This window comes from Mchenga conophoros, linkage group LG23 (assembly GCF_057382185.1).
Source record: "Mchenga conophoros isolate Kocher_MC1m ecotype Shallow Benthic linkage group LG23, M_conophoros_male_GT1.1, whole genome shotgun sequence".
In the NCBI taxonomy this organism is placed as follows: domain Eukaryota; kingdom Metazoa; phylum Chordata; class Actinopteri; order Cichliformes; family Cichlidae; genus Mchenga; species Mchenga conophoros.
In genome coordinates this window covers 8,115,041-8,390,630 of record NC_140547.1, presented here as the reverse complement: position 1 = coordinate 8,390,630, position 275,590 = coordinate 8,115,041, and the positions used below count along the sequence as shown (strand labels likewise).

Below are 275,590 nucleotides of genomic sequence, written 5' to 3'. Positions count from 1 at the left end.
CTTACTACCCTGCCTCTCACAGTTAGGATCAAAATCTGTGAACTAATGCTGTTTTTTTTTCTTCTTCCAAGCCATTTAAGTCTGCAGGGAAATGCACAACAAGCGTTTCTCGATGCTCCTTAAAAGCTAAACTTGTTAATCCCGAGTCTCTCAGTGTCTTAATAGCGTCTCGTTCAGGAATCAGTAAGTTAATAGTGCCTTCACAAATCTGATTTGGACTGTAAACAAAACCTTTATTGAAAGCAGACATGCTGACTCGTGGAAAAAAAAAGCACAAGACTGATAAACAGTTTAGTATTTTACTATGTAATTAAAAAAATAAATCTTTAATAAGCAGAGATGTTACTGACAGCTAAATAAGATTTAATAGACATAGTAAAATAGAAAAGAATTTAAAGGTAAAAAGCTTCTGTTCTCTTCTTTCAGTTTCTGTTTCCTCTGCTCTCTACTTTAACCTCTCTATCTGGCCATCATTTGTGTTTCCGGGGAAAGCTTAGCAGCTAAACCAACAGGGCCTCCTGTGAGGGCGAGGGACAAAGAGAGGGAGAGACACAGAGGAACTTACCTCATACTTCATGACAAACACACAATCACTCCTCCTGCATCTACACACATTTATCTTTTAGCATCTCAGTGTGCCTTACACGCAGGTGTGACCTGAAGTTGATTCAAATGATTCACTGTTCGTTTGCTCTTTTATTTTAGAGGCAAAGGTAAGTTTTGAGGTCGTGTGATTAAGATAACGTAGTAGAGGTCGACCAGTATGTTGACTGGCTGGTGTTGTTTTATCACATTAAACACACAGTGACACAAAAGCTTTTTTCTTACATAGAGTAGTAGTAGTAGTAGCAAAAAGATTCTTGTAATAATTAGAAAATTATGTCATCATATATCAAAGAAGCTCTGACTCCTTGAAGCAGAGTAGCATCATATTTGAGCATATTGTATGCAAAGTCCAGCTGTAACTTGGTAACAAGTAGTTGGAACAAAAACAATGACTTTTCTTTTCATTACCATAATTTTTCCATATCATGTCTGGCATACTTTAATTAGAGTACGATGATATATTGAGCCAAACACAGAATCATTTTAATGCAAAACTGAAACCTCCACTTTCTGAAACCTCAAAAAGCTGATAAGCCAAAGCCCAGTAATAACAGAAGGTAAGAAAAAAAAAAATCCAAACTAACAGAAAAAGTTAGGCACTGGGGACAAAGGCAAGAAACATGGGATTGCACATGAGGGGAAACAGATGATGAGAGAGGTAAATAAAAACTAAATATAGATGGCAGGCTGATTAGTTTACGAGACACAGCAAAGAGAAAGAAAGGAATAAAGACAGAAAGCCAAAAACACAACAATTCACAAAAGAAAACAAAGTACAACATGATGACATGATGTAGGGAAATAACTATAAAGACACACTCTTTGCAAAGCGTAGTCTGGATTTGATTTGCGGAGGAAATGTTTAGCTTAGCTTTGCCAGGCTAACTGTGATGACATCGTATCCTGTTTCCTGTCTTCATGTTAAGCTTACTGACTGCACGCTATGACTTAATATCATCCATGCCGATAAAAATATATTAGTCTTACAATATATTTAGAAAGAAAATACATCATGCACTATTACACTAACATTTCTTCACAACAGATAAAACTGGAAACACTCCCTTGCAGGATGCTTTTAGATGTAAATTGATGATCTGGCAGAAAAGACTCCGAAAACTTGAGCAGGCTATTGGCCCTGACCCCCTGAATGTGACACTGACCCCCCTATCAGCTCTTAACCCGGTTTCATAGCCTTCAGAATTACTACTTAGAGGCTCTGAAGGCCAACAGAGGACATGACTTGGACTATTTGGACTGTACTCCCCCCCTTACTTCCTTCACCACAGGAGCTACTGAGAAACTCAGGATGAGGCCAACTACAAACAGCAGGAGGAAACAACTTGTTGACAAAAAGCAGGAGACATGAGTAAGAGAATACAGACAGATAGGACGGAGGGATTGAGAGAGTGACTGATTTGAGGATAGACCTGGACTGTTAGGACAGATGGTGTTAGCTGGAGCACTGTAGGGTCCCAGTAACTCGGTCTTATCCCACAGATACATGTCCTAATCCTGACTAACTCTGCTACAAGCAACAGGCTTACCCGTCTCACCTCACAGGGGCTCCCTCCCTTGTCCTTTGTCTCCTTCACTCTTCATGCACACACGCAAACACACAGAAACAACACAGTACTCAAAAAAGATACGTGACCGGTTAAATGATGCCTGTAGGATAATCACATTGTGCCAAAGACACAAATGTTATATTATGCTTTATATTTCGTCCTGGTTTTACAACATCTACATGCACTAATTTTGACTTTTTTGACTGAAATTTTATTTGTAGTGGCTTCAAAAAGTAGTTTCTATATTAAAAGGATTGATGGCAAGTATTTTGGCTTTAACTTGAAAGCGACATTACAATTAATATACTACTAGGATGTATTCCAGTTCTCCTAATTTATAGCACAGGTATTGAGTTATTTATAATAGTAATCATCATAGACTGTATATAAAGGATGGCTCAGTGTTACGGCCCTAGCAGGGCCTCCTCCTGAAGGTGCCTGTGTGGGCGTGTCCTTCAATCTCTCCTGCCTTAGCTGCCACCTTTTTCTTTTGTGCAGCTGACTCTCGTCAGTAATTAAAGGGATTTAAGCCCAGGGACAGGTGAGCTCTGGCCCAGAGTGCCATGTGCAGCTAGTGAGCTGCCCTCTCTCTTTTTGACTTATGTTTTACTTTATTGACCAATAATTGACTAATTTGTTTGTTTCCTTAAATGGTGATAGCGGCTTGTCCGTCTCTTTTAGTTGAATATTAACAGAAACTTTAATAAAACTCTTTAATTTAACCCTTTTGCCTCCTTGACTCCTTTTTCTGACCTGGACACTTTTTGTTACTCCCCCCTCACCTTGTACACCACTCAGGGGAACGTAACGCTCAGATTAATAGTCTATATGTAATTATTTTGACCATGTTTTTGCTTTGAAATCATATGTGACATCAAGAGGGAGAATTTTTTAGGAATCATGGGCTCTGCATTCTCTGGTAAATCACAAGGTTTGACCATGGTTTACAAAATTAACATCACATGGGACTCAGTAGGATGCATAACTAGCAATTAAGCCAATAAATTCATCACGAATGCATTTAGTGAGGACATAGATCGCAGGAGAAGTAGGATAATTTTACCTTAGACTTGAATAGAATTGGATATTCTTTTGCAACCTGTGTAGCCGCCCACTGTTGCCTATTCCAAATAATACAGTTTTTGAAATATAGTCTTTTATAAAAGGTCTGTGATTATTATATGCCTTTTGTGAAAATGACATATATGCAGCATTTATCCCTTTTGAACATACTGCATCCACAGATCAGCCACAATATTAAAACCACTGACAAGTGAAGTGAATGCCATTGGTCATTTTGTTATGATGCAACGTTCTGCTGATGTGGCTTCTGGTGCACCCGGATGTGTAAGCCTCTAGAAAGCCTAACCCTGCTGCTAAATTCCTGGTGCAAAGCACAGGACAGCTCCAGACATCCTGTTTGCATCTCCCAACTGATCAGAGCACGATCATCACAATATTCTGCAGATTTGTTTCATTGTTTTGGCTGAATTGGTGTATAACTAGGCTGCTTACAGTTTACCTTATGATGAGCAAGCAGAAAACCCATGCAGAATGTTGTGATGCATTCATAATGACCGTGTACATCACATTGGCTCATTATCTTTGGAAGCAGCCATTTGCATAAATATTCTATATACATTCTTCCTCTGGGGTCTTTGCTTATCATTTAACTTCCTTCTCCTGGGTCCTCTAAGCCGAGTGTTTTTCTAACAGGCTTCTAATCCATCACTTCAGCTGCTAAGCTTTAAATTGCCCATTTAAATTTGACTTTGAACTTGTGCACCTATAAGCTTACACATTTCATATCCTGTAAGCTATTTACAGTCTTTTATTGATTTCCACTCCAGACCGTCTTACTCATCTGAATGGAATTATGAGGCTAGTCACGGGATTAGATCTGATTCTCCCTCTGAAACTAGTGTCAGATTAACAGATACCTGTGCCTACATAAACCATCTGTAATGTACACATAAGCTGTCAGAAGCACTGCTATTACCTCACCTACCCTAGACTCAACCATCTATTCCCACCTCAGATCAATGGATACACTTATCGTCTCTATTTGTACACTTCTACTGATATTTTGATATTTAAGAGTTTAATCCTTTGGAGACATTTGCCACAAAACAAGCTACAATCTTAAAAGGAAAATAACACATATTATGATGTTCTTACTATTATTCATACACATAATGCTTGAATACTGATCACTTTAACTGGCATCATAATTATGCACTTACAGAATATAAAATCCATTAATAAATGAACTCTTCATTTGATCCATAAAAGCCATAATTTTCTTTTTTCTTTTTTTTTTTTTAAATAATCAATTAATGACAGACTCTAAATCTGACAGTTTAACATGTCTATGAGCACAACATTACGTCAACACTAAACACGCAAACAAAAAGTATTAGACGGCTTTAATCTTTAAAATAAAAACAACAAAGATGAAGAGAGATAGAAATTGGGGGTGGCAACAGACAGAGAGACAGAGGCGGTGGTTTTGGAGGATGAGCATGAGGAAGAGAGGGATGAAGGGATTAAGGTGGTCGATACTTTGGCTCCTCTCCCAGACTGAGAGATGACACTAAATCTGTTAATTCATTCCCCCTCTATGCCCCTCCCTCCATCCTCACTCGTGTGGCTGTTCTGATTCTTATCCTCTTGCAGGATTAGGATATTTTTACTGTCATTCTTAATGTCACAAACACGTCAGGCACTTTAATGCTAATACTATTCCCTGAGTTAATAGTGCACCTCACTTATCAATAATTCAGATGCAGTAAAATTTTCAGTAAGATCGTCAAACTTTTTGAAAGTATCTACATTAGTGCAAGAATAAAAATAAAACATTTATTTTAGCTGTTAGGACATTTACAACTGTGTTTGCTTTAAACAGATTCTGCAGACGGATGTTGTGGTATTTATGAGTTAATCTGGTTATTTTGGTGGGTTTGCATTGCCTCGTTTTTCTTTAGAAATAGCTTTGCCTCTTTGTGTTTATGTTCATACTGCACTGTATTGTACAGCATACCTCCTTTATGCTTTGATCATTTAAAAACTGTAATAAAGGTTTGTTCTTTTTATAACAGTATGTGTTACAAGCAGTTTTATTAATTCTAATATTTGATTGAATGTGTGGATTTAATTTTACTCATGACAAAATGTGATTTTTGTTAACAATTTCCAATTCATTTCAAATTAGTTGAAGCTGTTCCTCTTAAACACCGCAGTTTATCCTAGAATCCACCTGCAAGTGCCACCATGCTCCAACAGCCCAAAAATGACATGTTCAACATTTTAACCTATACTTTTCATTTTTTATACAAACTTTTCATGGACATATTGTACCTAACAGTATCTGTGTATGTGCATAGATGCACATCTATGAATGTACCTCAACACCTCATCTATGCTTTTAGATAGACACACTCGCATAACCAGTATCAAGTAAATATACATACACCCCCATTTTCATTGGTTACTAATATTTTGGTTTGGGTAGTTTAAAAATGATTTGTATATTTCCTCTAGTAATAATTGCATTTGTCCATAATTAGGATTCAAAGAAAAGTTAGCTTCACCATGTTGTAGATTTCCTTCACAGGTATGTTCAACTGAATTAGAAAATCACATGGCAGCAACTCAGTGCATTTAGGAGTGGTTCAGGTGTCCTGCTGAAGTTCAAACTGGGCATCAGTGTGGAAGAAAGGTGGTTTAAGTGACTTTGTATGTGCTATGGTTATTAGTGCTAGATGGGTTGGGCTGAGTATTTCAGAAACTGCTGATTTACTGAGATGTCACACACTTACTGTCTCTGAGGTTTACAAAATATCCAGTGTGCTGCGGTTCTTTGGGCCAGACTGCTTTGAGCTGATAGGAAGGTAACAGTAATTCAAATAAGCACTTGTTACAAGCAATGTATGCAGAAAAGCATACCATAGAAGCTTAAACATTAGCGAGAAAAGCGTTACATGGTCTAAAAAGCCTCCATCTCTGGTGTGATATTTGGATGGTAGATCAGTGGTGTAATAGTGTGAGGGATATTTTACTAGCACACTTTGGACTCCTTACCAACAGATGAGCATCCTTTAAATGGCACAGCTTACCAGGGTATTTTTGCGGATCTAGTCTATATCTCTATGGCCACCGTGTACACATCTTCTGATCATTCAAATCATTTCAAAGTCGTTTTTTGAACATAATGATTCCACTGTACTAAGATGACCTCCGCTGTTACCAGAGCTCAATAGATCTCCTTTAGGATGTGGTGAAATGGAAAATTTGCATCATGGGTGTGCAGCAGACAAATTAGCAGTAATATTATGAAGCTATCCTTGCACAAATCTCAGAGGAACATTTCCAGCCCTTGTTGAATTTATAGTAGAAATAATTAATTGAGCTCTGAAAGCAAAAGGGCTCCAAGCCAATACTTGCAGACCTAGTTCAAGTATCCAGTGACTGTTTAAAACAACTGTCAGTTAGTGCAAATGATGTCTGTCTTAAAATGTATGTCTTCAAGGTTTCAGCATCAACTTTTCTTCTTACGTGTTTTTATTTATTTTTTTTGCAATACCGTCTCAGCATGCTTGTTAGGTATGGGCGGTCCATGAGGCACGTGTGACTGACAGCTACAAATGTGAATTTGACTTTTGAACCATGGCTTAAAATGATCCCAGTTCTCAAACAGAATAGACTGCCTGTCCTGAAGACATTTAAAAATAGATGTAACCACACATCAGTGAGCAACTGGTTATGCAGGCAGTTATAGACTGTTTAATGAACAGGTCAAAGCTCACCCTTTTAAATTTCTACCAATTTGGCAACAGTGCGCTTTAATTCCAGAGTTTTGATTGCATTCATGTTCCAATCAGGATGCATTTTAATCACATGCTGACTTTTACTGCATTGCCACATTTTGCAAAAATATTAACATTCCCATCTCTTAGTATGCTTACAACTCTTTTAAACTCTTGCTCACTGTTCTTTGCACATTTTTATGACTTCAAGTGAGATAACCCACTCTTAGAAAGAAGCTGCCAAGTTCTTCCTGGTTGCTGTATTTATATGACAGAATTACATAATTAGCAGTGAGCAGTAGTTCTGTAGGTTGTCTTCATTAGTTGCTACAAACCATGGACTGATGTGAGCCACACCATCTGACAAACAGGCTGCTGGGCCGAAAGATGACTCCAAAGGCAGTAGCCTCTGTCACCCATTAGGGAGGCAGTTCCCATGACAACCCTTCTGAACAGCTCACTTATGACCTTTGCAGACGTGGTTGTAATTACATTAAATTACACTGCATCTTTTCCTTGTCTGCTTTCATGAGTCATTATCCATGCAACTACAGCACACACAGGACAAAGGATTTTGGCATTAGTTGTAAAAGGCAATGTGCTCAATCTAGAAGAAAGTCATTTTTAAGTTGTATTCTGCACTTACAATAAGTCACAGACGCTATAGTCAGGCTGGATCCCTCCTCATTTCAGAAGGAAGAGCAGAGGATTTTAATTTTATACCGGAGGGGTGTTGGGAGCTTTGTATGAACACATTCATACGCATTTCTTTGGATTGTCTGCATCCTTTTATTTTCACTTATCTTTCTCTTCTGCCCACACATGTTCTCTCTCTGGCTCCTCTCTTCCCTCGGCCTTTATGTGATCGTCATGTTGCTTGGTAACAAGCAGAAGAATGATGAGGAGAAGAGTAGGATGTGTTCACATCATCCGTAAGAAACATGGTGAGCTACAGTCACCATAACCGCAGCCATGAAACTTACCCTAAAGTGTAAGACTGGAAAACTTATGACAATTACGTTTTGGTTTGCTATGTTGCAAGCCCAACATTGTGTCTTATTTTCATCTGTATTTGAGTTTAATATCTACCCATTCTAGTTTGCTTTGGTTGAAATAAACTTCTCTCCAAGCAAAATCTACTTCTTCAAGCCAAGACACTGTTCTTTTTTTCTTGGTTTCTTTGCTTTCTAACATGTCTGTGTTCAGTGGAACATGTGGAAAATAATGCTAAAATTTTAATTTAGGTGTTTATTTTACACTTTGTTTATCAGATATCTTTATCAGTTGGTGTAAACAACATGACACCATGGATGCATCATGCCTCAGCACCAACTGAGCATCATTTAAACACTACAGCATACCTGCTTACCATGTCCATACCTTTATGACCAAAATCTTTAGATGACTCATTCTGATTTGTTACAAAGCTGAATCTAATTTTAAAACATCATATTCCTAAAACAAAAAAGTTTCTCTCTGTTGAATCTGGTTTTATCCAGTGTTTAAGTAATTATCCAAATGACTGCCTAATTATATAGATAATGATGCTCATTTATTGCACACTGAAACTGTTCAGAAAGCTTGCAGTACTAATAATAGCTCTCTTAATCCAATTAATCAACTGGGAAATTGTCACTGTGATTCCAATACAACATACAAAGTCATGCAGTAAATGTCTTTTACAGGACATTTTCTTAAAATAAGATACTGTAACATTCAAAGCCAGAAATCTCTGCCCTATCATAAATGAAAATAAATAATGTGTATTTTCTCATCATTTGCATGTGTTAACGTTAAAGAAAATGTGTGATATGTTGAATATTATATTACGTTTTTTAGTTAATTAATTTCTTCTTTATTTTTTTTACCTTCCTTTAGGAACTCAAAGCTGCACTTACTGAAGCAGGTCTCTCCACAGTTAATCTATAACATAAATTTTAAAGTATTTCATGATAAAACAGATTCCACATCAGTTTCTGAGGTGAAGTGGGTCTAAAAGTTCAAACCAGCACCTGCGTTATATTTCACTCCACCGTCATGAAGTCATTGCTACAGCTGCTGCCAACACACTCCATCCATGCTCACCATAAATCAGAGTTTGAGATGTTAAATCTGAAGAGAGCTGGTTGTTTCTCAGGCAGAGTAGCTGAGCCCAGAGTAGATTTGGGGAAAACGAAATATTTACCTAGAAAGTGTTTGTGATTAATTAACAAGGAGCTCATCAACGCAAACTTGTAAAACCAGTATTTCCCGGCCACCTGAGGGAGTTTTGGGATCTATTGCAGAAATGCATTCATAAACTCTGCAAAATATACACGTGTTGCATTTAATGAACTCAGCAATTAGTTTAAGTCAACTGAAAAAAAACCCAAACACTTTCGCATTCCCCCAAAGGCTGTTTGCTCATTAAAAATCACTGACTCGGTGGGAAAAAATAAACCTGTTTATCTCCATTTCAGCAAACTGCAGAAATATTTCCTCACTGCGTGGTAGTATTGTAACTCGCATCTGAGTCATTACAGCATCTTTAGAAAAAAAAAAGGTCACAGCACGGTTGCTAATGACAACCTCCAAGACTGCTTCTCTTCTTGGATTGTGTGTGTGTCTTCGTGTGTGCCCAGTGGTTGCCTCATTTGTGAGGATCAGTCGCCCCCTGCTGTTTTACATTCTTTGACGTGCGAATATGTGAGGTTGTCATGCCAACCAGAGGGGGGCATTTCTGAAGTCAGGAAGTAAATTTAGCATCCACCTGTGATCATGAAAATCAGACGGTTAGAGTTTGATACTGCAGAACCATAGCTTTTGCCTTTGGTATTAGTTCTACCGATCTACACATGAGCTAACGGAGATAACATGCCAATAAATAAATAAACAAACAAACAAATAAATAAAATTCTTTGTAGTTTTACAATAGTCTTTAATGTTGAGACCATTGACTGTACATAATAGATGATTGTGGCTGCCTATGAGTTTCTCAACTCATATTTTGAAGTTTGGGATGTTGCATTTTGGATGGTTTTATTGAGTCAAAAATAAAAGATACCCAGACAAGAAGTCATTTAGAAGAGTTACAAGTTGAGAAATCCTTAGTAGCAAGATATGTTACAGGCTATATCTGCACAAAACATTTATTTAATTTAATTTAAATGGTCACTAGGACATAAAAAAAACTGAATGCACAGAAGTCAAATTGCTCAAAAACTGCCAAACTTTGCCCCCAAAATAAAGTTTCTGATGGATTTTTCCCCTCAAAGTTATTCACCATGTTAGCTGTTTGAGAGTTTTTTTCCTATATTTAAATTCAGGTTATTTGATGTCTCATCTTTATGTGATATCACACACATACACACCTTGTCTTTAGTACTTTGTAACATTTAAATTAAATACTACAATTTCACTCACTAAAACTGGTATGCAGATTGGTTGGTAATTGAAGTCATCACAGAGAAGCTCACATCATTTGTTGGATCATTCTACTGGCTGCATGACACTAATAATGCATAAGGCTCTATCTCCATGAAAACGACTCTATTCATTTCTCTTTGCAGTTGATAGCTGGTCACTATGACAGAGATGCTCCAGCTGTAAGTTTCCTACAGCATCCTCTGTCAGTCAGTGGTATTCTGTTTTCACCTCAGCTGCTTATCTCAAAGTTGAAATGAGTTTAAGTCTGTCATGGCCAGTTTGCCTGTCATCACTGTAAGTCACTGAATTGCCATTCACGGTCTCTGCTAATTGGTTTCCGTGTGCATGGTTTAAGCCTTGACACAATTTCATCAGAGGAGCTGCCCTCCTACCATGGCTTCATTTCTTTTCATATTTTTCTTTGACATTTTGGTCACATGGGGGCAGCAAAAACAAATCCAAAATGATATTATTGTCTTAAAGTTGACTTTTGGAAAAAGCTGCCTAATTACACATCCAGCAGCCACAAACATATATATATATATATATATGATGAAATCCTGAGTTATCTGTGTAGGTTCATGTTATGGTAGACTAAAACACTTGAATTGAAGGCAAATGAACTTCTCTTTTTAGGTTCTTTAAGATGTTTCACCTCTAATCTTCCAAAAGCTCTTTTGAACCATGCGTCTGTGATGTGGGTGTTTGGTCTCTCCCATGTATAGGTTATAGGCTCTCCCATGAACAAACAAACAACTCAAGCACTCCACCAACACAAGGTGCAACACAGGAGATCCAGCTCACCAGGACAACACTTAAAGGAGTTTTAAAAAAAATATATATCCACAGTTTGGACAAAGAAGACAGCTGCTTTATGAGAGGAGAAGGGTTCATTTATATCCATCGTTAGAGGTGGACTACGATACCAAGCATCAGCCATAAATCTTGAGATCCCTTTCCAGGTGTTTCAAATCCCAGTTACACCTTGATCATGTGACCTTAGTGACACATATAATGGCAGGATTAGTCAGCAACTTTCATGACCACCTCCAAGCTGTTAACCTTATTAGGAGTTAAATAGAAAGAAGTTTGGTTGCCTTTTAATCTAATATTCAAGACATTAATCTCAAACTGTTTTCTTGTTACCTGAAAGGATATTCACACAACTTAAATTGTTTTAGACAAGCTTTCTGGGCCAGGTCACGATCGGCACTGTCCTGTTGTGTCTTTTTTTGTCTAGTTATGCTTTAACTGCCTTGGTAGTTTGGTTGGTGAAAAATGAAGCTGTTGTCAATCAGATAGCATTGCACAGTGGATCAAATCTGATGGTACTTTTCTGTTTTCGTAATTCCATCAAATTTGACAAGATCCGCAACACCACTGGCTGCAATCCCAAACCATGACAGAGCCTCCACTGTGTTTTACAAATGGGTGTAGGCGCTCACTGTTATAGCTCTTTCTTGATCTCCTCGGTACAAATTGAGACAGACTTTCCAAATTTAGATCGATCACTCCATAAAACATCATGCCACTGACTTTCAGTGCACTTCTTGTGTAGCTTAGCACACCACAGCCTTTCCCTATTTCCCTTTCGCAAGACTGACTTCTTCCCCTGCACACCATCCTGAGATATATCAAGTTTTCAGGTAATAGCTCAGTGGTAATCTCCCTGTGGGTGCAAAAATATTAATTCATGGCTGTTATTTTCACGAAATAAACACGTATGTTTTTGTGACAGGCTTCTAGTAACAAAGTGCCCAAAGATTTAAATGAAACTAAGTTCTTAGTTTTTTGTTATGTGTCGACACAAAACTGGTCCATCACTTGTGTTCAGGCCATTTCTTATGCTTGCATAATTCATGGTTCAGTACTAAGTGGCTTAACAAACAAACAAACAAACAAACAAAAAACCCAAATCTTCTTATGGTCATTTATAAGGATTGGGCTGAAAATGAGTGACAAAAAAAATCAAGTCTAAAATGAACGCTAAAAATCAAAATGAAAAAGGTGTGCAAACTGACAGTGAACTGTAAAAAAAAACTGTAATTGAGTTATATTATTGAAGTGCACTATTATTTATCATTATCAATCCAAATTAAAAAGTCAGTTTAAGTCTAATTAAGAGTGTTGTATAAAATGTCATAAAAAAGCTATATGAACAAAAAATGTTAGAATTTTGTCAAATTTTTGTCTGACAAAAACCAACCATGTGTTAATATTTTTTTTAATCTTGTATGTATGAGTTGTTTTATAAAATCCTAACTTGTTTTTACAAGATAATAACTCATCACATACACAGTATTATATCTGCCAATTTAATAGACTCAAAAGACGCCGAGTTAACACTCAGAAAAGTGAGCAAACCAGTAAGTATTTACATGTTAGGAACTAGGACCAGTGAATTTTTACTATAAAAAGACATTATTTAAATCTATCTGTTATGAAGTATTACTTAACTTTACATAAAAAACATCTGATCAACAATTTTGTTGTTGTTTTGTGTGTAGGAATATGTTTGTTTTTTTTGTTCCCAGGTCCATCAGGAGGTCAAACCAGCCCATAGGAACTATACATATAACACAAACACAGCCTTTCACATACAAATTGGGATTTAATCCACTGTTTATATAAACTACAAACTATGAATATGATTGAATGGATTTGCACAGGCAATAAACACATCCTACTTTTTGTTTTTCATTAGGCTTTTATTCATACAGTGACGGTGCTCAAACATAATATTTCTTTTTTTTCTATAAAATATATTAACTTTCAGTTTCTGAAAGCAAAACTAGATATAAATCATCAAGTTTCATTTGATAAGAAGCAACTCATTTTCAAGTGTCAACCAAGGCAATCAACTGTATCAGCGGTCAAAAATGCATTGCAGATTTAAGAAACCACATTCTAATAAAGACATTTGTATTCTTCTGCCTAGCGAAGCCACGACGCTCAAGCACTCAGCCGGCTGTCCACCGACACACACACGACAATGATCTCATGGGTTTTTCTAAAGTAGCAAATACTTTTAAAATACTGTAGCCACAAAAAGAGCTTCACGTGAGAGAAAAGCAAAGACAAGAAACTCAGGGTGAAGAGGGAGGAAAGTGACGAGAGGAAAGCGTTTGAACCGAAGCGAGTGAACAGTGTTTTATGATGTCCTGCTCTGATGTTAGGCCTTTTCCCTCCTCTTCGCTCTTTGACCTCGCTGGATGACAACTCTGGCTTGACAGCGGCAGGTGAAGTTCTCAGGTATCACAACAGCTCGCTTTCCCCAGGTGCTGAGTTGAAGCTGTCTGTACGGTGGAACAGGATCATTAAATAGATAATCAGTACCGTTCAGCTGAGAGCTACAGATACATTACCTAATTTTCCACTGTATTATAATTGTGTTTAATGCTTTATAGACAGTAATTATACTTCCACATTATGGTAACACACACATAGTAACTGATTACAGCTGGTCGCCCACCCACACACACAAACACACATAAATAAAAACAGAGAAACATGTACCAGACAAGTCCAGGGACTTATTTCTGTTTTGGGGTAGTCTAGGTTTTTTCACGGGGGGTTTGCGATTTGGGGGCTTCTCAACGTTATTAGGGCTTTCCCTGTCAGTGCCTGAGTTCAGCGAGGACAGAAGACACAAATTAACAGTTAGATAGAGACGCTTCACGCAAACAGAGATCAACAAAACGTGTTTCATTCACAAAAGTGTGCGTATAACATTCTAAGGTGAATAGCTGCAGCTCATAATGCGATTATACCTGCATCACAGGACATTGCTTTTCTGTTCCTCTGTGGCTTCACTGGTGCTTGAGGCCTGAGTCCTTCGTCGCCTGAACAACATGTGATTGACACACAACAGGAGGTATCTTTAAATTTTGTTTTGGACGGACAAGGGACAGAATAACTCTGCCGTGATGTTATTGTTCCTGCCATTTTCATGTTTTTTAAATGAGACATTTAATATTGTTACATTTGTTTTAAAAGAACACTCGATCACGTGAACTAATACACAGAAAAGGGTATGCATATGAATGCAGAAAAGCAAACAGGCTCTGTGGTCACTTCTCATGTCAACACGAAACAAAAAATAACTGAATCTTTTTCTGCTGTTAAAGCAGGACCAGTAAAACAGTCAATTTGGCTAAGCAGGCAAGTATTAACTAAGTGGACCTAAGGTGGGGGACTGCTTTTGGCGTAATCAAATACGCCAAGGGAGTTTATCGCAGAGGCTTTCGTCTTATTATTCTAAAGGCTAGACTCTGCTTCTGCTGCTACACTGGAGACTGAAATTACCAGCATCATTTCAGCCAGAGTTTTATAGTCGGGGGAACAATTCTCCAGGGGAAAGGATCAGAAATCACCCAAAGTCCCTGAATGTGGGACTTTCTGATCCTGCAAACACACTTCACCAAGAGGAAATCGTGCAATGTGTCTGCACATAGGAGTAGCTGCAAATGTGACCCTGTAGTGGCCACACAGTTACTTTGATGCCTTGATAGAGGATTCTACAAAGGATAATTTATATAAAGAAAACAGACAAGATTACAGCATTTAATGTTAGGTTAGAGCCACCATCAGTGTTCTAATCAATTCAAATCTATCAAATTTTACATTCCTGTTAAAAAGTTCAATCAGTAACATTTTTGTCAATTAAAATATTCAGTTAAAGGAGATCTGCACACAACCTAGTTATATCTCTTTTTCTTCTTCATTTCCTTTGTGGTCCTTGACAAACCTTTGCAGTCCTATGGCTCTGCTTATAAGGTGACAAATTCTAGGAAAAGCTCGGGCCACTGGACCCAGAAGTCGAATACTTTGTTGGCATGATTTGAGCCCACTTGTCCCCTTAGAGCGAAAAATCGTCGACAATCAATGCAAAGTTGTTCTGATTAATGAATTTTATCCTGCAATGAAACATTTCTGCCCTGATGGGAGTTTTCTCTTCCATGATGACAATGTATTCATCTACAGAGCACAAGGGCTCTCTGATGGTTTGTTGATTATGATATCAATCATGGACCACCATCAAGCAACAACCCTCACCAAATGAAGTAAAATCTTTGAAAGATTTTGTTTCATGCCTTCTGCAGAGTTCTGAAGACTTCACGATCAATGCCAAGAATTCTACCCTGAAACACATCACTCACTGACTGGATTGTGGCTTAAAGCAGGTCCTTGCGGTGGCAAGTCTAAATGCTGTTAATTCGCTAAATCAGCAGGCTAGTGGTTGTTGCTTCAGAAAAGTAGAAATAAATTGTTTGAGTACATTAAAAAAGCATGTCTGCTAATTGTTTTCAGCCCAGGTACCTTGGCTTGCAGCTCTGTCTGGCAACCCATGTATTGGCTTATCAACAGGAGGTGGGACGGGAGGAGGAGGTAAGTTCCTTTCATTGGCTGATTCTTTTGGAAAAGTCACAAACGAGGAGGTCTTTGGCTAGGCATGAGTACAGCACATGTGAACGAACACAGAGACAACATCATCAATGAACACATTTGGTTTAAATATACACTAAAAACAACTGAGCAAACAGAACAAACCGACTTGTGTGTGGCTTTAAATTTCATACCTTTTCAGGAATCGGGGGAGGGTGACCTTCAGAATCTCGTCTCTTTTCCTTCTCTTTCTTCTCCATATTTCCAGGGTCCTTCTCTATATCTTCCTCCTCCTCTGTAGCTATAGATAAAAGAGAAGTGAGTGGCATGTAGACTTGCGGCAAAGACTGCGGCAAAAACTCTTTGCAAGCTAAAACAAGCTTTTTGACCTGCAGCAAATGAACACGGTTGACCTGTGTATTACCTGGCAGAGCGTCTGAGCTCTCAAGTCGATGCCTCTGCCTCAGCTTGGACAGATTGGGTTTGCTGCTTTGTGGCGGGGGGTCAGGTTTTGATGTCGCTCGACTGACAGAAAAGCCACCTCCTCCTCCACCTCCGCTCATCTTCCAGCCTTCTGAGAAAACTCCACCTGCATCAGGACACGCATGTCTGTCTCCCTGCGTGTCCTGCGGATGCCACTCTATGGCTGAAGCCTCTATGCTTTTCAGAGGATCTGTTTCATGTTTTGGAGACGGCGTCCTGTCCGATGGGTATGGAGGGAGTGGCCTTTGAGCTAGTTGAAGTGCTTGGACCTGTCTGTCTGTCTTTCTTCCCTGATGTCTGCTCTCATTCCACTGATTGTCCACTTGCATGTCTGCTGGCTTGTTCTCCGACCATGACCTTTCTATCTGTCTGCCGCCCATCCACTGTCTTTCAATTTTTCTGTCAATCTGCCTCTGAGTGTGTCTGTCTACAGTCCACTGTCTGTCCATGTGCCTGTCTGGATGCCTGCTCTCAGTCCAGTACCTGTCTGTTTGTCTGTCGGTCGTTCTCGCATCTCTGTCTTGCAGCCTGTCGTCAAACCACTGTCTGTCTACATCGCCATGCCTTGCTGCTATCATCCACTGCTTGTCTGCTTGCAGCACCTCTGCCGTCCTCTGTTTGTCGTCCGCCCAGTACTTGTCTGTATCCTCCGGCTGTTCAAACACAGCATCCACTTCAGATTTCTGTCAAAACAAAACAAGAAGAGGTTACGGACGCGTTACAAACTTTCAGTTAATAACAATAGTGGATTACACTGGCCCTACCTCTCTTGGAGAATAAAATGGGTGTTTGCTTCCACCCACACATGTGTGAGGGATGCCTGGCACTGGTGGTGGACTCAGAACGATAGTACTTTTCCCTTGGAGGTCATTCATTTTCCCATCAGCCGCCTCGCTGGGAGATCCAGCTCTGGCAGTAGACCTTGGAGGCTGGAGGAGAGTGTATACATTCTCCATTGCTGTCCTAAAAGTTGGAAGACGAAAAAATGTCCACAATTTCTCCTAATTTATCCCACATATTCAAAATACACAAAAATGTAACAAATTTTTAGAACAGGGCGTTTAGAAAGTATCAATTTTCTGGCGAAAATCAGATATAATACCATTGTAATCTGTATTTGACATGCAGCGTGTTCATTTCTAATCACTCGGCTGACTGTTGGATCCAGAATCGGAGACACCGGCTGCCATCTACATCTGTGTACACACTCTGGTATCAGCCTGCCTGCGCTTTGGCAGCTATCAGCCATTTCTTATATCAACAAAGAAATAAGGAAGATTAAGAGTGATATTTGTTGAACTATTCATAGGGTTCAGTGCTGTGGAGTGTCCTCACAAGAATCAAGATACTAAGCAAAAGATGTGAAGATGTAGCGTTGAATATGGAAAGATAAACTCCTAGTTGACGTTTTGTATTTCCATCTGTGAGTTCAAGGCCAAATCTTTCTTGAGAAGAATCCTCATGCATGTGTGTGCGTGCAAATACACTAACCCCGTGGGTGCTGTAGCAACAGTGTGACTCCCATCTCCATAAACCTCAGCTTCTGACTCGGGCCCCGGATGGGACAGAGTTTGGTTGCGGCTTTTACGGAAACCAAAGATGGCCAGCATGTTTCTCCTCTTCTTCCTCCTCAGAGAGTGCGCTTTGTGCAGCGACGAGAGCTGACTGCAAGAGGTGAGAGAGATCGATGAAACACACATGGTTCATTCCAGCACATTCATGTTTGGTGTCTACAGATGAGTCACCTCCATCAGCATATCACTGAATTCATCACAGCCATCCTGGCTGTCTCATCGGCTGCTGCGTTTTGTGTGTTGCTAAGCTACATCTCGTGGTATACAGTGATTTATCCAAAGTTCACTTTTTATATTACAAAAGTAATCATTTTAAAAGCACCGACTTCGCCTCACGAGCTTCCGCGTGGAAAGGAGCGACATGATTCTGATAAGCTCTGGATGCTGTTTATGAATTCAGCTTCACCAAAATGAAACCTGCATCTCCACATATTAAAATGATGGTTTTGCATTTGAGGCAATGCGTGGCCACTTTTGTGTTAACAAAATGGATAAAAATTAATTGAGAGTTGACTGTTAATGTTTAGCAGCCTCAGGAATTTGTTGTCGCCTCAGAGAAGCGAGTAATGTTTCAGATTTATAAAGCTGGACAAGGGGACACACTAACAGAGCTGCAGTACACTTCAGGTGAAAGTATTGACATCTAGAGCATTTGAGCAGAGTGGGGACTAGGGAGAGAGACCTGTGCCTGCTCCCCAGATACAATCGGGAAGATAAAAGGAGTGTCTTCATTGCTTCATTGCTATCAAAGATCCAATTAACAGCTGAACCAGGAAACATAAGGGAACAATAACGTGGAGTGGAAAGACTAAAGTTTTGATCTATGCACTGCATTTGTATGAGTTTGTGTATCTATTTTGATCATTTGTGTGGAAATATAAAGTTTAGTGACCTGTGACAGCCTCAGGCAGCAACTTTACGCTGAACACTGATAGCTGGCATGCTGTGGTGCGGTGGATTTTATGTCCCCGAGAGCCGTCTTGGAAAAAAGTCACTATAAGTTATTAACTTTACTCTATGATTTTTGATGCAAGCGTGACTGCGCACCATTTAAATAGGAGAGGACGAGGATCAAATACATGTGAAATTGTAGAACACCTACTGCAAAAATGCATTCTTGTTCTTAGTAACTGTGAAAAAGAGGTGAAAACATGTGGACTAAAAGGACTGGAATAAAGTTATGCAGAGATATTTTCAGTATTTGTTGCAGTATCTGATATGAGATGCAATGTAGAAGCTGAACTGCATGCTCTGTGTCTTTCTCTTTATTTTTGTAACACTGCAGCAACTGATTACACATTGAACAAAACCACCAAACCAGATCTGACGTTAGGTCACAAAGTACCTCCTGGAGATCTCTGTGAGGTACCTTAACGACTACTTTGATCATCAACATGCAACCACCAACTGACCGATCATCTTACTACCAAATCACAAACTCTAAACAGTCCAGCTCCACTAATCATCACAAAGTTAATGATTTAATTAAGAAGAGATGAGGGTTGCCGGAATTTGCTCGATCTGCCTCTGAATGTTCGAGCAGACAGCGGGACATAAGGAGCGAGCCAAACCTCGCCGTGAGATTGCATCAAAGACAGACAACACACTGGCCACAGAAACAGTCTTGTTGGTTTATGAAAATCATGAAGCATAAGCCAATTAAAATAACAGCTCAGTAAAGGTGTGAACACACACGCTGTCAGAACTCAGCAGGGTTCACAACAAAGGAGGAAGAATCATTGATCTTATGTCTTGAAATGCAGGGTTTTCTTCTGAAGCCAGGTCAGTTAAACTGCAGACATTTTGACTGAAGGATTAGTGAACTAAGATTGCAGAAATGTATCTTGGTTAACAAACTAACATAATGAAATGTTTAAAAATATCACATTTACTAATTAGGAATAATAATCAAAAACATAGCCTGCAAAAAAAAAAAAAAGAAAAAAGAAAAAGAGATAAAGTAACAGAGATGCAGAAACCCCTCCTGAGTAAGTAGAAAACCTTTCAACCCTTTGAAGGTATCTGTTTTAAAAATTCTTTTTATTCTGATGTTTAAATATATAATCAAGTCGGAGAAACACACTCAACACAGTGCATCAAAAAATGTAACCACATACAAAGGCAGCTTTTCAAAAGGCATAATTAAGAATAAAATACCATTTCCAAAAGGCTTTCACAGTATGACTACTGTTGTTTATAAGGAAAATAACCAGCTAACATTACCGAACAAATACTAAACCTATTTATCTTGAGATATTACAAGTGGTGCCCGAGATTGTTTTCAACGAATTAAAGGGAACCCACTATGCTCATTTCCTCTATATATTTATTCTTGGACATTACTAAAATAGTTTTGCATGATTTTGAAACTATGTCTTTCATCTTATAACAGGCCTTGGTGCACCCCTCAGCTCATCCTCTGAAACAAGCTTTTTGAGCTTTCTTCATCCTTCCCTTAAGGAAACTTTCTTCTGATTGGTTGTCCCTTATAAAAAAGCCCATCTAAACAGTGGGTGGTAGGAGATGTATGCCTGGGATTACCATATTTAGGATATCCCTTCTCTCTGCCATACAGAGCCAAGAGTAGAAAAACGCTGTTAGAGTAGTTTGAAGCCTGAGCCTTTTGCTTATAGGGATTAGTTGTACTTATACATACACTGACCTCATTATTTTAAGCTTTGGCCATGATTACCAGGAGCACCATATACACAGACAGAAAAGAAGGAAACACAAAATAGGATCACTTTCAAGTCATTATCTATGTGTTTAACTAAAATGAATTGAAATGAAATGAATTGACAGCTCAGCATCTTAGCAAGATAAGCAGTTTGATTTTAGCTACAAATATCTATTTTATTCTACAAAAGACACATTTTTCAGAGTGCCTGGCTTTCAGTGCAATACAATAATTTGTCTATTCATTTTGTGTCTTTTGTTATCTTCTTTTCTTGGCTTGCCACTGAGACAGTTTCCCTCTTTGTTACATAATCGGATGGAAATCATTATATCGATTGATGAAAAATTCTCTTGGAGTTACTTATTTTGTAATTCCCCTAATGCAATCCATGGATGTGTATTGCACACATACATTTTAAATTGCTTCAACCCATGTACCCATTTTCCTTTTACCAAGTTATCATAACTATTTACACAAACTGAACAGAGCATTAGCTGAGCTCAGGTAAATTCAGCCTGGAGTATCGGCTGATGGTTCAGCTGATCCTCATCTTTGTAAATATCCAGTTTGCAAATCACAAAAAGACACTGTCTTTAAAGAGTTTTTTCTTGCACATTCTTACTGCACACCTGCAAGCCACCTTGCAACCCACCACAGTTCCTTCTTTGCATTCTGTGTCTGCCTTAATGCATATGATGCCCTTTGTCATTCATGCCTACTCTGTTCTCTGCTAAGGTCTTGCTGCTGCTCACCAGTATGCAAGTGAAAGCTAGCTATTTTTTCCCTGCCTTATGCTTTCCAAATATGTGGACAGAAGGGTGGGGATTTGTCCCAAAACAAAACCTGCTAAATATATCTTACTGCAGACTGACAAACAATCTTCTTCCGACTGTACCCACCAAGCACTGAATGACCACTAACATTGTTTTCTGGGCTAAATCTTGTCAGGTAGTCATGGCCTTAAAAACAAATCCCTGTATGTCTAAATTTGGTTGAAAAAGTAAGTTAAAATTCATCTTTTCAAGACATTGCAAAGATGTCTAGAAATAAAAATGGGCTCTTTTTGCTGTTAGCGCATTCAAAGGCAGTCTGACAACACAGAGTGATGACTGCAAATAAATCCCACAAAACCAAAACCAAAAATTTATTCACAACCTCATGTATTCAAATTATAAAGAAGCCCAAAAGCAGTAAACATGTCTTCTTGTATTCACGGTAAACCAACCAACTCTTGGACAGCTTATTAAACACCTGCATAACTATGCAACAATAATCTAAGGGTGACAATAAGTTCACTGTGATGGATTACCCTGCTCCAGCAGTCGTGAAGTCTGCTGATTTTCACAGTGCAGCAAAATAACGGAAAATTATGACTGGTGGGAAAAGTAGGAGTTCTTTGGGAAACAACAGTAATTTTAAGTAAATGTGAGATGCAGGTTTGAAATGCAATATTCAGGGAATGTTTTGTAAGGTCAGGAGAGAATTACAGCTGACAGGTTGCTAACAGAGTGTAAGTATTGTCAAAGTGCAAATATAAAACAAACTCTTACCTATCAGGGAGCACTCTTTTCGTGTAGAAATCAGGGAGTCCATCATCCAGAGGGCTTATCCCACCATTTTCACTGCAGTGCTGTGCACACACAGACACAAACACACACTTAAAATCTTTTTAGAGAGGTCAGTTTAGTGGGTTTCATTTGTGAATGTTATGTATTTGCAATAAAACAAATGGATTACAATGCCTTTACTGAGATGACATAATCCAGTTGCAGGCACCCAATTTGAATAGATTACTTCTGCAAAGATAGCAGTCATCGCCAGCAGGCACATATTTTGGGAAATGGGAGAATTATGCATAGATATATAGATAAATGGTTGGAGATTTGCGTAAAGGTGATGTATACTGAATTATTGGGTGCAGCTGCAGATTATTTAACATTTTAATATGTGTCAAACAGTGCCAAGATCAGGCAAGCTTTACTCTCTCAGACGGGATGTGCCCTCCCTTGTGTCTCCGCGGAGGCCTTGGACGAACTCGCGTTACGTGATGAAGGGGCAGACCCTGCGTAGGCAGCTCTGACAGACCCTCCCAGGATGCCGAACGGGATAGCGGTGACGAGTATGATGGCACGGAAGGGGGTGGAGAGGAGCTGGAGTCATCACACAGGCCTGATGGCAGCGAGGAGCAACAAAGGGATAGAGAGGATGTGAGGACAAGAAACTGAGAAGGAACTGTCAAAGAGTGGGGAGATTACAGGGAGTCATCATTTCTGCTTCAAAGTCATCAAATTCAAAACAATCAGTAACTGCTCTGACATATAGTGACTCAGACTTGGCTCAGGCTAGATTATAACAGCCATTAACAGACTTCTGAGAAGAAGAGATGGAAAAGAGGGGAAAACCGACTACAGAAAACGCTAATGGAGCTTCGGGAGAGACAAGGAAGGGGTCAGAGCTGACTGAAGAGAGAGGATAATAGGCTATACAGCAGTACTCACTCAGCCTGGTGGAGACAGGTCGTATTCGTCTTGTTCTAGAGCTGTGCTTCTTAATGGCTATTGTGTCCTGGGAGAAAAAAAGAAAAAGTAAAAGTTGCTGAGATGCTGAGGGAAGGAATTAGAACGAGACACGCATGCAAACAGGCAAACAGGTCAACGGAAATATTGTACAAGACGACCTTTAGGGCAATCACCGCTTTTGCCAATGAAGACTTGTCAAGTCAAGGTGCAAATTTTAGACATATTGATCATGATGCTGTTTAAAATCCAGCAAAAGCTTATGGATTTCACATGTAGAAAGAGCAAAAATGTTCCCAGTGAAGCCTTTCTCTAGTTGAGTGGCCTTATATGTATAATGTAGGCCCAATGAAAAAAGACTGACTTTATTGTGTGTAGAGAAAATGTGGCAACCACAAATCAGCAGAAGTGCTGTTGTGCATACGTCACATAACTGCGGAGTTGGTGTATGGAGCCATGAGGCATGTTAGAGTAAGCTGACAAAAACCAGAGGTCTCCCTGCTACAGTTAGGAGAGACAGATTTGAAAAGGTAAGAAAAACAGACTGAGGAAACCCAAAGTTTTAAGTTAAAGATCCAATTGAAAATAAATGACTGCAGAGAGATTTTCAGAAGAAACAAAATAGTTGGCTAAGTGTTTCTGGCCTTGATAGAGGTGCTGCTCTAGGGATGACACTGCCAGTCTCATCAATTTGGTCCAGACTGAAATAGAAAGTAGCACAATAAGGGGGTGAAAATTTCAGCCAACTCAAACATTTGGTTTATATATCTGCAATATAACTGTACCATCATTTAGACACCAGCTTCACAAGACTGCTAATATTATCAATAGCCCATCAAGGTAAATGAATCTTAGGTTATGAGTGCAAAATTAGACGTAAATATAATTAATTACATTTTAAATATAACAGAAAGACCCAGGACGGATCCTTGAGGATCTCCACAGGTAATGTTAGCAATTACTGTTACTGTCACCAAAATCAGGCACAAGAGCAGACAATGCAAAGACCGTTTACTTCCCTCAAGAATATTGACCCGGACTGTGATTGCGTAAAATATTTGAAATGAAGCTTGATCAAATGCATTTCATTAAAAAGCTGAGACACCAAAGTACTGAAGCCTACAATGTCCATGATGTATTAGTTGAGACAGCAAGGTATTGGTTTCATTTTTGCAATACAACAATCTTCACTAGCTGTATTACTCAATGAAATAGCAATGTTTCAAATTCCTTGCAGGTAATGATTGAGCAGACTGTGATGTATAAAGTCCCGTACTTAAAGTAGATTCTTGAGATAATGTCAGGGGGACGGTTTTACTCCTGCAGTTTTACCAGCTGTGTTGTAGATACTGAGCTATTGATTTAGTGCGTCAGCAGAAATTTCCTTTTTCTTCCTTTTTTCAGGTTTATTCGGCCTCCTGGCATTTCAGCCATATTGGTAACATTCAGATAATATTTGGTTTTAGGTTTAGTTTTCTCATTTGGAGAGATGATAAGAAGAATTCTGCAACTAATAGACAGACAAAAGCTCTAATTTACTGTTAATGAGCAAATGTAGATACAGCACACAGCGGAGAACTCATTTTAAAACTGGGAAAGGGAAGGAGGTGTAGCTGCTCCATAAGAAGATAAGAATATTTTAATAACTTCAGAATTTTGTGCATCAACATCATGGAGAGCCACAAACTTAAATATTCATCTATAAAAAGCCTGCTTTTTCTTCATTGTCCATTGTCTATTGTATCTAACAATAACTTGATTTCTGTTTAATGCCAGTCAGGCTTTCAGGGTAGCAATTATTGGCCTTTTGAAACATGGACATTCAATATCGTGCTTCAATCACTACAATCAGTAGAAGCTTCTAAAGGCCAAAACACAATTGTACTGACTATACATCATCAATTCAAGTATTGTTAAAGCGTCTCCAGTGAAGGAGTGGGAGCCTTTCAATATTTCTGACCTTTAACTGTAGTGTTCCTGTCAGGAAAGTCAGCTTAATGTTTCAAATGTCAAAACCCGGAGGAAAAAGTCCTCATTCCTGCAAGTTTTGTCACTACTGAAACACTATTTTTGCCTTAGCTGTAGTGCTCAAATTTAATAACGGGATAAACAAGCAGGGGATCGTAAACCTAATTTAATCAGCACACTTGCTGATGCATATATGATTGCAATGACAAACATGAAATATTGCGATTATGCAACAAAATACAAAACTGAGAAACAATTCTCCTTTCCATGTCAGACACAAATTGAAAACGGTTTGAAATATTAGACTAATATATGTGAAATCACACTACTTCAGGGTCTTCATGAGAGTCATGATACTTTATCATAACTCCAGGAATTCAGTTTCTACAGCTAGCTGCTCAGAGGCAAAATAAATGCTGAAGGCAAGGTGGGGGGGGCTACTTCCTGGGCTTTTTCAATTTGCTAAAGATTGCTAAGAGGTAATGTTAGATGGGATAAAATTAATTTAAATCTCTGAAATGATTTTGTTTGATAGCAAGAAAAGATCACACGGAGAGGGCTGCAGGTAATAAAGCCCCCTCAGCCCATTTGTGTTGATAAAATTGGGCATACTAAAAAAAAGTAAAACATTTCCTGTAAACATTTACATTTAGTTATCATTTCATATTTACTAACGGCATCCTTATCTCATTTCATTTCGATGGCATGTTGGTGCAGTGTTTACTGTTACTGCTTTACAATTAGAGGGTTTCAGTCTCAACCACCTGGTTCAAACGGGTCTTTCTATGTGTTCTGGAGCTTGGATGCTTCCTCAAGGTACTGTGACTTCCTCCCTTAGTTCAAAGACATTGGTGTTAGGTTAAATGGCAATTTGAAAATTTGAAACTGGCCCTGAGTGTGGTTGTTTATCCGTCTGTCTGTGTTGGCCCTGTGATGGACTGGTGACTAGACTGGCCCACCGGCTCCAGCCCAGCCTGAATTGGATAAATACTTACAAAAACGGAAGGATTTAAAGTAAACAAAAAAATTGAAAAATTAAACTCTGCGCCTCTCGCAACCGCTCATTTAACATCGGAGCACATGAACCCCGGGTAACGCTCTGCTATGACTTCAGGAATATGCAATTTCAAAAGTGTAGCTGAAGTTCAACAAAAAATTCTGGGAGGCTGAATTTTCTGGAAAATTTGATAGCGATTGTGGTAGCGACCACAATTGAAGGCATGTAGAAAACCACAAATTCCCAATTTGTGAGGTGTACTCCCTTCACCCTCCAACTGGTGGCGGCAGTTGGCTCCCACTCCCTGAGCCTGGTTCTGCTGGAGGTTTTGTTCCTGTTAAAAGGGAGTTTTTCCTTCCCACTATTGCCAAGTGCTTTCTTACAGGGGGTTGTTTGACTGTTGGGGTTTTGCTTCTTGGCTGTTTTTGCGTTTTAGCATTATATCAATAAAACTGAATTCACTTTAAATATTTAATTGAATATTTCTCGTATATGGGTCCCAAGACACACGTAAGTTCACTCACTATGCTGGTGCTGAGCTCTTCATCTGTGATGTCCAGAGAGTCCCTGTGCCTGTTAAACCTCCAGCCTGTCCCATCTTCACACGTCCCCTCCCAGCATTTAAGATGAGAGACCTGCCGAGTCTGAGAAAGACAGCACTCCTAAAACTTTTGCTCCAAACAAAACCTGTGTATCCTTTACAGTTTCACAGTAAATGCTTTGTGTTTACCAGGTTCTTATGGGTGGCATAGAGCTCCTGAAGGATCTGGTCCACAATGGAGTTGGTGAGATAGGAAACCACTGACAGCTTTACTTCTCTGCAGAAGATTGGGTTAGAGGAAAGGGAGAGACTGACGGGAAGAAGCTTGGTAAAAGTGAGAGCAAATCAATATTCTTCTTATCAAATTCAGACTTATTGTTGCTGCTTCAGCGTCTCACTTACTCCAAGGCTCTGTGAATGTCCTGTGCTGCTCTTTCCATAAGGGCAGTGCGAATGGCAGAGCGAGGGATGGACACACGCTCAGAGACAGATGAGAGGGGTGGGCTTAATCTCTCTGCTGCAGAAGAAGATAGAGGGCAGAGCTCGCGGCACAGAGACACCATGGAGTCGACAATCACCTGCAATGGATGCGAGCGATCGGTGACTCTGTCATCTGTTACATATCAGTGTCAAAAAAAGAGGCTGCTAGATGTACCTGCAGCTCCTTGTCAGCAGCTTTGGCAAGTTCGCCAGCCAAGGAGTCGAGTCTCTGCCGCACCGGCCCATCCACAGACAGCACATGAGCGAGCTCACACAGTGAAGGGTAGAGCTTGGAGCACCACAGAGAAAGGATTCATTCATATTCAGTGTGACAACAATGCAAATACTACGCTTGCACATTTCACATCACTCACAGCGCGAGAGTTCCTCGCCTCTTTTAGCACTTGTTTTGCAGCTTGAATCTCCTCCATCTCTCCGACGCCCCGTAATAAACACACCTGCTGCTGGACACGCACACAGAGGCGCTCCATCACCTTGGAAACAGACAGGCGGGGGAGTGTTACAAGTGCAAACACTCACAAACAGACGCAGATGCGAGCGCACGCTGACGAGCCCTACCTGTTCGGCGGTGCTGGTGACCAGGCCCTGATGGAGCCGCAAAGCCTGTCTCTGAGAGAAGCGCTGAGTCTGGTTGTTCCTCACCAGAGCACGCTGGATCTGTGCGGCAAAACGATTATCACGATTATACTCTCACCATGAAAACATGAAGAGCACAAACAGAACATAAGAGGCGGCAATGCAAGAAGGAGATTTCAGCAGAAGGAAGAAAGTGCAAAGAGCCAAGTAGAGGGTGCTGTCATTTTACAACAAGCAACAAAAGCATCTTAAGACTAAGATGACTGTAGAATCCTTGTTAAAGCTTTAGAGGTGGCTCCCTAAAGCTCTTAGAAATTAACACAGCCTTTATCCAAAGCCCTTGTCCCTCTCCTTTCCTCAAGAGAGAAATAATTACAGTAATAACTAGAATTTGCTTGTTAAGTCTAATTTATGAATCTCCTAAAATGCCACTTTCCCGATGCTGTTTGAGTTTACATTCATGTATTCATAAACAAGTAAACAGAAAAATAAATGAACAAAATTATTGCACATTTATTCACCACTGTCTGTTTGTCGGCACCGCAAACAGAATATGTTAAGAGGCTCTTCATGGTAGGCGCTTGCACTCAGTCTTAAGTGCTGCAGAAATTTAAGAACATATGAAGAAAACATTCTTTCACAGTTAGGCTTAGGATGAACTTGCTTTCCCGATAAGCCTGTAGTACAGCTTCATCTCAGACATATGAAGCTTTTAGATAAACCTCGTCATCTCTTGATGAATTTCACTGTTTTGTGCGAAACTACGCAGATTCCTCCAGAGGTCCAAATTTTTGCACAACACGTTTCTTTGAGCACACCAAGTTTTCATTCAAATACCTCATATTTGTTTTCATTTGCTTCGGATAATGTCTTTGTCTACAGTCATAAACATCTGCTCATTTATGACCTCAAAGCATTTGATGAATTTATAAAAAGGGCAGAAATTAATTTTGAAGAGTCAACACCAAAGTGTTTTGTTGTGAACTAGAAGAATTTAATTAAATCCCTCTAGCGTCTCCTGTAGGTTGAAAGCTTTTAGGGATTAGGGTTGTTAGGTAGGGCTCTTTATCTCTGTTTTTGAGTTACCCCAACGGTCCCCAGGCCACTGATGAAGAAGCTATTAAGCTTTTTTTAATCTTCCCAGTTTTAAGTAGTACTGTAATAACTTTATTGGTGGCTTTACTCCAACCGTCCCAACCTTGGTCAACGCCTGCTCTGTCCTCTCAGGGGCGCTGCGGTACGCCTGGCTGATGTCACTTAGGGGTAGAGGCATGTACTGTAAGGTGAAATTACTGAGAGGAGAAAGCAGAAAACGAGGGAAGGGACAAGTTATTAAGGGAGACAGTAAGAGACTAAAAAGAGAAAATAAAGTGGGTTACAGAGTCCAGGGTTAGTTAGGGTTAATATCCCCACTGGACAGAGCTCATCCTAAAATATTTTTCCTGTGCCATTCAGTGACTGAGTAATACTTTGATCCTTGCAACCATGTCATCTTTTGCCTAAAGGCAAGTCTGGACCACTTAAGATAGCAAAGTGGAAAACAACAATTTGCACAGCTGAGCAACATGGTTAAATGTTCTCAAACATTCTTTAATAACATTTCTTAAAAATAGTTCTAGCAGTAGATGTGTAAGACATGCTCTTATTTATTGATTAGAGTCCAGTGGGCATACATACAGAATAGATGTTGATAATATATATTTTTTTAACACTCTTACTGTTCAAGTGCTCGGGCCACATCGAGAAATCCTGCTGCGGAGGTGTTGTTGCGATCCCATGTCACACTCCTGCAGGGCAAGGTCAGAGTTGCATAGAATACAAACTTCCACACAGAGCACAAGTCACTGCAAAGAGTGCAGAAACCCAGGAAAAAAACTTTACACTTAGTCTTTCGTTCACCTGAGTGTTGTGTTGATTTGAAGGGCTTTGCTCAGCATCTTGGCTCCAATGTCTTCCATGCTATTCCCGCTCAGATCCACTTTTCTCAAGCAGGTGTTGCTACCCAGGGCGTTGACTAGCACGGTGCCCCGAGAACGCAGGCGTGAGTCGCAGAGGGACAAAGACTGAAGGGCCTATAGAGGGAGGGGTTACAAGCATGTGAGTTAATAAACGAAGCGGAGAAGACTGTTCAGGAAAAAGAAAAGAAGCACGAGAAGCCAGGAGGTGACATTTAGCAAATAGTGCTTTGACTTGACTTTACATGCTGTTTGCATGAATTATTCACAATATGTGTAGTGATATAGACACTGCGCCCACAATGTTAACAGAGGAACAGTAATAATTGATGAAACAGTGACACATCTCCAGTGAAACATAATGCAAAAATTATGTGCCCAGGAATCTGAGCAGTATTTTAACTGTAAGCAGAACCCTACTTTTAATTAAAAGCAGTATAAAGAAAGTTGACATATGGGGAAAAAAATGTACAAAAATATATTCTCATTTTGAATTTGACACAAACAAATATATGTAATCATTCAGTCTTCTGAAAAAAACATTATTTATTATTTTAATAATTTAAGTAACTGAAAGTCAATTAAGTTTATCTTTGCAGAATATGATGAATTTTAATGTCTCTGCAGCTGATTTATGCTTTTTCTATTTCTACTGTTTGCAATCAAAGCACATTGCCCTTTAAATTTTGTATATCTATTCTAGTTACTCACACATTCTTCTTCTTGCATGAGTTGAACTAGCTTCTGCAACACTTCATCCAGAACCCTGCAGATGACAAACACGGAAACAAAGCAGGATGAGCTGGGTCGAGTCATCTCCTGCTGCCTGAGGAATGGCAGCCACTTATGAAAACAGAACTACAAGAACAAATGTGTATATTCAAGCTGGCATATGCAGTGCAAGCATGTTTGTGCTCAGATACACACACAGTCATGCGCATAGGGTATATCCATAAATAACTGCAGTAAAGCATGACAGAGAGCACTGACAGCACCTGTTTTTGATGTTGAAGTTCTTGCCCAGATGAAGGTGTTTGAGGGAAGGGTGTCTAGAGAGGGCTGGCAGGACTGTGAGTAAGTCTGCGTCGAGACCTGTCAAAACACACACACACACAGCTTGACATTAGCAGCCCACTCCAACCTCAGCTGCCCAAGGATAAAAAGTCAAGGTCATGGTTGGATGTTCTGCAGCGTGCCACTGTACCGTTGTCGGAGATATCGAGAGTAGCGATGGAGGAGACTCTAGGGAAGAGTTCCTGGATTACAGCAGCTCCTGCAGACCTTAGCTGGAGAGAGATAGAGACAGATGGGAAAACTAACATGTGCACAGCCATGAATCAGAGTCATTTTAACTTCAGTCTTTGGGGAATTGTTCCATTTTCCACAGTGGGGCAAATTTATGGATTTATGTCCCTGCAAGCTTTGCTTTGTTTGTGATCTGCAGCAGTTCAGCTCAAAGAGAGGGGAAACCCTTTACGCTTCAGTACACAATCCTCTGTACTGTTTAGCTATTTGATTTACTTAAAATATATAGGATTATCATTAGTAAGCTCTTTAAATCTAGTAAAATACAGGGAGTGCAGAATTATCAGGCAAGTTGTATTTTTGAGGAATAATTTTATTATTGAACAACAACCATGTTCTCAATAAACCCAAAAAACTCATTAATATCAAAGCTGAATGTTTTTGGAAGTAGTTTTTAGTTTGTTTTTAGTTTTAGCTATTTTAGGGGGATATCTGTGTGTGCAGGTGACTATTACTGTGCATAATTATTAGGCAACTTAACAAAAAACAAATATATACCCATTTCAATTATTTATTTTTACCAGTGAAACCAATATAACATCTCCACATTCACAAATATACATTTCTGACATTCAAAAACAAAACAAAAACAAATCAGCGACCAATATAGCCACCTTTCTTTGCAAGGACACTCAAAAGCCTGCCATCCATGGATTCTGTCAGTGTTTTGATCTGTTCACCATCAACATTGCGTGCAGCAGCAACCACAGCCTCCCAGTCACTGTTCAGAGAGGTGTGCTGTTTTCCCTCCTTGTAAATCTCACATTTGATGATGGACCACAGGTTGTCAATGGGGTTCAGATCAGGTGAACAAGGAGGCCATGTCATTAGTTTTTCTTCTTTTATACCCTTTCTTGCCAGCCACGCTGTGGAGTACTTGGACGCGTGTGATGGAGCATTGTCCTGCATGAAAATCATGTTTTTCTTGAAGGATGCAGACTTCTTCCTGTACCACTGCTTGAAGAAGGTGTCTTCCAGAAACTGGCAGTAGGACTGGGAGTTGAGCTTGACTCCATCCTCAACCCGAAAAGGCCCCACAAGCTCATCTTTGATGATACCAGCCCAAACCAGTACTCCACCTCCACCTTGCTGGCGTCTGAGTCGGACTGGAGCTCTCTGCCCTTTACCAATCAAGCCATGGGCCCATCCATCTGGCCCATCAAGACTCACTCTCATTTCATCAGTCCATAAAACCTTAGAAAAACCAGTCTTGAGATATTTCTTGGCCCAGTCTTGACGTTTCAGCTTGTGTGTCTTGTTCAGTGGTGGTCGTCTTTCAGGCTTTCTTACCTTGGCCATGTCTCTGAGTATTGCACACCTTGTGCTTTTGGGCACTCCAGTGATGTTGCAGCTCTGAAATATGGCCAAACTGGTGGCAAGTGGCATCTTGGCAGCTGCACGCTTGACTTTTCTCAGTTCATGGGCAGTTATTTTGCGCCTTGGTTTTTCCACACGCTTCTTGCGACCCTGTTGACTATTTTGAATGAAACGCTTGAATGTTCGATGATCACGCTTCAGAAGCTTTGCAATTTTGAGACTGCTGCATCCCTCTGCAAGATATCTCACTATTTTTGACTTTTCTGAGCCTGTCAAGTCCTTCTTTTGACCCATTTTGCCAAAGGAAAGGACGTTGCCTAATAATTATGCACACCTGATATAGGGTGTTGATGTCATTAGACCACACCCCTTCTCATTACAGAGATGCACATCACCTAATATGCTTAATTGGTAGTAGGCTTTCGAGCCTATACAGCTTAGAGTAAGACAACATGCATGAAGAGGATGATGTGGACAAAATGCTCATTTGCCTAATAATTCTGCACTCCCTGTAAGTAAAAGCATAACAGATTTTTGGCAGTTGACAGTCATATTATAACATAGCTGACACTTCTGCCCTTACAGTATTTAGTGTTGGAATGAACTACAATTACAAGTACATAAACATAATTTAGAGGTATTTGTGTTTGGGGTGCTTTGACATATATCAACAGATATCACTATAAATTTGACAAATACTGAAAGGCTACAAATCTAAAAAAAATAACTTAATTCTTTTATATTTACAGTGATATTAATTTCTTTCCTTCAATCACATCATTTGGCAGCAGGACGCATACATCTACCTGTGAGGAGAAGCTTATGATGGTGACAGGCGGTAAACATTAAAAGCACCCCCCCCACACACACACACACACACACACACCACATACACACCCCCACCTCCGGCAACGCACACAAAAAAAGAAAAATCAAGATGAATTAAAAAAAAAGAAAAGAAAGTCAGTTTAAAAGTAAAGCTTCTAACTGCAGAATGTAAATCTATAAAACTGTGGGCTGAAACTAAGAGACTTATGACCTTATACAAACCAGATGTCTATTTACATAACCAGCAGAAACACTATTATTTTTCTAGCTACTGCCAGGCAATTGCAAAGCTAATATTTATATTCTGCCATCTTCCCTTCTGGGGGAAATACACTTAAGCTGCCAAGTACTATGGTGTGTTAACCAGTGTCTAACTCTCCCAAATAACTTTTTTTGGGAAGTTGATAACTCTTTGTTGGTTTGCCATCAAGAGACCAAGTTTCACATTACATGCATGGTCATTTGATCCATTTTTAGTCTAAAAATACTGATAATGGCTGCTTGCAGTAAATAATCTTAACACTTTTACAAAAGTTCACCTTGAACTCCCTTTCAGAATCAGAATCAGAATCAGAATACTTTATTGATCCCTGGGGGAAATGCTTTCAAAGTCCAATTTGAAAATAAAACTTTTCGGTTTATCTCAACTGCATCTGATGCAAGATATGCTCATCTGATACACTCCAGTGTAAATAAAATCAGCTGCATATGGAGGCCACGAAAGCTTGCTACTTTCTTGCACTATAAACCTGTCAATGAAACCGAAAGCACAAGTTAAAGCTCACATCTGCACTCTGCATTTGGTTCAGAGGGATTCAAAAACACAGGTGACCTATAGCTCAATACTCCGCCTGGACACCTCCCGTGTTGAAATCCGGTGTAGGTGTGAAGATGAGCTCTCACCTCACAGCCGCTGATGTCCAGATGAAGGTCATTGATATGAGGATTGGAGGTTAACCCTGTGAGGAGAGCCCTGCGGAGACAGAAAGAAGAGAAATGACGGACAAGGAAAAGACAAGCAGAAGGAGTATTAAAGGTCTCGCTGGCACAGCCTTTATTGCAGAGGAGTTCAGATAAAAGGGAGCATATTTGGATAGAGAATTAGAAGTGACATGGTAGGTACCTCAGAACATCAGGGGGCAGCTTCATAGAGGCCAGGCTGACATGAGTGAGGCTGAAAGCTGAGCTGAAAAACTGACGGAACAACGGCAGCGTATCCTTCACTTTCCTATTGGATTAGAAATCCCCCCCCCCCCCACAGAGGATCAAAGCGAGAAGATGTAGAGGTGAAGAGATAATACGGAGAGTGGGATGGGATGAAAGCAGATGAAGTCACACTGTTGACATTCCAGGTAAATTTGAGTGCAGAGCTGAGTGTAGACTACTGACAAAGAATGAGAAATATGAGTGAATATTGCTTTGGTGTAAGAGGAGGGAGCGAGTGGGGTCAAATGATAGATAGCTCTGCTTAAACATTCATGAGTCTTATCTATGCAGACTGTGCCGAAAGTTCTGCTTTTAAACGGCAGTAGACACACCCACAGAGAGGAAACACAATGTTCCAGAGATTCCCACAAAGCACATTTCTGATTTCCCATTAAGCAAGAAATGAAGATAACAACTGACAAAAAAAGAAAAAGAAAAAAAGATGGAGACGGAATGACATGAGCGGAAAGATGATGCCTTTAAGGTGAAATAGGGATGATGTCTTCCCAGATTTGGGTTTGGAGCTGCGTTTATTGTTTCGGTAATCTTAAAGATATGACTAACCTGTGGGAGAAGGAATTTTTGGAAAGATTCAGAAAGGAGAGATCAGCGCAACACCCCCTCAGAAGAGCCCCAAATAGCTGCATGACACACAGGGTGGAAACGGTTAATTTGGGCTGAGAATTGCACGCAGAGAGAAATGCATTTTTTTAAAAATTGCACATGCATTAGGGATGCGCAGATAGTGATGGCAATGTTGCTTTTTTGTGTTTATTTTTGTTTTGTTGAAGAAATCTCAATTATAAAAAAAACAACTTCACTGACTTCTAGCTTGTCGTCACGCACTCTTTGAACATTTAGCAGCAGACAAACGTTGGCAAGTGCTATCCAAAAAATGTAATCTTAGTTACCAATAAGCCCTTACTGCTCTTCAGGCGATATCAAAGTGCATCCCAAAGACACACATTTGATCACACCCACCCATTAAATACTCACTGAGTCAACACAGCAGTCTGTGCCCGACAGATCCAAGTGGACCAGGCAGTTGGGTTGAGACAAGAAGAGATAAAGGTTCTGCGAATAGGTCGAGAAGAGGAGAAACATCGTATTAGGCTGAAAAAGTGGAGATTAAATGGGGCAGCGTGTATTTGTGTTTCCAGATGGCTTGTGCTTTCTGACCGATGCATCCTCCCCCGAGAGGACCCCGGGGTTCTTGCTCAGGTCCAGGTGCAGCAGGGAGTTAGAGTACTCATCGCTGGAGCACAAAGCCTGAGAGAGAGAAACCACTCCTGAGAGAAAGGGGAGTAGAGCGCAGAGAGATGAAATGAAAAATGAGAAAGATGAGAGCTGGTAGCTGTACAATATTAAAAAGGAGAAAGAGAATGCTCTCAAAACATTTTGTGTCTTTAAATTATTCATAGACATCTTGGAGCAGCAGGTATCAGTGGATGTTATGGGAAGTAGCGCAATTCAATGTAATATTTAAATTCTCCGCTGGGTACCCTGTGCGATGAGACAGTAGCAGAAGGCATGCTGCCTGCAGGGTAAGTAAATATGGAGTCATAGCGGGGCGAAAGCATAAAACAAAGCTCTGAAAACATTATATCCCCTCAACCACAGTATGATCTAACCCGAGCTCTGAAAGCTGCAGGGGATCCAACTTGTTCTCCTCCTGATTTTGGTGAGTAACACCTGTGCCATACTTTTATTTAACTCACAGACAGGGGTAAATAAAGAAAAAAACAAGGTGGGGCAACTCCTAACCTTTGGAGGTGAGTGAGGTCTTGGAGAGGTTGAGGAGACGAAGCCCCTTGCTGAGGCGACACACTTGCTGGATTAAGTTGGACACACCTGCAGCATGAACACAGCAGATATAAAAAGTGAGTCGCAGAATTTCTTGTCACTTGAAAGTAATTTTCACTGTAACAGATGTACCTGCTTCTGAGTTAACGGATCAGGGACCAGATAAGCCAAAATGAGCCACTATTTTCTTTTACTATTGGACTCAACAGACCCTTTCGGGTAATATTTAGATATAGAACAATGAGAGCCAGTGAAAATAGAACTGTCTTTCTTCATCACATCAAACACAAGCTTGAGTTTTTCTCCAGACCCAAAGATTAAATTAGAAAAACAAAAAAGGGAGATAATTTACGATACCTTGGTTATCCAGTGAGTTGTGCGCCAAGTTGAGGGAATGGATGACAGATGCAGGGTTCTCTGAAAGAGCTACTGACATCTTCTGTGGGAAGTCACTGCAAAAGTGGGTGTGCAGTTACCTACAGAGAGCTGCAACTGCAGTTGAAGTATCAGGTTCATTATAAATCTCTTGGTTTATAAATGTTGAGTGCCCATCATGATGTACTGATGTGCTTTTTGTGTGACTTTTGCTGCATTGCCACTACAAGTGACATAGTTACAACAGCCATGTGTGGCCAGAAACACAGTTTTCATAGTTTTGCTGCAGTTCAGGGGTGTCAAACATAGGGCCCATGGGCTGGAACCGGCCTGGCAAAGACTCCTATCTGGCCCACTGGATAGTTTTGAAAAATGTGAAGGAGGGCATTAATTTTGAACTTTTAGCTGTATTTTCAAAGGTTTTGCAGCTTTGGCTACTGACAAAGATGTCCCTTACAACCATTCTTACTACACTAGAGTAAATAAGTTATAGATAAAGATAGAAAAGATAAACAATGACATGAGAGAAAACTCATCTACTATGGAAATGTCATTTTTTACAATATGCTCGCATTTTTTTAAAAGGACATTTTATGTGAATTAACAAAATGTTTCTGTTGTTTCATTACAGGACCGTCTGGGATTTAAGCTACCAGAACTTTGTCTGTAATTTTACATATTTATTTCTTACAATTTAAGCTCAAACTGTCATTCCTGGCAAATTTATTTCATTTATTAGATCAATATTTCTCTATCATGTAGAAAAAGAAGTGCCATCTGTTAAATGTGTAGTCAAACTTTGCACTGATGGAAGCAGGAGTTTCACTGATCCAACCCACCTAAGATCAAAGTGGGCTGGTATGTGTCCCACAGTGTAAAATGAGTTTGACATCTTTGCTCTAGTTACTTGTTGACATGTTCTCTGAGCTTCTGTGTTTGAGAGGAAACATAAAAGCATACCATAGCTGATTCTTAAATAAATCGCTGCAGAGCTTCAGGCCAGCTCATATTTTGCAGATATATATATATACTGCATTATTTAGGAAATACATCCATTTTTATACATAGTAGCTCATTTTCAGAGGCTCAAAATTAATTGGAAAAACTAACAATTTTAAATACAAGGATTATTTTTAATACTTGGATAGAAATTCACAGCCAGTGACTGTCTGAAGTCTAGAACCCGTGGATATCACCAAATGCTGCCTTTCTTCCCTTTAGATTCTCAGCCAGGCCTTTACTGCAACCAGATTTCAGTCATTGATTGTTTGTGGTTCTCTCTGCATTCAGGTTTGTCTTCCGTTACTTTAAAGGAATGGTCCATTAGGTTAAGATGAAGTGACTGACTTGGTCCTTCAGAATTCATCCTGCTACTTTTATCAGCAGTCACACTATCAATAAACACTTGTGACCCGGATCCACTGGCATCTATACATGACCACGCCAAAACATTGCGTCCACCATGTTTGACAGATGATGTGGTATGCTTCAGATCATGAGCAGTTTCTGTCTTTTTCCATACTTTGTCTTTCCATCATTCTGGTACAAGTTCATCTTGTTTTCAATAAACCAACTAGTATTTTTCCAGAACTGTGCAGGACGAGAAGTTTTCTCACAAAATCTAATCTGACCTTGTTGTTCTTGAATGTAACCAGTGGTTTGCACCTTGTTGTGACTCCTCTGTGTTTCTATTCATGATGATGTCTCAAGAATGTAGTCAAGGCGCTTCTAAAATCATCTGTTTTAGTTGTCTTCTATAGTCTTGTCGGCTTTTTGATGCTCATTCGTTTAAAAGATCCAGTATATTGTTCATTTGACCATTCAAAGTTTTTTCTATATGTGATCGTCTTCCTTATTTGCATTGGCATCTGCGCCAAACTCACATAAAGAATTCCAGTGAACAGCTACCAAAACAAGTCCAACTCCTCATCCTTGCATCTTCTTTTACCTGGCTAATTTGTCATACAGTAATGAGGGAACATACCTCACCTGCTTAGGAAACTGCTTGTCAGCCAATGGTCAAATTATTTTTGAGCCTCTGAAAATGGGAGATTCTGTATAAAAACACAATTCCTAAACTGTTAAAGAAAAGGTTTATAAAACCACTTAAATCAAAACTAAAAGTCTGAAATTTAGAGGCAAAAATTCTATAAAATCCAACAACTTTTGGCCCTCATTGTATTTGTAGCGAGACACTTCTTCACCAAAGCATGAACACAGCTTAACAGCATAAAACACAAAGATATTTGATGTCATTCAATGAAGCGATTGAAACAACTGACAAACACTGTGGTGTCACTATGAACTAAAACTCTATGAACTTACACTACATTCACAGACAAGCACTTACGCATACAATACATATATAATATATAATTCAGTAGTACAGAGATTTAGCCTTGTTCAAGGACATACAAGTTAATCAAAATAAGGCCAACAATTGACTCATAGAAGCAGCATTCTCAGGTATTCTGACCAAGTTCTTAGCATGGGTCAATCATTAAAAGACAAACACCACTAAGGTTCACAAAATACACTTAAAACCGTTTGGTAAATGTTGTCATTTGCATTAAAAAAAAAATCAAGGCAGGATAAAATTAATGCCCATTTCAGGAATCAGAGTTTCTATAATAGTCAAAGCACAAAAAGTAAATGAAGACTGCTACTCACGATTTTAACCCAGCATTCTCCAGAGTGATCTCTTCAAGGCTGGAGGATTTGCTGACTGTGTGCAGGACCTGCTCAGTGACCTCTGAGCCCTGATGCATGAAAGACATATTTAAAACCTTGGTCGGTGACCCTTCAGGAATACTGTAAGGTGTAGCACACAAGTTTATACTTACAATGCGCAGGTCTTTGCAGTACAGTTTAGTGAACCAGGTGTTGTAAGCCATTGATGCAACAATGACAGCCAAATCTCTGTAAAAGGGAAAAACTGGATAAATGAGGAACTGTAATTTGGCTGCAATATTGCCCAACCGCCATTCGTTCCTGACCTGCTCTCCAGGTGGCTGAAGTCCAGCAAGTTAAACTCCCTGTTGTCCTGAGAGTGATAGATGGTGTCCACATCCTAGGAGAAACATTATCAATGAGTGCATGACACCCCCCTCATATTGTGCACAGTCATATATATGTAACATTCAAACACACTCACAGTAACACAGGCACAGCCCCACAGCTCTTACCCACTGCACTTCCTCCTTGCAGCTGATGCCATTATAGTCGCACAGAGCAGCGTAAGTCTCTGAGAAGCCTCCTGAGAAAGGAAAGGGGGAGGAACAAACAGAAGAGGGGGAAAAAAAGAGTTGATGAGAACAGCTGCTTCCTTCAGCAGTAAATGGCAAAAAAGGGAGGAAAATGCACACAGAAACATTTGTCCAAATTATCAATCTTTTATATGTGTGACAGCACTAAAAAGAACATCTGGGAGAGCATTTGTAAAGTACGTGTGCCAACTTCCTCTTGAGTCTGCCAAGTGGTGTACACATGCTCATATCTGTGTGTGACTGCCTGTGTATGCATGCGTGCAAATTCCCATGTTTGATGATAACGTCTCTTTTACCGCAGGCCCTCTGTGTCTCCACTGAAGTCTCGGAGCTGGGTGAATACTTCCTGCTGCCCTCCGAAAGGTCACTGTCTGAATGACAGATGGAAGGGCTGCAAACATAAAAGAAACACAGATACTGTAAGGAATCATTTATCTTTTGATAATTGCGCAAATAAAGGTCATCCTTCTTTAAACTTTCCAATTTTTCACCACTGCACAGACGTGACTATTTATTCTCATTTTATCTTGAGAGGCACCGACACTTACGCAAAAATGGAGTTGTTGAATATTCGAGACAGAGCGAAATTTATATGGCTGACCACATGATTGAGGTGTTCCCGTGACTCAAACCTCAGGGAGTAACTGGACTTGTCAGTGTCGATAACAACCTGCGCATAAGAAAAATATCCGTAAAAGACTGAAAAATATCGTGGCAGTTGAATCTTAAATTTCATTTATTAAACAAATTAATGTATCTATTTTTTAATTACTTGCAATTAAACTATATGAATTATATATGAAACCACTGGACTAGTTAAATGGAATGATGACACAACTTCGTAGATTATCTGTCTGTTATAATAAACACTAAAGTGAAGGAGCAAACAACTGCAAGTATAAATGCAAGTATATCAGAGCTATATCAGGTACTTGACTATGATAGGAAAGATTTATCCCTTACATAAGCACATAGCCAGGTTTACCTTGATAACTTATACTGGACCTTAATCTCTGTTATGCTGTAGCTCTTTTCCACAACAGCCACTGACCCGGAGATTTCTATGAGCTGAACCTTTAAGAGCCCCTGAGGTCTAGATTGAAAGATCTTCCTTGTTTTTCTCCACAGCTGTTTTCACACACCCACTGCATCTCTAAACTTTTCTACACATGTGAGAAAGCAAATGTCTGAATCAGTCAGACTGGATTTTGCCCTGCCAGCTACCAAGTATATAGTCTGCATAATGTAAAAATTGAACCAATGTGAGAACAGTAAGTAGAAGTCATTGCAACCTTACTACAGAAAATACCTGTAGTAGTGAAAATAGGCCTGAATTGGAAAATCTTCTGTTGTGTGCTGCATGTGGCACGAATTTGGACAACGTACGGACATGATTCTGGTCCCATTGTCAAGAATTCAGTGTAAAAAACTGATATTAACTGGGTGGCAATTTGCATTTTAGTTAAGGCCACTACAATACAGTCAAAAGAAGACTATTTCCATCTGCAGTCATTTATATTTGGTGCCATAGAGCTACCAGACCTTCCATTCGCATACATAGATAAGACAAAGAGACCAGTAGCAAGACTCCACCACAGAACAGAGCGGGTTTGATATTCGTTAAATTAGTCCAAAAAAAAAAAACATGGAGCTGGGCTATAAAGCAGCTTGCAGAGCAACAACTGTGGGCCAGCCAAAGAAGCTTGGGTAGCTAATTGGATACATAGAGGGGTATCATCTCAGCCGATCTCATCTCCGTTGATATGAGCTGGCAATGAGATCAGCTGATCTGCTGAGATTACAGCTAAGCTTACTTGCCTAAACTAAAGTTATGCTTGATTATTCAAACTGAGCATCAGTGTATTTTTTCTCTCCCTGTTGTTGACTGTTGTTGACTCAGTTCTATGTTAGTTAGCAGCTGATTGAACCTGAGCCTAGCAAAGAGTTGTTTACATTAGTTCCTGATGACTTCACTCCACCTCCTTCCTTGCTCCTAACCAGGTGTCATTCTGACCATGGCTATTAGAGTCCCTAGATTGATATCTATGAATTGAATCTGTTGTGGCACTGGTCCTTGTGAGAGTTGAAAGAGGGGAGACACTTTTCTCTGAGGCCTGACATAAAATAAACCGGGGGGCCATCCAGGATCTCCAATACTGCAAGCTTTAATACCTTATCCCTAGAAATAACAACACACTTTCCACACTGTGAAACAGTCTGCAGTCCTTGCTGTGTAACAAAAATGCTTTTATATCCTTCAATGTCTCCTGAGTGGAGCTAAAATCTAGGTCCAGGGACCTGCCTGCAAAGCAAGGTAGTGGAAGAACTTAGAAGAAAAAAAGCAGACCTGACAATAATTTTCTGGTTACAGGTTATTAATTTCCTGTAGGAGAAAAAAAGCCTTTTAATCTCACAAGCAAAGGCTTAAATAAAAACTGGGAAAAATAATTAAAAATTCTTGCAGTAAGTTTTTCCTTGTTGGCATTACATCAACAGTAGAAGAGAATAAGTTAATAAGAGAGCTCTTACTGTCACAGTGGCTGTTTTAATAAATATCTAAAATGCTTTTATCCTGCCTTGAAGGCCATAGTGATGTAACTACACCATTATACAACTGCACAGACAACTTTGTTGTTGCAGTGGAGAGGAGTGCATGTAAAAATGTAAAAATTCACCTGATGTTCAGGTTGAGAATTCAAAGCTCGAATCTCCAAGAAGTTGAATGTGGTTTCTACCTGTTGCCAGAGACATAGTTGACATTTCAGCTGGCACGAATCTAAAAGCCTCACACTGCACATTAACTTGAGAGGGTGGCAGAAAGTACCTTTGTGGGAATCTTTGGCGCCAGGAAATAGAGACGCCATGTTGTGAGCACCTGGGGAAAAAAAAGGAAATAAAGCAAATTGAATGAAGACTCTTGAAAAGTTCACTGCACAGTCATACTCCCCAGGGAGAAAACAGTCCCAGGAGTTTCCATGGTAATGATGAGAGGGTCTATTCATCTACTGATCCAGCAAATTGCTATCTGTGTCAGCGATAACGTCAAGCATTAACAGATTAACATCTTCAAGTCTGAGAAATGGTGACATGCTGCAATGTTTTAATCACAATGACACAAACATAAAATGTAATTTCATTATCATTCTATTACTTCTGCTGTGGGTAAACATGACAGTGGCTCATACATTTAGTTCGAGACACGCAGTGCGCCTCTGGGCCCAGCGAGCAATCTCTTCTGGTCATTTAGCATCGCTCCAGGTCTTTAATATGAGAACCGCCAAATTTCAGGGCTAATAGATGTCTTCTCTACCGTTCGCATCATAGGATCTGTTCTAAACACAGAAATGCGGGTCATGGTGGGTCAGGACATCAAATTAGCTTTTTTGCTTTGCCATCTTTGCTAATTTGGTATCTGCGGTCAGAGGCGTGTTGGATCATTTTTAGTTCAATGCAAACTTGATGGGAGTTTGGACGTGACTGGAAATTTGAAAGCAAACTCAGAGCCTGTTTGTGCATCTCCATCTGAAGGAGCACACGCACCATTTGTGTGCGTGCACCCACTTATTTTTGGCTTGGAGACATTTGTGTCATGCAGCTTTTGAGTAAATCTGATTCTGCCCCTGATTCTTCTTCTTGAGAAACAGTTTCTTTCTTTTTGTTTTTCTTGCAAACACACACTCTATAAAAAGAAGAAGAAAAAAGTCAGTGTCTCGATCCATCAAGGCAAACAAAGAATAGTGATTCTTTGGCATTTTGCAGCTCTCCACCAGCCCCTAAGTACTGCCCTCTGCTCTTTTTCTTCTCCTCTTCTGCTCCGTCGCTTCCAATCATTTACTCCATTCTCTCTGATGGGCCTGCTAAAACACTCCCCGAGGACAAAGTCTCCCCCCTCCGCCCACCCCATGCCCATGTGTCTCTCCCCAATGAAATAAGTAATTAAATTACAGCTCTCTCATTCTACTGTTATTTTTTGGAGAAGGGAGCTTGACACAGGCCTGTCTGAAGCACACATTGACAGCCTCTTACACCCACACAGCAAGTGAGGTGTCGAAAAAGAAATCATTCAAAATTCAAAATGTGCATGTGAGATGGAGAGAGTGTAAGAGAGAGGTGAAGATCTGCGCTTCACTTCAAAGACTGTCTGAAGGAGTTGATTAGAAGGACCAGATTGTATCGCATTACGGTGATGAGTCTGGGTTACGGGTGGTAGTTAAGAGAGTGCATGCAAGTAAACAGAAGTAAATCATGCTGATGCAGCAGGAGAGAGAGACACTTATCGAGTATTCCACTTCAAAGGGAGACCAGACACACAGCACACATATTGTGGGTTAATTATGCAGCTAGATAACAGATATTCAAATTCTGTTTTGTTTGACAGTTTGGGTGAGGCCTCTGCAGATAAATTCATGTAAACCATAGTGACAAAGCAAAACCACCAATCACAACCTCAAGCAAGCTTTCAACTGCTTACTTCCGACCCTGAACTTCCAGTGAAACAGGAAAACAAAAACTTAACACAATTAAACTCTCCTCTCTCCTGCCAAATGCTAACCTGGGTGCATTTGATCAACCTCCAATCTATTTTTCCGTTTTCTATGTGCACCCAGCAGGAGAGAGAGCCCTCGCGTTCCAGTTCAGCTTTTAAGAGGAAGCGGTAAATGAGACATGGATTGGAAAGAGATTATTGGAAAGATGTTTCTGGCAGATAGACATATCAAAGTGTCTGAATATCAAAGGCTGTACATGCAGAAACTCTCCTAACTGCCCATCCTCACCACACGATGAATCATTACAGCATCCAATGAGTGGAATTCTGCACTGCCGAGGCAAAAATGGACCTTTTTTAAAAGCTCATTCACTCACTGGGGGAATTGTAGAAGGGGCGGCAGAAATAACCAGTGTGTCGAAACAGTATAAAAACTACACTAGTTAGACAAGGATTTGTTTTATATTATGCTTATAAAGATGTACGGTTGCCTTGCTGCACTTAATGGTGCACTCAATCAATTATACCTGTTCTGCAGTGTGTGTTACCCATGCATGAGTTGTGTCCTTTTCTGCAAACACAGTGGAAGTGTTACACATTTGCTAACACTGGCATTCATACAGGGTCCAGTCTGATTTCCTGTCTGCCGTGTACAAGCTGATTGCCCCAGATTCTATTCAGATAGCTGGCTGAGTTTTGCACAGTCAAATACAAATTTCATATCTCTGTCCTATATTCTCTGATGAAAGCACCCCAGAATCAAAGGCTGTGAGCTGTTCGGCCCCCCACTGCCTCCACAGGCACAGAGGGATCCATAGCCACTCTCGCAGATCCTGTCTATCCAATATTCATCCTGCCAAGCCGCCAACAGCAGTCACAGAAAAGGGGGAGCAGCCGTAATGCAGTTAGCAAGTGACCAAAGAAGCAAGATGTTTACTGTCACTGTTAAATAATGAGGATCTCTTGCTTCTGCTGTCACAGAAATCAACATTGTGACAGAGATCCATTAACACTGCAGGGGAAGTAAACATCAAAGACAGTACATACATGATGCATGTCTCAGGCTGCTTATGTAGCAGGCTTATGGCATTCTTTTTCTTCTACATCAGCAGACCAGTGCTAAGACAGAACCCATTAAACCAGCCAAGTCGGCAGTGAGAAAACAGAAAGCAGCAACTTACCAGAATTTTGTCCTCTGTTTTGCCATTTTTAGTGTCAAGCTTAATGCCACGAACAAACTTTATAGATGATTTATCGATAATCTTCCTGATGCTTTCTGTGGATGACAACATTAACATATGTTACAACATAATCTCTCTCTCTGTTTCAGTCTCCGAAAGGAGCAAACAACCATTTGTGCAAATTTGATAGTTTTTCATATAAAAAGAACAGTTTGCAAGCTGTTGTGTCTTAGATTTGTGAATCCTTTTTCACTCTTCCAAATTTGCAGAGACCTCAAAAATATTCTCTACATTTATTTTTTTTGTCTGTTAATATTGTACAGTAATACTAAAATACAGGCAAAGCAAAATCCTACAACAATAATATCATTTTGAAGGACATAAAATGAGACATAATGTTCACTGTGCAGGATTATTTGCAGGACCTCTTGTCTCTAAACATTGATTTTTGCAAAGTTAACATTGCCTAAAGGGATACAGTAGAAAAATCACATTCAGAAACCAAAAGTAATAAGGAGTAGTGTGGCAGAAATTCAAATTAAATGGAACACAAAAAAACAACATGCAAACAATAAGGAAGGATCCTTTAACTTCAGATTACTGTACAAATATCCCAGCTCAACATTAGCTGAGGGATGTGTCAGACTTGCAATGTACGCTGACCTGTCGTGGCATTTTAGATGATAAAAATAACCGCGATGACAGGATCATGATTATACGTGAGAAACAAACCTCTTATATGCAAAATCATATAATCTGCACGTAACACTGAAGCAGAATGATTGACAGGGTTTTAGGTTGTGCTCCAAAGCACAAAGGCACTCAGTGGGAAGTTACACGATTTCGTGGATTAATTACTGAATGACTGTGATACATAACAATGTTTTGCCTCCGAGGTATTTCCTTTGAGGTAGTCACAATATGCTTCAGTGTTATTTTCTTACTCACAGGAGCAATATAACACATTTGAGCATCAGTGTCTATGATTCACTGAGAACTGTTCCTGTCAAACAGTGTCACTGTCGGTGTTGTGACCCCTGACTTGTATATACAGCACATAACGTCCGTGATGCGCCAAAAGAAGCATCTTACTCACAGTTTGGGAACACATAGCACTGACACACTATCGCAGACACATACAGTCGCTAGCAGAAATTACATGATTCAGCATCTCAATTACTCTAGCTCCAGAGCTTCCAACTGACAAGTTTATGAAGAAATCGATACAGAGGCTGGGTTGTTGGGATTGGGCAGTGGAGTTGATACAGTCACAATGGACAGTGATGCAAACAATTCTTTCCCTGGCAAACAATTCTTTCCTATTTCTATTTTTAGGTGCTCATAAGTCTTAAGGGGAACAGGTTCCATTGCAGTTATGTACATTTGGTCAGATTATGTACATACTTTACTCGAATATTTGGATTTAATGTCCCATTACACTTCTAATCTATCAAATTTCAGCAAAAATACAGCACTTTTAACTTTACTGCATCTCAACTCTTATATGAATGACCTGTGATGAAGCTACATTTTCCTAAATAAATCATTTAAGTATCATCACCCTAACCAGACACAACACGTAAATGACGCTCATACCTTTTTGCATGGACAATTAATAATCAGATAACATGATGACACTTATAGGATCCTTCCTGGAACAAGAGGACTAATTTTTGACACTTTTAGTGCATTCTGCACCATATTAATAAGAGCTATGCGAACCAAGAATTGAGACCTGATAATTTAAGTCAATCCAGCTGTTAGGAAGGCTCTTTCCAGTGACCTAGTGCATGCAGGCAGACCACCAGGTTCTCCACCTGTCAATCAGTGCAGGAAAGGCGGGATGAGGTGGTGCAGCCGCCCGGCAGGTGGCTGAATGAAGAGGCAGGGATTCCACTGGATTAATCATCACAGTGAGCCTAATAGAGCCATTAGGAGTAATTAACACAGCAGCAGAGTCCCTGCTACCCTGAGCATGTGTGCTGCTGGTGCATGTGTCAGTGCTTTTGCGCGCGTGTATGATATTGAAATCGAGGCATTGCTGTGACTTTGACATATGTAAGCTGTTGCTGTTTGAGAAAAGGGGAGTAAATATTTGTGCATTCTGTCGCGCTGTTGAGTTTGTATAGCTCATGCATTTTTGTTGGCAAGATACGGTGAACATCTGCCTGTATCAGTGCCCCTCTCTTCACTTTCCCACGCACGCGTACACACGCACGCACGCGTGCAATCAGCAGCAGCGCTCTGGCTGGTTAGGCTGCAGAAAAACAAAGATGAAATACTCAAGAGTTGAGGGTTAGAGAGGGGGAAATCTCACTGTGAAATGGGTGTCTTGGTTTTTTTTTTTAAAAAAGAAAAAGAAACGTGCAGGGAACAAGACGGTACCAGACCCCACGAGTACACACCATTATTTTCCACAACGCCCCTTTCCCTCTTTGGCCTAGGGCTGGGGTTTTTTATTACCTGATCCACCCAGAGAGGGCAGGCTTAAAGCTAATTTCCCTGCACTGTAAATAATTAATTTGAAGATTAACTAATTCACATGCGCGGGGAAAGAAGAAGAAAGAAAAAAGCCGCCCCGGCAAGGTTCGGGACTGATTGCAAAGGTGTAGCTCATGACAAGCATCCAATGCGTCTGTACGGTCGCAGCCTCCGACAGCCGCGCGGAGAAAAAAGCATCAGGAGCCTGACCACACACGCGCCCGGGGCGACCGCGAGCACACCGACACAAGACCGGGAGCAAAATAACCAAGCGGCGGTCTTTACCCACCTGTGATATCCTTGCTCACACTCACGAAACCAGAGGCAGTGATCTCTTTAGAAGCCATGTCTGTTCCTCTCTCCTATCGCCACCCCTCCTCCTCTTCCTCTCCTCCACCTCCTCCCCAATGTCTCCCTCTCCCTCTCTCTCTTAGAAATGGACAGAAAGAATGCTCTCTCTCCCAGGCATTCCAGCAGAGCACCCGACTGCCCGACGCGCTTCCTGGAAGAAACCGTTTGGATGTCGGGAGGCTGGATGGTGGGAGAGACGGGAGGTGGAGGGAGTGATGATGTTGAGGAGGAGGAGGCGGGGATCACTCTGGGATAATGAGGCTGTGGTTAGGCTACCTGTGAGAGCACGCCCAAGTTAGAAATCAGAAGATGCAAAGCAGCAGAAACAAATGTTACACCCAAAATAGAGATTGCCACTTAAAAAAACAAGAAAAGATTTACCCTGCGGGTGTCACGGTTGGTTGTCCCTGGGACTCCACAGAAGAGGCAGGAAACGGGATGGGTGTAGGTGGAGCTTGTCAGCGATTCTAAACAGTGAACATTGCTTATCAGATTCATCCAGGTAGAGCTATTCTTCAGTTAACTTACGTTTCCGAACTGGACAGTTGCAGTTGATGGGAAAGTCAGTAAATGGTAAAAACGTGATTCCATATGGAAATCTTGAGGTCTCTGAAATTATCACAATTTATTCTGAAGGGGTCAAGCTGAGTCTAGGTCTGAGAGCTCGAGGCATTTCAGGTGAAAATCATGAAATTCATGAAATTATTAGAGTCAATCACCATCCAGGAAATATGAATGGAATAGCTCTGCAAATGTTCCACAGGACTAACCTCCAAGTGGCAGTAGTCTTATGTCTATTTACGTTTTTATTCTTTAGACAGTGCATGAGCTGCAGTTTAAAGTGTTTTACATTGCCTGGGCCTCGGTGCAGCCGCCCTAGTTCATTCACTTACTGAGACAAGCCATCCTCCCTTTAAGGCCACCCTCACTTTGATTGTCTGGGTTGAACAGTAGCTGGGTTATAGCCAGATGTGTCCCTGAGATGCATGTTAGGGACAATCATTGTTGTTGAAGACTGCTAGTAACTGCACATTCAAAGCAGTCTGAAGCCTGAGCTTTTGGCTCACATGTTTTACTTGCACATACACTGATCTCATTATTTGAAAAATGAAAGGTGTTTAATATGAGCACCACGGTAACAATATGAATATGGCAGAAAATAAGCAATGGCATAACAGGTACGATCTAAAACTCTAGGGATCCAAATTCATTAACCAAACCAAACCAAAGTTATTATGATTCATCCTGTGGGCTCTGTGGATATCCACAACAATCTCGTATTTGTTGAGATATTTCATCCCGAACCAATGTTCTGGTCTGTGCCGTGGGCTGACTATAAACTTGCAGACTGGGGGATTGAGATTTCCTCAATCAATTTACTAAACTTTATCGCACTGTAACTGACTGGATTACAGGGACTATAAATAAATGTTCACCAAAAGGGAAAATGAGCATCCACAGCCGTAAGCAGTAGACCGAAAGGGAGGCTATAAATAGAGCAAACAAAAGATAACAAAAAATAACCTGAATGAGTAAATAAAAATGTGAAAATGCAGGATTTTAGCATTGGCAGGAGGCCCAAAAAAGCCACACCATGATTTAACACAGATCAAAGAAGGGGAAGAAATTAGAAATACTTTCACCTCTGCAGCAAGTTTGTAAGGTCAGACCACAACAACAGAAGATAAAAAAGAAGAAAGGGAAAATTAAGCTCCTTGCTGATAATAAATTGGATGTGCTGTGGGTTTAAATCTTCACCTCTCCGCCTTTTTGTCAGCCTAAAGGCTCCACCTGTTAACTAGTTGACAGAGGAAGGAAATATCTCCACCAAGATGATAATCTCTGTCTGTGGTTTGCTGTGAGAGTTGGGTGAAACCCCTCCTATGAGATCCAATTAGTCTCTGTCTTATAGCCTCTGAAATAAAACCGGCTTCGTAAAATAACAGGGACTTCTGAAATATACATCATTTTAACTGTGGAAATCTCAAAAGCTTTTTCCTTTTTCTTTTCCAAAGAACAGGAGGGGAGTTGTACATTAATTCTGGACATTCAATTCTTGACAAAATGAACCTCATCCATATCTTCCTGCTGCTGGGTGAGTATCACAGATAACACTTGATTGACTGTCACACACCTTCTGTCACACCTCTGCTGGGCAGAATTCCAAAAAAACGAGCGTTGTCATGACAAAACTCTTGGTACCGGTGGACAAAACCATGTCCCAGCAGTTTAAGAGGCATCTGCACTCTGCTGTCAGAGTAGTGCTGACACAGAGCCAAAGCCGAGCACTCTTATTTGATGCAGATATCAGTAGTATGGTATGCGGGGTTATAAATTTTACTAGGCTGTTAGCCTGCAGCAGGAACTTTCAGACAGTGTTAAATTAAAATGATGTGCACCAGCCAGAATCTGAATAGGGCTAATGGAAATGATTTGGACTGAGCTGTCAAATTGTTGTGCAAGCTATTCCATCCCAGGCAGCCATGAGTTATATTTTAAAACTATATGGTCGTAGTAGCACTATGTGACACTGTTGTATATGTGCGTGTATAGCGTGGGCGTGTAACAGGAAAATACAGCAAATCTGTGTACATTCCTTCTGTTCCCATGGGGATGATAACTGTCTAAAGAGTTTGCTCATTAAGGCATAGGAAGCTCTGCTCTCTGTCAAACTGTGTGGCAGTCCCGTAACTGTGAGTGTTAGCAAAGAGATGTGGCTCAGATGGTCTTCAAAGCAACTCCTTAGAAGAGCGAAAGATTGTTATGCCTTATAGGCACAGGTTTACTGCTTCTAGATGTTTTAAATTTACTTGTAGACACTTACTTTAAATATATATATATTTTTATGTCTTGATTATATAATATAAAAAACAGCAGTGGACCATGACTGACACTCTGGCATGCAGCCATGTGGGAATAAGCCATCTGAGCTGCCTGTGGTGTTCATGCTGATACATTTTACTCATGAATGACAGAGAATAGAGAAAACATACTGTACCCAAAATGTCACTGATGTGACAGGAACAATCTGTGGTAGAATATATATATATATATATTTTTTTTAAATCGACTGTTTCTGCGAAACACTTTGTCCGTATTTCAGGTATGGCTGCATTTGTTCTCCAAGCTGATTCGCTGCAAGGTACGGCAGATGTTATCATCACACATAAGTACAATATGTCTGTCATAAGCAGAAGAAAGACGCCAACGGAGTTATCGTTCTCCTGCAGGTCTTCTAAAGACTGTTGTGTCCGTGTGGCCCCCAGGGTCAAAAGTCTACCTCGGAGAATCTGTGCTGCTGAAGTGTGCAGTTGAGTCAAACTCCACTGCTCAGTGGGGCTTTGAGTGGGACAAACCAAAAACTGTTCTGACCCTGAACCCCAGGCATGTGGTCTCAAATGACAGCTACTTCATCACCGCTGTAACAAGGGAGGACGCGGGCAGCTACAGGTGCAAAGCAGGACAAACATCCAGCCAGCCGGCGGAGCTCATCGTGTCAGGTGAGCAGCTACAACATCTGCTGTGTTGTGTATTGTTTGTGAGCCCAAATCTTCTTGCTGGTTTAACAGAGATTAAGATCATAATGTTCAAAATATTTAAATTAATTAAAAAACAAACTTTTACAAGGGAAAACATTATGCTAATTTCACGCCCCTTATATTTATATTCAAGAATCTTTTGGATTGTTTACAGTTCCTTATTTATCATATACTGGGCCTTAGTGCAACCCTTCAGTTCAACTAAATTATGCTGTTTTATCTTCTTTTCTCCTAAAGAACGCTCTCCCTCTTTGCCAACTTTCTTCTGATTGGCTGACCCTTGAAAACATAATGTTAAACCAGAATGTGGGTGTGATTTTGGTTCAGCCCAAGCTGTGTGTCTAACATGACCATATTAATGATATCCACTCTCTATGATATTATAAAGATCTGCTAGCATTTCAGGTAGTCTGCAGGCTAAGATTCTGCTTCACAAAGATTATATGGGCACACTCTGATTTCAATTTTAAACCATTCTTCAAACCTTTATTATGAGCATCTACCACTGTTACATTATTTATATGACAAAAAATTAGGAAATGCAAAGTAAACCCACTTTACCTGTCATGTTCATTCAGTATTCTCTGCACAAAGGACAGCTAAGGCAGATCAGTAAGTAATACGTTTTGTATGATTTAGATTCCAATAAGAAAAGCTGAGGGAATCACCAAACTGATCATAAGGGACACGTGAATGCCTGTATCAAATTTTAAGTGGTATGAAAATTAAGTTGGGTTTCATAAGAAAAGTCAATTACCTCAATAGGACAAAATGTACCAGTCATCTGTGGATTCCCGTGTCCCTGCTGCAGCTGAATTTCAGAATATGATTTCTTCTTTCATTACTGCACATTGCTGCGGTGCATGAAATGTAATCGTGCAATAATTATAATGTAATTTCCAGAGATATGTAGTTATAGCGGTTGTGTTCCCATGTGAGCCACTTATTCTGCAGCCAAACAAGGCCCGCAAGTGCATTTATGATAATGATATTCATGAGTAAATCTTTAACATGGAAACATTTGCCAGTTGCTACAGTATGAAAGTGCTCTGGTTCTTCTTCTAATCTTATTGCGTCTTTCAACTCCAGAGCTGACCCCTCCCTCGCTGATTCTGGCTCCCAGCACGAGATACATCTTTAGTGGGGAGAGATTCAGTATGCGCTGCCCCTCATCTCAGACGAACGCCAAAGGCTGGAAGCTGAGGCATTACTCTCCAGACTGTACACAGAGGAGAAAAGCTGTCCAAGGTGACCAATGTTCACCACTAGAGTGTGCTGTTAACACAAACAGGACTGATGCGTGTGTCTTCAATGCTACCATTGGGAACAGTGGGCTGTACTGGTGTGAGGGACCTGAGGGTCGCAGCAACTCAGTCAGGATCTCAGCAAGCTGTGAGTATTGCTGCCTCTGGACATAATGGGGAAAACACACCAGAGACAAATTATAACACGGTGGGGTTTTAAATGTGACGTATGAGGGAGAGCATTTTTTGTTTTATGTGTGACAAAAAAAAGTAAGGAGTTATTTATGTGTACTATCTTTATCCCACAGATGACAATATCATCATGAAGACTCCAGCCTTCCCTGTATTTGAGGGGGATAAAGTAATTTTGTACTGTCAGTACAAAACAACAAACTACAACGACACAACCTTCTTCAAAAACGGAGCAGTCGTCTCTGTGATGCCTTCGAGTCCAAACAATGAGATAAACATGACTATTGAGAACGTAACAAAGAAAGACGAAGGTTCCTACAAGTGTGCATCCCCGGCCCTAAAGATGGAGAGTACAGAGAGCTGGTTATCTGTGAGACCCAAGAGCAACACCCCAGGTCAGGTGTATAATCTCAACGTAATGATTTGTGTTTATATTTTTACATTTTGTTCAAATGCCTTTTAGGTAACAGAAGCATCCAGCCTATGCAGCCTTTTTTGGCTGAACAAAAGTCCCAAGATAAGCTCCAAAAGGTAGAAATGTGATTTCATAAGAAGGGAGAAGAAATAAAAACCCATGGAATGAACAGGCGAAGTAAAAAAGGGAAATCCAAGCCTTTGCATGCACACAGAAGGCTGACTCCAAGGTGGGAACAATCACAGGTGGGAACAAGACACAGGTGGGAACAATCAGGCCACCAGTAGGAAGGCAAAGGAGGAGGTTAAGGGTTTGATGCACACAAGGAAGAGCAGTCACCAAAAGTCATAAAAGTGGTTAAAGAAGACAAAGGAGATAACACAAACACCAAAGTCACAAGGAAAAAATTGATATAGAAACACAATAAGTTAGTAAGTAATTAAGTTTATTTATATAGATTTTTTCAAGAACAAAAGTCCAAAAGTGCTTTACAGGTACAATATAATATAAGATAAAATTATTAAACAGTAGTTCATGAATAAAGGGAGGCATCTGACCTTTAAGAAGTCTAAAAGTGATCACCAAAATTGTAAACTGAACAATAAAGAAGAAGAATTTGACTCTGATGAGAGCTTTTAGAGGATTCAGCCTCACAGCAGCCTTTTGGACCATTTCCAGGCGATCCAGGAAGGATTTGCTCAGAGTAGGAATAATGAATCACAATAATCGAATCATGTTGAAATAAAAAGATGAATGATCATTTTCAATTCACACTGAGAGACAATATATCTGAGACAGGCAATGATGATAAAAATACGTTTGCACAAGACAGCCAAGATCCTTTTAAAACTGAATGCCTGATCAAAAGTGTCCTCAGATTTCTCACTGTGGGCAGAAGTGAAGCTGAAATGGGTCCATGATTCTCAATTACTCTGGGGACGAAGTTATCAGGGGCACAAATAAGAACAGTTTTCAATTCCATTAAGTTTTTAGAACATTGATTTGGCTATAAGTTTGAGTTTGATATGTACAACTGAATATCATCTGCATAACAATGGTATGGGCTATCTTCAGAGTCATTCAGGATATGTCCTAGTGGAAGCATGTACAGGGTAAATAAAATAGTTCCCACAAGCAAACCTTGGGATGCACCACAAGATAAAATGGCCAGAGAAGACAGAATGTTAGCAGAAGCAGCTCAAGACAAATAAGAGGAAAACAAATCTAGAGCTGACCCATAGATCCTCACTCATGACTGATTCATGATAAACTGTGTCAAAGGCAACACAGATATCTGACAGAACAAGGGCTAAGTGTTCACCTGCATCTCTATGCATCCATAAGCTGGCTGGAAACCATCTTTTCTAAAAAAAAATTGGAAATAAAAGGCAATTTTGAAAACAGTCTAAAATTGTGATGGAGGAAAAGGTCACTTTTTTTTCTTTCTAAGAGGGCCTCTAATAGCCTGTTTAAAATAGGAAGGGACACTGGCAGAGCTAAATGAGATGTTAATTATCCTGAGAACACACTACCTAATAGTGGGGTTGGTAAAATGTCAAGTGGGCAGCAGGAAGGTTTCATTTTATCAACTAAATTGATGAGAGCATTCACAGATATCAGTGCAAAGCTCTCAAAGACACATGGGCGGTTAAGGCAAGCGGCGAGAAGAGAGAAAGGATGGGTAATGTTTGCTCTGAAATGTTGGATCTTATTAGCAAAGAAGCAAAGAAAGTTTTTACACTCTTTATTTGAGTGACTAGTCAGAGCAGGAGATAGAGTCATAAGAATGTTTCTAATAATGTCAAATAAAACTTTGGGATTTCCTCAGAACCAAAGCACTACAAATAAATGACAAGTACCTGGGACGATACCAGGCCAACTTTGTCATTTCCTAATGAGCCATTAGAGAGGTGTACTACGAAGGGAGATTAAGATCAGTTAGCAACCTTTGTCGACAGCTCCCTTTAGAGGCTATGGAACACTAACCTTTAATCTTTAAATGTTTACAGTTTCAGAGCTTTAATTTGCAGCCATCAAGTTAAAAATTAAAATAGGATTAAAATAATTAATTCAACTTAAAATGTTTGTTTTATTGCTCTGTGCGCAAAATTACAAGATTAATAATTTCCTGCTGCTTTTTTTTATGTTCTTTATACATTTTTATCACCATTTTATCATCGTCATCTTCCAATAATGTCTATGACTGGAGTAGGTAGCACTCATATGGATCATTTTGTGCAGCAGAAGAAGAATATTTTGTGTGAAATGCAAGCTGGATTAAAAGTACCATTGTGATATCCAGTAAGCCTGACTGGGATTTTAAGTTTTCTCAAGCCAGCTATTGCAAAGAAAGCCTGGCTGCGCATAATTTCCTTCATAGTAAAAACCTTATAAAAGGTTTTCAGCATGAGGCAAATTATGATAATAACACTGGCAAAAATATCTAAAATTTACTTGTTGTAATATCCCTATGCTAGTGATATCCCATCAGCCTAGTTTTAGCCTTTTGTATCAGGATGACTTAGTAGAAGCAACAACCATTAGAAAGTAACCATAAGCCAGAGGTTAGACAAACTATTAGTATAAAAATTGCAAGTTTGAGGCCAGATGCTGGCATCTCATCCTATATCTAAGATTAGAGTTGGTCTGCTTCAGAGCTCTGTATTTCTCGCTCAACACTGGGCAACATTAGCCTGTTCACCCAATCATAAGCTAGAAACAGTACTGGTAATGTTTGTGCTATTTGCCATAATTGATTGGGTTAGCCACATTTCTGAATGAAGTGAGCCCACCTTTGTTGTGTGCTCCACATGCATCACAGAAAGTCATAAATGAAAACCCAAAACGTTAAGTGCTATTTTTATATTGGTAACACTTCATAAAAATATAATTCGAGTATTAATTTGCCTACTTATTCAACTGTCCTTTTTTTTTTTTTTGACTGATTATTGTAGTAGATGTAACAGTAATTCAAGGTATGCAAGCAAAGAAAAAAAGCACCCTGTGAATCACATTACTTTGCACCCCATTAGCAGGTTTCTTCAGCTGTTAATTAGAAATCAGACTTAAAAAATAGAAAAGAAATGAGACTAAATGATGTGGAACAGTAATGTATTTTCAGGTACAACCTGGTTGAGCCTTTTTGCACTGAAACAAATACTATTTGTTCTTGTCAACAGGCTACTGGAAATGGATTATCCTGTCTGTTGGACTTGTATTTCTGTTTCTTATTCCTCTATCGGTCTGGCTTTTTTATCGCTACAGGTAAGTTACAGTACCCAGGAGTTGTATATATGTTGTTAGACAGATGATGTCTTAGCATGACTCAAAAATCAAACAAGCTGTCAAATGCTTCAGGTATTATCATTTGTTTATTTTTTTAAGATACCAGATGTTGGGTACTTGGAAACGTTGGCCATTTTCCAAAGAAGACGTGCCAGCAGTGCCGGTTCCTGCAACTAAGCAGGACGTGACGGAAGTGCAGTGGGACCTGTCGTGGATGGAGATGTCCAATCTGTTGGATAAGCAGATATACCCTGGCACTTAGAGTTTACACCAAGTTTAGTATTTTCTGTAAGCTCCAGCATAAGGTGATCCCCTGTGGTAGTTCAGTCAACATAATGCCGCTAGCATGATGTAAGAACAGTTGTTTAGCTATTGCCAGTCAGTCAAACAAACAGAACTTCCTTAGTGCCAAATAAATATTAATAGAGAGTGATAAAGAGCCAAAAGCATCTGTCGTATAAGTCCACCATATGGTATTGAATTATTATTTCAGTAATTTAAATTTTACAGGTCTCTCACTTTAAAATGCTTTTAGATGGTGTCATTTTCTTTGTTGTATTCTATTCCAAATTACCTTTTGTTTTCTACAACTCGTGTATTTTTGATTGTCTTATGCCTGACTTTAATGATTTAAAGACGGATAACAACTACAAATGGAAACCATGAAGTTATCATGGCCACTCTTTAGCCTATGCTGCATACAAATAATAGTCTATTCCATTTCAGCTGACTTAGTGAAAGTCAGGTTTATAATTTCACAATCCCCTAGAGGCTCATTTATGCTCTGGATTTGAATGATGCTCTTTTTTGTGGAGACCCAACATCATTATGTGTCTGTCAGGATAATTACAGGAGCACGGCACATTGGATGACTCATCCTTGAATATGTAATGGTTTTGTAATTTGAAAGTACATCACTGGAAATACATGTATATACTGTATATGTAGACAAACATTTTATCTTTGGATTTGATTAAATTAATTTCTTCAATTAAAAATCAATATATTTTTTATTTATGGCCTTTGGTGCTAAAACACCCACTACACTCATTATTTCCATAAGCTATAGTAAGATGTTTTACTTTTTAAAAAAAAAGCAAATGTAATGATTTCTATTGAATGATGTAGTGTAGTTATGTAGCTTTACTGTGGCTAAACTGACATAACATTTAGGGGAGAGCGGGGTAAGTTGTCACACTTTTCACACTGACTAACTTTTACTGAGCACCATACATCACAACGTAATAAATGTTTCACCAAATGAAAGAAGGAAGTCTCGGGCACATATGATGTATTCATTACATTTTCATATCTTATCTCATTACGGAGTTGTAGACTGTTGAATGGAGAATGTGCACTTGTGACAATTTGCCCCATCGGCAGGTAAGTTGTCACACTAGATTATCTTAAAATAAGAACACAAATACTTAATTGTGATTATTGATTTTAATTGTTAAATTCAAACCAAAACTGGAAATTTGAACAATTATGCCAAGAGAATTTGGAAAAAAACAATTATTTCAATTCAATACACATTTTAATCAAAACATTAAGTAGAAAGAAAACTTTAGTTTGAACTTTAAACTCAAATGTTCTCTGGCTTGCACATAAATCCATCATCCATGAATGGAATGCTGCAAATAACTTGCTTTACTTAACATGTTTATCCTCTGAACAAAACAGATGCCCTATTTCTGATTAATCAGACTCAACTTCAGAGTCACAATTCTGGCACACATAAATTGCCTGGCCTGAGGTGCAAGCATCATGGGCCCATTTGTTGCATTTTACGCATTTTACCCAGGTCTCTTTTGGACGACTGTTTGAAAATGGCTCCACACAGACAAGGCAGAAGCACTCTTCATCATCTGATGATGACTCTTGAATTATTTTTCTTCTTTTAGCTGCGTTGTTCTTCATAGGTCCAGATGTTTTCCCCCCTTGCGTCCCTCTCTTTTGAAACAGCTTTTTGCTAGATTCAGCCTTATTCTTTTCTTTTTCTAGTTGCTGCTTCACTGGTGTGTCGGTTAGAATTGCTGATTTGCGTCGTTTTCTTCCTTTGCCAGATGGTTTTCGGCGGCCAGCTTTTGGATATGGCTGGATGTCCTCTGGAGTTGGTAGTCCACTGTCAGTAATTGCCAGCACTGCAATTACTGACAGTGGACTACCAAGTTATTACAAATACAAATGAATTACAATATCACAATTTTTTGGAGCATTTATTTGTACTGGGGCAAGTTGTCACATGTGACGACTTGCCCCAAAGTTAATGAGACAACTTGCCCCAAACTGACATTTATGCTAATTTTGGCTAAATGTCAGGGTTAGCTCAACATAGCACATCAGCTGAAGTATCAAAAGACACGTTAATGTCTCCTCTATTTTGTGTAAAATAATAATTTGTAACATCTATACCTAACAAAGTTGTACTGAAGAAAATTTAAAGTGATTTATTTTTCCTTTTAGGTCAAAAAAATAAAAAAGATGTGCTCACCTCAGATTAGAGCAGTCTTGACCACATGTGAACAGGAGGTTGACTATAGAAGAAGAAGTCACACAAAGTGGCTATTTCATTTTTGAGATAGAGCCTCTAGTGTTGGAGTTATGAACAGTGTGACAACTTACCCGTGTGACAACTTACCCCGCTCTCCCCTACCGCTCACTACCTGTCTGAAACCAGTTAGTCTGGATTTCTGCACTGCTGTGATGATTTAGATACAAACACTTTGCCCTCTCAGTCACACTTTATGCAGTCAAGGCTGCAAGAACTCGTACTAAAATATGCCTGAATACAGACTTTATCCACTCGACCTCAGTGAAGAGCTTGGGACCATTCAAAGGCACTTTTAAAACAGAAGTAGGAAAAATGGAAGCCAATCTTGGTAAGTTAATTGAGAAATATTGTTTACTTTTTTGAAGCAATTTGAATAAAAATGAATCAGCATGGAGCTGTGAAATGTACTTGGGGCTTATCACAAGGTGAAACAACTTGTAAAGTCTATCCACAATCCACTTTTTTGTTGTTTGCTAATTTTTCACTGCAGATTGTGAATACCAGTTACTCAGAAGCAATGATGTGAAAGAAAGAAATCTGTTAAACACATTCCTAAATTGTTATTAAATGTATTTGTTTGGATTTGGATTCAATAACTAGAGGTCATAGACAAAATTCATGTGTTTGCAATTGGAGCATGTAGTTGTAGGTTTGAGAGCCCTGTTAGACACTAGCTAACAAAAACAGAACCAAAACCAAAAACACCAGTCTGGGCATTTGCTTTTAGACAGGAGACATGCCACTAAACCAGTTATGCCAGAATTTCCTTTTTTGCCCGGAAGGAAAGAACATTTTGAGTTCCCAGCAACCTTTTGACAAACATTCCTCCTTATGAGAGCTCCGCCCAAGAAGCTTTGTATATGTCAATACAGTTGAGAGAAAAACTTTCCAAAGAAAAACAGCCCTGCAAAATTCTGCTTTTGGTTAACTTCTTAATCGTGTTTTGACACTGCAGTTTTCTTCATTGCCTTCTATAGTATCGTCTGAGCTTATATATTTGATGCCAGAAAAGATCATTTGTGTGTTGCACTGCATTGCATCATATAGCCTACGCTTTTCAGCTGTTTCAACTGAATATTTTGTCAATAAGTGGGACTGAGGCATTCTTATCTGAATTAATATTTTCTCTTTTTCCTCTTGTTGCTTCTGATCACTTATTTATTTTGGTTCAGGGTCATTCTAAAAATGTTTCACTATTTTAGTTTTGACTTGTTATTCCTCAGACAGAAATGAAAGGGTCAGAAATAACTCTCCCATGCACAAATTTCTTAGAACGTTCCTCTTGTGTCAATCATCTAAAGCAGTGGAGACAACTGTGGTGATAACAATGTCACGCTGAAGGATTCTATTCTGCTCCTCATTTTGAGGAGATAAGCCCGCCTTCTATTTTAAAGCTTCTATGCCAATCTGGTCACAACAAGCTGCATTATCATTAATCCAAATAAGTTGTTTCACAATCCTAATAAGAACACAATATTATTTCTTTTTATCTGCAACAAAAAAGTTTCAATATTTTCTTTGTTTTTCAGAGGAGACTGAGATCAGGCTCATACTCATAGGGAGTAGATGGGCTGGCAAGAGTTCATCTGGTAACACCATTCTGAGAAAGGAGAGATTTGAGTGTGGCCGAACAAGAACAGCTCAGTCTGAAGTGAGACATGGATTGGTGGACGGCAGGAAGCTCACTGTGATTGATGCTCCGGGTTGGAGCAGCTCCCTCTCCCTTGCTGAGATCCCAGAGGGGGACAAGCAAAGGTTTAAACTCAATGCATCCAAGTGTCCGCCTGGACCAAATGCTTTTCTCCTCGTTATTCCAATAGACTCGGCTTTCTCTGTGGAGCAGAAGACGACTGTGGAGGAACACATGAAGCTCTTAGGTGAACGGGTTTGGCGGTACACGATGGTGCTGTTCACCTGCGGGGATTACCTCGGGGAAAAGACAATAGAAGAACACATTGAAAGTGAAGGACAGGCACTCAAGTGGTTAATAGAAAAGTGTTTGAATAGGTACCATGTGTTTAATAACAAGGACAAGAATAACTTATCTCAGGTCACAAAGTTGCTGCAAAAGATCGAAGAGATGGTGTGGTACAATGGTGGCAGTTACTACAAGGTAGAAGAGCACATTTTCCAAGTCATCAAAGAGAAGCAAAAGGAGGTGGCTGAGAGAGCAGAAGAGAGAAGGAAGAAGGCCGAGGACCAAAGACAACACATGAAAACACTCATTCCAGGTGAGTGTGACAGAAGGAGCACTCAAACACATCCCCTGTATTATATATTATGACATAATGGCAGCAAATCATGGTACCATATTTATTCAATCAATGCAAACATCAAGATGAAAGGACTAATTTGCCACTTTATGGGACATACAACTTCCCAGAATCATAACTGTGCCCATCCAGGAAATAATCCACCACACAACGTCCTGTAAAAGTATTTGTTAATACAACTGGATAGATGTGTGCATTAAAATAAAGACTGGATTAAACAAGGTTCATATAGTAGTACGTTAGGTGGATTTTGCAAAAGTCAAACAAAATCAGGTTGTTAAAACTGCATGTTAAGCATACAGACGTGAAAGCAATGCCAGTCTAACTTAAGCATCTGAAAATGTCAAACTATTTATTTCAGCATTATGTGCAGGGAGAACCTGGAAAAAAGTGACATTTAATGCAAAGAAAGACTGAATAAAGGGACATTTTACAAACAAATACATGCATCTAGAAAAAAAAAAGAATAAATTATACCTCAGAAAATCGCATAAAATTCTGTGTTAAAACAACATTACAATAACAAACATTTCCAGTTTTTAAAGTCCAGTATTTTAATGTGTTGAATATGTTAATGAATTCTATTACCACATACTTCCATTGCCCGTTGCGATTCAGTGATTTTACTGGCCTGCATATGCCTTGATAATTTTATCTCAGTATAAGCTGCTGTAAGCTCCAAGCCTAACCAATCGTTGTTTTGTCCGATAACAGAAGAGATGAAACATATCCCAAAACTCCAGATGATTCTTCTGGGAAGCCGTAATGTTGGGAAAACCTCTGTAGGGAACACTATCTTGGGGTACAAAGACCAGGAAGATGGAAAAAGAACGCCAAAGTCTGTTGCCTGCCGGGGTTTTGTGGCTAAAACTGAAATCATTCTTGTTGACACACCAGGCTGGTGGAAAGGCTTCCCTGTGTTCGACACTCCTGAAGCGATCAAAGATGAACTGATGCGCAGCATGTTTTTGTGCCCTCCCGGGCCCCATGTCTTCCTCCTGGTGATAGATGCAGATGCGTCATTTAATGCCAAACACTTAGATGCAGTGACATCACATGTGGAGCTTCTTGGTGATGGAGTGTGGAGACACACTATTATAGTTTTTACCAGAGGAGACTGGCTGGGAACAAACAGCATAGAGCAGTACATCGAAGGAGAGGGGGAGGCCCTACAGTCTCTAGTTGAACAATGTGGAAATAGATATCATGTAGTTGATAATAAGAATGCAAGTGATGGTACACAAATCTCAGAGCTGCTGGAGAAAATCACTGAGACTGTGGCAGCAAATGGGTGGAGCTACTTTGTTCCAGACCAGCAGATATTTCAGACCCTCGAAGAGAGAAGAAGGAAGGTGAAAGAAGGAGCAATGCTGAGGCAAAGTCAAGTCAAGGCCACACGAGAATCCCTTGGAGGTATGCTTCACTATCACATAGCATCAGTGTCACAAGTAAAAACGTGCCGCAATGTCAGAGCTGTTTCCACACACTCATATTAAATAGATAGCAGAGATGGACAAAATACAGAAATATACTTCAAAATTTGTTGAAAATGCTAGAGGATATGAGTGACTGTAATAGATACAATGTTTCTGGTTATTCGGTAATGATAGCAGTATAGTGTCTGTCACATGTCAAATAACTTGTCAATGTCCAGGTAATTACATCTTATCAAATGCAGAAATCTATTCCCAAAGAGAATGTGGAGCTGTATAAAACTTTTTAAAAAAGAAAATATAAATGTACAATCTTACCAGTGACAGAGCATTCTCACTCAGATCATATGCAACATGACATTTTCCCATTTCACTTTGCTCTGACAGCTGTTTTCTTCTCAGTTTCCAGTAATAAGCTACAGGAACTGAGAATAATACTGCTTGGTCAGAAGACTGTTGGAAAGAGTGCAACAGGAAATACTCTCCTGCATAAAGAAGTCTTTGCATCTAGTCAGAATGAACAATGTCAAATGCAAGATGGGGAGGTTTCGGGCCGACGAGTCACAGTGATTGACACCCCGGGCTGGTGGCAGGACTCCTCATGCTGCACAGATGAGATAGACAAAGAAATTGCCCGAGGTTTTTCACTGAGCCCAGCAGGAGTTCATGTTATTCTGCTGGTCATTCCTTTGGCCCTGACATTCAGAGATTCTCAACGAGTCACTCTGGAGGATCACATGAACCTTTTTCATGCCACTGTATGGAAACACGCAATGGTTCTGTTCACATATGGAGACAAACTAGCAGATAAATCTTTGGAGGAGCACATTGAAAGGGAGCATAGTGCCCTGCGCTGGTTGATTGAGAAGTGTGAGAACAGGTACCATGCCATTAACAATATGAAAAAAATGGATATGAATCAGGTGACAGAGCTGTTTGAGAAGATAGAGGAAATAGTAGCAGGAAACAGTGGCAAGCTCTTCTGTCCAAACATGAATGAAATGCACCTGAGATTCGAAGAGATGTTCAAGAGGAAGCAGCTGAAACATGTGCTGAAGCAAAGACTAGTGCGGGAGTACGGGAGGAGAGAGCTGGAGCTAATGAAAGAGTTCAAGGAAACACTCCATGAGCTGCAAAATGACATTAGGGGAGGTGCGACGGGCACAAAATCCAAGTCACTGGGTGAGTATTTTGAGGAAGATAATAAATATGTTTCTATTCATCCTATTTTGTAAATGATGATTTTTTTTTTTATTAACATGTTTTGATGATTATTATTAGTTGGTGACAGGGTGAAACTCGCAACCAGGTCTACTGGTCAGGGGAAGAGAGATGGCAAGGAGGAAAAACTAGATACAAAAATCAGCCAAAAAATTAAAAAGCTGGATGAAGATATAGAGAAATTATCACATTTTCTTGGAAACAGCAAGGAATTTTTGATCCCTGATTGTAAGTCCAATTATATCATCAATCATAGCATTTAAAGTATTATCAAGCACAAAATAAGTCTAAATGTGTGTTTTGTTTTCAGTTAAAGGAAGCAGTCCAGCACCTTCTATTCCTGAGTCTTTCTTAGAGCGCAAACAATCAACCGGCAACTTTGAGAAAGTTCTGAGTTGGTTATCGAATCTTCATATCGGCACAAATGTGGAGAACCAGCTGACTCTCAACTTCTCTCAAACATCAGGCTACAGATCTATGGTGCCATCCGACACCTTTGACTTTGACGGAGAAGTTGAAGTTCCCGAGTGAACAAATTAAAAGATTACTGCATTCTGTAGTGAATTTAAAAATGTAGAGAAAAAGAGTCCAACAATACTGTGAATTTATGGGGTAGCAGCGCCTCTCATGTTGGAGAACTGTTGGAGAATTGGCTCAGGTAGCTTAATCTGAAAAATAAGCTACCATTGCTTGTCCCAGCCCCATTAGCACTGGTTGCCTTTGAGCAAACAAGGAACAGTGACTATGGGGAATGTGATCGACTGGTCACCCACTGAGCTAAACCGGTGCCCAAGGGGCACGTCTCTTAAATATGATATATATCACAAACTCAGTCTACATCCTTGAGTAAGGTGTTCCAGAACCTGGAACCTCTATTTATTTCTCTTTATTTCCCTTCACTGACCGCGGTCCTGTCCGTTCTGATTGTAATAACTCAAAATGAAAAGAAAAATAAATAAATAAAAAATAATAAAGGTTCAACAAAATATGACAATCAAGTGGACAGTATAGCAAAAGCTGTAATTTTCTACTTGAGAAAATAAAGCTGTTGGGCATTTTTCTTGGTCTTCAGGTAATAATTCTAATTGCAGTGCCGGTAAGGACATGAAAAAAGAAAAAAAAAATCATCAAATAAACTGGAATTTATGGACAAAGTGAAAGAAACTGTTGGACCGAGGCATCAAAGAAAAGATATCATGAAAAAGAAGTTGAGAATGCCAAGTGGAACTTCCCAAGACCCGAACTCTTCCACAGCATGCATTTTTAACCCTCTGATGCATGAATTATGAAAGCCTTGGTCAAGATTTTTTTCTTAAGTGCTTTTATTCTTCTCAGGACATGAAAAAAAATGTTCAACTCTTTTTTCCCCAAAAATATGTTTTTTTATAAAGTTATAAACTTGTCCACTCCAGTGGACTACATGCGCCTGAGCACTTAGCATGAAATACTGTGAATTTACTATAAAAATTAATTACCTTGTGTTCTATTGTAAATATACAAACACTTGTTTGCTTGTATCCTTTGAAAAACATCTCAGCAATTTTTTTGGAACTTTCAACTCATAAGGCCCCAATGTTTAGACGTAAATAACAAAACCAATCAACAGTCCTAGCTGTGAATCCTACACCTGAATATGGCAAACTATCTCCAACAAGAGCAACATTTTTGAGTCTACACAGTTCTATAACGATGCAGGACAGTATTACCAAGCCCTTAGTAGCATGCTGGAAGAAAACACAAACTGACATCTTAGTCTCTGCATCTCCAAACACTTCTGTGTTCATCACACCTAGGCTGTCCGTAGTTCCTATGTCTCTGTTCTGCTCTGGCAGCCACTCTCATCATCACTGGACTTATCACTGAACTCATCATCACTGCACTCATCAATGAAATCATCATCACTGGAGCTGGATGGAATTTCCTGGACTATTCTGTACGCTGCCTTATTCTTTGCTGCATTTGAAGTCTACAAAATATGATAAAATAATTATTATAGTAACTCAAACTACAGCTGATCTGCACAGAAATATACATTTTAAATGAGTAGCTTATAAATGTAACAATTATATGCTTACTTATAACCAAAACAGTCCCAAAAAACAGTGAGACAATTTATGACTTATGTTAAAAAAATATAGTGGGTAATGCATGATGTCCACTACAGTGGACACATGGTTAATCGTAGTTTTCTACATATTAGACATAACAATTTCTTATTCCAAACAGATAATATCCTTCCCTAGATGTTACTGCATATCATCATATTTTTTTTACCTGTTGGGCTCTTTTAGCATAGAAGGATTGACAGGATATGCCAGCAGTGGTCGGCAGGGGTGACAGTTTGCCTGCCATCTTTGATTCAGAGGAAATTTACTTGCAGTTGCACTAACTGAACACTGAATTGACCTCAATGGAGCATGGCAGCAGAGAGCACTCTAGAGGCTAATATGCAGTTCCACCATAGAAACCAATGCATTAAAGAGATATGTACGTTTTAGTAGCTGTCCACTCCAGTGACCACTATGCATCAGAGGGTTAATTTTTCTTTGACATTTGGGCATATTGGCACCTGATGAATGTAAAAACAAAGAATTACCAGATTTGTTTTTTAACCTGATTTTTTGTTTCTCAGAAAAATTAGAGCCACATATGAGGATATTCGTTTAAAATTTAGTAGTATAATGTCCTTGTAAGTGGATATCAGGCTCTTGTAGAGCAAAATTGAGTATTTGGTCTAAATAACGCAAAATGTGATGTCCACATATGTGGACGCCGGGTCCTAGGAGGTTAAAGATGACAGGCTTACAACATCAGCATCATCCACCCCAGGTAGCACCCCTTCCATTACCCCTAACGACACCCCCTTCCCCCGCATTAGTCCCTACTCTTCACCGGGTCTTCATTGCAGGCACTGGTTTCATCTGCATCCTGCACCTCTCTTTGCTGCACCCGAGACCCACAGTCCCAACCCAAGCGCAGACATGGGAGGAAATGAGGGAGGAAGAGAAAGGTGGAATTTCTTCATGCTCCGATCTGTGGTACAGAAGTCTTTCAGAGCCAGGGCCGGTGGGGGACTTCTGAGGATTTCTGCAGGCCAAAACAGGATTGCAACCTGCAGAAATCCTCAACCATGGATAGCACCAACACCCAGGTCAACCTCAAGGTGGATGACCCTGCAAAACTTATACCACCAGATTGAAATCTCAGACACTGAAGCCAAGTGGCAAACCTCATGGCCACATAAACTCAAACCTTGGGACATGAATGTTTTGACACCATCAGGCTTCTGAAAACAGACCAGCTATGTAGCTTTGTATTTTTCACATGGGGTTTTTTTGTCCTGTGGTTCCACATTTGCCTCGCTTTCTACCTCTGTTCCCTCCGCCTCCATGCAATTTAAATCAAGCTGCGGGGTGCGGGGTATGACGACCTACAGTACCTACAGTATTAGCTCACTAGCACTAGACTGCAATGCTACTCCTCCCCATCTCACAAATGCATCAACTTCATTTGTAACCCTAACATTGGTAATGTGTGCATTGGTATGCATCACCTAGATGTCCCCATTCCATTGTCAGCGATGACTTGAGATTAAAATTGAAATATCTTGCCAGCTTTTTGTTCACTTTAAGATTGCTGGGGATGCTAATGGAGAAATATGGTATATGTCTAATATTGTGCCCAAGCCTACAATGGGTTTGCTTTGGCATGAAATTTCAGCTTTTTTTCATTATGTAAAAGAACATCTGTGGCTATGTGTCTGCTGACCTGAAGTGATTTCTTTTCCATTTCCATTTCTAAATGGTAAGTAGTACAGTTTGTTGGGTTTGCAACTTTTTTCTTTCTTTTTTTATGTGACACTGAAGTGCCCAATTTTTCAACTTTTCTGAGGCGCCAGACCTGTTATTTAAATATAGACATGTATAGTATTTACAGAAACATGAGAATCTTAGCTTAATACTCATTAAACCATTTACATTTCCACCAGATACAGCTAAAACAACAAGGAATGAAAGAGCAGGTAAACAGACTCTACAAAAAGATGTAAACAAAGATCAGATTCCCCTGTTCACCCCACAGCATATACACAGACAGACATTGTCTGTGATGAAAGGATAGATCTCACAGATTTCAAAATTGGAAGTGTCAGCCAGCAGCAAAAGAAGACCAAAGTTATGCTTCATATTTGAATAACATTAGCATGAATTCTGTCTCACCTTTGTGTTTAATCCACCACGATTAAACCATATTTCCTGCAAAGTTCCATATACCAGTGTGCTTCAAGAGCAGTTTCCCTTCATAAATCACTATTATGAGCCTTATTCGCTTGTTTACTCACAGACGCATTACGCAACAGCAGTGTACAGTGTGGCTGTCCACTTTTCTATCACTACAAAAACATATATTAACTGTAACAACTTTAAAGAGACTCTTAATTAAAACATAATAAAACCCTTTCCCTTCCTGTTGGATGTGCAGATGGTTTGTGTGTGAAAAAGCTCAGAGCTGCTCTCCTATCTATAATGCAGTCCCAGAGGCATTGTAGTGACCTTTCACAGTTGAAGAGACTACCCTGTCACTCCAATTGTGCTCACTCCAGTGGCAGCAATGCTGCTATGCAAGGTGCTCGCACATTGCCTGCTGATGGAAACAGTGTGGGTTTCAGTGCCATCCCTTAGTACAGCAAATTTATCTGTCACACCCTGCAGTTAGTTCATGAGCAGGGTTTAAAATTAATCATCAGGAATAGCTTTCTGTTACTTTCATTTCGTAGTCTGTTAAATCTGATACTACAGTTGGTTACAACATGCTGTCATGCAGATGGTTTTTTTTTTATGAGCTGCACCCTGGCTGAAGACTTTGGTTCGACACATCTTTAACCAGTGAACTAACACTAAATCATGCTTTCTGAAACTTGAATGACCAAAATGTACAAGTTTTAGTCAATATAACATGACACTGAGCAACCGAGCAAATAAACTGCAACAGCTTACTGTTGGAAATTTTATCAGAATACAGTGAAAAATTAGAAAACTAATATTTTTCGCAAATCATTGCGTGAAATTGTCATAATCCCTCATCAGCTCTATTCTAAATGTGCCTCAAGCTACCACCCTGAAAGCCTCTGCTGACATATGTAATCAGTTCCTTTCTTTCTTCGTAAACAAGGTTGAGTGTATCAGGTCAGCAATAGTACTTCCTGCATATGACCCATCCATGTTTATTCCCCGCTCAAATTTTAGACTGATCTCGAAACTCCCATTCCTTTCAGAGTTATTGGAAAAAATAGTTTTTACCCAATTCAATGCATTTTTGGACACCAATGACATTATGGAGGTTTTTCAGTCTGGTTTTAAACATTTACATTCCACTGAAACAGCACTTTTACGGGTTTTTAATGACATCCTTATAGCAAACGATTCTGGAAGCTCTGTGATTCTTGTGCTTAAAGGTGCAGCACTGGATTGACTTTGTTCCAATTTGAGTGACAGAACGTTCAGTGTTAATATTAAAAATGTTTTGTCCACCTCAGCCCCCCTTTCTTGTGGGGTTCCTCAGGGTCAATGCTTGGTCCTCTTCTGTTTTTTTGTACTTGCTCCCTTTGGGCTCTATTCTTAGAAAACATGAGATATCCCTTCACTGCTGACAACTTCCAAATTTACCTGCCTTTAGCACCTAATAATCCAGGCCCCATCCAATCGTTTTAAACTGCCTTGAAGATGTCAAGGCTTGGATGGCTCTGAACCTTTTGAGCTTCAATCAGAGGTAATTATGCAACCCACTAATTAATTATGGTTGGCTTGGGTCATACAAGCCAACAACATATCGAACAGCATGTCACAAGTCTGGGAGTCAATATGGACTCGGGTTTTAAATTTAATAAACAAATCAGTTCTGTTTTGCAAAAAAGCTTTTTCCAGTTAAGGAAAATAGCAAAGCTTAAGCCAGCTTTGTCAAGGTATGACTTAGAGAAAATAATACATGCCTTTATCTCAACTCGGCTTGACTATTGCAATGCACATTATGCTGGAGTCAGCCAAGCATCCCTCTCACGTCTTCAGCTTGTTCAAAATGCTGCTGCTTGTCTCTTACCTGGCACACACAGGCATGAATATATCTAACCTATCCTGTCCTGTATTCATTGGCTTCCTGTTAATGACAGAATTAATTTCAAAGTCCTAACGTTGGCCTATAAATGCCTAAATGTTCTTGCTCCTCCATACCTTCCTGATGAACTTCAGCCTTATATTCCCTCGTGGGCCCTTAGATCAGCCGACCAGCTGCTTTTGGTTGTCCCAAAAATGAGGCGAAAACTTAGAGGAGAATGAGCTTTTTCAATTGTGGCACCCAAACTCTAGAATATACTGCCTTTAACTATTAGACAGGCCTCTTCACTTCCTGTTTATAAATTCTTTTGAAAACACATCTTTTTTTAATTAGCATTCGGACCGGTGTGAATTGATATGCTCTTTTTATTCTCTTTGTTTTATTTTATGTGAGAGTTTTAATGTGAGAGGTTTTATCTTTCGTTTTATCTCTTGTTTTGTTTTGTTTTTGTGCAGCACTTTGGGCAAATTTTCAGTTTTTTTATGTGTGCTATATAAATACATTGGATTTGGAGTTTACAGAGGTCAAGTCCTAGAGATATTTTCCCACAGTCTTCCACAGAGCCTTCTCTTTTTGCAGTTAGAAGTACGACCCAGTGGTGGTTATAAAGTTTCAAAGACCTCATCAAATATCTGCAAACACACAAAAGTACAGATTTTCAGGCAGAAGTAATAATGAAATGTGTGACACTCAGAGAGAGACAAAGATGTGAAAAAGAGAGGACAGGAGAGGAAGAGGTGATATTATTTTTAAAGGTACTTAATCCTCAGTTAGTGACATTTGATAAAGTACAGACTTAGTTATTTCATATTGAGACGTGTCTCTGACAACAAATGGATAATTTCATGTTATTCAAAGGTTATACGAGACCTGTATTTACTGTCGGTATTAAACTAGGTAATGTGCAGTGTTGGGGTAGATGTTTATAGTGATGGATTGCTGGACTAGTGCAGGGCAATTCCAGCTTAGGTCCTGTTTAGCAGAGGAGACATGATATGTGAGAAAAATGGAGTATTGAAATATAATGTAATAAACAATATTGAATATTTAGTTAGTTAACGCTTCAAAATAATTACCAGACATGAGTGCTGCTGAAAGCAGCCACAATGGCTCATGTGCTGTAACATCTGCTTATATAGCTGGATGAATTGACAAAGTGTTGACCTTAGAGCCAGTGCAGTCTGGAGCTCACAATAAAATTAATTATGTGGCTTTTTTCTGGTGAGTCATTTTCTTATGCTACGGTGCTGGATAGGTTTCACATGAAGACATTTTAACTCATGGCATGACTGTGCTCTCGGATAAATATAATGAGGCACAATATTTGTCTCTGCAGCAGAGTAAAAGTAGAAAACTGCATGAAAAGAAAAGAATTAAGCAAAGCACAAGTAGGCCTATATGCAAATTTCATTTAATATCAAAGTGATTTAAAATTATTTTTATGCAACTAATTAGCTAATTATTAAGGAACTAATAATTGTTAAGGAACCATTGTTAGAACTGGATCTGTAGTTTTATATTTTTAACCAGATAAAATTTATTGAGCTTCTTTATTTCAAGTGTGTCCCTGGTGCCTCATTTCTCTGTCCAATAACCTTGTAAATAACTTCTAATGTAATTTTACAGCTCAACCATAAACTACTAAAACACTTCAGACATCTTTGTATCTCCCTAAAACTATCTTGGGTTAAAGTTTCTGCTGTTTGCCATTTCCTCCACTAGAGAGCCACAAAGCACAGCAGGTTGTTCTTTTTCTTTGTGTTTTTACGGCAGTTCACATCTTTTACATTTGCATTACTGACTCCTTCTGTTATAAATAGTTAACAATTATTAATTGTTTTTGCAGATGTCCAAATTAGTTTACAGTTTCTGGAAATAGTTCATTTTGATCCCTCTACTAAGTTAACAGATGAAGTATATTTTTAGCCCTGCTCCCTTTTATGCTTTCCTCTAACAATAACTGTTATTGCATCTTCATGCCTTTTGTATTACATAAGAATAACAACTGTTTCTGTTTCATGAAATTGATGCAATATCCAGTGAGATGTTTAAGTAAGTGCGACCAACCCCCTACTTATCTCCCCTACTTTATAACAGAAATGTTTGCATTTCTGTTGCCTGTGTTTCAGAATCTCTCTCAACTCTACTGGTTCTCCATGTGTTATTTTTATGGATAAACACTCTGCCTTCTCACTGAATTAAATTTTTGAGTTTGCTGGTACATGAATACTGCGTTTTCCCTTGATTAAACAATACTGAACAATATTTCATAAACCTAAATCCTTGTGGTGTCTGGCATCTTTTCTTTTCTGTTTTGTAACCAGCTCATTCTAACACGAGCAAAAAAAACAAACAAACCCTAATTTGACTCCAAAACAATGCACACTTATACTATCTGACACTTTGCTTCTGAAGCCACTTTGATGATGGGGAATCATTACTGCTGCTCCTGTTAAATCTGTGTGACTTTTTTAACCCAAATGTAAAACACTGGTCTTGTGGCCATTTAGTATGTTGTTTATCTCAAAATGTAAACAAAACATTTTAAAAACGGTTGTTAATTTCTCTGTGTGAAATCTGACAAGGTATTACATCATCATATATCAAGATAAAATGTACCTAGAGCTGGGCGATATAAGATTTTTTCATATCACGATATGTTTTTTTCATTTCAGGCGATAACGATATCTATCACGATATAAGCCAAATAACTATATTTGTAAGATTTAAATGTGCCGTTGCTCACAAGTAAAATGTGAAATAATCAGCGGCTTGTTTTTATTTAAATATTTATTTCCCATAATAAGTTCAACAGGGTAGATGTACTTAAGGAACATGAGACTTTTTCAGATAAATAAAGGCAAATATTGCAAACTACACAAAAGGCAGCCGCTAAAGCGTTTAAGTTTCAAAATAGAACAAACGAAATAGACTACTAAATTGTCAATTCCACTTAGAAACAAAATATTAATTCTAAAAATAAATCTTAGTTTGTGTTACAGAAGAACAGACAAAACTGACTGACTTTTGTCAATATCAAATAAACTGAGAACTAAAAGGAAATTCTCAATCTCTCCTTGTTGTATAGCTGAGCTTTTCAAACAGTTTTAACAGTTACTTTAGTCTGACAAAAGCCGAATTAGCGCTTCCAGTCAGAGACTGAGGCTACGTCCACACGTACACGGGTATTTTTGAAAACTGAGATTTTCCGTTTTCATTTTAAAAGATAATCCCGTCCACACATAAAGGCAGAAATGAAGGAAAACGCTGCTATGAACATGCCAAAGCAGCAGGTGGCGCTAGATTCCTAACCGTGCAGAAATGTTGGCCAATCAGAAGTCTAGAAGCCTCGGTGGGAAAAAGTAAACAAAGCTGGGGCATAGAAGCAGATGAGTCGTATGTGTGGCGGGACAGTAACTGTGTGTATATGTAAGCATTTAAACACTGCAGAGAGTAGAATTAACAGTAACAGTATTGTAGAAATTCATTTCACCGAAACAATAACGTGGCGCACAGTGTGACGTCAAAAAATGCGCACACCTTTGACGCTGCGTTTTCTCCGTTTTTCTAGTCCACACGTAAATGCAAAAACGGAGTTTTTAAAAATCTTCGTTTTCAGTGACCAAAAACGCCGTTTACGTGTGGACGAAAGGTGCAAACGCATAGAAAAATCTGCGTTTTCAAAAATACCCGGGTACGTGTGGACGTAGCGCATGCACCAGTTTATTGTATTTCCAGACTTGCTTTCGGCACAATTTACAGTGCACACTACTCTGTTTTTTGTCAGACTTGAAATAGCCGAAATACCTTCACACTACGGAACTTCTATGGCTCTTCCGTTCGACAATCTCTCCGACATTGGAACCATCATCTGTTTTCTCTTCGGTCACGCTCGGTTGATTTTTCTAGTCGGCACACTCATTTCCTCCATTACCCGGGCAGTACGGTGGCTGGCTGCTTCCCAAACAAATACACATGTGCGGCTTGGCACTTGTGCTGTACGTAACAAGTCACGTGACGTGACGCTGCGGCTGTGATTGGTTCGGCTCTGCGCTACTTAATTTGGATTGGCTGTTCTTTTTTTTTTTTTTTTTTTTTTTTTTTAAGAGGACAAGAGCGGCGAGGTCTATCGCGATAGTTTAATTTTTCTATCGAGAAAAAGTTATATCGCGATACATATCGTTATCGTTTTATCGCCCAGCTCTGAATGTACCCCATTCATTTGAAAAAAAACCCCAAAAATAAATATATAGCTTATCGCAGATTTTCACTTGGTTATTCAAATTAAATCAAATGATGAGTATTCTTGTTATAATATTGTTATCCTACTTTTATCTTCTTTTGGGCTGAAAAAGAATATATAAATGAGTTTTTTTTCATGGTAAAACAAATGCTTCACTTTCTAAAAATGTCCTAAATGCAGACAATGACAGCGAGAACTTTATTTAAATTTACTTCTACTGGGACTCTCATGCTACTGGAGTATCATGTGCAAGAACTCAGCAGACTGATACTGACAACCAAAAACCTTATACAAAATCACTATAATCTAAATTATTCATGCTGTATGTCTGCCAAATCACAGGTGAAAGTATCTCATGGTTTTAAGAAGAAATTGTGTTTTTCAGTTATTTCTTTGGTTCAAAGAAGCGGCTGGGATGTGTGGGACCTTGAACTCTGCTGAGATAACAGACACAATGTTACTTTGCTTGTGTTTGCTGTTGTTATGTGCTATGAGATTAATGTTTTGGTCATCAATATAACTCACGTCAATCATTTTATTTTTAGTAGCATAAATAAAACAATTTAAACAAAACAGACTAGAACCCAAGTGCTGCACAGCAAGTAAAATCATTGAGGCAAATATGACTTTTTTCTACTAAAGTTTATAAATAATAATCTTAACCGTTATAAATAGGAAAATAAAACTTTTGAAAGCAATTACCTTAAGCATAACTTCTATTATTTACAGTCGCTGGCGTGTTGGTTTCTTCATTTTAAGTCTGCACTGATATCACGATTAAGTTCTCAAGTTACTGTATCTATAAAACCAGTTAGACTGCACTGTTACACCAATCTATACACTGTGTTTGCTGGCTTTGCTTCACTTCATACAGTCTGTGTGAACTGGCAGTAGAATATGCCTGAATACCTATTTTCCTCAAATATTTTAACTGGAGATAGAGTTTGTCCATTCTGACTTCTGCTGAAAGCTCGGGGACGTTGAGGAGAGAGATATAAGCAAAGAAGTAAATCAAGCTCATGAAAAGTTAGCTTTCATAGATTAAAGCTTGATAAGTTCATGCATAAAATACTGATATGTTAAATATAATAAATCATTGATATAATTAAGATTACACTGTTTATTGCCCATTATTGCTATTATTTTTGTGCAATAATATTAGCATTTATGGAACAGGGAAAATAAATGTCATAAACACAATAAAACCAGTTAAACCTGAGTTATGTTTGGCCAGAAGGGCAAAATGGATTGAATTCCTGCAGGCTATCAAAAACACATCACACACATATCAAATGACTCAAAATTCCACTTCAAACAGTTTTGTGTACCTTGAACATAAACAAGAGGAAAAACTGCCACGCAGTTCAATGAAAACTTTCTTCAACAAAGCAATTTTTGTTTTTTCTCTTTATTCTTAAGTCTTGTTGACGTTGCAGTTATATTCTTGATCTTCTCAGCTAAAGGTATGGATATAAACAAACGGGTAATTTAGTTTTGTTTTTAAATGGTTAGGATTAGGTTGTGTGGTCAAAGTAGATCAACTCAGTCTGAAGTGAGACATGAAGTTGTGGAAGGCAGGAAGCTCACTGTGATTGATATTGATATCGAATTTCCTAGAGGAACCCACCCGAGGGAACCCACCCGAGGGATTAATAAAGTTCTATCTTATCTTATCTTATCTTATTCCTGGATGAAGGAGTTGTGTTTCCCTCTCTAAGATCCCAGACAGGGACAATCAAAGATTTAAACTGCCTAGACCAAATACTTTTCTCCTCGTTATTCCAACAGACTCAGCTTTCTCTGTGGAGCAAAAGATGAGTGTGGGGGAGCACATGAAGCTCTTGGGTGAATGGGTTTGGCGATGCACTATGCTGTTCACCTTTGGGGATTTCCTCTGGGAAAAGACAATAGAAGAACACATCAAAAGCGAGGGAGAGGCACTCAAGTGGTTAATAGAAAAGTGTTTGAACAGGTACCATGTATTTAACAACAAGGGCAAGAGTAACTTATCTCAGGTCACAAAGTTGCTGCAGAAGATGGCAATGGTGGCAGTTACTACAAGGTAGAAGAGCACATTTTCCAAGTCATCAAAGAGAAGCAAAAGGAGGTAGCTGAGAGGGCAGAAGAGAGAAGGAAGAAGGCCGAGGACCAAAGACAACACATCAAAGCACTCATTCCAGGTGAGTTTGACAGAAGGTGCACTCGAGCAAAAGCTTCCTGTATTGAATGCTCTTGCATCCTTGTGCAGATTACTGCATAGGCAGTACAGTACATAGTTTCAGTCCAGGAAAACATCCACCACATGAAAGTCTTGTAAAATGACAAACTTTTTTTTTAAGTACAGGTGGAGAGATGTCATAGGGGAACTTTGTAAATGTTAAAAACTTAAAACTTAACTTAAAAACTTAAAAACTATTTTAGAAAGCACAGAAAATGAAAAACTGATCTATAAAATGTCAGGTTAAATAATATCTTGAGAAGCCACAAAAAATATGAATTAAAAAAAAGTGATTTTTCTTTTCTCAATGTCGTTATAGATGTCAGTATGGTGTATTGCAAATGTCCACTAAAATATATCGGAACTATGGGAATTTAATCATTGTATCTGAATTTAATAACTTACATGATCTGTGAGCTCCAAGCCTAATAAATGTTTTGTCCGATAACAGAAGAGATAAACTACTCCTGCAGATGATTCTTCTGGGAAGCCGTAATGTTGGGAAAACCTCTGTAGGGAACACTATCTTGGGGTACAAAGACCAGGAAGATGGAAAAAGAACGCCAAAGTCTGTTGCCTGCCGGGGTTTTGTGGCTAAAACTGAAATCATTCTTGTTGACACACCAGGCTGGTGGAAAGGCTTCCCTGTGTTCGACACTCCTGAAGCGATCAAAGATGAACTGATGCGCAGCATGTTTTTGTGCCCTCCCGGGCCCCATGTCTTCCTCCTGGTGATAGATGCAGATGCGTCATTTAATGCCAAACACTTAGATGCAGTGACATCACATGTGGAGCTTCTTGGTGATGGAGTGTGGAGACACACTATTATAGTTTTTACCAGAGGAGACTGGCTAGAAACAAACAGCATAGAGCAGTACATCGAAGGAGAGGGGGAGGCCCTACAGCCTCTAGTTGAACAATGTGGAAATAGATATCATGTAGTTGATAATAAGAATGCAAGTGATGGTACACAAATCTCAGAGCTGCTGGAGAAAATCACTGAGACTGTGGCAGCAAATGGGTGGAGCTACTTTGTTCCAGACCAGCAGATATTTCAGACCATCGAATAGAGAAGAAGGAAGGTGAAAGAAGGAGCAATGCTGAGGCAAAGTCAAGTCAAGGCCACACGAGAATCCCTTGGAGGTATGCTTCACTATCACCTAGCATCAGTGTCACAAGTAAAAACGTGCCGCAATGTCAGAGCTGTTTCCACACACTCATATTAAATAAATATTAGAGATGAACAAAACACAGAAATATACTTCAAAAGAACAGCAGTACCTTTTGTTGAAAATGCTAGAGGATATGAGTGACTGTAATAGACACAGTATGGTTATTCAGTAATGATAGCAGTATAGTGTCTGTCACATGTCAAATAACTTGGCTTTAACACAATGTCCAGGTAATTACATCTTACCGAACTCAGAAACGACCACCCCTCACCCCTCAAAATGGACAATATAGACAGAAGTGTATAATCTTACCAGTGACAGAGCATCCTCACTCAGATTATATGCAACATGACATTTTCCCATTTCACTTTGCTCTGACAGCTGTCTTCTTCTCAGTTTCCAGTAATAAGCTACAGGAACTGAGAATAATACTGCTTGGTCAGAAGACTGTTGGAAAGAGTGCAACAGGAAATACTCTCCTGCATAAAGAAGTCTTTGCATCTAGTCAGAATGAACAATGTCAAGTGCAAGAGGAGGAGGTTTCGGGCCGACGAGTTGAGATTTCACTGAGCCCAGTAGGGGTTCATGTTACTCTGTTAGTCATTCCTTTGGACCTGACATTCAGAGACGACATCCACCTGAGAAATGAGGAGAAGTTCAAGAGGAAGTGGCCGAAACAGGAGGAGAGAGCTGGAGTTGATGATGGGGTTCAAGGAAACACTCCCTGAGCTGCAAAATGACATCAAGGAATGTGTGAGAAGCATGAAATACAAGTCACTGAGTGAGTATTAAGATGCAAGAATAACAAATCAGGGGTTACTAACTGAAAAATGTCAGTTGAAGTGAGGCTGTGGGTGGGTGTAGAGTGAAGAGGTAATTATTTTGGTACACTGGCTCTATCACTTGTATAGGAGTGCTACGCTGTAGGTCAGAGTGGGATAATTATTAGGGATGGGACTGGAGAACTGGTTCTCTCCTAGTAGTTCAATGCCGCCCAAAGCCCAGCAGCCAGACCCGGAAGTTAAACAGGTAAAAGTAGTGATGTGCATTCAGGCTGTAGGGATATTTGTTGGCGCGTGTTACTGTAGCCTATAGGTTTATATTGTTACCTGGTAATCATGAGACAATGTGTTTCAGGTCATTTTACAGAGAAACGTAAGAGTAATGTTAAACAAATTACTTTCTCCTGGGAGTAATTCAGCAATGTACTGGATTACTTTTGTTTGATTAATGACCCCAAAATCTCGTCACAACAAAGAGGGGAAATACGTCCAGCATGTGCAACATTTGAGCACATAGAATGTAATTAATTTGGACGAATGTATATTCGATTTTTAATGTTGTATGTTATTTTTATATTGTTTTAATCATATGCTTTGATAAGCACCGTCACATGAGTTGCCAATTCCATGTCTACATGCCTTAAAGCCTATGTGCTTATGCTAGAGTGAGTTCCTGAAACAGCAGAGGGAGCTCAAAGTGTGCTAAATTTTGTCCAGGTTGGAAATCACCTCCACAGTGCTCCTGGCCAGTTGTTCTATGCAAGTGCAAATGTTGGCTTAAGCATTATTAGATGTAATGGTGTACACATTTCAGCACTATAAGAGCCAAATCTGCACCTTTATTGATGGCCAGTTCCCTTTGTAGGAGTATTGTAGAACTCAGGGTAATCAGAGCCTAATCATTTCAATTCAGTTAAATAAATCATTTCAGGTATTACATCTGATAAATAAAAGGACCTTCATGTAAACACTATATAATTTCTTGTTTCTTTTTCCCAAGGAGTCACATTGTGAAGATGGTACAAAAGATACTATTAATCCTCACAAACAGTAGTTTATCTGAGATGTATGTTAAAAGCTTTTTACCTTATCATATTCAGCAGTAGTAAATGGCCTGTATTTGTATAGCACTTTACATGTTCAATCATCCACCCATTGGTGATGGCAAGCTACAGTCACAGCTGCCCTGGGGCGCACTGACAGAGGCGAGGCAGCCGGACTCTGACCACCACCAGTAGGCAACGGGTGAAGTGTCTTGCCCAAGGACACAATGACCGAGACTGTCCGAGCCGGGGCTCGAATCAGCAACCTTCCGATTACAAGACGAACTGCCAACTCTTGACCTACGATCGCTCAGTAGCATTAATAAACATTTAGAGAGAGGTATACCGTTTGTCTTGTCAAGCATATGTTTCATTTTTATTTATTTATTAACTCCATGCTTTGTGTTGGATGTCATGATTCAGTTTAATAGTGATTTTAAAGAGTAGCTGTTTTAGAAAATATTTACATTTTAAAAATGACTCCAATAAATCTTATGATTCTGTATTCCTTGTTAAGGTAAATAATATAATTGTCTTCATTAATTATTATTAACTGAAAAACTGTGCCAATTCTCAATACTTTTATATTTATGATAATTTTAGCATGTTATGGGATTTTTATTTTTTTTGCTAGAAAAAGTAATTTCAGGAGAAGGTACAACAATGTGGAAAGTTTCTCACTCGATTTAGCAGAAGCTGAGATTAATATCTATCTATCTATCTATCTATCTATCTATCTATCTATCTATCTATCTATCTATCTATCTATCTATCTATCTATCTATCTATCTATCTATCTATCTATCTATCTATCTATCTATCTATCTATCTATTGGTGTATTTTCTTCCCTTATCTTTATAAAAGGAAAGATAAAAATCGTCACTTCACTTCCATGCATGCTGGGATTTCCCACAATGAAAATAAAAACAAAGTACAAAGTTGTACAAAGTTATGATTTTCCTTTTTCTATTTTTTGTGTTTAAAACGATACAGATCGTTGTTATGTCCATCAGTTTGTTATGATGGATTTCTTTTTATACTTCTTACAAAATGATAATTAAAAAACACAATTTTACATAATCTCCTCTAGGAATAAAAAAAAGTATTCTGATCCTTTACTTCACCACATTTCACAAAAAACTATCTTGACAGTTAAGTGTGACATGAGAAGCTGTCGGAGTCTCTCCTTATGATAACAAATCAATTTTCCACTCAAGTTGCTATGTCTCTGAAGAATGTCCTAACTTAAAAGGACACATCAAGTCTGTGGCCCTGAAACTATCTTAAGATGTCAGTAATTTTTTCCTTTAAAAATCAATACATGCATAGTTTTCTTTATAGTGCAGGCCATGAACAATTTGGAACAACTTTAAAGAGACACTTTGAGTATATAGAGCTTGTTTCTGGCATTACATTTTAAAAAGGTCATATTCAGGGTTGGTTTCTTATAAATAATGCAAGCGGTATTGCATTGACCTTTCTATCTGAAGAGCCTCTCTGCAAGCCAGTATCAAGAGACATTTTCTGGTAAGTTTAAAAAATGTAAATTTTCTAGTCCTCAAATAAAATGCTCTGCACTCATGACGAACCTTTCAACCTTAGCTACATTCTACAAAGTGCTTTTTAGTATGTTTTGCATTCACCCACTCAGACACTCTGATGCTGCCACACCATGTGCTCGCCCACTATTGAGAGTGAGTTTGATATGATATTGAGACATTTTTAAGAGGTCTTTTTGAGTTACTTTTAAATAGTGAGGAAGACAGTCCTCGCTCACTGGCCACTTTATTACATTAACCTCTTCAACTGCTCGTTAATGCAAATATCAGCCAATCACAGCAGCAACTCAAGTGTATTTAGACATGTAGACCTGATGACCTGCTGAAGTTCAAACCAAGCATCAGAATGGAGAAAAAACTGACTGTAGTGACTTTGAATGTTGTATAGTTGTTGGTGACAGGCAGGCTGGTCTAAGTATTTCAGAAACTGCTGATCTACTGAATCTTCCTTCACAACCATTTCTATGGTTACAGAGAATCTTCAAAAAAGAGAGAAACCTTTAAACTAATAAGAGGGGAGCAGTAATGAATAAATAACCACCCATTACAACCAATTTATGAAGAAAAGCATCTCTGTAAGTACAAAATGTAAAACCTTGAACTATGCTAAAGCAGACCACTAAGAACAGTTAAACTGATTCACATTGCTTCACCAACACTGAACAAGGAAAGATTGAAAAAATATTGCCTAGTCTGATGAATCTCAATTTCTGCTGTGACATTTGGATGGTAGAGCCACTGCTGAGTGTCATTAAAATTCTCTCTCTCATAGTGTGTTTTGTCCAGTCTCTTTAAGATCGCTTCTTCCCTTTCTCCTTTCTCTTTCCCTTCACCACCAACCAGTTGAAGGGGATGGTTCTGCCGGTGGTTTCTCCCAGTTACAAAGGGGGTTTCCCTTCCCACCGTCGCAAAGTGCTTGCTCACGGGAGTCGCTCGATTGTTGGGGTTTTCTCCCAAACTGTAGGTTTTTACCTCACAGTAAAGCGCCTTGAGTCGACTTTTGCTGTGAATAAACCTGAATTGAACTGAACTACACCGATCCTCTGTCTTATTTGACTTTACGCCTCATCCAGTCGCTTAGAGACTAGTGTCACCTTCTTAAGTGTCACCACCTTATGTGGCCCCTGTAACTCCGCAGCTGTGAGCCGTTTTCGCCACTAGAGGACAACGAAAGCGCGGCGGCTGTGCGAGAGCCTCTCAGTGACGTAGATGTCATGAGACGGAAGTGAAAAAATTGTAGTCGTTAGCACTCCTGATGGTGACATGACAAATCAAACTGCATTCTAAAACACACATTCAGCGTCAGTGAAACACCAGGTATGTATTTAATGGGATAGGTTGTGCTGCGTTCAGTGTACAGCGTTAATGAAGAAGTGTTGTATACCGCCGGTTGTGCTTAATCTGTGCTCGTTTCATTGAACTGAATGAGCCCAGCCCACAACGGAGCTAATTAGCATGCTAAGTTTACATTCAGTGATACTTGTATTCAGTGTTTTGGCATTACTGAGCACTGTATACCTGAATACTGAGAGCTCTTTACGTTAACTTGTTAAAGCTTCTGTGTCAGTCTGTCAGCACTTTGCTTCTGTATGTCATGTGAACATTACTCTGGCCTAAACATGACTGTCACCCCTCATAAACAGATTCTTAAAGAAGCCTCCTTCACTAACAGCAACGATGGTAAGAGATGAGCCATTTACTATACTTGTTCAAATCTAGGCATTTCCAGTGCATGTGGAATTACAGTAGGTCAATTATTTACACATTTAGCCAGCAGAATAAACTGTACTCTGCTGGTATATCCTTCTCTTTTTGCTTTTGACAGCATGGCAGAGTGAAAATTAAAACTACAGCCCAGCAGGAGGAGGAGAAAAGAAAGGAGAGGGAGAAGAAGCTCAAGATATACGTAGCAGCACGTGATGCCTGTTTTTCTAAGGTGGAATATTAAATTTCCCTTATGTTTTAGTAGCAATACTGCAGCATGTCTTTGGGTTAGTGTAGGGGTGTCAAACATAAGACCTGGGGGCCAGAATCAGTCCAGCAAAGACTCCAATGTACTCCACTTGATTACACCAACATTAAGTAATAACTAAACAATTAAATGACAGAAAGGTTTTTCACCTTTTTTTTTCTTTTACAGTGGGTCTTTTAAAAAGGAGAATTTTCTGTAAAGAACAGCAATTTTTTTTAAATCATGTACAAAAATTGGGGGAAAAAATCAAAAGATTTTGTTAAAATTCTGCTTCTCTTTATTTATATCTTATGAACTAAATGTGAAGTTACTTCTATACATTGACAGAAATTTGAGTTCCATAGGTGGTTGGTCAGAACAAGGAAAAAACCAATTCAATTTTGTCCACATTTGGATATCAGCCCCCTTTTATCCCTTTCTAAATTTTCATCTGTCTTCTAATGTAGTCATCTTTTAACAGTTGTAAATAGTTAACTAATGGACAGGATTTAAACTTAATGTGATATTCATATGTAAAATGTTTTTGTGGCTCAGGTGTGTGTCTTTAACAGATAAAAATGTGTTGTGTTTTTCTCCGCCTGCTTTTCACTCCATGTATTTTCCTCACCCTCCTCACTTTCTCCTGTTTGACAGAGAAATGAGGGTATCTGGGATGATGAGGCTCTTCAGCTCACCCAGCAGCTCCTATCATCCAATCCTGACTTTGCAACCCTGTGGAACTACAGAAGAGAAATCCTAATGCACCTGGAGACTGTGAAGTTAGTACTCACAGATTCATAGTTGAATCCCTTTTTACTGAATGGTAAGTCATTTGCGGTGTCACAGGAGAATGACGATTTTGTTTCCCAATATCCTCTGCAGAGACAAAGATGAAGTGCAGAAGATTTACGAGGCTGAGCTGTCGTTTACTGAGTCTTGCCTGAAAGTGAACCCAAAATCTTATGGCAGCTGGCACCACCGAGGTTGGGTCTCCGCCCGTTTGCCTCGACCGGACTGGGCCAGGGAGCTGACTCTGTGTGATCGCTGCTTGAGCCTGGATGACCGCAACTGTGAGTGGGAGAAAAAAATAAAAAGGAGCTGAATGTTAAAGATATGTAATAATGCATTTTTTTAAAAGTAATCGATCTAAACCTTGTCCTTCACTACATTATTTTTACTCATGTTTCTGGCATGTTCTGTGTTTCTGTCTTGCCCAGTCCATTGCTGGGATTACCGCCGAATGGTTGTAAAGATGTCTGGCGTGCCTGTAGATCAGGAATTGGCATTTACTGATCGTCTTATTGGCTCCAACTTTTCCAACTACTCCAGCTGGCACTACCGTAGCACCCTTCTGCCTCTGCTTCACCCAGAGTCTCCAGAGCCCCCTTCACCATGCCGTGAGCCTCCGCAGTCCTCCCCCCCACCTTCTCCTCAAACCCATTCCCATCGGGTCTGTGAAGAGCAACTACTAAAAGGTAAACTGCAGTTCCCAATAGCAACTGATAGGGGGCAGTGTAAGTCTTTATTATCCTTAAGTAAAAGGTGTTATTTTGCAAATGAAGTCAGATTGTATATTCTATTACAGTGAAATTGTATTAACTACTTTCAGAATATGAGCTTGTACAGAACGCTTTCTTCACTGACCCTAATGACCAGAGCGCGTGGTTTTACTATCGCTGGCTGTTAGGCAGAGGTATGTCTATTGGTCGTAGTGTCTGTAAGTATGAACGAGAATACATTTCAGCTTTGCTGTACTTTGTAAATCACAAGTTCTTTGTCTTTTTAACAGCGGAGCGTGAAGAGATGATAAGCTGTGTGTATGTGAATCGGGATGAGGAGAGAGTGGCTGTGGCCTTCTCCAGGCCTGTGAATGTCAGTATCTCCACTTTTTCTTCACTTAGAAAATGCTGTAATGGAATTCAGGATGAGCTGTTCTTTATTTTATTTTTTTAATAAGGTGACCTAAATAAATACCCTGGTGACCTAAATAAATATAAGAAATTAAATGTGACAATATTCTAAAGTAGACTTGCAGATACATTTTTTTCACATAAGTACTTTAATTTGTCCTTTTAGAAAATTATATACTCTTTTTTTTTTTTTAATTTTTTTTAGTTAGTTAGATGTTGTAGATTTGTGATATGTAAGGGTATGAATATGCACTCACCATCTACTTCTTTAGCTACACCTTGTTAGTACTTTTTCCTCCAGAATTCCCTTAAGCCTTTATGAAACATTCAAAAAGGTGCTGGAAGCACCTTCTCAAAGATTTAGGTCTAAAGAAGTCTATAGAGTTGCTGCAGATTTTCTGGCCACTCGTCAGTGATATGAATCTCCCGTTTCCTCACGTCTCAAAAGTTGTTTTGGTCTGAGATGTGACTGTGGAGGCCATTTCAGTACAGCGAGCCTCCTGTCATCTTCAGGAAAACAGTTTGAGATGATTTCAACTTCATGATACGGTGCGTTATGTTGGTGCAAGCAACCATCACAAGATGGGTACACTGTGGACATGATGGGACGAACTCAGGTGTTTAACAATGTTCCTTTCCACTAAGGGATCCAAGGTGTGCCAAGGAAATGCCCCCCAAACCATTACATCACCATTACCAACCTGCACTGTTGGTACAAGGCAGAATGGATTTGTGATTTCATGTTGTTTATGCCAAATTTGAACCTATCATATGAATATTGTAGCATATATCAAGACTCATTAGACCAGGCATGTTTTTTATTTGCCACTTGTCTAACTTTGGTGAGTCTTTGCAAATTAACGTTGCCTTTGTATCAACTTGAAGCTGTCTGAATTTTCTATTTTTGAGACCATTCACTACGAACTCTAGAGATGGCTGTGCAGGAAAATCCCAGTGGACCATTTCTTTTTGAAAGACTTACACCAGGCCGTCTTGCACCAACAACTTTGGTACTCAAATAGGTGTCACTTAAAAACACGTTTCAATTTTAACTTGTGGTCTTGACCATGTCTACATGCAGTGAATTGCTACCTTGTGATTGGCTGATTAGATGTTAGCTAAAAAAGCAACTAAGCAGGTGTACCTGATGAAGTGACTGGAGAGTGTAGATTTAGGTATTCATGATGTGCATATAATCATGTGCAAAGTGGAGTTTGTGTGTGAGCAAGAAAAGAGTTTTCCTCTGCTGTCATGGAGACTGTGACAGTTTTGGAAAAGTGAAGACTGGTAAGATGTGTCTGACCAGTTTTTTGTTGTTTTTTTTAAACAAAGTTGCCTTCATATGGTACCCTGTCTATTCTTGGTGAACGTTCTCCCTGCTTTTGTCCTGTCAGGCGCAGTCAGTCGGCTTGTTCCTCGTCCTTGACGGTCAGCCCCAGAGAGTGGAGTGGAGGAGTGTCCATCCGCGCTTTAAACAGAGCCCTGTCTGGGTATCCTTTTCCATTGTGACTTAAAACTGACAGGTTACCCCTGCAGAGAATAAGAATACTTTTCCTGGTGTGCTGCTGATTGAACAGCATACTGGTTTAGCATTCTGCTCTTATCATTCTGCACGTACCTCATGCTGCTAAGACTCTGTGGTATGTGCATCAAGAGAAAAGGTTTCATCATGAAACTTTGATCAGTGCACTGCAGTGGAATGTTATGTTGGCTTTAGCACATTAGTGAAGGGAGTTCCTTGTCAGAGTGCTTGTCAGAGTTTAGTAATACATGACATCATGTTTAGACTGACTATTAAAGTTGATAGCTGAAGTTAATACTTTTGGAAAGAGTATCTCTAAGATTAGCTTTGTTTCTGACCTCAGAGGCCAAGCTAACAAGATGGAAAAATGGTTAAAACTCCAACTGTATTAGTATGTAGAACAACTTCATTGCTTTATGGTTCATTGGCACTAGAGTAAAACTAGGATGGCAACCTCCTGGCGACTGGGAAAAATTGGTGGTTGCCTGGGATTTATTCAATACCAACTGGTTGCCTAGAGGTTAAATGTCAAGCAGCTTTAACCTTGCACAGGTTTGCTTGATGTGAGGCAACCTTATTTATAGTTTTAGTACCACAACAGGTCACATTGTAAATGCCAATGTGAACCAATTCAATCACAAACTGTTAGCAGACTCATTCCATCTTATTACCACTTTATCACTTATATATATTTTTTGAAGATGGCAGCTGACAACAAGCAGTCACAGACCACCTCTGTCTTGTCTCAGTCTCAAACTACTGGTTTTCCTTGTGTGACTGTAGAGTTACCTTTACATTTGGGTGAAGAGTAGGGAAAAAGCAAATACCAGTACCATACAAATTGATACATGTTTCCCGGTAAGCAGTTAAAAGCAATGGGAGTGGCATATAAGGAGAAAAACTTTGGAGTAATAATCAGGATTTTCTTCTAAGTGTGCAGTATGTAACACATTGGTCGTAAGCAATGTGTAAGTGGGCACACTTAACACTGTCTTCATAGGGTGATGGCATTTGCACAGTAGTCATGGAAATGACCCTCATTGATATGCAAGCTCAGTAATTAGTAAAATGTCCTCGATATCTGTCATTCACATCCATATTCATTCACAGTTCCACGTGAATATTTTATTTTTTAAACCAGATGCAGTCATTCGCTCAGAAACAGGAGTCTTCTTTACCTTAGGCTGCTTCTCTCTTTGGTATATTCTAAAATGTTTTGTCTGAAACAAAGTGCTCAGTGCTCTTTGTAAATCTAAATGAACTTATTAAAGCCTCAATAAAGTTTGGAGATTTAATATTTTAGTCATAATGCCTAGCTCTACCAGGTTGCCGTATTGGCCCTGGAAATCAGCCATGGACTTAGTATGCACACTCACACTGTGGGCCTGCGCGGGTTTGCTTTAAAGTGACTAATTTATGTTCAAATCAAATACTTCCGTTTCACTTTTGGAATACATAATTCATGTTTGGAGGTTTTCTCTCCTTAGCAAAGGCTTAGATATGCAATCTGCCTCCTGGAACGATTAGCGACATCACCAATGAACGCAACCTGACTGTGCACTGGACTGAAAAACACACTCATAGGGACTGTGCTCTCTACACAGGTGACACATATACATATCTACCATGTTGTGTTCTTTGAAAGGCAGGATGATGACCTTCATGACACTGTGAACATTTAACTTTCGTAGGTCGAACTGAGAGTTGGTGTAGGGACTCTGCTACAGATCAGGAACTTTTCAGGTACTTTTGTTTTTGGAACAACTGAAACATTTTGTAGTTGGCCTTCTTTAGGGATTAGGAACTAGATATGGTCTTTTTTTGCAGGAGCGAACTTTCAGTAGAAAAGACTTCTGTGCTACAGTCGGAGCTACAGTCGGTCAAGCAGCTACAAGAATTGGAGCCACTCAATAAATGTAAGTGCTTTTTCTTGTATGTTACAGGGTTTACAGGAAATCACCAGCTTCGCACAGAAACAGATCTGTGGCTCTTTTTTTACAATGTGTGCATGTGTATGAATTTTGTAAAACTCAGCAAAGCCTCGATTCAGACAGGCCACAAAGTTGAGCTCAGCCCACAATCAGCTGATAACAGGTGATCTAAAACAGGAGCCCATATCAGCTGAGACCAGCTGAGAAATATCACATAAAGTGTGCTATTTTAGGTGTTTTAGCCTGCCTACCCTTGCTGCTTGTTCTTCAAGCTGCTTTGCGACCTGCATTCACCCCTGTTTTTCACGCTGTGCCCTACTTATGCAGCCTTTATGTCCTTGTGCTTGCAGAAGCGATCCCCTGCCTCAGGCTTTTCATGTATGCGTGCAGAATGACAGATCAGAGCAGAACAATAATGCTAAATGTGAATCTGATTCCTGCATAATTAAGAATATGGCTTTGTTGTTGTTTTTAAGTACTAATCTCTTGAGTAATTGTTCTCTAAAAGAAGTGGAGCCCACTGGTAGGGCATAGAGACACTACTTGGGCTGACCCTGGGGAAAACTATGGAGTGAAACTAACTAAAATAAATATGATTTGCAGGAAAAACACACAAGCAAATGTTTGCTGATGCTATCTGGTTGACCTTTACGTCACTAAAGTCAATTTCTATCCATTTGTGTTGTCATTGATAAAAAATTGTGGGGTGTGAGTATTTTTTTCAGCTTCTGAAATGGAGAATCTTTAAGAATCTCTGGCCTATAAACATAATTACATAATACATTAGCATTATAACTGTGTGCAATGTGGTTGCGAAACTTTGCAGGTGTGTAGTTGACATTTTCATGAAAGGCAGCTTTGATGATGGGAGTTAAGGAACGTATTGGTGAGATGGTGTGCTTGTTCCCATTACAAGATTAGGTTGAGTATTGAAGTTTGATGTTGCTGGTGATAAAGGTCTTATACAACCACTGACTGCTAGCTTTGCCTCGGCAGGGTGCTTACTGACCATTATTCTCCTGATGAGGGCACTAGACCCTCTGGGATACGAACAGGAGATGCTTGCTCATTTTAGAACACTCAAAGTGAGTATAAACCACATACAGTACAGTATATGGGACTGGCAATAAATGCATTTGTCTACAATGCAGTCAGCAATCACTAATTCAATGGCTTCATTCACTAGGAAGTGGATTCCATGCGCTCTGCATATTACAGTGACCTGTGCAGCAAGTTTATGATTGAAAACACCATCCTGAAAATGGAGTATGCTGAAGTGCGCGTCTTCAGCATTTCTGACAAGGTTGGGTCAGAATAACAAGACATCAGATTTCCCTGAAACCTTTTTTGCTGATTAGGGAGGTGCTTAAATTTGATTTCTTTTTTTCTTTGTAACAGAACCTGACCACTTTATGCCACCTGGACCAGCTGTTGTTGGTTACCCATATCAATCTGTCCTCTAATCACCTGCAGCGGCTGCCTCCTCAGTTTGCCATGTTGCAGTGTCTCGAGGTGATGAAGCTGCAATTGAAATCCAATTTGCTCTCCTGCATGGACAGTGATTTTTTTCCTCTTTTGTGTCTGCACCAATAGATTAGAAAAGGAAAGACAGATATTGATGAAATTCTTCTCCTGCAATTCAATGACTTCTTCATATTTGCAGGTCTTGGAGGCTGATAACAACGCCATAGAAAACCTGGAGGGAGTTTATCACCTTCCCAAACTGGAGGAAGTCCTCTTGAAAAACAACAGTATCCTTAAGTTAGTAGTGTGTTCTGGATCTCCAGTCATCCTTCAGAATTAGTGTCATAGGGATCAGTTTATATTGTCTGTTTGTCTTTTCACAGGGAACTAGTGACTCAAGAAATGCGTTAATCAGTTCTGAGTGGCTCAGTGCTTCAAAACAATCCTGTAAAGAGTGCGAACAGCTGATGTAAAAGACACGCTACGCACTAAGATTGTGTTTACAGCATTTAGAAAATTGCACTTTTAACAAGACTCTTCAGCTCAATACATGAATAATTTATTTTACCTACGTCTGAATCGATCGGGTAAATAAAAACAGCACCGCAATTTCACCGAACAAACAGCATCATTAAGAAGCGAAGAAACATTTAACAACACATCATCACCACAGACTCCCTCCTCTTCATGCTTCACTTCCCCTGCTACACTTGGGAGGAATTAATGTGATTTGCAGGTTATGATGAGGATAGTTACTGTTTTTCTTTTTTTCCTCTGGCAATCACAGTTGCTATTTTTAGAAAAATGAATTTATATCTCAGTGTCATATTTGTCATTTAGATCTTACTTTTTACACCGGTGCTTGGAATATGTGCATCAGAGCTCATGTTACTCATTGTTACTGATGTTACCACAGCACACTGCAAGGGATTTTCATTAACTCAAACATGCAGAAATCTCTACATTGGCAGATCTTCAGACGTTGGCATCCTGCCCCAAGCTGAAACGCCTTGACCTCCGTGGAAACCCCGTCACTCAAACGGCCAATGTCGAGTCGGAGTTAGCCGAACTGCTGCCCTCAGTCACAGACCTCCTGCTCTGATCCAACGCAGGGCAGGAATCACTGCCATCTTTGTTCTGTCGTTCAGTTGTCCTTCACGTTCTGAGCGGTTTTTGGTGGTGAGTGGGTGTCATCTTGTGACTGTGTCTGTTCCACCTGTTTTGGAAAAATGTCAGTCACAGTGAACCCTGTTGGTCTGAAAGCCTCATACTTCGGAGCAAATGTCAGAACCCTCTCTAGCATCTTCAGCAAAAAGTCAACATTTCTGTGTGTGTGTGTGTGTGTATGAGTGAGTGTGTAATAACCAATGTTGCATTTCTTTGTTTGTGTGTGTGTACAAATGTCTTTAATGCAACAGACCAGTGCATGCAGAAACATTAATAATGAAGTAAACTAATTATGGATTGGCAGCGATGATGGCTTATTGCTTCCAAAAGTTTAATGGCTGACTTTAAAGAAAACGTTATACTGGGTGATCAGAGTATTGCATCACTCTCTACAGATTTTTTTTAAGGTCGGTTAATGCATTTGATTTATGACATTATACTGTTGCACAGTAAGTCACAGATCCAGTAATAAACAGCACACATTGTGTCACTGCCTTCCAGTAAGCCTCTTGTGACTTTTTTCCACTGAAAGAAAAATGCATGCCTTAAAGTAAAGGTTCATAATGGTTAACTCACATTTTGATCTTAACTGTCTCATTTCTGTAATACTGGTGAGGATGTGGTGGAGCTCAACTACAATGTAAAGTACCAGCCAGACTTTCTTGGTCTTGAACAGTAGTTCGATAATGCAGTTTGGCAGGTATACAACAACATTTTTGCTCCACCAAGGTGATTTCAAAAACATTATTAAATGAAAGCTTGTGTCATATATATCAGGATGGTGTGTAGGGTATCCCTAAAGATTTTTTGTAAAGAATGAAGAAGTGGGAAGCTTAAAAAACATCTACAGTGAAGAGTATATGAAAGTCATGTCCTTAAGAAATATCCAAAAATCCAGCAAAGACCTGACACAGGAGAGGTGCATCTGGCCTTTAGTTGATTCATCTACTGTGTGCTGAAGTCAATCACACAAGAAATGGATTGAGAATAGCTGGTAGCAGGTCTTAAGGAGTGATGAATAAAAAATTTGGACTCACAAGTTTTTGTCAGTATATACACAGGACGCCAGGAAATAGGTATAAGGGTGTGTCTACCGTCTGTAAATCATGGTGGAGGTTCTGTTATGGGGCTGAATTTCAGCCAGTGGCTGAAAAGCACAGTTAATTGAATTATGAATGCAGATAAGTATAGTCAGATTTTGAGCCACCATGCAAAAAAGCATCTATTTGGCGACGACTTCATTAATAACGGTGATCTCAAACACACTGCCAAAGCAGTAGACTCATACCCAGGGCACAGGCAAGTATTAAAGCAGTATGGGATCATTTTAACAGGAATTGGGGGGAAAAGTCAGCCAACATCCCAAAAAAGAGCGTTAAATGTCTTTCAAGACAAAAAAAAAGTACTTACTCTAAACTCCCGAAATCTTCATTTTAAAGCCTTGGTGTTTAGTTTTTCTTTTTTACCCAGATGTGGCCATATTTAGGAGCAGTATTTATTAATTATAAACTGCCAGGTGCATAGTGGAAATGACCATACAAAAGAAATATCCGACTCACTGGAACTGGAGCAAAGACTTTTTAGATGTGCTGTACTTGGGTTGTGCATGTTATTTGTCAGTTAACTCTATTACAGAAGCTTTGAAATGCACCACAGGTATAGAACGTTCAGTTCTGTGACTCCAATTAGCAAAGGTGACAGGGTGCAGAAAGGGTTGGGCTTCAGCTGCCAGTGCTGCCACACCTGTCAGTCAAGGTGGCCAAGGCTAACTTTAAGTCTAAACTAAATGAAAGCAGGTGGATTATAAAAAACAGAGAAAATAGCTATAGAGACCAAAACAGTTGTATTTGTCCTCTTGTTTAATTGTTTTACTTGGCTGCAAATATATTTTTTCTAATGTAAAGCTGGGCACTTAAACATAGAGTCTATATTATTCTTGGATGAACTTCAAATCCAGAAGCACCTAAATTTCACACCCAACTGGAGGTCTGAGCAATCTTTAGGAAAATTAAGTAGATATTATACTCCTTCCATTGATCATTTTTTTCTTTTTGAGTAGGCTTATATGACAGGCCTGAAAAAATATGTATCTACTTTTATGTATGATTCCAAACTCAGGTGTGCCAGAGCGACTAGCAGTGTGTCACCCGGTCCACCCTTAACTGATGCCACCTTCATTGTTCATTTGTTTGCCTTTTCGAGTGAAGAGCTGGGATTTTGCAACACATCAGGTTTGTTTGACTGTGATGTCATTTTTAAGAAGGAATTGCATTAGGCGAAAACTTTTCTTTGGGAGTGTCTAAAAACAATAAAAGAAGCTGAGAAAAAATTAGAAACATGGCACACCTTTGTACTCAAAGAAATGTTTGTCATAGTCACTGTCAGCCTGGCACCTCTTGAAGGTTATGCTGCACTCAAAAAGCTGTAAGGAGTTTTAGGCATTCAAGCTGTGATTGTAACTTACAATGCAACTGTTCTTTCCCCCTGGCAGCTGTCTCTGAATTGGCTAAGAAGTATAGACAAGATACGTATATAGCTGCACATTATGCCTACTTGACATTAATTGTTACATGTACGGGCTTTTAAAGTTAGGTTTAGGGCAAGGTTGTGCTGCTAGTTTACCTCCGCTACTAGTTACCTTAAGAGGGCATTTCAAGACCCTTACCAAATTAGTATGTAATGTGAAAGTGTGTCTGGGCAAAGTCAAAGACAGTTATGGTTTCAGAAATTCTTCAGAAACTGAACATGTGTGTTTTTGGATATTTCTTAAGGACATGACTTTCATATACTCTTCACTGTGTGTCTATTTTATATAGGAGAGAGCTGACAGAGTTCAAAGAGGACTTTAATTCTTGGCCTTGGCAACAGTGAAATAGTAAAACAGCATAAAGTCATTATGTATGGTACACATAAGGAACAGATTTCATACAGAAGCACACGTTTTCTTATCATTTCTTTAAATACACAGACTAGTTGTTTGGTGTTTTTAATATAAATTTAATGTTTATTACTGTTGATTTCATATTCTTATTTATAAATGGTATTACAACAATTTTTTATGATAGTGGCGAGGATAGGCTTTAATCGTTGTAATGGTAGTACATGTATCTAAGTCCGAAAAGGTCCAAAATTCTTATCCCGTTTTCACCTTCAAAAATATAGGTAAAGTTTTCCAGCATGTGAGATCATCTTCTACCGTTTTAAGAAGACAAATGTATTTTACCTGTACCCAGTCTGAGAGATCTATACCTAAATATCTAATGTTACCTGACTGTAGTGAAGTGGTGAAGGTGTTCTGAAAATTACAACTTAGAGGCAGAAGTTAATTGAAATTCACAACTAAGCATTCAGACCACGAGTCTGCTTCCTAAAACTGACTGACGGGGTATCAAAAAATGAAATAAAAAAAAAAAAAAATAATAATAATAAAAATGAAGAAAAACACACTCTCCCTGGTCTCTGAAACATTAATTAAGGATTAATCATCCATTTATTATTGTCACATAGGTTATGCATATGGTTCAAATAGATCTGCAGTTGAAAATTTATGAGCAAATTCTCATCCTGGGTCAAAATTAACCTGGACCATATGCAGGCATCAAATATGAACACTATGTAAGGGTTATAACGGTGTTATGTTTTCATCTTCATGTAAACAATTCTGCAGTCATACAATGATGTCACAAGCTGTTAACATGAGCATTTTTCCATGCCTTAAAGCTAATCAAGATAATAATCATCACATCATTTGTCAGTCTTGTTATTATTAATCTGCTGAGCAACATGAAAAGTTGGAAATCAATGAATAACCCCCCGCCCCCAATGTAAACTCCTGAAAGGAAGGTTTTGGGAGCCTCTTGAATCGACTGATCATCTCAAGATCTACTTTAGCACGGCAAAGAAGTTTCTGCTTTGCCTGTAATGCTATGCTAAATGCCTTTCACTGGTAAAGTACTTTTAAAGCTTAACAGTCCAAAGTGCTTTAGAGTGTGTTTCTCATTCAACCTTTTACACCCACACATTGTCATAAAGCAGTAATGGCTGCAGAGCTTTCAGGGGGTCCACCATCTTACCCAAGGTCATCTTGGGATGTGGAGGGGACTAAATTACCAGTGCTTTGTTTACTGGACCCTGTAGCATCTGAACCACAGTCGGTAACATTTTCCACACTATGTATAGTGAAGTCTTCTCTGTTTATTGAATTCTTGTATCCAGTGGTATCAGGAAGAATATTGTTACATGACTTTCATTGGGGTTTTACGCTTCATTAATTGCTCTCTTAATAGGATTAGGCTTTATTCAGCATTCATTTACCTATCAATCAGTGAAAACCAACTCAACCAGTCAGTGGTCATGTCTGTTGCATAAAAGTGAGTGGGCATCCACTCCCTTCCGGTTCACATATTCCTCGAAGCAGGCATCCCACATGTGCCATCAGGTAGGTCAAAGGTTTTCAGATCATGCCACTTTGCTGAAGGATGGGTTTTTGTCATGTGTCAAAGCAGAAAATGTCATCTTTTTTATTGTGCATTCATCTTTATATAAAGAATTCTTTACTTTACTGGAACAGCTAATCACGTTAAATATAACGGGGTACAGAGTTTGTAACTTTAACTGTCCAAAACAAGCAAAAAGTCCCAAAACATTCGTCCAGCTTTCTCCTCTTATCCAATTCATGGTCACGAGGGTGTCAGCTGCCATAGAGGAAGAGGGCTGTCGCAGGGTCAACAACACAGAGAACCATTCAAACTTCTTCTTAACTTATTCATTTTCCATATGTTAAAAAACAATGAACTTTTTAACATAATTAAGATGAAAAATACTAAAGAGAACAAGAAACTAGCTCAGTTTCTCAAACTGTCATATTTTCCAATAGTGGAAAAATTTTTAAGTGGATGTTTGATTTCACCTGCTCTGACGTTGGCTTCTGGTTAAACATTTGACATGATTGATGCTAGTGCAGCAGGGAGGTGTGTCCTCACTGTCTTACTGAGGATTAACCTGTTTTGTGTGAAAGTGGGAGAGGCACAGGTGAAAATTTGTTACTAACTAAAATCGTTGAAACAGGAGACAGTGTCAGTTTTTGCATAACTTATCCGATATAGTTCATACCAAGAGTGACAAGAAAAATTTATTTTCTCTCGTAATATTTAAAAGGCTGCTTGTGCCATGCCTAAATAATTTCTGTTGTTGCTTCAGCGTCTGGAGAAATATCTGGCCCGACTGCTCCATGTGCAACAGAAAGGCGTGTCCCCTGAGTCTTAGCCAAGTATTTAAAGCAGCTCTGAAGTTGGAGCTTGTTTAAGAAAGGGAAAGGCACATCGAAGACAAGGTTTCTCCCTCCAGACTGCATTTCTTTCACATTTCTTCTCAAACTGAACTGAGTGAGTTTGAACTCTATACTTGCTATGTAGCTCAGACAGATTTACACTTTGTGTTCCTAACAATGTTTACTGTATTTAGCTCACATTCATTCAATTGTTCTTCTAAACATTAGTTTTTTCAACCAAGTAATTCATTAATAGGGAAAAGGAGTATGGCTCAAACGCAGTTACGTATTGCTACCTCAGTTGCCATGTCAGGATTGTGTATTAATGAAAAAATAATGAAAAGGTTCATTGACATTTCTATTTCCTGCGAAATTAGCTCTTGCTGTCAATCAATTTTTTGCATTAATGTATTTTTCTTCACAGTGAATTCCTCAAAAAATATCTGTATGCTGTACATATTAGATATGATTCACAGTAGCACCTTAATAGCTATTAGATTTGCCAAATTACACATAACAGTTCAATAAATACAGTGATCATTTCCTGTCAGTTTAATTGTAATGCGAAATAGATATCAGAACTTCTCCTTGTGTTTCAAAACAAACGGTCCTGTGGTCAAAGAGGTCATGAGTGCAGCTGTGGATGCTTACTGCTCAGCACCCTCCTGAAGGAAAATACCCAGCTTTAATGAATAACACTCGGGTCTTTTACATCAACTGCTAAAGTCATGAGAATCTAAGAATCTGACATTTGACTATCATTAAATAAATGCCAGTTTCAGTTGCTCATTGGTTCAGTCATCCAAGATGTGCCACTGCCAGCCAGAGAAAATATGCTCTGATTAGTTAGAGTGTAAAACAGCAGCTGAAGAAGTAATGACAATCGGCTGTCTCCTTCTCACTGATGGGCAGCTTCATGAAAGTTCCCCTTATCTCAAAATTTTACATTTGACAGATTATTTAATATAACATCATCCTGCAAGCAAACTAACAGGAGCTATGTCTATTCTGTGTGTCTCCTAAACCTATAGTAGGCCCTCATACAGGCCTACTATACAGATGTAGCTTATTAAGTGTCAAGTGGAGGGTGAAAAAACAGCTTAATTTAACGTTTTAGCCATTCTGCTGGCATGGGATTTTTACTATACTAAATCAACAAACAATAAAAGTGTGCTGGTCAGCACTGTTACCCCAGTAACGTTCAAGGTTCAAGCCTGTGTGCACGTGCATTCTTTCTTTTGGTAAGTTCACAGATGTGAATGTTCAGTTAAGTGGTGATTCTAAACTGGACATAGGTGTAGTGGTGAGGTTGAATGAGTTTGCCTGGGCTACTGCCCTCTAACCAGATAAACATCCAAATGGATTTATTTCCAAAAACCAAGTTAAGCATATCTTATATGTTGTTGTGCCGCTGCGTGATTAACTAAATTTTGCAGAACAATAGTCTAGTTCATCACAAAAATCTGGATATGAAGTTCATAAAAGGTTTCTGGGGCTCTTTATCAAAGGCGTCTTTGCTATTATCCTTAAATTTCTAGTCTTGAGAATATGTGTTGTTTTCTAAAAGAAAGGAAAGTATAGACAATGAGTACATTTATCCATTCACCCATCCATTCTCTTCTGCTTATGCTTAGCAGGGTCGCGGGCAGGCTGTAATCTATCCCAGCTAATCTAGAGCGAGTCTATCGAGAGTAATTAGTAAGTGCTGTCATCTAGAATATAGATTTTGTCTGGTCCATTGTACCCACTGTGGGCCAATCTCGATGGATAACTTTTATCTTATTCAATTCTTTTGTTTTCAACAAATATATGCAAAGCTATTGACATTTACATTAACTCCTGCTATTCAGTGCAGGAGGATTTTCTGCAATTATTTTAGGTTATTTGCATGACAAAGGATGAACTGAAGCTCTGCCATCACGTAATGTCGCATACTGCTGTTTCTGATGTCATTTAGGAAAAAAAAAAAGGTTATTTGCATGCTTATTTTTAGATAACTTTATAACTTTGTAAATGTGTCGATATTCACTTTTTTTTTTTTACTAGAAATGATGACTTGAATGGATGACCCATCTTGAATTAACTTATAACAATTTCAAACATTTTAAAAAGAAGTAGCGTTTTAGCAGACCTTTCAGCACATGCTGTTAAAATGCTCTGTAGGCAAAAAGGATCTTCAGTTTCTCTAAACAAGAATGAAAACAGTTTGTTTTTATATGTTTGTACTTATTTAGTTAGAAAATTAGTTCAACAGCTGAAGCTTTACATTGTTTGTGTCAAATTAAACTCTTTAAACAGAGAAAATATCAGTAGTGTGGTGGACCACTAGAGGGCTCCACTCACACCCAGTGTATAGGAAGTGTGTTCCTGTGTTTTGTGGCGCGATATGCGCAGTTGATGTTGGAGACGAATAAAGAAGGAGTGAGAACTGAGAGCTGTGTCGTTGATGCTTACCTCGACATTGGTGACCCCTGACTCGAGCATGCAACGGGCCGTAGATAACGCACACTCCGCTATGGATGCATCAGCGGCCGCCGGACCTCCGCCTCCTGTTGCAGCTACGTTCGCTGTGGCGCTTAAACTGCCGGACTTTTGGCTCCATGACCCCCCGTCATGGTTCGTACACGTGGAGGCTCAGTTCGCCCTTCGCGGCATCTCGGCTGACGACACGAAGTATCACCATGTGGTGGCCTCGCTCGACCCGCTGGCCACCCGTTGCGCGATGGCGCTCCTCCGGGACCCACCCGCCCAAGGGAAATACGCCGCCCTCAAAGAGCTGCTTCTTCGGCGCTATGCCCTCTCCGACGCCGAACGAGCCGAAAAGCTCCTCAACCTGTCAGGCTTGGGTGGCGGTACCGCGCTCGAGCTCATGGAGAACATGCTATCGTTGCTCGGGCCGGATGACGGTGGTTTCCTCTTCGTGCACCTCTTCCTCCGCCAACTACCGGCCGCCGCGAGAGCTGTCCTCGCGAACTCTCCGCTTCTGCCTGCGAAGGATTATCGCTCACTGGCTGAAGAAGCGGATCGTATTGTTCGAGTTTTTGCGCATGCCGTTTGGCCTGAAAGGTGCCGCCCAGACCTTTCAGCGGCTGATGGACTCCGTTTTGCGTGGGCTGCCGTTCGTTTTTTTTTATCTGGACGATATATTGGTGGCCAGCTGCTCAGCGAGCCAGCACGAGTCCCATCTGCGCCAGGTTTTCCAGCGTTTGGCAGCGCACGGCCTGATCATCAACCCTTCCAAGTGCCAGTTTGGGTTGCCTGTTCTGGATTTCCTCGGGCACCGCATTTCCGCTGAAGGTGTGGTTCCGTTGCCCGACAGAGTCCAGGCCGTTTCGGCTTTCCCGCGTCCCACGTCGGTTAAAGCGTTGCAGGAGTTCTTGGGGATGATAAATTTTTACAACCGCTTTCTCCCCAGAGCTGCCCACCTGCTACAGCCACTCTATGCTGCCTTAAAAAGTAAAACAGCCAAAGATCCGGTTGACTGGCTGCCTGAACGCGTCCGTGCATTTTCCGCAGCCAAGTCTGTGCTGGCTGACGCCGCCCTACTGGCCCACCCGCTTCCATCGGCGGAGATCACGTTGACCACCGACGCCTCGGACGTGGCAGTGGGTGGAGTGTTGGAACAGCGGGTTTCAGGTCTCTGGCAACCGCTCGCCTTTTTCAGTCGTACGCTCCGGGATGCTGAACGCAAGTACAGTGTTTTTGACAGGGAGTTGCTGGCCCTGCACCTCGCGACACGACATTTTCGTTTTTTCCTCGAGGGTCGCAACTTTACTGCGTACGTTGACCAAAAACCTTTGACGTTTGCGATGTCCAAGGTCTCTGACCCATGGAGCGCACGCCAGCAGCGCCAGTTGGCGGCCATTTCTGAGTTTACCACAGACATTCAGCATGTGGCTGGTAAGTCCAATCACGTCGCTGACTGTCTCTCACGTGTGTTGGTTTCTCCGGTGTATGTCGGCATCGACTACGCTGCCATGGCCGCCGAGCAACGTGCTGACCCGGACGTCCTTGCCCTTCAGTCAACAAAAACGGGCCTCGTGCTGGAGGACACCCCGGTGTGGGACGGCGGTCCGCACCTTCTTTGCGACGTTTCCACTGGCCGCCCCCGCCCGGTGGTTCCCCTTTCGTGGCGTCGTCGTGTTTTTGACTCGGTGCATGCCCTCTCTCATCCCGGCGTCCGGGCCTCGGTCAAGCTGGTCAGCGCCAGGTTTGTTTGGCCGGGCCTTCGCAAGGCGGTGAAAGAATGGGCGGCGGTTTGTATGCCAACGCTCGAAAATCCACAGGCACCCCTCGAACCTTTCCGTGTCCCGGGTAGGCGTTTCGATCACGTTCATGTGGACCTGGTTGGTCCCTTGCCACAGTCACAGGGTTTCACGCACCTTTTGACTGTGGTGGACCGCACAACCAGGTGGCCGGAGGCGGTACCCCTGGCGTCCACGACAGCGGCGACGGTGGCCAGGGCATTTTTGTCAACGTGGGTTTCACGTTTCGGCCCCCCTGCTGACATTACCTCGGACAGGGGCCCCCAGTTTGTTTCCGAGCTTTGGTCTGCTATGGCTGACGGCCTGGGAGTCAAGATCCACCGCACCACAGCATACCACCCGCAAGCTAATGGGATGTGCGAACGGTTTCACCGGTCACTTAAGGCCGCGCTCCGTGCTTCCTTGACAAGTGGCGACTGGGTCGACCGTCTTCCGTGGGTTTTGCTGGGATTGCGTAGCGCGGTTAAAGAAGACCTCGGGGTTTCCCCGGCTGAACTGGTCCTCGGCCAGCCTCTCCGGGTCCCCGGGGAATTCTTACCTGAGAGCCCTCCCCCATGTTTCGATACCTCTTTGTTGCCTTTTCGCCCCCCAAGAGACTCATTTCCTGTTCTTGGTCCTGTGCACCACTGCCTGCCTGACACTTTTGTTCCGAGTTCATTGGACTCTGCTCGTTTCGTTTTCGTCAGGCACGATGCCCATAGGACTCCGCTGCGTCCACCATATGACGGGCCATACAGGGTTCTTCAACCAGGCAACAAACATTTCGTTTTGGACTTTGGCGGTCGGCAGGAAGTTGTCTCTGTTGATAGACTTAAGCCTGCACATGTTATGCAAGAGGATCAGGTGGTCCCGGCCCAGGCCCCTCGCCGCGGCCGCCCACCTGCCACCGGGCTGATGGATTCTGTTTTTTCCCCCAGGAGCGACCCAAAATCAACGGAATCCGAGTCGTCTGCAGCTTTTTCTGACCGCCAGTGCCAGCCTCGCTCCCGGGCTGGGTTGCCCTCTGTCAGTTCCCCACCCCCCCAGTTCAGCCGTTCCGGCCGTTTGCTTAAGCCCCGGGTCCTGGACTAGTTCTGCTGGGTGTTCGGGGGGGCATGTGTGGTGGACCACTAGAGGGCTCCACTCACACCCAGTGTATAGGAAGTGTGTTCCTGTGTTTTGTGGCGCGATATGCGCAGTTGATGTTGGAGACGAATAAAGAAGGAGTGAGAACTGAGAGCTGTGTCGTTGATGCTTACCTCCACAGTAGAATACAAGTCTGCTAAAACTGTAATGGCACAACATTGTAGGTATTCTGGTTACTTCTCTTGAACCTTGATTGAACAAATTGATTTGCCGTATTGACTGTAGAAAAAGGGGGGGGGGAAACCACTGTATCTTTAATAAATGTAGCTGTGTGGAGTACAATATATATACACATACATATATTTTTAAAAAGTGTTTTGTTGCTAGGCAATAAATCAGTTTCTGTGTGTGTAGATAAATGTGTGTCTTTGTTTCTACATTGTTTTGTTAAGCAGTTTTTAGTTGGCTATCTGCCAGCAGTAAATATGACGCCCAGTTCCTACCTGGGTGGAGGTGTTTCGTCACCAATGCTGAGGCTGCTTGCAATTTATTTTAACCCCTCAGATTCTCGACATATGAATAAGAACCGAACTCATTGTCAGTCTTATTATTGTTTGAACCTATTTGGTGAAAATGAAACAGTCGCTGATGTCGAGGAATGTAAAGTGTGGGTGTGAAAGGCTTTTAGAAGGTTTATAGTATTTCTTCGAAGGAAGAAAAATGTGCAAGACAAATCAGAGTGAAGTGAGCAAAGCACAGAGAGAGGGAGAGAAATAGTTGTGATGATTGTAGTTCACCTGAGAAATGTACCCTGTGTGTAATGTTTCTTCTTAAGAGGTGACAAACGACTGTGTTCTTTGAAATTTGCAATGACAAAATTCTTTGTCATTGCACAGCTGTGGATAAGAACATGTGCTCGGTTCCCCAGAGTACCACTCAAATGCTTTCACAGACTCATAAATCAGCTTCAGAGGATCAGCTACAGAACTCTCCTGAGGGTAGCCTACTGCAGAGTCAAAACACCCCTCCTAAGTCCAGGGTGAGAAGGGTCAGCTGTGATCCGAGCTGCACACCCCAGTGTCCTGGAGGTGTAAAGGTCCTGCAGAGATGGGAGTCTGCAGCCAATCACCTTCTCAGCAGAGCGCACAACATGCTGCAGTCTCTGTTTGTCCCTGATAGTGGCTCCAGCGTACCACACGGTGATGGAGGAGGTGAGGATGGACTCGATGATTTCAGTGTAGAATTGCATCATCGTCCGTGTTGGCAGGTTGAATTTCTTCAGCTGCCTCAGGAAGTACATCTTCTGCTGGGCCTTCTTCATGATGGAGGTGATGGTGGGCTCCCACTTGAGGTCCTGGGTGATGGTGGTACCCAGGAAGTGGAATGAGTCCACAGTGGTGATGAGGGTGTCAGTCAGGATGATGGGGGGGGGAGTGGGGCTGTGTGCTTCCTGAAGTCCACAATAATCTTCACTCTTCTGGGCATTCAGCACCAGGTTGTTGTGGCTGCACCAGGACACCAGACGTTCAACCACCCTCCTGTAGGCAGACTCATCCCCGTCCGAGATGAGTCCAATCACTGTCCAATTTGACTCATAAAGAGGCGATCGTGGTCAGCAATATGCTCAGGTAGACTCTGGCATTTAAAAAATGTTCAGTCAGTATTAAGGGGGCCTGAGGTGTGTTACGAAAATATCACGCACACTATGACATTATTACCAGCAGCATGAATTGTTGTTTCAAGGCAAGATAGATCATGGACGTTTTCATGTTGTTTACACCGAATGTTGCAGCAGAAATCCAGACATGTTTCTCCAGTTAATAGACATTCTTATGGATAATGGTAATGGATAATGAATATTCTCCATTTAAAAGCAGCCATTCAGTCGTTCAGATGGTTAGCTAAGATAAAGAAATTGTTGAAAGACTATCTGTAAGCAGTCAAGCAACACTGAAATCACTGACTATAACCAATAAACAGTAGAAATGGTTGCAGTTTAATATGAATAACATGTAATATTTATAATACTTTCTTGAGATTACCATGCCATTACCATTTTCTTCTTTTTCCCTGCCCAGATGTTGCACTCTGGGAAATAATATGTTAGGGTAGAGTTTCACTGCAAGATTATGTTCCGGTTTTTTAAATTTATTTCAAAGGACTTAAATCAGCAATTTCTCACACTGAAGCAAAGACATGATGCATAGAATCCATCAGTAATGAGCCGGTGAGCTTAGATCATAAGATACTGAAGCTTTGATGGATTAAAAATACTGCTGAACTTAGCTGATGAAAAGACCCTTCTTGTCTTTGTTCACAGTGACAATGGATTACCTTTTAGATCACTTACTGTGGTACCTTAATCATTTATGACCATTTTATGAACAGTTGTGAAAAGAAATATATGCATAGAAGCATTTGTAAAGGCTGGGATGTTAACTATTATTAATACCAAAGTCATTGATTATCTAATTGTTGTTCTTTATAAAAAAATTTTTCTCCAGAATGCCTGCAGAGAGGCGATCAGCAAGAGGCAGATCTGCAGTAGGTCGCTTTCCATCTGTCACTTTTGGATTTGGGGAGGACACAGAGGCAGAAAAAGAAGAGCCAAAGGAAAACAATGTTAAAAAAGGAAATGCATGCAAGGAGTGGCTGCGTAAAGTCTGCCCATGCTGCTGTCCCAAGCATGATGATGGCATAGACACTGAGGTCACGCTGGTTGATGGGCCGGGTAAGGAGGACGGGGGAAACGGCGAGAAACCTGTGCCTGGTGACAAAGAGCTTGACGGTGATTAGAGAGACTCCATATAGCCACTGTTTACCCCCCCCCCCCCCCCCAAAAGGGAAGAAATGCCAACAATATGAAATACTTCAACGTGTCCTATGTTTTTTCTTTTCTTTTCTTCAGAAGTCCTTCTCAAAGTGAAGTCAATAGACCTCCTGAAAAGCAAATCAGGGGCGAATCGCACAGAGCATCACACTCATCTCTACCAAAGTGATAATTTAATCATCCGCAGGGGGCAGAGTTTCGAGATGTGGATAACCTTATCTCGACCTTTCAACCCCTCCTCCGATGAGCTTCATCTCGACCTTAAAACAGGTTTGTGAGAAGTGAATGGAGACTTTTATAAAAGTAATACATGTTATAGTGTTGTTTTGTTTTTTTGGGGCAACAGAAAATTTCAAATTTGACTGAATTTCATCCAAGACTAGCCTGAAATATTTAGAGCCAGAGTATGAAACTGGATGGGAAGGATCCAAACTGGTCACAACATACTCACATGTTTTCCTGAAATCTTGTGCAGAGCAGCACATGATACAGTGCATATAGTGGGGAGCCTGTTCTAATATAGTCTACTGTGAATAGGAATGAATGGAGCTAAATTGCTTTTTCTTTTTTCTTTTTTCTACATGCACTTCCAGACAAAGCAGCCCCATTTTTAATTGTTTGTAGTTACAGTATTGATTATATTCCTGAACTGAAATGAAACTCAATGAAATGCAGTGAAATTTTGTTTTCTTATTCTCCTGTGAAGTATTTCTTTTCTGCAGTAGTTAAGCACCAAGATGCATCCATAAACCAGATGATATTACTTCTCAAATAATTACAGTAAAATAGGAGATCACTATCAGCAACAGCTTCCTGTGTTATCTGAAGTCAAGGCACGGTATTTAAATTAAAAAATCCACTGGACAGCTTTGTAAAGTTAAGCTAGCCCTAGAAACCACAATAGTTGTTTGTTTCTTTTGTAGGCTCCAAACTTGTTCTCACAGCTGAAATTGGGCATTTTAACATGGGAATGCACACATGCTGACTTTTTTTTAGTGCCAATTTCAAGAAGTTGCTGGGGATTGCATCAAAGGTTTTGGACTGCAGGTCTTATAGGGCCCATTCATTCATTATAAATGGCTCTCCGGAGAGTAGAAGCTCTCTAATTTACAAAAAAAATACATTTTTTTCTTTTATGCTCACATCTTGTACTGTGTTTTTTTGCTGATTGTGTGTTGAGGCTGCATAGATGTGTGAAATAGATACTTATAGATATATGGGAAGGCTGTGGATGAGAGAAGGGGATTTTTTAGTTCAGATTGCTATGGTAACAGTTGGGGTTGCTATGGTCCTGGGAGAGTGTTTTACAGATGCAATCTTCAGTCCTGCTGATACTAGAGATCCCTTCTACTGAGAATTCACTGTCACTGCTGCCACTGCCAGCTGCATGAGCCTCGGACGCCACCTGTTTACCCAGTGTGCATGCCTGTCTCTGCACACTGCTTGTGAGAATTGAATGCTGTCAGACAGGGAAAACCAATATAGATCTTACAATTACAGCTGTGTGTGATAGCAAGTTAGGGACACTTAAGCAGAATAATTACAGTGCTGCTGCTACAGAAAAGGTGGGCTCTATAATGCACTGTTTAATGAAAGGTTTTGTTTTGGTAAAGTGACAGAATAATAATGTATACATTTTAAATTCTAGATTTTGCATTTAGAGGGAAAAAAATATAGTTCTAACCTATTTTATCCATAATTTGAGACAAAAACAACAGCGACATTCAACGTGAACACTAATTTAAAAAGCCATCTGTAATACCAGCAATAAGCAGGAGAACAAAAGCAGCAGACAATGCCAGTTTTTATGCTTTTGAAAACCATAACACCGCTCTCCAGAATGGCACTGCATTACTAACTAAATTGCCCCCAGCTCTCTGTTTTCAGGCATGCTTACAGTACCCTATATTCAGTCTAAAGACTGTACTCTGAGACACATCAGACACACAGCACAAAAGCTAATCACAGCACAACCTAAAACGACACACTGTTTTAAATAGTCAAGGATTTTTTAGGCGAAAGAGAGTGACAGTTGACAGATGCTCTGACCTTTTGGTTCGGAAGCCCTGCAAAAAATTTTAAGGAGGTGATTCTTGTCACACCTGACAAAATGAAAGTGTCAGGCACAGTGAACTGCACGTTGACAGTTTTTTTTCCTCTGTTCTTCCCCCCTGTAAGGCAGAGAAAAGGCCTGGCAGTAAACAAAAGGGTTAATACACCCTGGAACTATCAAATCTCAATATTTCTAGGAATAGTTGTCTTTAGAATCTTTAGCCAGCAGCTGTTTACTGTTGCTTTGCAGAAATGCAGGCCGTGCGCAGCAGGAAACCATAAACTGAAGATACAAAACAAAAGTGTAAGAATGTCAAGTTGTGGCAGTTACTCATCAATTAGGAGTAAACTCTTTAACAATTATCATCAGACTTTTGGGGTTTTGCTCATTTGTACCCAGAAGTGTCTGAAAATGTCATGGCCATCTGCTAATTACAGTTCTTTTGTGCACTGGTATAATTTATGTCCCAATTATTGAGCAATAGCCACCGAAAACAGAAGGCTTCATCAACTGGTCTCCTTGAATATCTACAGCACTTATCATGCATATTTATCTGTTAGATTTAACAAGCTTGTCGAATTATAAAAGAGTCTTGCTCCTTTCCAACGATATTTTTTCATTCTTGGACTCAGCTACAGAGGCCTTAGTAACTCTTTCTTGATTCTTAGTTTAAAATATCCTAATTTATCTTCTCATGAGTTATGTTGAACCCCAACATTTCATCCACTGTTTGGGAAAAAACAACAACAAAAAAGCTGTATTAACTTTTCTCCTTTCCCGGTAACATTCCTTTAAGTCAATTTTCTTCTGATTGGCAGCCTCGTGAAAACAGAAGGTTTAGACAGCAGGTGGGAGGGGCTTATGTGTTCACACTCAGAGCTGTGCGCCTGAGAGTGTTATGTTTCTCTCCCTCTGTTTATCTCTTGCTCTCTTTTGTTTTTATAAAAGAAAATCATAAAGTCTTCCCTGAACCAGAGTTAGAGTCTCGAGTAGCTGTCACTGGGTTAGAGTCCCTCAGTGGTTATGTAAAGGTGTAGTCTTTGTCCATGTTAATGAACTTGCTATCTTTATCACTCGTGGTGGCTAGTGGTGCACAGCTGCTGCTTTCCCATCAGCCAGTAAGTCATTATGGCGTCCTGGCATCTCCTGTCTGTTTTTTCCCTCCCTCTTGGTCACTATAATGCAGAGGCAACTACTTTTTCCTTAACAATGGCCGTTTCATTCATTTTCCTCATGTCTTTGCGAGCCGCTTTCGATTCCTTTTGTCACACACAATCAGTGGCCTGTCTGTCCATGACTGAATCAGATAAACATCTCAGGGTGAAACTGGAGAAAAGCAAATCAGTTCTCTTAAGGCATTTGAAAACACAGTCAAGACAAGGTCACACCCACTGAGGGTAGAGAGTGATAGCCATGGAAAGCTGTTGTTTTCCACTATCACTTTAGAAGGAGAGCTCCTTAATGTGGCAACAAATTGAACATTTCAGCTGTTTGTACTGTGGGAAATTGTGAGTTTATATATTATAGAAAACACTATTTTTTTTGTTGTCTTTGAAGATCAAGCTTTCTTTTGATAATGATGAGGCCACACTAACTTCAAACGTCAAGATAGTGCAGTAACAGTGAAGCTGAAAACATGGAGACTTTTATAGCACAGCTGCGCTGAGATCAAATGCTGTCACGCAAGGTGTGTGTGTGTGTGTGTGTGTGTGTGTGTGTGTGTGTGTGTGTGTGTGTGTGTGTGTGTAGACAGCTTGTCAGGACAGAGCTTTCTGTGTTCCTTCTTTTTAGTTTCTGTTGTTCAAACATACTCTGGGAATGCAGGTGTGGTTTTAATTGAGGGAAGTGATTCTTAAAAAAAAGCACAGTAACTGTTTGGGCATGTTATGAATAACAGCCAGTAACACTTTTTTTCTTTTCTTTTTCACCTACTAAGGTCCATTGGCAGTAGTGGCAAAGGGAACTCATGTAATCATCCCACTGGTGGCGAAGCTGGAGGGTGATCGCTGGGAGGCTGCTGTTGTGAAACAGGAGGACAAAAAGATAAAACTGTTGGTGAATTCTCCAGCCACAGCCGTCATTGGCCGATATCAACTCACAGTGGAAACAAATAATCAAAATGGATCGGCCAGTTCCACACATGACCCTGCCAATGACATCTACATATTGTTTAACCCCTGGTGTCAAGGTAAATATGGACATCTTATGGTTAATTTATACTTCTGGAATGAATCTATGCAGAGCCTATAATGCAGCCTATGCAAGTGGCCAACCCTGCTACCAGTATTTATACCTGTGTGGGTTGTGGTGATGGTGATGTGCAGTTACATTTCTAGGTTGGGCCACATCAGGCTATTGTGTAGGTTATTGTGTACATACAAAATTGCATACTTGGAGTTTTTTGGAATAAAGTCCTCTGGCATTAGTGTTAAATAAGAAAATCAAATTCTCATATTGAGAATGGCAAATAAAAAAATTATTAAATCACCTAGTGTATCATATTTGATACATACAGTTTCTTGTGAGTGTTTTGTGACTTCAAAATCATCGGTGTGATTTTTCCCCCTGATAAATCTAAAGAAGTTACACAACAAGAAAAAAATGCCAGATGTATCAAATACAACACAAAATAAAAATCATATATGGAAATTAAAATGTATTTTTTTTAAAAAACAAATTTGTTTTTTGTTTAGGCTTTAAAGGGTTAGTTTTTGTTTGCAGTGTTGTTATTTGTGGTAGGCTGGTCACTTATAGTGCTACTATCTTTTGTGCTAAATAGCAGTATCTTCCCACAGTTATCACTAAATATAACATGTTCAGGTTATGCTGCTAGCAAGAGTATTTTTCTTGCCAGCATCTCCCTCCTTCTGTTCAGCTTCATCTTCTTATGTTGTAGTGAGTGTATCTTTCCAAAAATACCACACTATTTCTCTGAAATAATGCCCTATACAAAGCAGTGACAGCCCCTAAAATGACAACTACTGAACCTCTCAAAAGTTCAGTACAAAAATTACAAGCGTCACCAGACGACAACAGACGTATGCCATCGTTTCCAAATATATGTGTAGGAGGTGCTCTTATACAACAAGCACAGTATGGATATACCCTTGTCATCAGTTCAAAATAAATCTCCACAGACAGCCTTCAAGAATGACTCAGACAGTTTAATAAAAGATATTTAGGGTGGTAAAAATACCATGAAACTGTGATAGAAAAGAAACCAAATTTAGAAGATAAAGCCTACTTGTAGAGTCTATGCTTCAGAGTGACCTTGTGTTATTTCCAGTTAAAAATTTAGCCTTTCCTATTTTCTGTCAGATGACATTGTGTACATGGATTCTGAAGATGAAAGGCAAGAGTACATCCTAAATGACACTGGACGAATCTACTATGGCACAAAGGATCAAATTGGAGCGAGGACATGGAACTACGGACAGGTGAGGGTGCTCTGAATCTTAATGTTTAATGACCAAGCTTAGCGGTCGAAACTGACATGGTCTCCTCATGTTTTCCTCTCATTTGATATCAGTTTAGTGACAGGATTCTGGCTGCTTGCCTCTTTGTCATGGAAAAGAGTGGAACTTCTCCATCTGGGTGGGGTGACCCAGTTAATGTGGTGCGAATCATCTCAGCAATGGTGAGACGAGATCCCAACTAACAACGACATCACTGGACATACAACAAACAGTAAAATATGTTAAACCGCATATGCCATATCATAGTCCCCTAAACGCAGGCAGTGGCTGAAAGCTGGAGTGGATACCAAGTGGCCAAATGGTGGCTGCACACTTCTGCTTACACCTGCTATGGATTAAATGCAAAAAACAAATGTCCAGATTTGAATTAATAAACAAAAAACCTAGCTAACTTAAGGTATTTCGGGTATTGTCCTTAAAGTCAACCATGAAAACATGAAACACTTCCTTTATTTCTCAGGTAAACTCCCCTGATGACCAAGGTGTTTTGGAGGGAAACTGGTCAGGAGATTATTCAAATGGAACTTCTCCAACAGTGTGGAGTGGAAGTGTAGAAATCCTTGAGGAATACCACAAAAAGAATGGAACCCCTGTTAAATATGGCCAGTGCTGGGTGTTTGCTGGTGTAGTCACTACAGGTTAGACTTTTTTCAGCTAACAATAAATTTATTTGATCAAACTAAGTGGCTGATACGATATTAAACCCATTGTCTTCTTTTCAGTTTTACGGTGTTTAGGCATTCCCACCCGAACCGTGACCAACTTCAGCTCAGCACATGACACAGATGTTTCATTGACAACAGATGTGTACCTGGATGAGAACCTGGAGCCTATAGAGAACCTCAATGTGGACTCAATTTGGTATGTTCACCATATGTCACATTTACCTTGACTTACAAAGAAGGAGGTTAAGCGTTGCATGACTCTAGTGGCTTAATCTAAAGTTACTCCTCAGTGGTACAAGTACCAGTATTTGGAAACAACTAAAAGATAAGTGGTATAGCCTAATAATTTAAGTCTGACGATACAAAGATGGCAACATCAGCACATGTGTCTTCATTTATACATTGGTATGTGGTTGATTTACTTTAAAATTGTTACAACAGGTTTTAAAAACTACCCACAGAAACCTCATAGTACTTGACAGATTTACGCAGAACTAAAATTTCCACAGCTGTTTTCACTATAACTTTAGTTTACCAACCATAATTGTTTTCTGAAGGAACTTCCATGTGTGGAATGACTGCTGGATGGCTCGTAAGGACTTACCTCCTGGCCACGGAGGATGGCAGGCTGTCGACGCCACGCCTCAAGAGACCAGCCAGGGCACCTACTGCTGTGGCCCTGCTTCTCTCGCCGCTGTGCGCTATGGTCAGGTCTACCTGAAAAGTGACACAGCTTTTGTGTTTGCTGAGGTTTGTGAAATATTCTTCTTTACTGTGTTTTGGGAAGGTAGAAGACATTTATCATAGTAGATATGAAAACACTGTATACTGATAAGGATTCATATGGCACGCATTAAATATATGCATGACAGCTTCCTTTGTGGTGGGGACTTTATTTTCTAACCCCATCTCTCTCTCATGGTCTGTCTCATCGATATCTCAGGTGAACAGTGATAAAATCTACTGGCAGAAGAATGCAGATGGGACCTTCACTCAAATATACAGTGAGAAAAAGATTGTGGGCATCTCCATCAGCACCAAAGCAGTTGGCTCTAATGAACGCAGAGATATCACCCACCTTTACAAACATCCTGAAGGTAGCATCAAACAAAAAAGCAGACACTTACTTAGACTTAAAGGAGATCACAAAAAATTTAAAAAGGGCTATAACTGAGATATTATTTTTGGATAACTTATTCAAATATCTCAACATTTCTTGTCATTCTCAGGCTCAAATGAGGAACGCATTGCTGTGGAAACAGCATGTAGCTTTGGCTCCAAAGCAAAAGCTTTTTCATCTCCTACAGCTCAGGATGTCTCTTTAGAAGTTACGCTAGATGGTGAAGGTCCTAAAATGGGAAAAGATGCAGAGCTGATGATCACGTTGAAAAACAGCAGTTCACAGCAACGCAGTGTCAGTCTGCACAGCCAGGTGTCAGTCATGTACTACACCGGTGTCCACAAAGCTACAGTCAGAACTGACACGACAGATATAGAAGTACTTCCCAATGAGGGTGAGTGGAGCATTTCATTTTGGATGACTTTTTTTCATCAGCAAGATCACAAGGCTTATCTCACAAGCAGAATAAATATTTTTTTTATTATTTATTGAAGTCTGGATCGTAGTCCTTTTTCCCTCCACCACCATCTCTATGGGCAAGGGCAGACACCTTTTTGAAGAAGCCAATTTCCACTGCGTGACTCCATAGTCTTAAACTTATGAAGAGGGGAAGCCTTTGGGCTCATCTCTGCCGTTACCACTGCATCACCACACAGACATGACACCGAAATATCTGACAATACACGGTCCATTCTTCTCCCACTTGTGAACAAATCCCTAGATTACTTGAATTCCTCCACTCCAGAGAGAAACTCAATCATTCCTAATCCACAGTTTGCAATCCAGTCTTTTCAAGCTGGCTTGAGACTTGGAGATGCTTTCTGCCCTCAGCGGTGCCCATACATTGTATCCATATATGTTATAAAAGGAATCAATGATGTCTAGGTGTAGCTTTCCTGTCAATCTTCACTGTATCTGTCCAATAAAGCCCAAAAAAGGCCAAAAAATATATATATTAAAAAAAAGATTAACTTGATATAATATTATGAAGCTAAATATGTTTGAAAACATCTGCTGACAATGGTTGCAGGTAAATTATTGTAAAAAATTATAATGTACTGGTGCCTAACATTATAATACCAAGTTCTGTCAAATTTTGGGATGATACAGTTGCATTCGCATTCATTGAGGGGATCAAGGAGGCAGAATACAGGAAACCAGTGAGTGACTTTGAGGGGTAGTGTGGGAGGTACCGACTGCACCTGAATAATTACAAACTCTGAATAATTACAAACTATATATATATATATATATATATATATATATATAAATATCACTAATTATAAAGGCCATCTTCACTAATTATAAAGGCCATCTTCACTATTCTGTTGTCTACAGAAAAGATTCTGGAGTGGGCCCTGGAATACAAAGACTACAAGGACAAACTGATAGATCAGGCTGCCCTGATGCTTACAGTATCAGGCAGGGTCACAGAAACACAGCAGATCCTTGCTACTCAGTTCAGTTTCCGACTCAGAACACCAGACCTCATCATTAAAGTAAGCCACGTAGTTAATCAGGTGATTATTACAGGAAAGAAGATTAAGATATAAATCTATATCTAAAGTTGTTTTCTTTCCGTTTTTTGTCAAATAGCCACTGGGGAAGGCTGTGGTAGGAGAGAAGATGTCAGTAGAGATTTCATTTACTAATCCACTGCCACAAGTGCTGAAAGCAGTGATATTCCATGTGGAAGGACTTGGCCTTCTGACTGCTCGAATGATAAATTATGGGTAAGGAGGAATAATATACTTTATACTGCGTTTTTTTTAAATACCTTGTCTAGCTATCTCTTTTGTGATTGCTACTGTCATTTCCTGTCCTACCCTCAGAGATATTGGCAGCCACGCTTCTGTGTCTCTCACTGAGCAATTCATCCCCACCCTTTCTGGAACGAGAAAATTACTAGTTTCACTGGACTGTAAGCAGCTGACGCAGGTTCATGGTGTGAGTGACATCACTGTGGAGGAGAAAAGCAACGCCCCTCTATAGTGATAATAGAGCCACTTTGAGGCTGAATGCTGACAGTTATTTCATTTATATAGGCACTGATTGTGTCTTTTTTTCTGCTTTTTGCTTTCTATATGATAAGCCAGTATTTTTTTCACAAAGCACAGTACTGATTTATTTTTGCAGTAGAATATTGAAATTACTTATAACCACGCGTAACCATAAAATATTTGATAACATGGTGGCGTTTATGGGCTGTTACAGAGAATAGACTGTTTCTACAATAAGAAAACCAGTATTAAACTGCATAAAAATTTCTTTACATCTTAATGCTCAAACTCTTGCAACATACTTCTACAATGCATTGAACAAGGCAGCATCCATAAAACCTCTTTGGAACATGTTTGCTCTTGCAAAGGTGTCCATGTGGAACCAGAAAGTTTTTATCATGACTTTTTATGAAATCTTATGTAAGCATTGTAAATGTCATCATTATGCTCTGACAGCCGATCAAGCACTATAGCTAGCACTGACATGTATTGATGTATTGAACTAAAGTGACAATTACTCACATTTCCTCATCTTGTATGCTTCTAGACTTGCAAAAAAAAGAAGAAGCATTGAACATTATTCTAAACCAACCAGTGCAATAGAGACATAATCGACACACCACATAAGCACCTCACGTTTTCTTGGAATATGCAAAAAGTATGCATATGAAAGTATGTGGTTACTATGATTAGGAAACAGTCTGGGGACCCACAGTAGATGCTGAGGTTGGACCATCTGCTGGCTTTAATGTAAGAGATGTGCTTATGTAAAGACTGGCGTTATGTTTATGTCTTTGATTCTATTTTTATATATATTTATTTTGTTTATTATGTGATGCCAAAAGAATCATTTAAATATCAAATCACTACTTAAATGCTATTATATTAATAAAATGCCACTTATTAAAATTATGTTTTATTCTGTGATTTATTGATTTTTAATGTCAGCGTGTGCCCATTGTTATGCAGCTGCTGTCAAAAGTTCTCTGTGTTTCTGCTAAGAATTTTTTTTTTCAATGTTGCCAGTTGCCAGTGTTAAACTATTTAGCATGTGCTTGAATGTTGTTTGTTGGTGGCAAATAGGCTGGCTGGAGTATTTTTAAAAATCTACTGGGTTTTCCCCATACAACAGTCTCTAGAGTTTACAGAAAATTATACAAAAAAGAAAATATCCAGTGAGTATCCGTTCTCTAGACGAAAATTCTTGATGATGAATGTAGAGAAGAGCGTTCAGGCAGCTTCAAGCCAATGGTAACTCAAGTAACTACTTGTTATAATTATATATCAAACTATCCAAACAAACTGGTAAAAGCAAACTGAATCTCTCCACAGCCAAACCACTTGTAGGTGTTCACATAGCCTACAGCCACTCCAGTTTTATTTGTTTACTGGAGTGTGCTGTTTGCAGTGGTGTGAAAACATATCAAGTACAGTGTTTGGCTCCAGTCCTGTCTTTTTCCCAAGGTTACCTCCTGTACACAAACTACTTCCTTCACAAAAGGCTACTTTCATCTTGCTTTCCCAGTAGTTTTCTCTCCACAGGTGTAACAACTCTGAGTTAGGTCCCAGGGCAGATTTTCTTATTGGGCCCATACCACCATATTGTACTGGAGCAATCGAGCTTCTCTTATTCTCTCCCTTTCTCTCTCTGTAACACACACACACACACACACACGCACACACACACACACACACACACACACACAGTAGGTGCAAAAGCAATATATAGCATATAGCAATTCTCAATATTAACTATAGCATCATTCTAGATTTGATCAGCACCATGGACAGCAACTAGAGTCAGCAGTTGGGGGAATGGACATATTTGTCTAAGATTATCCTAAAAGCTCACACCATCTTCTTCAAGTAGACTACCACGAGCCTGTGATCAAAGACTGGAAGCAGTGGTGTGTTTGATAAGAAGCTAAGATAAATCAACTGGAACTAGTTCTCTGCATATAAGTACAAGAATTTTAAAACAAACCCTGAAATCTGCTGGGAGCCAATGTAAAGAATATAAAATAGAACCAATGTGAGTTCACTTACTAGAAAGTGTTAATAGTCTGTCAGTTTGTATAGCGGGGAGGTGTGAACGAGATTATTTGTTTGAGCTGGTAACGGGCATTGCAGTAATCTAGGCACGATGATACAAATGCATGAATAGTTTTCTCCAGTTCCACTGAGGAGACTATTGCTCACAATTTGCAAATGTTACTTAACTGTAAGAAACAGGAATGAGAAATAGATTTTACATGTAAGCCAAAGCCCAGAGAGGAATCAAATATTGCACATGTGACATTGCAGATGAGCAAAAGGAAGCAATCACTTGACTGATGTTTGGATGTAATTCAGGAGGAGCTATAATCACAGTCTCAGTCTTCTTGGAATTTAAAACAAGATCATTATTAGACTGCAAGTAACCAGCCTGGATTAAGCAATCAACAAGGATGGACCTTCTGCTAGCGAAGCTTAAAAGAGATTTAGGACTGAATGTCATCAGCATAAAGTTGGTAAAATGTCCCTAAAAGATTGAATGATTCCAGCAAAAGGAAAAGTATAGAAAGAAAAGAAAAAGAAGTGTAAAGCAGGTCTGGGTGGTTGCTAGTGCTTATGGAAAGCACAAAAAAATAAACCACATGCTGTCATAGAACTGGACAAGTCTTTTAGATGCATAGTGCAGGAATGAGTGAGCTTTTACAGCTGAACACACCAGGCCCAGGCGTAGCTCATGCAGCTATACATGCTCTGATCAGCACCTGCAGGACAAAGCACAGCACAACAAAAGAAAACATACCCTTAGTACCCACATGGCCCAGGGGTTTTTACAAATGGGACTTCGACTGCATATATTATATTGACTGATTATATATCCACAAAAGCAAAAAAATGCACTTTGTTCACTGTAGTTATTTGCAAGGTCACCAAGCCCAGTTGATCCGTAACATTAGGGGTAGCTTTGTTGCACTTGGGAGGCCAGTAAGCTGTGCCTAAAAGCCAGCATGCATGTCAGCAGGACCCTACTGAAACAAAGGAACAAAAACAAAAGCAACATGTTAATATATTAAGATCAGCTCAACACTGAACAGCTGTGACCAAATATACAAATGTGTATTTTTTTTTTTGCTGGACCATTCTACTCATGTTTATTAGATCCAACATGACCCTTTCTTTTATTTTACTAAGTACATGTTAATAATTAATAAGTGCATAGAAAAAGTGTTTAAGAAGTGTCTGTCATGATCTATTGTCTGAAAAAAAGAAAAGAAAAATGTGAGCATGTGCAAGGAGTGCTAATCCACCACTTTGTGAATGATTACTCACTAATAGTATGGTTAACCAGTGTTTTAGTTCTGATGACCATGCAGCATGTGGGCAACACCTGGGAAAAAAAACCTTCAAAGGTAAAAGCAAATGTCCTACATGTCACTGAACTAAAAGCACTCAGAGCATAAAGGCATTCAATAAGGCTGCAGAGTTCTCTAAATCTATCTTTACATGTTTTGAATATGCATAAAGGTTGACTAACCCATGCCCACTGTGCTAAGCCATTAAAATCTCTTAATGTAGTGCCAGACAAGTAGAGAACCCGTGCATTCAAGGACACGCAAGAGTAATGGTATTCTATGCAACATTAGTAATGTACACAATAATGTGGGAAACAGACTGCTGAACCAAACCACACAAAGACAATTTAATTTGTCTCAATTTTTTTTATAGAAAAGATGAACAATAAGGAAAAAAAAAGAATAAAAAAAAATAAAACAAATGTGAATATATCCAAAGACGCATTGTAATGGCTATTTGTAAAAAATACTTGCTAATCAAAAGGGTCAAGTCAAACTAATAAAATTGCTTTTACATACATAAATAAACTTGTTTACCTTATACACTAGTGCAGGGGTCGGCAACCTGTGGCTCTGGAGCCGCATAGGGCTCCGGAGCAATCACTGACCCTATGCGGCCCAGTGATTGCACGGAATTATTTCACATTCAGTGACAAGTAGTTGCAGCAACCAACTAGTGGCTCAGAAGTGGAGCATGCAACATCCTTAACATCTGGGTGATCATTTTCAATCTTAAGGTGACTGCACTGATCGCCTGAGGGATGTACTAAGAAGATAGATTAATGGTTGAGCAAGGTTTGTCGACCTCAATGCCAAAGTTTTCTGGATCACAAAAGCCGGTCCCTTTTTATCTACTAAATCACCGTGGTAACTTATTCTGAATACATTACCTGGCCAGGAGCAGGTTATGTTCTGACTTTCAGTTTAAAATTGGCAAGAAGTGCCACATTTTCAATGAATCTTTCATTTAGAGTGTGTTTAAAGCACAGTACGACTTTCCTCCAGGGGAAATATGCTTTATGTGTGCAAGTTGTTTTGTTAAGCAATACCTTATTAAAACCACTGAATGAAGCACTGCATTGTCAAGGCAAAATGGTATTGCTAATTAAGCTGGTGATGCAGAAAATGTAAAAATGCAAACCTTTGTACTTGGGTTTTAATTGCACCTTAGAACACACATGCATCAACACTACAATGAGCGGGTGGAGGGAGGTTTGGAGTCTTCTCCCACCCCCATTCTCTGCGGCCTGCTGGAGCGGGAGGGCTAGGTGGAGTTGGCCGTCCGACTGCGGTCTGGAGTGTGGGGCCTCCCTGCTGCTACGGAGTCGGGGTGGTCTGCCTCTCCCCACCGCAGGGAAAAGGGTAACACCACCTGGGTCTGGGTGCAGTTCCCCCCTCCAGGAGCAAGGGTACCTAGACCCGGTTTGTAGAGTATGCTTGGGGAGTGTGATCGTGTGTACAGCGTCTCTTTATGTCTGTCTCCATGTTGGTTGAGTGTGGAGTGAGTGCATATGAGAGCATGAGGGGGGGAATGGATGTTTGTGTCTGTGTGTGCCTGTATGTCTGTGTCTATATGTCAGGTTGGGTATCAGACGCCACCTCTCTGGGGACACCTCAGGCCCTCCAAGGTTTGGAGGCCTATCTCCACCTACCACCACTTCCCCTGCCGGTGGCGGACTCCCTCAGGTGTCGGTGCGTTGGTGGTTCTTTGTGTCTGGGGGTGGGCGTCCAGGTACACACCGGCTCACTCCTTGGCGGCCGCTTATCGGGGCCTGGAGCCTGGGGCTCGCTCGGGCCCCTTCGGGGGTGGGGTGCCCCCGGCCTCTCGGCCTGGGGCTCGGTCACTCAGGCGCAGCTGGCGGCCGGCGGAGCTCACGGGCGCGTCACTGCAACTCCCCCTGGCTTCTGCTCCGCGGCTGCTGAGTGAACCCTCATCTGGGACTCTCCTCAGCTCTTACTGGAACAGTGGCGCGGCTGCCCCTCTGTTGGTCTTCCATGGTTTCTTGTGTTCTGGGGGCCTCTGGATGTCTGGAGTTTTGATCTCCTCCATACCTGCTTCACACCCTGGAGGACGGGTCTGTGGCCCCCCCACACTCCCTAGCAGATCGTTACATGGAGAAACCTTTGGAATACAAGCGCGCTGATCCACACAGGTATGCACACGGGTGTTCACTGCTCGTAGACCCAAATTACACCTTTCTTGGCTGCTACTTCGAAGCACATCTGTCCTGCGTGCTGCACAACAACATTGAATATTTAGTATTTACTGCTGTTCACACTTAGCGATGGTGTTGTGTTTAGTATGTTGCTTTGTTTTTTGTTTTGTTTTTTGTCTTTTTTTGCTTGTTTTCTATTCTTCTCTCAACAGGTGATCCAGGAGATTTTTATTTTTTTTCTCCCCCCCTTTCTCACTGTCCCTCTCCCCTTCTGTTTTTCCTTTCCTTCCTCTTTCTTTCTCCCTTTCCTATCTCTCACTCATGTCTGTCCCGTCTGTAACATCTGAAAATAAAATATAATAAATAATAAAAACAAAGATCGACCAAATGGACCAATACGGCAATGCCACGATGATCCATTTGGCAAAGTAAATCCATTGGGTATCCTTGTTGGTCTTCAGACAACAATTCTGATGGCTAAAGAACCAAATGGGACAGGCGAAAAAAAAACAAAAAAAAAACAAAAACCTTTGTACTTGATTGTAAATCTGCTGCTGAGACTCTTTTACACTGGTGAAATTGCAGCTACTGGAACACAGAACACACTTACGAAGAATACCTGTTCAGTCAATAAAATCTATTTTAGTTTGATCTGCTGACAAAGTGTTTTCAACATCTCTTTGATTCGGCTATGAGACAGCAAAAATTAATGTTTAAATAATTACAATTAAAAGTTTCAGAGTTCTAATGTGCAGCTGTCACATTACAAATAAATGCACTAAATGATAAAATAATTAACTAAGTCTAAAATCTTTATTTTACTGATCTATGTGCTAAGAGCCCAAGTTTAAGGATTTTCTGCAGCATTAATCTGTTGTCCTATCTGTAGGAGTGTTATATTTTTGTCATAGTTATTTTAGCTTAATGAGAAAGTTGATAACCAGTTTTGTGAAGTTCCTAGTTTAGTTTTGTATTTAATGTCATTTTTTTTCCAGCAATAAAAGCTGCCTTTTGACTTTATTTCTCCGTCTTGAGTCCTGAATTTGGGTCTTTCATCCTGCCTGCCACACAGCAAAATATTGATTATTTACTGAAAATTTTAATTATATGCATTCCAGGCACTTGATCATCTACTTAGTGTATGGTGGACAGATGCTAAAACAATGAGATTGGCCCCAGATTAATTGATTTTTGTGTTTTAGTGTAATTGTTTTTGTGCAATTACTGCGAATATGGGTGCTGAGTTTTAGTGCAAACAGATTTTTTTGTGTGTGTGTAGCAATCACTTCTCTCCTTTGTGTTCTCCAGGATGTTTGGGAAAATGTGTCCCTGAGGGTCTGAACTCTATTTAAAAGTTCTGGGAGAGACCAAGGAGGGTTGGGTGGAGGTGTTGCTTGGTAATTGTAGGTTGATTGTGTTATTTTGTAACAGGTCTCTTGCAAATGAGACATTGGATCTCAATGGGACTACCTGTATAAATAAATGTTAAATAAAATAAAATAAATTATATGTTTTAAATGTAAATATAGGTTGATGAATAGATTTTATATATATATATATATATATAATATAACATATAAATATTATTATCACCATTTGTCTTTTTGGGAAGGTGTGGAAACACCCCAGGTTATGAGGAGGATGTGGCTTTTCAGCACCTGGGTATAAAGTGCTGCCAACTGCCAATTAGGGGGACTTTAGTTTGATGCTGGTAGAAGCTACTAGTGCTCCAAAGAGCTTAGAATTGTTAAGCTGTAGAACTGAGGCTTGGATGAATCAAAATAACAGACTTGGGCTGTGCTGAATCCTGTCTCCTGCATGCAGTGATTGGACCTTAGCTGCTCAATGGCAATTTGTCACAGAGAGCAACCCATCTGGGATGTGTCTCTTTGCATTAGGGAACTTGCATCAGGGAACTTCTGGTTCTACTCCTGTATAAAAGCACTGCGGATATAGAAGGCTTCCTGAATGTGTAAATCTGTGGTTCTGAATGGACTGAATCTAAGTACTTAATGTGAATATGTGTGTAGATGGCAACAGGTTTCACTAATTTATCACAGCTAATCACAAACATATTGCAGGCAGTATGTTTGTGATACATCAAAGTCACTTTGCCAGCTGACTGCAAATGATTGCAGACCTGGTCCCTATATTTAAAGCAACCAATCCAAAAGCAAGAAGTGTTCACTGCAGATGGCCGCAAAAATTTAACATGTGCCACTGACCCCGAGTATTGTTTTCCCTAGTGTTACTGTAGTGTTAAGTTCTACCTTGGCCCATTGCCTGATCATACAGGAAGTTTCAGTGATGTCTGTGGAGCAGTTTTTGAGCCCGACTCCGAGCAGAGGTAATTAAGCTCTCATGTCTGACACTCATTGTTGGGCTGTTGTGTGTCAGATGCTGATGGGATGTGTGCTGATTAATGTGAGTGGCTTCCCCCGCAGAGATGTGCAATTGAGTTTGCTGTTTTACATAATGAAGTTCCATTTTGAATTGTTGTTTCTGAAACTTAAAGCAGCCCAGTTTCCCATTTGTTATGCAACACAAAATGTAGACAAGGCCTACTTCCTTTAATTGAAAGCTTATGAGTGGTGAGGAGCTCTGGGTTGTAATTACTGGTTTTCTTAGGACTGTTCTAAACCATTTTTTAATATCAATTTATCTGTCACTTAAGAAATCATTAGCTTTAAAAGTTATACAAATATTGAAATGTCCATTACAAGTTTCAAGGGAACAGTGTAATGTGTCCATCCTCCTTTTTTTAACAATTAGTCTAAAATTCAGAGACCCTCAAGTCATAATAGAAAAAAGTCAACATTTAAAAGCTTGAAAAATACTGCATTTTTTTGTTATTTATTCATTACTACACATGAGTTTTCTGAGGCCAAATTCTGGTGTGTTTTTAGGTGTCCGCGGTAAGAGCTTGGCTCAGTATATCATTATGTAATTTTTATTCTATGAAGTCGAAGATGAAATGAGAACCGAAATACAGGCTGCGCACACTGTCGACAGCATTCAAGTCTTTGATGTTTTAGTTTTAGGGATTGGGGCAAAGACGGGAAAATAAAATGGGAAATAACAGAAATCTATCTCTGTTTCTAACAGTTTCCTCTAGGTGTAGCAGTCATTTGATTGGTTACACTGTGAAAGGCAAGTGGAAGTCAGGGCCAAAGTTTTAATAGTTGGAAGACATTGGAAAACTGTTTATAGTGGTTCAAGGTGGAACAAATTGATTCTGCCACTTCATATGTGTATAAATGTTTGGTGGCCCTGCCTGTATATGAAGCAACCAACATGGTGTGGTGACTCTTAGTAAAGGCTGTTCGGTATAACAAGTGCATTTAATATTGTGGTGGCTAAATTGCAGCGCTTGTATGAGGGCTTTTTTTCATAGCTGTTCCATTTACAGAATTTTAAGTGTAGATCTCTGACTGCATATATTATACAGTTTTACTCCTGTGGTCTAATGCTTCTCTGGTTTGTACCTTTGTCTGCTTAGACAGAAGCCAGTCACTGGCTGTGATTTGAAAAGGCAGGTTGCTTGCACTTTGATCAGATTTGATTTTTTTCTGATAGCCACTATGCTCATCTTTCTGTCTGATGTTTCTCCTGAGTAATAAATCAATTTACCTGTGACATACAGTAGTTATTTGTCTCCATGTAACAGTAGCACTTTGTTCAGCAAATTCACTTAAATCTGTCCGCTGTATTTTGAGGGCATTTTTACAGACACTGTTGACCTGATGAACCCCTTGCTGTTTATCCAGAGCAATTTCTCATACTGACCGTCCCTGAGCATTTGCAGAGACAGAGTGTGGCACTATTAAAGAGCAGCACTCAAGCTGCATTTTCAACACAGTCAGTGAAAAGGTTAGAACTCCTAATGCACATCAAATTATCTGATTTACAGATTATGTAACTCAATTTTCCCCTAAAAAGAGATTTTATTATATGCAGCTGATATTTAACAGTTTATTTCCTCAAATACCTTCGCTGCTCTTTCAGTATGTATGTTAACAGTTTTGCTGCGAAGCACAGAGAGCTAAAATGTAGTTCTGTCAACTTTCTTAGTAAAATAAAATAAAAAAATGCATGTAAGCCGATGATGAATTTCCTACATTTTTATTGCACAAAGCTCACTTGACGTTTTGATTATTCTCAGTGTTTCATATATTAGCCTGTCGTGTTTTACAGCTCCTGAAGCTTGATATCTCCAATTTACATCATATTATGGATTCCCTGAGAAGGAACTGAATGGAGTGCTGAGACACACATTCAAAAGCAGACTATAAATAATTGGTTTCTCTTTGAACTAAGATAGCGACATTACCACAACAGAGGAAAAAGTCTTAAGCTAGGAAAAAGGTCAGTATTGTAACTGTTATCCTAACTCTGAGAAGATGACTGATTTATCACACAGTCAAGCAACCATTTATCTTGCAAAATGGGAGCTATAGAGTCATTTCAGCCTGCAGTTGCTTGAGTCACAGAGTGGGTGATAAGCGCCCATCAATAACGGTGCAATATGCTCTTCACTGATAAAAGGTTTGCACAAATAGTGAAACAGCAACATTTATGCTTTGTGTGTCTTGCCTTGGAATCAATACAGTCCCTTCAGGGGTTCTGGTTTCCTTCTTCACAATGTTCCAGATGGTTGTTTTTTTGACATTTTCCTCTTTTGAAGACTCCCCGCATTGGAACTCCCAACCTGTGTCAGATGTTATATCGGCATAAAGCATTCGCTCACTCAGCTGGTCTTTTATTTTCAATCGAGACTGTGTCTCTATGCCAAACTCTAGCCTCTTGACCTCATAAACATAAGGTATTTTCAACTCATTGTACTGAAATCTGGTGCAGTTAACTTAGAGGTTACTGGTGAGATCATCAACAATTAATTGGAATGAAAGAAAGAAAGAAAGAAAGAAAGAAAGAAAGAAAGAAAGAAAGAAAGAAAGAAAGAAAGAAAGAAAGAAAGAAAGAAAACCTACATCAATGACTCCACAATATATGTATTCCAAAACTGAGATAAATCAATACAAATATCCTTTAGTTGTAGTTACAGGGAAGGTGCTAGTGTATGCTGATCATAAATTGTTTGCTAAATGGTTGGCATTTTCAAAAATACTCTTGCAGATGATCTGTTTATCACTGTAAGGTGCCCCCAGGGGAACTGTCTGCAGGTTTTCATTCCAACCAGAGACATCCTCTGCACTTAAGGGCAAGATAATCAACAAACGTACCCTCAAAACAATATTTAGTTGAAACAAAAAAGGATGGGAAAGAAGCTGCATGATTTCCTACTCAGATGTATTCCCATGCAAATGTATGTTGCTGCAAATCTAAAACACTGTAATTGTATTGTGCTACTAACAAATGGCCTTGGTAGGTAAAATATGACACTGGTGTCCTTCAGAACTAATTTTGGACTCCTTAAATACAGAAAGCAAATGATAATATACACACACCAGAATGTTTGATACACACAGCTCCCCACCAGGGAGATAGGATCACCTACCTGCTGAATTTTAACACCAGCTCTGTCATTCCTTACTTGCCTTGGCTTGCCAATTTATGTATGACCCAGCTTAGGAATAACATAGACATAGCAGGAGGTGTGAGTCCTACTCCTACCACCCCCAAGGCCAGTACAGAGCAATTAGAGAGGCTACACAGCAGCTTTATTTGCTTCGGAAGTAAGCAATGCCAGAATAACAAACATTTTAAATGATCCCTACCCTTCCTTAACAAAGAAAGTAAAGAAAAATTCTCCAACCGAAGCTCTTACAGTGACCATTAAACAAGAGGGGGAAAAAGTCTTTTTTTTTTAAAAAGGGCTTCTCACTCCTACTCAGCTCTGCAGTGCAAAATATGTACAGTTTATAAATGATTACAATTCAGCATTTACACTCTCAGGCACACACTCTGCTGCTACTTCTAGAATCTGCTGGTTCTGTGATAAAAGCTTCACAGTAAGACATTCATTACTTGTTCTCCTATTTATATCTCTTTTACTGCTTCTCATGTAGACTTTGTTACCAGAGGAAGTACGTGAAACTGTCTGAAGGTACATTAATCTTTTTTCTAAATTACAGTGGTTTTAAAATCCTCACATCATTGAACCCTGTGCTGTTCCATAACATTTTATATTTTTCACTTGAATGTCACTCAATAATGACATTTTCCCATGGCTGCTCGGTGTTAATATTGCTCTTTTTTATCATTCAGTGGGGTTATTCATTTATATTTTTTCCATTAGATTATCATGCTGCACGGACCAATATACTTTTTCCTAATTTCCAAAGATGCCATTGATTAAAAGGGGTCTTGGAGCGCATTCATTACTTCTGTGGAACAGCTATATGCCACTAATTCCACTGAATCTGTCATGCTTGTTGGACTGATTTGTGCACACAATCTGTGCTGTGCCTGTGTACCCCGTTTCACCAGAATGCCAACAACCATTTGCCAAAAGCTGATCTCTTTAAAATACAGACGCTTCAGTGAGCTATTGGAAGTGACAGAGCAGATAGCCTTATTTTGGCTTGTTGGACATTTTGATGACCTTTCAAATAACTTCACACACAAAAGAAGCTCCTTTGGCTGTTCATGTAGCAGCTTCTATTGGTTGAACTTGCTGATCAAACATCAGCTTTTTGTATGTTGGAGTATTTGGTGAGTTTTGGACCTTGTGACATATTTGTTGCCGATGGAGAGAAATAAGAAAAAAATCATAGCAAAAACAGCTTTTATGAATGTCAGAAAAATCAGTGTTATTTGTTCAGCAGCATTAAATTATCAGGGATTGTCATTTGTATGAAACTACTAGCAGGCGATGGAAGCAACTGCCATATGTATGAATCCAAAATGTGAAGTCACATGCTTAATACTAGTGTGTGTGTGTGTGTGTGTGTGTGTGTGTGTGTGTGTGCGTGTGTGTGCAGAGGTCATTAGACATTTCTTTATATGGATTTATTCTCTGGTTGGTTCCCCTCCTCTCATTAGAGGAGCAGTCTTTGGATAAAATGCAAGCTGCCACCCAGAGGATTTAGCCAGACAATGTGCACACTTCTTTCATAGTTTCCCCTTTTCTCATGGGCTCACCCTTCATTGTGGTGTTTTGAACAATGGTGCATATTTTAGCCTGATCCTCATAGACCCCATGGAGTGTAGATGCTGGTGGTAGCAGAAATGAAGCAGGTGGAGCTTTGGATCAGAATCTCTAACTGACCAGGAGGAGGTGGAAATGGTCCTAGCACAAATGAAAGTCAAAGGCAGAATGGAAAAAGAGCACTGAGACTTGAAGCACATGGAACAGAGGCTAATTAGCTTGGAGAGAGACATGCAAGTAAATGAGTCTGCCAGAGCGATGGTGACAAAATTTAATTTGACAGCGTGGGAAAGCCGAAGCGAAAGAATAGACACTCAGGAATCCAGGCAGACGAGTGAATACAGATCTGTCTCATTGTATTTACACGCAATCATAATTTAGATTTATTGAAGGTTAATTTTTTTTGTACTTGTAAACCAAACTGACCAATTTAAGCTGCGTACAGGTAAAAGTTACAGCAGAGTCGTCATGTTGAATTGCAATTAATTGTACAGGAGTTCCTAATAAATTAAATGCCATGTTATATTTATTAGCTGTTGCTAATTCTGTTACGGTTATTGAATACGGTAAAAATCATAATATATTTATTATCCTGAGGCATCCTTGAGCTTTCCGCATGCTGTAAAACTGTTTGCACTTTATTTGGACATCAACTGATCCATCCATCCAACCAACCAATCAATGAACAAACGAGCCCACCACGCTGCTAACATTCCCATCTACAGCCAATTTAGAATCACCAATGTATAATGACAGATTTTAATTGATCTGCCAAAGACAATTTAGAGGTGCTCTTATTTGTGCTACTTGTGATTTATAAACATAACCAATTACCAAGAGGAAAAAAGTGTTTTCAAGCTAATTTTTTTTTTCAACTACAGTGGATAAATAATAACAAGTCACTATTTACAAAGTTTTCTTCAGTATTTACAAGTACAAGGTGGTGATCTGGAGGGGGGGAAAAGGTCAGTGTCGTTTTAACCAGATCACCACCTTTACATCAGCCTGCACCTTTGCCGTTTTTATTTCATCCGGCAAAAATAATTTAGAGCTCGTATATGCAGTACTTGTAATTTATTAAAGGAGATACAGTAGAGTAACTGATGCAATGCCCAGACCTTGAATGTAATCCTCTCTGGGCTGCACCTGATGAACTCCAAATAGGGAAGCAGTGAATCAGTACAGTACAGTGGTTGGATAGCGGTTAATGCTTTGGCAGCTTTCCCAGAGATTTTCTTACTGTGAACTGAAAAAATCTCTTTTTCCAATGTTACTCTCGATTCATCGGCAGGAAACTAGAGGAGGAACCTGAACCTTGCTAAATAGCGGCTTTTTTAACTGCCCATATGTGTCCGTTTTTTTTCTCTCTCTCATACTTTCTGAGCCACACGTCTTTACACATGTACTTTCCTGTATCACACAACATGTCTACACAGTGCTTTACTGGACTTTCTCATTTCAACGCTTGCATATTATGTTCTTAAATGTATATACTTTCCTCATTCATTACATTAATTAGGTTTATTTCCATCTACTCTACACTTATCCAGTCAGGCTGTCTTAGGGCACGTCTATCGCAGGGTTAACAGAGATGGACAACAAATCTATGGGGAATTTAGAATCACCAATTAACCTAACCCCACTAACTCCATGTCTTTGGACTGTGAGAGGAAGCTGAACTACCCGGAGAGAACCCACGCAAACACAGGGAAAACATGCAAACTCCAACCAGAAAAACCTCATGGTGGACCTGCTTCCTGTAAGGCAACAGTGGTAAATACTGCACCACCGTGCTGATTAAAATTGTGCATGATTGCTATTAGTGGAGTCACTGTATAGATTATACTCATATAGGTTGCTCTAGCACTTTGTGTTACTGTAACCATAAAGAGGCTGGATGAAGTCCTTTATTTCACTCTCAGATAAAGATCTCAGAGATCTCACACCTTTTGACAGGTTTGGTAGAAACTCATCTTACTGTATGTGCAATATCATATATAAATGTAAATCGAAAAATTGTTTAATTTCAATTCAAATCACAACAACAGTGGCTTTTGTAGAGTTGTTTGTCACTCAAATCCACCCGGGAGTTAGTTCTGGGGGGTCACCTTCTATGGTGACTGAGTTGTGGTGCTCAAAGTGCCAAAAATGGACTTTGTTTACAAAAGTCGTGTTGTAAGCAGTTTCTTTAAATCAAGTTACAACCATCAAACATGTCCCTGTGCAGAATGAAGTGTGCATCAAACAGAACTTAGAGGCTCAAACTAGTTGAAAGGATGTTAGCATGGCTTTCTCTTGTAATGTCAGCTAGTTGCACAATTCTTTAATTTGACGCCTGTAGACAGAAAATAATTGTTACACAAAAGTGTTTGCAGCAAGGTTTGTGATTTTTGTCTTGAGTCATGAGTTTTGGAAAGAAACATTAATTTCCCATTCTGAATTAGAGCTGTGGGAAACGCCTTGATGTTGGTGATCCTGGAGTGTGTGCGCGCGAGCAAATTCATTTTGAAACCAGAAAGAAAAAGTATGAGCTCCATTTATACACACCTAAAAACACAGTTAAGAACATACAACTATTTACACTGACTAAATAATATCCAAATGAACAAAATTTTACCAGGCCCACAAACACCCACAGCATACAACACCATCATTTATGCTGACACCCATTGCAGGCAATGTATTTTCAGCTTTACAGCTATCATAAACATGATATGCTTCAGCATTATGTGCTCTGTAATGAACATTTTATGTTTGTTGTTTGGTCTATATCTTTTGGCTTATTTGAGCCACACTACTAAGTCCTGATGTGCTAAATAATGGACATCCTGGGCTTTATATTGATATCTCATGTGTTTGGGTGGCCTCTTTTAGAGAGGCAGGAAATCACACAAAAAAATTCGATGGGAAGATTCTTTTTTCCTCAGTTCTCAGAAGGTTAAATCCTCTAAAGAACAAACAGTTCCTTGTATTTTTCAGGAATTAGTTGTAGCCCACGCACTGGATTTTTTGGATGGGCCAAAGTAATTTGGGCTGGGGCTTATGATTACAAAAGTTGATATTTTGAATGTCATTGCTTCTGTTTATTACAATGGGTACATGTGCATGTATAAATTTAAGAAATATCATTATTATTTCTATTATGGATTCTGAGGACCAATATAGGACATCTGTGCATTTATTTAAATGATAATTGCTCTACAGATGAGAGAGAAAGAATGAGGCAAAGAAAGAGACTGGTCGGTGGGTGAACTACATTTATTCATGTCTGCAGAAAGAGAGCGGCACACCGTGCTCCAAATTTATTAAATTATCTTGATAGAAACCGCCTATGCTTTCAAGGAGAAAATATAACAGGCAGAAAATTTCAGCTCTAACTCACATCTAGGTTATTCTACTTTCAACAGAAAATGTATTTGTTGCATGAAGTGGCTTCTTCCTTTCTAATCTGTTAAAAATAACTGAAAGATTAAATAAGAAAACCCACATCCATTAATTACAGGTGACTTATTGTTAAGAAATCTCATGTCAAATAAGTTTTTCTTTTCACTGAGATCATATAAAATGTAAATATCTCAAACAATATGAGAAAAGTCACATAGCAGGTTCAGTATAGCCAAAACCCCAGGCTAAACCAGAGTAAAACATCATTCCCATGTAACAAGATATGGGGTTGCATCAGGAAGAACATCTGGCATAAAACTTGTGTCAAATTAAACATCCTGAGGTGCCTGTTATGGTGACAAGGAAGCAGGTGAGAATAGTCAAGTGAAAAATATTTCAATTTTGCAAAGCTGAAAAAGAACACAAACATACGGATTATTGCATGAGTCAAATATCGGTAATATATAAGAAGATTTAACGGTAGTTTTACTGCCAAGAGCCAGCACATCCAAGCTATCTACAAATAACAACCACTGGCAGAGATACACTATTCAGTCCCAAAGCACTTTTTACTACAAGCCTGATTCACACAATTATAGAAGCTCTTTTTCTATACCTGAGCACCTTGTCTGACACACACACCTACACAGACACACACCAGGGCAACTTAGGGTTCAGCATCTTGTCTGAAGGTGCTTGGACTTGCAGACTATAGTAGCTGGAGACTGAACCACTGACCTTTGGATTGGTAGACAACTTGCAACTTCCATATAACTGAAAATAACAAGCAACCTATGGAGCACCCCTCAGCACCACCCCTACTTACCCTGCTCTGAGCACAAGGCAAGTGCTGTCTAGCTCCAATAGGTTCAACACAAGAAAACTCTGTCCAGGCCTGAGGATAAAATGCATCCACTTAATTATATGGTTATATACTGTCTCTCTGACTTTTACAAAGATTCAGCATGACAGCGAAATTCTGCATGAAACTATACTTTTGTGTTTTGGGAAATTTTTCTTTCGAGTATGTGTTAAAGATAAATAGTAACTAAAAACAAAGATTTCAAGCGTGTTTGGGTTTAGGCTGTTTGTGTTGCACTCATGGATTTTCCAGCAGGAGTCGAACTGAGATATAGCTCAGAATTGCTGGGGTTGAGGTTGAAGACAAAGTAGCCGCAATTATTAAATTCTAGGTAACAAGTGAGTGTAGCAGGACATGAATTCGGCAAGCAAATACATGGAGGTATAGGTAGCTTTCTCAAAAATAAATAATCTCTGGAGTAGTAATGAAACTATATATTGCTACAATGTTAAACAACTTGTGGGAATTATATCTAGTATGGAAATCTTTTTATAAAGGAAAAAGCTTCCAAAAATCTCTCTGAATCTCTACATTTTGGAGCTCAAAACAGTGTAGTGTAAAAGGGATGTAGGTCCATCATGACCAAAGCACAGTGCTGTTTATTTGTAGCAAACACTCAGCGCATAGCAGTCAATAAGGTCTAAGCCCAGTCCCCAGTTTTGCAATGATTTAGAGCAGGGCTGTAAAACAGCACTTCAGGCTGAGAGTCTCTCAGCTGACTGACAGACAACAAACACACAAAACGCATCAATAGTTTTTGATTAAAACCCACTTTGAAAGGAAAGATGATCTTTCCACTTAATTTATTCAGTAATTCATTTCAGTTTTATATTTTATACCAAAAATAAATCGAATTTTAATATGTAATGTGGCCACTGGTTTTCACCCCAAACGCCATATATTGACGCTTGGAGAGGACCCTTCGTAACCTATTCTTTAGAATGACTTTTAAGTCCGTAGAATGGAGTTAAGAGTCTATTGGAAAAGCATGCTGCAGATGTTGTGAGGGGGTATACATGTATTTTAACAGAGCTGGCATTAGTACACACATTCTTTATTTAAACCGAATTAAAGGTACCCGTGGCTCTTGTATGAGCTTTTTTGTGAAAACATAACTGAAGTGTCACTTGTGAAATTGATTACAATAACAAATATAACAGAAGAGAATTCAAGCTTCTTCTTTTTTTCAATTTAATTTCAATTTAAATACACAGCTTGAACATCTGTTATGCCAACCTGATATCACGGCAAAGCATGTAAAAGATGTAAGCGCATGTAAAAGGTCCACCGTGTGAATGGTGGATGTCACGCTTTGCTTCATGTAAGCGTGAAATGGACATGCATGCTTAAGTTGCAGTGAGCAATATCTTATATTTTATTTCCAACATGGAAAAAAGGCATGGGAAAATGTTTAAAGTGACTTTACTAACATATTTACATGTAAATGCGTAACAGCCACCTAGCTTAAACGTTTTTGGCATCAAATATGGCAGGTAACCCTAAGATCATTTGTAGTAGTGCAGAGTGGGAGAAAGAATCACTTTGGAAGATAATAATTTCTATATTAAAATTACCTGACTTACTCCCATATGCTCACTCCTCTTTATAAGATGATTTTTAAGGTGGCTGCAGTGAAAGTTCATGTTATGTGAGAAACCTCAGTATGAAACTTTAACCAATAATCGTCTAAAGATATTATTTAATACTGTAGTATGCAAACTTAACAGAACATGACGACAATTTCAATACTAAGGCTTATGAATCACACCGAAATACCAGAAGATCCACGTGTAGACTGATATTTTCTTCAGTGGTTAAAAACATCTCTGTTTGTTCTTTTAAAGGAACTTTTGAAATTTGAAACGGGAACTGGGGAGAGCAGCAGGCAAGATAACAACCAAATACAGATGTAAATGAGTGGGCACATGGCAGACAGCAATAAGCCAAAGCAGTTCAGTCCATAATGACTCATTGGATAAACATTGTTGACTTACTTACATACAGAAGTATTTCTTTGATTGGGAGTCAATTGGAGTCGCATATAGTGTCAGACACACAGGACTCTCATAGTAATCGTGCAGTAGTCTCAGTGTTAAGCTACAAAAATAAGAGCTGAAGCTCTTCTAGTGCAAAAATAAAAACTGAGCTGACCATTTTCTGCTGCTATCAGAAAGCTGAGAGTGAATCAAAAGAGCAGAGTCACAGACCAAGCAACCAAAACAGGTTCAATAAAAAAACATCATAAAGGTCCACAGAGCTCAAAAGAACAGCAGAGGCAGGCATTTCTGTGAATTCAGCAGTACAAACAGCATCTGCCATATGCACATAGTCATGTAATCCACTGATGATAAAGAAAAATATCAATAACAGCACTTTCAAATATGTTTTTAAAAAAGTGTTGCTATATATATACATGTAGATAAATATAAACAATCAGATATGGAAAAGTAATTACCAAGTGAAGGGCAATAAGGACAGCAAATTAAGTGAATCTGGCCAAAAAACAAAAAGAAAAAATACCCACCTCTCATTGTAACGTGAAAGCTGACATTTAGAAGATTGCATTAGACCTGATAATGAGTGGAGTTGCTTAATGTACCACAGTCAGAATGGACCTCCTCCAACTCTGTGTTTGACTTCTTATGACAGATTCCAGGTAGGGGGGAAATAGGTGAGTCATCACCCTGAATGGCATCTATGTATTCACGTCGGGCAAATTACTTTTCTGTGTGTTCATCTGGATGAACTGTTTGTTTTGGGGTTTTTTTCTCGATTAGGGTGTGGGTGGGTTCTCATTTCCGAGCCTTGAATTAGCATATAAAACAAGGTCAAACGTAATCAGGATCCAATTGGAGAATGGCGTCGTGACAGCATGAGTGGGTGGCATGTGACAAGTGAGTGATATATGTGACAGGTAATCTAGGGCAAAAAATATCAGCCTGTCTGTTTTGGTTTTTTTATTTCTTCATAGCAAATAATTCACAAAAACAGCAAAGTGTTGATTTTGTGTTTCAAATGAATTGAAAACCCCAGGATCCCTCAATTGTATTTAAAAACAATGTCAGTAAAACTTTTTTCTCATTAATATTCAGAGCATAACATTGATGCACCCAGTGTGAAATGTGACTGTAACGCAGATCTAAACATGATTACAATGACAGCAAAAGGGAGAAAAGAAGTTACCGTAAACTGTGAGGCAAAAGAAGAATATGACTTATGTTTGAGCTCCTCACAGGTCGCTGTGACTCTGTAAATAAATGTCACATCCTAAAAGTGGGTAATACTCATATATCATTATTGTCATGATCATAATCACCCTACCACCCAGTTTGAGCACTATTACAGTATTACCCGGACAGAAAGCAAATGTCAGGAAGCTGACAGTACTAAATACACAGTTAGTATTCAACATTGTAAAGGTAACAGGCAATTATATAAAAGAGACAGATGTCAAAGTGTGATGGGTTTTCTGTTTTGTTTTGTTTTTTGAAAATGGGAAACTCAGAAAAAGCAAATCAAGTGGCTGAAATTTGTTCCTTTAATGGTTGGTCTTGTGTTGGCAGACCAGAAAATTCTATATTATGGCATCGTGCTTTGTCAAAACCACTGCTTTGCAACCTGATCATACTCATTACTTACATGTATGTGTGTTTCTGGAAGGTTTGATCTAAATATAACAGGACCTCTTTTAACAGAGAACACAGAGCATTATGAGCGTTACACTAGAGGATCTGCTCTCTTGAGCTCGCAAGTAAAAATTACCAATTGAACCTTATCCTTTGTAAATTGCCTCCTGACTGGTGAAATGACTTCCAATGAAGCATTAGATCCCAGGGGCTGCAAAATCTAATGAAGATAACAGAGGTGGAAAAAATCTCATTTTTAGGGACTGAGAAATGATTTTCCTGAGATGCTGTTATCTTGGTGAATTAAGGGAACGATCAATAATGTGGAATTTAGAGGCTTTTTGCGCCTTAAAATTTAAAACACCAATATGAAATATTGGTGTTTTAAACGGTGGCACGGTGGTTAGCACTGTTGCCGCACAGCAAGAAGGTCCTGAGTTCAATTCCAACACCAGGCTGGGGTCTTTCTGTGTGGAGTTTGCGTGGGTTCCCTCCGGGTACTCCGGCTTCCTCCCACCGTCCAATGACATGCAGCTTGTGGGGATAGGTTAATTGGATAATCCAAATTGTCACTAGGTATGAATGTGAGTGCGAATGGTTGGCTGTCCCTGTGTGTTGGCCCTGCGACAGACTGGCGACCTGTCCAGGGTGTACCCTGCCTCTCGCCCTATGACAGCTGGGATAGGCTCCAGCGCCCCCCGCGACCCTGAAAAGGATAAGCGGAAGCGAATGGATGGATGGAATATGAAATAGTAATAGAGCTTGTTGCAACACCTTGGAGACAATTCAGGTCTCTTGTTTGACAATAAAATGTTTTTTTGTGTGTGCAATGCCAAGATGATCAACCAGTAAATCAGTGCTGCTTGATTGTATTTGGATGCTGTTGAAAGCTAACATGAAATATTGTGGTTTCAGAAAATGTGTTTTTTGGGAAGACTTCCGGATGTGTATATATTTCCTGTACATTTACTTCTCTTTGAAATTCATATTTCAGCATCCCTTGTCTTTCATTTTGAATAGTATTTGATATAAAAACACATTATTTTGCAAAGACCGTGTAGCTCTCTGTACCTCTGCTGTTACAAAATGCTGCACATTAACGGCCTTGATATAATTATTTCTACAGCTGAGATCTGACTTCTCTTGTTAAATAATGCTTTTTATTCTCTTAGACAGTGCCTTTCCTTTGCAAATTCTATTTAATCACCAGAAAAGATCATCTAACTGGAAATGGTTTGAATTTAAAAGGCAACAATTACTCTGCATTAGCTGGCCTAACTGAAGGTCCAGACCGGGTCTCATTGCAAACTCTGAAACAGTCTCGAAATGATGCATTTCATAAAGCTCAAAGATTCAGAACAAATTTATTGTTTTACTGACTAATGTCAGCTTGTAGCCCAGTACAAATGGGGGAAATACCATCTCTTAAGTTCATTTCTCCTGTTGATTTACTAAATAAGTTATTTAGTTTATCATCTTTTATATTCAGCATTCCCCATTTCCAAGGACGTTGTTTTTCCTGAAGCCACATGGCATGTCCATGCACTCAACCCATTCTTATAGGTGCATCATTTGCTGACATGAATGTGGATTTTTTTAAACTTTTTTTCTTCTCTGTTTTGGTTTTGGGTTGGGCTTTTTTTAACCACAGTGAAGGCCAAAAGCCAAAATCAATAGTCAGTCAGCTAATAAAGTTACTACAAGAAATGCCAGAGTTCAGACTTATTAAAATTTTATCCTCTCCTACCTGCACCTTGAAGTAGGTTAAGTTGTGCCAAAAACCTTTAATCTGCTTATCTAATCTTTCCGTGTACCCGTTTGAGTACACAGAAGGGTAATTTCTTTTTTTGTTTGTTTTTTGACACCCAGCATGACACAGAACCTAACGGACTTTGAAATACTAATGGAAGTATGCTGTGTGCCTGTACTAGAGATGGACCGATCCGATATTACGTATCGGTATCGGTCCGATACTGACCTAAATTACTGGATCGGATATCGGAGAAAAATAAAAAATGTAATCCGATCCATTAAATATCACGAAAGCACCTCACAAAACTTGCAACAGGCTGTAACTCACCTCAGAACGTTAGCACGTCGGAGCAGTATGCATCACGTGATAGAGCGGCTGTGGCATGCGGGACCTGTCGGTGGTCTGGATAGCATTTGGAGCTTCGCTAGCAACCCCGCATTTCATCTCCGACAAAGTTATCCCCGAGAGAAGTAAAGCACGTGTGTAAGTCCATCTCTGAATGTAAAGCATTCCTGCGTTAAGCTTAACGAGCGACTGCCTCTCGCTCTCCGGCTGCTACTTCAATCATGAAACTGCTTAATAATCAGCTGATCGGCTTTTCTGTCGCGAGTCCGTGTCTCTTGTTTGCTTTTGGCCCACTTTGCACCAGACAGAGGAAACCAGCGGCTGAACAACAGCAGCACGTTTAAGCTTGATCAGCTGTTGTTAGAATTTATTTATTATTACTTTCTACTCCAGGATCTTTTTCTATGTAGCTGACGGCTGGTAACTGTGCAGGGGCGGATCTAGCAAAGTTTAGCCAGGGGGGCCGATAGGGCATTAACAGGGAAAAGAGGGCACAAAGACATACTTTTCTTTCTTATTCTCATTTAAAATGTCGAGCTTTTAATTATTTAATATTTATCTGAATCTTACACCCAAAGTTTTAATCTGATGTAAAATGTATAGAAGTCCATTATTGTATATAGTAACTGTTAAGTCTAATATACCCTAGTAAGCTATAGTACTTTTTCCTTTGGGAAGGTACCATCTGTGCAGTCTGCAATTTTGTTGAAGAAAGATGTTGAATCTATTTAATATTTCTTGAAAAATAATTGATTTCTGTGTATTTTTTTTCACACTGCATCAAATTAAGGTTGATTACGTCGATTAAGCATCATGAGGTGGAGCGTGAGGGGTGGTTCCCTATTTTTTATTTATTTATTTTTGTTGTTGCTGGGAGTTGGAACCCTATTAGTTAGGTTGCTTAATATTTATGCTAAGTACTCTTTAAAATACCAGAATAGGGAGGATGGTGTAGGTTTAAGTTTATTAGATTGATCAGTATTGCTGAACTATGAAATTTTTTTTTTTTTCATACAGGTATAACAGAATAGCTTTAGTGTAGTTGTTGTTTTAAACTTGAGTATGAACTTATACAAAATGCAGCAAGATATTTAAAAAACAGTTTTGTTGATTAAAAAACACTATATCGGATTCATATCGGTATCGGCAGATATCCAAATTTATGATATCGGTATCGGTATCGGACATAAAAAAGTGGTATCGTGCCATCTCTAGCCTGTACAACATATTTTTCTAAGATTACACTTTTCTGAGACTCGTGACCTAAGCAACCTAAAAAGCAGAGCTTTGAAACGTGGTAAACATCGTATTTTAACCCTTTTTTTTTTCTAAGCAAACAACTTGTTGCCTCATTCAATATATATGTATACCTGTCAAAGGTTTGGACACACCATCTCATTTAATGGTTGTACCTTATTTTCATTATAGATTCTCACTGAAAGCATCAAAACTATGAGGGTTTTTTTGTTTGCTTTTTAACAGGCAGCATGACACAGCCATATTCATGAAGAGACACATTGATATCTACAGGCTAGGGTAACGGCACTTGCCACTAGGTATTGGGATGAAATCCTCGGACACATTTTCCGACCCTGTACTGGTGCAGTGGGACCTGGGTTCTTCCGGGTGTACAGGAATGGCCGGCCTCATGTGGCAAGAGTTTGCAGGTAGTTCTTGAAGGATGAGGAAATTCATACCATTGACTGGTCCCCGTGGTCACCTGACCTAAATCAAATAGAATATCTTTGTAACATTATGTGATTAAGGATGGGAACAGATAAGAATTGAGCAATTCTGATTCCATTATTGATATCACTTATCGATTCAGTTCCTTATCAGTTCGCTTATTGATTGTCACTGGGTTCTCATTGGCTCCGTTTCGAGAGTCACCAACACTGCTAAGCAGCAATAAAGAAATTACATTCATGCAAATTAATTGCATGTTGTGGATCAAATGCATGAAAATGCAAGTGCATGCTTGTTGAGGTATTTCCCTCTTTTTTTTTTTCTTTTTTTTTTGTGATCGGTGTTGGAGATGTTACTCAAAAAAGACATTATTACACAGAACACTAACTAAATTGATTCATTATAATTAATTATACTACTCATTACATTACTTTCATGTTACTCTGTAAAATAGCTGAAACACACTCTCACAGGCACCATTTAACAATATAAACCTGAGGCTACAACCCTGCACACCAACACAAATCCCTAATGTGGACACACGGCTAAGATCTTTCTCTTAGTAGAACACAAAGCTGGCCGCACAAAGCAAAGACGAAAAAAAGTGGTCACCACAGTGATTCTGCTTTAGATACGTGAACAGGTAGAAAGGGAGGCTGCATGTTACCTGTTAAACTTCAGGGTCTGGCTGCTGTGGTGACATTCACTCAGTTTTCACTCTGGGTTATTGGCTAGCATAGCGTTAGCATGCTGTCTTGGCAGATGCTTGCAAAGAACCAAAGTTGTGTTAGCAGCATAATGCAATTGTTTCTGTCCTGGATGCAGTTTCCCATTTCACTATTTTCCTCCTCCAACACACAAACAGATAAGCAAGACTGATAGGCAGGCAGACTAACAAGAAACTGGACTACTAGAAAACAGTTTTCTACAAGAACCGATTCTTGTTTCCCGTGTGTGTGTGTGTGTGTGTGTGTGTGTGTGTGTGTGTGTGTGTGTGTAACAATTTTAGACGATATCCAGCCACCAGCAATGACAGATATATCTACTAAGATGAAGATGAAGATTGTGGCCCTGAGTCTCATCAGAGGGAATGCAAATGTGAACACTGGATTCCCACTGCCAGTGAGCTCATAACTAAAACTGCCACAGTAATCGTAGAAGCACTTGAGTATAAGATCCAGGTTACAGGTAGAGGAAGCTCCCCATGGAGAAGAAAGGTGGAAGGCAAAATCCTGCTGGTCATTTTAAATCAATGAAGTCCACTTCTTACAGATATCACTTTTTTAGACTTTGGTGCTTCATGTGGTCACTATAAAAACTGCAGTTTTTTACATTTCCATGTTGACCTTCGTTTTCCTAAAGGATAGTGCTTTAACTGCCCGGCATACCTACAGAGTCTTGTTTAAATGTTGTGGGAATATGAATGAAAATGTTGTTAAGAAAAGGCTCATGACCTGTGACAGTTTTTTTCCATGAAACTGCCCAGTGTCAACAAGAGGACAAGCGGGACATTTCCTGTCTGTGTCCTTTCACTGGCTGCCCCTCAGGCTGACAAGATGTCACTAATTACAGCAGACAAGGAAAAGCCATGCAACTGGTAAATCTGCTCTACAAGGTTCCTTAAAACATTTGGGATTTTCTGAAATCCCAAATTATAATCTTACTTCCAGCTTTGAATAATGTCCTAAAAAAGTTTTTTACACCTTTAGATCTGGATTATAATCCGGTTATGCACGCCTTTGTTGTATCTAAAATGTAACCATGCAATGCAGTGTATACTCGATCATCATCATCTCTTGTCGGTTTAAAATTTGTATAAAATGCTGATTACTAATTCAGGGGAAAATTGGAGAGGTCAAAATACTCCAGAGTTAGCCTTATACTGACTCTGGTGCATTACAGAATCCAGCATAAAGTGCTTCTAAACCACTCCTTATCATCCCAGGTTCAAAGATTATTTCAAAAGAGGGTTGTACCTTTGCTGTTGTTGCACCAAAATTCTGCAAGGACCTCCCAAGTGACCTCAGACAAGCATCAGCTGTAACTATTTTTCTAAAAACATACCTTCTCTGCCAAGCTTTTGGACTGCTGATTTCTGCAACTGTGATTGGATGATTGGTCACTGGTGGTTATTTCATGTAAACATTGTGAATGCATATACCACCAGATTTTTAGGAACCTGTTTTTAAAGTTTTATTTTAGTTTAAAGCAACAGTGCTGATCCTATAGACAAGTGGCTGGCAGCAATTAGCAACATAACAGATACATATTAATGCAGTGCTGAAATTAAGGCATAGCTGATAGAACTCTTGTGGTGAAAGCCATCTGTAGATTGTTTCCCTGAAAGCAATTATCATGTGTAGGGCATGTGGGTTAATTAAGAGCTCTGGCAGAGTAAATGCTTGTTTTTCCATTGATCTCAATGAGCATGAGCCGCTGGATGCTTTTATCCACATCTTCACCATAAACAATTATTCCATGTTGTGTGAGTCCCGTTAAGGAGTCATCAGCATCATCAGCGTCAGGCAGGCTTCACTGTGGTAGAGTGTACTCTATACAGTAAAAAACTAATGGAAAATCATCTCCTTGCAGCCAGTGTTCATATCCTGAATTAAATTGATTTTTAAATCGCTTTCTTGGACAACAGAGCATCAAATGTAGCTTCTATAAGCCACCAGTTCTTTCAGGACAGACTCCTCAGCTCTAACTGTAAATATTCATAGTGACTTGAAATCAAAAGAGCGAGCTCAGCTAGAGGCTGCATTCAGAGTCAGTGAAATACACTCAAAGGACGTGTTTCTTTTACATTCTTTAAACGACTTGGTTTTGCATGAAGCTTATCATCCACCAAACATATGTTGTCCGGTTAACAGCGGCCACCGTTTTTTCACTCTCACGTCTCACATTTCTCTCAAACAAAAGCAAAACGAACAAAAAAGAAGGGGTCTGCATTCTGTCTTCAGCCCCAAGGATCTCATCTGTTTTGTTCACCAGATATGTGTTTCACTAACAATTACCGCCACCATATTTGAATCCCAGAGCAACCCCAACATGAACCAGAAGGATGGAAACTGCTTCCAATTTTTCTTTTTGAAAGGCTGTTTCATTGGTTCTTGGGCTTCCCACAGCGCATAGAAACGATGTCAACACTGGCACTGAGCAATTTGGTTTCTATTTGCAAGTCCACCTGCGTCTCTGTGCAAGTCACCTAAACCACTGCCAATTCATCTCATTCTCGACTGACCTTTTATGAAATGCTTCCAAATTGACTCCTGTTTTTGGCCGAGGGGAAAAAGTCTCTTGTACTCCTCGACTAGTCCGTTTCTATTCTTGAATTCTGAGACACACAGATGACAGTCGTGCCTCATGGGTCTCAGATTTTTTGGATCTGTTTAGCAAAAGCATTTTCACTCTTGAGCTGTGGTTTTCACAGGCACAAAATGTGTATCCATGCACCCACAGTAACCATTGCATTTAAATGACTATTATTAAATAGGGTCAGTGGGAAAACACACCACCACAATCTATTTATCCAGTTTGCCCCAGAGGAAACAGCTTTTTTTTCTGCAGGGTCTTTTTTTTAAAGCCACTTAATGCTTTGGGCTGTATTCAAAACAAGATGCAGAGACAGGAAGTTTAATCATATGAGCTGTTCCAGAGTTTAACTGAGATGTTGCAGAACGGCAACAAACTGTATGATTTATACAGCTGCTTCTGTAGGGCTATGACTTTCGTGTGACCTTTTGGACATCAAATTAAATTTGTTGTTGCCGATAAGGCACGGCAGAAAGATACAAAACAGCATCATCCAAAGATTCTTCTTTCAGTGCAATAAATTCTGTGTGTATCCTCAAGGCTAAACAGTCTCCAAGGGTCTTTCCTCCTAAGTAAAATGTCCCATGTTATTCCCACAGGGGAAAGCGATACTGTTACTTCCTTTATTTTTCTGACAGCCCCCAGAGAGTTTTCTGGATATATTTTGATCATGTTCATCTGTGGTGAAAATTTTTTAAGTCAATGCCACTTCTGTCATACACTGTGTGTTTGCTGCTAGATAAAATGAGAGCTTGACAGCAATCTTCAAAACAGAAAACTCACTTTTTTCGTGCAAAGTTTTTTTTCTTTTATTTTGGCAGGTGTGAATCAAACACAGACAACAGCTACCAGCAACATAAAAAGACAAGAATGCTTTTCACCCATTCACACCAGCTAACATCTGTCATACCATATCCCATCTCACAGGAGCCAGAAACAATTATAAACCTTTAACCAATCGTGAAACACTCAGAGAAGTAGTATGACATTTCTGGAAGTACCAAGAGGCACTTGGCACCATTCAGTCTGAAACAGAAAACAGAGGCTCTGAAGGTTCCAGCTTAATCCATTATACTTCATTACAAAATGTACAAATAATAACTATAGTTTTATGAGAGTAATTTCAGTAGTCAGGTTAGGTCAATGGAGTGACTACCTGAAATCATAAATAAGGGATTTAGTGTTAAGTGGTGACTTTCAGTTAAGTGATGGAATTCGCAGCCCTCATTCACTAGGCTTTGTGTGCAGAATTACAATTTTGAGCACAAACTAAGAGAAGAACTCACTGTTCTGTTTTTTCCATAGTCTTATGGAATAATCTTCCTGTTGCTATCCGGGCGTCTGACTCTATGCCATTGTTTAAATCATGGTTAAAGACTTGTTTATTTAATCTTGCTTTTCCACCTAGCTAATATTTGGTGTGCGTTGATACGAAGAGATTCTGGCAAACCGTCAGACGTCTCAGGAGGGGAAAGCGGTGCTCTACCTGCACTGTGTATAGTGCTGGCGGAGCGCTGCTGACGTCGACTGAGAAAATTGTCAGGCGGTGGAAGGAATACTTCGAGGACCTCCTTAATCCCACTGACACGTCTTCTGAGGAGGAAGCAGAGTCTGGGGATAAGGGGAATGACCCGCCAATTTCCGGGGGCGAGGTCACTGAGGCAGTTAAACAACTCCTTGGTGGCAGAGCCCCTGGTGTTGATGAGGTCCGCCCCGAGTTCCTGAAGGCTCTGGACGTTGTAGGGCTGTCCTGGTTGACACGCCTCTGCAATGTTGCGTGGAGATCAGGGGCAGTACCTGTGGACTGGCAGACCGGGGTGGTGGTCCCCATCTTTAAGAAAGGGGACCGGAGGGTGTGTTCCAACTACAGGGGGATCACACTCCTCAGCCTCCCTGGGAAAGTCTATGCCAGGGTGCTGGAAAGGAGAGTTCGTCCGTTAGTCGAACCTCGGATACAGGAGGAACAATGCGGTTTTCGTCCTGGTCGCGGAACACTGGACCAGCTCTTTATCCTCTCCAGGATACTTGAGGGTGCATGGGAGTTTGCCCAACCAGTCTACATGTGTTTTGTGGACTTGGAGAAGGCATTCGACCGTGTCCCTCGGGGTGTCCTGTGGGAGGTGTTGCGGGAATATGGGGTGTCTGGCCCATTGCTACGGGCCATTCGATCCCTATACAACCGTTGCAAGAGCTTGGTTCGCATTGCCGGCAATAAGTCGGACTCGTTCCCAGTGGGTGATGGGCTTCGCCAGGGCTGCCCTTTGTCTCCGGTTCTGTTCATAATTTTTATGGACAGGATTTCTAGGCGCAGCCAAGTGGCGGAGGGCTTTCGCTTTGGTGGCCTCAGAATCTCATCTCTGATTTTTGCAGATGATGTGGTTCTGTTGGCTTCATCGGGTGAGGGCCTCCAGCTCGCACTGGAACGGTTCGCAGCCGAGTGTGAAGCAGCGGGAATGAGGATCAGCACCTCCAAATCTGAGGCCATGGTTCTCAGCCGGAAAAGGGTGGAGTGCCCACTCCGGGTCGGGGATGAGTTCCTGCCACAAGTGGAGGAGTTCAAGTATCTCGGGGTCTTGTTCGCGAGTGATGGGAGAAGGGAGCCGGAGATCGACAGACGGATTGGGGCTGCAGCTGCAGTAATGCAGACGCTGCACCGGTCCATTGTAGTGAAGAGGGAGATGAGTGTAAAAGCGAAGCTCTCAATTTACCGGTCGATCTACGTCCCTACCCTCACCTATGGCCACGAGCTGTGGGTAGTGACCGAAAGAACGAGATCGCGGATACAAGCGGCAGAAATGAGCTTCCTCCGAAGGGTGGCTGGCCTCTCCCTTAGAGATAGGGTGAGAAGTTCGGCCATCCGGGAGGGGCTCAGAGTAGAGCAGCTGCTGCTCCACATCGAAAGGAGCCAGCTGAGGTGGTTCGGGCATCTGACAAGGATGCCCCCTGGGCGCCTCCTGGGTGAGGTGTTCCAGGCATGTCCCACCGGGAGGAGGCCCCGGGGCAGACCCAGGACACGCTGGAGAGATTATATCTCTCGGCTGGCCTGGGAACGCCTTGGTATTCCCCCGGATAAGCTGGAGGAGGTGGCTGGGGAGAGGGAGGTCTGGGCCTCTTTGCTTAGGCTGCTGCCCCCGCGACCCGGCCCCGGACAAAGCGGATGAAGATGGATGGATGATACATTTTTATCTGTTATGCGTTGTTAACTACTTTTATGTATTATGATATACATATGTTCTCTTACTCTTTTCCCTCCCATCTTCTTTTTCCTATCTTATCTTATTTTGTCAAGTACCTTGGTATACCCTTGGTTTTTAGTGTGCTTTATAAATAAAGATTATTATTATTATTATTATTATTATTATTATTATTATTATTATTATTGCTAGAAAATAAAAATCATTCTAAGCTGACTGACAGATGCCAGCTATTCAAGCACTAATTTCTCTATATAACGCCTCAGGCCTAGAGAAGGTCGATGATTCCCTGGCAACCTCTAGTTGGTCGGGGAAAATGTGGCCATCACTATCTGGCAACCCCCAGTGGTAAAGGAAAAATGAGCATTCCCCAACCAGCTGGCAAGTGGTTTCTGGAGGTTCCTGGCTGTTGCCAGGTGAAATCCATTGCAAAGAGGGTCCTACTTGTTGTTCCTAGAGTATTTAAAAGTAGAATGGGAGGGAGAGCCTTCAGTTTTCAGGCCCCTCTTCTATGGAACCAGCTTCCAGTTTGGATTCGGGAGACAGACACTATCTCTACTTTCAAGATTAGGCTTAAAACTTTCCTTTTTGCTAAAGCATATAGTTAGGGCTGGACCAGGTGACCCTCAATCCTCCCTTAGTTATGCTGCAATAGACGTAGGCTGCCGGGGATTCCCACGATGCATTGAGTTTTTCCTTTCCAGTCACCTTTCTCACTCACTATGTGTTAATAGACCTCTCTGCATTGAATCATATCTGTTATTAACCTCTGTCTCTCTTCCACAGCATGTCTTTTATCCTGTCTTCCTTCTCTCACCCCAACCGGTAGCAGCAGATGGCCGCCCCTCCCTGAGCCTGGTTCTGCCGGAGGTTTCTTCCTGTTAAAAGGGAGTTTTTCCTTCCCACTGTCACCAAAGTGCTTGCTCATAGGCGGTCATATGATTGTTGGGTTTTTCTCTGTATCTATGAAGCGCCTTGAGGCGACTTTTGTTGTGATTTGGCGTTATATAAATAAAATTGAATTGAATTGAATACACCAAAAACCATGCCAATTGCTGTGGTCTTTGGCAGATTGGCTTGGTCGCCTGGAGTTTTTTTGCATTTGGTGAGTGTTGCAGGTAAGTCCATGTTTTACATGGAAACCCCCGTCGGCTATGGTGATATGCTAGCAATCGAAGCAATTGCAGCAAGGTTTTCGGTGTTGCACCTTCATTGTGACTGATTTCAACAAATGACAGACAGAAATTTTCAGCAACTAGTTAAGGAATATATGTTTGACCCTACAGACCTGTTTAGGAAAAAAGCAGAGAGAATTAAAGAAAAGAAGAAAGATGGAAGGAAATAAACAGAGGTGCCGAGTGGACAAAATAGCAAGACTCCATTAAAAGAGAAAAATAGTCTCATGACTGAACAAGTTGTCTCAGTTGGACACCAGAAAGTTTACTTTTCCCTCAGGAGTGATGATGGCTTTTCTTTGAAAAATAAAAAGAGTGACTTGGGCTGCAGGAACTGAGAGATGGATGTTTTGTCTCCAGAGACAGACTCTGGATGAATGAAAGAAAGGTTTCATATCAAAGCTGATGTGGGGAAAAAAGAAAAACAGTAAGAGACCAGAAGAAAAGCAGTGTTCACATCTAACCCTTGACAACAAAGTAGGTTATAGATGTAACTACTCCTCCAGATTTTACCAATAACATACAGTGGAAAAAAGCCTGTTGGCAGTCTTCTTTTATTTTATTTTATTTTTTTCATCTGACTTACAGCTGCACAGATTCATAACCAATACACAAAGTAATCAAATATGCGGTTTTCACATGTCTGCACTATGTTGGGAGAATCAGGTCATATTATTATTCAAAAGTGTTCTTTCTCCTTTGTAGAACACAACAGGAGACAGTCAGACTCTTTCTCACTCCTGGAAATACTTTGTTTGGTTAAGGCAGGCGAGCTGTCTGGGTTCAGCGAGAGGGAGGCAGAACACGATGATTCCCTGAATCATGAATTCGCTGGACGATTCGTTTTTCTGCTCGCACATGAGCTCAGTCAGACATCACGCAGGCTTTGCATCAAGGAAAAACTGTTTAATGTTCCACTGAGTCTTACAAGCAAATCCTTGCATGTACCTTTCGGCAAAAATTCAAGACTGCACTGCATGTGTGAAAACAGCTTTAGGTAAACCAGTCGAGCCTTGAAATAAATAATTAACTCAGCCATCTGGCCTGACATTGATCTTATTGTACATAAGTTTTAAATCAGCTCTCTTTTCATTGTGCTTCACATTTTGCTTTGACATTTTCTTAACATTTTGACAGATGTCAGGTAGATTTCCTTGCCATAAGATTAAAACTATAAAATATTTAGAATTACTTCGATAAAAGTACACTCATTGGTCAGTAAGCACACTCTTGTCTTCTTTTCTAGTGCTTTAAACATGGAGGACTCTGCATTTGTGAGTCTATCGCTGCATGATTTGCATTGTATAGTTTTTAGGGGCATGAGCATAAAGTCAAACTTGCAGCTGTATATTTGAAACTGTAACATGAAAGGGTTTCATGTGCAGATATATTCTGAAACCATCAAAAGACCATTGAGTTCTTGCTTCACATCAGCTTCATCTAAATAGAAGTTGAAATGTTCTCACGGTGGCCGCTATGAAATTGGATGCTGGGTGAAGATGTCATTTCTGTCTGCATCGTGCTTCCATTCAGACAGAACACAATTTAACAACCTGGTGATCAGTAGTTCTCATATATGTGTGATATCTTAGACTAAATTATGGTAATTACCTTCTTTAAGACTGCATATGCCATCATTTCACAGCCTTCTGCAGCCTTCTTAGAGGGAATGTGTGAAGGTTTTAAAATGAACAAGAACAACATTAGAAAAATCTGAAACTGGCTTTGAGAGGTGGTTTAATCGTGGGCAGATTTATCCAATGGTACTACAAGAGTCTATTGTTCTGCCCATAAGAATATTATGTTGTGCTATTTTCAGCTGTGTTGTGTCATCGTATTGCTGTCAGGTATGTTACAATCCTCATTTAAATGCAAACATTTACCTAATTTTTGAAAACTGGCCTTTTTTTTTTATAGAAGAACATCAAATGGATTTTTTACAGTGTTCAGCAACATTTACTCCATTCATAAAATATGCAAGTTCATTTGAGTTCATCTAACAAGACTGAACTTCAATCTGTGGTTGAACTGATTGTCTTTTAGGGCACAGTATCTTTGAGAAAGCCCTTCGAAAGCTGCTGTGGCACACAGGGTACAAGAACGGGTTGATGGCAGAGTTCAGCCACAGAAGCCAGAAGGTAATCTCGTACCAGTAGTTCGCCACACATTTACCGCTACAGGCGGCACGGATAATCATCAGTAGAGTGTACGGAGCCCAGCATATCCCAAAAATGCAGACTATAATGGCTAAAGATTTAGCAATCTTTTTGTCTCTGGAAAGCCGAGATCCCGGTGTCCTACGGCCAGGCACCATGCAGGAGGCCGTGTGCTGAAACAACCTGGAGTTTTTTCTGTGCGGAGAGAACTTCTCTCGCTGCATTAATATCTGACTGGCGTTAGGCTCCCCGCTGGAGGAGGGAGACAAGATGTCGTCATCTTCGATGACCGCAGAGATCGCAACAGGCTCGCTTGACATCACCTTCCGAGTCTTGACAAAAAACACGGACCAGCCGGCTCCATCTTTATGCTTCTCATTGTTCTTCTGAGGCTTGGCATTGTCTTCACCACAGGCAGCCCCACTCTTATTCCTGCGATGGATGTTGAGATAGATGCTGAGGTTGAAAAAGGCCACCGACACAAACGGGGTGAAGAACTCAAAGGTAGACGCACTCAGCAGGAAGTACCAGGTGAAATAAAACTCAGCATAGCACTCGTGGGCCGGGACAATGCTGTAGCCGACGATCGTTTCCCAGAAGATGATGGCAGGGCCGTAAAGGAGGAAGGCCAGCACCCACACCGCCACCATCTTGAAAACAGCCTGGTGGGTCATGTTCCTCTGAGCTCTGTATTTAACCTGTGTCAAAAGAGAGGCACAAGTATGACTCACAGTGATGTGCCGTGAACAGAAACTCTGCATCATAATAACACTGCACGTTACATTTCAAACACCCACAGCTGCTCAGAGTATCTTCCCCAAATGAACCCCTTGTTGCATTGTGCGGCTTTGGAGCAGGAGAGAGATGCTGTAAATAAAACCCACTCATGGAGTTTTTATACCACGGTGTGTCTCCGAAGCCAAAGAGAGAAGGGGAATGTCAGGCTGACAGCCACATTCACTGATGCAACACTAGTATGAAAGAGACATCTGGTTTCTCCCGATCTACCCCTCCCTCACCGTCGCTTATTCTCTTTGCTTTCACTCCATTTTCACTTCACCTCCTCTCGGTCTAAATGCTATCATTTTGCAGGGCTTCTCTATCTGCTGCTCTCCCCTTTGGTGTTGTTGTTGTTTTCTCAATCTTTTCTTTTTCTCACACAATCAGAATGTCTCTCTGCAGATTCAACAGCTGGATATATGTCAAGTGAAGCTGCCAGCATGTCTGTGGTTCAATAGCAACTGGAAAAAAAATCAGTAGTGAAACAGATCCAATACAAGATGCGCATAAATAATTATGGCCCCAGTTTCAAGTGTTCACTACAAAAGCACAAGACTCCCTATTTCCACTGTAAATTAAAGAAATACTGCACCCTACAGGCTGAATGTGAAGAAACTGACCAATAGGCAGTTGAACCAATCATCAGCCAGATTTTCTTTTTTGTAAATCTCGTATCAGTTGACAGAAAGTTAACAGTTTTAATAAATTAAAAATAAGAGACTGCAAGAGGATACAAATATTCACATTGAAATATTTAGGTTTTACAAATATTTCTTTTGCTTTTATATCTAATACTGGCTATTTTCCCCCCATGATTAAAGTCAATGACTCTTTTAGAGCAACAGAAGAATTACTCATCTTGTACAAAATGTAGGGAAAAACTGAAAAAACTGCCAAAAACTGAAAAGAATGATCAAAGATCAAAGCAGCAGACAGTGAAATATACTTAAGAGGTTTTTGTCATATTTCAAGCCTGCTTAGATTAAAATGACTGTGTTTGCATCAGAAGTGAGTGAGTTTGAAAAATCCAGAAACTGTTCGAATATTCGTCAAACCACACTTTAATGACAAATACTGAAGTATCAAATCTCTTCATTTAGTCGTCAAATGTTATCTTTATGTGTTGTCTTTAATTGAGAAAGAGTTAAAGGAACAGTTCACTAGTTAGTTGCCTGTATTCATCTAGACTGGTATGATATCCCTATAGAGTTGCCTGCCTTCACTTGAATATAACACAACATGATATGATGAGCAGCAAAACAAGGCTTCGTTTAGCTAACAATAAAACTGCTCACAATGTTTGTGGGTTTTTTGGTCACTGATTTTTAATAATATTTTTAATTACACATTTAGTTCCATTGTTTTCCAACAGAAGGCAGATTCTGTATAGCTACTATCACCAAAACTGAGCGGCTCATACCAACGTAACTGTCACAACAGGCTGTAAAAATTTGATTTTAGGGTGAACTTTCCCTTTATTTCTAGCTTTAAGATTGAGCATTAGTGCCTACTCATGCACGCTAACACATCTCTGACTCACCCTGCTTCTTACAGTTCTTTGTAAACAAGATTTCCTCCCTGCAGTCTGTCATTCCATCTTCACCTTCCAATCCCTGTGTTTTGTCTTTGTGCCATTCTGCCTTTAATCAGTTCGAACCAATCTCTCTCTCTCAGCTGCATGAAATAGTCTGCAAGGTTAAGACTAGAGATGGCACGATACCACTTTTTTATGTCCGATACCGATATCATAAATTTGGATATCTGCCGATACCGATATGAATCCGATATAGTGTTTTTTAATCAACAAAACTGTTTTTTTTTTAAATATCTTGCTGCATTTTGTATAAGTTCATACTCAAGTTTAAAACAACAACTACACTAAAGCTATTCTGTTATACCTGTATGCAAAAAAAAATATTTCATAGTTCAGCAATACTGATCAATCTAATAAACTCAAACCTACACCATCCTCCCTATTCTGGTATTTTAAAGAGTACTTAGCATAAATATTAAGCAACCTAACTAATAGGGTTCCAACTCCCAGCAACAACAAAAATAAATAAATACAAAATAGGGAACCACCCCTCACGCTCCACCTCATGATGCTTAATCGGCGTAATCAACCTTAATTTGATGCAGTGTGGAAAAAAATGCACAGAAATCAATTATTTTTCAAGAAATATTAAATAGATTCAACATCTTTCTTCAACAAAATTGCAGACTGCACAGATGGTACCTTCCCAAAGGAAAAAGTACTATAGCTTACTAGGGTATATATATTAGACTTAATAGTTACTATATACAGTAATTGACTTCTATTCATTTTACATCAAATTAAAACTTTGGGTGTCAGATAATTATTTATTAAAAGCTAGACATTTTAAATGAGAATAAGAAAGAAAAGTATGTCTTTGTGCCCCCTTTTCCCTGTTAATGCCCTATCGGCCCCCCTGGCTAAACTTTGCTAGATCCGCCCCTGCACAGTTACCAGCGTCAGCTACGTAGAAAAAGATCCTCGAGTAGAAAGTAATATTAAATACATTCTAACAACAGCTGATCAAGCTTAAACGTGCTGCTGTTGTTCAGCCGCTGGTTTCCTCTTTCTGGTGCAAAGTGGGCCAAAAGCAAACCAGAGAGACAGACTCGGGACAGAAAAGCCGATCAGCTGATCGTTAAGCAGTTTCACGATTGAAGTAGCAGCCGGAGAGCGAGAGGCAGTCGCTTGTTAAGCTTAACGCAGGAATGCTTTACAAACATTTAGAGATGGACTTACACACTTGCTTTACTTCTCTCGGGAAAACTTTGTCGGAGATGAAATGCCAGGTTGCTAGCGAAGCTCCAAATGCTATCCAGACCACCGACAGGTCCCGCATGCCACAGCCGCTCTATCACGTGATGCATACTGCTCCGACGTGCTAACGTTCTGAGGTGAGTTACGGCGTGTTGCAAGTTTTGTGAGGTGCTTTCGTGATATTTAATGGATCGGATTACATTTTTTTATTTTTCTCCGATATCCGATCCAGTAATTTAGGTCAGTATCGGACCGATACCGATACGTAATATCGGATCGGTCCATCTCTAGTTAAGACTACCAACTGTTCCACCGATGCTATCCCCTCTCGGCTTCTGAAGCAGGTTCTGGACTCAGTCGGACCTTTCCTTCTGGTCCTGATCAATGCCTGCCTCAGTTCTGGTTGTTTTCCAACACCCTTCAAGCACGCTGTTGTTCAACCTCTCCTTAAAAAGCCTAATCTAGATCCATCCCTACTCTCTAACTATAGGCCCATTTCCAACCTCCCTTTTCTGTCTAAAGTACTGGAACGAGCCGCCCTCACGCAGCTCCAGCTATTTCTTGACAATAACAATCTCTATGAGAAGTTCCAGTCTGGTTTTAGAGCTCGGCATAGCACAGAAACCGCCCTTCTGAGAGTTTTTAATGATTTGCTTTTAACTGTTGACTCTGGTTGTGCTGCTGGACCTGACAGCAGCCTTCGACACTGTTGATCACAACATACTGCTATCCCGCCTTCAACATTGTGTCGGTTTAAAGGGCACTGTCTTAAAGTTTTTCCAGTCCTATTTGAATAATAGGAGTTTTTCTGTTCACCTTGGTGAACTGTCATCTCCCAGAGCTCCTTTAACCTGTGGCGTACCTCAGGGGTCCATACTAGGCCCCCTGTTGTTTATTCTGTACTTGCTCCCTCTGGGCGATGTGCTCCGTAAACATAATGTGTCCTTCCACATCTTTGCCGATGATATTCAGATCTACCTCCCTCTGAGGTTGAACTGCAATGTTTCTTTGCAGCCGCTACTCTCCTGCTTGTCTGACATTAAGACTTGGATGACTCTTAACTTCTTACACCTTAATGAAAGCAAAACTGAAGTCATTGTGTTTGGGCTTCCTAAAGATCCCAACTTCTCTCTTGACTTTTTGGGACCCCTAACCTCCGATTGCACTTCTTCCATTAAGAGTCTTGGTGTTATTTTTGACAATGCTTTTAAACTTGATAAACAAATTAGCTCTGTAGTTAAGGGATCTTTTTATCATTTGCGGATTTTAGCCAAAGTCAAGTCTTACCTTTGCAGGAACGATCTAGAAAGAGTGGTCCATGCTTTTATTACTTCACGGCTAGACTACTGCAATTCCCTCTATGCTGGCCTAGATCGTTCCTGTCTACATCGCCTTCAACTGGTGCAGAACGCTGCCGCTCGCCTGTTGACCGGTTCAAAAAAAAGAGACCACATCACTCCGGTTCTCTGCTCTCTCCACTGGCTCCCAGTTGCCTTTAGGATTGATTTTAAAATCTTATTGCTGGCTTTTAAGGTTTTAAATGGCACTGCACCTTCTTACCTGTCAGAACTCCTTAGTACTTATCGCCCCAGGAGATCTTTGAGGTCAGCCGACCTGATGCTTTTAGATGTTCCCAGGTATAAATTAAAGACAAAGGGAGAGAGGGCGTTTGCTGTGGCTGCACCCAGACTGTGGAACAGTTTACCTCCTCACGTCAGACTCTCCAAAAGCCTAGAAACTTTTAAAACCGCTCTTAAAACTCACCTCTTTTCATTGGCTTTTAGAAAGGTTTAATTTATTTGTTTTATATATTTTTATTTTATTTTTATCAGCGAGGTGTTATTACGAAATTGTGTTCTATTGTATTTTTATCTGTATTTACTGTACAGCACTTTGGTCAGCCTTGGTTGTTTTTAAATGTGCTCTATAAATAAACTTGACTTGACTTACACCCCCTGAAAAAAACCTAAAAAAACAAAAACCCAATCACAAAACCATGATGACCCCAGTGACATCACTGTGACATATTGACTGTTATTTAACCCCCTGGAGATCCAGAGAAGACATTCTGCAGCTGTTTTCACAGGATAAATCTGAAAAGTGATGAGAAAACTGAGCTGTGTGATGGAATATATAGTTTATTTGACTGTTGAGCCAGGGCTAATTTTTGCACTGATAATATTTTGGCTAAGCTGATGAACAAAGCACTCACTTGACAGCAATACCCTGGTGAAAGAACGAAGCTGTGAATACAAATGATTCTAAGCACACTACAAGCTATTTCAGGGAGTAACACATTTTGGACCTAAATGTGGTCGCCTATGTGAACTTGATGAGCGTGTGTGTATGTGTGTGTAATGAGCGCCTCATTACCACACAGACTGTACTTACCGCTCTTGTGACTGACAGGAAGCGATCATAACTAATAAGGACAATGTTGAAGACAGAGGCTGAGCAAAGGAGGTAATCCATGACCAGCCACACTTTGCAGAGCCCTTTGCCCAGCATCCACCTGCCGGTCAGGTTATAGGGGATGTACACCGGGATGCAAAAGGCACCTGGAACACACACACACACACACACACACACACACACACACACACACACACACACACACACACACACACACACACACACAACACACATCACATTGGTGATTCACCAGCCACCAGCATCAATATTCACACTTTCCCATACCTTCACAGTTTCTGGGTGTAAGATGCATTACATGCGGCAGAAAATTAGCGAAAAGACGCAGTTCCAGGAAACCTGTGACATTGTACGAACAAGAACAATCTAATATGTCTCTTTCATTAATGACAAGGGTATAATTTAACTAAAGCTATAGATAAGAGGAGCTTTCACTATAAGAGGGACGTGAGTGCTCTTCAATAAAACGGAGGCATGCCACAATTACGCGGAGTAGTCCGTTGTAATTTAACATGTGAATAACGCAAAAGGGTTGTAAAGGTCATCATGAACTCGCCGCTAATCAATAGTTAGACGCTAATTACAGTGTGGGAAAATTACAATGTGCTTGGGGCGCGCGCAAAAAAAGGGTTTCATTCATAAGAATGGACTCAGACAACACGAACGGATAAAGTGACAAAGAAGGAGAACTTACCCACTAGAAAATCGGATATAGCAAGGTTCAAAAAGAAGTAGTTGCTTTGATTTCTCAGGGTTTTGTCCACAATAAAAGCCATGATGACCAGTGCGTTCCCTGCCACAACAACGACAACCAGAGTCACCATAAGTACCGATAAGATCACCACCAGGTAGCCCGGCAGGACAGCCCCAGCTTCCGACACCGCAGGCGTCAAGTTGCCGCTGGAGTTGGACTCCAGGATGTGCGCGCCCATAATTAATTGACTGCCAAAATCATTGTAGGGTTTTTTCATCGCACACACAGAAACACCGGAGAAGTCCAAAAACGCGCCTAAACGTCCCGCTCCACTTCATGAAGACAAGTTAAACACGAAGACCTGTGAATCGTTGAAGACTTTTCCCAAATCTTCCATTTCTTAAAACACTAGAATAAGTCTCCGAGCTACAGACACGAGTTAAGAACACTCTGTAATAGTAATACTAATAATGATTATTGTTCCTCTGGGTCCTCTCTCCTTTCTGGACTCTGTCATCTACAATCTCAGCTGATGCTGGATGTGCTGATACTGCGGAGCGCACCGTTGGTTTTGTTAACAACGTCAGTACTGACCAGATGTGAGATAAAGTACTTAATCCGGATGTTTTTCAAAATAAAACCAGTCCTGTAAGGTTTCAAGACGAACAAGGCGCATCGGTGTTTTCTAAATCTGTTTTCAAGATGCACATTTAATGTGACAAGTTACATTTGATGTTCTGCCGTCGGCAGAAAATATAAAAATGACAGCCAGCATGCAGCTTAATGAGCAACCTAAATAACAAGGCATTTAAAACAATTGCCCCGTTTAACACCCCCTTTAAGACATAACAATATTATTGTTGGCTGTCGGATTAAAATATAAAATTCTCTATAAAACGTCCTTCTTGTATGTTTTCCAACAGATGTGACGAATTCTTAAACTTTTATTTTGAAAACAAAACAAATTCCGGCCTTTTTCAGACGATGTTTGCTATTTTGGACGATTTGCTTTTTTTTTGCCCACCCAACAGCTGATCAAAGGCTCATGTCTGCAATCAAAAGCTGAAGTGCTCCAGGCGCATGAAGCAGGCTGAGATGAAACGATCTGAGCTTTATGCAACAGGATATCGCAATAAGCCAGCCAGCAGATATTTACACAAAGCAACAAGTTCCGTGACTCAGAGGCCAATGTCCAGTGTGAATTACCATATTATCCCTCCCATCCCTTTATTTCGCGAAGAAATTACGTAATTATCTAAAATTACTACTGACTTAGCTATGCAAATAGCCCCTCTTATTAAACACAGGGTACCCAGACTAATATCAGAACACAAATACGGGCACAAACGGAAAAATCCGTTTGTTTTCTGAAATGAGCTGTCAGCCTTCTGATACTGGGGATGAGATTGTTCTTAACGAGTCCCAAAATATCACATAAAGGGGGAAAACAATATCTTCTGTTATCAAATAATCACTCTTGTTTTTATAAGTGCATTTGTTTTTATTGGATAATGTCATTACTCTGAGTTTGTGATCCTTTTTCTCTTTAATAATATATGTGATACTCTTGAAGTAAGGCTGGAAAGCCTAAAGAAAAATTAACATCCTGCATCTTTTGCTATACACCATTACTTAACCTCAGTAACAAATGCCGTGGCATTAGAGAAAAGACATGGAGATTGATTTATTTAAGAATATCCTGCCAGTAACAAAAAAATTATGACAAAGCTGCCAAAGAATTATAGGATGGCATTATCTCCCTTTCTTGTACAGGAAATTTGTCTTATGTTTATTAAGATAAGGAGAAAAGCGAAATTGAAGCGCTTTTAATTTAAGGAAATTGACCAGCTCTTATCATGACTGCCATACCTCTTGGTCATTTTAGTAAAAAAGAAAAAAAAAAGTAGTAAAAATTTAAAAAAAAAAAAAAAAAAAGAAAGAAAGAAAGAAAGAAAGAAAGAAAGAAGAAGACTGTCCATTTTATGAGCCTAAGACTGTTTGCTATGTGAAAACCAGACCCATCAGAAAATATGAGTTGTAGGCAGTGTTGGTCAAGTTACTTGAAAAAAGTAATCAGTAACTAATTACTGATTACTTCCACAAAAAAGTTATCCCGTTACTTTACTGATTACTTATTTTCAAAAGTAATTAATTACTTAGTTACTTTTTAAAAACACGATTTACAACCTGAAGAGGTGATAAAGCGATAGGTCTTTCAGCCCTATTCTACTTTTTCTACATAATCCATCATACAAAATGTAATCAAATGGAAAAGTCTCTTTTTTTAACTTGTTTTATCAGTTTTAATCTTTTAACTTTATGCATCAAGCAAAAATTTAATTATATGCAACATTCTCTGACTTGAATAAATTAGTTTAACATTTAAACCTATTTTCTACACATTCCAGCACATAAAATAAAATATTTTTTGTGTTTACACTCACTCTTTCAAATAGATGCAAGTAAAACACAGCAGGAAATAAAGTCAAAGACTCAGCGGTCCTGTTGCTCTATTTTCACCTGTAAAGCAGGACTACGGTAGGCGGAGGTTTACCCTGGTGCAGGTGTGCCGTGGTCAGTTGAAGAATCAGCGAGTTTCTCTGTGAATTTCCCATTGCCTCGTTGCGCACTTGGTGCTTGCTTGGAAGTTTAGGGGTTTTTTTCGTTGTAAAAAGAAGTTTTCTTCCCACGCACGATGGACACTAGTGTTTTTGTCACTTTTTATGGAATCAAACTCAAAGTAAGGTCAGTACTTCCACGCTTTAAACGCTGCACGCTCATACTCTCTCCCACAATCGATATGTGATCCATTGTTGATCTACACACAGCTGTTGTCACTAACGGCGCACTCGCTTACGTCACTGTCGTGAGACATTCTCGCAAAAAATCACGGTTTTAGTAACGCAGTAACGCAGCGTTCCTACGGGAAAGTAACGGTAATCTAATTACCGTTTTTGCGATAGTAATCCCTTACTTTACTCATTACTTGAAAAAAGTAATCAGATTACAGTAACGCATTACAAGTAACGCGTCACTGCCCATCTCTGGTTGTAGGCTACATCTGCACATCATCAGTGAAAAGTTTTCAGGGTGTCTTTAAGTTTTTTGCAACATCTGTCATTAAAAAATGAGGAATTTGAAACTTTATATGAAACTTTTATGAGCTTTTTTAATATATATATATATATATATTTAACAATTTGATTTAGTCAATAATCATCATTTTTTTAAAACTACTGAGAACTCTGGGGTGACAAACTTTGTCTTACACCTAAATCGAACGAGTGGTGCTAAGTCCACATATATTTTTCATCATTTATGAAATTAATGGTTTTTGGCTGTAAAAACATGTTCAAGTTACAGTTATATGATGAATATGGGGTTAAAACACCGACTCTCATCTCAGCAACAGGTGTTGAACAAAAATACAGCATTAACTCATAAGGAACTCCATATTTATACAATCTTGTGTTTTCAGGAGCTTAGGTGCAATAAGACAAATGAGCATAATAACAAAGTGTTTATTCCTAAACCTTTCCCAGTTAAGGACCCTTGACATTGATTGCTTACCGTCTGGAAGCTAAAGGCATCACCAAACAATGGATTTTCTCTCTTTTTACTGCATTTGCTACTATGACGTGCAGTCAAGACAGTTTTGCTGAAGAGAGCAAAAATTATAGCTCTTCAGATTTCTCGCCGCTTCTGGCACATCATCAGTAAACACTACTGACCCAGTGCAATTTGATGTCAAGCATGCCCTGCTCTGACAGCTTTACCTTTTATTTTAAGATGCGTTTTATTTAACTCTAATCTGTCTTTCCTATTCTCTAAGATGATGACTCTTTGGCACCTTGTGATAAAATATCTGCAATTCTTCTTGTGAGCAATGGTATTGCTTTTCATTTGGAGAGTGGTTGTCACTTTGATAGACATTGTACAGGGTTTCTACAAATTTACCAAATTGCCAATCCAAATGTTCCTGTTATCTCTTTCTGTGATGGATTCCTTTGAGCTCATCTGTCTGTTGTATGTTCACAGCTTCCAAATGCTCCACTTCAAATCTTTTGCCAAGCTAAGTTCATAAAGAAATACCCCAGACCTAAAATGTACCAAAAATGGCTGCAATTCCTCAATGGTGAATACTTTTGTCTGACCACTTCAGATAAACCAGATTCATTATACAACCTCAGCTTGAAACATAACGTGACAGTGTGCAAAAATATATGATCTGCACTGAATGTTCTTGGGCAGTTACTGAAACGATGACCTAACAGGCTTGCGTGGCAGTATCGGTACGGACTGTGCAGATGAAATTTGAAACCAAGCGCTCTAATTATTCTCCTCAGCCTTGAGTATGAAATTGAGTTCTTTGCAAGCCCCTGAAAAACATGATTAAGGGCTGAGATGATTGGGTTCAGCATGATGACAGCTTGTCAGGGAGAAACAACTCTGCTAAGTGAATTAGCTGTAATTATTTCTAATGGCTGAAATGAGCAGGCGGCTTTGTAAACAGACTTGGAGGAAATCTTTCTAAAATGTGTTATCATTTGCGCTTTCATTCAATCAAAATATCTCTCTACATTTGTATGCTATCAGTTATATTTTCTGAAGATAATGAGCGCAGATAAAAAATTTTTTGCATCATAATAGTCAGGTTCTGCTGGTGGAACCAAATTAAAAAGTGCCTGTATGAGACTTGGATATATTTAGATAGTGGTCCTTTGGTGCTTAAAACCCACTTCAAAGCATTAATATGCAGAATGTCTTTCCAGAGATCGAGTGACACAAAAAGGTGAGGTGAGACAAAATCTCACAGGAGGGAATGAGTGGTAAATGCTCTGAAAGACATTCAAAATGTGAAAAGGATGTCTATTTAACAGGCTAGAAGTGTGTGCCAAATGCACTGGAGAAAATGGATGTGGACTGTGTTGCAACTCAGTAAACTCCATTTTATTAAGCAGTGATGTATGATCGCATTTCTTGGAAACGATGAAATGATTTGTGAAAGATCGCTATTGAGATGCATATTCAACAGGGAAATGAATTAAGGCTTGCAGGGACAACCTCGTTACTGTATCTCCATCATGATGGAGCATTACAATTTTAAAAATACTGGGAGTGCATGCAGAAAAGAAAAAAAATTAGTAATTCGAGGATTTAAAAATACTGGCGTATTCTTCAGACGTGGATCAACAATCTTCACATGTGGGGTACATTCAAAGTCATGATCATTACACAAATCCCCATAATTTGTTTTAATGAAATGTGAACTGTACACATTTTATTTCGAGGCTTCTTAAACTAAATATAAAAATATACATTCCAGAGTTAAAGCAGTCATCTGAGACGTCATTTTGAAATCCCAGATGATATTTTATGACCTTGAATGAAAACTAAATTGCTAGAAACCATTTGTCTTCTAAGACACATCTCACATCTCTTTCTAAAAACGAGCTTTTCGTTGAATTCGACATCAAATACTGAACGTGTGCTTGAAAAAAGTTCTTCATTTTTCTTCTGAAATTCACTTTGTCTTCTTGCCTTTTGGCTTTTTGGTCTTTAGTCCTGATTTGTTGGCCTCATCCTGTGAACCAAGAGGGGAGGATTAGAGAAAGAATGATTGTGTTACATTAGCACTCTATTTAATGGTGCCAGAGCTTTTTCCGTGCTTAATATCTGAGTGCTTCTTTACAGCTCATGATAAACTCTTTTGCCTAAAACTCCCGCTGTGTTTGCAAATGTGCAAATTGCAATGTACTGATTGACATGCACCATGCTGTTTTAATGTATTCCTGTAATTGCATCAAACAAAACATTGCCATCCTAAGTACTTTTAGGAAACATCCTCTGCTAATTATTAGTCTGGCAATCCAGACTGCCAACTTGTAGAGAACTCTGGAACCTCTGTTACATAGTACAGGATGAACAAATGTTCACTGAGTCTGTCTTGATGCATCAATTTTGTCTGAGTTTGTTTTTCATATTGGCGTAGAGCTTTATACAGCAGGAAATTGCTTTGATACCATTTTTAATAAGTGACTCATATACTGCAAAGTAACTGGCAGTGACCTGTTCCTCCTCAGGTGTGAGACTGATTCAGCTCTTTTTTCCCCCTCTAAACTGTAGTCTCTTTTTCTCATAAATCAAATCCTATCCAGGTATTCAGAGACTTTATGCAATTTTGGATTTAGCTTTTGCAAAACTGATCTCACTCACCTTACCAAAAATGATTTTCTCCCATTCGATATTGTCTCATTGGTTGTTGGGTAAGTATGCTGACTTTTGTAAAGGCTGTACACTGTTAAGAAGGAGCCCTGGGACACTGATTTCAGGGACTGACTGTTTCCTCCTCAAAGAATAAAAAGTTCCAGATTTCCACCAACATATCTTCATAGACGAAATTAAATAAGTGTGCCACAAGGGTTCGGGTCCTGTTTTTTAAATGTATTTTTTACATACACATCAACCCATCATTAAAGCTTGACTCAGGAAATTCTTAACAGTTATGAGTTTAAGGGACGTTATGAGGCTGTAGCTGAGAAGACCTCCTCGTTTTCTCTCTTTATTGCTTTCCGGTGTCCGGTGTACACACGGCACAGAAAATAACCGGCTACTCTGAGGTTAATGTGACATTTTTTTTAAATTCATCATGTCTTTGAGATGAATCTGACTTAAACAATCCATCCTACCGCCAAGGGGACATTTGTGAAATTTCTCCATATTTAGTGAAATATAGTGCTGTGCAAAAATCGGCCCTCATTTCTTTACATTTTGCTAGGAAAATGCAAAATGGGTACAGTGATTTAAACATGTACAAAATTTGTTGCCACTGATGTTCAGTCGAGTTCTTCTATAATTTGGTGAATCTCAGCTTTTTCTTCCTTTTTCCTAAGAATAATTTCTTGTCAGCCACCCTGTCGATGATGAGACCTCAGCAAAGCATCTCTCAGGCCCTGTGTCAAGCCTTTGCTGGATTTCTTCCTATTTCGTAATGGCTTTCAGCTACTGCTCATCTGATTTAAAAAAAATAAAAGAAAATAAAAATCTTTTTTTAGGCCTGCCACTTTTATCCTCCAGTTTTCTTCAATTTTCTGAGGACACACAGCACACCATGCCAAGTGATTCCCAAAGAATTATCAGGCTAACAGCTCTTTGGGAATCACTGTCTTTGTTAAATATGGCATTTGTTTTTATAGATTCAGTTAAAGAAACTGGAAAAATATGTGGTTTTGTGACAGGCTGCTAGCAACAAACCACCTAAAGATATCATTTAAAATTTTCTGTTATATGTAAACACTCTTTAAACTGGTGTCTCTTTTATGTTTGAACAAATCATAGGTAGGTGAAACTAAAAACAAATGGTCAAACTCAAAAGAAAACTTTCAAAAACCTCAGGAAAGCCTTAAAACTATTTACTTACAGAAAAGTCTGGCTTCAAAACATAAAGGAGGCTCAATACTTGTTCCCTCCCGGGGGAGATGGCGGGTTGACTGGACCAGCGCAGACATGCTGGAGGACCGGATGCACTGTCTACACCAGCTCTCGCTTACCTTTACCCGCCCCTGTTGCCTATCTTGTGTTTCTATGGTCTATTGACAATCATGTGCTTTTTGTGCTGGGGTATTTTTTCTGTTCTCAAACTGTTCTCCCATTAGGTGCTCAGTCTGAGTGGAGTTTTTTTTTCTCCTCCTCTCACCTCATGTTATGTATTTTTGTTGTTTTTTCCTATCAGCCTACCTCTCTGACATGTCTTCCTAATGTGATGTTTGTGTAAAGTTTGGTCAGAAGGTTTCTTTGTAAGTGCGCAAGCGCCATTAGCATGCTGCCTGCTGCAACCTATAATTTCCTTCGGGATTAATAAAGTATTCTGATTCTGATTCTGATTGAATAATACTCAGGCACAGTGAAAAATAAGAATGTCATATATGAGCTCATGAGGTAATCACAAATTACACCTCAGTACGAGATATTGAGGAGGCTACAATGTTAAACTCAAGCTGATATATTTTTTTTTTAATTCAATTTAAACAGAGCCAATTTTAAAAACAAGGATGAAACCTCCTTAAATGCATTCATGTCCCTCCCTTATATAGATGAGGGCTCCTCAAAGCTTTGGTAACTGAGTGTCAAGTTGGTGCTGCCTAATAGATACATTATTGGATTTAATGTATCTGTTTAGCAGCACAGTACAACCTGAACATAGATCATTATAATGACCTGGTGCTTAAGTTTCAGAGGGCACAGTTTGAAAGCAGCAGTGTATTACTAGTGTTAAAAAAATGTATGGTATGACATTACTTTCATGTCTCAAAGTGCAAGTGTTAATTTTAATTATATTTGCAATTGTCCGTTAAAATTGTTTTTTTAACTGTAAGTAAGATGACTTACATTTCGTCACACCAGCCAAATCTGGAAATATTAAAAAAAGCTTAGTATGTATGGACAAATTTCCCCAATGCTCCACTCCTGTGTCTTACTATAGAAATGGTCGAATGAAATACAGTACAAAGTGGTATAGTTTTCATGAATTCTGGCACTGGCCTGTGGGAGGACCCTTGTTCTAGATTTTTGTTAGGTTTGAATGACTTAAGTTATTTGAATGTCATAAAAAATAGTTTTGAGTCATACTTCACATGTTCTAAAAATAAAGTGTTTGTTTTCAATCCAATCTAATCATCTTAAATTCTTATGCAAAGTTTTAGTAGACTTCATGAAATGGAGTGATTCTGCAGAGGTGTTAAGTTCTCCTTCCACAGGCAGCAAATTCTAATAAGTTGGAATAAAATAAAGTGCTGAGTTTTACAGTGAGTTGATGGGGTTTGGAAGAAGGACAAACTTTTAAAAATGTAGGTTTGCAGTACCTTTAATCTATCTGTTGCAGCCACTCAAAGGTCAATCATGTATCAATGGAATAACTTTGGAGAACACAAAGGCGACTTCAAAGCAGACTGGACCTAACTTCAGGCCGGTGAAAGCGTGTTTGATCTCCAGAACATGTTGCAACCAGACACTTTGTAATAAACTGACGTCTCACTGTAACTATACTGTGTAACAGTACAACCCCGGCATTCTGACTCTGCTTTGGATGCCAGAAAGGCAAAACCTCGCCTGCAGTCAATCTCTTTGTTTCCAGATAATTGGAGGAACACTGGGTGGTAAGTCAATTAAACTACAAGAAACCAGGCGGTCTCCTGCATCAGAAAACTGGCAGCAAAGTCAAATTTGACTGATGATGTGTCAGCAGAAGATGACAGAGCAATGTGTAAAAGGCTCAGAGTGTGTCTCACCGTAGAGGCAGTGTATCCCTCCTCCACCAGGATGTTACGAGCACAGTTGTTGATGTGTTTGAAGCGATCGGGACCTAACAAAATGCCCCCGAACCACCTAGACACGACCACCATGACATTACGCACGTCCAGGATCTGTTGTGAGAAATAAACGTGTAAAATGAGCTGGCTGAAAGCTTTGATAGCTGTTTTCAAACTGCATCAGATATATTTTACACTATATTTGATTTATAATAAACAGATGAATCTTCATGAAATGCATCTGACTAAGCTTCCAGTCTAAAGCCAATAACCTATAAATCTAAAATGGATGTATTTGTGGTGTAATTTCTTAGAGTTAGACAGAGATTTATTTTACGTTCAATTTCGTGTGTTCAATATGTGGTTTAAGGACACAGTTAACTTACATTAGGACAGAAACAGAAGGGCTTGATGTTCAATTAATTCATTAAATCACATAATTGAAATATTCTACTTAAACACAAATGAAATAAAAACTACAATAAAACTAAATATCATCTCAAAAAACTGAAATAAGACAGTTTTCTAAGCAATAAAATACCATAACAACAGAAACGTTTAAAAGACCATTCAGAAAAAGTACAATAAATCAACTGTCTACATCTACATGAATGGCATTGCACCCTGCAATGAACATATGGATAATTATCACCCTGCTGTGCTGGAACGTTCAACTATAAAAAGCATTTTGGCACCTTTTACATGATTGCTTTGATTTTCCTGTCAAAAACTGTCAAGTCCAGCTGCAGCAGGTAGCTTTTTGCAGCGCTACCTGCCTTGAACCAGTACCAAACTGCAGACATGAATTTGGCAAATGTGTGAAGTACTTGGCAGCCAACGAGTGCATTGTTCCCCTCGGGATTTGCCATAAACTAAAACCCCATAAAAAAGAGTGAATATTAGCCTTATTCAGTAAGTTCAATATTTAATTGTTCTCTCTCTACCAGTCTAATAACAGTTTTATGTTTACAGTTTGTTTACAGTTTGTTTACAGTTTGTCATCTTGATACCTCCAGATGGAAAACGAAAAAAAAATGCTACAGCAGCTTTACAGGAGCAGCCAGAAACGTCAAAGGTGCACTCTCATATCTCTAAAGTTTGTTTGCAAATAAGATGTGCAATATAACAAATGTGTAAATATATAAAACAGGAAAAGCCTTAAGATTGTTTTTCTTTTTAATTGAGACTGTTTCCCCATGTTCCTCTTCAGGTTCTGCAACTCTTAAGTTTGAGCGCACAAAGATTAAATTGAGATTAATGAAATTCCCAGTATATGGCAAAAGGCATATTTTCCAAAACACCAGACTGTGGTCTTAAAATGAAGTGGAGAACTTTACTTTGCACTGCCACAAAAACCAATCTGTCATTTGAAGGGACTCATCCACATCTGACTGCCAGCTCTATCAATAAGATCCCACTTTTATTCATCGCCACACACTTCCACATTCACTGCGAGCGTGCACACATTTAAATGAGGAAATGGGAAGAAAGCCTTATGAAGAGGAATGAGATTAGAGGAAAATAGATTTGGGAAAAGCTCTTCATGTAAATTGCTCACTATGCTGAGAGTGTTGCGAGTAGGAGATTAATCACTGTGTTGCTCAGAAAGATGGAGGACAGCAGATCCAATTACAGGTCAGACAGCTACAGGAATTTACCTGATTTCTTAAATCTGCTCGCGAGTTAGAAAAGAAATCTATAAAAGGCTGATAGCTTGAATCAATCTGGTTTTAGGATTAAAAGCACTGATTTTCCTTTATCATTCTCCCCATTTACTATTAGGAATATTAGTGTCATGGTCCTGGGTCGTGCGACCCAGTGTTTTGTGTTTTAGCCTATTTTGATGTTTATTCTTTGTTTAGGGTCACTAAGGCAGTCCAGCCATTTGTACATATTACCCGTGTATTAAGTCTCCCTTGCCCTTCGTGTGTTTATGTCTGCGTGTCTTATATTGTCAAGTCCATGCTGTCGGTTATGTCATCTCCCCTGTACTACGTCTCCCCGGTTCATGTGTCTTGTCTAATCTCCATGTTTCCTGTTTTACTTTGAAAGTCTGTATTCACGGTCAGTGTATTCAGTTTCACTCCTTCTGTCCTGTCGTTAAGTTCATGTGTGTCAGCTGTGTTCCCATGTGTGGCCACTTCCCCTGATCATCCCTCATGTGTATTTAGTCTCTGTGTTTCATACAGTCTGTCTCGCGTCGTCTGTGTTACCACCTCCTGTGTTCTGTACCTCCAGCCATAGTCTTTCCTTAGTTTTGTCCAGTTTAGGTTTTCTGTTGAGTACTACACGTATGCTGCCCTCATTCTGTTTTTGTTCTTTTCATCAGCCATAATAAAAGGCTCGTTTTGTTGGAATCCACTCCTGCATCCTCGTTTGTGTTCGCACCTGGGTCCACCACACACCTTTCCGCACGGTCTGCCTCCGCAGACCGTGACAATTAGAAGCAGTGGGTGGCTTCCATGCAGCGCCTGGAGACTGACCTCTGATGTGAGCCAGTCGTTGGTCAAGGACACAGTGACAGCAAAATTAGCCTAGCGTTATTTGGATGAAAGAAACCGAAGAGGAGCTTTAAAGCTGCCCCTGCGCTCGGCCAAGGCTCTAACTCAGAACCATTTTCCCTAACTGAAGAATGATCTTTTTTTCCACTCTAAAAAATATTTCCTCTGCAGCTTAGCTTTTACTTGCACCTCGTAATATCTAGCATCATAGTTAATGGATTGGTTCTTACCTAGTGCTTTTCTACTACGTGAGCACACAAAGCACTTTGCACAGCAAGTCTCATTCACCTCCATTCATACATCACTTTGCATCAGATCAGCCTCCAGAGCCACATAGCACTTCTTTCCTCCCTTGTAAAATTGGATCTGTCACTATGAAGCACTCCTGTATCACTCACATTATTCTCTTGCTTATTTTCAATATAAATATATAGATTATTATATTGATTATAGCTACACTCTGTTGGTGTCAAGAAAGCTTTAGAATAGAAGAAATAAAGCTTAATGCGCTTCCTTGATAGCAAATATAGAACATATAATAACACAGATGCAGGTAAATTAGATTTTCTTTGAATTCTTTTAGCATTTAAAAGATAATTTAAAGCAAAGACTGGCTGAGCAAGTTTTTAAAGCGAACATATGAGCGCTTGATTCATCTGAATTCAGTGTAGCAGATCTCAGTTTCTGACATATCCACACCGATAATCCAATGCACCATTTCACAGTGATTTATCTCTCTAACAGGGCCACACTGGCAGCGGCGACTGCTGTCATCCTATGAATGAAAATGAACTTTGACACGAGTCATGGATTTCATCTGGAAAAGCTCTGACACGACGCAGCACCAAGGAGTAATGAGTAATGACACAACTACTACAAGTCACTGCTGAGCTTTGTGTTATAGGAAACTTTTTGTTTGGTCACAAACCTTTTACTGGCTTTCATTCAACGTTACAGGGAAACAAAAACTGTGTGGACAATAACACATTTTAGTGTGATGTGGGTGTGTGTGTGAATCATAGGGCCATCTGACAGTAAAACCCAGTGACAAGGGCTTCTTTGATATTTGAAATAAAAGGATTAATGACTGTGTGAAATTATTATAGTGGGACCATAGCTCCCAGTGGAGGAAACCTAAACACCATTTAAACATTAGAAGCGTGGTTTATACTACTGCAGCCACATCCCCACACAAAACAATCTCATTTCTGTTTTTCTCAGCAAGTACACTTCTCTGAATCGATGTTCGGCTCTGCCTTAGAGACCGGCAGCTTCAGTATTTCCACATCACATCATCTCAGTGTCTCAAAATCAACCCTGACAGGCTCAAAGAAATTCATTAGATAGCCTGTCTAATTTAAAAGAGACGCAGTTTTGACGCTCTGTTATGGACATTAGTCTGAATTTTATAAACGTCCTGAATTGATTTTCACTGGAGTTTTGAATACATATTCTTAAAGCTTTATGTGACACCGTCAGTAGATTACTTACTTAATCTATTAGAAGGGTTACTTTTCACAAAACTGAATTAATACTTCTTCCTCCCTATACAGTTGGCTGTGGTTTAAGGCCATAACTGGAAGGTCAGTGGTTCGATCCTGGGCTCCTCCATTCTGAATTTCAGTGTCCTGAATGCCAATGCCCTTGACACATTACTGTTTGTGTGTGTATGTGATAGGAGTACAGATTATACTTATATTAAACACTCACAGTATAAGGCACCTTTTTAATTTAGCTTTTACTTAGCGTTTATTTATTTTATGCTTATTTATTCTATCCTGTTATTCTATTATTAATTTAGACTTTACCTAATATTTATTGATTTTATTCTTATTCATTTTTTAATCTTCTTACTCTATTTATATTTATATTTATATTTATATTGTATCCTGTTCTTATTTATTTTATCATTTTACCCTGTATATATCCTATTGTGTCATATCTCCAGTGTTTCCTCAGAGGGCGCTCTCTGCACCGGGGCTGTGATCGACTGTGGCTGTTGGGTCTCTGGGGGTCCAGCCTGGCTGGGGGGCTCCTTGGCCTCCCTCCTGCTGTGTGCCCAGCCTGGAGGCTGCGGTCTGTGACCGGCTCCCGGTGCAGACGGCTCCCTGTTATAGTGTTTCCTCACTTGGCCCAGCCCAATTTTTACTCTTTAAGTGTGCTCGTGTGTGTGTGTGTGTGTGTGTGGGGGGGGGGGGATATGTGTGTATTCACATCATTTATGTTAATGAGAGTGTGGGGAGTGAGTTGGAGGGTGGGGTGGGCTGTTTTTAACTATGTAAAGCACTTTGTGCTACATTGTTTTTTGTATGAAAAGTGCTTTATAAATAAGGATTGATTGATTGATTGATTGAGTGGTAGGACTGAAAAGGTGTTAGAAAAAGTGCTATTAAAAGTATAAATGAAGTCACTTCAATAAAAAATGGCAGGTGTGCTATAAGAAACTGCAACAGAATTTAAAATAAGGCCTAGCATTCAGTGTATAAACATTTTTATACCAACAAGAGAGACTAGCATGCTCAATAAGCTGTGACATTTCTATAATCCTTATTGTCCATTAAGCTGAAAGGCATTAAAAAAACATTATCATTAAAATTAGGAGCATCCTGTTTCAGAATGATGCTGAAAATTGTTACTTTGAGGATTCACGGCTATAATATATATGTCAGTATGTCCTAAAAGCTCTCTGACAAAGTACAAACAGTACTGTTTATGATGCTAACCTCCATTATACCTCAAAATGCCTTATAATATGAAAATAAAGCTCTCTGCTTTCAGGAGTGCCGGCTTACTTGCTGTTATGAGAAGCAGAAATAGATGTAGAACCTTCATTTATTAGGCTAATTTCACAGTTTAGGTTAAAGTCAAATATCCTGCGATGTTCCCAGTCTGCTAAGGAATCTACCATAATGCACTGACCAACTCGTTTACACATGCATTCACTGTTGATGGCTCTACTGCATGTCATTAACTAATCTTTCTGATGTGTGGTTTTTTTTCTGTTTGTTGATCACGGTCTCTCTGTGCTTCTCTTTGTTCTCTTCTCTTTCTCTCACCACCCAACTGGTCACTGCAGATGCCTTACCCACCTTCTGCCAGAGATCTCTGCCTGTTAAAAGGGAGTATTCTTTTTCTCCACACCAATTTAAAGTGCCACTCGTACTGGATCGCTGGATCAGTCAGCTTCTCCTAGCAAGGTTGTAGCATTGTCTACCTTACAATATAAGGTGTGTCGTGAAAATTAAGATTATGTTTTGGCACTATATAAATAAATCATAAAATACATTAAAATACCCTCAAACCACTTAATGACATCAAATCTGTCTTTAGTTTCAGAACACCTCACCCAAAAATGCCCCCATTGTTTACTGATACAGAGGATATAGGTTACAATACCAGGACCTTGGAACTGGAGAAGCCAAATGTAATTCGGCCGTGTTTTTTATTCATATTATTCGCACTTATGCCTTTCCCGCTGTGACATGTTATTATTTTCAACAAAAAGGCCTAATCTGCTTTGGTGGTGTGACATAAACTGTCAAAACTGTCACAACAGCTACCCTCATTAAGAGTAACTTATTTTGAATGCCAGTAAACACGAAAAAAGTGTCAAGTTTCCAATTTATGCTGCAAAATATGATATTAATAAGTGGTGGTTATCACCACTACCATACTATATGTCTACAAGTGCATGCATTACGTGAAAAACATTTAGGTTGATATTGTGGGAGTGTGCCTTACTGATAACAATCTTAATTGCAAAATCACAGCAGTTTCCATATTAAACTGTAAATGGTAGCACGTAATTTCATCCATCAAGGGACTGGTGCTGGGTATTAGCTTCAGCTATATGCAAGGCTATGTAGATCGGACACAACTGTCAGTGTCCTTTAGAAATAAACTAAATTATGCATACTGTGAAAATAAACAGGGCAGCACAGACTCCAATTAAGCAATGCAAAAGCCAAAGGAAAGCTCAAGGCAGCCAGCAGATTTAACAATGTGGCTGCCGTTACTGGGCGGACGCTTTTGTGCATTCGGCTTTGGCTAACTGACTAGTTCTTTGGGGATTTTTACCTTTTTAACAAACATAACATGCAGTTTTGGTATGAAGCTGAAAGAGTTATCTGTTGGACCAAAGCCAGCATTTTTTTTTAATTAAATGATAACCTGCAGTAAATGGAGCAATCTCCCCCCCGCGGCTGTCTCGCCGTCATCTTCACAGTCCTGCAGGAAGCTGTGCTTGTCCTCGCAGTAAATCCTACAACAGACAGAATCACAACAGCTTGGTTTTAGGCGGGAGAGCATTAAGACGTTGTGGTTAGTGTGACACTGTGACACTTAAAGCCTCTTCACCGGAACATTTTTGTCAGTGGTCTAAATGTCACAATATCCTCCCCGTGAGTAATGACCACCCAGGCAGTGCACCAACGACGCAACATCGACCTCATTAGACGACACTTTAAAAAAAAAAACACCACACATCTCACACACAGGCAATGCCTGAGAAAACACAAACACACACTGAGAAAGGCCACACACACATACACACATCTTTTCACATTATGCACAGTACTGTCAGAAGCCGTCATTTTCTCTGGTGCTTTTTTGACCTTTAATTGCAGCAATGAGCCCTTTGGGGAAGACAGATCAGCCTTGAATCTTTACTTATCTCATGCTCTTCTCCACTGTGGGCGTAAACACATACAGACATATATACTTTATTTATATTAGATCCATTATATATTAAACTAAATAATGTATATTAATTTAATTTATTAGATTGAACCCCCTTTATTAGATGTTTCCTGTAGTGTCCTTTTAATCACAACTGATTCATTTCACATTTCTATACCCACATCTGGGATGTCTCTTTTAAGTTGGACCCTCACTTGCCATCCAAAAGCTTGAATTTTATTCTTTTCCCATTGAAGCTGTTTGGGTAATTGCCTTTTTGAATCAGCCAACCTTTCATAAGCTGCCATTCAATTCTCAGAGAAAAATTTGGTTGATACAATTTTAAATTCAGTGATTGCAAGACGTGCAGGCCCTGAAATAGCAAAGCAGGTCCACGCTGTGGTACTCCGTCGTGATATTTTAGTTCAGATTAGTTTCAGCTGGTTTCCAGAATAGATTTTCCTGTTTCACTTTAGTTTTTATTGTTTGAAAATGTTTAATTTTACTGTAGTATTATCGTACGGATGCTATGTGTGAGGAGAATCAGTGAAGATATTACAATAAACACACAGAAGGATTTGAAAGCAGCTGGCTCACAGTCATGTAGATATCTCAGTCTTAATGAACACATTCATCGATCATTAATCAGGCAAGTTGTAGTAAAATTTTGCTACCCAGCTAACAAATATTTAAACTAAGGCTTTTCTAAGTTCACAAAGTCATTTCATTTAGTTTTTTGATTTCGTTCTATTTGCCTGTCTCATCATAAGCTCATCATAAGCTTGTTGCTGAATTTCCCAACATTTTTGTGGTCTTCCTCTATTTAGAAAATTCTTATTCACTATTTTTCTTGCACAGATCTCTGAAGATGCTTTACTGTTACAATTGCTTTCTTTTACACCTCTTATAGGATTCCATATTGTGCTCCTGCTGTGATCAACTGCTAAGAAAAGCAGCAGTTTTTCATACTGTGGAATATAAAACTCACAGGGCATTAGAAATGCTTTCTCTATAATGTCACTTCTAAGGTTCAGAGAAATTCATGTTTAAGGCACGGTTTACATCACATCATCATTCTTTACATTTAGAGAAGGACAAGTCTACAAATCACACTCCCAATCTTATCTGATCTACTGGAACACTTGAGACTTTGCAGTCTTTAGCACAGTGGCTCATTATTTTTCCAACCCACACTCAAACAGTATAACTGCTTGTCTGTTACTACTTCAGTGTGAATGTGTTTGTCTACAATTACAACTTAGATGAAGAGCAAACCACACATTTTGAATAATCAGTGTAGAAATCCAAGCATTACAAAGGGTTTATACATTTTTTTAGCAACTATATAAGCGATATGTGACATTACTAACCTGTATGCATAAATATTATGAGTGGCACTGGCAATCTTCTTGTTTTCGTACAGCTTCTCCAGGACCATTTTAACCTGTAACAAATAATGTGGGGAGTAATGAAATGTCACTCTCAGATGCATTTACTGACTTTACTGCTGAAGCAAGGCATCTCCTTTTCAGCACTGTGTTAGCGGCAACCTGCTTTCATGCTAAAATCCTGATTGAAGGCATACTAAAACAGCAGTGATGTCCAAAAGAAGGTCAGACTAAAAATGATGCTGTATTTGTGCAGATGACAACTTGTCAAGTCAACATGCTGTCTAACACTGCTGACTAATGCACAAAGCAGCATTACTCAACTGTTTATGAAGCTAAATCACCTCATGTATTAATTAAACAGACACTGAAAGGCTCAAAATAAAACTGAGGCTTGACTACAGTGTGACAAAAATTGGTTTTAAATTCATGCCTCCCCTGCCTGTTCCATTTTTGTAGTGCTGTCACCGTCGTGTCACCTTCGAGTTAGTTACCAAATTTAGCCAGTTGGCTTCTGTGCTGGCAAAGGCTACAGCAACACTTCAAAAGTTACTCTAAAACAGTTAACACACTGTATGTAACAGACAGACGTAGCTTTCAGCTCTGAAAGATGATGGCATCGTGCCTTAAACCTGCACTCCCTTTAATGACCAGAAGGGGGCAAAGGGGGTCATTGCTTAAATAACCCATTTAATCGATGACCTCTGTAAATGCTGTCGGAATGAGTTAATCACTAGTCTCAAATCTTCTTAAATACAACATTTCAGACATCATGGTCCGCATTAGTCTAAAAATTTCAGATAAAGCAGGGTGTGTTTTAAGGAAGGGCTACCTTGAAAGTTACAGGCTGCCACCATATGAGTGTACAGTGTCCCTCAGTTACCCAGTCAAATCCACCGTCACTGGTCACATCCATTTCCATAACACCAAAATGCAAAGAGTGAAAGCAGCACAACAGGTTCACCAACGGGTGACTTCATTATGGATACTGTGGGTTGATTACTGATATATTCATATATATATATTTATACAGGTCAAATGACCCTAGAGGACACAACTGCAGATAATCACAGTATACAGAAACAGTAAATAAGTTCAGATTAGATTTGTGCAATAGTTACTGCAGACTGGGAACTCTGTTGACTCTGGGACTTCATTGGCTCTAGCACTTTATATTGTGTGCAAGTGGTTTTATGGAGTCCTTAATGTTTTTTAATATCATATTTTCTCATATGCACCAACCGGGAGTCTCACTCCTGAATGCAATGACAATGAAAGCCCTTTTATCTTATGCCATTTAGTACTGACCAATTTAGAAGAACAAAAAAATAGGCTATACTGAAGTTGAAAAAAACTAATTACGTGCCCAATTTGTTTTTCTTTATATCTATAAATGAAATCAGTCACTTCCAGATCAGTATATAAAATTATGGAAATGATGTCCAGCTCTTCGTCTATTTGGTTTATGTCCTCTAAAGAGGACAGCTGTCTGCGTAAATATTTTTATACAAATTGCAATTCACAGCAGGTGGAAGCTTTTAAGATAAGCTGGTATGTTACCAGAGACTCAGAGAGTGAGATTAGCATGCAGGAAGGAACCAGATGATGTTTCAGATATAAATTATCTTCCACTCATCAAGTATTTCTGTTGAATTTTGTATGAATTGTTGATTGCAGAGAGGATTCATCATTCATGAAAAAAACGAGGCACAAAATTCAAACTGTACACTGTTGGAGCTCCATCTTTTTGTGCATATCATTTTTTATTATGCTCATTTCCATGCTGTACCTGTCTGGGAGTCACCACAGGCGCCAAATGGGGCTGGAAGGTACTGCGTCGGTCTGTGATCGGATTTCCATGTTTAATTGGAGGCAGCTCCTCATCTACAAGATAAAATATTATCCGTAATAAGACAGAGACTGATTTTGTCAGAAATGATGCCATCGTAGACTAAAATGTGCTTTTACCATTTGCCTGTTCCAGGAAGAGGTGCACATTTTCTGTATTCAGTCTGAGACTGCTGAGATCTGGAATGTCTTCATCATCATCAACATCCTTCTCAGCCGTCATGTTCACTTTTTCTGGTTCTTCCACTGAAGGAGGTAATATAAGAAATGTTATGTCATGTTAATAAGAAAGTTGATTTTTTTATGTCCCTGATGCCTGTAAAGGTCTTCACCGAGCTGTCTGTAGTCTCAGGGTGCCTGGCACTGAAATGACACCTACTGAGCAAATCATCCCCAAATTACCATTACATAACCTTAACATTGGCATGTGAATGCATGATAATGCTAATATAAGCTTCAACCAGAATACTGTAAACGTGACTAAGTAAAGTGCCATCGATAAAACAGGAAGGATGTGACTGCAAATTAATTACAACACATCTGACAACATCTAATAAACAAGTCAATGTCGAGAGATCAAACACCAAAAGCCGATCTAAAGGTGCTGACATTAGAACCCTGTTGTTATGGAAACAAAGGTGTGCCATGTGTGAGGACGGCCTTCATCAGCTGATAATCTATGCACATATAGATCATGTCTTATACGCGGTCTTTCAACACAATCATAAATAAATGTTCCATAGCAGTTAATAAAATCTGCTCTTTGAAAAGTCTGCCAGCATTAATATTTAAGTATCCTCCAACAAAAGTTGGGATTTTAGAGAATAAGCTTTGTTACCTGTCTATATTTTTGTAAATCCCATGAAAATATCAAACCAGCGATGCATTAATAATAACCATGGCGAGCCAGATGGGTTGTTAAGCAAAATCAATTGGAAAGCCTTTGGAAAAGGGCATGCTCTTGTTAAAAATACCAGGAAAGATGTTTCTGTTCTTCCACACCAATCTGATTAATAAACCATAAGATGTATCTATAAGAAGCATGTAGCTTTTAGGCCTGAAACATGTACAAATGTACAAGTGCTTGAAACTTGTATTTATTATAAATGAGCTGTATGACGCATCACCTCTAATTGCAAAAAGAAGAAGTCAGGCAGCACAATAAAGCCCTCTTGGTCAGTTTTTCATAGATTCATTTGCCCGTTGCATCTGAATTTCAAACACCAAGGTGCCGGTGGCCAAAGCTGTCGTCCCAAGGTACAGTGGCCATGTCTTTCTTTTGTATACAGTCTATGCTTCAGACTCAGGTCATTCTCAAATGCACGACCATGTCATCTAGTGTAAGTGCAGCTGAATTCTCTGAGCACATGTGTGTTTTTCACACACTGTGAATTTTCCATTAGCGTGAGAGCACCTACATGTAAAAAAGCTGCAGTCCAAGGACTTTCAAGCATTAGCAGTCAGTGCAGGTAACGATGTCTCTTATAGGTTCTTTATTCTTCAGCACACAGAACTGACAAAATAAAAACCATTAGGCAGATATTTATGTAGTTAGACCCGTTATCACTCTATGATAATTAACTGTAAGCTGCACATGGAGATAAATATAGATTGTTGAATGGTAATAAACTGAACTAATTACTTAAAGCATTAAAATACATATGTCTATGCTACAAATCATCACAATTAATTATTTCTAAGCCTAAATAGCCTTAAGACTAAAAACATTACAAGCTTATAATTATACATTTAAATTAATTTCAAAATTTGACTTGAAAATGTTCCTTCAGTTATTGATATAATGACCTACATCTTCCTGCAGTTATCCATTTAAAGAGGTTAGTGGTAGTAAAGTAGTTGCTCTTGTTCATTTTCTTTTACCACTCAGCTGATGCTAAACTCAGCAATGCCAAATAAGTCTGAACTTCTCTACTTTGTTTTTTTCCATCCACTAGTATTTATCTTAGAAGTTATTTTTAACTCAAAAAAATGACAGAACTCTGTGTGTTTGCTGGGCACTATATTCAGCTGTGGATTAGCACATTTTGTTTAGGTGTTCTTGAGTATTCTGTACGCATGAACTACTTAAAACAGACAGTGGAACATGTCACCAAGTGCGATAGTGTGACTCACTCTAGTATTTGTAAGAGTATATCAGCTACAATTCATTGCCTTGGAGAAAATATGCAAATGCAAAATTGTCATAAAAAGCACGTACCTTTAAAGGGAACTAAAAAAACAACCTTGTCAACAACAGGGGTCTGTGGCACAGAGGATTTGCTGCAGCAGGCTTGGCATACACAATACTTTTTAGTAGAATTAATCCATCGTTGCTTGTGTGTGTGTGTGTGTGTGTGTGTGTGTGTGTGTGTGTGTGTGTGTGTCTTTTCCTAATAGGATTTGATAAAAAGGCAAATAAAGACTTTAATATGTGTGTTTGTGTGTGTAGTAGAAGTATATTTTTCAGGGAAATAAAAGCTAACAAATCTTAGAGGACCAGAATAAAGAGAAGAAATGGCAAAGTTGAGCTGCTCATGGATCTAGCATGTTTTACGCTAATAAAGGTTCACAATATTTATTCTATGCCTGCACACAGCACAAACAGGACAGAAGCACACACACAAAATTACAAATCATTAAAATGTTCTATATTTAGATGAATAAATTCTGTTTTTCTACCTTTTTTCCTCCTGTGCGATCTAATGAATCCAAACTTCATCATCAGAAACAATATTCTGTCTGTACTTTTCATGTCTTTTCTCATGTTTACCCACTTTTCATTTCCTTTTCTGTGAAGTGTACATCTTCAGACTCATCATCCCCCTCTTCCTCTTGCACACAATGTCCCTGTCTTTTGAATGAATGAGCTGTCAATCCCGCTCCTGAGCTGAAGTGCTGTGACCAGTTATACTTATTACCACATGAATTGCAGAAAGGGGAATTATGACACGCAACAATGGGGAGGACAGTTAATATTTTTCAAGCTTGTTGCTCAAAAGAGACCGTCTGCCTCAATAATAGATGCTGCTCAGCGCTAGATAATTGAGACAGACAAGAAAGCCCCCTTCTGAAAATCTGATTCGGTGTGACACTTGTAGAGAATCTTTAATTTGAGTACCTTTATGTCTTTTTACACTTCAAAAGACTCTGCCGGGGTAACCAAAGGTATTACACTGATATCGATCTCAATTCAGCGCAGTCACTCAGAGTCTTGAGGAGTTTTTAATGCCCCTACAGGCCTCATCTTATCACAGCTTTAGACCGCACTACAGTTGTCTTAGGAACGGAGGAGTGTTCTAACAAAAAAGAAGAAGCATCAAGTGGGTAAGTGGGTTCATCCAATAACTGACCTGCTGGTAATCAGTGGTCTAGATCCCGTCCAATGTGTGGATTATCGTGTAAACAAGTCCTTGGAAAGACTGAAACTGACATTTTTCTAAACCCACTGCCAAAAAGTTTGTCCAAAGAAAAGGTCAAATGAACTGCCTCATTGACTGTCACCCACTTGCTCTAACCCCACTATAAATAAAGGCTTTGAGAGACTCATCCTTGTTCGCATTAAGGCAGCCATCCCTGCTGACCTCGACTCACGCCAGTTTGCATATCAAGAAAAATGATAAACATAGGATGCAGTCATCACAGCTCTCCACACAGCTCTTACACAGTTTGTGGGTTTCAACTCGGCTGTAAATATAGTTATCCATCACAAACTAGTTCACAAACCTAAGCTTAGGCTGTTAGTAGTGCATGTGTTCACTGGACATCCTGAGCACCCAGAATGTCAGGATGGATGATACTCTTATCCTGAACACTGGCACATCACAGGGGTGGGTTCTCAGCCCCCTCTTCTACTCGCTGTTCACTCCTGACTGCTCTCCCATTGACACATAAAATTTGATGATGATACCACCATCTGATATATGACTGTGATGAAAAAGCCTGCAGGGAGGAGGTCAGGCATCTCACACACTGATATTATCCCAATAATCTGGACTTAAACACAAGAAAAAATAGCAGGGAAATCAAAGTGGACTTCTGAAACACACTGATCACTCTGCCCTTTACCACACAAAGAAGAAATAGAGAGGTTAGCAAGCTTTAAGTTCCTTTATGTTTGCATCTCGGCCAACCTCACCGGGACCACAGACATCTCCCATCAGGTGGGGAAGGCCCAACAGAGGTTTTACTTCTTGGGGAAGTTAAAGCACGCTCACCTGACCTACTGTTGCACAGTGTGGTTCGTCAGCTGCATAGAAGAGAACAGAAAGGCTTTGCGACAGGTGGTGAGGGTGGCAGAATGTGTTATCGGTGCCACTCTACCCTCCCTCTGTGACACTGGTTGACTCCAAAGAAAAGCCTTTTGTTTTATAATGTACCACACCCAAACCAGACTTCACCTGTTCTTCCCTCTGCTCTATGGGAAGAGATTCAGATCAATCAGGACCAAAATCAGCACCTTAAAAAAACTATTTCTTATTCAGTAAGAATAGACTGTCCTCTAATATCTGGAAATTTAGTTTTAAGCATCTTACTCGTATCTCTTGCACCGTGCAGTGTTATTCTGTATGTGCTACCTCACTGTGTTTATCTTTATTTCTATTTATTTTATGTTTATACTGCAGGCTGTTTGTCTTTTGTTGTGAAAGAGCTTTAGAACCGCTGAGTGGTTTTTCATTGTTTTGTGAACAATGACAATAAAGATCTATTCTATTCTATTCTGTTCTAATTTATCAGTCGCAGCCACCACTTGACAGATTAATAACACAGTGAGCTACTTTCAGCTACTTTCACTTATTCATGTGGTGGCTCCACATGTTTGATTTGGCAGTTTGTACCCTTCCTGACATGACTTTTCCTGTGAATGTGTAAACCACTACACTATGTAGACAACTAGTCAATGAGATAACACAAAAAAGCCAAGAAAAAAAAGGAGTACAGTTCTGTCAAGGATAGATACATGCAAGTATAAAATAAGAAATTTAAGCTTAAAATGTGATATTTCAAAGTCAATTTATCCGACATGTCTCACCAAAAATAACCTACAAAACCCATATGCTGTAAAAAAGCAATAAATGATACAGCTTGTTTGGGTGAAGCAGCCCAGGAGGGTCATTTAACTCTATAATCCAGCACATGGAGTGTCGTTTTTACACCTTTAACTTCATCAGTTTGTATATAGAGACTGTTAAGCCTCAGTCCTTTAATATGTATTCAGGAATCACGTGCAAGTTTACAGGAGACAGTGCATACACACAGACTGTAAATAAAAGATTGACATAGCCGCTGTAATGCCACCGGTGGGTAAGGCCCTAATTACACCGTCCTACAGACTGGCAGGTGACCCCTGTCAACCAAATATTGGCCCCTGTCAACCAAAGCAATGACAAGGAGGCTTCTGGGGCAGCACCCTCTCATTTCCAGCAATAACTTGCCAACCAGTTAGAGAATGCACATTGCTCTCTGTAGTTGCCAGCAGGTCAAGAGGCTTGTGTGACTGAGGCCTTAGTGGTTATTTTACTTTGTTGTATTTTGCTTGTTTGTTTTTTTCTAACATATGTGAACACAGTTTAATGATATGTTAACTGGTGAGTTATTAGCTGAAGCTAAAGCATTCTCAAACTTGGGTGTCGCCGTCACCCGCTCACCCAGCAGGGTGACAACAATACCCCAGTGTTTTACAGCTAAGGGATACAAACGAAACCAAAACAACACATACTCACAGAAAGACACTATAAACTGAACAGCTGACTCCTTAGCATCTTTTAGTAAAACCAGACAAGAACGTGAAGAAACCCCTGTAACCTAAAGTGGCCACACCCTTAATTCTGCATAACTTAACATAGTTCCCATGGATGAATTATATAAAAACTAACCAAAGTGCATTCACTATCAAGGTGGAAATTATTTACTTTTTGAATAGAATAGAATAGAATAGAATAGAATAGAATTCAACTTTAACAACTTCAACAACTAATTTTTGTACCAGGGTGTAAATATAATTATTTTGAGAGTTTGAGACTAAAATGTCTACAGTTACAACTCTATGAATTCAACGAAGCACTTCTGGAGAGGTCAAGACTGAGGTGGTCTGTCAGGTCTTATTCCGAGTCATTAAAAATGGCCATAAAGTGGGACCTCAAGTGGGAATTTCCTTTTTTCACACCTCACCTGTTTCTGAGTTCTGGGACTTCTCAACGAGGAAATCTCTAACTTTTTCTACCCACAGGTAGAGGATGCTCTCCCCCGCGTGCTCCCTATAAAAATGAAATATTTTTATGTGAGGGTGGGTGAAATAAGAGGCATGTAAACTACAGTGATATTAAATCATGGAAAACAATGACAATGAAAGCTTTTGATGTGGCTAATATCCCTCTACGGTATCTCTTCATGAAGTCAAAAATTATGAAAGGCACTCACACATAGATGTCTTCCAGGCTGTTTGCCAATTTGGCCCTCTCAGGGCCTCGCAACCACACTGCACTACAACAGCCGAGAACAAACACGGGGTTATTGAGTAGGAGTAGGAGTGGGCCGTTGAGTGGGATGCTGTTCTTTCAAATCATCAGAGCTCTTCCATATTAAATTTGAAAGGCAAATCAGACTTACTTGATCTGGTATATGGGCGGAGCTGCGCTTGGATAATCAGGTGGGAGAATTATCTGATCAATAAAGGGGGAAAAAAATCAGAACAGCATTACAAACAAAAATGCATGATGGACACTAATATGCAATTTTCTGCACCTGCAAACACGCCGTCAGTTTTGGCTCCTCCAAGTCGGCGGATATTTTAATGCAAAATATCCTGGATGCTTCATCAATCACACACCATTCATCACCATAGATAGAAGACAAAGCCTCAACCTCTTCAATCTAAGAGAGAACAAAGAACAACAAAGCAATTAGATTAATCATATCAGACTCGGTGGTGATTGTTTGGACCATGGATGCACAGAAAGCTTCACTCACTTTATTTAATCCGTGTGTAACTGACATTTAATTTGATTCACAGAGGTACTTCAAAAAAGCATTAATTACCCCTTGAGTAGAGGCAGTAAAGTGTTTAAATACCTGGGGTCAACCTTCCAAAGCAACAGATAGTGCACAAGAGAGGTGAAGCACAGAGTGCAGGCAGGGTGGAGTGGGTGGAGATGAGTGTGGTCTTGGTACTGACAAAAAGACAGGAGGCTGTGTCAGAGATGCTAGCTGAAGATGCCAAAATTAGAAATGAGTACATGAGCACCTCAGGTCAAACAGTTTGGAGCCAAACTAAGAGAGGAAAGGCTGAGGTGGTTTTCGACATGTGCAGAGGAGGGATAGTGCATATACTGGACAAAGGATGCTGCAGATGGAGCTGCCAGGCAGGAGAAAAGAGAAAGACCTCAGAGAAGGTTCAAGGATGTCGTGAATGAGGACATACAGAGAGTTCATTAATCACTGTGGTGGAACTTACCAAGTGAAAGGGGCAAAGAGGAAGTGTATTTAATAAGAATATTCAAATTAATGTTTTTGTTTTTACACTCTTCTGGACTAACTTTGGAATAACCTTGGGACCTGGAGCAGCTCCTCAGCTTGGCCTCGGCCATAAATTAGCTGTTGCAGCTCTCATGCCACTCTGCGTACGTCAGTTTCTTTTTGACAGGCAAAGAAGACTTGAACATCAGAGGTGCAGAGCTGTATGTCTGAGATGATAATAGCAGGAGAATTCTTGATCATACATAGACAAGACTAAACCAAGGGTGAGCAGTTAATTTTTCCAAGGGGCAACATGGGAAATTGGGCTGTTGCAAAAAAGTTGAACTCAATTCACTTCAATGTTAATTTTTATCTCTTTGTAAATGCTACTGGTAAGAGTAAATATTACAATTAGGCCCTAATTGTGTACACTTGGGAAATTGAATTGGCCAGCCCGGCTGTAAACTGAGTCCTTAGAGCTGTTTTAAGAAGGCCATTGTCTCACTGGGATTACTTGTACTTAGATTGATCTCAATAATTAAAACTTAGTGGCCTTTCTTAATATGAGCAACTGTTATTGTAACAGTATCTACACTCAGCAGCCATTTTATTAGTTACACCTTGCTAGTTTCAAGCCCTTTGCTTTCATAACTGTGTTAAGTCTTTGGGAAATAGATTTAAACAAGGTGCTGGAAATATTCTTCAGAGATTTTAGTGTGTATTGACATGACAGCATCACACAGTTCCACCTGCACATCCAACCAACTCTCCTGTTCCAGCACATCATAAAGCATGTGGATACTATTGGATGAGATGTGGTGACTCTGAAGGCTATTTGATTTTGTGACGTTGTGAGGTTCAAGAAACCAGTTTGAGATGATTTGTGAAATGGTGCGTTATCCTGCTGAAAGCAGGTGTTAGAAGATGGGTACACTGTGGTCATAAAGGGGTTATAACATTTAAATGATGCTCAATTGGCACTAAGGGGCCCAAAGTGTGCCTAGTAAATCTCACTTACACCATTATACCACCACCACCCTGAACTGTGATATATGGCAGGAGGGATCCAGGCTTTTATTCTGACCCCACCAGCCGAATGTTGCAGGGTTGGTGTGTTGCACATTTAGAGATGTTCTTCTGCATTACTCGGTTTTAATGAGCGGTTATTTGAGTTACATTCCTATCAGCTGTAAGCAGCTTGGCCATTCACCTCTGACCTCTGGCATCACAAGGGACGTTCACACAGAGAGAACAGGATATTTTCTCATTTTTAGACCATCTTCTGTAAACCCTAGCTGTGGTTGTGTGAGAAAATCCCAGCAGATCAGCAGTTACTGAACTGCTCAGAGCAGACCATCTGGCACCAACAACCTTGCCACATTCAAAGTCACTCAAATCACCTTTTTTCCCCATTTTGATGCTCAGGTTGAACTTTAGCAAGTCATCTTGACCATGTCTAAATACCTAATTAAAATGAATTTCTGCCATGTGATTGGCTGATTAAATATTTGCGTTAAGTAGTCATTAAATAGGTGTACCTAATGAAATAAGACAAGTATCAATATGTCCCCTTAGAATATGTGAAGAAAAGCAATGGGACAAATCTGAGCTGTAAACTGAATGACAACACACACACACACACACACACACACATTGTGAGATTACAGTTAGTGATCTCAAGACAGTATATGTCATTATTTTCTTTATGATTCCCAACTTAGATGCCAATGTTTACTTTCCCTGAATATAAAGACAGTGGGTACACAACTGTATAGCAACAAAAATTAAATTATGTATGCCTGCGATGGTGTTCACTTTTTTCCCTTTTTTTCTGCTGTTTTGACACTTTGCGTTGATGTGTGGCCTCTGTGCACCCTGCTGCACCTGCTGCGCTTCAAACATCACTTCCAAAAGTGTTAATGAATCCAGACACCTTGGGAACAACCTTCAGTATATGTGTGTGTCTGTGTATGTATGTTTATTCAAGTTTTTTATGTGCTGCTCATGTATATTCATTTTTATCTTAAATAACGCAGCAGGGCTTGTTCAACCTGTCAGCTCTACATCTACCGCATTTGGCTTACGTGCTCTCACCAGGCCAGTTGAAAATATTACAACAAACAAGACATTTCGCACAAACTGACAGGATTGCCTAACTTTTTCTGAGGATTAAAAAAGGAAGTACTTTGTGCTTACTTGAGTCTGAAGATCCTCATCATCCCCCGGAGTTATGATATCCGCCATTTATTCTTCTCATGACTAAGTGTCACCTATATTAAATGTGTTGATTATTCAGTAAACCACAAAACTCATAAGACACACGTACATGAGTTATGTGTTGACGCCCAGCTCTGAGAAACTACTTCCTGGTCAAAGCAGTTTGACTCGTCTATGCGTATTTTAACTTCCGGGTTTTGCATTGGAAACCAGGACAACAATAAAATCGTAAGAAGAAAGAACATAAAAAACCGAGAGCGTCTCAGTTTTATTTTAATTTAAGACAGCAGTTCATCAATTTTATTTATTTATTTGTTATTCATGCTCTTTATTTGCAATAACAGTCTTTTATTTTGAAAGGAGTGGGATTGGGCCAGGGCGAGTTCCGCTGCACGATAATCAGCTGATCTAAGTGTAAACAGTGCACGGAGGTTGTGTCATGTGCTGGGGGAAGAGACAGGGGCAGTGATAGTTTTCGGCTGTCGGTCAGCTGGACGATAAATGGGAAACGTATGAAGTGAAGAGCGACAGCGTGATGTGTTCCGCTGTGTTTGCGCTGCAGTGAGACAGCAGGAAGGGCTTAAAATATCACATGCAGCTTCACAGAGGGCCTGTGTGAGCAGCTCTGCCTGAAAACACTGGATTTTACCTTCACGGGACTGCATTAGTTTAAGTAGTAAGTGTGTGTGTGTGTGTGTGTGTGTGTGTGCGCGCGCGCGCGCGCTCGGTATTTATTCAGTCGCTGCTGTGTTTATTCTAATGACACATGAGGAATTTAGCTTGCAACTGAGACGATTTAAGTTGAGCAAGAAGTGAGGTTTGAGGGTAAAATACTACATCAAGTAAGGAAATAAAGGTTCAGGTAAATTCAGTCTAACTGTAGAAAATTGGTCATTGCGACTAATATGTTATCTTTATCAGTGGTTTCACAGTGTAGCTGCTCGACATGGAGACGGTCTTAACAAATTTTTGTACACTCAGGTATTTTATCCACACCGAGGGCCTCGTCTGAGGAGTTGTAAGATAAATGGAAGGGGTCATGAGATAATGAATGGGGGGGGGGGAGAGAGAGTCCTCCGCAAATGTGTGATCATTTGCCGACTTTTCTCCAAATTATTATTATTATTATTATTATTATTATTACTGTTCCAATAATTAATATTTTGGGTAAATAGTGGATGGGATTGGATTTTGTTCATCAAAAAGGTTTATTTGGAATCGCAAACAACTCCTAGACAGCCATAGGGACAATGCTTTTTAAGGGGTTGTAAGAAGAGGACAACTTTGGAAAAAAAATGTTGCATTTATTTCTTTAATGTAAAATCTTTCGAATAACTGTAAAAAGTAAATTGCCTGGTAAATGTAGTACTTTTGCGTGGAAGTGTAAAGTAACACTAAATGGAAATGTAAAATTAAATCCATATTAAACCTCATTATACACAAGTAAACATGCTTTCTTTGCACACTGAAACATAAGCCTTTAAAAAATATTTTATGATATGTTTATCTTATTAAAAGATTATAATCAGCCCTGGGTGTTACCGCAGCAAAAATAAACCTCAAATGAGAGAGTGGATTGAGCATTAGTGAAAGAAATTTTAAAAAGCTGATTGACTTAAAATGTTTCTGTTTGTTTTTTTTATTAAGAGACATCAAACCAGGCTTTGCAGGTTTTCTGATCAGGATTGGCAAATGATTGTTTTGTTTTTTTAAAACATGCTTTTCCTGAAATTGCAGTGTGCAGTTTGAGTCAGGTCACTTAACTGTTACTGTCACATGCTTTTCAATCCCAGGTAAACCTGTTTCATTGCTTCTCCAAACCACCCCGGTGCCCTGCCAACGTCATAATTGCACAGTCTGATTTGTCTTGTCCTGTCAATGTGATTCACGAATCCTTGCTCACAGCCACATGACATTTAAAAACATTGCTTAACTAAGCTTTTTGTCTATCTGTTTTTCTTTCCATACTGGGATTTAATTGCAGATACACTAGAATGTCATGTCATGTGGACTTTTTTTCAGAGAAAGGCAAGATGTGTTTCCTTCTTGTAAGGCTGGTCTGGTGACTGCTGCCTTTTGCAATAATTTGGATTTCCTTCTTCTCCCTTATTGTGTGACATAACAAACTCCTGTGACTTTTTCTTCACATGTCCTAAAGCAGGAGAAATGATGACTTATTAAGCAATATGAGCCAACCGCTGACTTTACACTTGTAGCTCAGTTTACTTTTGTTCCAATCACATGATATTGTATGGACTGTAACTTGCCTCAAGATGACTTCTATTATGAATCGGGTGAAATGAATTTAATTGAATGTCGCACGTATGTCATCAGGTCTTTTTATTGAATTTAGACACTACCCATTTTTTTAGCATTAGAAATTATAGGCAGGAATGGTCCAAATAATAATTTATTCCAGTTTCAATGCAATGATTTCAAAGTATATGCTATGATTAGCAATTCTCTTTAGTTCCTGGGTGTCTTTTAGGTGGATAGGTTTTCCTTGAAGCATAATTTTATTCACAAAAAAAATTAAAAAGCCTTAATTTCTTCATTCCTTTTCTTTTTCTTTTTTTGGGGGGTTTTCTATGCAGGGGTCTATGGAGGAGCTGGAGCCAGAGGAGCAGTTCCTACGATATGCCCGGAATGGAGATCTGCCTGGGGTTCAAAGGCTCCTCCTGTCCAAGATAAGGGAAGAGATACAGCTCAATATCAATTGCAAAGGTATGTGATTTGTGTATATCGAGAAAATATATGTGCCTGCTGTGGGCTGGTTTATTTCATTATGTCCTGTTTTTTTTTTCAGGAAAAAGTAAATCTAACCTGGGATGGACACCGCTTCACTTGGCCTGCTATTTTGGACACAAAGATGTAGTTGAGGAGTTGCTCAAGGTAATGTTTCTTTTCTTCAAAGCATGGAGATTTTGAGTAACTGCAGAGGTAACACATGTGTCATCACACCCTCCCCTCCAGGCAGGGGCAGATGTTAACTTGCCCAATAATATTGGAGATACGCCGCTGCACAAAGCTGCTTTCACAGGAAGAAAGGTATGTTAATGTGTCAGCAATTTTCATTTCAGATTTTGAGTCCTTTCATGCTTTGCATATCATTAACAGTAGTATTTATGCAAATATTTTATTCATCAATCAATCACATATTGATCAGGAGGTTGTCATGCTGCTGCTGCACTATGGTGCGTGTGCTACTGTCATCAATGGGACAGCACAGATTCCCAAAGACGTGACACAAAATGCAGAGATCAGAAGCATGCTGGAAGGTGAGCCAGATATTCTGTCAGCAAAGAGATGGAAATGTGTTAATTAATTTTTTTCATGCAAAATGCTTATATAGTACCTACATTTTCTTCTTTTAAATCCTGCCTTGTCACTGAAAACAGCGGCTGAGAGAACAGAGGAGAGAAAGCTGGAGGAGAAACTTTTGGATGCTGCACGGGAAGGAGACCTTTCAACGCTAACTCAGTTGGTAAGTACCAGATAACTGAAGCCTAACAATGTAGAAGTCTGAGTCTTATAGGGCTCCCCCTATAGCTGCAGATTCTGCAGCTATAGGGGGCGCCCTATAGTCTGCAGATTGTGTGCTCCCCACTATGTGATTCTGCGCCAGGCTCTTTATCATTAAATAACTCTTAAAAATAGAAGTCTGAGTTTTACATTCTGTCCTGAAATAGTTTGGAATGTCTTTAGCTAATCCGGGCAAAGATCTTTGGGTATCATGGAAGTTTGGTAAAGGAATGTGTTTAAAATCAGTTCTAGCTTGTTAGCCCTGGTCTGAGGTCTGTAGACCCACCACAGACCTCAGTTTCACTAAAGCTTTTGGACAGATGAGGATAAATTCCTGTTCAGTAATGCCTAGAATATGATTCATAAATCCTCTGTAACATTGTGACACTCCTTAAACGGTGTACATTTTACTTTTATTTTATCATATTGTGAAAGCAAAACTCATAAACTGTTACAAATTAAAATATGCAGTAACATGATATATGAGGACAACTGCCATTAAATGACTTGACAACTATCATAATTATGTAATCATTGCAAATGTCTGAAAATTGATGACTTCAGCATTCAGTGGACATTTTCTGCAGTTCTCTCTTTATAATAATCTTTGAATTTAAAAAGCAACATTTGTTACTTTCAATCTACATATCAGTAATACGAGTTTATCACACTGGGGCTTGGAATCAGTGCGATGGCATTTCTAACAATTTAGCGAAACCAAAACATCAACATGTTTTAGACTATAACAAGACATTATATTTTGTTATTTAGACACGTTATTTCTTTATACGTTGTTTCCAGGCAGGCAGATTTTTTTAGCAATACTTCTCCAGTTTTTTTTCAAGATCTTTCAGATTTCTTGGACATTAGCTGCTTCGTCACTTCCAGTCCTCGTACGTGACAGTTTTCTGAGGAATTTTTTATTTTTCCTGTAAGCAACTGAACACACCTATAAATCATTCAAGCACAAAAAGACGTCTAACTGTGTTGTATCAGTGTATCAGATAGTTACAAAATAACAACCCAACAACAGACAACTTGACAACATTTAAACAGTGTCTTTAGGCACTTTGTTACTACCTGCCTGTCACAAAAACCCATGATCTTCATAATGTGTAAAGTGTGTCTTTAAAATAAATGAGAAAACGGGTAAAAACAAATGTTGCAAGCTTAAAAAACAAATACAGCAGATTACCAGTATTTGAACATATGAAAGTAAGAAACAGGAGAAATCCCAGTCATGACCTGATGGATGATCGCAGAGATTCATTCATCTAATGATGGCGCCGCCATTGCGTGCAATAGGTCGGCAGCCTTATGAAATTATGAAATTTCCCATTGTGGGACTAATAAAGGTATATCAAATCAAATCAATCTTGAGCAGAACACAAACACAGAGGTGTTTTTCTGTATTAGATGTAATACTTTAAGTGCATTTGCCTAAATATACTTGTATTTTATAATGGTATGCTTCACTGAAGTAAATGGTGGCGTAATAAGTGAAGGTTAGTACAATAAAGCTAAAATGTTACATTTTAGCAAGTAAGAGTACTTGTTAAACAGCCTGTTGGCACTCACACTGTAAGCAGATTAGCGTGATTACAGAGACTTTTTGTGCCTTAACTGACAGTTACACCCTAAAGTATCACACCGTGTTCACAAGACCATGTGAACACGGTGCCATCAGCTACGCCCTTTGAAATCCAATACTTCACAAAAGCCTGAAGTGAGAAACCACTGGACACAAATCAATATTTTCAATTGCAGTGTTCAGAAAAATAAAGGGAACAGTGGCAGTTCAGTTTTAGAGAGCCATTGCAGTCTTAACTATTCCAGCTCTCTGTGGCTGCATCAGAAATCTAAGGAGTCATGCTTCAGTTCTTAACAGAATAATAAGGAGCATCAGGGCCCTTGGGTTCACACAGCACACCTGTTTCTGTCCTGTGTGTTTTCTGTAGCTCTGCAGGAAGAAGCCTCCAGACATCAACTGCACAGATCTGCTAGGTAACACTCCGTTGCACTGTGCAGCCTATCGAGGCCAGAGGCAGTGTGCCCTGAAGCTGCTCAAGGGTGGAGCCAACCCCAACTTCCAAAACAAGAATGGTATGATTCATCAGCCACAGCTGGCAACCATGAATAACTGGGAGATATTCAATAATTTTCCTTTTTGTCACAAATACCAGAAGCAACAATGAACTTATTGTCTTGCCAGGACTGTCTGCACAGCCAAACTTAAGAAATTAAAAGGAACTTGTCATGCTAATTTCCAGCTCCATTTTATGGTTCTTGGACTCTATTGGTCTCCAGTAGACTATTACATGGTTCAAAGTTTAGAATAACCTTTATTTGGCTTTTCTTGGTTTCTCTGCAGCCCATCTGTTCACTTAATGTCAGATACAATGCTTTTGAGCTTCCTGTGCCTTTCTTTTAAACCCGCTTTCTTCTGATTGGCTGTCCCTCAAAAACAGAAGGCCTGACAGAATGTGGGGGCGGGGCTCCTGTGCTCACAGCTAGAGCTGTGTGTCTGAGATGACCATGTTAGAAATATTCTCTCTCTCTGACATCATATAGAGCCAAATGTAGAAAAAAATGTGAGTGTTTAACAGGGATTGCATGTACATGCAATGACCTCATTGTATGAAACATTTGCTTTGTTTAATATGACCTTTCATCTTTGTAACAACATGTATGTAACAGAAAATAAGAAAATTTGCAGGTTTACTTTAAATGTTCTAAAATCTAACAAAGGACTCAGCTGGATAATGCCGTTTGCCCAAAGGTTCATTTGTTGCCTTAATTATTTCAACAGTTTCTAAGCTTTGGTTTTTGTTTATTTTTTTGTTTTGTTTATGAGCAGAAACCAGTCAGAGGCATAATTTTTATTACTACAGGGAGTGCAGAATTATTAGGCAAGTTATATTTTTGAGGAATAATTTTATTATTGAACAACAACCATGTTCTCAACGAACCCAAAAAACTCATTAATATCAAAGCGGAATGTTTTTGGAAGTAGTTTTTAGTTTGTTTTTAGTTTTAGCTATTTTAGGGGGATATCTGTGTGTGCAGGTGACTATTACTGTGCATAATTATTAGGCAACTTAACAAAAAACAAATATATACCCATTTCAATTATTTATTTTTACCAGTGACACCAATATAACATCTCCACATTCACAAATATACATTTCTGACATTCAAAAACAAAACAGAAACAAATCAGCGACCAATATAGCCACCTTTCTTTGCAAGGACACTCAAAAGCCTGCCATCCATGGATTCTGTCAGTGTTTTGATCTGTTCACCATCAACATTGCGTGCAGCAGCAACCACAGCCTCCCAGACACTGTTCAGAGAGGTGTACCGTTTTCCCTCCTTGTAAATCTCACATTTGATGATGGACCACAGGTTGTCAATGGGGTTCAGATCAGGTGAACAAGGAGGCCATGTCATTAGTTTTCTTCTTTTATACCCTTTCTTGCCAGCCACGCTGTGGAGTACTTGGACGCGTGTGATGGAGCATTGTCCTGCATGAAAATCATGTTTTTCTTGAAGGATGCAGACTTCTTCCTGTACCACTGCTTGAAGAAGGTGTCTTCCAGAAACTGGCAGTAGGACTGGGAGTTGAGCTTGACTCCATCCTCAACCCGAAAAGGCCCCACAAGCTCATCTTTGATGATACCAGCCCAAACCAGTACTCCACCTCCACCTTGCTGGCGTCTGAGTTGGACTGGAGCTCTCTGCCCTTTACCAATCCAGCCACGGGCCCATCCATCTGGCCCATCAAGACTCACTCTCATTTCATCAGTCCATAAAACCTTAGAAAAATCAGTCTTGAGATATTTCTTGGCCCAGTCTTGACGTTTCAGCTTGTGTGCCTTGTTCAGTGGTGGTCGTCTTTCAGCCTTTCTTACCTTGGTCATGTCTCTGAGTATTGCACACCTTGTGCTTTTGGGCACTCCAGTGATGTTGCAGCTCTGAAATATGGCCAAACTGGTGGCAAGTGGCATCTTGGCAGCTGCACGCTTGACTTTTCTCAGTTCATGGGCAGTTATTTTGCGCCTTGGTTTTTCCACACGCTTCTTGCGACCCTGTTGACTATTTTGAATGAAACGCTTGATTGTTCGATGATCACGCTTCAGAAGCTTTGCAATTTTGAGACTGCTGCATCCCTCTGCAAGATATCTCACTATTTTTGACTTTTCTGAGCCTGTCAAGTCCTTCTTTTGACCCATTTTGCCAAAGGAAAGGACGTTGCCTAATAATTATGCACACCTGATATAGGGTGTTGATGTCATTAGACCACACCCCTTCTCATTACAGAGATGCACATCACCTAATATGCTTAATTGGTAGTAGGCTTTCGAGCCTATACAGCTTGGAGTAAGACAACATGCATGAAGAGGATGATGTGGACAAAATGCTCATTTGCCTAATAATTCTGCACTCCCTGTATTATTTTGAATCAATCTGAAATCGTTTTGCTGCTGGAAATAACACGGTGACAAATACGTATGAATACACAGGTATAAAAAGTCCACCCAAAAATGATCTATGTACATGTGCAGTAAAAAAGGAAATCCTCAGGTCTGGCAGCCAAAGACAGGATAGGAAATGGAAACTATTGAGAATGCGTTTCAGCATGTTTCACAAGGTCTGTCTGAATTCTTTCACCCAAACAAAAATAGCAACCGCCTAGGCGGTTTCTCCAAAAATGTTCAAAGTTTAAAATTCTAATCAGTTTTGGCAATTGCAGCAGTTCTTCCTGTGACTCGAACATGATTATCGAGGCAAAAAATTTAGAAACTGTGATTGCATGAGAAGCACAAGCTGCTCGGATGTAAATGAGTCCTTGATATTTATAATTGCTGTCACCAGCATTTAAACATTCTTGAATCCTGCAGTATTTTTCTCCCTCTGTAAAAATGTGCTCTGTTGTGTTAAAGCTCCTCTTGTCTTGTATGTCCATAACTTGTAGGCCAAACAGTATTTGATCTGGCCAGTGATACAGCAATGAAGCAGATTCTTGAGGGCAACATTCATCGAGTGAGTATCCAGCTGATAGTTGCTGTCCTAATTAACTATTTGTTCTCTTCTGTTTTTTTATGTTTTATTTTTTTAAACTGATTCATCTTTGCTCTTTGTCTGCCTGGCAGGATATGACCCGACATGTCAAGAAGTATGAAGGACCTCTCTGGAAGGTAAAATATGGGAACTGGCTTTTTTGGTAGCTCTGAAAATCCAATCAGCGAACGAAAACGCACAATTAAAGAAAAGGAGTAAGGCATATATATCTCTTCCTTGCTAAAATACTCCTCACAGCATGTAGTTCAGTGGTTCTTAAACTTTGTTGGCACGTTTCTCTTAACACATTCACTGCCAGCCATTTTCAAATCAGGTAACTCCCCACTGCCAGGGTTTTTGAGCATTTCTACTCATTTTTGAAGAGCCACAGAAAACTGTGTGTTATGATCATATAAACGCTGAACCTACCAAAATGAAGAACAGACCCTCTTCTTTCATCCAAAAAAAAAAGCTTGTTTCTACCATTTTCCATTCTTTAGTAATCAGCTGTAGAAGAGAGGTGGGTTCCACCAAAAATGCCTGTTTTGACCAAAAAAAGGGAGAAAATGAGCTTTTTGTGAAAAAATACATTTCAAGCAGAAAAGTGCCTTTGACACTAATATTTCTTGCTTTGTGACACCTCTAACATATAAAATAGTTTTTCACTTCTATAAAACAGAAATAACACTGCGAAAGGTTATGTTTTATCAAAACAATTTATTTACAAATATATGAAAAAATAAAATTCACTGACAAGCTGCCCGAGGTTGTATTCTGGCCCCTCCCATTGAAAAACGTAATTGACGTCTATAGACGTCAATGGCAGTCAATGTAAGTTTTTCAATTGACGTCTATAGACGTCAATGGCAGTGAATGAGTTAAGAAAAAAAACTTTCTCACCTCCTACCAAACAAATTTTTGTCAGTTAACAATAACAAAGCATCCAAGTTGAAAACTGGAGAAATAAAGGTCAACAAGATAGCATCAGCAAACTGTTGTTTGTTAATCTTCCCCAAATAAATTACATTAGTTCAACTTCATTTCAGTCTGTATTTTACCTCCAGTTGACCATCTCCCTGTCTGCACTGGCTCTAAGCCCCACCAGGGGGGCCTGCCCCACAGTTTGAGAGCCAAAACTCACTCCTGATTGCTTTTACAGTACCGATCATACTCAGTGTTTATATGCTTTTATTATAAAAATAACTTTGACATGTAGTCCAGAAATCTGTTTTTTTTTTTGTCATTAAATTGAAATGAGCATTTAAAAATCCAGAACTCCAGAGGTGCGGTGTGTAACTACACCGTCAGCTCGCTGCTTCATCAAATGTCGTGACCGTGAACGCAGACAAAGATCACAGTAGCAGATACAGCAGGCTTTACAGAGATTGCGATTGTCAGCTGACAACTAAAGAATAATCTAAGTGTTAATCATTTTTTAGTTATGTCATAGTGGTAGGGAAGGAAATCAAGAACAGGCTGAATTTTGCAGAATTTTCCTGCATTCTTATCACTCCCTTTTATCATTGCTGGAATGTTTCCTGGCAGTTGTGCATTGTGAAACATTGACGTCAGGCTCATGGCAGTGTAATTTTGTGCACCTGACAATTATGCAAGTCCGGCAGACACAGAGATGATAACACAGAAAATGTGTAGAGCGTTTTCCACACTGAAAAACCGATAAAGAATCAATAAGAGAATTGCTAAAGAGTCTTACGCCTCTGGGGTGGCAGTGATGCCTGCTTTTGAGTTAAGCAAAACAGACACAAGCATCAAATCATCAGTGATCAGTGTGAGCCAAACATTATTGTACTGGAGAAAAACACAGTTTGCATTCCACACCTCTGACTGGCTTCTGTTTCTGAGAAACAAAGTCAAAACATAAATTCTGTGAAACTGAAACTGAAATATTTAAAACTCAACCTTACAGATTTTTTAAATTATCTGGAAGAATCCTGTGTTTAAGTTTATTAAACTTACATTGAACTTATTTATTGCTCATTTTGCTTTTAAGTTATATTCAATATACAATACCCAGACTAAATAAATAAATAAAAACTGCCTATGCAAACAGCTAAGAAACTTCCACTGCACAATTACTGTTGTGATTAATATGTTTCACCTGGTAAAATGTTATTTAACCCAATCTGATTCAGAGAATAGCATCTCATTTCTTAAACAACCATATCCTGCGTTCATGTGAACAAAGGTTACATTATTGCATCACACAAAGAAAACGTTTTAAAACTACAAAGAACTGCGTATCACATTATTAAAACCCAGAAGAAGAAATGCAGTCAAAACAAAATATTGAATGATCATGGATTAGTTTGAGTGCCTTACAGTGAAATCAATCATTTTCACGCATCGATTGATCGACACGGAATCCTGAGCTTAATATGGAACCTTTGAGATGTGCTGGTGAAGACATTAGGCACCGGTCCGACACTTCCATCACCAATCCAAGATCCCCAGATTGTTATGTTGCATCGCTGCAACGCTAAAAGAGCTCCAACAAAATGCTGTTTTGTGGCTTTACAGGTGCAAATGTGTGATTGTAGGATGCCCACACACACACTGCTGTTCAGACTTGTTGTTAACATTGGGACGGCAAAGAAATCTGTTTCACTTAGTGGATGAACTGAGGAGCCAAGATAAGATAAATAAGGATGATTTAAATGTGAATCGTGTGATTTAGTGGTTTGCAGCAATGAAAATATCAAGCTGGAGATGAATATAACAGGTCCACTTTGCTGAAATCTATTGTAATAAATAGTCTCTTTCAGCCACTAGTGAAATCAGAAAAGGCTAAAAAATATTTAATTGAAAAATTAGACTGCTGATTCTTCACTTGTGTGGCTTCCTGCAGAGCTCCAGATTTTTTGGATGGCGCTCTTACTGGGTCGTCCTTCAAGATGGTGTTATATCCTGGTACTCAAAACAGTAGGTGCATCCCTCATTTTGTCTGTGCTCCTTGAATCAGACGTGTGAAAAGGTCTTAGCTAGAGATAAATGGAAGTGCTGCACAGTTTTGATTAGAAAGGTGCTATAGATCAGCGGTCCCCAACCCCCGGGCCACGGACCGGCACATGAGTCGTTTGGTACCGGGCTGCGAGAGTTTAGGCTCGGGTGTGAAATTCATCGTTTTTAGGGGTTTTAATGGTTTTTAACATTTTTTTTTTTTGTCTGTTTTATCATTAACTCGGTTTCCCTCGGTCTTTTCCCGTGTGTTATGAATAAATCTTCTTTTTTGTTGTATTTATCCGCGACAAGGCCAGTCCGTGAAAATATTGTCAGATCATAAACCGGTTGGTGGTGCAAAAAAGATTGTGGACCGCTGCTATAGATGAGAGACAAATGAGTAAAGAAGAGGAGAATTATTTCCCGTATACCTTTCCTTCTATCATCTATCAACTGTTGAGATTCCAAGTGAAATGGAAAAGGCCTCAATCTGTTTTTCTTTCTTCTATGAAGGTCAGAAGCAGCTGCCGGTGAAAGAAGGCAAGGCTGTAAGTCCCTCACAAACGCTCACTGTTTGGTAAGCCAACATTCAACATTGCGTTCCCTTTTTTTTGACCCCTGTGCTGAATTTGTCTTCGTGTAGCTTCTGCTTTTCCACAAATGAAAGCTTCTGATGTTTCTCATTTCCAGATAAGAGCCAAAGATAACTGCTTTTTCACTCTCAAGTGCTTTGATGACAGTGTGCACCACTTTAAAGTATCACCTAAAAATGACCCAGAGGGAACAAGAAAAGTAAGTTTGGTTTCTCCTCGGGTTGTCATTTCAAACACTTTTTAAAAATTCCTGTTATCTCCTGACCTTCGTTTTCTGCAAAGTTTTTGCAATAGCTCTGAAATGGGGAAAAAGCTAAGTTGCAATCTTAACTAATAACCTAACTTACTACCTTTCCTTACACTGTAAATGTTCCACATGTGTGGAATCCATTGGTAGATGAATAAAGTTCTTCTCTTTACTGGGTTACCCCAGTGTTCTTTAAGTGCATTTAAACAAACAGAAATTTATTAACAGTTCTCTAATCATATGTTTTGAAATCTTGAAGTAAAATGTAATTTTTAGCTTTTCTCAGGCTTTATGCAAAAGTGTAAAATCTCAAATGCACCCCAAGCTCATTAATTAACTCTTTGTTTGTTTAGTCATTATAACAACCCAGGTGTGAGAATTTGCATCATTACATTGAGTTATTCACAGGATTATTACTTGACTTTTGTAGTTGTTATGCGAGCTGTTCAGATGCTAAGACGTTGTCGCTCTAGATGAGAAATCGTTGTCTACTTTGTCTCTTGCATTGCTATGAATTATGTATCAGCGTAAGTAGCTGATAAAGAATGTAATTAAAAGTCCCGGCCATTATGTAAAATATACTACTAAAATTTGAAATGCAAGCTGTGTTCTAAAAGAAAATTTTGGCAATTTGGGAAAACAGTCGTTAGCTGGAAATAAGTACAAGTTTGTTTGTTTTTAATATATATAACAAATCACAGTAAAATTTGTCAGCTAGTAAATTTTAGAGGCAGATTATATATTTTATGACCTTTACAGAGAGAGCCTGGCTAGCTTATTTTCATCTTCTCTCCTGATGCTCCTCTAAAAAGAAATAATAATAATAATAAACATGTTTCCTATAGTATTTCAAAAACACATAAAGGTCAAGATCAGTCAAATAACTAAGTAAGCTTTTTGGTTTTTCTGTCCTTTGTTTGTCTTTCTTTAAGGCATGGGTTGATACATTGGAGGAGCACGCAGCTTACAGCACATACTACTGCTCCCAAGAGCAAGGGAGCGAAGAGGAGGAATACGAAGAAGTGATGTCACTTGGAGAGCTAACAAGTTCACTACAGGTGGCTGCAAACAGAAAGCGAGCCTAATTAGCATGTTGGCTTAACAACCCATAGTGTTTTCTGTGAACTAGTCCACCCACCCCGTGCTACTTTTTGTTGATCTGCAGTCTTCTCCCATCTCTCTAAATCACCAGGTTGCAGATGTCAGCCAGAAAAATCTGGAGAAGGAGGTCACAGCACTCCTGTCCATGCTGAAGAATGAAGAGCTGTCAGAAAGTAAAGCCTTTTATTTCACTTTTCTTTGTTATGTAATATACAGTACGTAGACGAGGAGAAACACACTTACACAGGAGGTGAAATGAAAACCTTTTGATTTAAAATTACAAGAGTCTTCAAACAGATTTAAATGCACAGTAATGTCTGAAAGACTGTTAATTAAGACGCAGCCATCTGGCACTGTCATTAGAGGTTTCTGCAGTGTGCTTGCTCTTTATACATGTTCTAAGAGCGTTTAAAAAAACAAACAAACTGTAATAGCTCAAAGTTGTGACTTTTCCATTGCATTCATTACTTTATGTGTTTTATCCCCTCAGAATTTCCATCAACAATACTGCAAAAGATGCAAGAAATATGTGAATTATCCAGCGAAACCACTTCCAATCTCAACATTTGTCTCAGCCTCTTCTCCAGACAGGAAGGGGTGAGTGTGACCTTCCAAAGACAAATTTAAACTTTTATTTGAGAGCCTAGTGACTGTGACTATGTTTTTCAGCTGATTATCAGCATTTTAGTCACCATTAACTGAAGACGGTTATTATCTAAGTTTACTTGGATCATAGAAAGGAGATAAATGAGATTACAGTGACATTTTAAATAACTTGATATCTGTAAGTGTTATATTGAGACTGTTGGGGCTCAGTAAGATGATGTATATCTTTGGGATGTAAAAAGAAATTATCCTACACAAAAAGATGCTGGAAAAATTCACTCTAACAAAAGCAGCTCAGCGGACTGAGTGGAAGTGATTATATGCTTACACATGGGGTTTTTTTCTTTGTTTTTGATTCAATGGATTTGATTAAAATGGAAGGATTCGGGGGCTAGAATACACCCCCTCATGAAAACAGGTAGATTATACCGCTTATAGCAACCTCAATTTTGCAACAATCTAGAAGAGAATGCAATAATCATTGAAAACCTGCAATTGATTCAAAATACCGTAAAGACAATGAAAGCATAACACATGTTGAATAGGAGAAGGGTTTTTTTTGTTTTTTTTGTTTTTTTTGTTTTGTTTTTATGAAATATGCTAATTTATGAACTTCTAGCAACACATTTCAAAGTGATTTGGGAGGGGCGGCATATGAAACACTGGAAAAGTTGTATTAAAAGCAACAACAACAAAGAAGAAAACACCTGAAAGAACTTCTCACAGCTAATTAGGTTAAATGGCAAAAGGTCAGTGCATGACTGGTATAAAAGAAAAGCTTTACAGCAAGGATGAGTCTTTCAGCAATAAATGTGGGGAGGGATTCGCCATTCTGCAAAAGTCCAAGCAACACGTTGACCTATAAAGCTCATTTATGTATGCATATTTTTTATTACTCTTGAACCACATTAAAGTAGCTTTGCATGACTGACCGTTCAAAAGCTGTTTTAAACAGCTGTTCTATCTTCATAAACACATTTTTGTTATGCCAGCTTTCTTCTCATTAGCTGTTCCTCACAAACAAAAGATTTGAACAGCAGTTGGGTGGATGTCCTCTGCTCCAAATTAGGGGTTATGCTGTTGAATTGGCAATATTGGCGATATACACTTTCTTTAAATTATGTAGAGCAAAGAAAAAAAGGAACAGAGTGTTTGAAACAAATTTTGCCTTCCTGATGATGTAAAACTTGTTTTTTTATATTAGTATCGACCCTACAAAGATTGGGGGATTTCAGCCTCTGTGCTTCATAATATTTTTAAAGATTCAGAGAAAAATTGAAAATCTCTGTACGCCGGGGACAAGGCTGAAAGCAGATTCGAAACGGCTGTGATCGTCAGGCTCTCAGGCAGCACATTTGAATTTTGTTGCTGTTGGGCTCAGAACAATTACAAAAACACTGTCAGGTGGGGACGGTTTGTTTACACATCAATAAATTAATGAATATTTGATCCTCTTCAAACGAGATCAGAAAAAAACAACAAGAAAAAAACTTTTTCCATTAAAGCAGTGGTTCCAAACTTTTTTGCTGGGCCCCCCTTTGTTTTACAAGAAAACTGTTACACCCCCCCCCCCCCCCCCCCCCACACACACACACACACACACACACACACACATTTTGTTTTCAAACTCCATTGCAGTTTATTTCAAACCTCAAACATTTAGTAAACAATTAAGCAAATACAAGTAAACTGCAATAAATTACAGGCAGCAATAAAATACACTACTAACTCTTTTACGCTGCGTCCACACCTACACGGGTATTTTTGAAAACGCAGCTGTTTCTATGCGTTTGGACCTTTCGTCCACACGTAAACGGCGTTTCGAATCACCGAAAACGGAGAATGATGCTAGCAGTGTCCAAGGGTTCGTTCTTTGTTTTTGCTTTTTGTTTTGTTTTTCATACCGCGGGCCCCACACTTTGGGAACCTCTGCTTTAGACATTATGGGTGTTTGTTTTTTTTTTGTGTTTGTTACTTGGTATTTAGATTTTTTTTTATGAGTTTCTATTTTTGTCTTTCTAGGCACTAACCTTTCAAAGTTATTGCAGAGCCAAAATATATTACTTTAAAATATGTATTATATATGTACGTAAGTAAAATTTTATTTGTATAGCACCTTTCAAGATAAAACATAAAAACAGAAATCAACCAAAAGCAAGTTTTAAAAGATGAGTTTTTAGCTGTTTTTTTTTTTTTAAGTGAAACCACTGAGTCCACAGATCTCAGGCTCAAAGGAAGGGAGTTCCAGAGTCTGGGGGCCACAGTTACAAACGCTCTATTGCCTTTTGTTTTCAGTCTCATATGTTGGACGACCAGCAAGCCCTGGTCACATGACCTCAGGGACCTGCTGGGGATGTAAGAATGTAAAATATCTCTGATATAGGTTGGTGCTTGTCCATGCAGAGCCCTGAATGTCAAAGTCAAAATCTTGAAGTGGATTCTGAATTTATTTATAAATTGTTTGACCTAAGTAACATGTGGTTCTGATTGGGTATTATGGGGTGTGGTTATGTCGCCAATCACAGGTGATTTAAGATAGAGACCGCCTTGTGTTTCATTATCTGAAGAGTGAGTGTGCTCGAAATGTCACCCTCTACTAAGATGTAATAAGATAATTTGAAGTACTGAAGCGTGTGAGCTGATGATCACTTTTATTGTGCTCTACCTGAACACAATTACAAGGAAAACCTAGTAGCTTTTTAAGATAATTTATAGAACAAATAAATATATATCCATGTGTAGAGTATATATATAGCACTCTTAGCCTCAGATGCTAGTCTTGCAGATGTGGTGGGGTTTTTTTTTTTTTTTTGCACTATATCCATTTAAATACATTCTTTATATATTTGAAAGTAATTGAATTCCATTTTGTTACATTTATGCAACTTCTCATCTTTCTCAGATTAAAATAAGTTTGTAAAACATGTAACACAATTCATAATCTGCTCTTTAGTGCACGAGGCTTCGCCAGCTGATGTGGATTTTTTTTTTTTTTTTTTGAGTTGTGAAAAGTTATGAATGAATTGCAGACTTGCATAGAGTAATTCAGTTGAAACTAAACTGAAGGCATCAGGTTGTAAAATTGGATTAGGAGCGCAAAGACGAGCAGGGTGTTCAGCCAAGTTATTACACTGGCGTAAAGCCCGGTTGTATTCAGGGTCAAACATAAGCCAAAGCAGTAGACTGATAATTTCTCAGTAAGGGGATATACTGCCACAGAATATTTTGGTTCAGTGAAACTGATATTGTCAATCAAATGTAAAATTGTGTGTGGTTAAAAAAACAGGACTAGAATGTCTCATTTTCTATGCACGATTAAACTAGAAGAAATGGTTTTAAACATATTTGGTCTTAAACCAAATATTTAACGGGCTGATAATGGCATTGTGAGAAGGACAAAAGTCAAAGGAGTCACCAAAGTAAGTAGAAGTCATGAATGGATTGCAATGACACTGCTATAATATTCTGGGTAAAAGAAATGGATTGCCAGCCTCATATTGCCATCCCTATATCCATGCTGTGTGCATGCCTCAAACTTTTATTACATAAATCAGCAGCCAGTTAATACAATATAAACAGTGCGGCACAGTCATTTGCAGTACATATCTTTAATGCAAATACTAATAATTCTCAGTGTTTATTTAACAGTCGAACTCTGTAATCTGTGTGGGTATGTGTGCAAGTTCTTCAGTGGAAGCAAGAGGGTTTTGGCTGTGATTTTAGAACTGGCAGCGAAACAATGAATGATGTAAACACAGATATATGTGGATACAGCAGAGACGAGGCCGATGTGTTTATAGATAATTCCGATTTAATCTGGTTTTTGATGCAGAAGAAAAACCACTATTCATTGATGATGCATATAATTTACAACATGTCAACGACTGCATTTCTGATTACTATCGTAATGTGAAAGTGCCATCTTTTTTCTTTTTTTTGTGCAGTAAAGCACTGAATCTGTAAAAGTGAGAGTGTTAAGTTGCATCCTGTCGCGGTTTTAATTTGCAGCACTTTCTGAATCAGATTTGTGTTTGAATGTTCCACCAGAATAAGAATTTGTCCCTCTTTTGATTGTGAAAAATGATGTCTCGTAGTGCTGCTGCTTTTGATGCACTGCTGTGATAAATGTACACTTGAGATGCTGGCTATGTAAATCAAGGCATGTTTACCTTCACATCAATGCATAGATTCAACCCTTTTATGCATGACATTCCCACTGCTGCTCATTTTCTGCAGCACATGAAAAGACCAGACAAAACCAAACCCTGAATATAATCATTAGATGATGGAGAAAAAAACCCTCTCTTCAGTCACAATGTGTATGTCCTTTTTTCCCCCCTTTTTTATATAGACTCCGTCTCTTCACAAATGCTCAGTAACACAACTTCAATCATTTCTGTGGGGATCTTTAAGAAGAAGACAGCAGCTGATGAAGCTGGGGCTGCCAGGAACAGTTTGAATGTTCTGAGTTTAACAGCCAGTCCAGTGCATTCAGTCTTTACATGTGGGCCGGGCCTCGATCGCTCAGCTGCACAGCCTTTTGAACTGCAATCTGCAGAGGCAGAGCACATGATAAAAGACTCACAGAATCTCAGAACTCACCATGAATAGGCCTAGTCTCAATAGGGATAATTCAAACTATACAGTATAGCTCCGTCTGTAAATGATGGTTCGCCGGCTAAATGAAGAAGTTGGGCCTATGCTTACTCCCCCTGCAAAGGAAATATACTGACTCACTTCCAGGCCCTGCAGCCCTGCTTTGTATTTAAACACCACCTGTGGAGGGGTCAGCAGGAGGAATTTCCTCTCTAAGTTCATAATTGTGCAGAGATGTCAAGTGATCTGCACTCTGTCATCATACAGCACTTCCACCCCACTTCATTTAGCTTTCTCTTGTCTTGTGGATGATCATTTATAATCATTTCTCCCTCTTCTGTTACTTTGACAATCCAAAGTAAACCCCTGCCTCGTCAGTGGACTTTAATTTTGCATTTGCACAATGTCAGCCTTTCCGTGGAAATAGTGAAGTAAAAGTGAGCACACCTTCATATTATCAGCACTAATGTTTTGTGTAAAAGGAAGGTTTAGCTAATGGTTTATATCGGAGTCCATTATCCGTCATTTGATTCCCTCTCTTCTACGGGACTCGTGTTCTCCGGCAGGCTATTTGAGACGGCAGCATCAAGGCTGCTGGCCTCCATTACAGATAAACATGGCTCAACCCTCTCAGCTCCATCTGTCTCTCTCGCCATGGGTCTGATAATGAGAGGACAGAACAGAGGGGGGATCAGTCAGTCAACATGGTGTTTACTTGCAGACCTGCTGCCATCAAAGCCTGTCTCATAGTCATGCACATTTGTCCTCTGTTTTTAATGAGACTTTGAATAAAATTTTGGTAGCCTGGAGAACGCTTGGCCATCTTTTGCTCGTGGTTATCGAGTGCAGAGGATAGAATTCATGATGGTTTCTGTTTCTGAGAGTGATTAGCGTGTTTCCTTTTGTCTGTGTGTGTTTGTGTGTGGTGAGCTCAGGTGCGCAGTCTGAAATTGGAGCAGGAGGTGGAGAAGAATAAGATCCTCTCTGAGGCACTGCAGACTCTCGCCACAGAGCACCACGAACTTGAGCAATCCGTCGTCAAGGGATCTTCACCACGGAGTGCCCTCAGCGAGGATGAGTTCCACGACGCCGTTTCTGGTGAGTTGACAGGTTATTAAACACGCAGGAGACTTTGTGGCAAGCTCCTACTCACGCTCAATGCTCTTTCATCCACCTATAGGACACTGGAGTACTTTTTCCTGTCAGTGAATGCTTTCGGTATGTTTGCCGCTCCTCGAGCCCCAAGTGGTTCTGTTGAAAATGAATATGCTGTGAAAAAGTCCTGCATGTTCTACAAACATAAAAAATATATACCAGTAATGCTTGCTAAGATTTAAAAAAAAAAAAAAAAAAAAAAATCTACAAAAGAGAAAATTTCGGACTTGGTGGTGTTTTCGCTTGTTTTGAATTTATTCAAACTTTTTTAAAATTTCATTTGTTTGATTTTCCTGATGAGTTATCTAACCAGCTTTCATAGATAAAAGGGAGTCATGGCTGAAGAAAATGAAATAATAACAGAGCTGCATGGGACATTTGCACTGATTGTTGTGGAGCATGACTGAATGTTTTTTGTGAATAATGGTTTAGGGTTGTTTTTTTTTTGTCTTTTTTTGTAGCACAATCAAAGTGTTAGCATAAAATTAGTTTAAAAAAAAAGAAAGCATCCAAACAAGAAAAAAATGAATAATTGTATGTTTTGTATACTAATAACACAAAAGTGACAGAATTACACTTTGTTTTTTGGTTACTCCCTTAACAGTGGTTGTTGAGTAATCAGTGTATAATTTGTTCTTTTCAACTGAGAATAAAAAAATCAGAAAATGATAAATGCGGCACAGAGAAAAATCAAATAATGCAGTGTTTTTCCTTTTCGTCTTTTTATTTTGAATGCAAAACTGGGAAACAAATATCCGAGTCACAGATCTGATTTGATTTTATATACTTCATCAGGAAGTAACTAACTTCTTTGTATCGCACACTTTACCGGGCAGCTACGAGTAAACAAGTCGCTGCCTAAATAAATATCTAATCAGTCAATCACATGGCAGCAATTCAATGCATTTAGGTGTGTAGACATGGTTGAGATGACCTGCTGAAGTTCTAACTGAGCATGAGAACGGGGAAGAAAGATGATTTAAGTGACTTTGAATGTGTTGATCTGAGTATTTCAGAAATGGCTGTTATACTGGAATTTTACTACACAACCATATCTAGGATTTAGAAAGAGTGGTCAGAAAAAGAGAAAATGTGGTAGCGAAAATGCCTTGTTGGTACTAGGGGCGACAGTAACTCAAAGAATGAATTGTTACAACCAAGATACGCAGAAGAATGTCTCTAAATGCAAAATACTGTGAACCTTGTAGAAGATGGGTTATGGCAGTTTGGGCTTGGCACACTTTTGGCTCCTTAGCACCATTTGAACATCGCTTAAATACTATAGCTTATGCCGAGCATTGTTACTGACCATGTCCACCCTTTCTGCTTCTAGCAGGCTGATGCAACATGTCAGAAACCATTCACATGATCTCTTGAACATGACAATGACGTTAATGAGCCCAAATGGCCTTCATAGCCACTAGATCTCAATCCAATAGAGCACTTTTGGGATGTGATGGATAGGGAGATGCATATCATAGATATGCAGCTGACAAATCTGCAGCCCCCATGTGATGAAGTTATGTCAGCTGTCAGTGCTTTAGATCATTCACAGCAAATTTAAGCTGCTAATGATGCGTTTTGCAATTCTAATTTTCCAAACTGCATCTAAATTATAAGAGAGCGCTTGTTAGACTTTTATTTATCTGTTCTTTCGTAAGTTGATAGCTTTCCTTTTCGTAGGTTGTGAAAGTCACTTTTTTTAGCATTCTTATATATTTCACTTGATGCTCACGTTTTCATTACTTCAATTACTGAGTCAAGTGTAACACAAGGAAGCGAATGACTTCTCAATCACACAAAGCTGTTTTGTGAAATCAGATTTGGTCCTTGATCAGCTTTTTAAATTTCTATTTGATGCATTCAACCAAAAGTCATTCATATTTTTTGTGCTGTGTATCTGTTGCAAAAATGAATACTTCCAACTCGTAGTACATCTTTTTTTTTTTCAAAATTTTGGACGCTGAGCTTATAAATTTAGTTTTGGAAAACAATATAAATTTTACAACAATATATCCGTATCAATTAAATTTGTCTTTGGTGTTTTGTAATCAAACTCACGGCAACACTGTTCTCAAATGTACAGGCACATTCATAATGCCCATAAATGGGTTTTTTTTGAATGGTGGGTGTTTTACATCGATCGGTCAGCTTACAGTAATGGGAAGGAAACTATACTGTCCTTTTAACATTTGATAAACAAAAAGTATTTCTTAATTTTGAGATAATACACAATTTTCTGTGCCTTCTAATTGACAAACTATCTAATAGCAATACTTTTTTCTAGATACTCAGAGGATATTCAGTTGAACAGTAATCCTGCAGTGACTCCTCTACATGTGTTTGTCTCCACCAGACTCAGAATCTGAGCTTTCCCTGAGCGGCTTTGAGACGGTAGCCAGCCAATCCTGTGAGGAAGACGACGACGAGGACGAAGGCTCTGTCATGTTAAGCAGCACTTGCAGCAGCCCCGCCAGCACGCTGGAGCAGGATCACCATGGTGACAAGGCTGAGACTCAACCCAATGGGATAACAAAGCATAGGTCAGCTCTGCAATACGCCATCACAGTTTCTTAAATGGACTGTTGACCTCTGGTTCTTTTAATCTCACATCCAAAGATGAACAAGCCCATCAAAGTCACTGCCCTTTCATACAACATAGCAGCCTAATATTGTTGAATTTTTAATTCTTTAATTCAAATTTGTTATTAGTGTCAGATATGTGTAACAGCATATTAGGTTAAAAAAAAAAAGAAAAAAAATTTAGGGTGGCCTAGGCAATGGGTCATATTCTCAGAAAATTGATTCTGAGGTTCTGATTGTACAATAGATTACAAATGCACTTAATGCCTAATTTGACCATTTAGTAGAAGAACTGACTGCAAATTTATAGAGTTATCAGAGACTCCATTAGCTAACACATGAAAGTATTTTATTAAGCTGTCCTTCCACTTTCTTAAACACTTGTCCAGTTCAGGGAATATTTAGTCAACTGTGTAATTTAAAGACTAAAGAGCTGATGCTAATCTAATAAAAACATACCCGAGGGAAACCACTAACATATGTTCAGTCTGTCAGGAATTGGAGAATTTTTTATTTTATTTTAAAGCAACACTTATTTTTAAGTTAAGAGAACCTAATTCTTCTTGAGATTGTGAAGGTTTATGAAAATTGATTTAACAGCTGGTTTAAAAAAATCTGTGTTTTGACCAAGAAATTCAAGTGCCAACCTGTAATTGAACAGAAAGTAAGGATAAAGTAGTAGGACTGGTATTTTTCTTACTTGAAGATCCTCATACTATGAATTCTGAGTCTCTTTAACATAATCTTAAAGAGATTATTTCTTCCCAGTAAGCTTTAAGCTAGGAAGTTGAAATTGCACATCATGAGCATTCTGGAATGTCCGCTCTACTGTCAAACGGATGTTCCACTCCAGAATAAAACCTTTTCCAGTGCCCGTTCTTATGAAGTGGAACTTTGTGGAATGCCTGCATGGTTCTGTTCTAAGACCAACAATCTCTTGCAGATATATTATGCATATATTATTATATTATTATTATCAGATGCCTACTGTATAAAGTGTCATTTCTATGCTGATGATGCAAACATTTATGTATCATCACAGAAGGCTGAAGAGTTTTTCAGTGATCTGTTTTTAGTTTGCAAAATATTAAATATAATTTAAAGTAAAATATTTACTTGTATCTTATTGAAAATCAGTCAGTACTGATGAGAAGGGACTAAATAAGACAATAGATAAGTGAATACATAAAGTAATTTATGTATGTATAATAATTTTGTATAGCATGGTGTTGTCTAGGATTCCAAATTAGAATCCCAGTCAGACTTTGGGAAATATTTTTCATTTTGTATGTTTGAGTGGAGGTAACCAAAATAAGACTAAATATAACCATTAATAAAAAAAAATAAACCATTATGCATTTCAAAAGATAAATAATTTATTCAGCTCTGAGAATTTGATACATTTCTTGTTCATAAAATCTTTTTTTAAATCTGTGAAGGGCCTTACCCACATAAAATAAAACTTTAAAAATGGGCCACTACAATTAAAATCAGTTTTATTTTATTTACTAGTACCAGTTCAGAACCATGTTCACCTCAAAACAGTTTACATTATAATGTAAAGACCCTCCAATATTAGAAACAAACCCTAACACTCACATGACCCACAATAAGCATGTACTTGGCGAAAGTAGGAAGGAAAATCTCCCTTTAAACAGGAAAAAATCTCCAGCAGAAAGAGGGAGGGGCAGCCACCTGGGACCAGTTAGAGGTAAGGGAAGAGAAACAACACTATGGGAGAGAGGGCCAGAATTTAATGATTACTAATGATTAAATGGAGTACAGGTGTATAAACACTCAGAGTGAAAAGAAAGCAGTAAAGAAGAAACAATACATCACATGAAGACTCTGCAGTCTAAGCCTACTGTAGCATAACTAAGAGAGGGTTCAGGGTCATCTGATCCAGCCGTATCTATGTGCTTTATTAACAAAGAAAGCTTTAAGCCTAATCTTTAAACTAGAGAGCGTGTCTGTCTCTCACATGTAGACAAGCTAGTGTAAATAAGCAAAATCTAAACTATTGCTGCCATCACATATAACGACATTCACTGACTTTAAAGTTCTATATTTGTACAACACTATGGTTTAAACTAAAGCAAATATTTCATCACTTAAATCAGTTTTTAATGCATGCAATGTCTTGGGGGGGTTGTTTGTTTGTTTGTTTATTTGTTTTTGTTTTCAGTCTTTATGTCCAGTCTTTATCATTTTTGTTATAATTACTGTTTGCGTGGATGTTTGTCTGTCTCAGTTTATAGATGGTCTTTATGTTTATATTAGAGTGCTGTATCTTTAAAAGCCTAAGGTATAACAGTCAGTTGCACTTTCATTTAAATGTAACAGTGTTTACATGTATCACTCCTGTCAAATGAATTAAATTTCTTTTATTTAAACATTGTAAATTTATTTTAAAAATTTAAATTCAAATATTTTCAAGAACACGGTGAATGTATTTTAGTCACTGCTTCACATTACAAGGATGGATCAACCTCATCGTACCACCGATGTCACCACTTGGTTGGATTAAAAGCTTATTTAGTTGATGTAACTGAAAAGCAACGAAAATTTGGCCGGGATGATATTTTTTGTTCATTAGGAACTACAAAGCAAGTAGTAAAGAAGCAAAGATGTTCTTGGTAACATTATTGATATGGTTGCACTTCCTCCCATTTGAGTTTATGTGACATTGTTAATGGCGTAAGGGGTGTGATCACGTTAATCCAACGTTGCTAAGCAAAACAATGTGGTTTTCTGATAAAAAGCAAAAATAAATCAATTTAAAAAGTGTCTTCACAAAAGTATAAAAGTTTTTCTCTGAGAAATTTGAGGGGTTTTTTCTTAAATGTATCACTCTCATTTAATCTTTACTACTACCACTATAATCTATAATCTTTTTTCCATAAGCCTATTTTCATCAAATCTATATTGTTGTTAGACCTATGCAGTGTTAGATATTTAATAACCCACTCGAACAGTCCTTTTTTTTTTTTTTTTCAGTGATCTTTTTAACTTCTTGAGGTGTTTCCACTTCACCGTGTGAATAATTTAGAGTCATGGGCAGCCTGGTAAAGGCACAAGAAGGAGTTGTAGTATAGAAAGGACTCCGCTCTCTGTTGGAGCCGTTAAATATTGATAAGGTCACAGTGTAATGCAATAATCAGTTTGCAGTATGATCCCTTGTTGGCTGATCCCTCGGGCAGCTGGGGAGTGCGGTTCACATTATTTGGGTGATTTTTTAAATGTCATCATTACGCTAATGCCTCAGTTTTTACATTTTATTTTTGTACTTTAAACTAATCTCCAGCCTGCACACCTTATTAGACAGTTTGAGACAGACAGGACATAAGTGCTGCTGGTGGATGATTCCTGCTAACCACCTTTGCTGCTGGTATTGTCTGTCTGGGCTTTGTTCCAGTGTGTCACATAATACATTAGGCTATTGTTGACTATATTCACTTGATGTGATGCTTGCAGCAGGTATTGTATGTCTGGCACATTTACTCCAGTGGAATATTTTTAGTGCATTAGAACAAAATGAAAGCATCACATACACTTTTTAGAAGTACTGTAATTTTGTCATTTTAGGACAAGCTTACCGGCGCCAATGTTTTCGAGAAATGACTTCAGCATTTGGAGTATTCTGAGGAACTGCATTGGAATGGTGAGAATGGTTTTCTAGAGTTTTTTTTATTGCCCATCCATTATGATGACGAGGATCATTCCACCCACTGCTTTGGTATTTATGGTCTTGTCATGCAAAATAGCCTTGTGCAGGTGCAGACAACACTTAGTTACACTTGTGGTGACTCTTTTTCCGATAGTTTGCCAGTAAGTTGATTTATGTCCTGATACTAGCAAAAACAAATACATTTTTTTAGCCTAAGCTGCATTAGTGCACACTAAACTTAAATTGACTGTATTATAAATCTGCAGCTCTGAACCAACCCTTAGGTTTAGTTTCCAAGCACCGCAGAAAGCAGCTGTGGAAAAAAACACAATGTACACTATTTTCTCAGCACTAAAGAGAAGAAGAAGAAAGCTAGACAACTGGTGGTGACAATAGTTGAGCGTTTAGCTACTTAAATTCCAAATAGAGGCCAGAAGAGCTAATGGAGAATGACTCTATATTTATCAAGTAGCCAAAAACATAATTCCAAACCCTTTTTTATAAAAAAAAAATATGACATCTGTGTAACTAACCTACTCCTAGCAGAACTTGGGAGATCAAGCAAAAAAAATCACATATTCTGAAAGTCTCAGGTTAAGTGTCAGGGTATTCATGAATCATGATGACTTTCATCTCACAAGGTCACTCTTCTATTTGAAGAATTTTCTGAAGCTTTTTCTTTTATTACCAGCAAATACAGCAATAAATACTCACCTTAATGCGGTAGATACTTTGGTCCAGAGCAACGTAAATGCTTGTATGTACCAAACGACCAAACACTGATCCTTTTTAACACTCAGCAGCTCGGAGCACTGCCATGTCAAAAGACCTTATTTCCTCTTTGTAATGAAACCTTGTCCTTCAATTCTCCTTGATGTCCCTTTCAGGAGCTCTCCAAGATTACAATGCCAGTGATTTTCAACGAGCCGCTTAGCTTCCTGCAGCGTCTCACAGAGTACATGGAGCACACGTACCTCATTCACCAGGCCAACGCATCTTCAGATTCTATTGAGAGAATGAAGGTAGTTCATAGGTTTTCTACTTAAACTGCCCACAGGCACAGCTTAACAATTTTTTGCTTCTAGTTTAGTTTCTCTGATTTGGTGTGTGTTTTTTATCTACTGTGGCAGTGTGTGGCTGCGTTTGCAGTGTCCGCTGTGGCCTCCCAGTGGGAGCGAACAGGTAAACCATTCAACCCTCTACTGGGAGAAACCTATGAACTAGTCAGGTAAGTGAGCTGGTCCAGATCATGTCCAAACCTGACTGTATGAAAAATTCTGAGCAATATCTTTGCAATTAAACATTTTGAAGTACCCAGTCTTTAGTGTAGGATATTAATTATGATGATAATTAACAAAATACACTCACTGGATACTATATTAGGTGCATATTGCGAATAGCAGATCAGATCCCACTTTAACTTCAGATTATTTATGTTCAAAAAGACAGCTTGCGATAATTTGAGCTTTGTGATAGGGTCGTTACCCATTTTCTGCTTCCAGGAGAGTATACTGTGGTCATAAAGAGCTAGAATTAGTAAGCAACAATACTCAGGTAGGCTGTGGAGTTTAAACATTGTTCAAAGTGTGCCAAAAAAATATCTGCCACACCATTACACCAGCACTAGCAGCCTGAATTGTTGATACAATGCAGGATGAATCCATTCTTTTGTGTTGTTTACACGAAATTCTGACCCTACTATCCAAATGTCACAGCAGAGATGGAAACTCATCAGACCAAACAATATTTTTCCATTCATGTATTGTCCAATTTTGGCTGTGGGAATTTTAAACTTAGTTGGCAGGAGTGGTACCTGGTGTGGTCTTTTGCTGTTGTAACCCATTTGCTTCAATGTTCGACATGTTGTGCATTCAGAGAGCTAACGCTAACTGGATGTTTTCTCTGTTTTGGGCCAAAAAAATCCCAGTAGATGAGCAGTTTCTGCGACACAGTCAGACAGTCCCATCTGGCACCCACGATCATGCCATGTTGAAGTTCAGTAGGTCACGTGCGCCTAAATGCACACAGTTGCTTCAGTGTGATTGACTGATTACATATTTGTGCTAACAAGTGGTTGAGCAGGTGTGCCTAATAAAGTGGCCACTGAGTGTATTTTATCTAGCAACAAGTTCTTAAATTCTGCTGTGCAGCTTACCAAACATACACAGCTGTCTTCAAATGCCTCCATTCATCATAGCTGTGTCCCTGGTTATTTCAGGGAGGATCTGGGCTTCAGGCTCATCTCAGAGCAGGTGAGCCATCACCCTCCGGTCAGCGCCTTCCATGCTGAGGGCTTGAAGCAGGACTTTGTTTTTCATGGCTCTATTTATCCCAAACTCAAGTTCTGGGGCAAGAGTGTGGAAGCTGAGCCGAAAGGCACAATCACACTGGAGCTGCCCAAGTAAGAGCTGCTAGCTGTTTTTAAAAAGGAAATATTACCTGTATCAATATTTATCCTTTTACCAATTCGCCTATCGCCTTTTCTATTACCATTTTGAAAGTGCACATTGTGCCAAACTGTTTTGGTTTTTTTCCCTCCAGGCACAATGAAGCCTACACATGGACAAATCCCACATGTTGTGTTCACAATATCATTGTTGGTCAGCTGTGGATTGAACAGTATGGAAATGTGGAGGTGGTCAACCACAGGTAAGAGGATCAGCATGTAAAATGCTTGTACATAAAGTACTTGTTGAGAATTATTGAAGCATTAAAATGTCTTAATTAAAATAAGGCAAAGAAATAAAGGGAAATGTGATTCACAGTGTTATACTGTCTGCATTTGCATTTTAAACATGTTTTAATGTGCGATAATCAAATAGGAAGCAGCCTTTGGTCTTTATTACATTATTTCATGAAAAACAAAATGAAACCATTGTTATCACTGGTACATGCAGTAAAGTTAAATTGAAACAATGCTTAGCCAACCAAACAAAAGAACTGTGTTTTATGTTGTATTGTTAAGAGCAGTCTGACGTTTGTGTTACAAGATTTAAAATGCTGTCATTAACTTTCATGGGAATTTATAACAGAGGTTTTTCTTTCTTAGATAAAGGCAAGTAAAGAAAATAAAGTGGCCTCAAGCCATGATGTTTCACATCAAACACTTCTTTCATTAGCCAGCTAAGCTACGCTACTTAATAACGTGTTCCTTTTATTCATGCTTCCATTATAACACAATGCATGCAGCCATGAAAAGGAACACGTAGCACTGACCTAATATCTAAGTATCATGTGTTTCAAATTACGGCTAAAGAAAAAGTGTGATACAACTGATAAAATATTTTGGGGAAGCGTTGCTCTTGAAGAAAACAGACAGAGCAAATGAGGAAGTCTTGTGTGACTCATCCTGTTTCTCTTTTCACTTAGAACTGGTGAAAGGTGCTACTTGAACTTCAAACCATGTGGCCTTTTTGGAAAAGAGCTACACAAAGTTGAAGGATATATTCTGGATAAAAGGTAGAGCAAGATGTTCAGAGATGTAAATAATGAGCCGTCTTTGCAGAGAAGACTGATTTCAGTCTTGAATGTTGAATAAAATAGTGATGTGAGAGTGGGAGAAAATGCCTTCTCTTTAACCTTTAAGTCTGAATCTACATCACACATTGAAACATACCATAGGACACTGTGAAACATTAGTTTTCTTCCATATTACATGGAATGACAGTGAGTGTCAGATAGCTTATTTATCTGCCTATACTATCAATTTTTCCCTCATCCACCCCTCCCCATATGTTTGGGTGGATATGTCTGAATAAGCAGCGTTTTTTTAAAGGTGCTTCATTTGTAAATTAGGATCTACAAAATGTAGTATCAACCTATTTTAAAATTGAATCATTGTGCAAATAATCACTTAACAATTCATATGGTTAATAACTCATTGCAGTGTTAATTGCCTTTTTGACAAAATAAAAGTCAAAATACTCGAGTGTGGGAGAGGCGGTTAAAATCAGCAAACGGTAAAAACAAAAACGGGGGCAGTTCGATTAAAGATGGAGGATAAGCAAATCCAGTGAGTCATCGTAAACATAACTAGTGTGCATGATCACAAGAGCCAGACCAGATTTATATGCTGATAAATAATGTGCAGCAATAACAGATGCTAACAAGCAAGAAGATGGGAAGAGCTTGTGTTTTTTCTTGTTGTTTTTTATCTCAACGTGATGTCCAGGCCAAAAACTAGATTTTTGGTTTCATTCAAAACATTACATTTCCAGAAGTCTCCCACTCGCAAAAGTGTTGTGTGGGTTTTTTCTCTCTGTTTTTTGAGCTTTTGTTATGTTGACACTAAAAACAGAATGGGGGAAAAAAATCATTACAACTGAAATCATTACTAGTGTTTGTGCCTCGGGACATTCGTGTGTGTTTGTGTGGTTATGGTCAGTGTTGGTCAAGTTACTTGAAAAAAGTAATCAGTAACTAATTACTGATTACTCCCCCAAAAAAGTAATCCCGTTACTTTACTGATTACTTATTTTCAAAAGTAATTAATTACTTAGTTACTTAGTTACTTAGTTACTTTTTAAAAACACGATTTACAACCTGAAGAGGTGATAAAGTGATAGATCTTTCAGCCCAATTCTACTTTTTCTACATAATCCATCATACAAAATGTAATCAAATGGAAAAGTCTCTTTTTTTAACTTGTTTTATCAGTTTTAATCTTTTAACTTTATGCATCAAGCAAAACATTTAATTATATGCAACATTCTCTGACTTGAATAAATTAGTTTAACATTTAAACCTATTTTCTACACATTCCAGCACATAAAATAAAATATTTTTTGTGTTTTCACTCACTCTTTCAAACAGATGCAAGTAAAACACAGCAGAAAATAAATAAAGTCAAAGACTCAGCGGTCCTTTTGCTCTATTTTCACCTGTAAAGCAGGAGCAGGGTAGGCGGAGGGTTACCCTGGTGCAGGTGTGCTGCGGTCAGTTGAAGAATCCGCGCGAGTGTCTCTGTGAGTTTCCCATCACGTCGTAGCTACTCGGTGCTTGCTCGGAAATTTAGGGGTTTTTTTCGCTGTAAAAAGAAGTTTTCTTCCCACGCACGATGGACGCTAATGTTTTTGTCACTTTTTATGGAATCAAACTCAAAGTAAGGTCAGTACTTCCACACTTTAAACGCTGCACGCTCATACTCTCTCCCGCACTCGATATATTATCCATTGTTGATCTGCACACAGCTGCTGTCACCAACGTCGCACTTGCTTACGTCACTGTCATGAGACATTCTCGCAAAAAAATCACGGTTTTAGTAACGCAGTAACGCAGCGTTCCTACGGGAAAGTAACGGTAATCTAATTACCGTTTTTGCAATAGTAATCCCTTACTTTACTCGTTACTTGAAAAAAGTAATCAGATTACAGTAACGCGTTACAAGTAACGCGTTACAAGTAACGCGTTACTGCCCATCTCTGGTTATGGTTAAGGTTAGAGTACGTATTCACGAAATTACAACAACTCCTCTGAAGTCTGTGTGTGTTTGACAGCAAAAAGAAGCTGTGTGCTCTCTATGGGAAGTGGACAGAGTGCCTCTATGTTGTTGACCCATCTGCCTTTGAAGCACACAAGAAAAACAACAAAAAAGGGGCAGAGGACAAGAAGGGCAGCAATGCGGTATGAATTACTGAACACTGTGGAATCCCTTCACTTTACTGTTGTGATGTTTGCATGAGTAATATCATCCAGTGGTAAAAATGGCAAGCGACCGAGATCATTAGTGTTCATATTTAACACGTTCTGTAATGATGCATGTTGGCTGGAGCTCATCTGTCTGTTCAGCATTATTTGTGTTTGTCGTGCTGTTCAGGGTTGCGCTGAGGATCAGGAGGAGGTTCCTTCACCACCTGCAGACACTGTGGAGGTGGTTCCTGGCAGCCAGCTGCTGTGGAAAATAGCACCCAGACCAGCTAACTCTGTCCAGGTCCTGCTGATTAATGCACCATTAGATCTTTATTGGGTACTCTTAGAAGAAATCCAATGTTTTAACGTACAAACGCAATCTTTAATTGCAGATGTACAACTTCACATGCTTTGCGATGCAGCTGAATGAGTTGCATAAGGAGATGGAGGGAGTCATCCCTCAGACTGACTGCAGGCTCAGACCGGACATACGAGCCATGGAGAACGGTGACATCGGTAATGATTGGTGGTACTTAACCTAAACTGAAACTGGGGGTAAATTTTCATTTGCTTCCTCAAAAAATGTCAAATATTTTGATAGATCTCGCCAGCGAGGAGAAGAAGCGACTCGAGGAAAAACAGCGAGCTGCTCGGAAAAACCGCTCCAAAGCGGATGAAGAGTGGAAGGCGAGGTGAGACTGTTCTTCTTTCTTTATACTTTGACGCAGTAAACATGAAACCACGCAGGACTGACTAATTCCAGGCAATATTAAACCATCAGCCTTTGTTAGTGCAGATAAAATACCATTGCCTTTCTATTACCTCATATGAAGTTTTCATGGCGTATGAATGAATTAACAGTTCTTATCTATATGGTGTCATACTTTGTGTGCTGAAAAAGCTCAAGTTGTATCTCCATTTTATCTTCACTTGTCTTTTTTTTCTGCTGCATCCTCGCTTTGACGTTAAGAAGCCCTGCCCTTGGCCCGAGGTTAGAGCTGTTCGCTGTTCGCATCCGAAATGTTTGATGTGATCACGTGACCTTAACACATCTGAGTCTCTAAATTATCTACCACTGTGTGTATTTTCTATCCAGATATGATAGAGACAAATTTAATAAATCCGCTTTTCCTTCCACCAGCATGGCAGCTCCTCTTAATGGCACCAAATGCAATTACTCAATCACCCCATCTTCCCTCCGAATCATACATTTCTTTCTCACTTTCTCTTGTTTGTATTCAGTTTTGGCTCGCCCTGCTGGGATCTATGAATGCTGATATTTCTGTGATGTGTTTTTTAGGTGGTTTCAACAGGGGCAAAATCCCCACACCAGTTCCCAGGACTGGCTCTTCTGTGGTGGATACTGGAACAGGGCCTACAGCCAGATGCCGGACATTTATTAAAGGACTTTCTCTGCACAAAGCATGAACTGTTTTTATTGGAAAATTACAAGACCAAGCAATATGAAAAAAGTGTACTTAAACAGTGTGGCCTTAATCTACTTTATGGAGGTGAAGCTGTGCAGGAAATGTTTGACAGTATAGCATTTGCATTGACTTAAAGAGGTTTTTCTTTAAAATGGACTTTTAGCACAGTGGATAGGGTTTGTGATTTTTACTGTCCACCTGTCTTCTTTTAAATATTCATAATAGTGTTTTGTCTCCAGTTGTATATCTGTATATACTTTCCATAAATCCAGCCGTCAGTGACCTCATGTTATTTACATTCGCTCTGGACTCGCATTGCACTCGAAAACCCACTACTCGTCTAATGTGGATTGTGATTATTTTCTCCTGTATTTTGCTTTGTGAAGGAAAAAAGATTACAGAACAAAACCCACTGTAAATTTTCTGTATTAGTCTCAACCTTATAAAGATACATTAAGAACTGACTAATATGATTTTTTTATTATTTGTGTTTATTTTTTTCTGACTGCTGAAGACATAGATTGATATAAACCATGAGCAAAGCCTCAGTGATGGCAGTTTGGCCACTGTGATTGCGTTTTGAGCCAGAATATCCATATTTAGACATGAGGGCGAAGTCATGCAAGCTTATTGAGCAACTGACTGAGCACAGAAAAGAGACTAACATTAAAAAAAACAAAAAGAAAATAATTTTACTCAGCAAAAATTAAGATTTTGGGGGGGATGGGCCACAAATACAGTGCAGTCCAGTTCAGTGCTTCAACTTGAGCAGAGATGAAGCTTTCTACAGTGATGGTCCACAGCCACCTGTAAATAAAGTGAACACACACATCTAATGCTAGGCCTCAACAGAATCTGAATAGATGGATATTTAATAAATCGTGCCCCCATACGGTTACTTTAAGGGGAAATTAAATGTTGAGGATAGAACTGTCTTTTCTACAAGTCTGTAAACATGTTTATAGCTGTTGTAACAGTTTATTGGGTGTGACTCACTTTCTCTTTTTTGGAGGCAGCCAAGTGACCATTAGGCATATTTTGGCATTTCCACATTGGCAGAGCTTAAGGACCATTCACACAGGAAGCAACTATCAGTAAATAGTAAACAGACTTGTTCTTATATAGCACGTTTCTCCTCTGATTCACTCAAGCACTTTTTCTATGCTTAAGTGCTTTCTATCTAAGATTCACACACATTCATACTCTGATGGATGCGGGCTAACGCCAAGGATATTTGACTGGAGCAGCCAGGGATCAAACTGCAATCTTCCAATTAGCAGATGACCTGCTCAACCTCCTGACCTACAGCCACCCCATAAACCATAGCAATTTGATGACATCCAGCAACTTTAAGGGGCAAAATAACCACTGACAACGCAAACTGGGTGGGTCCCAATACTAGAACTGTACTATACTAATTCACAATGAACTGTTATTTGTTAAAAGTCATCTGTTGCCTATATAATAATCTATTTGTAACCCTAATTGATTAGTCATTTAATGCAGCCCGCTTGAATGTGTAGTAATTTACATATTGCACATTTAGAATAATTTATGACTATTTCTTAGACATTTAAAATATTCTGTCACTCATTTAATGACCTCTATGAGTCACTTCTAATTAGCCAACCATTTAAAGTAAAGTTTCACATGCATATTGATGAACTGCAAATATATCAGAATATACTTACATTTATATTTATATCTGTTACACATTATTGTAATTGACTGCAGTGTTTAGTATCATTTAAAATAATCTGCTGTACATTTATTGTTATTACTTTTTATGACATCTCACTTATTTTAAACGTAGAGCAGATTATTAGACATTTAAAGTGATCTTATTCATATTTTTCGTAATAAAAGTATAACTACACTATAAATAATAACTATATATTTTCTTCTGTACTTAGTTACCCACTCTCTATGTGTGTGAACTGTATAGTAATATCAAAGGGCAAAAATAAAAATAAACAAAAAAGACAAATTTCATTTCATATGACTTGAGCAGCTTTACAGTGCACTTGAATTACAGGGCAGAATACAGTCTTCAAGCCTGTGTGTGCTAACTACCACTACTGCTACAGACAGAAAATAAAAAGCAATTTGTGGGGGGAAATCCATCCATGTCATTCACTTGAACCTTGACACCTTCAAGTTCTTGGTAATGTTTTGCTGCCATCACCAGCTGAGAGTAAATGTGAACTAACAGCTCGCATTACATGAAGGGAAGCACTCCATCTATTGGTCAAACGTAGGGCAGAATTAAGGCTATTAGTATGAGTAAGGTGCGTGTGTATGTAATATTTACCTTAATTTTAAACACGGGAATGAACTGATGCTGTTTCTTATGGATCCTGTCTGTTCCTATACTGATTAATAAGGTTTTGTGTTAATGTGAAGCGACTGATATTGCGACAGATAAATATATCAGATGTTTAAAATTCATTCATCTATTTTCTCCAGTGTATGGAAGTCAGGGTCATGGTAATGCCGGAGCTTATCACAAGTGTCATTGGGTGAGAGGTGTGTTGCACTGTGGACAGATCACAGAGCTAACGCAGATAGATAAACATCCATTCACACTCACGCCTGCAGCCAATTTAGAATGACCAATTAACATAACATGGATGCCTTTGGAATGTGTGAGGAAGACAAAGTACCTGGTGAGAACCCACACAGACATGGGGAGAGCATGCACACTCCATGGGGAACAGCCACAGAGTCTCGGGATTCAAACGCAAGACCTTGCTGCGAGGCAGGGTGATTAGCGCAGCTAATAGATGGGATTGGGGTGGATTTGTTTAAAATCCACTGCTAAATTTATGGCAAATTTTGCTGTTGTGCTCTTAGATGGTGTTGTGGCTGCATTGAACTGAGTCTCTATCAGTTTTCTCACCTTATTGGTGTTCTGTGGGGAAATAAAAGTAGACCGTAACAGGTTTTCAGCTTCAGGGCGACTATTTTAATATCAATGCGTCTGGAACAGTGTAGGGAGAGTAGAAAATAAGCTTGCAGGTGATTTACAACTCGCTATCATGAGTTTGGCGTCATTGCTTTGTAATGAGCAAATATCAGGAAAACATTCCTGTGGTGGAAAAAAGGAACTGAAGCTTAGAGAAATACAATTCCGTTAGATTGGAAAAATTGTTGCTTGATTTCAGCCTAACTAGGTTTACTATTCCCATCCCTGTTTGTAATGATGTATTTCATTAGTTTGCGGGGCATCTGTTGATGCTCACTGGACCGACCACTCTGGAGGCTTTCGCAAATGCAACCGGCTTTCCATTAAGCTTCACATTTCGCAAGCAGCCCACAAAAGGTGAAGGCACAGGGGCTCCATTTTGATTTGTTGTCCCTAATTCAGGAAAGGAAAAAGCACAAAGAGATTCTGATCAGATTATACGACAAAAAGCTGAAACTCTCTGAAAGATATAATGCCCAGCGGTTCATGGATTTACCCCCAATGTGAAGCGATTCCAGGGCCGTTGAATATGATGTGGATTTGGGGCCTGCTTTCTCCTTGGACACGGAGTCAACCACTAGTTGGAATGCGTTCCTTTTTTTGGAGACTGAGAAACAACAATAACAGAAGAATTTTAAAAGCACAACTATCAACATGTGACTCACGTTCTTGAATGTTTTTAATACACGATGTCCTACCTGTAACCTCGTGAAATTTTCCATCACAGAGGCTTTTACGAGGTGTTACTGAGACACTAACAGCTCCATTACCATCATTTGCTTTGACGCCCACCTGGTAAAACATAACATATTTTGTCATCTCATGCAGCTTTTCTTTTGAATTGCTGCCCAATTAGCTGTCACAAGAGCGAGAGGTTTTACCTTGTTTTCCATTAAGAACACATTAAGGCTGGTCTTATCACTTTGAACGTGGAAGAGAAGACCCGTGAGGTGTTGAGGGCGCAGCTTGAAGGACAACAAAAAGTGCGAGCCAACGGTGAAGTAGTTATCTAGAATAGAAATGTTCTTTATGAGTGTGCGGATGATTGAAACACATCAGCAGCATCAAGATTTTTGAAATACAAGGCCAAACCTAAGACGATGTGACCGCCACCAAAGTATGTCCCTTCCTCTGCAAGCCCATGAAAGCACGGTAAGGCTTTGTGGCTCACCTCAGCTGCACCAACAAATACATCATTCATTTTGAATTCCCTTATACAGCTGATAACACTGTCTGTGGGGATGTTGTGTCCCTGATAAAGGACAGGAAGAGAAAAGAGAAGCCGGTCAGTGTGCAAACAAAAAGATGTGGGAAAATATTTGCCATAGCTTGAGTCTGATACAGACTTTAGTGTTTTTGCTTTTTGTACCAGCTCCCAGATACACAGGGTTGTGCAGGTCTAAAGATGATCCCTCATTGTTTGGTAAGCGGCCATCAGTCACACGGATCCCATCAACCAGAAGATGAAAAGTGCTGTTCTCCACGCTGAATTGAACCTGCGCACACGCAAACAAACTCAGCCATCCACAGAATATAACTTCACCATCACTGTGATATGATTGTGATATGACACACAGATATGAGAAAAGAATTACTGCATTTTTTCCCCTGCATATTAAGAGTTATGTCCTGATTGTTTATGATAAAAGTGATTTAGAAATTAGTTGTTCCTCCTGCTTTCCATTTATGCTCCAACAAACTTTCAAAAATCAGTTGCCCACTATGTCATTATTTTTTTTAATGTATTTTATATATTTTGTATATATATTTCTTGTTAGCGGTGTTTGAATTCCCATTGGAAGCTTTCTGATATCAGTAATTTTCTTTTCTGCACCATTTAAATCCTTAACGCTTCATTTTGGCACTGCCCGTTGTTTAGGGAAATAAATACATTTACTTTTTGAGAAGAATAACATATATATTTTCTCTGCCTGTGAGACACTTTTGTCATCCAATCAAAGCTTAATTGGTGCTGCTGTAAAGGTTATATTTGTTTGCTCTAATGAAAGATACCTGCTGCCCAGCTGCCAACAGTAGTAATATTAATTATTGTTTTTCTTTATTATTTTTTTTTATTATTTATTTTGTTTATTCTTTTAGTTTTGGTTACCTTTTTTTGTTCCATTGATCTCCTCTTTAGAGATATCGTCTCCTCCCTCATGTTTCTTAGTGTTTGCCTTTTTCCTGTGTTTCTTTTGCTTCTTTGTTCAATCCGATTAGTCTGACTTGCATTTTGCTGGTTTTCTAGTTTTCTAGTTTTATCCTACTGCTGATAAAATCTATGTGAGATAAGCAACCGAAATTCCCATATATCTGCAACTGTTCCTTTGAAATCAGGAGTCCAATGTTTAGAGCTTTGCTGCTTTTATCACTTAATATTTGTAATGAGACTTGGTTACAAACTCTATGCCAGTTGCCATCATTGCTCTTCTCCTTGTGCTGGATGATTCTGTTTTGACCAAGTGACATCTTGATCTTGCCGTTGGCCATGTACAGAGCCAGGAGGGGGACGGCTCCTCTTCCTGCGACATGGAGGATGAGCCCTTTGGACGATTTGGTATTGATATCAAGAGAGAAGTGAGGCCTGAGACACATGAGAACAAGAACAAAGTCCCTTTAAATGTTTATGAATGAATTCACAGCTGGATGAAGGTTTGACGAGGCACTCTAAAGGTTACCAAACCAAACCAGTCATGGAAAATGCCATTATAATTTTCAGGTTTTAGTATTTTACCTATAATTAAGGTTTTCTTGTGGGAGGTTGTAACTGACCCAGCTGTCTTTCTCATAGAGTTGGTATGCTCTCTGGGGTCTACATTGACTGCCAGCTGGAGTCGTAATCTGACACACAGCAGAAAAATGACTGCTGTTACTATGTCATTATCCAGCAATAGGGGAGCTGAAAAAAAAAATAGTTTGATGTGCTTACAAGGTTGTGCGTCTGGGGCCTTTTCATTGTGGAGTGCGGTGGGGGAGGCTGACTGCACTGACCAAAGATAATGTCTCCAGTTTGCGATAATGAGCTTAGATCAGCAGGTAAAATACTCGGCCTGTGTGAAATGAGGAGATTTTGTTTCATCAAAATTGAATCGTGTTATTGTAATAAACAGATATATATTGTGAGATATATTATAAAGCAACTGAAAGAATGTATAACAAACCTGCTTGTATAAAGATTAGCAATGCAGCCTTTGAATTTTCCTCTTTGCATGCTGATTTGGTCTGAATGTGCCGGACTCACATTTACATTGTCAATGCTAAGCAGCAGCCTGAGAAAATCACGACAACATTAGCGACGTGCTGATTTTAAATTTTAATTGCAATAAAATCCAGGTATCAGCAAAAAGATGACAGATCTTACCCTGATGGCTTCCCCACTGCAGACACGTAATGCCAGACTCCATCATTATACCTTTCATTTGACCTCAGGGTATAATTAAAACTATGAAAAACCACAAAGCCATCGTCCAGGGACAACTGGAGATTGTGGACAGGTTTGGAGCCCTGCAGTGAGAGTACTACTAAAGTCATCTTGATATTTTCCTTTTGATTTTCTTTTAAATCAAAAAGTGTGGCACACGAGATTTACCTGAGAGCCGCTCTTCAGAACAACGCCCCGCTTGCCTGTGCTCCTGAAGCCTAACGAGACTCTCACTGGCTGTTCGTCCCAGGCAAACAGAGAATCGACAGAAAGAGCCGAATTCAATGTAGCTGCACGAACACCCTATACACAAGCCAGAAACACACTAGTATTAGACCCCTGTGTCTACAGGCTATTCATTTAGTGTTTTAAAGCTAGACAGCGATTGACTTTTGAAATAGGAAATGTTACATTTTTCCACCTACAAATGAAAAGTTAACTTTTTAAGTAATAAAGCGCACTATTGTTGAAGTTGAATACACTACTATATCCTTAATGAGTAACCACTGGCAACTAATTTAAGCCCGTGACAGTTATATTATTTTAATATGAATATAAGAAACAAACTGCTGCTACAGTCTTTTTTCCCCTGTTATTTCCAGGTAGGTGTGATAGCTAATAATGGCCACATCATGCTACTGACTTCATGATTATTCTTCACAATAACGATTGGTTCATCATGGTTCATGGATTTGTTAAGTGAGGGGTGTCTCTGACTGGAAAACTGAGATAAGGGGTTTGTCAATCACAAGGTACCTTGCCGTGAAGCGCCTCAATTAAACATCTATTTTACACTTAATGGTGCCATAATTTTCAAAAAGAACACGCTGCTATGTTACATAAGACACAAAGTTAATAAGGCAACAATTTGATGGGGTACTGAGATCTAAAAGTGAGAAGTAAGTACATTTGTACGAGCAGGTACAAACACACTAACGAGGAGTTTTCCTCCTGCTGTGCATTAGAAACTAGGCACATTCGAAGCACCGCTGCACAGGCATCAATTCTCATACTTAGATACTTAATTGGGCCATAATTTTAAAAAGGAACACTCTGCGTTATTATATAAGACACAAAGTTATCAAAACAACAAGTTCTTGAAGAGCTAAAATGAAGTGAGAAGTAGGTACAATTTCTCATAAACTTTTTAAAAGTCTGACTAAGGAGAATTACCCCCCTGCTGTGCATTAGAAACCAGGCAGGTGCCGTGCACTTCTGCACTGGCTTCACTACTCAGACTCTGCGGTTAAGTCCATCTTTTATTTAAAAAAAAAAAAAAAGTTTCAAAAAGTCTATCCTCTGATCATCTGAGAGAAATTTTAATGCAGATTTGTAAATGGTAAATGGCCTGTATTTATATAGCGCTTTTACTAGTCCCTAAGGACATATCCAGTCATCCACCCATTCACACACACATTCACACACTGGTGATGGCAAGCTACATTGTAGCCACAGCCACCCTGGGGCGCACTGACAGAGGCGAGGCTGCCGGACACTGGCGCCACCGGGCCCTCTGACCACCACCAGTAGGCAATGGGTGAAGTGTCTTGCCCAAGGACACAACGAGCCCCGGACCGAGACTTACCAGTGAGGAGACTGGACATCCACTGCTGACACCTATTGTCCTGTTGTACTCGACAATCTCAGCATCTGCTTTCAGGTTATCCACGCATCCCCTGAGCGGTGCAGCTGTGATGTTGTGTCTGAGATTCAAAGGCAGACAGGCTCATAGAAAAGGTCAGTTTGATTAGCTGATACTGTTTTCTTCTAGACTACTCAACACACACATTGGCACTGGCATTTATATGTCATATAGTAATGGTCATGAGAGTGGTTTGATTTTTTTGTAAGTCTTTCAGTAGGGAATTATTTGTTTCCCTCCCAGAGGAAGCTGAGTTTGACATGATTTTAAAAGCATCGTGTGTTGCATTACCTCTCTCTGAGCTCTGCTGGAAGACCCCCAATGTAATAACTGATGTAGTCTGTTTGAATGTGATCTGTGGAGACCGTATTTTGCCCATAGTACACAATTAATTTATCTGCAATGGCAATTGCAAACTGCGTGTCCTGAAACAGGAAGCATATGCTTAGAAAGGCATGAATTTAACAAAAAGACTTTCAAGTTTTTTAAAGTAACTAATTGTATTGTTGTTCTTACAAACAGAGACACTCTTTCAGCACTCCGAAGTCTAATCTCTCTGTCAGCTTGTTGACCTTGTAGCACAAGGAAGCCTCTCTCCACAAACACACAGAAAAAGGACTCCTAAAACAGAAGAAACACATGAATTTTAAATCTTTTTTTGTTTGTTTTTTTGTTAAACATGCAGTTATATAAGTGCTTCAAGCATCTATTCAAAAATTAAAATCCTACGTTGTTTCCAATGTAGAATAACAAGGCATTTGTTTCTCGGCTGTTTGTGTGAAATCTGAACAGTCGCCTCTTTTTCCAGTCAGGATCCTTTATGAACGCCATGCGGTAACCTCTTCCTTCATAATAATCAGACACCTCTTCCTGTGCAATCCTAAACACATAATTTAATCATTATTTGACCTTTTCTAGTCAACACAATGTCCGACCTTTATTTTTAATTTTTTGTTTTATGCTTACTTCACAGTGTGCTGTTTTGCATCCATATTGACAGCATGTTTGAAGTTAAAAAGGCAGACAGGATTATCATTCAGGTAGGAGAGTTTTATGGCTCCTCTGTACTTGGGGTAACGCAGCTCCACTGGAGGCTATGAGAACAAAAGAGGACTGAAAATTGGACTGAAAAAGTGAACATGTCATTTACTAATGCAAATGATTTTGTTGAGTACACTCCTGTTCTCTAGGGCTCAGAAGCTCTAAGCTATTTTTCATTAACCCATTCCCACAAAAGGATGATGACAGACTGTGATAGGGACTTTGTATTTCAACTTCTTCACAAAAAGTACCTTTCTCACTAAATTGTTCAATTTCAGTCTCTGAATAAGACTGTTGTATGTCATTCATGCAGTCTATGGAACCCTATTTCCACAAAACAAATATTGTCATATATACTATAAAACAGTGATATAATATATAAAATCAAATCCATATCAAAATTGGGAGATCATGGCTTCCATCAAAACACTTCTTTCAGCATCAAATAAATTCCAAATAGTTTTCAAAGAAAACTTAGAAAATCATGCAATACGTTGAGTTACCCCATGAGTCAAAATCTTGACAATAAACAATACAATAAACCTTTTTCCGTACTTTTTTCTTTACTTCTTCCACCCATCAAGTCAACTGAAGCTGTGTGTGCTGGAAACTAGTTTTTATATGTTAGCTTTTCCTTTATTTAAAACCCATTATCTTTGGCTAAACAAATGAAAGACACAGTGTCTAAACTTTCTGTGTGCTTGCTTGTGTGTTATACAAAAGTTATCATTGCTATTGCAACGTTTACAATTTTACACAAGCTTATTAAATGAGTTTGAATTGGCTTTGAGTCGTCTTTCAACTCTCTACCCCTTTAAACACTATAAATTTGCAGGCAGGATGAAATGAAAGCAGAGACTTATTACAGTGAAGTAATCGGGATAGCCCCCCACGTAGAAAACGACACTGCCTGGATCCAAGTCGAAGACGCCTGTCATTGTGTTTGGGAGGTTACGTTTAGGAGGGAGACTGACACGCTCCTTTGACGTGAAGTTCTTTGTGACGTTCACTTCAGCGTCCTGGTAAACCCTGCAGGAATTGTTGGCACGAAGATAAGAAACATGTTGGTGACATCATGTAAACTTTCAGCTAGCAAATCCATGTTCATTTTAAAATACACTTCTACCATATGTACTCAGTACCTGTGGAAGATAACTCTGTCAACGGCTGAGGAGTTCACGCTTCCGAGTGTTATTTGGCTGGTTTCTATCTCATGAACCACTCCACCCAACTTATAGACACAAACCAACACAGTGTTTCTGATAGCCATTCCAATGTAGTCTCCAGAAGCCTAGAAATGTAATAAAAGAAACCTAAGGTATATTAAAGAAAAAAACAAAAAACTACATCATGCTTCCTGTGTAGGCCGGTATGCACGCTCACATTCTTGCTGCCCAGGTAGAAAACGAACAGGTTGGCATCTCTGTGTTCATCCTGGTGTCGTTTTCGTCTCACATCAGACTTAGCCGGGATTTTGTGATGCCGATTGAGGAGAAGATCGACAGCTGTAAACGCTTTAATGTCCTCAAGGTCTCTTGGAGGGTGAAGCTCAATGTGGCTCTTTCCATTGAAAGTGGTGCCAAGAGAGAGCTGTGACAAGAGACGGTAGAAATCGTGTGTGTCACAAAAACAGATAATTTATGTGTTTTTAAAAAATAAACTATTGTATTCATACATTTATTATTTTATTTTTACAAATTAGGGGTAATGGAAACAAGGTTGCACTACTTTGAGTTCTATTTTTGGTCCACCAACTCAAGCAGAATTTCTGGTTTTTTTGGTATTTCCAATGTGAATGTTTGCATCAGAGTTACTAAATGAAGCAGCTTTCCACATGTAAATAATTCTAATGTCACCATCCAAGTAGTAATTCTAGCTGGTAAAGTCTGTTTATTTCTGAAAGGTCAGACTCAGCAAAAAAAAAAAAATGTAACCAAGTATATTAGCTTTTTGACTCAGCACCAGCATTTAAGGCCGTATTGTGTTCAGCAGATTATCTAAAACTTCCTGAGAGCAGTCGCATGTAGCTGACCCTGTAACCTGGTTGATCCTCCAGACAACAGATGTCAGTCTGGGCTGTGCAAAAATTTAGTTTCCCATAGCTGGCAGCCTTGTTACTCCTGATCAGAGGGGAAAATACTTTCAGCTTTGTCTATGAATCAAGCCAAAATACAATCCAGCTATCATGCTCTGTCCTCCTTTCACCAAAAACAAGGGAAATACTGAAGATAATCTCTGCACACTCCAAGGCCAAATGAATTCTCTTTGGATAGTGCTTACATAGCACTTAATATATAATGTGTTAATTTGAAACAGCCTTAAGCAATATATTAGTACTTTTGAGAGTTTATAATGACTCTTCTATATTGTCAATGCTGATCACTCATCTGTTCTTATATTACTTGATCTTACTGTTGCATTTGATACAGTGAATCATGAAATATTAATTTCCTATCTTCAGCAGTGTAGTGATATCAATGGCACTGCTCCAAACTGATTAAAGTCATATCTGATTAACGGTTCTTTTTCCAGTAGGATTTGTTCTAAAGCGTCCACTTTGACCCGTGGAGTACCACAGGGGTCGATTAAAGGCCCTATTCTGTCTCAGGCTTCATACCTTAATGTCATGTAAAGAAACCTGGTGTAAATTGTGATTCCTCTCTGAAATTAAAGACAGATTAAATCTGTCACTATAGCTAGCTCCTTTTAATAATGAAAGTCAAACCTCTTGTTTAGTTTATTAACCTTTAATAACCTTTCATCATATTATTATGTTTTCCTAATTGTTGTATCGATTGTTGTGCAGCACTTTTGTCAGGGTCTGCTGTGCTTTAATGTGTGAAATAAATGAACGTCCCTTGACTTGAAAAGTAAATTGCAAACATAATAAAATATCTGTCTCAGTAATAGCAGGTAACACTTTACATTAACAATCATTAAAAAATTGTAAATATCTTGTAATTAGATCAAAAGTTTGTATTATTGTTTTTGCTCGTATTGTTAATACTCCTGTTTGAGTTACTTCCTGTTTTATTGAATAATATTTTCTTTGTGATCGTTAATAACATCCTGCTTCCCTCTATTTTCTGTGCCACTTTTATTCAACTAGTTAATCACTCGCCCCAGCATATGTACCACCTGTTGTTCATTTTTCTGTTGCCACATGGTCTTTTAATGTCTTGGAGTCAAGCATTTAATTTAGTGCAATTTTTTGTGACATGATTTTATTTATTTATTTATTTTATTCATTTTTATTATTTTAAAGTTTTTTTGAGAAGTGTGGATTTTTTTAATTAGTTTTTTTATTTCACTTTTGTGTATTTGTTTGGCCTTTCTGAGTTATTTGATTTTCTTGTATTGCATTTATTAATGAAAGCAATGCAATACTGTGAATTTTTACATTTTAGCAGTGCTAATTTCTCTTGAAAACTTGAAGATACCTGCAAAGAACCATGAAGCTGAGGAAAACTGCAGACACAGCCGACAGCTTCATAAGGTTCAGTCTGCAAGCTACACATTTCATATGCACACTGTACTGTCATACACTGTGAGGCTGTTCCAGCTTTAAATCAAATCTGACAAGTCAATTAAGAAATTAATAGGAAAGATGAAATTAAAAAGAAAATGTTACCCTATTAACAAAGTTTCTTGTCTCCTCTATTATGTCCTTGATTCTCTGGATGCTTTCTGTCATGTTTGGGTGAGGTGACATCCTCCTACCAAGAGCCTTGACTTCTGCGAGCTTGTCACTCATCACAGGGAATGCTTTGTTGAAGCTTTTTACTTAAGCGGATAAAATAACAACACATAAAACCTTTAAATGACTGTATTTTAATTGCAAGAATATGTTTAAGGAATTTAAACACTTACCAGCCTGGTCTGCATCTGTCAACATGTCATTTATATTCACACTGATATTGGTTAAAGTTATTCTTCCCACTTCCTCGCTGATATTTCTCAGTCTCTCTTTCACACTGCTGACTGTAGCGTTAGCATCAGAAGCAGCAGTTTTCACAGACACTATCAGTGCCGCTGTGTCATCTGAAATACAAAAGAAAAACTATCATATGCAGATACAATAACTAATTTGACGTTTATTTTCTGATCTGCATCAATTCCAAGTGCTCTACAAACCTCTTTTGATCTCTTTGAGTTTGTCACCGATGGATGAGGTGTCGATTCTCAGTGATCTTCTTTTTTTCTTTTGTTTATTTACACGATTCCTGTGAGCATTTACTGTACGTGACACCGCTGTTCAAAAGAAATTAGAACACCTTTTCATTTTGCACATTCAAACTCAATATATTTGTCTTGATACTTGTTTTGTTTTTACATACTTTTAAGGTGACTTTGAGTGTCTCTGGTTTCCCTCCATAGATAACTTGAGTTATCTTTCAGCTGTTCAGACCTGCTGATCAGACCTCCCTTCTTCACATCCTAATTTATCATTCAAATATTGCATTAATATTTTCTATAAACACGTAGATTTTTTAATAACTCTTACTAACAGCACTGAAGTTACCTTTAAGGTTTGATCAGCAGCCCTTTTGGACTCCTTTGCTGCCTTCTCAGCCATTTCTACTGCCTTAATGATGCTGTCATAGGCCCCTATACCCAGGAGGCTGACCAGTGAAGTGCTGTTAGTAGCGGTATGAAGCGCTCTGTAACAAAATCCAAGATGGTCTATTATGTTAAACAAGAAACGGGGCCCAAGCTAATCTAAATCTGCCTTGCTTCTTTATTTGTTCTTGGGATTCACACTCACTGTTGTAATTCTGTCACCACTCTTTTGAGCTCCTTTGCATGCTCCTCTGCCTGGGCTATAGCTTCCACCTCTGCTATTTTTAAACTGTTGTTTAACTGCTGAAAGTGTTCCAGCTTGGCACCATCCAACTGAGCTGCTCGCTTCTCAAATTCCTGCAATTTAAACAGTAAACTTTAATGCAAAGTCCAATACTTTTGAGAAGTTATAAAAAGCTGCTTATTACTTTTTTAACTTCCTTAAGTATCGACAAATTGTCAGTAATGTTCTTTAGCAGATCTTTAGTCATTTCAGTCCCAGGATGGAGAGTGCTTTGTTCTTTATCCAGCTGAGCTTTAAGATGCTGGAAAAAGAAGAAAGATAAAACAGTGTGTCATCAGAAATGTATGACATGGCCAATGAGAGCTTTATTTCCCATTACCTGCAGCTCCTGTAGGGCAGTACGACTCTTGAGGTTAAGACCCCTTGCTCTGTCAACTCTGTCCTCTGCATCCAACAGCAGCTCGCCCAACTCTCTCACAGCAGAATGTGAGGCCATGAGAGAGTCTCCACTCTGAAGCAGGATGAGTTGTTTCATTTCTGCAGCAGCTATCATGTCGTTGCTGATGAGTTCTAACACTGAAGAGAGTATGCAAAATTTAGATATCAGAGTTATTTGATATTGGCCACAGAATGTCTTCTAACTCTAATTTTGACAATTATATTTTCATTAATTATGAAATTATTAATCTGCAGTTGTGTTTCTGAAATGGTTTGGCTGATTGTTCATGTCCTCTGTTCTGTTTAAAGATCTGAGACGCATTCCTGCCACTACAGTTAGGTCCATATATATTTGGACACTGACACAAGGTTTTATCATTTACTGAAACATATTCCAATCATAGTTACATCATGGACTTGGACATTATCTGTAGACTCAGCTTTCATTTGAGGGTATCCACATTCAAATCAGATGAAGGTGTGGGCAGTTTCTTCATACTGTCATTATCAATTAAACAGAGAAAAGACCTGGACTTAATTTGAGGTGTGATGCTTGAATTTGGAAGATTTTCCTGTGAAGATGCGGTCAGAGGAGCTCTCCATATCTTTTTGTTCAACCTACTGAACGAAAGCCAAAGGCCTGCACTTCAACTGCATCTGAGTTGTTTTGTTGGAAATCATTGTTGTAAAGTACAGAACTAAAATTGGAAAAAAGTTGTCTCTGTCCAAATATTTATGGAGCTAACTGTATATCTGCCACATATTTGTGTTTGCTCTGGTTCAATAAACGGTGAGAGCCTGGGTCACATACACTATGGGAGTCAAAACTATCTCCACATCCAGACTATTTGATTTGCACACACAGATTAATCTTGCTGCCAGTCAGTCAAGAGTGGAGGATTAAAGTGAGAATCACCCCAAATATGGAAGTATAGGTCAAACCAAGGAAGTATACTGGGCCTGATGTTTTCATGAGAATAATTCTGCTATCTGGGCATAGATGGATGTATCGACCCATTCGGTATAAAGGTACATGCTGGCTACTTAGCCTAGCATAAATACCGTAAACAAGAGGAAGAAGAGAACATCTGTAGTGTGTAAAGTAGTCACCTTTTTAGTTATTGGTGGGTATTTGTTCCTATTTCCATTTGATTTCAGCAGATATGCTGCAGTTTCATTTTTAGCAAACGAACATGCCAGTTGGTTATTTCTTAAAATGTCAATTAAATCTTTATACAGTCATTTTTATATAAAAACATTAGTGAATTCTCAACTGGTGAAAGGGGGTTGGTCTTTGTGGAATAATTTAACATGAAACACAATGTTTGTATTTAAAATACTAAATGCCAATGTGTCCATTTTCAGCCCCACTCTCTCTCCTCATAAGCATACTGTAATCTCTATGCTCAAGGAAAAAAGATCTCTAACATTTATGTGCCTTCTCCTGCTCGCTTCCTGCTTTGTCCCTCTGAGCAGTGCAGCCTCTCTTTCTCATTTCCTGCATGATGCGCTGAGCTTCTTCCATCATCCTGCCTTTGTCCTTTTCAGAGAGAGAAACTGAATCTTCAGGTTTCGCCTCAGTTAGCTGCTTTATCAGATCTGACAAGAGGAGAGACAGTGCTGTTAAATGATATAAATGGTAAAAAATGGCCTGTATTTATATAGCGCTTTACTAGTCCCTAAGGACCCCAAAGCGCTTTACACATCCAGTCATCCACCCATTCACGCACACATTCACACACTGGTGATGGCAAGCTACATTGTAGCCACAGCCACCCTGGGGCGCACTGACAGAGGCGAGGCTGCCGGACACTGGCGCCACCGGGCCCTCTGACCACCACCAGTAGGCAACGGGTGAAGTGTCTTGCCCAAGGACACAACGACCGAGACTGTCCAAGCCGGGGCTCGAACTGGCAACCTTCCGATTACAAGGCGAACTCCCAACTCTTGAGCCCGATGCCCACTTTGACATAACAGGTAATTCGGTTTCCTTAACAAGTGTCACAAAGTCTTTGGCAGGAGAGGCAGGAAAGGTCTGCTTGTACCTGATATCACTGAGCAGAAATTATTAAAGTTAGGAACACTCCAACTTCACGCTGATAAGACCACATATATTTTCATATTTCAGAGATGTACCTTGTATTGGTGTGAGAAGACCTCCTGTTTTAAATAGATCTTCTGCCTTTAACTTCGTTTCATTTGCAGACTCCAAGGTCTTCTTCAAATATGATGTAATGTCAAGGTTCTGGTAAAATTTTGGAAAATATTTAAATATATTTAATAATAAGCCAACATAAAGAGCTGGGAAAGCTCCCTGTGGGTTCTCTGTCTTTCATTCTATTTGGCTATCCTCTACTATTCTAATATGAGTTTGCATTTACAATTAAAAAGGAAAAATTATCAGTCTCTTGGATGAGTTACATTTTGATTAGCATGGGAAAATTCACTCCAGGTACCTCATCACTCAGTTGAGACAAGTCATATCTGTCAGCAGCCACATCTGCTTCCAGCTGTTCAACCTTTGGATCCAGGAGTCTCACAGCAGTACTGTGCCTCCCCATCTGTACCTAAGAAACATTAGATAAGAAGTACTTTGAACTTGGATAAATGTTGCTGCATGATCTGAAATAGCAAATATTCTCAAGGGCAGTGTATTTTCTCAGAAAAACACCTATTCCCTGTGTGAATCGCTACCTTTGCTTCAGATATGTTAGCCTCCAGGTTGTTCAGAGTAGATCGTGATACAGGACTATGACTGATGTTCTGCAGCTGCTGCTTCAGCCAAACCAGATCATCATCCATCTTCTCCGAGTCCACCAGCAAAGTGTAAGTACAGCTGTCACACTCTGCTGGTAAAGGCAAGATGAAATGTAGTGAGTCTTAGTTTTATAGGTCAAAACACGACTGCAAGATGAACTTTCAACACAGACTCACCATGACAGTGATCCCCACAGTTACTATTACCAGATGTGATGCACTCTGTTGAAAGGAAAAAATAGTAAAGTTGGATCTCATCACATGAAGGCCACTTTAGCTTTCATATTAGCCCATGTATGCAAATCCATATATGGAGATACAGGCTACAAAAATATACAGTAAGTATAAGTAAGTTGTAGGAAATCAAACAAACAACAAACAACCAAAAATACATAAATAAATAAATAAATACAATTTCATTTAAAATGTATATATACAATAATATTAATTTTATGCCTTAAATAACTAAAATTACATCAAGAACATGTAATTAAATTAGATGCTGAGGAGCATGCCCGAGAAATATGAGAAGAATTGAAAGCAGACCTTCATTAAAGCAAAATAAATTGCAACCAGACACTCTGTACCCATGGAGGTCATGTTTAGTCTCTCACAGCTCAATGACTACAGACACCGTCCTTCAGCAATGTTTTCACTCTATGTTACTGAGTGGTGATTTCCTCAGCTGTATTTGTAGACTATACATTACAGATGCATTGCAAAGTGAACCTGGAGAAAACATCGGTGCACTTCTGGCACAAAGGGATTGAGATCTTTTTTTTCTCAATGAGTAATTATCTATTTATTCATTACTTATTATGTATTTCTTTATTGCATAAATAGTCACCTCCAGTCAGAGAATCACACATGTTCAAACCATTCTTCTTGCAGTTGCAGGGCTTGCACATGCCCCCATGCACCATGGGATTGCCATAATAACCAAATGCACATCTTAAAAGGGGGAAAAAACACGAGAAAAGTAAATAAGTTTGAGGGTTGGGGCGTTTGCTGCAAAGATGAAGATGCAAATGATGTACGGTTACCTCTCACATCTGACTCCACTGTAACCATGTTTACACAAACATTCCACCACTCCTGAGCCAACATCGAGGCAGGCCAGTGCAAAACTAAAACAAAGAGTGAAGGTCTTCATATTCACGCAAAACAAGGAAAAGGAAAGCTGTGCAGGAAGAGTAGGACATAAACAGATACTGACTTGTTCTCTGTAAAGGGACATGGACAGGCACAACAGGTTCTGTTCACTGGATCTTCAAAATAACCCTCCTTGCAACGTTCACAGCGATTTCCTGCAGTGTCGAACTGACATTTCTAGAGGCCAGTTAGATCAAACAAAAGAAAAGGAACATGGTTTCCATCTGGCCCAGCAGCGTGACTACAAATGCTACAACACTGACATCTGCTACAATATTGTTTCTCAGCAGCAGAGACATCACTTGTATCTGAGTAATTATTGTCTTTTTGTGTGTGCATGTGTGAGTCAGCACCCACCACACAGTTCCCTGTACGCTCATCACCCTCATCGGAGAGCCCGTTGCAGCTGCATGGCACACACTGGCCCCTGTTCGGTCCGGCCCACTCTCTGTAGAAGCCAGAGCTGCACTTCTGTAATGACACAGCGAGATGAACAGTCGACTATGGGGCGATTAACATAATGGAAAACTCCAGGGGTGCTTGACCTACTTTAAAGTAATGCATTACCACAAATCAATCATTATACAAGGTGTAAATGCAGTTCTTGCTGTAGTATTTGCTGTAAAGTGCACTGTAAGAAAAAGTCCTAATATAAAAGTATTTTACAGTTTTGATCTGTTCTTCTAGAATATCATTAAATTTACATAAATAGACTGTGATTTCACATTTCAAATGTAAATTAATGTAAAATCACTGTAATGTAATAAAACATAATTTCCTTGTTTTGTAAATGTATTTGTCTGTACATATGCATATTTAGATTGTTAAAATACATTCACAAATGCATCATGATTGCACAAATATTTGTCCGTTATGTGAAGGATTGAACTGTTAAATTCAAATGTAATGCTATGGAAAAATATATAACATGATTCCTATAAACTTTGTTTACATCAAATAATTATTACTATTATTGCTATTTAGGGTGATCGTGGCTCAAGAGTTGGCAGTTTGCCTTGTAATCAGAAGGTTGCCAGTTCGAGCCCCGGCTCGGACACTTTCGGTCGTTGTGTCCTTGTTAAAGACACTTCACCTACTGGTGAGGGGCCGATGGTGCGATATGGCAGCCTCGCCTCTGTCCCAGGGCATGCAATGCATTATTATTTAAACCAACTGTTAACTGTATATTTCTGTACATTTAAGTATTATTATTCATATTGCCACATTCATTGACCTTGTTTATAGGTAATTTCATTGTTTGATCACATTAAAATGCTCCTAATTTAATGTTTAAAAGCACATGAAAAAGGCAAAATCCCATGTAAAATTAGGGCAACAAACTGTATTGTCATTACTGAAAATAACCATATTTTTATGGGAAAGTTATTTTCTGTTATTTCATGGTATTATTTTGGCGCCCCAGCTGCCGGAATATTACTGTTTTTCTAGGATTTTTTTTTTTTAACAGTGTGGTGTGCGACATAGAGATACGTATTGAAGAGCATGTGCATGTTGGAAATGAGTCTGCTCCAGGTTATTATATATCCAAGTAAAGGTCTGGTGAGCTTAGGATATCTGGCACGTAAAAAAACTCATGTCTGATAGTGACTGCACAAGAGTTAATAGTAGCTTTATATGCTCAGATCACAAAAACCGAGTCACTAAGATTTCTTGACCTTGTTTTCTCTCACTGCACATAATGTAATAACAAACAGTAGTATAGAAAATAAGAAGGAAAAACACAGTGAGTAACAGATAAGCCAAAAAGCAGCTGCATTACCTGAGTGGCAGCACCTGCTGTCTGGTTGCTGAAGGAAGGATCACAGAACGTTTTCCTGCTGTGCTGCTTCTGACGGATCTGAGTGCGTCTGTCATGCCAACACTTTGGATATTTCTGAGCAGAGGGACAACTTGGAGCAAAGCAGAGCAAAAACAAAGGCGCTGCAATGCAAAGCCAAGAAGCAGCCCACTGCATTTTAAGTCTTTCAATGAGCCCTGTGAGTGTATTAAAAAAATCCTCCCTGCTAGGAGGGAGCTTCGACTGAACCTTGGAGCTTTTTGTGCGAGAGAGTTGCAGAAAAGCTGGATTGTATAAGTGACTGAGAGTGTAACTATATGTGTGACTTAAGATCAAAGTTCAGTGAGGTGTGGTTGCACACGAAGGAAGACGCAGTGTGTGAAATAAGTGACAAATGAATCTAGAAGAAATCACAACTTTTGAACTCATATGGAATATAGTTTATTAAAGCAAACAGGAGTACCAAAAATATCAAACAGAAACAAAAAAAACCACAGATGTAAAAGCTTTATTTGCACTCACTTTTAAAATAACCATTACATTTGTTCTGTTTGCTCACAGATTCTTGTTGAGGCCAGGCTCAGTTTTTTCTTTTTAGATTTTCAATTTTTTCTCATTTCAGCCTAACAAAAATAACAAAAAGTTGCAGTCTGGCAATGAAAGTTACAAATCAACTGTGACTAATATTGCTTACACAGGGTACCCTGATTTGCTTTATATGGTCTAATCTACAAAATCTATATGTTAGTGTGTATAAGGTAGCCCTTTAATCCATGAGGAAAGTGTTTATTGAGGTTACAGAACACAGGAGCCGAGGACCATTTTCCTACTGAGTTCTTTTTTAAACCAGAAGAGTCGCCCCCTTCTGGCTGTTAGAAAGAATGGAGATTTTAGTTACTTTCACTCTGAATTCACTTTTCAGACTAAGAAACTACATCTATGTTTAACACAAAGTCTATGAATGAAGGTCACACAAAAAGGAGGGCAACAAAAACAAAACAAAATCCAGTATATGATGATATGTTGAGGGTGGGGGCATTACTGGACAGGGCAAAGGCTCCACTAATTTTGGACAACATCTAAAGGTTTTGGAGCAATATCGCCATCTAGAGGATGTCTGTTTCAGGTAAGACTTTGACAAACTACATTTTGCACATAATGCAACAGCAAGAGTTCAAATCTAAACTGGTCTGCTTCCAGTTTAGTCCTATCAGCCAGTGAAAATATCAAAGGCGGCTCTAATCTTTTGAGTTGCTGAAGGTGACCCTGGTATTAATCACACATTTATTTTAGTTATTTTATTATATTTTTTTATTTACCTCACAAAGATGTCCCTGAGAGAAGCGACATGTTCATTATTAAAAGGTTTCAACTTTTCATAAACATTTACTAAACTGTCAGAAAGGTGATTTGGGCTGTATGAGCACTGACTGTTGATTTGTGGAGATGAGGTCCAATGGAAGAGCGTAGCCGTGAGACTGCCACATCTTATTAAATCATAGAATAGGGTACAAGGCGTAGCTGGCGAGGCCACAAGCGTTTTGGCCATTCCGGACGATTCGCATAAAGCCGCCTTCACCCCAGCCAGTTCCCCAACTATTGGGGGGGGAAAAGACATTTTTAGGTGACAAAAAGTGGAGGTTTTGGTCAGATGCTATCTTTTTCTTTTAACAATATTGAACAAACCTGTTCTTGATGATCCAGTAGTCTTGGCCTTCTTGTGAGCCATAGCCGACCAGCAGCACTGCATGATTCAGATTATTGGGGTTGCAGTTGGGCTCATCATATATTCCTGCAAAGGAAACATGAACCTACTTAACTGACTTTTGGAAATTTGTGGGAAGCAAAAACAAACTGATAACACAACAGTGACATAGAATAACCCTTAACTCAGAGAAGGAAAATTCTTAGTGACCAGTTGTTAGGGAACATTACTTGTGGTATTTCTTACTTTTTACATGGTGGCTTCTTATACATAAAATGCCCAAATTTTTTAAAAATGAGGTCCTGTGAATGTAAGCTTTTTGCTTGGGGAAGTTTTTTTATTCTTGGATCTGTATGATGTGAAGAAGAGGATATCCTCGGTATGGCACACAGCTTGGGTTGTGAAAACTGATGAGCAACCCACATGCTCTTCACATTCTATGTTTGTGAGGTGTAGGCAACTCAGAATAAAGTTAACCTAAAGGGAATACGGTTTTTAAGGGGGAGGTGCTTAAATTGCACTTTTTAAAGGCAATTTATGAACCAGAGCACCAGTATAAGACAAATGAGGCTCATCTTGAACCATCAATCATGCAGAGTTACTCAATTAAACTCCAAAAATAAAAAACATGAAGCTGAAAATTACCATAATAAGTCCTGTTTAGCATTTAGTTCAATCTCCAACAACTCCTAATGGGAATTTCTGGGTCTTTAGTTACTAAAAGCTTTGTTGTGTCCCCAAGATAGTTGCTAACTTTGTTTGTCTGCTCACTGTTGCTGAGTATCCGATGGGATTATCAAAGCTTTTTTGCTGAAAAAAATAGCTGCCATACAATGAGAACAAAAACAACTAACAACAACAAAGTTGCACTTTGTCACTCTTGTCATATGTGGCTTAATGTGGCTTTGTTAATCTAAAAATTCTCATTATAGCAGCTCTGAGTTTAAAAAGTCCTCTTCTTATCAAAATCGACTTAAGATAACATAACTGTTATTTTTAAGGCAGTTAACCTGAGCTGTAGAACAGGAAGCTTGCATGATCTGCATCAATAGCAACTGTTATTGGTCCAATAGTTGCCAGAGCATCAGCCATAGCTTGCTCATCTCCCCTGGGAATGAACCTGTAGTCCCTGATGTGAGCAACTGCAAGCCTGCTGTCGTAGAAACAGGGCTGAGTGTCCTGTTAAGAGAAATAAATGTTAACCACAGCATGTCCGCAGAATTATTTACTTTTTTATGATGTAGGATAAGACAGCAGAGTCCTACCACTGAGGTGTATGGGTAGGTGTTTGAAGACTCCAGCCCGTTGCTGACCACATAGTCATAAGCATTGGCCATCCAGGCACCACTGCACCCATAGGTACCAAAGGATTTAGAACAATCCACTAAGTTTTGTTCGCTCAAGGATATCAGCTGACCTGTCTTTTTGTACAGCTGTGCCTCTATAGCTCCCGTAGTGCTGAAGGCCCAGCATGACCCACAAAAGCCCTGCAAAGAACATTTAAAACAAAGATCTGATTGTGATTCAGTCTGAATATACCCACTCATGTGATGGAGGGACAGTCTTACCTGATCTTTAACCTCAGTCACAAAACCCATGTTTCTGTAGTCAACAGCATAGCCATCTAAATGCCTTGCATTGTTACGCAGTCTTCGAGCTGAGACTTCTTTCCCTCTCTTTACAAACTGAGCATTCATCTTGGCACCTTGCAAAACCCGGTATTCTTGTTGTGTCTGCAAATGTAAAACAATTTTTGTTCACAGTATCACAGTATTCACAGTTTGTTACAGCAATTAATCAGACAATTCTTTTTTTTTAAGGTCTTTGTGGAAAATAGTAGGTACATTTAGGAGCTGGTTAACTCCGGTTAAGTTCTTTGTTGAAACAAAACACTTCTACTCTACTACTAAATTCTACTAGAACAAAACAATACTCCTTACTAGGTCTCCATATCTATTCATAGCCATACTGAATGACTTCATCCCCATGAGAAACCTTCGGTTGTTGTCTTCAATCAACTGCTTATTCTCCTCCCAGATGGCTCTCCTTTCCATGTCATCCTGATGGTTAACACAGGAAAAGCACACGCAAGAAAAACTCGAATAAATTAGAGAACATGTGGACTTTTCGTTAGAGAACATTTGCACTTATTGTTGTTGTGAGGATTTTAGATGTGGAGGCTGTCTCACTGATTCATCATAGCTTATGCCATATCTGCTTTTCCAGATCTCCCACTCAGTCGGGGCCTCCTCATCTGAGTCTGCCAGCACGTGCTGCAGGCCACTTAGCAGGACGGACAGCAGAGCAGCTTTCAGCAGAAAGCTGGCCTGCTGGACTAGAAGGACCAGAGCATTGCACAGTTGCATTGTGTATATGTATAATTCATCATATTTCATCATATCATGTTGAAAGGATGGCCTCATGAGCCCTCTGACTGCAACTGTATTATCAATCAAAAGAAAAATGGAAATCTAGTCAATATAAAAAGTGTTCTCTGAGCTTATGTTAGCTTAGGTTAGTTTCTTTAAAAATCAACAGTGAAAATAGACTTAAGGGATTTTATAGAACAAACCAACATATAAAAGAGACATATAACATTATATAAGATTAGTTGTTCTTTTGATATTAAACAAAAAGCTCTGGTCAGCTTACCTTCATGCATGTGAGTCTGTTTTGGTCCCATATTCTGAGAGCAACTCTGAACAGTGACACCGAAACAGACCTGCCTTATAAAGCTTGTCAGTAAGTACATGTTACTACTATACTTTAAGTTAATCCCTAAATCAACACTCATGACAGCAGCTGAGAAGGACATTAGTCAACAAAAATAAGATGCTTATCATGCTCCTCCTTGGCCATAGTGCTGTAATCATTTAGAGACAGCTAAAGCAGCAGTTGTGTAAATCCCTCAAATACTGGTTTATAATTGAGCACAACAACCGTCACATAACTGTGCAAAACAAACTGTGAAAGGGGAACTTTATCTAAATAAAAGTGCCAGTGAACTGATGTAAGAAAGCTGAGGGTAACATTTCTGCATTCAAGAGTGCATACAATAAACAGTAGTTAAAACTTAACCAAAAGCACAGAGCTTGCAGGCATACAGATCCGTTGTGTAAGCAGGATTTCACTGCCATATTCGGCTTCATTTTAAGTCATTCATACTCGGTATAATAGTTTATTTTAGCAAAGTTCTGCTACACAAATTTGTATTCTGTTTAGACATTTTGGATCTTTGTTCTGAGAAGATGAGGGATTTATCCTTTCTTTCTTAGAAATGTGAACTAAGGATAACCACAGCAGACTTTTGCTCTCTGAAATAATTTAGGACTAAAACACAAACAGAAAGTTTCAGAGAAAAATCCCCAAGATCAATACAAGGGCTTAACAGAGAGGGATTTCTTTTTCAGTTGCTCCAAATCTTTGCTCACTTGTTCAAAGTTTTAACGTTTTAAACACGAACCACATTATTAATTATTTATTATTATTATTATTATTAATAATAATAATTATAGTTTATTTCATTTATTTAGACTTTAAGATTAGATCCTTGGTTTAATTTTTAACAATGATCTCCTTATATGTATGTCAATAGTGGAGTAAAAGGCGAAGTTTTTTTTTTTTCAGAAATGTAGATTACAGTGAAGTATAGTAAAACACAAATGCTTTAAAATTAGTCTTAAGTGCAGTATTGAGTAAATGTAGGTTGCTTAATAGCCATGGCTTCACGCCATAAATCTATATTTATATACAGTTCATCAGTGTGAGCAGCAGCGCCCTCTGCTGGCCCACGGTGTTGCTCCCTCGCAGGACACACTGCAGAGGATGAGCTCAGCTGATTTTGTGCCTCCCCGTTATTATGTCCGCGATCGGGCGCCGCCAACACCCAAAGTCAGTGCGGCAAAACAGGCGAGTGGCGCTCAACATCTCGTCTAATGAATGAGTGCGCAGGAAGAAGTATGAGTCACGAATGAGGTCTGCAGGATGTCTTTCAAGGTAAACCAGCTTTCTCCGTCCATCATTCTGTGCACGCAGCCTGAGAGGGCCGCAATAAGGTAATTGATCGCACCCGCTTCCTCTTGAAGTGCAGACTTGTTTATTTGGGGGTTATTGAACGATCTGCTATGTTTCACTATGAGCCCGGTGAGGTAGCACTTGCTCTGACATTTGAATGGCTGCTTACTGGCCTGGGCGATCATAGAGTCCAACTCGGTGTGTGTGCATCCGGATTTGCTGATGTAATAGCATGTCAAACGGCCCATGGTACTAGCGTGCACGTGAATGTGCGTGCACAAGTATGTCCACATACCTTTTATTACCGGTACTGAGAGGAAACAAATCATTTTACGCACATTTTGGACATGTCCCCCTCTTCTGAGGACAAAAAGCAAGTCCCCATTATTCATGAGTAACTTGTTAAATTTTATGGTAAAGACTTAAAGTTAGCACAAACTTTAAACCCTAACTTTGGTTGAGATGTGATGTGATGTCATAAATATGATTATTAATCTCTTGGCACACTTTATTGATGACTCACCTGTCATTCATATTCAGGTGCATCACAACACTGAACAGTAACACCTGGATGCACTCTGCTGTCCTTACTGTCTGCTCTCAGCATTCCTAATGCTCTAATGGTAACTTTCAGGTCAGTTTTTGTGTTGTTGTGTGTATTTATCCTCCAGAAGGAAACACCCCTGGCTAATGCTGTGTTTTGGGCAGCGAGGAAGGGGAACTTGGCTCTGCTTCAACTGCTACTCAACAGCGGGCGAGTGGACGCAGACTGCAGAGACAGTGTATGGACACTGCATGCTGTGGCTGCTCAGATGCACACTTTAACCATATTCCACCTGTGGTAGGGACACAGAAAGCTTCAAGCCTTACCTGTGGGGTTCATGTAGTGCATGTGTGTACCATCACAATTCCTCATCCATTAATTGTTTTCTCTCTCTCTCTCTTTGTCCTATAAACAGTTGAAAGTTTTGCATGTTAAGCCAGAAATATGCAGAATTCTGTGGTTTCATCCCTGCCATCACTACACTGTTTACCAGGTCATTGCAACAAAACAAATATGCTCATTAATGTTTCTTTCCAGTATGGAACAACAGCGCTGATGGTGGCATCATACAGCGGCCATTATGACTGTGTTAAAGAGCTTATCATGCAAGGGGCTGATATCAACTACCAAAGAGAGGTATGCTGGGGAAATGAAACCCAATGAATTAACTAAATACTCTTACAGACTCCAAAACATAAAGTGTTGGTAAAGGTGTTTTTACATTGTCAGAATTAGGCAAATACAATATTAGTGAATGAACTTGACAGATGTTGACTGTCCAGGCTTTAAATTTAGATGTGTTGACAGATGGATTTATCTTATTTCAATGGAAGCATACTCATGCTAGCTTTACCCCCTTTGTCCAGCCTTTGTGCTGAGCTAAGGAAACTCACTGTCTGCTACCGCCGGTGAATTTAGAAGGTCACTACAACCTGCTGGCACATAGCTCCTGAAAACCCACTAATTGTTGTTTTTACACTTTCCAGTTTTCCAGACATGGATTAGAAATTCGTCCAGACCAAAAGAAAAATATTGAAGTTTTAAATTGAATAAAGTTTTTAGTCTAGGACTAGACTTCCGCCATGTCTGGAGCACAGTGCCTTTAACTGTTAATTACTGAGCAAAGGTGTGCATATGTGGATTGTTCTGCTGGAAGACCCAGGCTAGCTTTACTCCCTTTGTCCAGCAGTTGTGCTACGCTAAGCCAGTACTGCATCATCTGGTAAATAATGTCTTAAGATCTTGTATTATGTAAATTCATGTGCTTTAAATTTGTTTATACACCCTCTGGCCACTTGATTAGTTACACCTTGGTAGTTCTGGGTTGGACCCCCTTTTGCCTTGGAAAACGTTCCTAAGAGATTTTGCTCTCTATTGGCATGACAGCGTTCAAGTCGCTCCAGATATGACATCCGTGATACAAATATCCAGTTCTACCCGAAGGTGCTTTATTGGATTGGGATCCTGTGACTCAACTAGAGGTTGTTTGAGTAAAAAGGCAGAAATTGATCCATGCTGTTGTTGTTCGTACTAAATTCTAACTCTACATTCTGAAAGTTACAGCAGACTGTTGTCCTATTTTGGTGAGCCTATGTGAATTGTTGCCTCAATTACCTGTTCATAGCTGATAGGCCACAGCAGCGGGTGCTAGTTCTATCTGCTTAAAAGTTAAGGTTTTGTGTTCAGAGATGCACAACATGTTTATGCAACCTTTGCATACCCTGAACGCCTTAGTTGTAACAAGTGATTATTTGAGCTACAGTTGCCTTGGTTTCAGCCCAAAGCAATCTGGCCATTTAATCTGACCTCTGACATCAAGAAAGCAATTCTTGTTGATGTCAGAGGTCTTGCTGCTTGCTCTTTTTTTTGGGACCATTCTCTGTAAACCCTAGAGATGACTGTGCCAGAAAATCTCAGGAAATCTGCAGGGTTTTTTTTAAATACTTGCACAAAGTAACTTAAATTGACTTTCTTGATTTGAACTTCAACAGGTCTACGTGCCTAAAAAGATTGAGTTGCTGCCATGTAATTGGCTGATTCAATATTTTTGTCAATAAGCAGTTGAACAACAAAGAGGCCAGGGAGTGTAGTCTATCAATTTAGTATCTTTTGGATGTGTTTATACGCGGATTTCTCTCACCTACAGGCAGTAGGTCACCAAGGTAGTTTTCTTCCTTTTTCCAACCGTTCTTATGCTAACCGGCTGGTGTTTCACTGGGAAGCGACAGCAAGTTGCTGCTATAGGTTTGGTGCATATAGTCCTCATTAACTCTCTGCCCTACACTTTGGTTATATTTCAACCTTTGTGCTAAGTTCTTTTTCTGTTTTTTTCCCCGCCAAATAAAACTTTCTATAATGTTAGTTTTATGCTTGAGTAGAATCTTATTTGTAAGAAAACAGGGCCATATGTGCAGCAAAATTCCCCCAATTGGACACTTATTTATTCTATTCCTCATGTCAGATATTCATGAAAGGTTATATTGTGTACACCATTAGGGTAAAGTTGAGGTAAACAGCGGTGTCTTTTTTTTTAAACTTTCCAGACAGGTTCTACCGCTTTGTTCTTCTCCTCCCAGCAAGGACACCATGAAGTTGTAAAGCTCCTCTTTGAATTCGGTGCCTCCACTGAATTCCAGACAAAGGTATGCAATAGGGTGCAATGATGTGTATCATGGCCTTTAGAATACTGGGTGTGAAGGAGAATGCTGCAGTGCTATCATCAGACTTCAGAATGTGGAGATAAAGAGACAGCGATGCACAAACAGTGCTGCTGTGACTTTAAAGATATTTTTGTTGTTGCCGAACACTTTAGTCATTCTTGTGCATCCATGTGTGTTTATGTGGCAGGATGGTGGCACAGCTCTCACTGTCGCATCTCAGTACGGTCACTCCAAAGTGGTGGACATCCTGCTGAAAAATGGAGCCAATGTTCACGACCAGCTGAACGTGAGGCTCTTTGCATTTACGTCTGCAGCCTCTCGCTCTCAGTACGCCGTCACTGTCCTGTCTGTTAAGTCTATTTGTCTGTCAGAAACACAATGGTTAGCTGCACACATTGTCCCAGCAACTGGAATCTAGCCTCTCAGGTTTCTGCAGACTGCTGAGTCAGACATGAATCATACTGGGCAGGATAACTGTGTGTTTCCTTGGTGCCATGGAAAAACAACCTGCTTACACAAAAATGTGCTTATAAATAGTACTGATGGAATCTTGTTTTAGTGATGTAGTCTATGCCTAATTGGAAGATTTTCCAAGCAGATTTCGAAAATCTAGTGTGAGGTAATTCTTGTTTTGCAGGATGGTGCCACCCCTCTTTTCCTTGCTGCCCAAGAGGGTCATGTGACTGTGATTCGTCAGTTGCTGTCATCCGGTGCCAAGGTCAACCAAGCAAGGGAGGTAATGTCCTCGCCAAACTCTGCCTCTTTAAAACAGAGCTCTAAACATGTTGTCACCTACTCCTGCTAATTGTCCCTCAATACCTACAACCCCCCTCTTCATCAATTCCCTCCTCCAGGATGGCACTGCCCCCCTGTGGATGTCAGCCCAAATGGGTCACAGTGAGGTGGTGAAGGTGCTGCTCTTACGTGGTGCTGATCGGGATGCTGACAGACAAGTACATTGATCTTTTAGGATTAATAAAGTACATCAAAGTGTACATAAAGGGATTTTTACTATTGATTCCTGCCATTCTGCAGTGTGGAAAGTGTGACATTACATAAGACTAGGAGGCTGCGATCTGTCTTTATAGAAACATTTCACCATAAAAGGTTTTTGATTTGTAATTATATGGACATATAGATTGAATTTGCAACTGTATGCAGATACTTACACTTATATTTAACATTTCAAAGTTGGATGAGAGATTATCTGTTGGTGGGAAACGTGATATAGTCAAAGGCTTTTAAGGATGTGAGTAACTGAAAATGGACTCGTGATTTTTGTGACAATTTTAACAATTGTATGCTTTTTTTGTGTCTTTCAAGGATGGATCAACAGCGCTGTTCAAAGCAGCGCTGAAAGGCCACAATGGCGTCATTGAGGAACTCCTCAAATTTTCTCCATCACTTGGCCTTCTTAAGGTAAAACATGCTGCTGTAGATGTCTGTTTTGGGAAATAGCTATGGTTAAGGCACAACTTGTCAAGCTCTCAAGCTTTTCTTCAACACCAAAAAAATAGTCTGGCACAAACACAGTGTGTTCTTTTACAAACTTAAACATATAGAACAAATTGTTTTATCAGCAATGTTTAGTGGGCTTGTAGATAGATTTTGCATGTTTTGTAGGATGGATGTTACCCGCTTAGAGAAAGTCAAGATAGTGATTTCCTCTTTGTAAAGATTTGAAGATTTGACATCAGTAGAAGCACAGAGAGTAACTTAAAAATATTTGCAAACTATTGATCCAAAGAAACAACATCCCTGGGCAGGTAAAGCTGTGTTTTCATTCCCAGGGATTGCAGATGGAAAATGGCTAATAGCTAAATCTAATACAATATACAACAGTGATATAATCTTTTTTATACATGGACACTAATAATAAAAAGGTTTAAAAAACAACAACAACACTGATATCTTTATGTAGCAATGAGTAACTTGTATGTACAGCACATGACAGTACTGTTGGAATGTAATCAGTAAAAAGGAAATCAAATAATAATAACAATAAAAATCACTGTCTAGGAAAAAATGAATAAGCCTATAGTGTCAAACCAAAATAACGGTGCTAAATTTTATACCTAGATAAAAAATTATTTTTACATTTCCAACTGCTCATAAACAGAGCAAAAGAGGATCTAAAAAAAGCTGAACTATCAAATAAATACTATTAAAAACATATTACTAGTAGTGTCAGACAATCCCAAAAATACCACCCACATCACGAGTAGCTCAGTGCTCAAATAGCAAGGAACACTGGTTCAGAGGCTCTATATCCAGCTCCACTAACAATCAGATGAATTTCCTCCGTGGGCAGCCGGGCAGTCAGAGTGGGTCATGGCTGACAGGCCTGAAACATGGTTACAGAGACAGCTCTCTTCCATCATCGTTATATTCATCATCGTTTATTTGTATAGCACTTTACGAACACACCAGGCAGACCAAAGTGCTGAACAACACAGATCAAAACAACAACCAAATTAAAAATACCATAAAATCATTACATACAATAAAATAAATAAGAAGGTGTCAGTTTCCTACAGAGTTAAAAGCCAGGGAATAAAAATAGGTTTTCAATCTGGACTTAAAGACCTGCACTGATGACGCTAAAAGACAAAAAGACACAAAAAGAAAGTCAGTGGACCTGCCATCCCCATTTCCGTTTTTTGTGTTAAACTACATTATCTGGCTGCTGGCTCTTTCTTTTTATTTAGTGTCCCAATATTAGAGCTGTTAATCAATCTTGTAATCTAATGCTGAACAAGAAAAGGAAGATGCATGCTTGTGAAATACCAGATACTATTAAAGGAAAAGTAATAATATTAAAGAAGGGTAGTTCATATTTGTGTCTTGTCTACAGAATGGCTATACTGCCCTTCATGCTGCTGTTATGAGTGGAAATCTTCAATCTGTTCTGCTGCTACTTGGAGCAAATGCTGACCCAACGCTACTCAATAAGGTGGGATAGCAGACAAACAGCAGACAACCTAAGTATATAATCTCATTAGATATTATAATCAAAGTGTTTCCCATGTATCTTTTGCAGAATAGTGAACTCCCTGCAGATCTGACAAAGAATGATCGCATCCTTAAGGTTTTACGTCCAAAAATCCTGAATGGACACAGCTGATAATGGCACAGGTTCCTGCCTTCACGCCTGTCTGTGTAAGGAGGGGGAAAGAAAACAAGTGTCCAATCCACCCAATTACAACATGTACTGTACACGGTGCTTGCTTTTGGTTGAAATTAAGCTGTCGTATGCCGAACAAACCTGGACAAAGTATAGCGCAACACAAAAAACATTTGTCTTCCATGTGCATCATCCCCTACTGGTCTCCTGTTTATTTGTGTTTATCCCAAGTGTTGTCAGATTTCTATATATTTTGCACTCTTTATTTGCCTTTTTAATAAATGTAATAAAGTGTAATTTTATTTATTAATGCAGGAGTATCTGTGTGGATGTGTAATATTTTTTTGAATTACATTTTATTTGCGGTTGGAAAATGAGCAGTCATGATAAAATAAGGATCAGATATTACGTACACATTTTAATAATACAATGGTATGCTAGTTATGTGACGAATACCCACTAGAGGTCACTATTATCCCTATTAACAGACACCTGTAGCTCTCCTGTGCTGTGATTTAATTACATTAATTCCGTTTTTTCCCTCAAAAACGTTAAAGCGGTTATGAACGTACACGTTTATATGGTAAGTTCTATTAATTAAAATAACTTTCAAATGTACGGATGAAACACGAGAAATTACAGCCGCTGTTAAGCTACTTTATGTCACGTGACCATCGCGGAAGTGACTGGAGCTCTTGTTGATGCGGAAGAGAGACACTTGGGATGTTTGGCTTCTAAAGTTGTTCGACAGTAAACCATATGTGATAGATAATAGAGAAAAAGAAGAAGTGAGCGAGTTTACGGTTTTATTTAAAGTCAAATACTAAACTTTGACCGACAGAAAACCATCTAATGGCGGGCGGTAATTTACAGGTAAGTGGCAGACATTTACTAACAATGATTACATAAGACTGCCCAAATCAAAGAGATGTTAACTCGGCTTTTAATAAACTCAGCCTTTTATTAAATAAGCAACTAGGGATTTTATATTGTATGAATGTCTAATTTAGAGACTAACAATAAGCCAACTTGAATGTATTTAGCCATAAATTCAATTATAAGTAATGGAAAAAAATGGCACTACTGCGTAAGGAGTGTAAATCACTACTAATGCTTCATAGATGAAGAAACTCTAACAATATTTAGTTGGGGCTTTATTGTCCCATAGTGAAACATATTTTCTAGCTGTTTTCCCTTTTCCAGTGATGAAAAGTAGGAAAGTAAAGAACTAAATTACTTTATTTACATAAAAGTTAGCTTTTTGCTACTTTGTTTCTGTCTCAGGGAATTTAAATGGGCAGAGTTGTACTTTTTACAATTAGAAAACAATGTATAACTTAAACTGTACAGGTAATTGTTGCTATGGATAGCAAAAACAACAAAAACAAAACTTGGCTCATTGTTTAAGCTGTCCATGAACTGTTAGCAAGTCACTGAAGTAGCTTTAATATCCCCCAAATTACCCAGTATTTCACAAACAGAACAAATATGATGTACAAGGAGGCCTGAATGTGTATAACATTTATGTAATCATTTTCTTGTTTTCTTGTTTTTTGGCCCTGAGGTGTTTCTAGTAAGACCCCACCCATTGGATGGAACAGCCTAGACTGAATTATCAATATAGAATAATTATGTCTAATTTTAAAATGCTGCATATGTAATCACAGGACACCACAATTTAGAATTTTAATTTATGGTGTTAGTAATACTTTTGAATACTATCTTTTTAAAGTGTATTTTATAAGTTTAAAATGGTAAATGGCCTGTATTTGTATAGCGCTTTACTAGTCCCTAAGGACCCCAAAGCGCTTTACACATCCAGTCATCCACCCATTCACACACACATTCACACACTGGTGATGGCAAGCTACATTGTAGCCACAGCCACCCTGGGGCACACTGACAGAGGCGAGGCTGCCGGACACTGGCGCCACCAGGCCCTCTGACCACCACTAGTAGGCAACAGGTGAAGTGTCTTGCCCAAGGACACAACGACTGAGGCTGTTGGAGCCGGGGCTCGAACCAGCAACCTTCCGATTACAAGACAAACTGCCAACTCTTCTCCACGATCGCCCCACCATGCTAAACAACTTACCTGCATATATGACCAAACAAGAAGCACAAACAAGAACCAAAAAAATTCATATAAGTTCTATAAATGTGTAATAAATCCTTCTGTTTCATCTTGTTTGTTTTCAGAAAGCCATAGATTTGGCCAGCAAGGCCGCAGAGGAAGACAAGGCCAAAAACTATGAAGAGGCCCTCAGATGTTATCAGCACGCAGTGCAATACTTCCTTCATGTTGTGAAGTGTGAGAAACTTGTACCACTGTTAGATTTGTACATCCTTTTTGCTGTTTTAAACTCCACTTCGGTTCCGCATGAATGATCTAAGTCAGTTTTTGCGTTGCAGATGAGGCCCAAGGCGATCGGGCGAAGCAGAGCATCAGGGCAAAGTGTGCTGACTACCTGGACAGAGCTGAGCAACTGAAGCAATATCTGAAGAAGAAAGAGAACGCTCCTCCAGCCAAACCCGTCAAAGAGTCTGGTGACAAAGGGTAGGAGCAATCAATAAATCTGAGTCCATTTCACAATGTTTGTTGCTTTGTTTACAGTTTAGACTTTGTTCTGCAGGCTGGGTAATTTCCTGAAAGGAAAGCTAAATGTAATTTGGTCTGAATAATGGACAAAGTTGAGAGTTATTGTTAGTTGCCTTGAAATTCCATGTGCAATTTTTTTAACGGACTGAGACAGAGATCAGTTTAAATGTGTACAAATATATATCCATTTATTTATTAAATTTAAAGTTAGATCTGTGACAGATATTTTAAAATGTTTTTGCGTCATTGTAAATTCAGCGGACTTTCTTTGAGTCTTAAACTTTACTCTCACAATCGTTCGCTCAGAAGCACATTGCTCAATCTGCATCCACTTTGCGGATTTAATCAATAAAAACAAGCAAAGTTATTGGAACAGTTGTTCAACAGTAAATACTTATGTATAACACTTAACGCGTAAATAAACCATTTTAATGAATCACTTTCCAGTCAGCAGATGCATTTAATGAACATTTAATGCAGGAACATCTGTAAACCAGCCTGTATTTATCTATAAATGGATGAGTAAGTCCCATTTAATGAGGTGTCAACAGCGTTTTTATACTGCATGAAAAATGTTTCATTCAGTTCATTAAACCTTTCCATTCAGCTGAAGGCAGCAGAACATGTATGTTAATGAATTTGAAGCCTCTGAATTTTTATTTATTATTTATCTGTTGAAGTGTTGCTCTGATAATTTGCATGACGACCCACTTACCTTTACAGTTGTTAAATCACCTGCAGATGTCAGCCGGTTGCTATAACTTAATCACACTCACTTGTATACACATCAGCCAGGTTGTTCTACCAGTTATGCTTTATTATTGAAATGCATTACATATAAACACTTTTACATAACATTTTAACCACTGAAATACAGAGTTATTACTTGATGTGCTCGGTTCCATCTGGTTTATAACACGACTTACCAAAGAAATGTCTTTTCATCATCTGCAGCATTGCTGTGTGATTAGCTCAGTCTTATAAAAAAAATAGGTCTAAGGATGGGATTTTCTTAATTTCCAATTGCTCTGATCTCTATTTAACTTCAGCAGCTTTAATTTAGTGGGTTTAACAAAAATACTGCATAATACTTTGAGGAATTAAAGCATTTTGTAATACAACTCAAAAGTAGTTGAATTAAATAATTGAAACTAAAATGTTCATTTCTAATACTTGGTTGAAAACCCTTTTCTGGCAAATACAGCCTGAAGTCTTGAACTCGTGGACATCACCAGATGCTGGGTTTCCTCCTTTTTAATACTCTGCCCAGACTTTACTGCACTGATTTCAGTTGCTGTTTGTGAGCCTTTCTGTTCAAAGTTTAGTCTACAACAAGTGAAATGCATGTTTGTTTTGGTTAAGATCAGGTCACTGACTTGGCCATTCAAGATTATTACACATCTTTGCTTTAGTAAACGCCTGGGTTTGGCTGTAAGTCAGTGTCCAAATATATATGGACCTAACTAGGGCTGTTCGATATAACGATATATATCGGATGATGATATAAAAACGTCTATCGTTTCGTGGTGTCGCAAAATAAACTGTTTACAGCAATATTTTTTCATCGTTTTGATGATCACTGTAGTGGCCATATTAATTTCTTAAAGTTCTCTCTTTTTCTTACATTTAATATAACCACAGCGCCTGTTTTTATGCGTTGTCGTTAGCAACAACGACGGTAACACCATCGCGTGTCCACTTGTTTATGTTTCACATAAACCTTTCACAATAAAGCTCAAGATCCTGTTGAGACTTTTCAAAATAAACTGAATCGCATGAAAGAGCAGATTATTTACGGATGAGAAGTAAAAAAGAGCCGCCAGGCGCTAAAAAATAAACCTTAGACTCAAACGTTAGAACAGGCTTTTCCCCGCAGCACGCTGTGTAATAAATACTCACAAAGAAAACGGCGGCCGTTACAACTTATGTCTAAAAATGTATCGTTTCATGCATCTGTTAAAACACTCGACTCCAGCTACATGACGCGCAGCTGGAAACACTTCCCGCAAGACGAGCTGCCCGAGATTCACAGAATTTACAGAAAATGTTACATTTGTGTGATTTATATCGTTATCGGGACGAATTCTATCGTCCCGATAACGGTATAAAGATTTTGGTCATATCGCACAGCCCTAGACCTAACTGTATTATTCTTTAAATCTTTGTCATAATTTCCCTAGAAGTGTCTAACTCTGTGACTGTTGCTGTAAAATTGTTATGAAAGTGTAAGTGACATAGTGTCACTATCTAAACATGTTTTTCTTGTTGAATTTTGGTTTACTGTATGGCTCTGCCTTTGTTGGTAAAGTGTGCCACCTGGTGTTCTGATTTAGAAGTCACACATAAGAGAACCATTAGTCAGTAGTTTGTAAAGAAAGGATGATTCCCGAATTTAGGTGGATCTGTACAGCTTTTTATTTTTACAATTAATTTGTAATATTCTTTACTAAGTTTGTTTTTATTCTTACTCCCATGGGTTCTACAGTTGTTCTACAGAAGTGTTCTGTCTTCTTCTTGCCCTATGCTTATAACCCCCTGACCTCCACCTCTCCCCACCACCACCTTTTAGGAATGAAAGTGATGAAGGTGAAGACCAAGAAAAAAAGAAGTTCCAAAATCAACTGTCAGGTGCATATCACTGACATACAATTTCTTGAAAAGCCAAATGTGTTGGTATTTCTGAACCTCATTTATTTTATAGGTGCCATTGTTATGGAAAAGCCAAACATAAAGTGGGACGATGTAGCTGGACTCGAAGGAGCCAAAGAAGCCCTTAAAGAAGCTGTTATCCTGCCAATCAAATTCCCACATCTGTTTACAGGCAGGGATTTTTTATTTTTTATTTTTTTTTTGTGAAAAAGTTTTGTGAAAGTGAAGTTTTTCGTTTCCTTGTTTTTTTAAAGACTGAAACTTCTTTTGTAGGCAAGAGAACACCGTGGCGGGGGATCCTTTTGTTTGGGCCTCCAGGAACAGGAAAGTCCTACTTGGCCAAAGCCGTGGCCACAGAAGCTAACAATTCCACCTTCTTCTCAATCTCATCCTCCGATCTTGTGTCTAAGTGGCTAGGAGAAAGTGAAAAGTGAGGCCCAAGTTCTTTACCTAGGGGCAAAATTAAGACTATGACAAAGTTACTGTTAAGAAAAATGAATCTATTTTTTCCACTTCTGTCTGTCTTTAGGTTGGTGAAGAACTTGTTCTCTTTAGCCAGAGAACACAAACCATCGATCATTTTCATTGATGAGATCGACTCCCTCTGTGGCTCCAGGAGCGAGAATGAGAGTGAAGCAGCTCGCAGAATCAAGACGGAGTTCCTCGTTCAGATGCAGGGTGAGAAAGAAGATACTTACAGATTTGAACCAACAGCTGGAAAGACGATACGAAGTGTCATGAACTATGGCTCATAGTTCAGTTATTCATGACAACTGATTGTTTTAAGCATTTATTTGTCTAAAAATCATCTGTAAGCGCCCGCAGCCCAGTGTCACCTATTTTTTCTTTATTTTGTTGCAACAAAATCACAAAAACCTGAAAATATTTAGTGCTCAGTTGACTAATTGTGCAACTCTTTTCTCCTGTCAGGTGTTGGTAATGATAATGACGGAATCCTTGTCCTGGGTGCAACTAATATACCATGGTCGCTGGACTCAGCTATCAGGAGAAGGTCAGATCCACTTGTTTCTATACAAATGATCCCTACCTTTTTATCTATGAAAAGCGCTATATAAATACATTTTACTTACTTTTACTTACCTAATCACCTCTTATATTACCTAGTACTGTTCATCAGTGTTTTTGGGCTAACAACCAGGATTTAAGAGGTTTAATGCTCGTTTATGTCTCAGGTTTGAAAAGCGAATCTACATTCCTCTGCCGGAGGAACATGCCCGCTCCTCCATGTTCAAACTGCATCTGGGCTCCACCCCCAATAACCTGACAGAGGCGGATTTCGTGACTCTGGGCAAAAAGACAGATGGCTACTCCGGAGCTGACATCAGTATAATTGTCAGGGACGCCCTGATGCAGCCAGTCAGGAAGGTTCAGACAGCCACGCACTTCAAAAGGGTAAAACCACAGTAACCGTTGCTTGACATGCTCTTTTTGTCATATTTCTAAATGCAAGAAAACCTGGTTCAGGGATCCAGTGGAAGTATATTATTCCAAAATCAAACTAACTGTCATACTTGAAATTCATACACCTGACAAGGTGCTTATCTCATCTTTACATACAACTGTACTCAAAGAATTTAAAAACGCACCACTACATTTCTTTGCAAATGCACTGGTGTAGTTTGTGTTATATGCAAATCAGCACTCATATATTGCTTGTCATTACCTTTTAACTTAATCAGTGATAAAAACAACCTGGAAAAAAGACCAAAAAAATGTCCAAATTTGATATATCACTATATATTGTGTGTAATATAACTACAGGTTACAAAAAAAGGCAATCCATAATTAGTGTACCCCCCGTCTGCACTGACTTTGGCTGTAATATGCCTCCTCATGGTCAGGTGTCATCCTGTGGGATGGCAGCTTACTCTTCAGTCACTGTTGCGCTGAGTTGCTGCTGAGTCCACGTAGGAGGATTACACTGTTTTACTCTGTTACTAAAATGACTCCACTGGTTTTCTGTGGAGTTGAACTTGTCTGGTGGTTCACCCTGCCTCCAGCATTCCAGTGGGAAGATCCCAGTCAGATTGTACCAGTCGTGGCATTCTTACAGATGTCATTTTCTCCAAAGCCGTAGTGCCTTTTTATAGGCTTGGGTGTATTTGACAGAGGAGTGGTCATTTGGGATTAGCTGGTTAAAGGCATTGTGACTTCTTCCCCAAATTTGTGTTTTGAGACACATAGCTGCTCACAATAAACAGTCAGGCATGTACTTTAATTGTATACATATCAAGTTTATGCCTATAACTTGTGTTGTTATGTCTGCAACTTTTCTTGAAGCTCATCCTTTGGGCAGGAGTCTTTCTTGTAACTCCAAAATAAACTTCTATCCACTTCCACTTATCCTTATAGCTGTTGGAGACTATCCCAGCTCATAATAAATTTATCAATCTAAAATATAAATTCAACCAGAGGGAGGCAGCACTGTGTGGTGTTTCTTTTTATAATTTTTTATTCCTGTCCTTATGCCCATACTAATTCAGGTTCGAGGGTCAACATGGAACAATCCTGGCGTTGTGGTCGATGACCTGCTGACTCCGTGCTCACCTGGAGAGCCCAACTCCATTGAAATGACATGGATGGAGGTCCCTGGAGAGAAACTTCTAGAGCCAGTTGTATCCATGGTAAGAAAAGGGCTCTTTCATCAGTTGATATTCGGAAAACCACACCCACTGGATAGAAAATAATCCAGCCCAGCAAAATGTAACCGAGAGCTGAAAGGTTAACAAAGTCATTTTTGGTGGCTAAAAATGTTTGATTTTTCTAAAATGCATCTCGAATGAGTGACTAAACATTTCTCTCACTGAAACCAGATGAACAGAGTCTGCTTTCTGGAAGAAAAAAAACATAGTCTGTTTTGTACATTTTTGTAATGTTATAGAGAGGAGTCTAAGCAGTTAGCATGGATACTGTTACCCATCATTTTCAATGCTTTACATTGAAATGAAATTAACATTTGCATATTTGACTTGCCAGTGACACAGTGTTTGCTGGTTGGATCCTGCTGATTGTCAGGATTCTGCTTGCATCATACATTATTATTGCTCAGAGAAAAAAAATCTTCAGTTACAGGTTATTGTGTTCTTTGCCCTCTTGTTAGTTGTTGGTCACATAACAGCAGCTTACTGGCATTTAACAGTGTTTTGCTTGTGGATGAAATTGACCAGAAGGCACCATCAAAGTCAGTGAACAATTATGAAATGTTTTTTTTTTTTCCTTCATTGTGGTTAACAATGAATTGCAATCTGTCTCTGTCAGTTCTCTCTCTGTGTTATTGACAAACCCAGTGACTGTAATCTATTCTGACCTACCTAATGTTCTCTATACAGGCTGACATGCTGAGGTCACAAAGCAACACCAAGCCTACGGTGAACGAGCAGGACTTGGAGAAGCTGAAGAAGTTTACTGAAGATTTTGGTCAAGAAGGCTAATAATATCTTTGTACTCAAAAATAGGACTGTACTTAACAACTATCTTTACTCTCAGTTATGCTTCAGATCATTTGATTCGCCTTTTCAACTGCTGTGTCAAAAATGGTGGAAAATGTCACAGGTTTAATGGACCAGAGGTTGCAGCAAATCAGTCTTACAGCTGACAAAAAAACATTTATCCTTTTGTCACAATCATAGATCTTTTTTTTTTTTTTTTAAATCAACCAACCAGTTGAGGAATCGCCTCTTTCAGCCACATTAACCTATCGATCCACCGAGGCTTGTGTTTACGTTATTTTTTTAAGGGTTTTTCTTATTATATTTCAAACTGAAGCGTTTTTTTTTTTCTGAAACTGCATCACTGTTAGAAAAGTATGTGCAAAGGCTACAGTGGGTAGATCCTGGCATCTTTCCATCACTACATACTTTATGTAGTCTAAGGCAGATTTTAATACTTTGATTAACAGAACTGGTGTTGTGGTTGACATTTAACAGGAATTTATGCAATGAAGTCTGTGAACACTGGCAATCTTTTTTTCACTACATACAAATCATTAATGGCATCCAAAAGGATCTTCTGGGATTTAAACTGATGTAGAGAAAATGAAAGAATTTCTTAATTCTGATATGCCGTTGCACATTTTCTTTCAGCCTTCTCCTGTTAGATTACTGACACTTTACTGTGTTCTAGTTATGTTCTGACTTATTTATAAATGATTATGCTCTAGCTGTGTTGCCTTTGGGTTTTAAATGTATTTAAGAATTTCCTTTGGGTTTACAGGGGTTACATTAATAAAAAAAAAGGTCAACTTGTACTTTTCTTGTATTCTACTGGATATGTTCTGTGAACAGAAGTCTCAGGGCTAAATAAAGGAATTAAAACATTAACTTTGTAAATATGTTTATTTGTTAAAATACATCTCTTAGTTAACTATCATATTTCTATATTTCTAATGCAGTGTAAATCACAATTTAATTTCCTTATATGATAAGTGAATATTAATTTCACAGCAACAAACAAATTAAGACTTGTAGAAAAAATTACATCAATAAGCTGCTTGCAAAACATTTCTTATACATCTCTTAATTCAGTGTCAGTAGTGATGAAAAAATCTGTTTGAAATGTAGACCAAAATGTTTTCTATTGAGCAGAAGTTTGGATTTTAAAAGCGGTCATAATTTATATGCTGAGAAAAAAAGGGTCCTAGCCAAGTGAAATGTCTCAAGAGATTTACCTGCTAAGGGTTTTTTAAGTCCATGGAGATTTAAAAAAACACTTTAAATGAAAGGTATGACTGAAAAGCTGCCAATGAAAAAAACATAAACCAAGAACTTATAAATCTCAAGGAGTGATGTCCCATTTCACTTCATGTAAATGCCAGGGTTACAATATAACAGACTATATAATCAAACCAATGTTCATCAAACGGGTCCCTCAGAAAACTATGCTCATCTGAAGCTAGCTCCACCACTAATTACCTCAGGAGTCAAAGATACGATGCAAATTCACAATCAAAACAACAAAACATTAAAATAGAAAAACATACAGTAAACGGAAATAAACACAAAAAAAACATCTGTGCACCGTGAAGTGGAAGCAAATTGACAGGAGAGAACCTGAAATGTGCATGAAAGGAGTAGTGTCTTTTCTGTCATTTTGACAACTTTGAAAATTAAGTAATGCTTATATTACATTATGTTTTTTGGTTAAGAATATTCATATTCAGATAACACAAAGATGTTGGTAAACAGCAACATAGACTGTATTTGAAAGTGCTGAGTATACATGGTGAGTAATTCACTGCACATCACAATTATGCGTCAGATAGATGTAGCCCATCAGACACGTTTCATTCTAACTCACGTGATGATACAGAGAGGAGGCCATATAAATACAGGGGGAGGGAGTCACTGGCTGCTAGAAGTACATTAGTTCTGACGCTAGAATACAGAGAAGAGAGAGCCGAGTGCTAAACCGGTTGCCGCTCCAGCGAGCATGCCCAAAGCCACATCTCCTCCGTCGTCACGCTGTCGCTCCCGAATGATGACATGGTTCACTCCAGGAGCAACGTACCCACCTACAAAACACAAGTTTTATAATGGTAAGTTCATACAATTTAAACTCTGTTAAACTATTCTACTTTTTCACTTTATCCTCTGGTCACAAATAAGAACATCTAGATGGGTTTTTGTGACCCATTTGTTTAAGAATGAATTTAAAGTCCATGATACATTTTTATCTAAGTACCTGAAAAACTAATAAAGATTTTAGACTAAGCTGCATGTTTTTCTATTTGTTAATGAGCAAATGTTCTTATAGTAACTAAGATGGTATGTAATACTCTTGTTAAGCATCAGGATGACAGCACTGGTAATTACTGCGTCAGAAATCCCATTCTATGCACCATTTCCTCAGTATGGGAATCTCAGAAGTATGTTGACAACCACTAAGTTCAGTCACGTTCTGAAATGAGCCAGTTACGGATAAACAAATATTAGGCCTTTCAAAGTGGAAAGATTTTACTTTTATACTGAAGACTTCTTTTATAAGGATCAAATCCAGCCACTTTACTGCATTATGGATATGCATATTGTGAAGATGTCTGCTTGTCGACAATCAAATTTAGGTCAGAGTTTAGTTAGTCCGCAATTTTGTTGTACATCTACAGTGACAATAATGGGCTATTCTATTCTATTCTAGCTACCAGGATTCCTATAAACTAGTGGTGGGCAATGTCCAGCTGTTTACCTTGGTATTGATAAGGATAAGCAACTGTGTAGGGCTGCCCATCAGCAGAGTATACGACCTGTGTGGCCTGTGGGGGCGGTGCAGTGTAGTCTCCATATGGGCCTGGGGCATAAACCTGGCAAAAAAAATTACATTTAACAAAGTGACACAAAGGATGTTACTGTATTAATAAACCCTTTGTATTAGATGGCTTATAGAAGAAAGACTGGATTTGTTGGTTTTTGTTTTGTTTTACATTAATCACTGAGTTGATTTTCACTTGAGATAGTCATGCTAAACCACAGACAAATGTTGTAAGTAGCACTATTTTCATAAAAGACTTTAGACCTGAAAAAGTAATTTTATTCAGTTATGAACATGAAAAGAGATGTATTAATACTGTTTTTCACCGGTTGGGGAGGATATTCCGAGTAGGGGGGAGGAGCAGATGCAATCACCTCCTGTGCAAAGCCGATCTGAGGAGCAGTGACCACCTAAAAGTATCAAATAACAAAAATCAGCAACTGAAGCTTGCCAACACCAAAAAAACTCAAGCACATAACATTAAGATAAGTGAAAACAATAAAAAAAATATCCAGTTTTCCTCCCAGGAGGACAGTTCTTCTGCTGTGCTCAAGTCACTCTTAGTTCAGCTTTATTCAGAGCTTATTCAGGTAATGTGACAGAAAATGACAGACCGTCAGTTACAACAACACTAACTTTAAATAACGTATAAAAATCTCACCATATTAACTCTGGCATCTTGAAGTGCCATTGTCCATGCCCTGCAACAAAAGCAGACATTATGTCATCTTGAGTTAAAAATGTCTGTTCTAATTACCTGTACTCAAATACATCTAACTAATTTTATGACTTGGTGTGTATGTGCAGTCTTACAGAGCATCATCTGCACTGTCTGCACACAGGCTGATGACCCGTCCATCTCTGCACACTATCTGGAACAAGGCATCACACGTCTTTCCCTCCGGTGGGTTCAGCTCTAAAAATGCAAGTGGGGTGGTGAAACATTTAAAATTAGTGCAAAGAGGTGGGTAATAATAGCATAGGGATCAGCCGCATGAGATCAACATTAAGCGTAAGACATGTACCCTGACATCCAGCGGAGTTGCGGATGTTAATGCAGTTGACCCTCATGTGGATGTCGTCCTCCATGTCGCGCCGTTGTTGATCGTTGTAGAACACAAGTCGTCCGTCAGCCCATAAGTCAAACCAGTTTCTTTTCCATCGACGCAGTATGGTACCTGACATAGTAAAGGTAGTTTGTTTATTTTTAATGTGACATCATCTTAACCATCTGAGTATCTGACATATTTATGGCTATATTGCTTTCTTATAGATGGGTGACAAATGAAAAGAAAAAAAGACCACTCTTTACTGGAGTAATGAAATATCATTCTTCCAACAAATATTCTGCGATTAGGTTGAGATCCAAAGTCTCCTGTGTTATCATTTTCATATCTCATCACTACTATCAGGCTAAAAATGTTTCATTGTAGGATACAGGTCATCTAAACCACACAATTGCCCCCACTTACAGCATAAACACTAATAGATCCATTACTGTGGAGGTCAAGCATTCATGTTTTTCCTTTAATGTGTCTGGATACTCACTTTGTCGATGAAGCCAGCCACTCTTTACCATAGCCATCTTGGAAGTAACACCTACAGAATAAAATGTAAACACATTAGAGCGCATCTGTTATTACTGAGACACTAGGAGCATATGACTGGGTGTGGCATGTCCAACACAAACCTCGTGACTGTTAGCACTATTAGCAAGTTCACAAATCTATTTTCAGAAACATAAGCTTATATAAGATAAGATAGGATAGGTTACAATAACAGCTCAAGGTAATATGGCCACATGGCCAGAAATATTAACACCATGTTTAGTTACTCTGTAGTCCCCCCATGCTTAGTTAGACAATGTTTAGGACATGACATTGGTGGAAGCCAGATAACTGACAGTTCTCCTGCTTTAACCAATGTTTAGGCTATTTACTTAGATGTCATCCTGGTTTTAAGTCAGACTAGGCCAGTTGTGAGTAGGTCGTCCTCATGTTTAATAACTGCTATGCCACCCATAGCAACCCTGTTATAATGTGGATTTTATATGATATAAGTTATTTGATATGTAGGTTATCGCTAACCGTTAGCGGCTTTTTAATATAAACACGTCGCCATTACAAAGCTGACCTATCGGTTAACCGTGTTTATAATACGCTAAAACACCACAACTTGTCGTTTTACCCGTACTTGTAAACGCATTGGATAAATTAGTTACCTACTTGATTTCTTGTATGCTTTTTGGGGGGAGAGTGATATCAAGCTTTTCGTGGAGAAACAGCAAACACGGAAGTGAGATGCAAAAAAAATAAAAAGAAGAAGACTCCTTCCACGGAGAGGAAAAACCCTGACCGCTAAACTTAGCTGACACTGTTACTGTCCACAACGGAGGCCTTAAGCCACGCCCACAGAGCATCTTCACGAATGTTCAGTCTTTCCGCGAGAGGGAGGTTTTTGTTTTGGATGACGTAACCTATCAGCTGACAGTGGTGGAAAGTGCTAGCAAACGGAGCGAGGGCGCGCTTGTTGAAGTTCGTTTCTAACGTTTGGTAATCACATGGCCGACGGCGAGGCATGTGTTAATATTCCTCATGTTTATTAAACATGATTCCATTAGGAGTGTGTGTGTGTAACGAATTTGCCTGTTGGTTTCTTCATGTCTTGTCTAATGTTTTCATGTGTGTGCGCATGCACGGGTTTGTTGGTATGGGTATATATGTATGTGTATATGTATGTATATGTATGTATGTATGTATGTATATATATATATGTGTATATATATATATATATGTGTGTGTGTATGTATGTGTATATATATATATATATATATATATATATATATATATATATATATATATGTATATTAAATATATATAAAATTGTAGGTTGTGTATCCTTCAGGTGTTAATAGGGTTATTGAAAATGTGTATATGTGCGTATGTGTGTATATACGTAGGTATGGATAGATAGAAACATATATGTGTATATATTAAAAAAAAAAAAATTACACATAACATATAATGTAATTACAAGGAGGTATTTCTGTAGTCTATTGATACTAGATAGTGGAAAAGGGGTGGGATTAAATAAGCTTATGCTTCTTCCTGCTCCTTTTTGAACATGGACGTTATTTGGAGTTGTGGTTGCTCGTTTTCCTTTTGTTTGCTTTGTTCATTTGTCTCTTTTAATTCTATTTTTTTATATACTTTTTCAACATGTTCAAAATAAAGATTCAATCAATCAATCAATACATTTGGTTAATTATGCATTAAATTGGCATAGAACGCGTATAAACTAGTATAAACACAGTAGCTGAGGAGATTGGGAGCAAAGTTACGTGTTCGTAATACTTGAGTAAATGAATAGTACTTAGAAACTTTTTTTTTTATTACATGTGAAGTACCAAACTTAAAAAGTTGTGCCCTGTCCTCCAGCACGCATGTTCGGAGTGAAGGCACGCTTGGGGTAAACTGTCACTTCCTGTGTTTTTGTGAGCCTCGCTTCATTTAATTCGGCGAAGCCTGTGACTGCAGACAAACTCGCATTACGCCAAGCCAACTGACCAACGGGCGACCCAGGGTTACAAAACAAACCCAACCTCTCTGGCCAACAGTTTGAGGAGCTAACGAGGGTAACGCAGAAGCTAAACAGCTAATTCGAAATGGCGACTGCAATATACTTGGAACATTACCTTGACAGTAAGTATCCAGAATGTGGTAAATTTCTGTCAACAGATAGAAAATGCAACTTTTAAAGGTTTAATTTATTATACATTTTTGGACGGCGGTTTCAATGCAGTGCGTTTGCAACTAACAAGCTGTTAGGTCATTAGCCCGCCAGCTAACTGGTTAGCATTACCTTAGGAGTGATAAAGGTGGGGTAGGTAAGATCTTAATGTGTCTTGTCAGATTCAGTCAAAGGGGAATGTAATAATTAACTGTTTTCACATATTTAGGAAAACTGACTATAGGTTACAACCGTTTCTGATTCATGCGCTAGCAATGTTGGAGCAGCCTGTAGCTACGCAACTAGCATTAGTTATATAAGGGCATTTAGAGATAAATTGTTATATTAACAGTCTTTATATTTAAGCTAGGTTCATTTTAGTCACAGTTTGTGTTTTTATATAGGAAATCATTTACAACCTGTTGGTTGCCGCGTTTCCCGTAACAGTTTACGCGCCTGGGCGGGGTGTTTGAAGTGTGTCACATGGCATACAGAGTGTATTTACTTGACAGTTGTTGTTATCATGAGCCCTTAATAATGTCTGCTTTTGGGACAAATGTAATACATGTGAAGCGTTATTTTGTACAGACAGATTGTTACACGACAACATTCTGCAATTCATGCACACGTGAGTGTATGGTTGTGATGGTATTTGTGTTGTGTTTAATGTGCAGATTTGACCTCAAGTATTTTAAATGTTGTATGAAATGTTATATAAGTATAATGACAAAAGTAATTTTAGCCTTTAGCATTAAAGGTGAAGAAGAGAATGCAGGCAGGATGGAGTGGGCAGAGACAAGTGTCAGGGCAGATTTGTGACAGAAGGATAGCAGGAAGACTGAAAGGGTTGAGTAGGTGGTAGTGAACGCTAACAAAAAGATTATGATTTGCATTGGGAGTGACCAGGTTGGACAGAATTAAACTCATAAAGAGAGGAAGTAGAACAAGAAGGGCTTCAGTGTAAAGCTTAATGATTTCTAAGTTGTAATTAATGTCATAATAACCTCTGCTCTTTACTTCTTATTTATATTTCTTTGATTTTAAAGCATTCAGTTGAGTTTGTGCATTTGCCTTTTTAAAAGGCATTACAGCACAGGTTATAATTAATTAAGTGTGATGATTATGTTCAGAAAATGTAATTGGAATGAACTGTTAGGCATTAATATTGTCTAATCTTTTCTTTAGGTATTGAAAACTTGCCATGTGAGCTACAAAGGAACTTCACTTTGATGCGGGACCTGGACAACAGAACTGAAGGTGATCATTTAATCTCTTAACATTACAGTCAATAAAACGCTCTGTGGACTTATACAAAATAAACAAATGGCTCTGACAGTATAATCTGTGATACCTGAAAACCCAGTTTAGCCAGGCTCCTTATGTATTAGGTTGTGCCACTTACCAGTAGTCTTAGACAAACAGTTGTCAATAGTTTACATCCACTCACTTTCGACCCTTTGTGACTAGAGAAAATCCAAAATATATTCAAACTTGTGCATCCAAGTCTTGTTTGATAAGGGTATTAAAGATTTATGCGATGCAGTCATTCCACCCTGGAATAAGAACAGTTCAAGGAAATCATTTAAAGGAAATTATTAATTCATAGCAAGAGATACGAACTCTATATATACATTAAGGTTAAAGGCATATTAAGTTGGCAGATTCTAATTTCAGTATAATATACAGAAATGAACAGGATTATTAAATTATTAGATTTTGCTATGGAGTTCAGAGCTCTTGTGGGAAAGTGACCTACAAACCAATCAGATAACAGTATTCCTTGTTGCTGTGGTAAATCTTTTCCCACCTTAATGTATATCAATGTTACAAACATTAGGTTGCAACATATTGATATGTTAGATTTGCATGAAAACAAATAATTTATTCAATACAAAATAATTGATTTTTTTTAAAAAAATAGTTTATATTTTTTTATATTTTTTAAATATCAAAATTTAAACTTAAATGAATAAAACATTTGACCCTGTTTTAGCTCTATGCAAACTTACCATGGCATTCATGCCTACAATAACTGTATGAAAATTTCTGACCATAACCGTAAATAGGAAGCTTACATGTAATATTTTATCACTAGTTTTATTCAGCACTTTAATAATCATGTTGTTGTGCAGAAAAGAAAGGAGAGATCGACAAACTGGCTGAGGAGTACATCGCAAATGTCAAGAATCTAGCTTCTGAGCAGAGAGTTGAACACCTGCAAAAGATCCAGAATGCCTACAGCAAGTGCAAAGAGTTCAGTGATGACAAAGTCCAGCTCGCAATGCAGACATATGAAATGGTTAGTCCGAAACAATGTGTCTCCTGTCACTGTCCAGATTCTAATGTCATATTATTTTTGTTTTTTGTCCCTGTTTATCAGATTTACATCATCAATGTGTACATGTACTCAGATTTAAATATGCACAATATCTTTCTACCGTAGGTGGACAAACATATCCGCAGGCTGGATGCAGATCTGGCACGGTTTGAGAATGAACTCAAGGAGAAACTAGAAGTGAGCTATGACAGTACAGAGGGCAGAGGTTTGAAAAGTAAGCTGAGTGACTGCACGCCTTTGATCATAAACGCAACAAAAGACAAGAGTTTTAAGTGTGTAATAATGCAAATATTTTCCCCAGAAAATGATGTGCGGGGGCTGAGAGAGAAGCGTGGATCCAGGGGAAGAGGAAGGAAAGGTTCAGATGAAGATTCTCCCAGAAAGAAAAAGATGAAAAACAGGTAAGTTTGAACCAGTGCTTCAATCAAACTCAAGTTTACTGGATAATTGGCTCATGTTTATATTTAGTTCTAACCATGCTCTGTATGTTGGTCTTTTAGCCCAGACTTGAGTGACGCTCTCCTGCCTATGCAGCCATCAGACGTGTTGGACATGCCGGTCGATCCAAATGAACCTACATACTGCCTGTGTCATCAGGTGTCATATGGAGAAATGATAGGATGTGATAACCCAGATGTAGGTTTTCACTTATAATTTCTTCTTAAGCTTTATTGTAAGAACCTTTTTGACTGAGCAAGTTTAGGTTTAATTTTTAAATTGACATTTTTCTTTGTTATTCTTGGTTTTAGTGCCCCATTGAGTGGTTTCACTTTGCTTGTGTTGATCTCGCCACAAAACCCAAAGGAAAATGGTACGTTTTTGAGTAGTAACAGTGTTATTCTCTTTGTCTGTGATGAGAATATAGTTATTCATGGAATCTTACGCTTTTTCTTTCTGCAGCAAATTAACATATTCCCCTCCTTTTACTCTGTCAGGTTTTGTCCGAGATGCACCCAGGACAGGAAGAAAAAATGAGTTTTCATATTTCCAGAAGTGCTTCTCTAACATCTGTACTTTGGGTAGAGTTTCGTAATGTCATAAATATATAAAATATTTTAGTTCGTACAGCGCACCATATAAATGGTGGATCATAAAGCTTTCTTTAAAGGCCTAATCCGGAGTTGGAGTATATCTATACTTGTTGCTTTACTATGTCCGTGTTATTGGATTTCAAGATGCCTGTCTTTGTCCAGTAGCTCTAAAATGACTAGTTTACCTATGTATTATTTGTCTAATCTGGGTAAATCTGGGTAATCTTCTGGGTGTAGTTTTCACAAATTGTCATTCAGAAAGTTGTTCCTCTTAAGTCATTTGCTTTGTGTGTATGTGTGTGTGTGCGCGCGTGTGCATGTGTAAAGACTAACTCAAAAACCCGGATTGTGTCTTAAGCATACTTGAAATGTCAGTTTTATAAATGACTTTTTAAAATAAATTAACAGCCTGCTGAGAATTTACAATTCAGATGCCCTAATCCATGTGTAAATGGTGATGGGAAAAGGAATTGTCAGTTTTTTTGTTACTACCTCCTTAGGGAATACATCGGCACTGCAAAAATGACTGCAATTGATAACAATGTAAAAAACTGTTTTGATTAGCTTAAACCAAACTAGCAAAGCAATGTAAAGTCATTCTGTATTGCATTTTAACAAAAACCTGCGACATCTTTGAATGTATTGTGGTACTTATGGTCAGTCAGTCAGTCAGTGTCTATTGTCAACTGAATGAGGTATTTAAGCACTTTGAATGACATTTTCCCCTTACAAGGTTTGATAATGCAGGCTTAGTTTTATGTTATAGTTTATCTCTTTTAAAACTTTGCCATAGAACATCATGTCAGACCATATATATGGAAGTGTGTATATATATATTTTGTATGATATAAAACTATTTTGTGCACACATTTTTTCCCCCAAAGATATATTTGTTGTATTGCTTACTTCCTGGTGTACACTCAGATTTTATTTAATAGGATTTTAGAATCTTCATATTCAACTGTGAATATCACTCATCTAGGTGTAAGCCACAAATAAAAGAACCAAAGTCTTTGTATTTTGTAAAATTCAGTATTTTATAACAAATAAAGATTCACTATTATCCATGCATGATTTTGTTTACTGCAGCTTAAAATGGAATTAATGTTTGTTATCAGGTTGTTCTCAAACATTGTTTGGTTTTGTTTCCCCTGATTTAGAAATCTTCCTCTAAACTCTGCCTGTTTCATTCCATGAATGAAGTCTAGGTGTTGCTGGAGGCCTGTTCCCAAAAGCAAGTTGTTAAAATGGAGTTTATTAACCCTGACCTGAGGGAAACTCTTAACAAACTTAAACTATGGGTTAGTTAGTTGGGTAACAGTATTTCAGGTGCAGTAATTTGCCTTAACATGGGTGCTTTGTCATCAGTGTTAGAGACTGCAGTCACTGGATGTCATAAATTTAATATCTGTCTTTTGGTTGTCACAAAGGCTACGTTCACACTGCAGGCGAAAGCGCATCAAATCCAACTTTTTTTGACCCTATGTGACCCATATCCGATTATGGTATGACAGTGTAAACAGCACAAATCTGATATTTTCACATCCGATCTGGGTCACTTTCATATGTGGTACTGAATCCGATACATATCTGATGTTTTAGAAAGCGACTGCTGTTTGAATGGTCATGTCGCATTAAATCAGTCTTTTACGTCACTGACACAAGACAGATGCCAATTATCAGCGCCCGAGAAGATTTTACAGATAAATGCTATGGTACACAGACACCAAATCATAGCTCTAGTTTCCCTTGATTAACAGGCTTTGGTCTTTGCTTGCCATTAACGGAGGTTCAAGGTGGTTTTTTGTTTGATTAAAGGCATAGTATTTCTACTATATTGACATTTATTGAAGCATTGCCATCTACATCAGTTGGGTTGTATGTTCCTGCAGTCTCACTATAGATTTACAATCTACATTCTTAATTAAAACATTGGTAAAAAGAGAGTTTCAAAATCCATCATCTGATTCATCATCCCAGCTGCACTTTTCTAAGGTGGTCTTAGTGAAATCAACTTCAAAGTCGTAAACAAAGTCAGGATCATCTTTGCGTCTCCGGTTTTTCTCAAACAGTTCGTCCATTTGGCCTTTCTTGCGTGCCAGGTCCTCATCGTCCAGTTTGTTCAGGTCTTCGTCAGGGTCCAGACAGAACGAGGAGAGGCTGTGCTCCAGACTGAAGCCCTGCATGTGATCGCGCAGGATAATGTGAAGCTTCTCAAGCTGGCTTTGAGAGACACCCTCCAGGTAGTCCCTGTGCCGAGGGTTGTTCTTCAGCCTTTCAGCAGCCATGCTGTAGTCTGGAAGAGACAGCATGAGGTAATAGGTTGGTTGTAGTCCTGCCCAGTTACTTTGTGGCAATCTACAAGAACAAACTAAGCTACATACATATGTTAATGCAGTGTGCATTCATGACTCCAGCTCTGATCACAGCAACTATGTCTCAAAAAATGGGCTAACAAGAAAACAAAAACAAAAACAGGAAGGAAAAAACGCAGTACGATAAAGGTAGATTTCCATGTATTACATATTAGTTATTTATTATTAACATTCACTAGCAATGACCTTAGTTAAACAAAGTAAGATGCTCCTATTTTAGTCAAAAATAGGAGCCTGAGGCTCAACAGCTTGCAGGTAATCTACCTGCTGCTATCCACAAGATATAGAAATTAAAACTTCAGGGGCTCATGACTCTGACAGGTTTGTTAGATTTACTAGAGTATCATATAATTATTAATATACAGCAAACGAGGCTAAAATAATATTCTCACACTGATTCTAGCTATTTCTATTCTTATATCTAGCAACATGTGACATGGAGCAAAGAGAACGAGTCCCAACGTGTCCGTGGTGCCTTACCGGAGTATTTGGAGAAATTTCGCACAGGTATTATTCTTTTTCGCACCTTTTTGGTTTCCGTGTGCTCATAAATTAAAACTATGGATGGAGGGCTGAACTGCACCCCGCAGCGCTTTGCCGCAAAACGCATCCTGTACTTCTATTACAACAAACAAACTTAACTCAATCCGACCATCAATTTAAACATGTTTAAAACAGAAACATCCCAGCCATAATTGTTGCTACTAGCGCACAGTATGAATAAAAAAATTGAGCAGCGGCTTCAGGGATGATTACGCGTTGCCAGGTTGCCAGCAGAGCCTTCACGTAAAGACGCTTCTGTCTGTTGGGATGCCTGACGTTAAATTTCGGATTTTAAAAAATAATATAAAATCATTTAACTTTCACGTATCATCATTATTCATTTTATTCCTGAAAACTACTTTCTATGTCTATAAATGTTACTAAATGTTTCCTTAAAAGCTTGTGTTTTTCAATCTCTACACAGGCACATTTGCAGGCTCCTTGAAACTACAAAAGGGGCCTTCAAAAATCCTCTTCCGTAAACACTTCAAAGAAGCGCTAGTAGCTGTGCTTGAGTTAAATAAACACGCCTCAGCGTTGGCCATTATATTTTTTAATGTATTTTAAACTGTTCTATGTTGTTTCTGCGTTGAGCTTATTCTCGAAATGTCTCTGTTTGGGCGAAAAGGGTACGTGAACTAGGTTTTACGTGAAAACTCGATAGTCATTCAATAAGCTCTCATTATTATTGATTGAAGGTCATTTAAATTAAGTTGTTGGGTTTTTTTGTTTGTGGGTTGTTTGTGGGTTGTTTTTTTGGGGCGGGGCGGTTAAAGTTTGAAGGAAGCAATAGTATTTTTACAGTAGACAAAAAAGTGCTGTAAATATACCCCTGTATGGATAACATGACTTATATAATCTAGCACAGTTTGAAAAACAAATGCACCTTGTTCAAATTCAAAAAGCTTTTACCTGATCAGTGTAACCTGCTAATTTGTGCAGATGAGATTCAGAACCACTGTGATCTTCTGAGGCAGTGGCTTGCGCCCTCATCTGTGAGAGTGGAGCTCAACAAAAAGGGTTTCCACAGGTATTCGGTTGTTTGTTTTCTCAAAAGAAAGCTGTTCTGCCTTTGGGGATGCTTGTCAGGAAAACCAATGATATTTTCTAATATGTTTTAGGGAGGTGACAACTACAGTTGAGTTCAGATCCAAAGAGCTCAGTAGTGTCAAAGTTTTGCTGATTCATAGATGGCCCAGAGATGTCTATGTTGATCCATATCAACTTGCATCCCTTAGTGATCAAAATGATTGGAAGGTAAGATGCCGAGCAACTAGATATAGCATAACACAGTGTAAAATTCTACTACAAACCACAGTCATGTACAAAACATGTGTATAGTATATATATATTTTTTTATTTAATTATTTCTGTGTTAAACTTTGTAAGATATTACTAGATTCAGCCATTGACCTTGAGGTTCCTGCTCACAAAGCTTCAGGATTTGTCACCTATGTGTATCCTTTCTCCACTGGACCAACTTCCAAGTTATTCAAAGTAACAATTCCAATACATGGTCGCTACCACAAGCCCTCGTTTGATGGAAAAATGTTGAAATCTGTTGACATAGAAGTTCCAGAGCTGCTGCTGCGGTCAGAAAAATGTAAGTGGATTCATTTCATTTTATAGCAATTTCTGACACTGTGTAAATCTATACAGACGGAAAACAATGTTAACCAAATGTGATATTTAAAATACAATTTTGTATCATAATGTGTAATGAAACAAATTAACTAAATACATTAAATCAACCTGTTCACAATACAATTTTACCTGACTGCATAATTAAACTAAATGATGTGGGAGCGTAAAAACCTAAATCTGTATCTGTTTTCTATGAAAGTGGAGTGTCAATGAATATTACCAAATTATTTCACTTTTGTGGTTGTGGATACAACAGTCATAGGTTACATACATATAATAAGTTTAGTGATCAAAACTTTATAGTGTGAAAACAAAAACGTGACTTAAAGCCTTTTCACGTTGGCTTTCTGAAACACTTTCTTCTAAAACTATTTCTCTTATCCAGGCGCACAGCTCAGCAGCTTAGAGCCTCACACAGTTGTGGATGCACCATGCACTGCCAGCAATTCAAGCACTTGTTCTTGGGTTAAAGTCAAGCCTCAGCAGGTGATTGTGAACAATATTTCAACAAATCTTGAGTGAAAAGGTGATAAAAAAAAAAACAACAAAACTCAATTATTCGCTTGTTTCCCTTTTGCCTTATAGGATCTCAATCCAGTGAGTTTCCAGCTCCCAGTGGGTGATGGGTCTTTGGTGGCACACGTATGCGGAGGGACTCTTCTTGTCACAATGATCTGCTGTGTGGCACTGTCCAAATACATGTGGAAACATCAAGTCATTTAAATAGCTAAAATTGTACTGGCATTATTTATTTTTTTATCAAACTGACAAGGAAGAGGCACTTTCAGTGTTGTCATCTTATCTGCAGAAATGCTGCAAGCAGAGAACAGGACTAATTGAGATGGGAAAGAATACTGAGATATTGCTGAAACAACAGATAAATGCTGAAAGATATCAGAATTTATCTTTTTCCATTCCAGCTAATGTAACTATGTTTATCTTTGTGAATCCTGCAACCTGTGCAAGCATTTTTCCTGCTATGACCTCATTTTGGGAGGATCATGATTCTTTATCTGTTCAGTTTAGCGCACCTAATTAAGGAACATGTTTTTATCAATTAATTTGTTCAGTTTTGGGCTATTTGGTTGTGATTTTCATTTATTTTTGACTGTAAAATGGGCTATTATAATAACACAATTATAAAACTGGAGTCTACAGTAGTATAATCTGTATTTTAACACTGAATAAAATGTATATAGTTCAGATTGCTATAAATACAATATAACAACAATGTTATCAGTATTCTTTTCTTGTGGCAGTTTAAAGAATGCCATGATGAGGTAAAGGTCATATCCATTTGAGACAGAGTACCAGGTGTCATCCTGTGCCAACGTTTGGATGTTTGATTTATGAGTGACAAACTGTGCTGCCGTGCATGCTGTCAGGAAAAACTAAGTTTTTTATTCTTTCAGCTTATGTCTTGTCTTATTACATCTGTTATCCAATTTTGGTCTCCTACAAGGCTCCATTTGTAGTTGTATGTTCTTGACCCTGTTGGGTAGTGCATGTGGCACTACACAACATGGAACATGGAAACGCCTTCAAACAATGCAGTCAATGAAGAGCCAGTCCAATATTTTTCTTGTTTTGCAGAGAAAATGCTTAGGGTAATTTAGAAATTGTATAATCACATAGTTTGTTAAAAAGAATTAAGTCTGCAACATATTATGCATCACCAATGAGCAAAGAGAGGCGCATAGTCACACAGTGTCAACACAGTAGAAGTGTTTTTTGAAGTCACCCTCTGTAAAATTTAACTAGAACTTTCACCACCAGGTGCAGCATTTTACTAGAAATACTTCATGTAAGTATCAGCTCCTGTGTAGTAAGAAAATGTACCTGAGATCCCCCAGTAAAGATCTGGATATGCTCTCTACCTGAGAGGATCACAACTGTCTTTTGTCTAAATCACATATCAGTAAGAGCACACGCACTGCAAATAGCATCTGCTTCATAGCTATTTTTGACTGGGAAAATTAGCACCAACAGCTTTTATCATACCAGTAATATACTCAGCATCCTCATTAACTCCTCCTCTTGTTTTACTTGATTTCCCTCTGGGAGGTGATGCTGCTGCTGATAACGGTTACTTTCCAGGTGCTTCCTCTGCTTCTCCATATTTCCTCTTCCTCTCATGTTGACTTTCTACACCATCTTGTGGAACAAACTGTTAATACAGAATAGTACGATCTAGCCCTATTTTAACTTCAGTTGATAACTATATGCACAAAATATAGACATTTTTGTTATAAAGTCAGTTTTATCTGTTGGAGTTGGTGGAAACGAGTGTCAAGGGTGATTTGTGACTGAAGGATAGCAGTAGAGTGAAAGTGAAGGTTTACATGATGGTAGAGAGACCTGAGACGAGATGGCACTGATAAAAAGTCAGGAGGCCAAGCTGGCGGTAGCGGAGCTGAACATGTTTAGATTGTCATTAGAAGGGACCAGGAAGTGCACAGTCAGAAATTGAGGAGGATGTTGGGATAGGGTGAGATGGAGGCAGATGACCCACTGTGGCGACCCCTAAAGGAAGCAGGGGAAAGAAGATGAAGAACCTTATAAGTTCTAACTAGTTTATGTTCTAAGTAGTTTATGAACTATACTGCAGGAAAACTAATAAGTAGTTAACCCATCATCTTCCTTTTTCAATATAACTAATACATTATATGTCTATATTGTTTTTCCTCTCTCAAAATAGGCCTTTGTTGTTGTTATAAAAATTTTGCCCTCATTTGGAATGAGTCTTTGTTACTTAACATAAGTCTGTACATTTTTCTGTCGTTTCTCACAGCTTGAGAAACAATGATGCGTGTATAGAAAGTAAATTTGCTAGTATGTTATTTGCTTTTTTTCATTTACGCCATAAAAATCTGAGTAAAATTAGGCTTTCAAA

The 275,590-nt window shown here is 39.2% G+C and overlaps 17 protein-coding genes across 27 annotated transcripts; 10 read left to right on the top strand and 7 right to left on the bottom strand.

The window, feature by feature from the left end:
• Positions 1–13,071: 13,071 nt before the first annotated feature.
• Positions 13,072–48,260, bottom strand: LOC146546628 (capping protein, Arp2/3 and myosin-I linker protein 3-like). 2 transcript variants are annotated; one of them, XM_085264751.1, is made up of 40 exons: positions 48,095–48,260; positions 45,325–45,419; positions 42,482–42,532; positions 42,333–42,392; positions 40,206–40,327; positions 39,954–40,048; positions 39,577–39,647; positions 39,388–39,461; positions 39,235–39,310; positions 39,062–39,150; positions 36,374–36,468; positions 35,978–36,064; positions 35,393–35,502; positions 35,210–35,287; positions 34,778–34,854; positions 34,131–34,235; positions 33,911–33,980; positions 30,762–30,843; positions 30,553–30,649; positions 30,269–30,323; positions 29,502–29,674; positions 29,321–29,389; positions 28,801–28,894; positions 27,585–27,683; positions 27,380–27,499; positions 27,181–27,294; positions 26,928–27,103; positions 26,715–26,802; positions 26,509–26,628; positions 23,002–23,068; positions 22,485–22,672; positions 22,054–22,133; positions 17,744–17,917; positions 17,017–17,215; positions 16,194–16,935; positions 15,964–16,070; positions 15,704–15,830; positions 14,155–14,226; positions 13,901–14,008; positions 13,072–13,680 (listed from the first exon to the last, which is right to left on the bottom strand). In XM_085264751.1, exons 1-40 carry the CDS (start codon positions 48,150–48,152, stop codon positions 13,640–13,642), a joined length of 4,605 nt encoding a protein of 1,534 aa, XP_085120877.1. In that variant the 5' UTR covers positions 48,153–48,260; the 3' UTR covers positions 13,072–13,639. The 2 variants fall into 2 exon arrangements, with proteins under 2 accessions (XP_085120877.1, XP_085120878.1); XM_085264752.1 differs by lacking the exon at positions 13,901–14,008.
• Positions 48,261–52,234: 3,974 nt separating this feature from the next.
• On the top strand, positions 52,235–57,460 carry LOC146546627 (uncharacterized). Its single transcript, XM_085263872.1, has 5 exons — positions 52,235–52,307; positions 52,785–53,087; positions 53,248–53,526; positions 56,726–56,810; positions 56,931–57,460. The coding sequence occupies exons 1-5, from the start codon at positions 52,235–52,237 to the stop codon at positions 57,091–57,093; spliced, it is 903 nt and encodes a 300-aa protein (XP_085119998.1). The 3' UTR covers positions 57,094–57,460.
• Positions 57,461–59,588: 2,128 nt separating this feature from the next.
• LOC146546626 (GTPase IMAP family member 8-like) lies at positions 59,589–65,448 on the top strand. Its single transcript, XM_085265386.1, has 6 exons — positions 59,589–59,713; positions 60,915–61,616; positions 62,373–63,071; positions 63,494–64,273; positions 64,373–64,540; positions 64,623–65,448. Exons 1-6 carry the CDS (start codon positions 59,698–59,700, stop codon positions 64,841–64,843), a joined length of 2,586 nt encoding a protein of 861 aa, XP_085121512.1. The 5' UTR covers positions 59,589–59,697; the 3' UTR covers positions 64,844–65,448.
• An 11,906-nt stretch (positions 65,449–77,354) lies between these two features.
• LOC146546625 (GTPase IMAP family member 9-like) lies at positions 77,355–77,951 on the top strand. Its single transcript, XM_085263871.1, has one exon. It carries the CDS (start codon positions 77,355–77,357, stop codon positions 77,949–77,951), a length of 597 nt encoding a protein of 198 aa, XP_085119997.1.
• A 4,669-nt stretch (positions 77,952–82,620) lies between these two features.
• Positions 82,621–91,883, top strand: rabggta (Rab geranylgeranyltransferase subunit alpha). Its single transcript, XM_085265394.1, has 17 exons — positions 82,621–82,755; positions 83,082–83,118; positions 83,264–83,374; positions 84,044–84,168; positions 84,272–84,459; positions 84,607–84,864; positions 84,999–85,082; positions 85,179–85,261; positions 86,694–86,789; positions 88,320–88,425; positions 88,513–88,564; positions 88,649–88,737; positions 89,749–89,837; positions 89,939–90,055; positions 90,151–90,264; positions 90,416–90,503; positions 91,170–91,883. Exons 2-17 carry the CDS (start codon positions 83,116–83,118, stop codon positions 91,316–91,318), a joined length of 1,752 nt encoding a protein of 583 aa, XP_085121520.1. The 5' UTR covers positions 82,621–82,755; positions 83,082–83,115; the 3' UTR covers positions 91,319–91,883.
• A 4,810-nt stretch (positions 91,884–96,693) lies between these two features.
• On the top strand, positions 96,694–115,177 carry LOC146546623 (protein-glutamine gamma-glutamyltransferase K-like). 2 transcript variants are annotated; one of them, XM_085265443.1, is made up of 14 exons: positions 96,694–96,767; positions 104,487–104,770; positions 104,891–105,082; positions 108,802–109,053; positions 110,184–110,302; positions 110,395–110,502; positions 110,802–110,979; positions 111,064–111,202; positions 111,564–111,756; positions 111,950–112,103; positions 112,236–112,520; positions 113,465–113,625; positions 113,723–113,859; positions 113,959–115,177. In XM_085265443.1, exons 2-14 carry the CDS (start codon positions 104,488–104,490, stop codon positions 114,116–114,118), a joined length of 2,361 nt encoding a protein of 786 aa, XP_085121569.1. In that variant the 5' UTR covers positions 96,694–96,767; position 104,487; the 3' UTR covers positions 114,119–115,177. The 2 variants fall into 2 exon arrangements, with proteins under 2 accessions (XP_085121569.1, XP_085121571.1); XM_085265445.1 differs by lacking the exon at positions 96,694–96,767 and adding an exon at positions 102,067–102,202.
• Positions 115,178–146,616: 31,439 nt separating this feature from the next.
• Positions 146,617–156,311, bottom strand: LOC146546622 (histamine H3 receptor). The gene is made up of 3 exons (XM_085264259.1): positions 154,926–156,311; positions 154,193–154,359; positions 146,617–148,928 (listed from the first exon to the last, which is right to left on the bottom strand). Exons 1-3 carry the CDS (start codon positions 155,200–155,202, stop codon positions 148,071–148,073), a joined length of 1,302 nt encoding a protein of 433 aa, XP_085120385.1. The 5' UTR covers positions 155,203–156,311; the 3' UTR covers positions 146,617–148,070.
• Positions 156,312–159,853: 3,542 nt separating this feature from the next.
• impact (impact RWD domain protein) lies at positions 159,854–184,474 on the bottom strand. Its single transcript, XM_085264260.1, has 11 exons — positions 184,296–184,474; positions 181,389–181,517; positions 181,254–181,306; positions 181,065–181,127; positions 180,816–180,901; positions 174,768–174,893; positions 174,589–174,683; positions 172,782–172,855; positions 170,905–170,995; positions 164,213–164,347; positions 159,854–160,509 (listed from the first exon to the last, which is right to left on the bottom strand). The coding sequence occupies exons 1-11, from the start codon at positions 184,341–184,343 to the stop codon at positions 160,450–160,452; spliced, it is 960 nt and encodes a 319-aa protein (XP_085120386.1). The 5' UTR covers positions 184,344–184,474; the 3' UTR covers positions 159,854–160,449.
• Positions 184,475–184,677: 203 nt separating this feature from the next.
• osbpl1a (oxysterol binding protein-like 1A) lies at positions 184,678–217,924 on the top strand. 2 transcript variants are annotated; one of them, XM_085266327.1, is made up of 29 exons: positions 184,678–184,992; positions 186,911–187,040; positions 187,123–187,208; positions 187,290–187,364; positions 187,483–187,594; positions 187,715–187,800; positions 189,797–189,941; positions 192,814–192,881; positions 192,992–193,036; positions 195,766–195,839; positions 196,371–196,434; positions 196,548–196,649; positions 197,630–197,755; positions 197,890–197,971; positions 198,289–198,395; positions 203,936–204,098; positions 206,512–206,698; positions 210,324–210,399; positions 211,293–211,427; positions 211,536–211,633; positions 212,624–212,806; positions 212,947–213,054; positions 213,775–213,864; positions 215,901–216,027; positions 216,221–216,334; positions 216,426–216,549; positions 216,635–216,725; positions 217,004–217,024; positions 217,334–217,924. In XM_085266327.1, the coding sequence occupies exons 2-29, from the start codon at positions 186,917–186,919 to the stop codon at positions 217,434–217,436; spliced, it is 2,916 nt and encodes a 971-aa protein (XP_085122453.1). In that variant the 5' UTR covers positions 184,678–184,992; positions 186,911–186,916; the 3' UTR covers positions 217,437–217,924. The 2 variants fall into 2 exon arrangements, with proteins under 2 accessions (XP_085122453.1, XP_085122454.1); XM_085266328.1 differs by lacking the exon at positions 217,004–217,024.
• Positions 217,922–237,689, bottom strand: lama3 (laminin, alpha 3). Of its 4 annotated transcripts, none has more exons than XM_085266323.1 (38): positions 237,461–237,689; positions 236,038–236,151; positions 235,745–235,857; positions 235,572–235,655; positions 235,376–235,479; positions 234,706–234,750; positions 234,466–234,620; positions 234,228–234,338; positions 233,908–234,016; positions 233,200–233,370; positions 231,713–231,909; positions 231,518–231,634; positions 231,295–231,446; positions 231,052–231,190; positions 230,867–230,966; positions 230,664–230,780; positions 230,400–230,570; positions 230,161–230,312; positions 227,913–228,119; positions 227,672–227,820; positions 227,396–227,558; positions 226,455–226,582; positions 226,218–226,368; positions 226,005–226,109; positions 225,780–225,913; positions 225,432–225,549; positions 224,015–224,149; positions 223,787–223,929; positions 223,587–223,694; positions 223,355–223,475; positions 223,160–223,266; positions 222,829–223,009; positions 221,772–221,921; positions 221,518–221,677; positions 221,307–221,434; positions 221,124–221,217; positions 220,922–221,032; positions 217,922–220,818 (listed from the first exon to the last, which is right to left on the bottom strand). In XM_085266323.1, exons 1-38 carry the CDS (start codon positions 237,653–237,655, stop codon positions 220,673–220,675), a joined length of 5,085 nt encoding a protein of 1,694 aa, XP_085122449.1. In that variant the 5' UTR covers positions 237,656–237,689; the 3' UTR covers positions 217,922–220,672. The 4 variants fall into 4 exon arrangements, with proteins under 4 accessions (XP_085122449.1, XP_085122450.1, XP_085122451.1 ...); XM_085266324.1 differs by having other exon boundaries at positions 234,466–234,617; XM_085266325.1 differs by lacking the exon at positions 231,518–231,634.
• Positions 237,690–237,913: 224 nt separating this feature from the next.
• cts12 (cathepsin 12) lies at positions 237,914–241,868 on the bottom strand. The gene is made up of 8 exons (XM_085264712.1): positions 241,836–241,868; positions 241,373–241,518; positions 241,124–241,243; positions 240,752–240,916; positions 240,449–240,670; positions 240,194–240,362; positions 239,165–239,270; positions 237,914–239,074 (listed from the first exon to the last, which is right to left on the bottom strand). The coding sequence occupies exons 1-8, from the start codon at positions 241,864–241,866 to the stop codon at positions 238,975–238,977; spliced, it is 1,059 nt and encodes a 352-aa protein (XP_085120838.1). The 5' UTR covers positions 241,867–241,868; the 3' UTR covers positions 237,914–238,974.
• A 920-nt stretch (positions 241,869–242,788) lies between these two features.
• Positions 242,789–249,835, top strand: ankrd29 (ankyrin repeat domain 29). Of its 4 annotated transcripts, none has more exons than XM_085265718.1 (10): positions 242,789–243,179; positions 243,869–244,089; positions 244,279–244,377; positions 246,285–246,383; positions 246,589–246,687; positions 247,039–247,137; positions 247,256–247,354; positions 247,725–247,820; positions 249,256–249,354; positions 249,442–249,835. In XM_085265718.1, the coding sequence occupies exons 2-10, from the start codon at positions 243,982–243,984 to the stop codon at positions 249,523–249,525; spliced, it is 882 nt and encodes a 293-aa protein (XP_085121844.1). In that variant the 5' UTR covers positions 242,789–243,179; positions 243,869–243,981; the 3' UTR covers positions 249,526–249,835. The 4 variants fall into 4 exon arrangements, with proteins under 4 accessions (XP_085121844.1, XP_085121843.1, XP_085121845.1 ...); XM_085265717.1 differs by having other exon boundaries at positions 242,789–243,238; XM_085265719.1 differs by having other exon boundaries at positions 242,790–243,238; positions 243,869–244,038.
• Positions 249,836–250,208: 373 nt separating this feature from the next.
• On the top strand, positions 250,209–259,107 carry LOC146546616 (vacuolar protein sorting-associated protein 4B-like). Its single transcript, XM_085264626.1, has 11 exons — positions 250,209–250,398; positions 251,725–251,836; positions 251,938–252,082; positions 254,694–254,752; positions 254,826–254,945; positions 255,047–255,203; positions 255,303–255,451; positions 255,704–255,785; positions 255,967–256,186; positions 257,278–257,418; positions 258,124–259,107. Exons 1-11 carry the CDS (start codon positions 250,378–250,380, stop codon positions 258,223–258,225), a joined length of 1,308 nt encoding a protein of 435 aa, XP_085120752.1. The 5' UTR covers positions 250,209–250,377; the 3' UTR covers positions 258,226–259,107.
• Positions 259,108–259,109: 2 nt separating this feature from the next.
• plekhb2 (pleckstrin homology domain containing, family B (evectins) member 2) lies at positions 259,110–263,467 on the bottom strand. Of its 2 annotated transcripts, none has more exons than XM_085264628.1 (8): positions 263,259–263,467; positions 262,586–262,636; positions 262,063–262,215; positions 261,851–261,953; positions 261,699–261,738; positions 261,364–261,447; positions 260,975–261,089; positions 259,110–260,303 (listed from the first exon to the last, which is right to left on the bottom strand). In XM_085264628.1, exons 2-8 carry the CDS (start codon positions 262,620–262,622, stop codon positions 260,167–260,169), a joined length of 669 nt encoding a protein of 222 aa, XP_085120754.1. In that variant the 5' UTR covers positions 262,623–262,636; positions 263,259–263,467; the 3' UTR covers positions 259,110–260,166. The 2 variants fall into 2 exon arrangements, with proteins under 2 accessions (XP_085120754.1, XP_085120753.1); XM_085264627.1 differs by having other exon boundaries at positions 263,263–263,464.
• A 1,015-nt stretch (positions 263,468–264,482) lies between these two features.
• Positions 264,483–269,206, top strand: ing5a (inhibitor of growth family, member 5a). Its single transcript, XM_085264272.1, has 8 exons — positions 264,483–264,738; positions 265,952–266,023; positions 266,899–267,065; positions 267,210–267,318; positions 267,406–267,505; positions 267,605–267,740; positions 267,854–267,915; positions 268,040–269,206. The coding sequence occupies exons 1-8, from the start codon at positions 264,702–264,704 to the stop codon at positions 268,077–268,079; spliced, it is 723 nt and encodes a 240-aa protein (XP_085120398.1). The 5' UTR covers positions 264,483–264,701; the 3' UTR covers positions 268,080–269,206.
• Positions 269,207–269,522: 316 nt separating this feature from the next.
• On the bottom strand, positions 269,523–271,554 carry cep19 (centrosomal protein 19). The gene is made up of 2 exons (XM_085264273.1): positions 270,991–271,554; positions 269,523–270,431 (listed from the first exon to the last, which is right to left on the bottom strand). The coding sequence occupies exons 1-2, from the start codon at positions 271,118–271,120 to the stop codon at positions 270,085–270,087; spliced, it is 477 nt and encodes a 158-aa protein (XP_085120399.1). The 5' UTR covers positions 271,121–271,554; the 3' UTR covers positions 269,523–270,084.
• pigx (phosphatidylinositol glycan anchor biosynthesis, class X) lies at positions 271,533–274,578 on the top strand. The gene is made up of 6 exons (XM_085264271.1): positions 271,533–271,682; positions 271,996–272,083; positions 272,175–272,310; positions 272,443–272,656; positions 273,083–273,183; positions 273,283–274,578. Exons 1-6 carry the CDS (start codon positions 271,610–271,612, stop codon positions 273,418–273,420), a joined length of 750 nt encoding a protein of 249 aa, XP_085120397.1. The 5' UTR covers positions 271,533–271,609; the 3' UTR covers positions 273,421–274,578.
• The last annotated feature ends 1,012 nt before the right edge of the window (positions 274,579–275,590 follow it).

What these genes read in the sequence shown, in the direction of transcription:
- LOC146546628 (XM_085264751.1), bottom strand. Translation starts at nt 48,152, where the DNA reads ATGGCTTCTAAAGAGATCACTGCCTCTGGTTTCGTGAGTGTGAGCAAG. An exon ending in TTCAACAACTCCATTTTTGC is followed by an intron (nt 40,049 to 40,205) that starts GTAAGTGTCGGT and finishes TTATGTTTGCAG; the next exon opens with CCCTTCCATCTGTCATTCAG. An exon ending in CAACTCACTGGATAACCAAG is followed by an intron (nt 36,065 to 36,373) that starts GTATCGTAAATT and finishes TTCATGCTGCAG; the next exon opens with GTGTGTCCAACTTAATCCAG.
- LOC146546627 (XM_085263872.1), top strand. Translation starts at nt 52,235, where the DNA reads ATGCAAAGTAAACCCACTTTACCTGTCATGTTCATTCAGTATTCTCTG. An exon ending in AGGACAGCTAAGGCAGATCA is followed by an intron (nt 52,308 to 52,784) that starts GTAAGTAATACG and finishes TTTCAACTCCAG; the next exon opens with AGCTGACCCCTCCCTCGCTG. An exon ending in AGTCAGGATCTCAGCAAGCT is followed by an intron (nt 53,088 to 53,247) that starts GTGAGTATTGCT and finishes TTTATCCCACAG; the next exon opens with ATGACAATATCATCATGAAG.
- LOC146546626 (XM_085265386.1), top strand. An exon ending in CACAAAATCCAAGTCACTGG is followed by an intron (nt 64,274 to 64,372) that starts GTGAGTATTTTG and finishes GATTATTATTAG; the next exon opens with TTGGTGACAGGGTGAAACTC. An exon ending in GGAATTTTTGATCCCTGATT is followed by an intron (nt 64,541 to 64,622) that starts GTAAGTCCAATT and finishes TTTTGTTTTCAG; the next exon opens with TTAAAGGAAGCAGTCCAGCA.
- LOC146546625 (XM_085263871.1), top strand. Translation starts at nt 77,355, where the DNA reads ATGATTCTTCTGGGAAGCCGTAATGTTGGGAAAACCTCTGTAGGGAAC.
- rabggta (XM_085265394.1), top strand. An exon ending in GTGATGCCTGTTTTTCTAAG is followed by an intron (nt 83,375 to 84,043) that starts GTGGAATATTAA and finishes CCTGTTTGACAG; the next exon opens with AGAAATGAGGGTATCTGGGA. An exon ending in TCTTCAGCATTTCTGACAAG is followed by an intron (nt 90,056 to 90,150) that starts GTTGGGTCAGAA and finishes TCTTTGTAACAG; the next exon opens with AACCTGACCACTTTATGCCA.
- LOC146546623 (XM_085265443.1), top strand. Translation starts at nt 104,488, where the DNA reads ATGCCTGCAGAGAGGCGATCAGCAAGAGGCAGATCTGCAGTAGGTCGC. An exon ending in CTCAATGTGGACTCAATTTG is followed by an intron (nt 111,203 to 111,563) that starts GTATGTTCACCA and finishes TGTTTTCTGAAG; the next exon opens with GAACTTCCATGTGTGGAATG. An exon ending in CACCAGACCTCATCATTAAA is followed by an intron (nt 113,626 to 113,722) that starts GTAAGCCACGTA and finishes TTTGTCAAATAG; the next exon opens with CCACTGGGGAAGGCTGTGGT.
- LOC146546622 (XM_085264259.1), bottom strand. Translation starts at nt 155,202, where the DNA reads ATGAAAAAACCCTACAATGATTTTGGCAGTCAATTAATTATGGGCGCG. An exon ending in TATATCCGATTTTCTAGTGG is followed by an intron (nt 154,360 to 154,925) that starts GTAAGTTCTCCT and finishes TGTGTGTTCCAG; the next exon opens with GTGCCTTTTGCATCCCGGTG. An exon ending in TCCTGTCAGTCACAAGAGCG is followed by an intron (nt 148,929 to 154,192) that starts GTAAGTACAGTC and finishes CTTTTGACACAG; the next exon opens with GTTAAATACAGAGCTCAGAG.
- impact (XM_085264260.1), bottom strand. Translation starts at nt 184,343, where the DNA reads ATGGCGGATATCATAACTCCGGGGGATGATGAGGATCTTCAGACTCAA. An exon ending in AACTGACGGCGTGTTTGCAG is followed by an intron (nt 181,307 to 181,388) that starts GTGCAGAAAATT and finishes TTTATTGATCAG; the next exon opens with ATAATTCTCCCACCTGATTA. An exon ending in GTCCCAGAACTCAGAAACAG is followed by an intron (nt 174,894 to 180,815) that starts GTGAGGTGTGAA and finishes TACCTCCTTCAG; the next exon opens with TGGAAGAACCAGAAAAAGTG.
- osbpl1a (XM_085266327.1), top strand. Translation starts at nt 186,917, where the DNA reads ATGGAGGAGCTGGAGCCAGAGGAGCAGTTCCTACGATATGCCCGGAAT. An exon ending in CAACTTCCAAAACAAGAATG is followed by an intron (nt 189,942 to 192,813) that starts GTATGATTCATC and finishes CATAACTTGTAG; the next exon opens with GCCAAACAGTATTTGATCTG. An exon ending in TGAGGAACTGCATTGGAATG is followed by an intron (nt 210,400 to 211,292) that starts GTGAGAATGGTT and finishes TGTCCCTTTCAG; the next exon opens with GAGCTCTCCAAGATTACAAT.
- lama3 (XM_085266323.1), bottom strand. Translation starts at nt 237,655, where the DNA reads ATGCAGTGGGCTGCTTCTTGGCTTTGCATTGCAGCGCCTTTGTTTTTG. An exon ending in CAGCAGGTGCTGCCACTCAG is followed by an intron (nt 236,152 to 237,460) that starts GTAATGCAGCTG and finishes GTGTCATTACAG; the next exon opens with AAGTGCAGCTCTGGCTTCTA. An exon ending in CCAGCAGAGCTCAGAGAGAG is followed by an intron (nt 225,550 to 225,779) that starts GTAATGCAACAC and finishes TTTGAATCTCAG; the next exon opens with ACACAACATCACAGCTGCAC.
- cts12 (XM_085264712.1), bottom strand. Translation starts at nt 241,866, where the DNA reads ATGGGACCAAAACAGACTCACATGCATGAAG. An exon ending in CCTACCCATACACCTCAGTG is followed by an intron (nt 240,363 to 240,448) that starts GTAGGACTCTGC and finishes TTCTCTTAACAG; the next exon opens with GACACTCAGCCCTGTTTCTA. An exon ending in TACTGGATCATCAAGAACAG is followed by an intron (nt 239,075 to 239,164) that starts GTTTGTTCAATA and finishes CCCCCCCAATAG; the next exon opens with TTGGGGAACTGGCTGGGGTG.
- ankrd29 (XM_085265716.1), top strand. An exon ending in CCACTGAATTCCAGACAAAG is followed by an intron (nt 246,384 to 246,588) that starts GTATGCAATAGG and finishes TTTATGTGGCAG; the next exon opens with GATGGTGGCACAGCTCTCAC. An exon ending in ACCCAACGCTACTCAATAAG is followed by an intron (nt 249,355 to 249,441) that starts GTGGGATAGCAG and finishes TATCTTTTGCAG; the next exon opens with AATAGTGAACTCCCTGCAGA.
- LOC146546616 (XM_085264626.1), top strand. Translation starts at nt 250,378, where the DNA reads ATGGCGGGCGGTAATTTACAG. An exon ending in TGGCGGGCGGTAATTTACAG is followed by an intron (nt 250,399 to 251,724) that starts GTAAGTGGCAGA and finishes GTTTGTTTTCAG; the next exon opens with AAAGCCATAGATTTGGCCAG. An exon ending in ATTCCCACATCTGTTTACAG is followed by an intron (nt 254,946 to 255,046) that starts GCAGGGATTTTT and finishes CTTCTTTTGTAG; the next exon opens with GCAAGAGAACACCGTGGCGG.
- plekhb2 (XM_085264628.1), bottom strand. Translation starts at nt 262,622, where the DNA reads ATGGCTATGGTAAAGAGTGGCTGGCTTCATCGACAAA. An exon ending in CAACTCCGCTGGATGTCAGG is followed by an intron (nt 261,954 to 262,062) that starts GTACATGTCTTA and finishes TTGCATTTTTAG; the next exon opens with AGCTGAACCCACCGGAGGGA. An exon ending in AAGATGCCAGAGTTAATATG is followed by an intron (nt 261,448 to 261,698) that starts GTGAGATTTTTA and finishes TGATACTTTTAG; the next exon opens with GTGGTCACTGCTCCTCAGAT.
- ing5a (XM_085264272.1), top strand. Translation starts at nt 264,702, where the DNA reads ATGGCGACTGCAATATACTTGGAACATTACCTTGACA. An exon ending in CCTGGACAACAGAACTGAAG is followed by an intron (nt 266,024 to 266,898) that starts GTGATCATTTAA and finishes GTTGTTGTGCAG; the next exon opens with AAAAGAAAGGAGAGATCGAC. An exon ending in CAATGCAGACATATGAAATG is followed by an intron (nt 267,066 to 267,209) that starts GTTAGTCCGAAA and finishes TTTCTACCGTAG; the next exon opens with GTGGACAAACATATCCGCAG.
- cep19 (XM_085264273.1), bottom strand. Translation starts at nt 271,120, where the DNA reads ATGCGTTTTGCGGCAAAGCGCTGCGGGGTGCAGTTCAGCCCTCCATCC. An exon ending in AAATTTCTCCAAATACTCCG is followed by an intron (nt 270,432 to 270,990) that starts GTAAGGCACCAC and finishes TGTCTCTTCCAG; the next exon opens with ACTACAGCATGGCTGCTGAA.
- pigx (XM_085264271.1), top strand. Translation starts at nt 271,610, where the DNA reads ATGTATTTTAAACTGTTCTATGTTGTTTCTGCGTTGAGCTTATTCTCG. An exon ending in GTGATCAAAATGATTGGAAG is followed by an intron (nt 272,311 to 272,442) that starts GTAAGATGCCGA and finishes AAACTTTGTAAG; the next exon opens with ATATTACTAGATTCAGCCAT. An exon ending in GCTGCTGCGGTCAGAAAAAT is followed by an intron (nt 272,657 to 273,082) that starts GTAAGTGGATTC and finishes TCTCTTATCCAG; the next exon opens with GCGCACAGCTCAGCAGCTTA.